General features: G+C 34.9%; 8 protein-coding genes and 1 long non-coding RNA gene across 10 annotated transcripts; 4 read left to right on the top strand and 5 right to left on the bottom strand.

Moving 5' to 3' along the window:
* Positions 1-1,425: 1,425 nt before the first annotated feature.
* Positions 1,426-9,618, bottom strand: LOC128557137 (proprotein convertase subtilisin/kexin type 5-like). The gene is made up of 2 exons (XM_053543960.1): positions 9,464-9,618; positions 1,426-2,859 (listed from the first exon to the last, which is right to left on the bottom strand). The coding sequence occupies exons 1-2, from the start codon at positions 9,521-9,523 to the stop codon at positions 1,600-1,602; spliced, it is 1,320 nt and encodes a 439-aa protein (XP_053399935.1). The 5' UTR covers positions 9,524-9,618; the 3' UTR covers positions 1,426-1,599.
* Positions 9,554-19,133, top strand: LOC128557139 (uncharacterized). Its single transcript, XM_053543963.1, has 8 exons — positions 9,554-10,095; positions 11,724-11,747; positions 12,032-12,156; positions 12,341-12,652; positions 13,029-13,130; positions 14,281-14,328; positions 14,806-14,877; positions 18,261-19,133. Exons 1-8 carry the CDS (start codon positions 9,672-9,674, stop codon positions 18,408-18,410), a joined length of 1,257 nt encoding a protein of 418 aa, XP_053399938.1. The 5' UTR covers positions 9,554-9,671; the 3' UTR covers positions 18,411-19,133.
* Positions 19,134-26,607: 7,474 nt separating this feature from the next.
* LOC128557368 (uncharacterized) lies at positions 26,608-29,240 on the top strand. The gene is made up of 2 exons (XM_053544685.1): positions 26,608-27,031; positions 29,149-29,240. The coding sequence occupies exons 1-2, from the start codon at positions 26,608-26,610 to the stop codon at positions 29,238-29,240; spliced, it is 516 nt and encodes a 171-aa protein (XP_053400660.1).
* A 10,217-nt stretch (positions 29,241-39,457) lies between these two features.
* Positions 39,458-104,878, bottom strand: LOC128557136 (CWF19-like protein 2). Its single transcript, XM_053543948.1, has 17 exons — positions 104,760-104,878; positions 101,156-101,266; positions 100,543-100,710; positions 99,934-100,020; positions 98,722-98,841; positions 81,926-82,141; positions 80,308-80,989; positions 79,441-79,598; positions 77,319-77,531; positions 72,557-72,634; positions 67,685-67,750; positions 50,591-50,705; positions 49,787-49,875; positions 42,745-42,861; positions 41,373-41,528; positions 40,333-40,413; positions 39,458-39,595 (listed from the first exon to the last, which is right to left on the bottom strand). The coding sequence occupies exons 1-17, from the start codon at positions 104,835-104,837 to the stop codon at positions 39,473-39,475; spliced, it is 2,658 nt and encodes an 885-aa protein (XP_053399923.1). The 5' UTR covers positions 104,838-104,878; the 3' UTR covers positions 39,458-39,472.
* Positions 56,974-57,757, bottom strand: LOC128557143 (uncharacterized). Its single transcript, XR_008371060.1, has 2 exons — positions 57,673-57,757; positions 56,974-57,533 (listed from the first exon to the last, which is right to left on the bottom strand). It is a non-coding gene; the product is annotated as an uncharacterized LOC128557143 (long non-coding RNA).
* Positions 104,879-114,613: 9,735 nt separating the features above from the next.
* LOC123557610 (exosome complex component RRP45-like) lies at positions 114,614-157,014 on the top strand. Its single transcript, XM_053543961.1, has 14 exons — positions 114,614-114,784; positions 120,616-120,710; positions 120,923-121,042; positions 121,166-121,268; positions 125,756-125,853; positions 126,853-126,892; positions 128,307-128,389; positions 132,134-132,266; positions 133,300-133,388; positions 134,664-134,834; positions 138,433-138,457; positions 140,350-140,509; positions 151,398-151,458; positions 154,123-157,014. The coding sequence occupies exons 1-14, from the start codon at positions 114,719-114,721 to the stop codon at positions 154,166-154,168; spliced, it is 1,290 nt and encodes a 429-aa protein (XP_053399936.1). The 5' UTR covers positions 114,614-114,718; the 3' UTR covers positions 154,169-157,014.
* A 3,989-nt stretch (positions 157,015-161,003) lies between these two features.
* On the bottom strand, positions 161,004-173,040 carry LOC128557138 (G2/mitotic-specific cyclin-A-like). Its single transcript, XM_053543962.1, has 8 exons — positions 172,658-173,040; positions 171,993-172,245; positions 169,471-169,589; positions 168,977-169,200; positions 168,436-168,640; positions 167,816-167,929; positions 165,006-165,139; positions 161,004-162,386 (listed from the first exon to the last, which is right to left on the bottom strand). The coding sequence occupies exons 1-8, from the start codon at positions 172,826-172,828 to the stop codon at positions 162,320-162,322; spliced, it is 1,287 nt and encodes a 428-aa protein (XP_053399937.1). The 5' UTR covers positions 172,829-173,040; the 3' UTR covers positions 161,004-162,319.
* A 12,185-nt stretch (positions 173,041-185,225) lies between these two features.
* LOC123557616 (H(+)/Cl(-) exchange transporter 4-like) lies at positions 185,226-262,750 on the top strand. Of its 2 annotated transcripts, XM_053543949.1 has the most exons (20): positions 185,226-185,969; positions 212,177-212,395; positions 220,185-220,330; positions 220,970-221,131; positions 223,920-224,126; positions 224,922-225,002; positions 227,867-228,049; positions 229,096-229,185; positions 230,775-230,899; positions 231,772-231,913; positions 232,554-232,639; positions 233,278-233,396; positions 233,859-233,973; positions 234,556-234,651; positions 235,131-235,163; positions 244,158-244,216; positions 244,987-245,094; positions 248,101-248,219; positions 255,154-255,248; positions 255,552-262,750. In XM_053543949.1, the coding sequence occupies exons 1-20, from the start codon at positions 185,738-185,740 to the stop codon at positions 255,640-255,642; spliced, it is 2,508 nt and encodes an 835-aa protein (XP_053399924.1). In that variant the 5' UTR covers positions 185,226-185,737; the 3' UTR covers positions 255,643-262,750. The 2 variants fall into 2 exon arrangements, with proteins under 2 accessions (XP_053399924.1, XP_053399925.1); XM_053543950.1 differs by lacking the exon at positions 235,131-235,163 and having other exon boundaries at positions 185,227-185,969.
* Positions 262,751-264,122: 1,372 nt separating this feature from the next.
* Positions 264,123-282,873, bottom strand: LOC123557618 (START domain-containing protein 10-like). The gene is made up of 6 exons (XM_053543965.1): positions 282,636-282,873; positions 280,445-280,592; positions 279,592-279,695; positions 278,522-278,639; positions 276,956-277,008; positions 264,123-276,596 (listed from the first exon to the last, which is right to left on the bottom strand). The coding sequence occupies exons 1-6, from the start codon at positions 282,801-282,803 to the stop codon at positions 276,378-276,380; spliced, it is 810 nt and encodes a 269-aa protein (XP_053399940.1). The 5' UTR covers positions 282,804-282,873; the 3' UTR covers positions 264,123-276,377.
* Positions 282,874-288,358: the final 5,485 nt, after the last annotated feature.

Consider the following 288,358-nt stretch of genomic DNA (forward strand, 5'->3'; position numbering starts at 1 on the left):
ATGTATTTTGCAAAGATTAATTAACTGATGTTCTCATGGGTTCATGTACTTACCTCTTTGATAAAAATAAGCCATATTATAGTCAAAATGTCTCTAAATGGTTTTCGACTAAATACGACCAAACCTAGCGTAGGTATTAACAGAACTGGAATAGATAATCCGACAGCTAACAAATTAACACATGAGATGAACCAAACATATCCATTAGGACAAATGTGAAGGCATTCTCCAGCAAACTCAAATAATGCATCTTTACATTCGTAACTCTTTATACATTGCCCATCTTTGTACAAAAGATTATGTTCACATATAATTCGGCATGTATGACCTTGTTCTATCAGGTCGCTTGGGCAATTTTCGACACATTTCTTTCCTCTAAGGTCGATTAAAGTGCCATTTGGACACGAACTAAGACAACTGTCACCAAGTAAAAACGAGTGAGAGCTAGGACATTCGTCAACACAGATATTCCCGGACTTGAACTTTGAGCAATTTTGTACACATTCTTTATTGTCAATATTGCTTTCACTTTTTACGTACCTATCACCACCAATGTGTTTCCAAATTATTACTTTTACATTATAACGAGTTATGTACATATGTGTTTCTGGACATTTCAGAAGACAAGTTTTATTAAAAAGTTTCGTGCTATCGGGGCAAGTTTCTCTGCAAGTATTGTTCCACAGAAATCTATCTCGTGGACAATCGTGTCTGCACTGTATATCATAAAGAAAATCTGTTGCACATGTAAACGTCCGATCTTCTTTGCATTCATGCGGATTAATCACGATAGTCGCATTGTTAACTATTTCTGTTTCTTTATTACATTCTGAAACACATCGCTTTTGTAAAGAGAAATGATTATTTGGACACTGTAAAACAAATGTATTATTCAATTCGAACCTGTCAGAGGGACATATATTCATACATACAATGCCTGCGAATAAATGGAACATAAAAGTAGTGTTGCATGGTCTCTTATGACAGTGCCCGTTATAAATGAACCTCGAATGCGCTGGACAAGTAGCTTTGCAATTTAATTCTAAAGCTGCCATATTATCTGGACATGCAGATACACACAGGGAAATGGATGTATTTATTTCGTGGCCCTCTACACGCTGTGATCGAGTATTTCTAATCCAGTTTGTAATCGTAAGAAAGGATTCATCAATAAATTTTGACGACTCTGGACATGACTGGATGCATTCCTCTTTGTATGTGAAAAGTGGTTTGGGGCAAAAGTTAGAGCATATCTTATTGTTAACGTAGGTATTGATTGGACATTTTGAAACACAAGTACTGAATTCTTTTACAGCTGAACATTCTCCCGAGTAGATGTTACAGTCTTTTCCAAGTACTGAGTTAAAAGAATATGGATGACTTCCTAGGCATTTTTCCGAACAAGTTTTATTAAAAACGACATAAGAATCTGGACAGTTCTTCACACAAGTACCATTGAGTTCAAAGTCGAAGTTTTGGCAACTCTCAGTGCAAAATACTCCAGATACGTTCTTATATTTGTATCGCGTATCGCACTTGTCACACGTACACGTCATATTTCGGACAAAACGATAATGATCGGGACAGGAACTTAGACATTTAGAATTGAATTCCATTTATGTCCTTGTAACGTCCAAGATGAAAAGTAAGGCTTGAACTTTGAGTAAGATTCTTCAAATGAGGACACTGTTCTACGCACGTATAGTCATTGTAGAAAGTATTATTTGGGCAAACATTCATACATACATTGTTGTAAACATACGAATCATCTGGACATTTTCCAATGCATTTAAGCAAGTATCTGACATTCTTACAACCATCATATTCTGAACATCCTTCCATAACGGTCCTGTTGTAAAGATACGGGTTATCTACTGGACAAATGTCTGAACATTCCTTATTGAATACTGGCATTCCGTATGGGCATGTATATACACATGAACTATTCAGAATATACATGTTTTCAGAACAAGTATGAACACAGACTGTGTGATCCAATTCCTTCTGGTTCGTACCACAGATGTGACCATTTTTCACCTTGCATGAAAAAGATCGTGTTCTTGGACAAGCGTGTACGCAACTGTTATTCACAGATACTGTCGAATCCGGACACGTATTAAGGCAAAAGTCGTTGTGCCTATAATCCACTTCTTGACATTTATCTACGCAAATTGTTGCTCCGTCTTTGTACATTTTCAATTTCGCTTCACCTGGACATTGGCTAACACATCTATTAATTAACACAAATGGCTTGTCTGCAGGGCATTGGTATATGCACGTGCTGTTTAAGCGTTCAGGAGACATTGCAGGCGAAGGGCATTCCGATATGCATTCATTAGATTTTAAAATCGGGTCTGAAGATGGGCAGTTAATTAAGCACGAAGAACCGAACATAACTTTATTTGTTGAGCATGTGTCCACACAGATCCCATTATCCTCTAAGCGTGGGCATTTGCTAACACAATCAAAATGAATGATATTTGATATTGTTTTTTTAAGCTTGAACGGTTTACCTCCTGGACAGTCTGACTTACAGTGATTCTGATCAATAGTTCTCCACTTTTCCGGACACATATTAACACATGTATTGTTCATTATATACTCATCTTCATTTGAGCACGTAATGCATTTTCTTTCCAAATACTGCGTTGCATAGACTTGCTTCAGGGTTTCCTTTGAATATGTGTTATTTGGACAGGAGTCTACACATGTTCTGTTCTCAGTAACAAACATATTTCTGCAATCCCCCACGCAGTCGCTACCGTTGATATAGAATGGCTCAGGACAATCTGAGATACAACCAGCATCGCTGCAATATGGTTTGTCAAGTGGACAGATCTCGTCACATGCAAATATTATCTGGAAATAAAATATAGTAATCGTGGTTTTCTTATTAAGTTTATGATTTATGCCTCTTATATTAGAAATTTGATAACGAAACTGAAAAACGGTTTCTTTTCACAAATTAATAGCAATAACTAGTCTTTTAAATAACAGTAGCTTGGCCTTCCATTAATATTGTTTAAACATTTTTATTAAGTTTATTAAAACCATTTATCTCTTACCTTAGTATTTTGTATTTTAATCAAGTATTGTCCTTCATTATCTGTATTTATATGTTTCGTATTTATATGTTTCCTATCTATGTGCTTCATATTTATATGTTTCATATAAATACACGAATGGGAAAAAATGGCATTTTCCCCTGATAGCTAGGTTTTGAATATAATTATTTGTGTGAAATCATTTGAAATTCTAACTATTGTTTTCCAAGGAGAAAGTTGTTATGTTTAAAGTCATTACGGGAAACAGATCGCTTGTATTAACTTCCCTTATTTAGATGGGAATGTACCCCTTTGTTAGATCTTATGGATAAGTATTTCTTAGTTTATCAGATTTTCTATTACAGCTTATTGTCTTTTTAAAATGTAATCAATACATTACTAATGAACACCTACAGCACGACTATCTTTAGCATAAAATGCGAAAATATTTTACTGAATATAGCAGTCGTAATTCAGATTTGGTTTGAAATTTAATGAAAATCTAAAAATACTTGTGTAATAAGGTATATTGATAAAATCTATAGGAAGATCCTTTGGATACACAGAATGCAATCATGGAAAAAGTAGCAGACTCGATTTTATTGAGTTTTTTTTTCATTTAATGTGATGAAATGGGAAACACCACTTACGTCTCTGTCCACATAAGCGGAATTCTATTTTAATAAAGCGGTATGGACTCAATGATCAAGTAAGACTAGAAAAAATGACTACACTTAGTCCAAGTACTGCCGCCAAAAAGCATTTAAAGTTAAAGAAATCTATTATGAAGATCATTTGCGAGCAAAAAACGCAACCAAGCAAAATGAAAAGATAGCAGATTCTATTTGTGATAGATGCAACACTATTCACCTCAAAAACTTGACTTTTATGGAGATATGGTTTACACACTTAGTGAAGCTCAGGGTCATGTCAATTTCCAGTTAAATTTGGTAATGTAAGACGTTTTCACAAAACATTTCAGTTTTATAGCTTGGTGCTACGCTAGCTTTTGTGATAGGACGGTAGAAGATAGCATAATAAGCAGTTCTTACAGTCTGCATGGACTCTTGTCTGTTGTTCCGTATCGCCGAACCTGAAACGTTTCCATTGTTTGGTGTTAAAAGTATTTCCATTACCTCTCATGAAGATTCGATCAAACAGAGTCTGCTATTATTTTTCTTAAGTGCATTTTTTACTACCAAATGATCTTCTTATAGTTTTCATATTTGCTATTCATAAGTATTTACACGTGTATACAAATGAACGTAATAATAAGACACAAAGAACCCTGCAGAGCACCGCCGTGGAATGGTCAGTAGCAAAGAAGTTAAACTAGTCTAATGGCGCCAAACTTAAACCCCCAACATTGCAGTGTAAATGAAATTACGCCCTGTCAAGAGAGAATCACTGACACAAAATGGTAACTCCAGCAACACATTATGACATGTAGAAATATATCAACACCCAATAAGCCTTTAACGTCTTTGTACATACGTATGTACTCAATAATTTTGCAGCCGCAGCACAACTTTGTAAGTATCAGCTCTACAAATATCACGATGTAATACACTTTAACGCATAAGTGTCTTTGGATTACTTTTAATTTTTCAAAATAAATTTTCCCGAATTACGTTGATAGATTTAGCAAATAACTGGCAAAGTTAAAAAGCAGTTACGAGCTTTATAACTTTAATAAAAGTCCACTTTTTCCGGTGTGTTTCAGTTTAATTTTCTAGTCGAGATATTTATTCTTTTATTTAAAAATGCTCTTCAAAATTTAGAAATAGAAGAACTGATATGTAATAAACGAAGGAATAAATAAATATTTATTTAAAACAGAATGTTTAGATAAAATAAAGATTATGTTCTCCAGCATTATACATTTTTTCTTTTCGATATGGGAACAATGATAAATTGTTTCTATCGCTAATAGAGATAATCCTTTTGACAATAATATCCTTTGTTCGTAAGTAAAGCCGCAATTATCATTGATATCGGCACCGGGCTTGTCTTTATTTGTACTGTAGCAGATTCAAAATATGATTCTTTAACATCATTATAATTATAACTGTCGGAAAACATGTGTTAAATGTCATCAAAATTGTAAGAATGAACAGTCATTTGTCTTATATGACATTTCCGTAAGAAGTATACACTAGTTCTTTCTTAGAGTAGTATTGTGGTCCTAACTGAGTCATGCAATATTTCCAATGCAGAACTTCTCCATATTTCCCGCTGAAAATCTTATTATTAATAATATATGATTATAAATATTCCAATACCTTGAACCTTAAAGGTTTCAAATGCCTTTATAGTGTAAACTAAACAAATACCTTTGACCAGAAAGGCCCCTAGTGCCTATTTACTGTATAATACTGAAATATCTTTGAACTAAAGGCCTTTAGTGCCTATATACATTAAAACATTAAAATAAACCCAGAACATGAAGGTTCTGGACGCCTATATACAGTAAAATATTCTAATAACTTGAACCTGAAAGGTTCGTGACGCCAATGTACTTTAAAATATTCAAATACATAGAACCTTAAAGCTTCTTGACGAATAAATACAGTAAAATATTCAAATACATCGGATCTTAAAGGTTCTCAACGCATATTTACTGTAAAATATTTAAATACCCTGAACCTCAAAGGTTCTTGACGACTATATACAGGCCTTAGGAAAGAATTTCAAATCCCTAAAATGACAGATATAAACTAAAAAATTGTGGAATTATGTTAAGTGACAACTGCAGAGATTCTATGATTTTAATGTTTAAAATATGTTCTGTAGTAATGCAGATTTCTACGTTAATGATTTTTATCACATTTTTTGCCACTAAAATACGTCAATGAAAATATAGAAAAAGGTTACTGGATGTGCTTGAAAATATTCCATTAAAAGTCTTTTAAATAAACAGCTCTGTGATGAATTATCTCCAATAAATCATTTGTCATGTTTTAGTTACAACCTTGTTGCATTGAGTTAATGACTAATTTCCACACATTTCAGTGCAACATGGTCGTAACTGGCAGTTCTTCAAATAACTCTGTAAAAAATTTACTACCGATTAAATTTTTCGCCCTACAGTATTGTAGTTGTTACTATTATTTGATAAAAACTAAGTAGATGATGTTGTTTCTCCTTAATTCATTTGAACATAAGGAGTCTTTTGCTTTTCGTGTAAAGTTTTCAAAAACCGAGATACGTCCATGTTGCACTGACCCATCGAGACACTCGTTATCTTTGCTCTATCTTCCATATTGCTAAACACCATATTTATGAAATTTACCGCACATCAGACATAATTGGTGTTACGTTATAATAATGTTTCAACAAAATCTAATAATACTCCGGTATCATTTCAGTTATTTTACAACCTCAACCAAAGTTTTTATATTTAAACACACACACACGCACGCACGCACGCACGCACGCACACGCGCGCGCGCACACACACACACACACACATACGCACGCACGCACGCGCGCACGCGCGCACGCGCTCATACGTACAAACACATTAAAAATAAACTTCCTTATCCTTATGATAAGATATAACAAATTCAAGTTTGGACTCGTATCAATGAAATTCACTACCAAAGCCTCCATATCCTTACAAATGACATTTGCTCGCTGAATAAAGATAAAACATTCGACTTTCAAAAATGGGTTGAGGTCGTTTAGTGAATAAAATGATATCTTTGCACTATCCAATCTTGCTGAATTTTGATATATTCTTTACAAGATATTTGTGTAAAAGTTAAAGAAATTTCATAAAAAATTTAACGTACTATTATTTCTATAAATATTAAGTGTGCGTTAGAAGTTTCGTTAATTTTGGTATAAAATGTCATAAAAGCTTGACTTTGATATACTGTCATCGTACACCTTAACGTTGAATCGATCCAAAGTTAACAATGTAGAAATTTTCTTACTACAGACCGAACAAAAGTAGTGCCATAGGTACAAACAATTAGTTCCGTGCCATACATTTATTTAACCATCAAAATATAATTATTTTGCCACGACGGTATTTTCAACGTCAATTTAATGTATTTTTCAGTCAGTATAATATACATTTCTATTGGTTTTTTGTTCTCACTGCAGTAACATATTAATATGCGAAAACTAGGTCACCGGACAAACGCCGAAGATATAAATAAATTGACTGGCTAAATTTTAGTGATGGGCCGACAATCGGCGACAATCGAATAATCGTCGGCGTTGCAGTCATGATCGCGATCGCCGACTTCACTTTTCCCTGACCGATAAATCACTTGGCACCCTTAACGGATAATTTAGTTGTTTCTGACATTTTTCTTTCTGGTACTTACGGTTCTTTGGGGCAATTGCGCCAAGGGAAACTACTCTACGTAAAAATGGCTGCCTCCAAAGTGTCGAAAGAATTGATGTCATCTGTGATCACCCAGATTTTGGAAGATATATGGCTTTTACAAACTTAAGCCTGGAAAACCATCAATCTAAATTCTTGACATTAGTATGGCAGTATGCATAGCATGCCGTAAGACTTACGCAAGCATATAAGCAAAAGTATTTTCAATTTTTGATTTTGTGGGATTGAAATCATTCCAGTCGTTCAATAAGAATTAATAGATCGTTAGTACTTTTTTGCTCCAAATTTTAATTTAATAACACAATATCATTGGATAAGTCCCTGGTGAAATTAAGACGAGTAGCTGATTTGAAGTTTACTATCTTCACAAATATTTTACTTTTATGCTGTTAACTTACTCGTATTTATGATGGGATACAATAGGAATAGGATATTTGATGTCTGTGAGGTTCCTTTCTTAAGTAATGGCATAAAACATACATTGTGAGGTGAACTTATAGATATGCAACTAGTGTAACCGATTATCCGATTATATCCGATTAATCGAATCGGTTGGCTTGTCCGATTATGCGATCAATCGATTGGCAAATCTAGCCGATTTGCCTTTCACTATGGCTAATATGTTTACGACTGTTTTTGATTCTGGCTAATACATTTACGATTATAGAAGCATAGCATAGCGAGACACGGGAAAGTTAACAATTTGTTCGATTTTATAGATGTTTTGTATTGGTTTTTCCTAATTATTCATTCCGTCAGTAGCGTTTAAATACAAATGTACATGTATTCCATCAAAATGTTGATACAGTAATGAAATGACGGCACTAGGAATATTACACGTTATTTTAAATCGAAGGTTCACTTTGAACAGCATGTTACACTTTACTATTGATTATTCTCCGCGCCTAATTTATAGATGTGTCACTCAGTTTGCATGCCTTTATCGGATTGACAGCAGTCGGAATATTGGCGGGTAGGCGCTATATCTGCCCGATATAAAAATATGACCCACACCATTTTTCGATTAGGCATAGTGTTATGTTTGTAAGATATGATTAAAAATCCCCTCAGTCAATACCTAACCATTCATGTATGTTAAACATATCAAAAACAACAAAGGTCAAGTATTGGCCAGATGTCGTAAGAAATGCAACTTAAATGTAATAAATGTAAGCTGTTTGGCGTTTTTTTTTTTTGTCACTAACAGTGAACTGCGTAAAAGACGGAGTATCCCCAGTGACGGATAGACGGTTTAATACCTGATCGATATCGGACCTAGACATGATATCGGTCCGATTTAAAACCAGTGAGCAAAACTATAATGGTCTGATATCATTTTACGATATTTATCCTACATAAAAGATATATTGGTCCAAGGATGGTTAGATATGGACTGGATTAGATAACACTTTTATAAAGTGCTGAAACGTTTTCAAAACGGAACAGAAATTATTTCAGGGACTACATCTTCCGCTGGCTTTACAGACCTTCATTTTAGAAATTTATATAGAAATGTTGTTTTATTTTTTGAAAAATATATTACGTACTAGTAAATCAAACAATAATTTGTTTCTAATTGCTTAAAAGCGTCAAATTCAGTTAAACGGTCAAAAGTATTCAATAATGCAATTACGGGCTAATACTGATGGCGGGTTATGGTTTTATCGGTCACGCAAAATATTGCAAAGGGCTCTTTCTTAACTTACTTGCAGTATTTTAATTCATATGTACACAGAGTATAGCTTACGGATAACAGATCAGAGGCTAATAAATTATATGTTTCGAGAAACAATTGACGAGCAGTCATATTTTTACATGCGGAGAAGGCAGTGGCTAGGTAGCCGGTTCCGTCGATGTCAAATAGCTAAATGTTAATTGATAAATAATAAATGCTAATCGTCAAAATCTTGTACAATCTGTGTTGTTCAAAGACAATCGATCCTCCAGTACTTTCAGTCCTTTGATTTATAATTACTATTAAGTTGTAATTCTTATCAGTATTGCGGTATTTATAAAGTATTACTAAGTAGATTTATACCTGTATATTTAATACCATACTTACTTTCGCCGCAAGAAAAATTAAACTCAGTTTAAACACCATACATGTAATTATAAAATACATATCCAAGTTTATCAATTGCACATAAAATAATCAAAACAGAACAGTATACATTACTACTTAAAACTTAATCATGTAAAGCTATTGATTGATTACCTGCACTGGATCAATAATTATGTAGTGTTCACATTACAGATAAGGTTGAAAAGAAATGGCGTGTTATAATGTGGATTTACCCCACGACAAGGATTCCCATTTATTCGTGTGTTATGAAAGCAATAAAATAAATGAAGTGCGTTTGCTCGTGGACAATCTGGAACAGAATGGGATAAAGTGTTGTTATTATGAACGAGATTTTACAGCGGGATGTTCTATAATGGAAAATATGTACAGAGCTATCACGAAGAGCATGAATATGCTCGTAGTTCTATCTGAGGAGTTTATAAACAGTAAATACTGTTTACACGAATTAGACGAAGCACTGAACCTTAAAATAAAAGGAGATTACAATCTTATCCCTATTAAGATTGAACCTTGTGTAATTCCGGAAAATATCCGACATCTAACATACATTGACGCAGAAGGGGAGATAGAAACAGCATATCTTAAGATAATTAACGCTGTAATTAACAAAGGTATGTATTGTAAAGCAGTAACTTTTTCTATTTGCTCTTACTTTATTGTCATATATAATTGTTGACTGTAATTGTGTACCTATTTGTTTTCATTTTTGTTTGATGCAGATTTTAATAAAACATGTGAAAAGATCATTTTGAAGCATAGAACGCAACCAACCAACAGACTCTGTTTGACTAATTGTGTTTATTAGAAGTAATGAAATGTGCAACAACCCTCTCGCCCCCTAGCATCGGCTTAAGCGAATTCTATGATAGCAAAATTAAATGTTTTGCATGAATCAAACTGACAAAAATATAACAAAACTAAGGTAAACTACAGAGAGACTTTTTACAGCCACCAAATGGCGACCAAGCAACATATATATACTATATAAGCCATATTCATGATAAACACGTTCAAGGACACTCCACAAATAGTACAGACACAGAGTTGTAGAGTAACCTTAACCACTCGGCCACGAAGGGTTCTTGGTTTTAAAAATGCAATTACAGAGAAAACAAAGAGAAAAAATGATACATTCGTTGAATATTTGTTAAGAACGCCAATTTCCCCGTCTAACGTAGTTAATGATTGTAAATATTTTAGTGGTTCATATTATGTTGGAATATATTACTAAACACACAAACAGGATAAAGCATCAAAGTCACTTAGTTCCCTTTCTAAAATGGTGAACATGATGAAATAAGAGGTCTGACAGTCATAAGAATATCAAGGATGTAAGTATCGAGTGTTTTTCTTACTTCGATAGTAATTTGTGTCTTCTGTTATAACGCTAAACTGGTTACAAATATGGTAGTTATACAAATCAGCATTTAGGTTGCTATAGATATTTCTTATTCATATTTGATGCTCTGATGATGAACATTCGCCGCTTGTAAAAAGATGATGGAACAGGAGGTTTGTATACATCCTAGAGTGTTGTTTCAAACATTGCCATTGAGTCTGATTCTCTTGTATTTCCAGGCAACTCTTTCCAAGTCGTATTACTGATGGGACAATTGACATCTACGGATGCTTCTAAATTATATTCTGATACTTATTACATGTGTAAATGTTGAGATCTGCTCAACCCGGGGCTAGAGGGCGTGTACGGTAGCTTGCGTATGAACAGGCTCAATCAAACCGAGCCTGCAACATTTTCGTTTATATTGTGTTGGGGGACTTGTGGTGTTTTACATTTTTCTATTCTTAGTCAAATATTATTAACTATCACAACAGCAATCTCTTAGTGCTGTGCACGGCGGCCGTAAAATGACCTTCATACTTGGACGCCGGTGCTAAAGAGCGTGAAGAGAACAGAAAATTATACTACCTTTTTATGATCAGACTCAAACAAACCGAGTCTGCTGTTATTTTGCTTGATTGCATTCTATGCTTCCAAAGGATGTCCATACAGATATTATTGAATTTAGAGGTAACCCAATATACATTTGAGGTTCCACAGTCAATTCTATTTAACCTCTTTTAGAGATTTTAAAAATCTTTCCAAAACTATGCAGGTTCTTCAAAATATAACAAAATAATTACAAACCTGCGAATATATCTTATTCAATTACTGTCTTTTTATAAATAGACAACAACTTGTAGGCAGTAAACATCTTCCTGTTTGTTCTTTTTATTTCAGAAATCCTGTCTGATAACAGAGAAAGTATGTTAAATTATGACAATTTCATATATATAGATATATGTAACTGAAGTTGTAACTAATTAAATCTTGTCTAATCATAATGCAAAATAATTGGGTCACTTAATGTTCATTGATTCATTTTCTCTATATGGCACAAGAAAAAAGCTGCAGGTGTTATATTTTGAAAAAGCTACCCTATTTGAATTATAAACATTGATTTTAAGTAAGGCACATTTTGGAAAGTTATACCAAATTACTAACGAATGTCATGAATTTAAATTCTATCTATAAATTCTTTCACATAGCGAAAAACGGAAAGCATCTGCGTTTTACTGCCGAAGGATATAAAACAAGCAACATGGCTTTAGCAAGGTATAGGATTCACCTGACGGACACTGACAAAGCCAAGATCTGGAATTCAGGTTTTGAGGTATATATGAATCTTATATGTTATTAAATGGTATTAAATCATTTTGTATTGAATATATCTGCCTACTTTAGGGATGGTTGATAAGAAGATGAAATGCTATAGTGGAGCTATTTTCCTTTACAGTTAAACACATTTAAAACACATTTATATACGTATATAAAGTATTATCATTTCCGTTTTTTAGATTTCAGCAAATCTGCTTGATGAAATAGAAGAAACTATAAATGGGTCGCTGTTTATGCAATGGCAACATATTTGGAAACACTCCCATTTAATCATTTCTGCCCTATCCCTGTGTGTGCTATTGTTCCTCCTGGTGCTGTTTCTTTTACTGCTTCTGACTACAAGCGGAAAGGAGAGAACAAACATTTATCAACCAGCTGGATATGTGCTGATAATTGTTATGCCAGTTGTCCTTTCTGTGGGAATGATATGTCTTTTTCTTAACTGTATATTCAAAAACAAATGGAGAGGAATTTTCAAAATATATTTGAAGGTATTTATTTCATTCTAATCTTTTTGGTATCATTCTTCTTTGAATAAACGCATTATGTGTTCTATTCGTATGCGGTCACTAGCTGCACTAGATTATATTTCTATCTTGTATTCTCAGTCTATACTCAGTCAGATTTCTCAGTCAAGAATTTAGACATAAAGTCAGTTGAAATAAATCACATTTCTAAATATGCAAGTAGTTTGCTCCTGCCACCATTAGTTTCTGGTGGTGTAAAAGTGGTGTCAGTTTGCAGTTCATAGTAAACATATTATGTTAGTTAACCGCTTCAATGAAGTTAATTGAACGTGTTTGTAGCCCTGAACTACATTTTGATTTTTGAACTTGAAATGGCATCAACTCATTATCTTTTTAATAGACGTACAGCATCTTGAATGACGACATCTGGAGAATAAGCGTGGAAAACCAAGAGCAGACGGGAGCAATATTCTACATGTTAGCATACAGTGCCAACAGTCCTGTATCCTTTTCACTGTACGGTTGAATTAAAATGTTCTAGCGAAACACACTTCTGCATGCAGTACGTACTAATCTCCAACGATAACGTGGTTCCCACCGAAACGCGAGGAAGAGTCCAATTTATGATAACTGATAAAATAACAATATATTATGTTTGCACAATTTTTGACAAGTAAATATTAGGCTTTGTATCATTTTAACTATCCAGTTAGTTTACTGAAACATAGCTCAGTCTGGTTAAATACAGGTAACAATTGGATATAAGCACATCGTTTTGTGAGTTCGAATCCTCATGAGGATTTTTTTCCTATTCGTTTTCATTTTTGTTCTCATATTTTCGTTTCTTTCTGTGATGGTTTGTATTTGAATATATGTCTTTATATAACATAATATTATGTTCATTATTCGCTTAAGTGCATGCATTTAATTAATGTCATCTATGATATTATGCTAAACCTTTCTCATCTGCCATATCGGCTTTAGATATTTCTCTGTCATGTTATCACAGAGCACATGAAGGGATCTATATTTTATGCAAATGTGAAATAAGTATTAAATCTCGATGCTGAGTTTCGAATCCACAAGGCAAAAGATTTGTTTAACATGGAAAGTATGTTTCACCACTAAGCTAATTTGTAGTTGGTAATAAAACTAGAAATGTTTAGATTTAAGCATGTTAGAAAAATGTTGAATTCCCTATGTTCTATTTTAATCTATTTATTTATAGTCCTGTTTGAAAATATCAGGTTATCGTAGGGGCATAATAGCTATTGATACTTAATGAAATTCTATACACATACGTTTGTACAAGTTTTGTCATTTTCAGAAAGTATGTAAACAATTAAAAACAAAACCCATTGGGAATATGACTACAAAAAAGAATATATAATACTAAATGTTATGAAATGTCTTACACATTGTCAGTTATACAACAGCAAGTCTTATTAAAAAACAGGTAGGGACACCTCGCTAAAGGATTAATTGCATTTATATATTTCCTTCTCAAGAATTGTGTCAGAGAAGTTTAACACCTGTCTTCAAGTTTAGTTAATGCCTGTAATTTTGGATGTCCAGCGACAGAGATTTATACAATGTGTCCAAGAAAATCAGATCAGTAAATTATGTTTTTACTTAACTCGTCTATTTTTCAGGATCGCATTTCGCTTAATATCATGCGATACAACTTCAGAACTTGCAAGGTAGGCAAACGTCTTCGTCTTGTCCTTATAACAGAATGGGATTGCAGTTGTATTAAATAAACATAATGAATATTATTATTGTTTTCTTGAGCCATCGCTTAACAACGGTTAACATACTATTACTGTTCTCTTGAGCTAACACGTAACACCAGATGCATTAAACATATATAATATCATTATTGCTGTCTTGAGCTATCGCGTAACACAAGCTGCATAAATAATATTGTTCTCTCGATCATCTGAGTAAACCTTATCATTGTGGGTTCGAAAGTTCGCTTGAAGTGTAGAATTCTTTCATGCGAGAAAGCAATTTGCCGTTGTTGGTTCGAACGTTTGCTTGAAGTGTAGAATTCTTTCATGCGAGAAAGCAATTTGCCGTTGTTGGTTCGAAAGTTTGCTTGAAGTGTAGAATTCTTTCATGCGAGGAAGCAATTAATTTGGCTTGCATTGACAACCATATCGTTCTTTCACTTTCAGGCATACTTTGCTAGACGGCTAGGGACGAGAGAAGCGCTAAAGAGTTTCTATTTGGAACAGGAAACAGCAGAGGTAATTTATAGCAAGCACCCAAAAGTTCACTGTTTTGTTTACTTTATGGTGTTTTTATACCAAAACTGAATTTATGTCCTTGGCCAGAATCAATATACATTGAAATTTCAGTCGTGTGTTACATATTCTATAGATGGTTTATGGATAACCCACCAGAAGTTTGTTTTATATCTATATTAAATAGGAAATGGAATGGAAAGATGATAGTAACACCCGTATGTATAAGGAGAAATTTAAGTCAGTGCAGTTATAATTTCATGACTGTAATAAGCAATAGGGTGTTTGAGAATACGAATAAACTTCCATTCAATGTATTTATTTCAGTAGTCAATAACAATACATCAGAATTAGATCTAATGTTTCTGGTGTAAAACAGGTCCAAGTGCCTTTAGTAATTCGATTTTCGTTACTATTTAAAGAACTTCTAATTCCTTTTGAAACGGTAATGATTACTAGTACATTTTCTTTTCGTAGTGTTAAATTATCAGGCATACAAAATCGATCGACTAAGCTTTACTAATCGCGTAGTAGTTTTCAAACTGTTGTTCAAATTTTATTACTTTTAAGGTTTTTCAAATGGCTCACCTATATTTATAGAAAACAAGTCTAACGGCAATGAGCCAATGAAATAATGTTATCTAAAAATGTCAACCAATGAAGTGACCCATTTTAAGGCAGAGTCTCTGGCAAGTCTATCAGATTTCCGCCATCTTGAACGACATTTCCCAGTTAAGATATATTTCATGGCAAAATACATATATATATATATATATATATATATATATATATATATATATATATATATATATATATATATATATATATATATATATATATATATATATATATATATAGAAACAATTGAAAGTTATCTATAATGAAACAGATGGATTATATGGAATCTGTCTATGCAGGTTAAGGTTAGTAAAGCTGCTTATTTTATCAGATAGAAGGCGAAAGACTTATGTCTTTCACGATTGAAGTAAGTGAAATACATTTTAAAATAGGGCACTCACTCAACCAGAATCTATCTAAAACAGCTTACAATATACATTATATTAAAAGTTGTATTGACAGAATAATATAAAAAAGCTTGAAATAATGACTCAGATTTACTGTTAAGTACTGTAAAAATTGCTGAAAAACTCGAGATTACAGACAACTGGAACTGAACGATTTTCTGTTAAATTTCAAAATATTTTTAGGGCATCTAGATCTAAAGAAATCATGTGTATGCCAGTCAAAATATCAAAGTAAAAAGTAATTAAATTGTCATTTACTGATAATTTGACTGTTTGGACTAAACAGTTTTCCAAAGGAACTTGATTTCAAGAAAAATTGTCATAGTCTCTCAAATCTGTCATGTCTGTCGGTTCTATCGACTTCTAACATGTGAATCAAACTTTCTTTAGGCATTATAATTTTACAGTAGGCTAAACGAATTTTAGCTTTTAGAGTAAAAAAAAATAACAACTGAAAGTTGTTACATAATGTAAATACATGTATAAGAAATGATATTTCTTTTATTTTGTTTTCGTGAAATAAACACATTTCGTGGATTTCTTGACCAAATTTTCTTATTAATTTCGCAGGAACTAAGAACAAAAATAATTGATTTCAGTTAACGATTACCAGAACCTTTATGTTTGTTTCTATCCTAATGATGTATCTTGTTTTCAGTGTCAGATTCCATTTCACCTCTGTCTTGGCTTTTAGTATTTAAAATCAGAATAAAGTTCCAAATTTTATTGATTAGCAGTTGTAAAGTTAGCGCAAATCCTTCCCGCACCTATAATATAATAAAACGTATTATCGTCTGATGGTCCAATAACACTTTTGAAAAATCAACATTTATTACATGAAAATAATTTTGAAAATACTGCTGAAATGTCTAGGTCAGCAACTCAAAAATACGTGAACAAGAGACATGTGACAGGGCTGTTTGAAATATTTGACGAAGTTTTAATAATATTTATATACCCTTGCTCCGTTACGAATCCCTGTGGGATTTGTGTTTTCTTATGTGCAAATATTTTTTCATAGACCAAAAACTGAAACGTCGTGCTCAAGCCCAGATATTTTTCAGATCGTAAGCTCTCCCAGTTAGCAGAAGAAAAACAATGATATGCATACTTTTTGACAGGGTGACATAATACAACATTTTCAGGTTTAGTCTGTGTATTTTCAATTTCTATACTTCCGGGAAAAGCTGTAGGTCGTTTGACGTCACTAAACACGTATGTATTGCAAGATTGTATAGACATGTGCCAGGTGTCCCCATGTACTAAGCTTATAAAAGAGTTTGCGACTTGCGGGTACATGTGTTAACGCTCAGGCGTTAACTTGCGATCTTTTGAGTTTTGTTAAAGCAGATGATATTCCGACATAATAAAATCTTACCCGTACATGTATAAAACTTCAACCTCTCTATGAACTGTGTAGGACTTTTTTAAATTCTTATCTCTTTTATTCTATAATAGTCTATCACCCAGCGAGGATGGTGTGTGGTCTATTCAACCTTCAAAACAATAATAGCACTCTCGGCGTCCCATATGTTTCATTAAATTGTGTGCATGGGTTCAGAAGATTAGGCGCGCACAAGATTGCATATGCTGACTCTATATATATACAAAATGTATAGTATAGTGACAAAAATTGAAGTCAAATAACTCTGCATTTTTTTCTGAAAAAAAAAACACAACCTAACATGCACTATTCGCAACTAATGTTGTTACTTATACCTGTATCAAGTTTCATTAAACCGTGTTAAGGGGATGATGAGAGTTGATGCGCACAGGATTGTGTCTTTGTATATGGTATAGTCACAAAAAACAAAGTCCCGTAACTGTTATTACTGATCACTTGTTTGAAGGTTAATTAAATTGTGTCAATGAGATGAGGAGAGATGGTGCGCACAAGATTGTGTCTACGGACAGACAACCTGAAACCAGGATATCCTCCCCATCCCCGCTCTTACAACTCCGTTGTTCAAGGGATACAATAACTTGCTATTATTTAAATGAAAGTCTCGAAATAGTAATTGATATATCTGACAAATTTTTTCCCTATAAATTAAAACGGCGTAGTTCTGGCGTAGATGCAAACCTATCAACTCGTTTACCCTCTCAAAAATACTTTGAATGTAAATTGAAGTTTAAATTTACTAGATTATTTCATTTGTTGTAAAGATATAAAATAGCAATAAATAATGATTTAAAACTTGTTACGTCAGCTAATTGGTAAAACTAATAACATAATAATACATTTATCGTTAAATAAACTTATTTTTCTGGCTTTGAAAGGCGAAATGTATTTTCTTCTCCGATTAACTATTTCTAAACGTTTTTACGCTTTAATATATATATCTTTTTTTTTAATTTTAGGAATGTACGAATAGACTGTTTGACAAGTTTGTAAGGATTAATCCAGAATACATGGAAACACCAAGTTCAACTCAGCGTCACAAAATGGCGAATGGTGCTAAATGTGTATGTCTACTTGTTGAAGAATGGCTAGATTCTCAAATGAAATGAGGCATATACGTTAAATTCAAACTAAGTTTTCTGTCTTACAATTGATATTTTCGTGTTTCTGTATAAAGAGAAATGCATTCTTTAACTTTGCATTAGTAATGGTGCCGTGGTTTGTTCTTTCCAACCAGCGTAAATGTTGTCATCTAAATTTTATGTTTTATTATCATGTTAATTTTCAAGGTCAAAATATTTTACAGCTACATTTCAGAATGTGTAAAACAGAGAACTTGTAAAGAAATAATTAAATGCCCAGTTTTTATTGAATCATATTTTAAACCTGATCTTGAAATTTTCTAAACGGACAGAAAACATAAACGTCTGTCTTGTTGGCTGGTGTTGTTTTACCAGTTAGAATATAGGAAGTCAGCTTTGTTGCCACAAACTATAAGATAGACTTTTCGCTATGTAGGTGACTGTAAAATATTTTACCCTTGATATTTATGTAAGGATTTTATAAAAATATCTATGTAAGTCATGTATATTACCGAAAGAAAATCAAAGTCTAAAGAGTTTTCTTGCTTGTTTATATGTTAATAAAAGTTATAGAGAGATTTTTATTTCATGCATAGTCATTGTTGTGATGCAGTTCGGTACTATCCAATGATTTCTGAAGACCTGTAATAAAATGTAAAGATTATAAATGGCTTCAAAACATAACATAACTTTCATGTAATCATATTTTTAAGAAGATCTTTTCGAAGCATAGAATGCTACCAAACAAAACAATAGCTAAGTAACTTGGTTTAATTGAATCTGATAATGAGAGGTACAGAAATTAGCAACGCCCTCACGCCTTCTGATAATAGCTTAAGCGGATTTTTTAGGCCTAGAGCTGGAAGGTGAAACCCTTCCCACACCCCCCTCTAGGGATTTTTGTAGACCCCATTAGTTTTGAAGCCCCTTGTACGTAGATCATATTTCTGAATTCTGCCATCTGGCAAGCGGGTTCTCTATGAATTACAGCCTGTTATTTACGTTACCTCAACAATTATTTAATAAATGATAAAACTGGAATGTGGTGATTTATATGGTAGAAACAACCACAATCATTAGCAAGTGTGTTTAGTAATATGCAGAATATGCTGTTGTCAATGTTCCCGCTTAGTTTTGTTCTCTCAATCGATCAATTCATATTGTAATTTACGTTACCATATGTTTTATAAAACTTCTCATATCAGTTAATTCAATAAATTCAATTGTCAGAAAATATCAGATATGTCTAAATTATAAAATTTTCAGATACACATTACATTAGTATTTTAGTATTTATCGCTCAGCCGTTTTAAGATCAAGTACGTTACAATTATATACGTTACTAAAATTCACGATATAATATTTTCATTTCTCAGTCAATAGATTGTTTATGTAATCCTTATAATGATGTTCAAACTTAAATAATGTGAGCATCTTATCAAGCTCGAACTAGTTTGGTATAAAAATGCATATAGCACAGCACTGACATTGTAACCTACGTTACGATACGTTACTGAATGTTTATTTAGTAACTGAAAAATACATGCACACAACCGCTTATCTGTTTAACCAAATAAATTCACACAAATCTAAACTGAGAAACAATTAAGTTGCGGGGTTCAGTCACCTAAGTCATCATAATCACTGTCTGTTTCGTATTTGGTGTCAATCATATTGGTCATCTCTACTTCTTCATAGTCATCATCAGTCATTGGAGTCACATGTTACTGATGCGTCACAAATAAATTCAGCTAGTTCTTGAAGCACTATATTATCAGAACACCAGTCATATTCAAACAGATTTTCTGATCCAAATTTCTATCCACTTTCTTCTACTTTTTGGTATAATTGGATAAATTGATATTTCACACGTGTTATGTGCATTTTGAGAGAAAATTGGCACAGTGGAAATAGACTCATGTCCATGTCATTATATTTGCCCGGGACAGTGCCAGCACCCATGATACTTTGCAAGAAACCTGTTATATTATAAGTTTGTCGATAAGTGTTATTGTATTCTTCAGTCCATAGATTGCACAGACAATATTTTCGAGGCCTTTAAGAGGTCATCAGATCAGTGATGTGAACTTCTTCTGCTAATGTTGCAACATACACCTAGTTTTTCTCTACTGACTTTAGCTGTGTTACTATCCCTGGGCGAACAAAAGCACTGGTTGTGTCAACCAGTCAGACAGTGTATTGCAGGAAAAATTGAGCAAATTCTTTTTATTTTGCTTATAAAGATGCTGTGAGCATTTAAATGGTGTCCCTTATTGCCTGTTCCAGTTTAAAAAAAAGTATTTCGTATTTTTGAAGATATCCCCAATAACACAAACGCGTCTTTATCTGGGGATCTAACTTGGATTTTCGCCTTTCGTATAGTGCTAGTAGTACTGATATGCATGCAATGAATATTATTCCTGTGTCTGCTTCTTCCTTTGTATATAAACAGTGGTAGAGTTGAGCTTGAACTTTGTTCCCATCTTCACTTGTGAGTAAATAACAGTTTTCACCATTGACAAAATGCAGTTATTTTCTTCTTCATCTTTGATGCATAGGAATCAATTTTTCATTGTTCAAAAATTAGATTGATCAACTGTGTTTTGTAACTGACACTTACAGTCCTCAGTCGATCAAATCATATCAGCGTGGAAGACGTAGATCTTCTCCAAAATTCTTACTTGTCAGGAGTGAAAATCAAAGTACCATGTGATTGAAAAGCATTCATGTCAAATAGTGAAAACAAAACACAAGCTGTCTTAGGTAGTTGACTTCGGCTACGTCTTGGAATGTTGCAGGGATGGTTACTTACTAAGCTTTGCAGCAGGGTGTTACTGTCAATCAACAAAACAATGTCATCTTTTTTTGGACGGCTTCAGCTTTTACATAGTGAAGTAGTTTTGACTTGTCTGTTTTCATTGGAATTGCAGTCGCAGTGGCTATAACGACCAGGGGATAGGTCCTAGAGGAAAAGAAAGTGTCGATTCTAGATTTATGTTGGGATGAACAGCCAAAAGTACCAACTGTTCATACAGTTACGTTCTGCTCTTATCTGTAGTATCTTGTTTTGAGTATTTTAACTTCAGCTGTGGCAAATGTTTTGAGTTTTCTTCCCTTAATCTGCTCTTAATGGGGTCTTGAAAAGGAACTGATTTTTCAGTCAATCTTCTTTTGGTAATCCGTCCATTGTCTTTTCACGACACTTAGTAATTCTCATCTTTGCTGATTATTCAGCCTGGAATGGGTTCGTGAAGGATTTTATGCCATCATAACCCCATTAATTTCTTCTTCACTCCTGCGTATTTGAGTAGGTTATACGTATTTGTGTTGGGGCATATCTTCTCTGTGTATTTCTGCATTCTGAAGTGTTGCTTCAACATACCTGGCTCTGTCATGACGTGTCATGCACCAGTGGACATATGCAGCATAGTTTCTACTGAAACCAAGTATGCCAACATCAGACTTTGCATGTCTGTTACTTGTCTGATCTGTAATGATATCTACAGCATTTCTCAATGCTAGTACAGAAGTGCTAGATACACTGAAATCATTACTTCGGAGTAGCTTTTCTGTACCTGGATCAATATTCATCAATGTCAACAGGTAAACGAGGAGGTAGCGGGCATCAATATTGAGATCAAATGCGAGGAACAAAGAGCACAGTTTTTACAGAGATGCTGTATGTAAAACAAAAGCATAAATCTGTGTTGCTTTGATGAGCAACAACATCAAGTGAATTATGTCTACATACATTAACCAAAAGTAAGCAGTGTTGCCACTTCCACCTTTTCTGATTTCTGATTTGAACTGCCCATGTCTGTTGAAATATTCTTCAAAGTCAGGAGAGTTATTATTTTAAACACCTTTGCATGGACTTTCAGTTCGTTTCTGTAATATTAGTTTCTTCTGAAATGCTTTCATTGCGGGGTTTTGTCTTCAAACTTGCATAGAAGCAAACGCTCAAGAGCTTCCTTCCAGTCCTGTGTACATTTAGGGTATAGTTGTAGCGTTTACCTGGTGATAATTTATCGAGTGAACCACTAGAAAAAAATCCTGATTCTATTACAAGTTCTGTAAGCATTTTCCTTCATTTATTTTCTTATATATATCAAATATAGAGCAGATTGTGTGGAACACACCCATTCTAACAATTATGTTATCAACTCCATCTACAGAACCAAAGAATATGTCTTCTTAGCAACAGCCGAGCCACACGTCACTATAATATATTTCTGGCAAACTTCATTACTTGCATCTACTGACGTTTTTATCAAATGCTGGACTGTAGTATTATCATTGATTGAATAATTCGAAGGTGCCATATATATGAAGCAAGTCTGAGCACTCACTCTCTGCAAATCATTTCACACATTTGTAATTTAATTTATCTATTTATTTATTTCATTTCATTTCATTTTCCCCTCAAATAAATCAGTTTCATTTCACATGAAAAATGATTTTTTGTAAATTTTGATTGTAAATTCAGTTTGAAGAAAACTATATATGATTTATGTAATTAGTAATTTTCGTTACATAGATCTATATTTTGTAATATATTTATATGTTTTAAAATATATAGTACACATTTATGGAATTTGTACATGTTACATATCTGTTTAAACAAAATATTTTACAATATCCCAAATATTTTTCGACTTTTTTTTAGAAAAAAATAATTATTATAAAAAAATTGTCAACATTATATTATTTCATCTTCTTTACTATACATTATCGCCTATTTTTCGTAATAATTAGAAATATCTGACAATTGATATAATTATATCAAGCTCACGTCTGTTATAACCACAACCTCTTATCATAACACTTTTGACATAGACACTTCAAATAGAATATAAAACCATATAGTTATATTTTCTATTTTCGTTACAATTTTTAGTAACGTACATTTGATAACGTAAAGCACATGCCTATAAGTGTCAATTTTACCTGCAAAATGCAAATCTGTATATTCTGTCTTTATATAATGACATATTGTGTAGCTAGTAAACCATTTATGGCTAATTGCAGTGCAAGTCAGTACTTTCTAGAAATTATTAATGGTAACGTATAAGGTAGGCTGTAACGTAAAAAGAACCCAACTGCCAGATGGCAGAATTTCTGGAATGATAGCTCATATTATATAGTTTAAGAAAATCATAGTGTAGAAATATCCCTAGAGGCGGGATGGGGGTTATTGTCAGCTCAAGGTCTATTTATATGCATAAACATTGACTTGAGTCAATGATTCCAAAGGACTAGAACGTTTAACAACACCGAGTTAATACTGTTCTCGCAAACTTAAAACTGATACCCGCAGAATTAACCCGCTATACGGTAACTTGGTTTAAATGAGTCTGATAATGAGAGGTGAAGAAATTTGAAACACCCTCACGCCTTCTGGCATCACCTTACGCGGACTTTTGTATACATAAACATTGATTTGAGCCATGATTCCAAAGGACTAGAACGTCTAACAACACTGCGTAAATTATGCTCTCGCAATCTTTTATTGATGCATTTAAGTGTTTCCATTGTAAAATTTTATGGAACCCTACATACTCATCTGATTTGTCACAAATATTAAAGTTCATGTGAGCACATGCGGCATCATTCCACATGCCGTTTTTGTTGTAGATAACCACACAGTTCTCAATCTCATGATTGACGTTTGTAGCCGTTGGCTCCCCAGGTGACCAACTGGTAACGCTTAGCTTTGCCATGCTTGTCATCCATACCCAGGTCCCCTCTTCGTTCACATCACTAAGTCCGATCTAGTAGTTCTTGTAAAAAGAACAAACAATTAACAGCGTTGATAAATATCATAAATATTACGTTTTTTCAGTTTTCAAAGAATTACGACGAGTTATCGAAAAGAAATATTCTAAAGGAAACATTGAAAACAATGGAAATGTTTTTTATATTTGTCAGTTGTTTGTTTGTTTGCTTGTTAGTTTTATAAACTGACACAATCTGTTCGCGTGGCGAGTCGCAAGCTTAATAGTAAAGGGTGATCGTCGGTGCCGAGCTAAACCCTATTTCATTCACTAATAGATACTTTGATAAAGTCATCGGCCTTGGATATAATAATATTTATTTTTGATCAATTAAACATCATGGTATCTTCTAGGAAACGGTTCATACAATTTTGATATAACTAATTACCAAATCAATAGTAGCACACCCGCTTAGCTCAGTAGAGAGAGCGTTGGTCTACGGATTGCGGGGCGCGAGTTCGATCCCTGGGCGGGGCGCATGTTTTTCGTGACGATTTGATAAAAGACATTGCTTCTAAAATCATTCGATCTCCATGCACCTCTGATAATTCATGTGGGGAGCTGGCAGTTAATTGCAAAGAACAGGTTTATACTGGCACAGAATCCAGGAACACTGGTTTGGTTAACTGCCCGCGGTTATAGTGCATATTTTCTGACCTGGCGGAGATATTTTTAGTACAGGCTGTGCCATTAAAATCAATAGGTAACTTGGTGCATATCGTATTTATTCGTACAGAATGAAACCAAACTAATGATGTAGCCGATTACCCTAAATTAAATAATAGAATGACCCATTGATGACCTTTCTATAAATATTTCGGCCAGGTCAGAAAATATGCACTATACTTTACTGAAATACTGTTGAAAAACGTCGTTAAACCCAAAACAAACAATCATAATAGTACTCCCATTGATCCCCACTGCTTCAAACATCAAAATTTCCTAACATAAATTCCTACTCGACAAAATGCTTTTTAATTGTTAATTGTAACATTTCGAAGTCATAAATACAGTAGTAGTGTTAAAGCCATTGATTTTCAACATTCGTAAATCGTTATTTTTTGTTTAACAGTTTATAAGGACATGGCATTTAATTAGGCTATAAATAACGTGAAACTGACACAAACTATGACACTATTTACCAAGGCTTACAAGATACTTAAAATGCTAAACAATAGAAACATAGTAAAAGAAGTAGACGGTCTTGAAGCCGAGTTCATTATCTCAGATTCCGACAAACACACGAAAAATTTAATGAGGCTTTCTACATTCAAGCGTTAACCTACATCCTGATATATTAACTTGGCTGCTGATAAAGTTGTCCTCTGTTGATATATATATATCCTGCGAACTTTAACCCTTATATATAAATATAAAATGAGTTTTGAAGTGCGAGTCCATGATTTATTAATTGGATACAAGTGTATGGTCTATTTAAACGTATAATTGTAAATCAAATTAAGTATGAAGTAAAATAATTCCTGAATCATTACGTCAGTACCGCAAAATTTTGTGAAAATATTAGTTTTAACACAGGACGTTTTGACCTCTATAATTTGCATATAAAGGTCATATATATATATTAGATAGCACCCAGATGAATCGGAATGCTCATACTTAAAGTTTAATAAAGTCATTGTCTCCAGGCATTAACATTTCGGCCCTCATTAACCGTTTTCAGGGGCAAAAACCACATTACTAGATAACAAGAGCTCGTAGAACACGAACTGCATCCCCGATGTATTCAGTAAATGCACAAGGAACAGAAATTATTTGGGCACTGGAAGATTGACGTACTGACCTCAAATCAATTATTATGGGTCATTTACCAGTTATAAGTGAACTCCGTATCAAATGTGATCTTAGACCAAAGCACTCTCTAATTATTTGGCAAAAATGTTTTACTTTTCGGGATCAGTGTGACTTTGACCTTTCACCTACTGACCTCAAAACCAATAGCGGTCATCTACTGGTCATGCCCAAACTTGATATCAAGTTTGAATATCCTAGACTAAAGCATTCTTGAGTTATTATCTGGGATCTGTTTTTTATTTCAAGTTATCGTCCGGAAACGGTTTAACTGTTCTGGGTCATTGTGACCTTGACCTTTTGATCAGCTTACATCTTCTGTGCAAATTACTAACCAGTGAGGAATGTAATGTATAATTTACAATAATTGCGTATATATATCAAAATGTACAACGCGCTTTTTATTTGAATATGCATTCGGGGTGTTTAAAATTGACTTGTCACTTCATTTCATTACTCAATATTTGATTAGGTTTTGCGCTGCATCGACATGCATTTTATTGATATGTCAAACTTTGTATTTACACTCGCGGTCAAAATAATCATTCTGAAGATTAACGCCATGACCTTTTAAAAACTTAATGATAATTCATTTCATTATAATATCAGAAAATAATTAAAAGTATAAAAGTTAGAAGAAAATGGCGCGTTGCAATGTGGATTTACCCCACGACAAGGATTCCCATTTATTCGTGTGTTATGAAAGCAATAAAATAAATGAAGTGCGTTTGCTCGTGGACAATCTGGAACAGAATGGGATAAAGTGTTGTTATTATGAACGAGATTTTACAGCGGGATGTTCTATAATGGAAAATATGTACAGAGCTATCACGAAGAGCATGAATATGCTCGTAGTTCTATCTCAGGAGTTTATAAACAGTGTATACTGTTTACACGAATTAGACGAAGCACTGAATCTTAAAATCAAAGGAGATTACAATCTTATCCCTGTGAAGATTGAACCTTGTGTAATTCCGGAATGTATCCGACATTTAACGTATATTGACGCAGAAGAGGAGATAGAAACAGCACATACAAAGGTTATTGACTCTATAATTAACAAAGGTATGTATTGTTAAGCAGTAACTGTTTTATTTGATCTTATTTCATTGTCGTATATAATTGTTGATGTAAGTATTACGTCTTCTGTACTTGTGTACCGTTTTGTTTTTCTTTTATGTTTGCTGCAGATATTAATAAAACATGTGAAACGATCATTTGAAAGCATAGAATGCAACCAAGCAACATAATAGCAGATCCGGTTTGACTGAATCTGTTCATGAGAGGTAATGAAATTTACAACACCACTCATGCCCATGATTTTCATAAGCACTTTAACTGTGATAAGTACATTTGTACAATGGTAGGTAATGCTTTTCTTTGTTTATAAATACTAGTTATATATTTTTCTTCTGTCTACAAGAGATAGTCATTCGACTTCTTTTCACAATTTTTGAGTGGAAACTGTCTTAATAAATCCGTAAAACTATGTATGTAGTAGCTTCATATTATTACTTTTCTTACGTTTCGTTCAAATATTTGACACAGTTATATCGTATGTTTCATGCATAAGCACATTTGTAGTCTGAAAATATCTTAATTAAGTATTTGCCCTTTTAGTACTAAACTGAGTTATTTGAACTGTTTGATTGGGACTAGTCTGTTTCCATTGATATTTCTGGGATACATGTACATGTTGCACGCAAACAAATGCCAGAAATGTAAAATGAAAGATACAATATATTGCATTTTTTTTTTCGTTTTGTGTATGGAATACTTCGTAAATTTGGTAAATATTCGGAGTTTTTAATACATATTGTTACGACTCAGGGGTGTTGTGGAGAAGGGTAGGCTAGGCGTACTGAAGAACTCTGGGTAAACTTTACTCAAGTAGTCGATAAGGCAAATAAGGTATAGCATTGATTCAGTATACCGTAAAACTAACTAAACCAGATAAACTATAAGACTTAGGATAACAATTCATGATGTTAATTAATGTTTATATATTATTCTCCAGAAAATACAGGTGAAGTCAACACATTAAACAAATGCATCTCACTGATATCAAATGTAATCACAAATTTCATTCTTCTTGATAATAGTTGTATTCGTTTATTGATGATTAAAATTTGTCAGTATAAGTACAAACTTACATTTCAAATAAGATTAAGACCGTCCCGGCTTTCCATAGTTTACAGGTAGCATAGTGAGTTACAATGAATTTAAAAACAAAACAATACTGCGTTCTCTCACAAGTACAAAATGCAAGATTCAATATCCATCTGCTTTTAGATTAATCTACTTCTGACTGATCCGGCGTTCCATAACATGTACATATTGACGCGGATATAAAGACAATGTTCAGCAACAGAAATTCCCTCTATAAGGTATGTCAATACTCAGGACAAAGCCATTAATTTACTTTAATTTTAATTAGTAATAAATATGTAAATACATCTGTGCAAATAAAACACTGACTGTAGGTAAAAATTGCCTGTACAAATGTTACTATATGTTGTATCAAAAGGGCTTTTATAGACCTATTGCTTTTTATTACTATAACTTCTGATTGTAGAGTAACTTTCTTACATCTATGTTCAGCATAGTGTTCATTTTAGTGAAAATTTATTAAAACAAGCCATCTGAAAGCTTGGGCTGAAGTGAATGATGATGGCCAAAATCGGGCCCTTTTATAGTTTTCTGGAGAAAATGACCAAAAAAAGGTTACCAAAATAGTCAAAAAGGGTTATTTTGGGTAAATTGACCAAATGGTTAGTGACCTACGGGTCACAGTGACCTAAAACGTTAAACTCTATGCTGAACACTGCCATATCATAAAAAAATGGCGATTTTATGAAATGTAAAAATGAAAAGAACATCTAAATATGCACCATTGGGTTAACTCTAATGTGTTCAAGAGATTTAAACATCTTTGTAGATGACAACGATAATATATGTTGCTTAGTAAGAGAGGTAAAACGTTCAGCAATGCAATGCAAAAGATGCATATCCTATCAGGAAATGTGACAGATTCGGTGAGTTATCTGGAAAATAATGATGATTTACACAAAACTCAGATTGTACAAAAGGATGACGCTAATCTTGAACAAACATTTAAATACTTAAGATTATTTTTGCAAAGACTATAGTGATTCGCATTCTGGAAAATGTTACAAAATCAGGATTATATGTGAACCAGCCGAAACGGTTGTCTCTCGGTAAAAGTAAACAGAGTTCGGATAAGGTAACGAACATGGAGGTGTATAATATGTGATTGGTCTGTCATATTATGTAGATCAACACATATGTGTACAACTCTATGTTTCGTAAGTGTCAGCTTGCAAGAAAATGCCACTAAAATAGTTCAAATCAACAAAGGTATGTATAGTTCAAATTAACAAATGTATGTATTGTAAAGCAGTAACATTTTTATTTGATCTTATTTCATTGTCGTATATAATTGTTGATGTAAGTATTATGTCTTCTGTACTTATGTACCTATTTGTTTTCCTTTTATGTTTGATGCAGATATTAATAAAATCTGTGAGACGATCATTTGGAAGCATAGAATGCAACCAAGCAACATAATAGCAGATCCGGTTTGATTGAATCTGTTCATGTGAGGTAATGAAATGTACAACACCCCTCATGCCCATGATTTTCATAAGCATTTTATCTGTGATAAGTACATTTGTACAATGGTAGGTAATGCTTTTCTTTGTCTATTATGACTAGTTATATATTTTTCTTCTGTCTACAAGAAATACTCATTCGACTTCTTTTCACAATTTTTGAGTGGAAAATGTCTTAATAAATCCATAAAACTATGTATGTAGTAGCTTCATATTATAACATTTCTTAAGTTTCTTTCATATATTTGGCACAATTATATCGTATGTTTCATGCATAAGCACACTTGTAGTCTGAAAATATCTTAATTAAGTATTTGCTCTTTTAGCACTAAGCTGAGTTATTTGAACTGTTTGATTGGAACATGTCTGTTTCCATTGATATTTCTGGGATACATGTACATGTTGCACGCAAACAAATGCCAGAAATGTAAAATGAAAAATACAATACATCGCATTTTTTTGTTTTGTGTATGGAATACTTCGTAAATTTGGTAAATATTCGGAAAAAAACTATTTTGGAGTTTTTAATACATATTGTTACGACTCAATGGTGTTGTGGAGAAGGGTAGGCTAGGCGTAGTGAAGAACTCTGGGTAAACATTACTCAAGTAGTCGATAAGGCAAATAGGGTATAGCCTTGATTCAGTGTACCGTAAAACTAACTAAGCCAGAGAATCTATAAGACTCCGGATAACAGTAAATGATGTTTATTAATGTTTATATATCACTCTCCAGAAAATACAGGTGAAGTCAACACATTAAACAAATGCATCTCACTGATATCAAATGTAATCACAAACTTCTTTCTTCTTGATAATAAATGTATTCATTTTTTGATGATTAAAATCTGTCAGTATAAGTACAAACTTACTTTTCAAATAAGATTAAGACCGTCCCGGCTTTCCATAGTTTACAGGCAGCAAAACGAGTTACAATGAATTTAAAAACAAAACAATTCTGCGTTCTCTCACAAGTACAAAATGCAAGATTCAATATCCATCTGCCTTTAGATTAATCTACTTCTGACTGATCCGGCGTTCCATAACATGTACATATTGACGCGGATATAAAAAATGTTCAGCAACAGAAATTCCCTCTATCAGGTATGACAATACTTAAGACAAATCCATTAATTTACTTTAATTTTAATTAGTAATGAATATGTAAATACATCTGTGCAAATAAAACACTGTCTGTAGATAGAAATTGCTTGTAAAAATGTTACTATATGTTGTATCAAAAGGGCTTTTATAGACCTATAGCTTTTTATTACTATTAATTCTGATTGCAGAGTAACTTTCTTACATCTATGTTCAGCATAGTGTTCATTTTAGTGAAATTTATTAAAACAAGCCATCTGAAAGCTTGGCTAAAGTGAATATGAGGGCCAAAATCGGGCCTTTTTATAGTTTTCTGGAGAAAATGACCAAAAAAGGTTACCAAAATAATCAAAAAGGGTTATTTTGGGTAAATTGACCAAATGGTTAGCGACCTACGGGTCACAGTGACCAAAAGGTCACAGTGACCTAAAACGTTAAACTCTAGCTGAACACTGCCATATAAATAAAAATGGGCGATTTTATGAAATGTAAAAATGAAAAAAATATCTAAATATGCACCTTTGGGTTAACTCTAATGTTTCAGAGATTTAAACACTTTGTAGATGACAACGATAATAAAAGTTGCTTAGTAAGAGAGGTAAATAGCCAGCAATGCAATGCAAAAGATGCATATCCTATCAGGAAATTGTGACAGATTCGGTGATTTAAAACTGGAAAAATAAGATGATTACACAAAACTCAGATTGAACAAAAGGATGACGCTAATCTTGAACAAACATCTAAATACTTCAGATTATTTTTGCAAAGACTATAGTGATTCGCATTCTGGAAAATGTTACAAAATCAGGATTATATGTGAACCAGCCGAAACGGTTGTCTCTCGGTAAAAGTAAACAGAGTTCGGATAAGGTAACGAACATGGAGGTGTATAATATCCTTTCGGCTACCATAGCAGACTAATACGTACTATAAAAACGGGGGTCGCTATTACCGCTATCATACACCGACTGACTACCGCAGACGCCTAAAACGTACCAAACAAACGAGGGTCCAGATTACCGACACGTACAGCGTAGGACTACCGATTTTTTTAATTTTTCTTTGTATCTGGGGGAATTTGAATGCTTTTTATTTATTGCAGAATTTGATCTGAAGTGTAAATTTTCATTTATCTTATTAACAAAACGGTATAAAATCAGTTAAACTAATAAGTAAATCATTCAGTGATATACCAAAAAAATATTACGCAACAAATTACAGTCCCATAAAATTAAAAAAACAAAACCAAACTCCCCGTGCGCAATAATGTTAAAATCATTGTTATCGCAATTTGTTGATAAGAAAATCCTTTCAAAAATTTAAAGGGATCATTACACTCCAAAAATCCCCCATTAGTTTTGATGGTTGCTCGTCGCGGAAATTACCGAACTCAGTTTTTAAAACAATTAATTTAAACCAATTCTACGCTAACGTATTTAAGCTATTTTTACTACGTCTGCATTATGCGGCTCCGGCATTCTAAAGTATGAAAAACCACGGGCGCCACTGATCGTTTTGTAGACTTTCACCATTACTTTTCACTGTTGCACTACGGTTCCTGAATTTTTTCCATGAAATACAAAATATCACTGGGTAATCAGAAATAGTACATTTAACCCACTACGGCAGTAATAATTTTAAATTGTTTTGCAAAAGGGAACATACATATAACCACTGTGGAATTCTCTACAGAACGCTTCACGTTTTTAAAAACGCCGCACGGTAATACATATGCACAAAACGCTTCTTCCTTTTGCATACTAGACGGGGTAAATTTAATCCACTATGGAAGTAATGAACTTTTCAAATTAAAACTCGAACTTAGGTAAGAATTTTATTTAAATTATCCCAAAGAACACAATGGTAATTTTGACTTTGAGCTCCATGCATGATGCATTATAAAGCATGGATACCGGGAAATGCTTTAATAAAAGGAACATTATACAGTATACACATGGCCTTTGTATACTCAATTATTAATTTAAAGTCCGGTCCGTAATGTAGGAGATACATTCGTGCACTTGTAATCTCTGAATCCTCTCACTGACGGAGGGTCGCAGGTTCGAGCTGTCTACCGACTAGGATTTTTATGTGAGAAAGTAGGCAGTTGCTTACGGACTTTGGCGTCTAGTACTGGTCTTTCCCAGGAACGATGGTTATTGAACTGGCTGCCTGATATAACTGGAATAATGTTGAAAATGGCCGTAAATTCAAACAAAAACAGACTCTAGAATGATCTTTTTCCCAAAAACCGTACATGAATGTGCTTTAGGTGAAATGAGATCTTATAATTCTTCATTATATGATTAAACAATTGATCCCTTTAAGTGTGACTTAAAGAAAAAATCAAGGGAATACAGCTCCCCAACTGGGATACGCCAAATTTAAAATAAAATTTCTATTAATAAATTCAATTATTTTAAAAATCGTTTGAAAGCCCAGTAAGGCATAACAAACTAAGAAAAAGACATTTTTAGCTACTATAATAAGTTTTACCACAAGTGTCATTCGACATTTTGATTTTGTTTTGGCACTTGCATCGTATACACCAAAAAAACAGATTATGAATTTGAATAAATTAAAATGAACCTTATTAACGATAGTTGACGCGTTTACATGGTCCGATCCGCGACATAACTGGTAGGTGACTAAAAGAAAAAATGCAACAAAAACATCTTTAAACTGAAAATAATAAGATAAAAAAAATAAAATTAACAACTGAATGAAAACACAACAGTACAGGCAATCTCCTATGAACGGTATGAGTAAGAAGAATCATATATCAAATGCTACACAACCTGAACAACGTAATTTGGACTAAATTTTATGAGAGACAGTCACTTATAGTCCGATACGGAGAAACGGGTAGAAACTAAAAGTAAAACGTAAAAAGGCAAACAGAAACATTTGACAAAAAAAAAATATTCAAACGAAAGCAATTTTGTAAAAGATAAAACAGATGAGGATCATTCATTACTTAAAAATCATCGAAAAAGGGTAACATAGAGCAATGTAATTTTACACAAAAATTCACTAAAAGTCATGAAATAATTCCTGTTTTTGTTAAATTGTACTGTATCCGTTTAAACTGATAAGAATGAAACAAATTTTTGTCAAAAACTTACGACAAAACCGTTAATCTATATAAAAAGTATTTTTGAATAGCCGTCTAAAGGCAAGGGGGGGGGGAGGGCGGAAGGGGTAGGGAATTTAACATTGTAAGGGACGCATGGGAAAAATAAAAAGTCCAAAATTCACTGTGAAAACATGCACGTAGAAACTGTTTTAATAAGTTAGTTATGTGTCAATTTTAAAATATGCCCGGTTTGTATAAATTTTAAATTTTCTAATACCAAATTAAAAAAGTATCAAAATTCACAAGAAGCCAAACTTTATGACACATGTTTTTATTGAATTTCAAACTTAACTCTAAACACCTTTCCCTTGAGACAGCTCATATTAGAAAAGTATATTGCATGTAAAAATTTAATTATCAAAAGATGAATCAATCAAACTTCTCATTCGACTAAAAACATAACGTACAAATACACATAGTAAAATGTGTACACCATGTAATTTGTCACTAATCTTAGACACTGTCTGTTTCTTTCTCCAGTTTGTGCTTAATTTCCGCAAGTCAGACAGTCATTTCTTTTTCCCGTCGATTTCCAAGAAAATTTTTTGTTAGCATTTTAACGGGAGTTTTCTATTTTAATATGAAACCTTCCTGGGTAATTTTTTGAAACCCGGGTTATGTAGCTAAATTGAAGGAAGGGGTTTCTTATTAAAATGTAGTAATAAAGACTAAAACAAAACGTATCAAATTAATCATTTAGTGATTTGCAATGGTTATATATACAAAAATCGATTTTCTGGAGTTCCAATTTTTCTTTTTGTTGCCCTAAGTTTTACGGGCGTTTTTGGATTGGAGGCTGTATGGACTTGTCCTTTAGTTTGCCAATCCCAGTTCTGGACGCATGATAAAGAAAGAAGCATTCCCTGAAAGTATTAATTAAAAGACACGGGGATTAACCCTGAAAATAGATGACAAATATTTTATGTAAGCAAGACATTTTGATTTCAACTACAATTATTGCACAACTTTTCTGGAACTGGCTTTTTTTACTTAAGGGCTGGTTTCTCGAAATAAATTTATCCTGTATAAATGTACTAAGAAAATTAAAACCCGTTAAGAGCAATCGAATATATAATGCAAACACAGACTTTTTTCCCCTTCTGACATGCTTAAAATATTTTCGAGAAATTTTACCCAGAGCGATAATTTGAGTACATTTTTGGATTTGAGCGACTTGTTGACTCAGACCCAATTTAAATACATGGAGTAAAAACAGTACGTTGCGTAACAAAGCAATGACTCAATAACACCATGAAATCTTTAAAACACTCATTTGATCAATATAACTTTTTTATAAGAAGAGTATTGTTATACCTTGTAAATTGTTCTACACTGCTACAACCAAATGATGACGTTGGTGTTCGGAGACCACCGGCGGTCTTAGTTTCTTCATACTGCAAAACGACAAGCAAATTTTTTTCGCCCTGACATTGAGATAATTTCATTGAGTCGCAAACCTCGGTCAATGGTATCAAATACCTACGTTTGTTTGGATTTCCTAATTCCTGAACGGTAACATTTCCCTACTCAAACACCATGTTTCCATCTTTGAATTGACGTGTCATATGCTGTCCTTTGTTTATTTTTACTAACCGAAACCAGGAAAATTTTAAAGTATTACATGTATTTCATTTAAACCTGCCGAAACACCTTTGTCGACTAAAATTCTGTGTTTCAAATCATATGGCAAGAATTTTCGCCCTTATTAAAAGACCCACAAAGAGTTGACTGGCAAGAACGCCTGTGCCAAAGGGAAAGTGTCCCAGAAGCACAACGGTTCAACCAGATAGTTCAACGACCTTTCCCCGTTAGTTTCTACTTCTTTTTTCCCCTCTAATAAAAACTTTAAACTTCCAAAGATATGCAGAAACGCATCTGCTAAAACGAATATTTTAAAGCCTCTCTTTAATACATACTATTAACTAAATGTTTATCTATTTATCTTTTTATACTGCATCACTCCTCTTTACAAGTAATACGTGCAGCTGCGCGTCAGTTTCAAGAATTTTAAAAGTAGAATGGACCCGAGAATATAAGTAATACCCGATGTAATTGCAAGCAATGAATACAGTTTTATAGTGTTAAAAACAAGAAGGATTTACAGATAAAAGCAATTTAAAGAAACAGGTCCAATCATGTTAAGGGGACGCAACTTTGAAAAATTTGAAAAAAGTGGGTGGGTATTATAAAATTTAAACCTGCAAAAAAGTACAAGGTTTTGGTAAATGAAATGAATAAAGTTTTAACCCGTTATAAGAAAACAAAGGATTGCTCACTAAAATAAAAATGAAAAAACTGAAACAAGAAAGTTATTGTTGAATTACATAAACTTCTTTGTACATTTAAAGTCAACAATTTAAAACTTTTTGGTGCAAAAATATAGTGCTTCACTTTTTCCAAACATTTAATCAATGTCCAAAAGATTCTAATTTAAAGAAAGAATGTGAAATAAGTTTACTGTCTTGCTATTCATTTGGCTATGTGAGCTAAAACACATTTTTAGTTTGTTTACAAAGTAGTGCATAAGAAAAGATACGGTGGGCAAGGAATGCCACATTACAAAACTAAAAGAGAATTTCCCCTTAATACATTAACATTTATCATTACAGAAGTCTAGTGGCTTTCAAAAAGGCCTAGAAATGTTGCCATTATTAATTTTTAACTTGGTATTCATGAATGCAAGCACTTAAATACAAAACCATTCAACAAACTTTTTAAAAGTACTGTCTTAAAAAACCCTAAAATAAGGTATGAAATTTTGTGAGAGGTCCGACAATGGTATATGTGCAAAAGCAACATTCTAATCTTGTTCACAAAAGTTACTAATACACAGCAGGAATGTCAATGATCAAAAAATGGACGAATAAACAGTTATCCTCATTTAATGTCATTAAATTTGTCCTTGAATTTCTCCACCATACTTTTTATAACTCTGTTTGCACGAGTTGCACGAGAATGCTGTCATTCACGTAAAAAAATGGGGTCAAATAAGTTTTAAATGCAATATCAAGTAAACGAAATTAATGGATTAATGCAGTTCAAGATAAACTTTATCTCATAACGTAACGAACATGTATAATGTTGTAACAACAACTTTTCTTACACTAAATTTAAGTCAGTCGGTTTATAAGTGACTTTATCGATTTTATTTTTGTTTTGTTATTGTTGCAAAAGTATAACGGAATGCCTCACAACTGAAGCGGAAACCAGTTTGATGCCAAAGTATCCCCTGTAGGGAATTTTTTGACAAATGTCCACAGAAATTAAATAATTTTCTAATATTAAAGACGAATAACTGAATAGGATTATAATTTATAAAAATTATAATCATCGACATGTTTTTTTTAAAAAACGTACACGTGCGACACCTAAGTTTGTCTCCCGTTGTTTATTAGAGTTACCTTTCGTCCGGCGCAATAATACATTTGCAGTGAATCGCCGAGAAGTCGTGGGAAAATTAAAAACCATGTAAACAAACTAAAATTAAAACCCCCTTTTCAAGATGAATTTCAAGTGATCGGCATTATGCATTTAACCCACCTGACCTGTGTAGCAACTTAGATAACTGTTCTAAGGTATTCATTGTGTAGAATGTCATGTTATGCCCTTGCAATGCTAATCCCCCTCTGATTTTTTGTTTACATTTTTATCAATGAGAAAAATGGGGTCCATCCAGAGATGAAAGACGTGGCGTTAAATTTTTACATGTTTAAAGCAAACCTGGTGTGTTAGAAAGAAAATCTCATCCCTTCAACATTATTTGGAACACTGTTATTGTAAAAAACCTTTTTTTTCCTTATACAAAAGCTTAAAAATTTTGTGTTGAATGTACTTTCACAAACACCTCTGTTTCCATTACATTCAAGTACCACATCCTATCCACAAAATACTGAAAATTACAGGTGTCCATCAGTAAATTAAATCAGTTTAGGAATATGTATTTTATTTTCCCACCATCAATTCTTTAATATGCACCCCTTCCGCATTGCTGTAAAGAACTGTGAATGTAGCAATATGCGTCCCCTTAAGCATTGTGTGCAAGTTTGGTTACACCCTGCCTAAACTGGTTCAGGTTTGGGGCTTGCACAAGTTGTACTGGAAGGGAATTCCAAAGCACTATGGTGCCTGGAAAAAAGAGTACTTATAGTAAACAGGGAGTGAGATCTAGGTATAGGAGTGGGATGCAAATGTCTTGTAGACGGGATTGGGGAGGGGGGGGGGCTGACTAGGGAGGAAGTGGTACAGCAACCAAACCACTCACAAATAATTTCCACAGTAGACGTTTGCAGGAAGAACGAATTTTTAATGTAGTACCGCAGTGTAGTTTACTCGTCCTTACTAAGAACTATAGTAGACATTTTGTGAGAAACTTGAATTTTAAGGCAGTGCCATAGTGTAGTTATACATAAAAATGAAAATTAAGTACACTTCCACAGTGCTGAGAAAGTTACCCTGCGAAAGGATTATACAGTAATCAAAACTTATCCTGTAACATTAATTATTCCCCCATTACCACAGTAGTTTAATGCAGGCATGCGAAACCAGAGAGAGTGCCGCAGCGTATTAATACATATTCACACAAAACAGCATGTACTGCCACAGTGATGCAACGGCCGTTTAAATAGTGACTTTTAATAAAAACATTAACGTTTGTTTTAAACTGCATATAAATACCATAGTAAAACAACTGCAGGAATCAAGAAACTATAAGTTGTGCCACAGTGTAGATATACCAAACCACACAATGTACAAACTAACCATAGTGTAGCAACCGTTTACATAAAAAATACCCCAGTATAAAAATGATATATATTTTTGTTAAAATTTCCTTCTATTTCAATTGCGAAAAAATACAATTCACCCAAATACTGCATTACGCTATGGAAATGACACCCCCATATTTTTGGTACGTATTAGTCGTCTGCGGTAGCCCGCCTGCAAAACATAGCGGTAATGGAGAACCCCAAAAATATAGTCTGCATTTGGCGTCTCAGGTAGTGCGTCGGTGTACGATAGTGGTAGTCGAAAGGATATGTGATTGGTCTGTCATATTATGTAGATCAACACATATGTGTACAAGTCTATGTTTCGTAAGTGTCAGCTTGCAAGAAAATGTCACTAAAATAGTTCAAATCACAGCAAAGATCAATGACTAAGCTCATAAAACAAGAAAATGGTAAGTCCCCATTATTCGAGGCGTTACAATATCTCTACTATGGTGCATCTTTATTGAAAATCCTAGGGTCCGTGAAAATGTTAAATTTCAATGTCAACGAAATGCCATTATGCAAAATTATATATCATTTTTAAGTACACGTCTAGAAAACATCTGTTATTATGGGATAACCTGTTCTCCACAAGTAACTGCCAACTTCTAATTATGAACCAGAAATTGAGAACGTATGATAGAGACATAATGATCTTTTCAAATCGCCTCGGAGACAAACCCCTCGACCAAGGATCGACCACAACAGGTGGTCTATCAAAGGAACAATCTATGTAAGGAACGGTAATGGCGTAATACAGCCTTTTTCAAACCGGGTAAATGAAATTAATACAAACAGATGACAACGGCTATCTAACTATTTGTTATTACTAGAATTTAAGAAACATTGAGGAGACATACTTCGAATGTATTTTATCTATAACAAAAACTTACCTTTCCAAAGTAATATGGAAACCTGAATTCATCTTCTATCACATGTGCAAATCCTCCCTGATTACCGAAGTCTACCGCAAAATATGGAAATCCTTTTGGAACCTGCATGAAGAGCAGATAAAAAACAACCTCAACTAATATAATGTTGATTTCTATTGAATCCAATGATTGCAAGTAAGGCTTCACATCTGAGAAAATGCCCAGTCTATGAAGAACAGAGTAAACAAGAAGCTGGGTTCAATAAACGCTTGATGCCCCCTGTGGCATCCTTGTCGATACCTAAGTCCAAAACGAGGTCCAGTTCAAGGTCATGGTCAAACTGAGGTCAGGTGATGTCTGAAGATGGGGAATGGTCACAGGTTACATCTGTATTAGTATCAAGTCATTCTAGTAAGGGGTATTGATGCTAGACGAAACGGTCCCATTTCAACCTCGTACGGACAGACGGACAAACGAACGGACAGGACAATCACTATATGCCTCTAGCATCAGTAGATGCAGGGGGCATAAAAATATTCTTTTGCTTAATCATTTTTCCAAGATAAGTTGCAGTCTCAAGTTTTATACATACTTCAATAAAGGAATGTACATATTCTTCATGAGTTACAGCTTTTTTAATGATTTTCTTGTATAAGTAAATCTATTCCTGGAGAAAACTGCCAGTTTGCAAATTTAAGGTAACAGTCATGAATGGATTTTTTACAAATCTTGCCACGAATGATTCAATTAAACTTTGTCATACCAGAATGATACAAATTCACTACATATAAGTATGAAGCAATTATCAGAAGATTTTCTTGGTCTAAAATATAATCTTAACCACTGTAAATGATACATACGGAGTGTCTGATATCTTTCTGACTGAGATCAACAACTTTCTTGTTCTGGGACCATTCGCTCTCACTTTCCTGTATGGCTTTCTGAAAAGGAAGTAAAGGACACGAAATTAGTTCCAACAACTTCTCTACATCAATCAAAGATGGAGTGTGAATATTTTAGATGTAAATATATAGTCTTCAATCTTGAGGAAGAGCACATTCCTCATCCCAGGTTCCTACCTGCAATCTCCAGACTAATAATTATATAATTATGTGCATGAATATGGTAAAACTCAGGTTTTTATGGGCATTCTGTGCACCAATCATATAACTTGCTGTGCAAACGAAGGACTTTTGATATACAAAGTCTTATTCTTTTTAAAGAAAATTGTGTTCAGGACTCCCCATCTATAAAACTGGATATATATCTGCTGTCATATAAAAATTTATTCACAATAGCAATCCTGTGAGGTTTGATGACTCTGGGTTAAATACTTTTTGAGATATGCACCACACAAATTTGGACTGACAGATGGAAGGACAAGGGCAACTCCCCATTTTTTTGAGGGTGGGTGGGCACAAAACAAGAGCTGTCAGTTGACAGCGCACTTGACTATTCTCAGTGCTTGATAGTATAATATAAGCCATGAGTAAAACTTTAACAATATAATAAGCATATTCTAAGTCGAAAAGGGGCCATAATTCAGTCAAAATGCCTGATAGAGTTGTCTGCTCCTGTTTACAAACTGGGGTCATGATGGCAAAATATGAAAGCAATATCTCAATGGACTTTGAAAATATTTGGGGTGGTACGCAAACTTTAACATTTGTGTGACGCTCACGCTAATGCCGGGGCGAGTAGGATAGCTCCCCTATTCTTCAAATCGTCAAGCTAAAAATGGTAAATGGTGGGAGTAGGAGTGGAATAAATGGATCTAAATAATCTCTTTTTTGCAAAACTTTAGACATAGACGACAACTTGGTAGAACCAACAGCCTTCCTTAAACCACCTGCATTGCTTCCTCACACAACACTTTGTCCCAATACAAAAATGCAGTTACCTTGAAATATATGGGAGCTAAATCTCCCACTTCCTTGTCCATAGGTACACATTCTATACACATATGTGGGAACTGTTTAAGCTTCATGCACGTTTCCATAAATACCACATCTTCATCTCGATCTGCAAACATCTTCGTTAATGTTCTTCTAAATACCTGCAAACAACATTTCACATTTCTATAGAAAAATATAAATCACTTGCATTTTACAGAAACAACAAAACTATTTCAATTGTTTAAGCTCTCACAGGATTTACCTCAGTCAAAATCTGTTTTTCAATTTGTTGGGTTTCACATTACATTGACAGTTTAGGTCAAATAGATACTTTCAAGCAAATACCTGAAGTGTTGTTATGGGCAATATTTCAGGCATGGGCAACACCACTAAATTTTTCTGTGTTGGGGTTTAACATCACACCGACACAATTATTATAGGTTATTAGATTTGTATCAAGAAATATGCACAAGTTCTGCAACGGAAATACTGCACAACTTTAGGAGCACAATATCATTCAACAAAAGAATGAGTGCATATTTCTCATTGCAGATCGAATAATCTTTTTATTACATACACAAACTACACTTATAATTATTACATTATAAATGATATATTTTGTTTTTTAGCCCAAGTAAAATTGAAAATATTGTCGTTAAAGATTTTTTAAACCCAACAGAATGAATGAAATTTGAAGGTCAATATGGAAAACTATTGATGTTTCAGGTTTCACTGTAATTCAGTTTTTATAAATGAGTATTCAATAATTATAGGTCATATGGCAGTAATAATAGGTCATATTTCCAGCTTCGATGGTTGAGGAAGACCCAATGTGCCCCTCCATGCATTATTTCATCATGAGTGGGCACCTGGGTAAAAGCACCAACCTTCTGTTGGATAGCTTCCTCACATGAAGAATTCAACGCCCCAAGTGAGGCTCAAACTCACATCGGTGAGGGGCAAGTGATCTGAAGTCAGCGACCTTAACTACAAAGGCCCCTTCTCACATGAGTAAGGTTTTGACGCACAGCACTGAGGGGCATGTGATTCAAGGTCAGCAATATTAACCACCTGGTCACAGAGGCCCCTTCAGCCAAATCTACTTTGTATGACTAAGTTATAATAAAAGGATTTCCTATGATTTTACACAGTAGTAACCTTGCTGTTTATCAAAAATGAGTGGTTTTAACCTTGACCTTTGTTTCATTCAGTAGCATGTAGATCATTTACATAATGGCCCCTAGTGATAACAATTTGTTGAAATAGTATCTACCAATATGAAAAATCTTTTCTTTTTTTTTCTCATTTGAGTCTAAGACAATTTTTCCTTATAGTGTTGATAAGAGCTGGCTCAAGTTAGCCTTATAAATGAAGTACCTGTATTTCACTCCAGACGTCTTCATCAACAGTTGTTCCTGAGGCTACATGCTGCATTGGTACTATCAAACAGTGACCCTCTGTCAGAGATTTGTTGTTTGGTAAACACAAGTATACCTGAAACAAAAAGCTACATGCTGCATTGGTACTATCAAACAATGAGCTTCTGTCAGAGATTTGCTGTTTGGTAAACAGAAGTATACCTGAAACAAGAGGCTACATGCTGCACTGGTACTATCAAACAATGAGCTTCTGTCAGAGATTTGCTGTTTGGTAAACAGAAGTATACCTGAAACAAGAGGCTACATGCTGCACTGGTACTATCAAATGATGAGCTTCTGTCAGAGATCTGTTGTTTAGAAATTGCAAGTATACCTGAAACAAGGGGCTACATGCTACATTGGTACTATCAAACAATGACCTTCTGTCAGAGATTTGCTGTTTAGAAATTGCAAGTTTACCTGAAACAAGAGGCTACTACATGCTGCACTGATACTGCTAAACAGTGGCCTTTTGGCAAAAGGTGCAGGAGTCATCTACTAACCTCATGCAATGATCCTATGAAGTTGGATGATTGTATGCGCAAGTGTTCTTTTGTTATCAAGTGGTAAATTTTTTCAGTCTGTGACCTTGAACTTTGACCTAATGACCCCAAAACTATAACGGTCATCAACTGACCACAGGCAATCATCCTTTTTATAAAGTTTCAAGACTGTAGGTCAAAGTGTTCTTTAGTTACTCAGTGGAAACAGTATTTAGTCTCAAGGTCCTGTTTGATGACTGCATGCTGAAGCATTCTTTAGTTATTGAACAGAAACTGTTTTCATTTTCCTGGTCACTGTGACCTTGACATTTGACCTACTGACCCCAAAAGCAATAGGAGTAAAGGCACTCATCCTATGAAGTTTGACATTTGTGAGACCAAGAATTCTCTAGTTACTGATCCAAAATGAAATGGCCTACCAACAGACACACTGACGTATAAACCAACAGTGCGCGAAACAAGTGGGGCAACATATGCCCAAAGGGTTATATCAGCGGAGGATGGGAGCAAAATTTAAAGAACTTAACTGTTGAAGCCCAAAGGACAGGAAGAACAAAGGGAAGAAATTTAAAAAAAAAAAATTCTAAGTCAACGGAAAAAACTATAAGTCCACAAAAAAAATCCTTACCAGGTATAGATATGTCAAAATACACCTAAAAATTGGAGGTACCATCCATGTTGTACCACAGAAAAGTGGTCTCGGTTTTTCCCTATGACCAATAATAAAAAAAGTTACAAAATAAGCTATTTTAGGTAACATAAAAGGGAAGTAATTCAATAAAAAATTATTGTAAGTGAACAAAAAAGGGACCTGCCAAATAAAAACAGGAGCACCAAAATGCAGTGCAATATACACATGAAAAAAAGTCACATGACCTTTGACCCCTAAGTTTGACCTTGACCTTGAAGGGAGCCATCTGAAACATGTGCTCTGCACGTCGTCTCAATGTGGTGAACATTTCTGCCATGTTTCTTTAAAATTCTTCAAGGGGTTCAAGAGTTACAGAGCGGACACAAAACAAAGTCATATGACCTTTGACCCCTGTGACCTTGAAGCCAGCCATCCGAAACACATCGCTCTGCACATCGTCTCGATGTGGTGAACATTTAATCCAAGTGTCTTTGAAATCCTTCAAGGGGTTCAAGAGTTATAGAGCGGACACGAAATTGCTAACGGACGGACAGACGGACACCAGCATCATAACATAATACGTCCTATCGGGCGTATAACAATATACCCCTCTTTGGTGAAAGGGGACACAATGAAAGCTTAAAATGAAATGAGAGGTAGAAAATCCATCCACATTTAAACATGAAGTAAACTAATTTCTAAAACATAACACATTCTAAAACAAGATAATGTAACTGATCTAAAACAGCACACATTTCAACATCAGATAATTTTCATTGTAAAATGTTGTAAAACTTGTTAAATGCCACACCAGATTTTGTGTCAAGCATTGTTATATTTACTGAAACTTGTGATACTGTGAAAATCCGTGAAACTGAATTGAAAGAACCAATTTTCCGTAATAAAAATTATTTTTCTTTTAAAATAATTTGATTTATTTTTAGAGAAATCAAATGTCACGTCCGTTGCTATGGAACCGATACGCCCTCACTCTTATCGTTATAAATTGGTACCCGAGTTTATACAAGCCTGTAGCTAGTTAAATTTGATATCGGTAAACAGTCTGTCAAACTTGCATAAAAAGCTGAGAATTCTCGTGCAGCTCTCTGTCTGTTTTTGTACGTTGGCTGAGCGAGTACATGTAAAGCTGACAATTTTGAGTTGACAATTTTATAAAGAATTTAATTCTCTACGCTTGCTGAGAGGTTGTAATAAGAGAAGCGGGCTGGTCTGACAACAGCCGACAATGAAGAGAACAGGCGTAATACGAGAGGTCCGTCGTAAATGAACAGCCGACGAGTGTAACCTTGAAAGCAGGCCTGCTGGCGAACTTGTGGCACCTGAAGGTCGAACAGTCAATACTGGTGACATTGACAACAGAGGAAACAGACTACTACAGGATTATTCTGGTGGGTCAATTGTTATTGACTTTGAACAAATTCTTTGAATTTCTGATGTAGTTCTTTCTAATAACTGTATAAGTAGCAATATTCCATGTGCTAATAATAATTCTCAAAGTGGGTGTGGCGGCATAATGGTATAAAAATCCTCTTTTTTGCAAGTAAATTCCTTCAAACATCGCGGTCACAAAGATGAGTTTTTCAGTTCGGATAATTAACTCAAATCACCAGCTAATATAAACGCTTTGAAACGATATGCACGTGATAACGGTAAAGTAGATGGGTGGTTTTAACCAAGAGTTTCCTATTCTCGATTGCTTCGAATTAAAAAAATCTTTGCTCGGTTGCACTGAATTCTTGTATAATACAGAAAGAAATAAGGAAGATGAAGCATGAAGGGTTGCGGGCCCATTTATATCGCCTATTAGTATCGTCCCATAGAAACTGAATCACTACATTGACCTAGTTTTATGGTAAGGTTAGTTCAAAATCTAGGATGAACGGGTTTACTATCGGACGGCAAAAAGTACATACTGGTTGGTGCACGGTCCGGGACAACTGGGTATGAAAGAGGTAGTCATCATAGGAAAATTTAGCAGTGAATATTAGGAAAATGTAGTAGTGAAGATGTATAAGTAAATAAACAGTAAAGAAACTAGTAATTAGTTATTTAAACGGCTCACGCGAAATTTGGGCGTCAGGTACATAAAAAACATGCGTGTAAAGTTCATTATCTAATATTATGGCCTCAAACTTACAGCACCGCTAGAGAATAAATATAGTTGGAATTCTATAGCATTTTTGATAAATTATTGACAGAAAGTTCAACAAAATTACATAAAAACAGCTGATTTTATACAGGATTACATGTGAAATTTTATATGGCGCGATCATAAATAACTACTTAGTTTTTATCGTAAATACATGTAAAACTCTTTATGCACAAAATTCAAACTTTTGGCCGGAAAACACAAAAAACCAGTATAGAAAAATATTTAATGATGAATAAGTGGCAGCAATTTAAAAACATAGAGTAAACGGTTACATGTCAAGCATTCTACTTTATCGACATGGAATATTCAACGAGGCGTGTAGTTTATATTAAACAGGTGTGTGCGTGACCTATATATCGGTCGTGTACGCCCTTACAGAAGCAAGCCTCTGTGGCGTACATGCTGCGTATTTGCTGTGTATATGCCGCGAACACAGTAGTACGCCAGAGGAGTACATTTTACATACACCGCATGCCGCGTACATGCCGCGTACTATTTCGACAAGTACACAGCATGTACGCAGGAGGTCACTAGTACACTTCAAGTACGCAGCACAGACTCTGAAAATTTAAGGAGTACACTGCATGTACGCAGGAGGGACTTGTACAAGAAAACAGTACACTGCATGTACACCGCAGATACTTTGAAATTTGTGCAGTACACTTCAAATACGCGGGAAAGACTTGTGCAATTTCTTTTGGCATTTATACTTAGTTTTTTTTTTTTATAAGTTAAAGTCTGAAGTAAACTTCATATACGCAGGAGGGAGTTGTTCATTTTCTTTTGGTGTTTATACTTTGAATTTTTTTAAGGTAAAAGTCTGAAGTACACTTTATGCAGGAAGGATTTGTACATTTTTTTTTTTTTTGGAAGCAAGAACTTGATTTCCGAGTAACTTTTATCTTAATAGCATAGAATAGTTCAGATTTCCGGTATTCTGAACAATGAAAATTTGCCAAACTATTTGCAATGTTCATTTGTGAAGCTTACATCTTAGTGATTTCTGAGCTGCACCTTGCATGCAGTGTAAAAATATATTCTTTTTCATTTTGAATTAATCCTGGAGCTTTCTAACTTGGATAATTGAAAAGCCTTATTTGAACTTCGTTGCATTACATTTTGTAATACATGAAATAATTACCAAGATAATGCCTCAACAGTGCCCGAATGAGAAGAATTAATAGCTCTCACTGTTATTTGAATACTCTTAAGCAAAACACCATTCTATCATGTTTTATAAAGGCTTTAATGCTCATTATGTTAACTCATTAAGGCCTCACCAAATTAAAAAGTTGTTCATCGGATTTGTCGCTCATATATTTTCAGAACGTTTTTGGCTAATTGCGCTCACCCCATTGGAAAAAATCAATCCAAAATTTTTTGGCGCGCTACTTTTTACGGACATAAAAGTGTATAAATGCTTATATAATTCCAGTCCTAGATTGTTCTCAGATGGATTTTAATCAAAATAAATACAAATTACACACACATCGTCTATAATAAATCATAACACTTATATTTAGTTGCATTAAAGTTGTTTCCCCTTGATGCAGTTACACCATTTTCTTCAAATGTTTACCAAATTACATGCTACAAAAATTGATTTATTTCATTGAAAAGTGGATGAAGAAAAGCATACTAATTTATTTGATAACATCAATCTACATTATTTTGGTAAGGGTAAATACTTATTGATGCATGTCACTTATCTTTTTTCTGTTTTTTTTCTGTCCAAAATGACCAGCATTTGCATACGAAAGTTGGTGGGGTAAGGAATTTACATTATCACAGCAGTTTCGCCACAAGAGTACACAGCATGTATGCAGCAGGAGTACACAGCATGTACGCCGCAGGACTCAGGCCAGGAGTACACAGCATGTACACCGCAGGGGTAGTACACCGCAGGCTCATTTGCACGTGAAAAGTGTATGTGCCGCGTACATGCTGCATACTATTTCCCGCATACTAAATTCCTTCAGCGTACATCCTGTGTACTATGTAGTCCACAGCATGTACGCAGCAAGTAGTACGCGGCAGAGCTCATTTGCATGTCAAAAGTGTACTACAAACGTACTATTGGTGTATGTGCGGTGTATATCCTGCGAACTATTTAAAGCCCTTGATTTCAGTACACATCATGTACGCATCATATACGCTGTATGTACACAGCAAGAGTACGCAGCAGGCCTTTTTCTTCTGTAAGGGCGTACAGAATAAATATGTCGTTTTAAAATAAACATTAGATTTACTGTTATCATCCTAAAAGTAGCGTATTGACAGTTCATTGCCACAACAGTTGCCTCTTAGATGTTTTTAAGTCAAGAAGAGAACCGTGGGTCTTTGTGGATAATTTTGCTAATAAACAACTTTAACATTAGAAGACAGTATTCTGGTGGAACTTTGAACAGAAAGTAACATCTTATATTATTAGAAAACAAAACAAAAATAATTAAAATAAATATATTAATAAATGAATTAATAAGTAAATAAATGAATAAAAATTAAAAAAAAAAAAAGAAAGAAAGATTCTGCGTGCTAAAAGATATCATAAGGTAAATACAATCTTTTATATTTGCTGCAGGGCTGGGCTATCGCATTTGGCAACTGTGTTTAAAAGATTATATTTCTAAGAACATGGCTTCCAATCGATAAGAATTTTGGGGGATAAATTTCTGAAAATTTATTGTGGCGGGAAAATTCTATCGACTGGAAGGTGACCAGGCGTTAAGATTCGTTAATCGGTATCAGTTTAAACGTTTTTTGACTTAACATTATTGTAAGCCTGATTGATCTAGCTCACGCGTTGTCATAATAGACGCAAACGTGAACCGCAATTGGTATTTAACCTTAGTTTGTTTAAGTTGTTGCATTGCGTTGCAGTTACATATTTTCCATTAAGGTATGATTTTTGATTATTCGGACTGACTGGCATGTCACGCTTGGTCTCCTTCCCGTCGAGTGAATTTTTCATCAACTTGGTCGGAGCCCTCGCGCTTACCCTATCAAGTTTAATTAGAGCGGCCGTTACAACCCATCTTATTATAATATTATCCCATCTTGTTATAATATTATGTAAATGGAATTGAACCTTCAAACCAACTTGACAGGAGCTTCTGTGCCTACCCTGTCTCGTTGAAAATGTTACTGCGTATTTAAGATTGAATTAGGTTTTAATTACTTAACGGATAACTTTATTTTTGTCATATTTAATTTTTATTGTTGAGTATGTTCAGAATTGTTGGCAAGGCAGTTAAGTTCATTAACCTTCATCAGCTGGACAGGCGCCTCAGGCGTACCCGGTCCCGTTGTGGAGGTTACTTATTTTTGACATAAAAAGTTATTAATTATTTAACTTATGATCACTTTATTTTGTTACATTTGTTGTTATGATAGAATTGTTTACAAGGTAATTATTAAACATATAGAGGAGGCAATGTGTGTTTATTTTCATTTCGAGTAATTTCAAATAAATATATTTAAGCTTTATTTCATATGTGAAGTCCACAAATTTATGTCACTACAGAACTGTTATTTTGGAAGAAATCATGAAATTCTATGCCAGTCAAAGTAAATTATTTCATAGTATATGTAATTTCTATCAAAACAATACAGAATGTATAACAGTTTTATTTTGGAGCTATATATCTGTACATAGTTTCAAGCCAAGTGAGTTTACGTAGGACATAATACTTACCTTTGTACCTATGGCAATAATAAGATGCTTTGGCACAGTTCCAAAGCAGAACCGACACTTCTCCAAGGAGGCTGCCATTTTCTTATGCTCTGAAAAAACCAGAACAAAAAGATTAACATGACAGAAAAGTGAACACATAATTATAATTTTTATATATTTTGAAACAAGTGCCTTTCTTCAACTTGAAATTTTGACAGAAAAGTGACCACATATAATTTTCATATACATTTTTATATTTTGAAACAACTCTCTTTCTTGGACTTAAATTTTTGTGGGTTTACCATATACAGGGGAAGTTCTATCTCTCTCTTGCTGTCTAGACGCAGTTTCCTGTTGCCTAAAGTGGGCAAAGCTTACCATACATAGCAGCATTTCTACCTCTCTGTTTCTGTAAAGATATAGTTTCCTGTTGCATGTACTGTGCAACACTCATCATATATAACAATAACTCTATCCATCTCTTCTTGAACAGAAAGTTTCCTGTTGCCTACACTGAGGAACACTTACACTGTACAGAGGCAGTTTTACCTCTCTGTTCCTGTATAGACACAGTTTCTTGTTGCCTGTACTGAGGAATGCCTACTAGAAACAGCAGCTCTGCTCCTGTATCGCGACAAATTCCTATTGCCTATACTGGGCAATGCATACCATATTTATCCACAGCTCTGTCTCTCTTCCTGTATGGAAACTGTTTTCTACTGCATGTACTGGACAACACTTGTCACTTGTAGGAACACCTATGGTCCTTTGTTCTTATATAGACATACCAGTAGTTTCCTGTTGCCTGTACTGTGCAACACTTACCATGAATAGCAGCAGCTCTATCTCTCTGTTCCTGTATAGACTCAGACTGTTTCCTGTTTGCGTTGCTAATGAAAACATCGTCAACTTGAAAGTCATCATTGGTCTTCTGAGCAGCCTGAAGAAGAAAATGTCTTGCTGATAGAAACCCTGATTATTTCACTTTATCATATCAGAACTGTTTCCAGCTTTCAATTTTCTTTTGCTTTTATTGAAATTATACCAAACTTAAAACAATGACTGTGAAGCTATACTTAGAAATGTGAATTCCACAGATAAGAGGGTCTATACTGATCAGAGTGACAGTTAAGTTGAAACAAGTGACCGAGTATTTTTTTTTTTTTTTTTTTTTTTTTTTTTGGGTTGGATTTAACGTCGCACCGACACATGATAGGTCATATGGCGACCTTCCAGCTTTAATGGTGGAGGAAGACCCCAGGTGCCCCTTCGTGCATTATTTCATCACGAGCGGGCACCTGGGTAGAACCACCGACCTTCCGTAAGCCAGCTGGATGGCTTTGACCGAGTATTACAGTGACAATAAAGTCCCCTACAAATATAAAAGTTTGTTAGTGTTCGTCCTTTGTGGCTGTTGGCAACAGTGTTAAGATTAACTAGAAATGTGTCCATATGACACAGATACCCCCACTACATAACAAAGGACACAAATTTTTTCCTAGGTCAGGGGCCATAACTCCTACAATACTGAATTAATCCAGACGCAAAACCCCAGGTGCACAATTGCACATGCTGACCAACATTCCTGTAAAGTTTTGTGAGTCTACATCAAATACTTTTGGAGCTATGCGCGACACAACACTAAAATGACCAATTTTTACAAAGTCAGGGGCCATAACTCAGCAGACACACATTTCAGCTATTTGACTTCTTATCTCCAAATGTGTCCTTGACTTTGGAACCAGTGACCTGAGTTGTGTGCTCTGCACATCGTCTTGGTAAGGTTAACAACTGATATTACTTTGAAATTCATGAAAATCTTCCAAGCAGTTTAAACAAGATCGTGCGGACACAAAGATAAGCTATTAGACCTTTGACCTCCAAATGTAATTCTGATCAGTGATCAGGGTTGTGCACACTGCAAGCTCACTTGAAAAGGTTCACAATTATTGCTAGTTTTATGAAAATCTTCTTAGTGGTTAAGAATATAATTATGGAATGGACAAAATGGATGGAGAGATATATGGACCAACCAATGAACATGAGTGACTCCAATATAAACACCATATACTTCGTATCTGGGAATATATGAAATAAGGCAATGCCTCAATCGGGAATCATTATAGTCTATCAGCTTGCCCAGAAATATGCGTTTGTATCAACTTAAAGGTAGATTTTGGAATAAAGAACAATACTGCCCATATTTGTACTGATGTGCAAGACGTTGTGGTTCGGACAATTATGTGGACACTTATTACACACAAGGAAAAGACGTATTCTTCCAAAAATTCCAAAGTCAGACGCTCTGTGCACATGCCAGAAGACCACTTTTTTAAATTTGATGGATGTATCTCATTCGGTATATATCGCATGTTACTGTAGAGGGATTCCTCACATGACAAATTCTACACCAGAAGCAAGGTTTCAAATCAACATCAGTGAGGGGACAAGAGATTTTAAGCCTGCAACACTAACCATTCAGTCAATGAGGACCCTTTTGAAATTTACAAAATGTACTTATTTTAGTTAACAAGATCTAAATTTAAATGCATAGCTATTTTAATACAGTAGCCACGCTCTCAGGGATGTGCAAAATGCTCCAGGTATCAATGGTTTTGAGTGATCTGAACACAGAAACTATAAAAGAAATGGCTGAAGAAAGCCAATATGCTTGAGTCGTTGATGCTGAAGCGAGCTGTGTTTCACTATAACTGAATACATGTTAGGTGTACTTAATATTTTATCTTATATCGATGTAACAAAATTCTGATATGCTTCAAAATAAGTGCCTTTATCACAACCTCCTATGATTACTTTAAATTTATATCTGAAGACGAATAGTGTCAAAACCGATAAAATATGAACTAACATTTCTCTATATATATACTAGATTGGTTACAGTGAAGAGAAAACATATCTACAAAACACAGCATAAATAAAATCAACATTTATTTTGAGAAAATGGCTTCACTTAATCCACAGAATTTCAGTGTTTCAATCACAGGCACTTCAGATGAAGTTACTGATATGTATTGTGAACAATGTAAATTACATGACAACAAGGAAGTTTCTGCAAGTGGATTTTGTGTGGACTGCACTGAATATCTTTGCTCTGTATGTCTTGTGTATGACAAAAGGACTTACTTTAAACACGCTCATCTTGACAAAGACAGTATGCCGCAAGACTTTTGTTTCGATAAATGTTCTATACATACAGATACACTTATAAAATTTTACTGTTCAAACTGTGATGAAACAGCATGTAAAATCTGCAAAATAAATCAACACAAAAGTTGTGTGGATATTCATCACCTTCCGAAAGTTGTTGAAAATATTGAGAATGGTCCAGAGCTGAAACATCTTAATGAAGATATTGATGAAGTATCCAAAGAACTAGCAGATACATCAGAGGAATTGGATAACAACATTAAAGAAATACAGGAGCTAGAAGAAGCAGCAACAGCTGCCATAAACAAATACAAGGAAGACATGAAAAAAAACTTCAAAGAACGCGAGCATGCAATAATTAAACATTTTGAAGAGAAAAAGGAGAAAATTATACATGACCTGATGAAACAGAGAGCATATGATATTAGAAAGCTCCACGAACAGAAACGAAAGGTAGAACAGAATCTAGAAAATTTAACCATTGAAACTATAATGAAAGTCACAGACACTAAAAATCGTGATGCAGAAAGACTACAAAAATGTGTACAGAAGCAAAAAAACTTGTCAACAGATGTGAAAATACTAAGAACTGTTGTAGAGCAGAAAACAGAAATTGGTCAAAGACCTACATTGTTCATTGCTATAAAGAAGAATGAGAAACGTTTACACAAGCTCAAAGAAGATCTTAAAGAATTAAAAGAAGACAGCAAAATAAGTAGATACTCTATTCAGACAAAGACGGCAGGTCTTATGGATGAAAGTCTCGGATTAGAGAACCAGTACTTCTTTTGCATTGAAATTCCCGAATCTGGATTGGGGATATCTGAAAATAAGAAAACTGCAACTTTCGAATATGAAATTACACCAAAAAGAAAGGAAAATAAAACATTATCTTGTTCAAGTTTATGTATACCATCAGAAAATCATCTCCTAGTTGCTGATTACAACAACAGTGCAATTTTATACTTTCAGAATCTGCAAGATAACAAGGATTCTTTTACTCTGCACAAAATGTCATCCGGTCCCTGGGATATGACTGCAACAGATGAAAACAAAGTAGCCGTAACATTTCCAGATCAAGGGCAGGTCAAAATTATAAACATTTCTAAACTAAAGCACAGGCGTCTCAGTCCGCTCAAACCATTACTGAAATCAGAAGAAATCCTTGCAGAAATCAAAGTTGGGAAAAGCTGTCATGGAATTACTAACTGTGAAGGAAATCTTATTGTTTCGTACATAAACCCTGCCAAAATCCAGATAATGGACATGAATGGATACATTCTGAAAACTTTTGACAAGGATTACACAAGCAAACCACTGTTTTCCTCTCCAATGCATATTGCTCTTGATACAGAAAACACAATCTTATATGTGTCTGATAGTGAAAAAAACACCATTACGGGTATGACCATTGATGGCAAGGTCAAATCTATCTACAAACCTAAAACATTGTTTCGACCAACTCAAATAGCAACGGATGGTTCCGGAACACCGTTTGTTTGTGGACACAAGTCTAACAATATCCACGTGTTATCTTCTGAGAAACTACACATGGATATACTAGTGCAAGGCCGAGGGATCTTGCAACCAACAAGTCTCGCATATTGTAAGACAAACAACAAGCTCTTTGTTGGCATGACAACAAGCCAGGTAATCAGGGTGTACAAAATATCAACTGACAAATAATCAGCTGCCAAGTTAATCTTGCATACTAGGATATTTGTTACCCTGAAACATTCAATTTGCAACAAATATCAATCATTGCATGGGAAACAGACGATGGGCGTAAATAAGAATGACACAGACATCTTGTGACATCATAAACATGTACATCACATAAAGTTCCATTTCATTTTATTATTTACAGCATATCTCAAACTTCTTGTTTTGTTACAAAGAATTGAGAAATATACTAAGAACAAAGTGTGACTATAATTTTTACCTAGTCTTATATGAAAAAATAGAAACCAATAAACAACTTTTAAGTACACTGGCAAAACTACACTAAACAAAATTCCTAATCGGTCAGTTTATAATTAATGTATTACTATTTTGTTAATAATGCATGTATTTACATGAAATTTCACATGCCGACATTTGAATAGGTACTGCAGCTAACTATTAATTTATTTTTGTCGACTAACGACCAAAGTAACTGCATTAGTCGTTTTGACTAATATTGGATATTTTGCATGTGTAGGGCATGTGCACCAACATGCACCTGTTAGTTTACACTTTAGGCGTTACTGATGAAAGTCCTACTAGAAAAACACATATCATCGTGAAATTGACACAAGAGCAACGCGATTGAGCTGTCGGAATGTTGCAAGCCGGGACACATTTACAACACATGTGTAATTATTTTTTTATTTCAATTTTAATTCCATTTTAACCTTATTTTCATTTACAAGAACCCTTAATAGTAGGTTATCTACCATTCGCGCTCTTTTGGTGACATTTAACCCAAGTACAATTCATTAAAGTGACCGATTTTGAATTCTGTTGTATAATTCCTATAGCCTGGGCACGTTGCTCTTGTGTCAATTTCCCGACGATATGTATCTTTCTAGTAGGACTTTCGTCAATAATAACAAAAGTGTTCATTTTTCCATGCATATTGGTGCACATGCCTTGCACGTGCAAAATATACTATATTGGTCAAAACGCATAATGTGGTTACTTTGGCATCCCCATCCCATCCCCACATCTGTCCAATTTCCCTAGTCCACAATGTGGTATTTTAGCGCTTGTAATATGCTTAGCTCCTATGGACCATTTTCTAGAGTTTTTGTCTGACTGCTGATTGTTAGACAGGGTAAGGTCATATAAAAAGGCTACTTTATAGGGTTTCCAGCCAACAATAGCTCAGTAAACCTAATGTCTGCACTGCAAATTCAACATGATTTTAAATATATGTTATCTCCAAGCCCACCCGCTTAGCACAGTAGGTAGAGCGTCGGTCTACAGAATGCGGGGTCACGAGTTCGATCCTCCAGCGAGGCGTATGTTCTCCGTGACTATTTGATAAACGACATTGTGTCTGAAACCATTAGTCCTCCACCTCTGATTCATGTAGGGAAGTTGGCAGTTACTTGCGGAGAACAGGTTTGTACTGGTACAGAATCCAGGAACACTGGTTAGGTTAACTGCCCGCCGTTACGTGACTGAAATACTGTTGAAAAACGGCGTTAAACCCAAAAGAAACAAACAAAATGTTATCTCCAATGAGTTTGCCTTTTTCTTTTTGTTCGGTTTAATACTGTCATAATTATGGCGACTTTCCAGCTTTTGATGGTAGAAGAAGACCCTAGGTGCCCCTCCCAGCATTAAGCAAGCTGAAAGACTATCTCACATAAAAGAATTCTACACCCCAAGCAAAGTTTCAAACCAAAAGCAGTGAGGGGCAAGTGATTTGAAGTCAGTGACATTAACCACTTGGCCATAGAGGCACCCTATGCATACAACCTTCAGTGAGTTTGCATTCAAGATTTGCTGAGTCTGCATACAACCTTTCCTTAGTTCACATACTATAGATATACGTTGTGCATTCGGGCGTAAATGTACTTTTAATATTGAACTAATCCAAACAAGAAACGCGGCAATGCCACGAAACCAGGTTTTCAACACTTTTCATAAGAATAAACAAGAGTGCCAGAATGTCACAATATACGCCCGTCACAGCAAATTTCTTTACTCTAGCACCTGTATTTGCAGATGTAATTTTAATTTTGTGGTTGTTTAGTAATCATTGTAATTCTTTTGTTTTTCTAAGTCCACAAAAAAACTCCTTACCAGGTAGAGATACCTTAAAATACACCTAAAATTAGAAAGTAACAACTATGTTGTACCACAGAAAAGTGGTCTTGGTTTTTCCCTACGGTCAGTTATAAAAAAGTTACAATATAAGTTATTTATAGTAACAACTAAGGGAAGTTAATCTTAAAAAAAAAAAAAAAAAAAAAAAAAAATACAAAAAAAAAAAATTGTAAGTCCACACAGAAATCCTTACCAGGTAGAGATTGGTCAAAATACACCTCAAAATTGGATGTAACATGCATGTTGTACTACAGAAAAGTGGTCTCGATTTTTCCCTACGTCTAGTAATGAAAAAGTTACAATACAAGCTATTTATAGTAACAACAAAGGGAAGTAATTCTAAAGAAGGGAACTGCGCAAGACACTTCATCTCATGATGGTGTATAATTGTGCCAAGTTACATCAAAATCCCTCTATGCATGAAGAAGATATGCTCCGGACAAAGTTTTCATTCTTGTATCCTTTGACCTCTAAGTGTGACCTTGACCTTAGACCTAGGGACCTGGTTCTTGTGCATGACACTCCGTCTCATGATGGTGAACAATTGTGCCAACTTTCATCAAAATCCCTCCATGCATGTAGAAGATATGCTAACCCTAACCCTAACCTAACCCTAACCCTATTTTTAGTAACAATGACCTTGACCTTGATCCCAGAAACCCCAAAATCAATCCCAAGCTACAACTTTATATAAGTTTTCTATACACCAAGTTTCATCATGATAGCTCATTCCTAAGTTAAGTTATTGACCGGAAACTCTTTTTCTATTTTAAGTAACAGTGACCTTGACCCCAGAAACCCCAAAATCAATCCCAGCCTTTGTCTTGATATAAGCTATACACATACCAAGTTTTATTCAAATATCTTTACCGAAACAAAAGTTATTGACCGGAAACCCTTTTTCTATTTTAAGTAACAGTGACCTTGACCTTGACCCCAGAAACCCCAAAATCAATCCCAGCCTTTGTCTTGATATAAGCTACATAAATACCAAGTGTTATTCAAATATCTTTACCGAAACAAAAGTTATTGACCGGAAACACCAGTTTGACGCCGCCACCGCCGCCGCCGCCGCCGCCCGCCCGCCCGACTGACATCTACCCCAATCTAATAACTCAGGTTTTCGTTGAAAACCTGGTTAATAAAGGGGTGCTATAGTTTACTGAATACCTATTTTATACATAAAAGGCACCAACCAATCAGATGTACTAAACTTGTCACGTTGGCGCAGTAGGTTAGAGAAAACGTCGCATACAATGTATTAGGTGTAGGTGTGGGTTTGAATCCCGGAAAAGTAAGACTATTTTTTTTTTTTTTGATAACTATGTCCAACTTTTTACACGAAAGTCATTTTTAACGTTGATAATTCAGTGAACGATTCAAAAACAGACACTGCCAGCGAATCTGAGGGAATAACCTTGTTTATTTGTGAATTGAAATAATACTTTTTTTCTAATATGAAAGGAATTTTTAGAGAGAAAAAGTAACAGAAAACGAATGGGAAAACTGATTTGTTTGTTTTGGATTTAATGCCGTTTTTCAACAGTATTTTAGTCATGTAACGGCGGGCAGTTAACCTAGCCAGTATTCCAGGATTCTATATCAGTAAAAACCTGTTCTTTGCAAGTAACTGCCACCAACTTCCCTACATGAATTATCAGAGGTGGAGGACGAATGATTTCAGACAAAATGTCTTTCATCAAATCGTCACGGAGAACATACACCGACCCCGCGATCCGTAGACAAACGCTCTCCCTACTGCGCAAAGCGGGTGGGCACGAATGGGAAAAATGAAGAAAAATAATTCAAAACAGTAAATATTGAAGTCCAGGCAATAAAATATGTTACGTACTTTTTGAATTCTGATTCATAATACAATAAAAAGAAATTCTGTTGGGGTTCGAACCCACAGGTTGTGTGCATGCCATGTATCAGGGGCAATCGCACTTACCAATACGCTGAGCAGTCTTTGATCGCAAACCGGTTCATTTCTTACATTACATACCTATTCCTTACGTAAATCATCAGCCGACATTATCCGAAAACCAGATCCACCTTAGTTAATAAACTCGCCCAAAGGTCATTTTTGAAGATCAAAGTATATCTATACCTCTGTGAAAAAGGTCATTTAATCTTTCGAAAGATAACATCACCAGTTTTATCAATTAAAGAAAGGGTGGTATGTATGCTGGATCTACAATTTATCCAGGTTATCAGGATAAATGATATGTGGCCATGACTTTCAACTATATAAACTTTCATAATTTATCTGAAGAGTAACACAATGTACTCTATGATTTATGCATGGCATAATAAAATCTTGAGTAAAAGTTTTTGTTTTGAATAAAATCTGTATACAAATATACTGAATGAACTTCATGATCCCAATTTAAAGGACCATAATGCCTTTGACTGTGGCTGCCACATTTTTTATGTTATGTTATGAACATAAAATATACTATTTTCTTGTTAAATCTAATGTTTGATAATTGTTTTCTCATGTATTTATCATAGTTTTGACTGTATGATTAGCATAATTATAGAGAGTACTATAAAATGCACTGTTTTGATTATCTCCCTTTATGACCTTTACTTCATAGTAGCGTTTTTCTAATTATTCGCTTATGTGTAGTCTCTGTTTGGACAGCAACATTATCTGTTTTTAACATTATGGAACTTAAACAACACTGGGCCCAAGTACAGGTTAGTTTACTGGGGGACTGGAACAGTATTTGTTTTGTCCATTAATCATTATCAGGTATTGTCCAGAAGTTTTCTATGCTTTAAACATGGTCAGTGGTATTAGAAGTCAATTTACTGATGCTCTTAAAGCATAACCCCCTTATTTGTATTCATTTTTTGACCAAAAAATAATTTCCGAAAAAGTCTCACTTAATACCAGAAACAAAGAATTTTCTTTTTTAGGCCTAAGTGTTGTGGCAGACTTGTTTTTCAGTTAGACTGAACATATTTATCTAACTGAATATTGTTTATTTTTCTTTCAGAACAATGACTTTACATTTAAATCACTAGCAAGGATGAAAGAAATTTATTCACCATAAACATTTTACTGTTTAATACGTGTTCAATCCATTAAGCTTATTTTCACACTGCCAATATCAAGCAATAAATTATAACATTGTCTAGTCTAATACATTACCACTTCTTTTCTCTTCATTTTATGTCAGTTTTAAGATAATTCTTTAAAATGAGGTAGGTGTTTGTACTTGCTATTTGTGAAAACACTGCAAACATAGTACATTTTATACAAAACAACCTTCTACATAAATTTAGAATAAAGGGGAGTAATAAATGTAAATTAAACTTTACATAACTTTAGCAGTTATCTGCTTTTAGTTAGGCTAAAAATAGCATAAAGGTTATCTGACTTTTGAACCGTAACATGCTATTTGCTGACTGTGTAGTACTATACATCAAGTGCATTTAAACACCGAAGTACATGTAGAAAGAAGGAAAGTTGGTGAATTCACAGTGGAAACTTTAATATCAGGAAGTTTAAAGACAATAATTACTGTGAACAACAATGAACAGGGAAATTACTACTAACTGTTGACAGGGAAATTACAAAACAAATCCTGTCATAATGGAGAATTACATGAGTGATATAACACATGCTTCTGATGAAGTGCCTGAAATGTTCTGTGAACAATGTGAACAACACAGTGTATATGCCACTGCTGAAGGATTCTGTGTAGACTGTTCAGAGTACATGTGTAAAACGTGCCTTGTGTACCATAAGCGGTATATGCCCGGACATACACAACAGGATACCAGTACTATGTCGCATGATTACTGTGTGGAAAAATGCTCCATTCACCCAAAGCTCTTACTAAAATTTTACTGTCAGACCTGCGAGAAATTTGCTTGCACCGACTGCAAAATAAATGACCACAAAAACTGTGAACATGTTGGTCACATTTCAACATTTGTAAGCCATGTTGAAAATAAAGAAGCTCTTGAAGACATAAAAGAATACATTGACTATTTAAAAGGAGATTTAGAGGAAATACAGAAAAAGATAAGCCAGAATACAGAGCACATCAGTTTACAAGAAATCAACGCTAAAAAGGCAATGTACGTCCATAGGGAGAAAATGAAGAAAAATCTACAAGATATGAAGCAAGAAATGGTTGACATTTACGACACAGAGATAAATGATGCTGAAGAAATTCTAAGAGAGTTACGGCAGAAAAGAGAAGAAACCATTGAATGCTTCAATGCAAAAGAAAACATATTAGAAAAGAATCTGAAAGAGGCAGAAATGGATATGGAACAGAAAATTGAAGACACTAAAGTTGCTCATTTAACTAAATTAAGTAATATAGAACAGAAAAATACAGAAATAGCAAATGACCTTGAAAAAATGATTCTCAATCTTGAACAAAAACAAAAATCAGGTGAAAGATGTAGTACATTTATAGCAGTCAAGACAAGTCAAAAAGTTCTTGAAAGTTTTGAAGACGATATGAAGGAACTGAAAGACAACAGTAACACGAGTGACTTTAAAGTTGAAGCGGAAGCCAATAGTTTTACATTTGAAACTGTTGATTCTACGAAGAAATTTTTCTCTTACAAGAAAACTGAGAAATCTAGGCAACAACGTAGTGCTGTGCATCATTCACAACTACAAATTAAGCCGGTCCATTACACAAGTTTGTGTCTACTAAATGAAAGCAAGCTGCTGATTACAGATTATAAGAACAGTATGATATCTGCTTTTGAAGACTTACTGGAAAACAAACTCCTGTCTGCACTTCAAATGCCATCGGCTCCTTGGGGTATAACGAAAGTAAACAACAATGAAGTTGCAGTTACTTTTCCTGAACTTGGAATAGTTCGTTTTCTCACACTTTCTGAAATGATGACAGTGATGAAAACCAAGGACATAAAGGTTGGGTATGAATGCTATGGCATAGCATGTGGACGTAACCGATTAATCATCTCCTATCTCGATCCGGCAAGAGTTAAGATTCTAGATATGTCGGGTAACGTTTTAAAATGCTTCGATAAAAATTCTGAGGACAGCCCATCATTTAGTTCGCCGAGACAATTGGCACTAAGTCCCAATAAGCGACTTATATATGTATCTGACAGCAACAACAATTCCGTGACCAGTATGACCTTTGATGGGAAGGTCAAGGCCATCTATGAAGATAATCAGCTAACAGCTCCATTCCAACTAACAGTGGATAGGGAGGGATTAGTGTACGTTTGTGGGAGGGGCTCCAACAATGTTCATCAGTTGTCATCCGACTTAACTAAGATTAACATTTTGCTGAATGACAAACATGAACTGGTAAAGCCAGTGAGTGTTGCCCGTTGTGAAGATGAAAACAGACTATATATTGGAAGCTTCAGCTGCAACAACATACAGGTGTTTGAACTAAGGCAGAAATAGACAAGAATAAATGTATACACTTCCTAGAAAGTACTTTAATGTCAATGTTTTAAAATGTTCAGTTTGTGATCAACAGTATACTCTATTCAAAAATTTGATTTAGCTGGTAAAAACTTTCATGATGTCAACCAGAATTGCTATTTTACCAGGGATATGAATTGTAATTGTGTTGGTGCAACATCAAACCCAACAAAACAAAACATAAAAAAAAAACAACAATTCTTTGCTCGCACACTAACTTTTGTGAGGTGTCTGTGTCAGTGTGGAGTGTAACCAACAGATGCTGATGTAGTTTACGTAGTCTCACTATAGCTAATTTTTACCTTGGAAACTAGCATTTTGAAAATTATTGTTTTCTCTTTTTTGTTTGAATATGTTTTTGTAGTTTTTATGTATATTTTTTCACCATATAAACATTATATACTGTGAAATCATTAATATTTGTGGGGACTAATTTTCGTGGATTCCGTGGGTGAGTTAATCCATGAAATTTAATCCCAACGAACAAGTAAAATTCCCATTCATTTTCTGTTCAAAAGTTGAAATCCATGAATTCATATCCCAACGAAACTGCTGTTTTGACCAAAACCATGGAATTTCATGATTTCACAGTACTTACACATGGCTAAGTACTTTTTACATCAAAATCAAACAATCACATCACACATTCTTGCCATAAATCAAATCTAAATTTGCACTGCTTTGTCAAACAGATTTTATTACATATAAGCAGGTATATACGATGAACAAAATACCACCAGTATTTCAATACCTATGCTCAGCCAGCACAAGCTTTAACCAAGAACTCTTCCAAACCAAACAATCAATCTCAAAATCTCAGAACAAAATAACATACTGTGAAATCATTAATTTTCACGGGGGACTCATTGTCATGGATTTATTGGTCGTGTCAATCCATGAAATTAAGTCCCAATGAACAAATAAATTCCCATTCATTTTATCTTCAAAAGATGAAATCTACTAATTCATACCCCCATGAAATAGCCGTTTTTGGTCAAAATCACGAAAATTAAATGATTTTACACTATCTGAAACAACAACCAAACAGCATAATGTAAATCTATACAACTCTAAAATTTCAAATGAACACATCAACACACTAATGCGAATAGCAAAACCAAAAAAAAAAAAAAAAAAAAAAAAAATTTCCTGAACAAAATGCTCAAATGTATCCCGAAACAAATATTTACTTCAATCATTGAGCCACAAATTGACTCCCAGCATATATAAAATGCAACTTTCTCTCTTGCAAATATAACTGAATTGTATGATGTACAACTGCCTTTTCAATTAAATTTTATGATCCAGTTCCCACACTCTGCTGCAGCTTTATTTCACCTGTGAGGTTTTACCAAGTGCACATAACTGATATGCACACATGATTTACCTTTTTTCTCTGTTGCTGTTAAAGTTACTATACGGTATATATTTACAAGGGTGTTTTGACAAAGCTACAAAAAATAATTCTCACACTGTCACTTATAACAAAAAATGAAACTGAAATACTTAACCCTTACCCTGCTGGCGGCAAATGATTCTGCCTTTGCGACCAGTGCAGACCAAGATCAGCCTGCACATCCGTGCAGTCTGATCATGGTCTGCACTGTTTGCCATTCAGTCAGTATCTTTTTTGGTAAGCACCCCTTTAGACAGTTAATGGTACTTTCCAAATTGAAAGATGGACAAGTTCATTATAGAAATTTAGCAGGGTAAGGGTTAATTAACTGTATGTTAATGTTATATTATACATGTCCAAATCTAGTCAATTTTTAAGACAAAATTGAGAGAAATGACACTACTAGTTTGTTTTATTTGCCAATCCAGAAAAAAATGCTTTAAAAGAAGACATCTTCTAATCAGTCTATTTCATAGTCTTCAGTACATGGAAGGTCTTCTGCTTCATCAGAGAAAATAGAAGAATGGGACAATCAGAGGAGGGAAAGTAATTGCAGACAATGACAAGTTTCATTTAGCCAGGATCAGCATCTAGAAGAGAAGGAGATGTGTGGTTTAGAACAGATTTTAACAACTTTCAGTTTTACTTATACTCTGCTGAGAAGAGGCAAATGAGACAAGCTATATGATTATCATAATTATATGACACAGAAGACTGGTGCTTTTACTACGTTTGAATTTTTTTTATATCTGATGAAGTTATACTCTGCTGAGAAGAGGCAAATCAGTCAAATAATATGAATTATCATATTTTAGGTAGCAGAGTACACTTTGATTCGAAAATTTTGGGCACGACCAGGCTTACATATAGCGAGTCGCAATATTGCACTTCCCTAATTAGCAGAATCAGGGTGGCCATTTTATAAATTGCATGCATGTTTTGTGCTTGTAATTAATGGCAAGATCAGGACTCTCGTACAAGAATACAGAAAGTTATCAAAACGAAAGTTTTACATATTCCATTAAAAATAGCATGCCAAAATCATCAATTTTGCACTTTTTGAACAGCCTGCAATGATCCAGCTGCAGGAACAATGCCCAATTTTATTGCATTTCTCAATTTAATAGTCCTTACTGAACTACAGTACAATGTATATAAATGGAATGGGGGCCCATCCAGCTCGTTTTTTCACAAAATAGCGAAAATGTTCCAGAGTATCAATCAACAAGAACGGAACCCTTCCATAATTAGAATTTCCCGCGCCAAGGTGACTCACGGATTAATACAAAGCTAGCAGCAGTTAAGTTTTACAACTTACATCAGAATTTTACATGTATCGGCTGTTTAAATTTTCTAAAGAATTAGCAATCATTATTTACAGACATCCAAAATCACAAATATTGACGGGGGCCAAAATTCGAAGTGTACCCTGCTACCTTTATATAGGAGACTGGTGCTTTTACTACGTTTGAAACATTTTATATCTGATGAAGTTATACTCTGCTGAGAAGAGGCAAATCAGTCAAATTATATGAATTATCATATTTTATATAGAAGACTGGTGCTTTTACTAGGTTTGAAACATTTTAAATCTAATGAAGTAAATGGAGAATGGAAATAAAACTTAAATCAGTCTAGAAGCTATTGTAAAAGCACATATTTTTGCTGGGCCAAAATTTAGCAAATTTGAAAAAAAAAAATTGAATATGTTCGCAATGTTTTTATTATTATTATTATACCAGATTTATATAGCACCCTTTTCATGATAAACACATTCAAAGGCGCTTTACATATAGCAAATATTTGCTACATTGTAAAAAGTTATCCTGCTTGTTTCAGCTTTTTGAAAAGCTGGGTGCCCGTAAAATGGACACATAGTAAAGCCTTATTTACAGACATTTAAATGTCTACCATAAAGATCGATCGCTATTAAATTTATGGATGTCATTACTATTCTTGATTATCTTGACAACTCAATAACTATAACAAATAGGGTTTCTACATGTAATCTGTATCTAGGGGCATTGATGTCAATGTTTATTTGAGCCATGCCATGGGAAAACCAACATAGTGGGTTTGCAACCAGCATGGATCCAGACCAGCCTGCGCATCCGGGTAACGGTTTCTCTAATTGCAGTAGGCTTTAAAAGCGAGCAGCATGGATCCTGACCAGACTGCGTGGATGCGCAGGCTGGTCTGGATCCATACTGGTCGCAAACCCACTATGTTGGTTTTCTCATGGCGCGGCTCATTAAATGAAACACAGTGCAAACATGAAGTTATTAAATCAGTTTCTAAATCAAATATCTATGTGGTTTGTCTTAAAATCACATTATCCTACAATTGTTACAGAAACACATATCCAACTTAGGAAGGTTTGTGTAATGAAAAAACCTTAAGGATTTACATTAAACTAATGGTAAATATGAGATGAGGGAACTCTTGAATATAGCGAAAATCAAACCATTGCAAAAATTTCTTTTTTAACAGTACTCTGTTGACAGCTCCTTTTGTCTGACATGGTCAACAGAACAACAGAAAGCCCACATCAAGCTATTTATCAGTGCATGCTATCAGTTTCCTTGTCATTCTGACTGATAAGGAAATCCACATGATTTTCCTCAATATTTCAATAAAAATCTTCCCTATCGTTATAAAAATTCCCAGCTGTGAGGAAAAGTTATTTAAAGTAAGTAACCTTCCAACTCAAGACTGGAGGAGTTTTTTTTTTGTTTTTTTTTTTTGAAAGATTGTCTGTTAACCGTCTGTAAACCTTGGAAATAATCCGACAAAATTTTGAAATTTATTCCAGCAATCAGACTCCAAGTAAATCACAAATGTGTATGAGACCTACATTTCCGAAGAGAAAATATTGCAAAATATGAATAAACAAATATGATAACTGACAAATTGGTATACAGTACAAAATGTATTTAACACAGTCCTTTTTAAGGCACATTTTGACTAAAACTATTGGTATTACTGAAAGAATCACTTCAATACCATATTACAACATACTATTGCAAAAGTTTATGATATCTCTAAATTCTACATATTTACAGAAATAGATAATTTATTTTGTTGGGTTTAACGTCACACAGACAGAATTATAGATCATATGGCAACTTTCCAGCTTTGATGGTGGAGGAAGACCCCAGGTGCCCCTCCATGCATTATTTCATCACAAGCGGGCACCTGGGTAGAACCACCAACCTTAAGCAGTGTTCCCATTTATGTATATTTGTAACTCACACACAAAATTGAGCTTAACCATAAAGAATTTAATCCTAGAACGTATATTATGTATGTAACAAAAATCCAAGCAATAAGTTTTTTCCCTGTAAGAGTCTCAGTAATACTGGAAAATCAAATAGTCGATACCAACTATTCATACCTGGATGATATTTAATGTCCCCTCAGATATCACGTTGGACTGGTTTGTTTTTTGTTTTAGCCACTGGTTTCACCATTGGAAATTTTTAAGACCATGTCAACCACACTGGTAATGTCATACATAAATGTGTGCAGGTGTGCATCATGTGCATATTTTGTGAGGAAAAATGACACAAATAAATATAACTGATTTGTGGGCAAAACCTGGGACGTACTCTAGCAGCATGATATTGATACTCCAGAATAGTGTAATCAAAATGAACAAGAAAGAGCTAAAAGTGATGCTGATGTAAGAATACTTCAAAAGAAAATAGGCCGAAAAAGTGCATAACTTGTTGGCTTGACAAATTTTCTTGACTTTGATTTCACTTGACAAAAAAAGCAAAGCAAAACTGACTTTATATTCATTAAAAGGGGCATAAATCTTTCTCCCCATTTGCAAACCAAGTGGGTGAAAAAGAACTCCAAACTTTAAAGCAGGAACACTGTTTAGGCAAAAGAATGATTTTGTGTTGACTATCAAAATCACTGGAAGACGACTTCAAGACGTATGAACAATTTGCAATAGTTGGATAATAACTTTCATCAATGGTGTATACAACTGAGACAGAAACAACTGCAAGCCATCAAAAGTTCAATCTATCATCACACTTCTACAATTTAATTACAAACAAAGAGTTATTCTCTATCTATATGTATAACTTACCCTCCCTGCAAGCCGAGCAAACATCTGATTTTGATCTTCTGCTGTACCAAGCTTCTCTCGTTCAACCTGAAAAATAGAGTTGTATCTAATGATTCAATGGACTTAAGGAGGTAGGTTACCTTCATATTTGTATGTGCGCATGTCCAACCGGAAGCTAACGTGACAATTTACGACGATGTTTACGACAAATTAAATGTGTTTGTATATTCATTCTCCTGAAAACAAATCATGAACCTGCCTCCGATCTGATACTTTATGGTTTAATAATGCAGAAATAATGAATCAATTGCCGCAGAAACGCTTCAAAACAATGTTGCCTTAAAATGACGTCATTGACGTCATGACGTTACGTGTCAGTTACCGCGCAAAATTAATAGATTTTATCTTGAAAGTACGTAATTCTGTGCATTTTCTTTATTTTAACTATCTTCAAATAACAAATATTTGCTGAAATATTTGTTATGAATCTTTTGCTCTGAATAATCATCAATATTTTGCTTCTTTTATGTAGTTATATTGAAACGTTTTGCGGATTGTAAGAAAATGGATGATGGTAACCAATGTTATTTGGAATATAGTTGGATGAAAGGTTACTTGTAACGGCCATTTTCAAATAAAAAATCTAGCAGTTTGATTTGTAATACCTATTTTTCAGGTTCCGTTGATAATTTGTTACTTATATACTAAAACTAAGATCTAAAATTGTTCAAATTTCAGTAGAAAAATGTGGTTCCTTGAATTTAATTGATGTTACCATGGAAACGAAGCCCGTGACCTATGTATCTAAATGTAAAATTCAAAAGCGTTGACACTGGTCTATTTAAGAAACACAGCTTCGGCTTTTTATTTTCATTTCAACAATATCCATGAGAATAATAGCAGCATGCTGAACGATTTTTCCATGAAAAATGCCAGACGAGGGGTACTGCCGTATGTATTCTAAGCTGTGAAATTTGTTTGAATCAATGCAAATAACAAGAAAATATAACTTACGTTAGAAATAATATGTTTTAAAGCTACATTAACTAGAATGATAATCTTATTCAATATTTTTTTATAAGAAATTACTACAAAAAGCAAGATATAAGCTATTTTAAACATCTCTGTTGCCATGGTTACTGTAAACTTTAAGAAAAATAGGGTACCATGTAAAGTGCTTGGTATTTTGCTTATAATATTTCCCAAATATTCCATGTTGGTCATTAACAGAATGCCACTTAAGCCGTAGAAAACCCCTATTTTTATACATAGTTGTTTAAAAATGAGAGAAAATGCGTTACCATGGAAACACGAGCCCCGCGACATATACATTTAAAGCTTATATTAGAAAGCTAACGTGCATATTAGTAAAATTATCAATTATGCAGACTTCTACGGATATCAATGAAACTAAAATACACTGAAAAGTGTTAAATATCCGTATTTTCCTTCTTCTTTCAATATCAAATACCTTTAGAGGGTCATGTTCTTCAAACCTAGATAAAAATTGAACTTGAAGGGACAGAGACAAACGAAATTGAGATTGTAGCAGGTAAAACTTCATATTACACGAAATACAAACAAATGCTGCGGTTAAACTAACTTGAATTTACCCTTGTAACAAGGTAACCTACCTCCTTAAACACTGTCACTCTAAACAATCCTGCATTATACCTTTTATCACCATAAGAATTTATCTATATGGTGTGACTAGCATGTTTCTCCTACATTTAAAATGCCTTCACTTCAATCTCTGAGTTATGATAACTTATTTACAAGAATGGAGTAAGGCAGTCGACAAGCAATTCAGAATTTTTTTTTTTTGTTTTTTTTTTTTGGTGGTGGGGGGGGGGGGGGGGGGGGGGGTTTAAGTGTCCACTATATGTTCTCTCTGCTATTCTAGTAGCAAAATTAACTAAAGCTTAGTACAAGTAACATAAACCTACCGAATAATACCAACAATCATCTATTAATCTCTAGCCATGTAAGCACAACTTTATTAGTTGAAACAAATAGATTAATTTGCAGACAGCAATCTGTATACAGTGTAACCTCTCTAAAACAAACACTGCTGGGAAGACAAAGTGTTTGCTGTGCTCTGGAGAGATTTGTTTTCTGAGAAATTCATCTAATGGGAAAGAAAATACAGTTGAATCTTAAACTTTCAGCTACCTCCATGCTATTTTTAAGTCTAGCCTACAAATCAAATGCACAGGGGTTCATTTTCAAGCCAAATTTTCATTATTGGAAACATTAGGTCCCTTCAAATTTAAGATACCGACTTTTAACAGTATTTGCCTCTGTAGAGTCAGTGATGTTGATAACAGAGGTTTTAATGTAGTTATCTTCAGCAGCATCTTACAGATGAAAATTGTATTGGTAACTGTGAAGGGACAAGTACTTAGTAACAAGAGGGCCATGATGGCCCTATATCGCTCACCTGTTATCATTGCACTAGAGGACAAGAAGGTCCTCAGAAAAAATATCTAAGTCCAAAGGACAGGAACAACAAAGGAAAGAAATTTAACCAAAAAGAAAAACAAAATTCTTACAAGGTACAGATATGTCAAAATACACCTAAAAATTGGAGGTACCATCCATGTTGTACCACAGAAAAGTGGTCTCGGTTTTTCCCTACGGCCAATAATAAAAAAGTTACTAAAAATAGGCTATTTATAGTAACGTAAAAGAGAAGTAATTCAAAAGAAAATTATTGTAAGTTAACAAAAGAAGGATCTGCCAAATAAATCTGTTGACGTAAATGAAATTTCAGATCAGTATCTTCATTAGTTACGGAGATATACCCATTTTAATTTGAAATAAAGGGAGGTAATTTGACATAAAATCAGTCCATAGTTATATACCCTGATTGGCTCAGTCCAACTAATGACAATAATGAAATTTCAAATAAGTCCTGTAAGTACTTACTGATATAAATCCATTTTGATTACAATCTGGGGAGGTAATCAGATATAAAATAACTCTGGAAACTACAATTGGATCTGATTTGTCATGGAATCCAAGATTTATTGTTGTTGAAGATATTTTGGAAGTTTGTGTCAAATAAAACCATAAATGAAGTCTCTTTATGGCTGCAAAAGCCAAAATAGCCAATTTTGGACATTTAAGGGGCCATAACTCTGGAACCCATGATGGAATCTGGCCAGTTTAAGAAAGGAACCAAGATCTTGTGGTGATACAAGTTGTGTGCAAGTTTGGTTAAAATCAAATCATAAATGAAGTTGCTATTGCACAGACAAGGACAAAATAGCTAATTTTGGCCCTTTCAGGGGCCATAACTCTGGAAGTCATTAGGGGATCTGGCCGGTTCAACAAAGGAACTGAGATCTTATGGCAACACAAGTTTTGTGCAAGTTTGATTAAATTCAAATCATAAATGAAGCTGCTTTTGTGCAGACAAAGGCAAAATAGCTAATTCTGGTCCTTTCAGGGGCCATAACTCTGGAACCCATAATGGAATCTGGCCAGTTCAAGAAAAAAACCAAGATCTTATGGTGATACAAGTTGTGTGCCAGTTTGGTAAAAATCAAATCATAAATAAAGCTGCTATTGTGCAGACAAGGTCAAAATAGCGGATTTTGGCTCTTTCAGGGGCCATAACTCTGGAACCCACAATGGGATCTGGCCAGTTCAAGAAAGGAACTGATATCTTATGGTGATACAAGTTGTGTGCAAGTTTGGTTAAAATAAAATCATAAATGAAACCACTATCGTGCAGACAAGAAATTGTTGACGGACGCACGCACGGACACACGACGGATGACGGACGAAGGGTGATCACAAAAGCTCACCTTGTCACTATGTGACAGGTGAGCTAAAAACAAGAGGGTCATGATGGCCCTGGATCGCTCACCTAAATAATATGAGCTACATGTTTCAAATGTCAAACTGATGCTAAAATATAAAGTAGGTCTGTAGGTCACATTCATGTCACTGAAAGTCAGTTAAGATCAGTGTGCAAAACTGTATATGTCATCCAAATTTCAAGGCTGTATCTTAAAAACAAGAAAGTAGGTCAGTAGGTCAAGGTCACAATCAACTGGCATGTGACCCCTAATTACTTGGGGTCATCAGGTAATTATAATTTAACAGTCTAGGAAATATGAGCAGATAATTTTTGAAGTAATTTTTCCTATATAACTCATATACAAGTGACCCCCTGGGGTGTGGGCCTCTTTTCACCCCAGGGGCATAATTTGAATAATCTTGTTAGAGGACCACTAGGCAATGCTACAAACCAAATATCAAAGGCCTAGGTCTTGAACTTTAAGACAAAATTTTTTAAAGTTCTTTCCTATATAAGTCTATGTAAAACTTGGGACTCCCAGGACAGGGCCTCTTTTCACCCCAGGGGCATAATTTGAACAATCTTGGTAGAGGACCACAAGACAATGCTACATACCAAATACCAAAGGCCTAGGTCTTGTTGTTTCAGATAAGAAAATTTTTTAAAGTTTTTTCCTATATAAGTCCAAGTAAAACTTGGGACCCCGGTGCTGGGCCTCTTTTCACCCAAGGGGTATAATTTGAACAATCATCCTAGAGGACCATTAGATGATGTCACACGCCAAATATCGAGGTTCTATGTCTTGCGGTTTTGGACAAGAAGATTTTTTTTATTTTTCCCTTTCGGTTGCCAGAGTTCTGTGTGGCATTCAATTCTTTGAATAATTTTGAAAGGGGGACACCTAAGGATAATACCTTTGAAGTCTGGTGTAAATCTGCCAAGTGGTTTTGAAGAAGAAGATTTTTTTTTAAATTGTTGACTGATGCATGACCCATGACAGACGACGGACATTGAGCGGTCATAAAAAAGCTCATCATAAGCCTTTTGGCTCAGGTGATCTTATAAAGACTTCAATCAATACTTACAAGAGTTTTAAGGTCAAACTTGTCATCATCATCAAAGTACCTAGTTCTCTCCCCTTCTTTGCCTGTGTGGGTCTCTACCTGAAATATACCAGAAGAAATATTAGTACAAAAAGGTTTCACCTATAGAGATGAAGAAATAATCATAAAAATATGTCTTATATGTTGAGAGTATCATATCATGTCATTCTCATAAAACAACGCTGATGTGTCACGCTGGGAATTACGAATTATAAATATCAAATATGACCTAATGAATTCATATAAACCCTAGATGTTTAGATTTCAGGTTTATATCATTGGGATTTTTTTCACAAATTCATAACATTACTTTCCTTATACTTAACTGTTCAAATTGGTGGATTTTTTTCCAGTTTCAGTATTAATTTTGATACTCATAATATTAGTTTCTCATAACAAGAGCTGTCACAGGAGACAGCGTGCTTGACTATTTCAATGCTGGATAGTGAAATTGGGTACATTTGACGAAGCTGGAGCTGTCACTTGGGTGTTTAATGATTCCAACATGGATGAGATACTGGATAATAGCTGGAGTCTGTGTCAAAAGTAGTAAGAAATAGGAGAGATAAGGATCAAGTGTATCAAAACATTAAATAACAAGCAAATTCGATGAATTGGTATCCCCCGCCGAAAGGGTTTGTGGTGAGGAATGGCAAAACAAGAGCTGTCTCCATAGGATGACACATGCCCCCGATGGCACTTTGAATGAATATATAGTTATGGCCGATGTTAGAGTTTAGGACCTTTGACCTACGGAACTGGGTCTTGCGCGTGACACGTCGTCTTACTGTGTCACACATTCATGCGTAGATATTTTAAAATCCATGCATGAATGACAAAGATATGGACCGGACACACCTATCAATGCACTATCATGAAAAATGACCTTTAACATCTAAGTGTGACCTTGACCTTTGAGCTACGGCCTGGGTCTTGCGCGCGACACGTCGTCTTACTGTGGTACACATTCATGCCAAGTTATTTGAAAATCCATCCATCGATGACAAAGATATGGACCGGACACGCCCATCAATGCACTATCCTTTAACGTCTAAGTGTGACCTTGACCTTTGAGCTACGGACCTGGGTCTTGCGCGCGACATGTCGTCTTACTGTGGTACACATTCATGCCGAGTTATTTGAAAATCCATCCATCGATGACAAAGATATGGACCGGACACGCCCATCAATGCACTATCCTTTAACGTCTAAGTGTGACCTTGACCTTTGAGCTACGGACCTGGGTCTTGCGCGCGACACGTCGTCTTACTGTGGTACACATTCATGCCAAGTTATTTGAAAATCCATCCATCGATGACAAAGATATGGACCGGACACGAAAATTGCGGACAGACAGACCGACAGACCGACGGACCGACAGACGGTTCAAAAACTATATGCCTCCCTCCGGGGGCATAAAAATATATCCGGCAAAAAGTTAAGGATGTTAATAAGAAGCAAATAATTTCATTAGTCAAAATCAATTTAACAGAAAACAAATGTTTAATAAAAGAATACATAATAAATGTGTGATACTTTGATCCTGACTAAAGAATTTATTTTAAATAGGGTATGCTTACTGTAATAAGCTTAGCTTTTAAAATTAAATGCAGTTAATTGAAATGTGAGCTTGAAGTTTAACTGGCATGAAATATTATCTTTGAGTGGTTTGGCACCAGGTGTTGCTGTTTAACATGTACATTTTAACTTAAAAGAACAGATGTTCTTAAGAGAACACAGAAAAGATATCTTGAACATGGCAGTGAAGTTTAACTGGAACGAAATATTGTCTTTGAGTGGTTTGGCACCAGGTGTTGCTGTTTAACATGTACATTTGAACTTAAAAGAACAGATATTCTTAAGAGAACACAGGTAAGATATCTTGAACATGGCTGAGGACAAGGTTTGTGCAGTCACAACTGAATATATTTATTTTTTTAGGAGGTGGGGGTGCGGGGGAATGGGAGAGGAAACAAAATTTCACATGTTGATTATAAATACTGATGGAAAATTAAAAATGAAAAAAAAAAGGTAAAAGGGTGAGTGGGTGGGTGGGGGGGGGGGGGGGAGGGCGAGAGGATGAGATCAGTGGTGGGCATGACTGGGTGGAGGAGTGAGGTGGGGGAATGGTACAACTTGCATGTTGATAAATAATCATGGAAGGTTTGAAAAAAAATCTAAAATAAGAAATGAAAAAAAGAAAATTTTTTTTTTGGAGGGGGGGGGGGGGGGGGGGGGGGGGGGTGTGACCAAGGCAAGTGGGTGACCAGGTGTGGGTGCGCAACTTCACATGTTTATAATAAATGTTCACAGAAAAGAATGAAAGAAATTTAATGAAATTCTGCCAAATGGTAAATTTGTTATGTACAAATATGTGGATTTTTAGAAAATTAAAGGGCAATAACTCTGAAGTAACAAAAGAAACCCGTTCGAAATTGTGTGTGCACAACCACATTATAGTGCTCTAAATTCTGTTAAAGTTTCATAGTTCAAGGTCAAATATATCAATAGTTATGATGCAGAAATTACCATATCTATAGATCTATAACACCCTATATAGTTAACACTGGAAACTTCTAAGGGCCATAACTCTGGCGTTACTTGGGCAATCTGCCTGAAACTTGATGGGCCCCATAACCTCATAGTGGTGAACATGTATATGAAGTTTGTTTAAAAAAATTTAAATAAGGAATTTTTTTTTTTTTTTTTGGGGGGGGGGGGGGGGGGTCGAGATCGGGAGGGGTGTGATCAAGGTAAGGGGGTGACCAGGTGTGGGTACACAACTTCACATGTTTACAATAAATTTTCATGGAAAAGAATGAAAGAAATTTAATGAAATTCTACCAAATGGTAAGTTTGTTATGTACAAATATGTGGATTTTTATACAATTAAAGGGCAATAACTCTTAATTTACAAATAAATCCGAACAAAATTGTGTGTACACAACCACATTATGGTGATCTAAATTCTGTTTAAGTTTCATAGTTCTAGGTCAAATATATCAAAAATTATGATGCAGAAATTGCCATATTTATAGTACCCTATATAGTTAACACTAGAAATTTCTAAGGGCCATAACTCTAGTGTTACTTGGACAATCTGACTGAAACTTGACGGGCCGCAAGAACTCATAGTGGTGAACATGTATATGAAGTTTTAAATAAATATTCCCAACCATTTCCTAGATATGGCTCCGGAAGGACGGACGGAAAGACCAAAACTAACACCAAAACTATATCCCTCCGTCGGGGGATAATAAGTATAATTCTTAGCAAAAAGGGGGCATAATTCATGAAATATTGGTGCCACAGTGATGCACCTTGTGTCATGTTAAATCAAATCCATTTTATAATAACTTGAGATATAGTGAAACTGCATCAAAATTAACCTTTAACTCAAGTAAAAGGGGCATAATTCAAAATTGGTGCCAGAGTTATGGACCTTGTGTCATATGATGTGGGTGATAATGTGGAACAACTATTTTAAGTTTGAATCAAATCCATTCAGTAATAACTGAGTTAGAGTGAAAGTGCATTAAAACTTTAACCTGAAATTGCAAGTAAAAAGGGGAATAATTCATGAAATAATGGTGCAAGAGTTAAGGCCCTTGTGTCATATGATGTGAGTGATGATGTTGAACAACTATTTTTATTCTGGTTAGTTGGGTTTAACGTTGCACCAACAAAATTACAGGTCATATGGCGACTTTCCAGCTTTGATGGTGGAGGAAGACCCCAGGTGCCCCTCCGTGCATTATTTCATCACAAGCGGGCACCTTGGTAGAACCACCAACTTCGTAAGCCAGCTGGATGGCTTCCTCACACAAAGAACTCAACGCCCCGAGTGAGGCTCGAACCCACATATATGAGGGGCAAGTTTGAATCAAAACCATTTAGTAATAACTGAGATAGAGTAAAAGTGCACCAAAACTTGAAATTCTAAGTAAAAAGAGAGGATAATTCATGAAATAATGGTGCAAGAGTTATGGCCCTTGTGTCATATGATGTGAATGATGATGTTGAATAACTATTTTAAGTTTGAATTAAATCCACTTAGTAATAATTGAGATAAAATGAAAGTTCACCAAAACTTTAACCTGAAAATATAAGTAAAAAGGAGGATAAATCGTGAAATATTGGCGCCAGAGTTATGACCCCTGGGTGATGATGTTGAACAACTATTTTAAGTTTGAATCAAATCCATTTAGTAATAACTGAGATAAAGTGAATGTGCACCAAAACTTTAACCTGGAATCCTAAGTAAAAAGGGGGATAATTCATGAAATATTGGTGCCAGAGATATGACCCTTGTGCCATATGATGTAGGTGATGATGAGGAACAACTATTTTAAGTTTGAAGTAACTCCATCAAGTAATAACAAAGATAAAGAGAAAGTGCATCAAAACTTTAACCAAAGAGCAGACGCGGAAGAGCGCCGAAGCCAGGTCGAGTAAGATAGCTCTCCATACTTCGTACAGTCGAGCTAAAAATGGGATAATTTCAGCAGTGAGGGGTTGTGGTTTCAAACCTGCAGAGAAAATAATTTATGGCGCAATTACTCATACAAAACATCACTCAACCAGAAAATACTAATGATATGCCCAAACAATCTTGGCAGTGAACCTTTCTACGAAGTTTTCATTAAATCTCACCATTAGGTACAAGTATGAAACAACTACTTGTCTATTTTTTCTTCAATTCCAACATGTGGTGCACCAATATGCTTTGAAATGGTTCATATACCTTTTGCTTTTTCCTTCTCCTCTTTCCACCTGACTCTGCAGGATACTGACTATCTGGTACAGGTCGAGCTAACCCAGATCTATCAGTACGGGTCAAGGTCACAAAGTCATCATCATCTTCCCTCTTCTGACTTTGACCTTGAGGTATAGCAGGTGCATTCTTCTTAGCTTCTCTTGCTGCTTCAAGCTGGGCTTTTAACTTTGCTGCCTGCTCCTGAAATATGAATAACTGTTTAATTATTCTAGAGAACTTTCATGTGACTTTATCTATTTTTCAAGTAAAACAGTAAGTATATCAAATCCAGATATAGACTCATTTAAATGCAACTAATGCTAACACCAAAGCAATACAGGTCACATGGCAAATTTTCAGTTTTTAATGGTGGAGGAACCTTCGAGGGGTTACTGTTAAATCATTAATATTCTTGAGGGACAAATTTTCACACATTTCATAGCTGAACAACCCACAAAATCAAATCCCAGTGAGCAAGTAAACTTACCACTGATTTTACATTCAAAGAACAAAATCCCATACATTTACATTCCCATGTCAGAAATAAGTGCACTAGCCTAATACCATGAAATTTGGTGCCCACGAAATTAAATGATTTAACACTATCTGTATGGGTGGGCACCTGGGTAGAAGCACCAATCTTCTGGAATCCAGCTTGATGGTTTCCTCATTAGACCTTGTAAGACATTTTGCAGTTCATATTAATGTACACAGTCACTTCTGCTACTGAAAAACATTTAAATTAAGTTTAATGTCTCAAGATCAAATACTTTCTAGATATGTGCAAGATAAACTTTTAGTCTCTTAATGCACATCTTGACCAAGTAAAGGCCTACACTAGTAACCATGGCCTTGCTGAAATAAGTCCTAAACAAACCCCAAGGTGCACAACCTATGGTTTCATGACATTAGGTTAAATATTTTTTTAGATAACTACCAACACACTTGAAGGTCCTTTATGCATGCTTTTGATTGTCAAGGGCCATGACACTGGTCTGGCTGAGTGAAATCCTAAACAAAACCCCATGTGCACAACTTCACATGCTGAATAATATTCTTATAATATTTCACAACCCTTGGTCAAATACCTTTTGAGATATGTTCAACAAAACTTTTAGTCCTTTATGTATATTTTTACTAAGTCAAGGGCCATAACGCCAATCTGGCTGAGTAAAATTCAAAACAAAATCTCAGATGCACAACTTCACATGCTGATTAACAATCCTGCGAGGACTGATGACTATGAATCAAACACTTTTTGAGATATGCACGACACAAACTCGGACAGGCATACATCTGGACGACAAGGTTAAATCTAAGTGATTAAAAAAAATTTCAGGGGCATAAAAAAGTCCTTTAAATCTAAGTGTTAATTTCATCTTTGAGATAGGGGTCTATTCTTGCATGGAACACATAGTATGCTAAAGGTAAACAAGTATGCCAGGTTATTTAAATATCAATCATTGTGTTAAAAGCTATAGACCTGCCAAAAAGAAATTACATAAAATAGCTGTAAGTATGGCCATGACCTTTGAGCTATGGATCTGAATCTTGCAAGCAACATATTTTCTTGTTATTGTGAATATCTGTACAAGGTATATGAATATCCAATCATAAAAATATATCACATCCAAAATTTCAAGACAACAGATGGAGCACAAACCTATAGCCTCCAAAATTGGTTTTCACCCAACAGTGGAAGCAAATATAAACAACTACAGATGCTTTTGAGAAAAGCGCATGTCTCCCACAATTGCAACATTGAAAAATGTCTAGTTTCTCTCGATGGCTTTGATGAATGGACCCCATTGAAAAATGTCTAGTGTCTCTCGACGGCTGTGATGAATGGATCCAATCAGTAATTCAAGGGCCATAATTCAAAAGTGCCTGGGTGGATTTGGCTAGTTATCGAACTTGGCCGAGGTCTCATGGTCAAACACATTTTGTTCAAGTTTGGTGAAGATCAGATGAGAAATGTTCGACTTAGTGCAGACAAGCTTTGTGACAGACAGACAAACAGACAGACACACACACAGACTGGAGTAAATCAATATGTCTCCCACACCACTGTGTGGTGGGAGACATAATAAAACAAAGGAGACTAACATACCTCATTTCCCATAATTTCTGCCTTGACAATCTTAGCACCTAGGTCATTCATCTCTTTTTCTGACAGAATCCTCACAGGTGATTTTGGTCTTTCATCCTGTTTTGACCTTGACCTCTGACCTCTATCAGAATCCTCATCACTGCTACTTGAGCTGGAATCTGTAGTGAGTATCATTTCCTAGTTAACCATGTCTTAAACTATAAGGCCCCTAATGAAATCATCGACGATAAACACCATTTGTCGGCGATTTTCGTAAAGATCTTTGTTTGGTAACGGGTATATTTAGAATGCCAAAAATAGCGAAGAATCTTGATTACGTCATTTCCGAGTTTTTCAAACATGGTATCTTACACATGAGATGCTTAAGGAAAGTTCATGAAATCATTCAAAGAAATGTGAAAATGTAGTGTATGTAAGGCAAGAGCAAATAGCAACAATTTGTACCAATCTGCTTGCTCATTGCGCTAATACCACAAAAGCCTACTCTTATCTGTTTAGCATTTTAAAATGATTTGTGCTATAACATGTTGCAAAGATGAAAACAATCTCAGATACATACATCTTTTCAATTACAGCAGTTGTTTTTTAGCAAGTAACATTTTATAAAGTAAAGCTGCCAAATCTTACATAAAAACCTTTTTAATCAAGTAGGGGTGGCGGAATCTCATTCTGACTTGCCCATTTTTGCCAAAAGCTTTTTCCTACTGGTCCATATAACGATTATATATTAAAATATGGTGAAATTCTACTTATCTATATGGGCTCTGTGGCAAACTTGGCAAGTCGGACAATTGATTTTGTGGCCCCTGAGAACACCTCCATATGAAAAATAAATCCTTACAAGAAAGTATGGTAAAATATTGATACCTGATGATGATGAAGATGATGATGGTGATCTTCTCTTTTTCCTTTCATTTTTCTCCTCCCTGTAACTTCTACCATCTCTCTGAGCTGCAGACTTATCAATGCCATCATCTGGATCAGCTGGCTTCTGAAATTCCTTCTTTTTCCATGCTGGGGCATTATTTCTTGAAGACTCTGACCTTGAACCTTTGTATCCACTTTCCTGTATTTCTCCAGGCTTCATAAATCTCCCTTTCATTGACGATGAACCACTTGACCTATTTCTGTCACGTGACCTTGACCTCTCCCTTGACCGTCTTCTATATCTATCTATAGAATTTGATCTTGACCTTCTCCTATTTCTGTCTCTTGAACGAGATCTTTTTCTGTCTCTAGATAATGACCTAGATTTTGAACGTCTGCTTTTGTTACTATATTTAGATCTTGAACTATCACCTCTGTCTCTTGATCTCGACCTATGTTTATATCTATCTGGTGTCCTTGACCTTTCATTTTTTGACTGTCTTGAAGGTGACCTTGATGGTGACCTTGCATGTCTATGTTTATCATATTTTCTAGCACTATTATCACTTTCAGTTGGTTTCATAAACCTATTTCTTGGTCTATCTGACTGAGAACGCGATTTTGGTTCACCGTAAACAGTTGCTTCAGCATTTCTAATCATCTCCTGGATTTTCTCTAATGACTGTAAAAAATGTACAACATAAAGCAACATCTGCATTCACCAGTTTACATAGTCTTTGTACAAAAAAAAATTATATTACAAACATTAATTTCAAAAAGTCTGTGATGCCTTAAGAATGAGCATGCTTTAAAAGAAGGTACATGCAGTACACAGTCATTAACATTTGTACGAGACTAACTTTTTTGTAGATTTTGTGGTTGTGTAAATCCATGAAAAGTTTAAATTTCAATGAACTAATAGATTTTCCAATTATTATACATTTAAAATTTGAAATCCACAAATGATTTTCAGGGTTGCCACTTAGTTGAGAAAACGAAATTTTCTGACTTAAATTTTTCCAGACTTTTCCCCGACTAAACCATACTTTTCACTGACCAATACCACTATATTTTTTTCGGCCTTTTCCTCCCCTACAGCCATCCAATCCTCCATTTTACATTTATTTTGTTTCAGATATAACAAACTTTCATTAAAATGCGTTTCAGTCTTCGAAATTCCAAAGTTAACACAAAAACAAAATTGATTCAAAAACATTTAAATTACGTTTATACACCATTACATAAAAATGTGTTTGGAAATACTTATAAATACTCCTTGAAGACTGCCATAGCCACTGAACATTATAAACATCGACCCAGAATTTCATTCCCCCCCCCCCCCCAACCCCCCCAACTTTTCTAAAATCTCATTATTCACTGACCATCATCAAGATTTCCCTGACAATCCTCTGACATTGAAAAAAAATCAATTTTCCCCCGACTTTTCAAGGTATGTGGCAACCCTGATTTTATAAATGACCTATCAAAATATTTCAAATGCGTCTAGCCCCTTGACAACCTGCAAGGCTGGTCCAATGACTATTCCGTCATTTTACAACATGAATTTGAAACGTATGTTTATACTAAAACAGAAATCAAGAATTGAAAGACAACCTACACCCCATCTTTCTGCTGCCAGTTCTTCCAGTGGTCTTCCTTCTTCTTTAGCCTGCTCCACACATCTTTGGTAAGACTTACGTAACCATGACAACCCAGCATCTCCAATACCTGTTGATACAGGCTTGTCTTTATTTTCAGACTTCTTTTGATCCTCTGGTAAACCCGTTCCTCCGTCCTTCCAGTAAGGATTTAATTCTTTCGCATGGGTTCCTGGCTGAAAAAGAAATGACCCAAAATAATCATCATACTCTAAATCATTACCATCAACTGGTATATATTTACATTCCACCTATTCTTTTCCATTGAAAATTATGATGTTCATTTCGTATGAACAGCAAAGGAAAGGTGCGAAAGTTACGTCATTGCTGCTTAGTGATAACCGACCGCTGTTTTGAAAATATCCGCATATAGTCAGGGAGAACGTTCCTTAAATGATGTCGCAGTTGTTCCGTCTGGTGAACAGAATGGCCGGAATACTGATTTTAATGTTAAATGCCATAAAATATATGCAATTTATAATATTATCTTGTTTACAGATGGAAAGGAAATATAATGTAAATATAAGAAATGAAACTAATTTTTTCGGTGTTCATGCGAAATGAACAACAGAATAGGATTGGCAAATTAAACATGAATGCAATTCATGGATTTGCTGATCCTATTCTGTCATTCATTTCGCATGAACACCAAAAAAAAAATCATTTCATTCCTTAAAGGGCCTTGATCCACATCAAATGAAAGGGTTATAAATTTTGTTTTTAGGATACTGAGAATAAAATCAAAAACCTCATCTGAAAGCCACTGATGTTCTAAGATGAAAGTTTTCTCTAAAGTAAAACATTTACTGGTAGTTCTGCATGTTTAAAAGAAAGAACTTTGCTAGTTTTATCAATTTACAAATGGGTTGTTTTATCTGCGGCATGTGTTACTTTCTCATACACCAGATCCATGGGCCATCAGCCTTTAGTATAGGATATCAAGATAACTGTTCCAGGTCTGACTTTGACCTGTGACCTACTGTAGAGGAGTGTAGTGTATAGTATTTATGCAACTTTTTTATTTGTAGTTCGATTTAATTTTTTTTTGAAAACAAGAGGGCCCTGAAGGCCCTGTATCGTTCACCTGAAGAAAGTAGATCAGTAGGTCACATTCATGATCATTGAAGTCAGCTTTAAGATTGATGTGCAAATCCAATTTTCAAGGCTGTATCTTAAAAAACAAAAAAGTAGGTCAGTAGGTCATATTCCACATGACCCAGATTCGAACTTGACCTAAAGATCATCAGAGTCAACATTCTGACAAAGTTTCATGAAGATAGTCATAAATGTGGCCTCTAGAGTGTTAACAAGCCTTTCCTTTGATTTGACCTAATGACCTAGTTTTTGACCCCACCTGACCCAGATTTGAATCTGACCTAAAGATCATCAAGATTAACATTCTGACCAAGTTTCTAGAGTGTTAACTAGCTTTTTCTTTGATCTGACCTGGTGACCTAGTTTCTGACTCCACTTGACCCAAAGATCATCAAGAATTACTTTCTGACCAAGTTTCATTAAAATAGTCATAAATGTGGCCTCTTAATGAGTGTTAACAAGCTTTACATTTGATCTGACCTGGTGACCTAGTTTTTGACCCCACCTGACTCAGATTTAAACTTGACCTCAAGATCATCAAGATTAACATTCTGACCAAGTTTCATTAAGATATGATCATGAATGTGGCCTCTAGTGTTAACTAGCTTTTTCTTTGATTTGACCTGGTGACCTAGTGTTTGAACCCACCTGACCCAGATTTGAACTTTATCTAAAGATCAGCAAGATTAACATTCTGACCAAGTTTCATGAAGATATAGTCATAAATGTGGCCTCTAGAGTGTTAACTAGCTTTTCCTATGATTTGACCTGGTGATCTTGTTTTTAACCCCCCCCCCACCCTGACCCAGATTTAAACTTGACCTAAAGATCATCAAGATTAACATTCTGACCAAGTTTCATTAAGATATAGTCATAAATTTGACCTCTAGAGTGTTAACTAGCTTTACTTTGATTTGACCTGGTGACCTAGTTTCTGAATCCACTTGACCTAGATTTGAACTTGACCTAAAGATCATCAAGATTAATATTCTGACCAAGTTTCATAGAGATAATATCATAAATGTGGCCTCTAGAGTGTTAACAAGCTTTACATTTGATCTGACCTGGTGACCTAGTTTTTGACCCAACCTGACCCAGATTTAAACTTGACCTCAAGATCATCAAGATTAACATTCTGACCAAGTTTTATTAAGATATGGTCATGAATGTGGCCTCTAGAGTGTTAACTAGCTTTTCATTTGATTTGACCTGGTGACCTAGTTTTTGACCCCACCTGATCCAGATCTAAGCTTGACCTATAGATCATCAAGGTTAACATTCTGACCAAGTTTCATAAAGATATAGTGACAAATGTGGCCTCTAGACTGTTAACAAGCCTTACCTTTGATTTGACCTTGTGACCTAGTTTCTGACTCCAATAGACCTAGAGATCATAAAGATTAACATTCTGACCAAGTTTCATAGAGATACTATCATAAATGTGGCCTCTACAATGTTAACAAGCTTTTCCTTTGATCTGACCTGGTGATCTTGTTTATGGCCCCACTTGACCCAGATTCAAACTTAACCTAAAGACCATCAAGGTTAACATTCTGACAAAGTTTTATAAAGATATAGTCATAAATGTGGCCTCTAGTGTTAACAAGCCTTACCTTTGATTTGACCTGGTGACCTGGTTTCTGACTCCACTTGACCTAGATTTGAACTTGACCTAAAAATCATCAAGATTAACATTCTGACCAAGTTTCATAGAGATATCATAAATGTGGCCTCTAGAGTGTTAACAAGCTTTTCCTTTGACTTGACCTTGTGACCTAGTTTTTGACTCCAGATGATCCAATATCGAACTCATCCGATTTTTTTGAGAGTAACATTTTGACCAAGTTTCATTAGGATTGGGCCAAAACTGTAACCTCTAGAGTGTTAACAATCAAACAGTTGATGACGACAGACGGACGACATACTACAGGCGATCACAAAAGCTCACTTTAGTTGCATTTCGGCCCCAAGGAGTTAAAGGGCCAACATTTGCTACTTTGGCTTCTGCAGCCATATAGAGAATTCATTTATGGTTTGATTAACCATAACATTAAATCTTGGATTCCATGATGAATCTGTCAGATCCAATCATAGGGTCTGGACTGACCCCAGAAAGAGCCAAAATTTGTTAATATTTACCTTGTGAACATAGTGTTTCCTGCAGACTCTAAAAGGGGCATGGTGCTTCCCTTGGAAAAGGGCACTTTTAATGCCCGGTTGAAAGGGCAATTGTCCAAGTATGCTTGCCGGCGTCATTTTACATACTATTTTCACACTGCATTTGAGAATCTTTCATATCTCATGGTAGATATTTTGTATTATTCTTTAGATAATGCCTACCGTGTTGTGAAAGAGCTTTCCTTTCTTTTGTTCGAAGATGACACTGATGATTCATACTTTCAAACATTCTTAATCTGTTACCATCACGAAGTGTTGGCTTGCATTTTCAGAGACAAATATCAGCTGATAATTAATAAGCAACAAGTTTTATTGAACAAAAGCTCATAGAACACAAAATGTCCCCCTTGATGCATTCATTAATTGCACAAGGAACAGAAATTATTTGCTCACTGTAAGCAAAAGTTCTACTGTTCTGGTTCAATGTGACCGTGACCTTGACCTTTGACCCACTGACCTCAAAATCAACAGGGATCATCTGCTGGATATGATCAACTTCCCTATTAAGTTTCGTGACCCTAGGCCCAAGCGTTCTCAAGTTATCGTCCAGAAACTGTTCCGGGTCAATGTGACCTTGACCTATGGCCTACTGATCTCAAAATCTATCGGTCAGGGTCATCTACTGGTCATGACCAATCTCCCTTTTAAGTTTCGTGATCCTAGGCCAAAGCTTTCTCAAGTAATCATGTGGAAACGGTTTAACTGTTCTGGGTCACTGTGACCTTGACCTTTGACCTCAAAATCAATAAGGGTCATCTGGTCGTCATGATTAACCTCTCTATTAACTTTCATGATCCTTGGCCCAAGCGTTCTTGAGTTATCATCCGGAAACAGTTTAACTGTTCCTGGCCAATGTGACCTTGAACTTTGACCTACTGATCTTAAAATCAATACAGGTCATCTGCTGGTCAAGACCAACCTCTCTATCAATTTTCTTGATCCTAGGCCCAAGCATTCTTGAGTTATCGTCTGGAAACCGTTTTACTGTTCCTAGTCACTGTGACCTTGACCTTTGACCTACTGATCTCAAAATCAATAGGGGTCATCTGCTTGTGATTACCAACCTCCCTATCAACTTTCACAATCCTAGGCCCAAGCATTCTCAATTTATCATCTGGAAACCGTTTAACTGTTCCGTGTCACTGTGACCTTGATCTTTGACCTACTGACCTCAAAATCAATAGGGGTCATCTGCTGGTCATGACCAACCTCCTTATCAACTTTCATGATCCTAGGCCCAAGCTTTCTTGAGTTATCATCCGGAAACCATTTACCTGTTCCGGGTCACTGTAACTTTGACCTTTGACATACTGATCTCAAAATCAATAGGGGTCATCTGCTGGTAATGACCAACCTCCCTATCAATTTGCATGATCCTAGGCCCAAGCGTTCTTGAGTTATCATCTGGAAACGGCTTGGTCTACATACTGACCGACATCTGCAAAACAATATACCCCTCCTTCTTCGAAGAGGGGCATAACAACTATCAATGCGCAACTTATAATTAAGTTTTCAATCATCTCATATCCATCATTTCACCATTGCTTAACCTTTAAGAGCAATGGCAATTCATAAAAATCTACATGTAATCTATGACTTTGTACCTATATCGCTGATCAAACCCATTGTTCTTCGTTGTCAGTAAGATTTAAGACAACAAATCGACATGGAAAGTTTTATTTTGCTAGTGTTTTGGGCATGCGAAACTGAAAGTAGAATGCGACGTAAAAAGTACATGCTGTAAAATTTACTAGATTAGATCGTCTGCCACTATTTCTATCACTCCCTCGTTGCTCGGAAGTTTCTGCGATACATGCACTAGAGTTACTGCCCCTGAAAGAGGCAAAATTTTCTATTTTGACCCTTTAAGCCATACAGAGGTTTCATTTATGCTTTGATTTGATATAAACTTGCACAGAATGATTATCTTGATGATCTCTAGGCCTCATCGTTCCGATCGAAACTGGGTCATGTTGGGTCAAAAACTAGGTGATCTGGCCAAATCAAAGGAAAAGCTTGTTTACAACCTAGAGGCCACATTTAAGACCCTATCTCCATGAAAGTTGGTCACAATGTTTATCTTGATGATTTCTAGGCAAGTTTGAAACTGGGTCATATGGGGTCAAAAACTAGGTCACCCAGTCAAATCAAAGGAAAAGCATGTTAACACTCTCTCGAGGCCACATTTATGATCTTATCTTCATGAAACTTGGTCAGAATATATATCTTGATGACTTCTAGGCCAAGATCTAAACTGGGTCATATGGGGTCAAAAACTAGGTCACCAGGTCAAATCAAAGTATAAGCTTGTTTACAGCCTAGGAGACAGATTTTTTTATTCTATCTTCATAAAGCTTGATCAGAATGTTTGTTATCATGAATTCTTGGAAGATTTCAAATCTTGGTCACATGGGGTCAAAAACTAGGTCAAATCAAAGGAAAAGTTGTATACACTTTAGAGGCCTCTTTTTTGCTCCAGTCTTCCTGAAACTTTGTCAGAATGTTTGTTTTCATAAAATTCTGGACAAGTTCGAATCAAAGTAAATGATTATTAACACTCAAGAGGCCACCTTTTTGGTCCAATCTCAATGAAAATATTATGCCAATACAAGTTGTGTGCAAGTTTGATTAAAGTTGATTGCAAAATGTGGTTTCTATCATGTTCACAAGGAATTGTGAACGGACGACAGGCAATCACAAAAGCTCACCCTGTCACTATGTGACAGGTGAGCTAATAAATGAATGAGCAGGGGGCGACCTTGGGAGTCCCCGCAGTGCGGGGACACAGTCAAACTGCCTTGGCCTTATCCAATATCAGATCAGGCCTCTGCCAGGCCCCCGAAAGGAATGTAGGTTAACAGTCGGCGTAAGCCATTAACCGTAACTGACATTAAACAACACTTATAAATTATCTATTTTATTTTAATCAAAATTGTTTGTCATATTTCAATGTTTTGTATTACTCTGTCAATTTCAATTGTCCAGCTTGTATTTGGTATTCAATACAGTCATGTAACTGTTGACAGTTTCTTTCTGTTTGGTGGAAAGGTAGCAAACACTGTATTGTATTACTCTATCAGTTTCAATTGTTCATCTTGTATTTGGTATTCAATACATGTAACTGTTGACAGTTTCTTTCTGTTTGGTGGAAAGGTAGCAAACACTGCTACCTTTGGTGGTGTAAATACCTTTACACATGGTGTATACTTTGTACTACAAAGTATTCCTCCTTTGAACAATTCAAGTATTTCATAGTTAATGTTTTGTCTTTCTACTGAACGTGCATAGTCCATTACTACGTATGGCTGTTTATCATAAATATATGATATATCTTGTGTTGCTTCATTTCTTAAGTGTATTCCATTATGGAATACATGTATCCATTTTGCTAAATAAGTCTTCCCGATGTTTCCTTTTTCTTCCCATATCCACATTATCTGTGTATTTGTTTGGTCATTTAATATTTTTAATGTTTCTTCTTGCCAATTTTTAAGTTGATCTTTTTGCATTTCTTCTCTCATCTGTTGTTTAAAGATTTCATTTTGATAATATTGAAAATATGCTTTAAACTCTTTTCTTTGTTCTTCATTTTTCAAACTACAATATGGTGCATCTGTAATTATTATTCGATTTGTTCCTCTTATCCGAGCATAACTATATGCTTTTTCCCTCACTGATAACGGTTTGTCTCCTGGTCTGTTCATGTTTGTGTATCCGTACATGTATATATATATGTATATATTGTCCGAATTGTTGTATTTAATATAAACGTTATCTGCGAAAGTTATAAACATTTAATTTATGTCTTTAATGGTATCCAAGTTCTTTAAATCACAACACTATGTGTATGATACAATGCTGTTTTATGAAATGAAAGATTTCAAGTCTTGAAAACTATCAAGCAGCCCACCTAACATTTCGCGAATTTCGGAGATCCGTATCGAAATTTCGATACAAATTTTTTTCGAAAGTTGAAGATCATTAATGATTGATACGTAAAATTACCATTTGAATCTAACTATCACGTAACACGTAATTTTGACAAAAAAGAAAGTAGCGCGGTGTTCAGCGTTCGGGACACCGAATTCCCCCAAATTTTGCACGATTTTCATGGATCACCTAAAACCAGTTGTGTAGAGAATTTCCAGATCCAGTTGCGAACCTGATATCACATTGTTTTCAGAAAGTCTGAGTTAACGTATCGAATAGTGGCTATCCGAAAATCTTTCCATTTGTGTACTCTTCAACTACCAGTTTTGTTGAACACCACTAAATCCAGCTGGTTTCTTTGGTTAAGGCTGAACACACTAAATCCAGCTGTTCTTTATTTCATATAAAATTCACTCACTAATAACGTTTTTCGACATTTTTACATATCAGATTCAGGCATTATTTCCAATGAAGTCGATACTATTCAAACTAAAGAATGGGTCTTAATCTTTTATTTAAGTAAACTACAGTTCGTTAACATAAATACACCGTTTTGGAATGTAACTCACTTTATCGCTGTTCTTTCAAAATTCTCATTCGTACTAAATTCTTTTCGCATTTTTATCTAGATCTTGAGACTGCATTTCAATAAATGCAATGATGCTACTGAAAAAAAAAAAGAAAATGGGGTGTTATTTTAAAAGTACTACAGTTAAATACAACCCGCTTAATTACAACCCTTTTCCTTTCTCTTTCAATTTCTCTTTTCGTGACATTAAATTCTTACGCCGCCATTTTTATCTAGCATGCGAAGGAACATGCCGATTTCAATAGAATGCAAAGTGATACATACTGAAACGCGGTTTGGGTAAAAGTAAGCACGTTGCTGCCGAGAAAATGCACTAGGAAAGGAAAAAAGATTAGTACTATTTATATTTGGACTACTTGTGACTAGACCTGCGGAGGCTTACATTCTATTTGGTAGTGATCAGCCTATAAGAGAAAATTTTTGTTTGATTTTTCCATGAATTTGCATTCATTTTCAAGGTACACCTATTTTACAATGATTCTGATTAGTTTTGGTGCAAAATATTGAGAAAATGTAGAGAAATGACAATTCATTACAGGTCACCACCATCCCCAAAAATATGCAAAATTTAGCCCTGTGCAGGCAATATTTCAATTTATTTTACCTTATTCGTGGAATTTACATTTAACATCCATTTAATCGTTACGATGTTTGTCATTTTCATTCAGAAACATGCTAATTTCAATATTATTTAGGCAACTGAAGTGCTAAAATGCGAGAATAGACATTTACTAGGTCTTAAAACGAACCAAAATAGTGCCACCTGGTCAAAAATTTGATCTAAATTCCAAAAACACAAGGAATTTAAGCGTTTTTAGCCATTCGTTACCGTTTTACATCATAAAGAATAGATTAATGGCATTTCCATTCATTTTCGAGGGGTTTCAGAAAATACCATGTATTGCCCCTTATAGGCTGAACACCACTAAATCCAGCTGTTCTTTATTTCATATAAAATTCACTCACTTCATAACGGTTTTTCGACATTTTCTAGCATATCAGATTTTCAGAGACTTATATTCCCTTAAAGAACTAGATCGCTACTTTAGAAAAACAAAAAGAAAATGGGGTGTTAACTTTTATATAAGTAAACTACAGTTCGTTAAATACAACCCGCTGAATTTACTACTTTTCGCTTCTTTCAATTTCTCTTTTCGTGACATTAAATTCTTACGCCGCCATTTTTATCTAGCATGCGATAGGAACATGCCGATTTCAATAGAATGCAAAGTGATACATACTGAAACGCAGTAGGGTAAAAGTAAGCACGTTGCTGCCGAGAAAATGCACTAGGAAAGGAAAAAAGATTAGTACTATTTATATTTGGACTACTTGTGACTAGACCTGCGGAGGCTTACATTCTATTTGGTAGTGATCAGCCTTATAACACACTAAATAGCCACCACTATATATTCTATATAAAATGACAAGTTTTCACAATGCTGCAATACACACCTAGACCCATTTTAAATTTCTTTAACTTATATTTTCTTGTAGAGCAACATTTATACTGTAAAAATATCCAAAGAAAAGTAGGAGTCATGTTTGATGCAAGAAAAATATTTCTGGTCAAACGGACACACCGTAATTTATACACTGAAATGACAATCACAATTTAGGGTAGGGGTGTATGAATAAATTTCACATGTTAAATCAGTTTGGAGTCTTTTTTCAACATGCAGATGCTACCAGTATGTCAAGTATAGGCATGCAATATGATTTCAACCAATATATAGCAATGATTTCAAGGAAAAATCCTTCTTTATACAGCAGTGTCTGTATGCCATTAAGGAAATATGAAATTTTTTTTTTCAGCTTTTTTGCTCTCTATGTGAAGTTTCATCTATATTCAGCTTATAAAACAAGTTTCAGCCCAAACAAGCCAGTAGTGCTCAGGCTATTTAGTGTCTGTATGCCTTTATTTCATATGAAATCCACTTACTTCATAACGGTTTTTCGACATTTTCTAGCATATCAGATTTTCAGAGACTTATATTCCCATAAAGAACTAGATCGCTACTTTACAAAAAACAAAAAGAAAAGGGGGTGTTAATTTTTATATAAGAAAACTACAGTTCATTAAATACAACCCGCTGAATTTACTACTTTTTGCTTCTTTCAATTTCTCTTTTCGAGACATTAAATTCTTACGCCGCCATTTTTACCTAGCATGCGATAGGAACATGCTGATTTCAATAGAATGCAAAGTGATACATACTGAAACGCGGTAGGGTAAAAGTAAGCATGTTGCTGTCGAGACAATGCACTAGGAAAGGAAAAAAGATTAGTACTATTTATATTTGGACTACCTGTAAATAGACCAGCGGAGGCTTACATTCTATTTGATAGTGATCAGCCTATAAGAAAAATTTTTTGTTTGATTTTTTCATGAATTTGCATTCATTCTCAATGTAAACCTGTTTTACAATGATTCTGCTTAGTTTTGTTGCAAAATATTGAGAAAGTATAGAGAAATGACAATTCATTACAGGTCACCCCCATCCCCCAAAATACGCAAAATTTAGCCCTGTGCAAGCAATATTTCATTTTATTTTACTGTATTCGTCGAATTTTCATTCAAGATCCATTTAATCTTTACGATGTTTGTCCTTTTCATTCAGAAACATTCTAATTTCAATAATATTTAGACAATTGTAGTGTTAAAATGCGAGAAAAGACATTTACTAAATCCTAAAACAGACCAAAATAGAGCCACCTGGTCGAAAATTCGATCTAAATCCCAAAATCACAAGAAATTTAAGTTTTCAGCCATTTGTCACCGTTTTACATCATAAAGAATAGATTAATGGCATTTTCATTGATTTTTGAGGAGTTTGACAAAATACCATGTAGTGTCTCTTATAGGTTGAACACCACTAAATCCAGCTGTTCTTTATTTCAAATGAAATCCACTTACTTCATAATGGTTTTTCGACATTTTCTAGCATATCAGATTTTCAGAGACTTATATTCCCATAAAGAACTAGATCGCTACTTAACAAAAACAAAAAGAAAAGGGGGTGTTAACTTTTATATAAGAAAACTACAGTTCATTAAATACAACCCGCTGAATTTACTACTTTTTGATTCTTTCAATTTCTCTTTTCGAGACATTAAATTTTTACGCCGCCATTTTTACCTAGCATGTGATAGGAACATGCTGATTTCAATAGAATGCAAAGTGATACATAATGAAACGCGGTAGGGTAAAAGTAAGCACGTTGCTGTCGAGAAAATGCACTAGGAAAGGAAAAAAGATTAGTACTATTTATATTTGGACTACCTGTGACTAGACCAGCGGAGGCTTACATTCTATTTGGTAGTGATCAGCATCCAGCATGTAAACAAGGCTATAAAACACTAAATAGCTGTTCTTCTTTAGGTTACAACACACTAAATAGCTGTTCTTCCTTATTCTATATAAAACTGACATATTTCCAATGGCCGCAGCACACATCTGGGCCCATTTTAAAATTCTGCGACCTACATTTTCTTGAAGAATATTGTCAGTGCTAAATAAAAATCAAAAGAAAAGTGGGGGTCATGTGTGATGCAAGAAAAATATTCTCTGTCAAACACACAAACTGCAAAATCAGCAAAACAAGAGGGTCATGATGACCCTGAATCGCTCACCTGAGTAATATGAGCCACATGTTTAAAATGCCAAACTGATGCTAAAATATTAGAAAGTAGGTCACATTCATGGTCCCTTAAAGTCAGTTTTAAGATCAGTGTGCAAAACTGTACATGTCATCCAAATTTCAATTACACCATAAAAAATTAAAGGAGTGGTGTTATTGCAGTGGCTGCCAATATCTGTAATTACGGATCCATTTTAGTAAGTTTATGTTCCATTAGATCTATTGCAATTATTTGTATTAATGATAATTCATGATTTTTGAATGCAATATAAGTTTCTTATGTCTTAGACTGCATTAAGATCAAATCTTGACATGTGAAAACTATGGGACAAATATTCTAAACAAAATAAAGTTCGGTATAGATTTGAATAATTTCTGTTATTCATATTTACATAAATTATTGTCATAGAAACCAGTCACAAATAACAACTGCTTCAAATTGAAAAGCTTGGACTGTGAAATTTTTAAACCCAACAGAATCTCAATAGGCCTATAGCCTAAGAAATTGTGTCTCTTTTCCTGTGAATGTTTGGAAATGAGGACTTAATGTAAATAGTTCATGTTCCAATTCCAAAGTTATTAGAGGCCAGAATTTACATAATCCTGGGATCATAGACAATGACTATTGTAATTCTTTTTAATGTCATAATTGGCAAATTACGGTTCTTTTTAGAAGGAAGACTGGGTCAAAATTTCAGGCAAAAATACTGCTATGATAGACGTCTGGTAATTGGGAGAATGACAAACAATCATTTACATGATTGTACAAAGCTTGTTTTAAATTCAAAAGACAAGCCATTTTTAAAAGTTAATGATCAGAATTTTGTATAGCCACTATTTTTTTTCCTAGTGTTAAACGCTGGTCAGTGATTTTGGGGGCGATTAGCCCCGGTTCAGATTCTCTTAATACCATATGCCTACAAGCAACAGTAAACAATCGCCCCCCGAAATAGTCCTAACATTTCCGCAGAACAGTAATAACATATCTGGCATATAAGTTTTTATAGCTGTCCAAAATGCATAAAAAACTATAATTTCTACGTGATTATGTAAATGATTATGTCATGCAGCTCTCTGTTATCTTTCAGATAACATTAGAAAATATTACATAATGAAGGTAAATTAATTCGCCCCCTATGAATGAAATATCCGTATGAATGGAACTTTTTCATCTTTGGTAAGGTAAAACTCAATGGCATAATACACACACTGTGCAATATGCAGAGATAAAGCTAATAAATCATGCGAAATGTAAGACGTATCTAACAACAATATACAACACATCGAATTAGATTTTATCAAAATACTTAGATAATGTTTATGTTGTTTAAATGGGAACGGGATTCCAGCGAGCACTTTGTTATAGCTTATGACCTCGGTCTATAAATAGTTCATCAAACAAACACTGGTTCAGTGCAGTTTCATTCATAACAAATGTCAATATGACTTATACTGTGTATTATTAATCATATGTTTAGTAAAAGTATTACTAGGTATGATTTGACATATAATACAAAATATAATGGACACAAAATATGAATAATGTAAAAAGGAAGCATAAGTTTTAAAAATAAATTCTTCCAGATCAGTTGCTATAGGTTCTAGGGGACGTAAGCGCTGCGTGGAATTGCCACAGTAATGCAAGAAGAAACAAATGACCTCATTCTACGATTTGTATACCGAAACAGCGTACATGTTATATTTGCTACAGAAATAATGTTTACATTTACAAAAGAAACTATAATATTATTTAATTTAATGGCAGTTAGATTGCTGTTGTTGTTTTTTTGGGAGGCAATTTTTATACTAAACATTTTGACGAATGCTAAGAGTAATAATGTGACATAATGTGCTTTGTCTCCAATTTGCTTAAGGGGGACATTAGATGTAATTGATTTTTGTTTAAACACACGTTTTCAACTGTATTTCAGGTTATATTAAGACCCGTAATGGTAATGTTTAATAATTGCATGAACTTGATACAGTCTTGAGGCTAACATTGTTTCGCTGTGTGTTGCATTTTTTAAACAACTTTTACCGTGTCGTTTTTTTGTGTGTGTGTTTTTCTTTTAATTTTGTATAATTTAATACACCTGACAGGCAAGTTTGAGGGCTCCCTCCTCCCATTCTTACGCCTCTGGTCAGGGTTATCCGATTTGGGACTCGAATCACAACCCCTCAACACTAGTATGGTGCTCTATTGACCGAGGTAACCAGGCAGTGGTCTTAAACCTGTATTACTACACTCCTCCCCTTCTAGTTAGATATTTCCTTCTTGTAAACTTGTAGATTTGTCATTTTTTAAATCTTAGATCTTGAAATCTGTTCCTGTGATGCTCATATTGACATTTGAATGTTCTATTTAATTGTAACTTCAACTTCAGCTGTGGGGAGTGTGTGTGTATTTTCCAACTTCTAAGTAGATATATAACATATAGTCAACAATTGGTGTATCATTATGTATTGTGTGTGCATATGTAACTTCCCAAAGTGTATACCTGGACCAATATGTCGCAAATGCACAACGCATCAATATAAATGCTGAATTAAATTGAAACATGTACACCTGGATCATTATTTGGATTGGTTTTTTTTTTTGACTAAATATAACATTATACCATGCATTATAATCTGGATCTATCATTGATACCAAATTATATGTTGTATGTATATCTTTATTTGAGTGTTACCATTAATTTATGTCTATGTATAATTTTATATTATGACTTTACACATATCAAGTTATTATAACTTATATAAACACATCAGATGTACAGTGCCATTGTTAGCATAAATTTCAGATTGTAAATTGAATATTATATAGAGATATCAAAATTGGTCTGATTAGATTGCTATTTTTTCCTTATTGGTCACCAGGAAACAGCTGATCTACAGCAAGTTACAAACACAGTGGCTAAGGGCACTTTTAAACCTGTTCAGGTTCCTGAAGAAGTAGCAATTGTGACATCTACTGGCCTTAGTAAGTTATGCTAGTGAGTTTTGATTCAGCACTGATTCAAACTCTCAACTTTGCTATATACTGTCTTAGTGATTGAAAGAGGAAAAATTTATCAGATAAAGGAATTGAATGTTTGAAGCATATTGCTACTGGAGACCGTGGTCGAGTGGTTAAGGTCACTGACTTTTAACCACTATAGCCTCTCACCGCTTGAGGGTCATAGGTTTGAGCCCTGCTACGGCCTATGCCTCTCAGTGTGAGGAAGTTGGCAGTTTCTTACGGAGGATGGGAGTCTAGTACTGGTACTTCCCAGGAACAATGGTTAGGCAAACTGTCCGCCTGATATAACAAAAATAGTTGAAAACAGGCATAAAACTTACTGCATTGTAAATCATTATGGTTTACATTTATTTGCAATAAGACGGCATTCTAATTGTTGATTATTGGTACACAGGTGACCTTCAATGTAGCTGTGTAGTTGCCAAAAATAAATAACAGTGTAATCAATATTGCTATACTCTTGCTTGCAATTTATGTTGAAGATCAATCTCTGTTGACATTTCCTGGTAATCTTAAATGAAGATATATCTTTTACTGACTTAATGTTATTTTTCAGTTGAAGGAAGAGTTACGCCGCAAATCACAAATTGCAGCAACAGAGCTGAAGACTGGGGATAAATTAAACAAATATGTAATCCCGACCATTCCAATAAACTCAGGGGCCGCTGATGTAACAGGGATCTCGATGTTAGATGGTGTCATGAAGATGAAACGCGAGGTTGTTCATCCTGTGCCTGTGATAACAGCTATTGAGCAATGGATCACTTGGCTGGAAAAATTCCAGAATGTATGCTTAGTAGCGCATAATGGATGTCACTTTGACTTCCCTATACTAGTGACAACACTGAAAAATGTTGGACTTTTTGTAGGTTTCCAGTGTCTGTGTTTGTAGATTCTATGTGTTCAGGAAACTGTATCCAAAAAGGATCTCACTCGCAACCTGATCTTGTGTTATCTGTATTGGAAAGTACTTATGAGGCACACAAATGCAATAGCTGGTGTTGTGGCACTTGCTCAGTTAATTAACTTCATAAACCTTCCTCAGAAAGATATGTTGTTGCGTATTTTAAAAATAAGTAACAGTATTACTTGACATTGATCGGCTTTTCACAAAATACGTAACAAGTTCTGGAATTACTTCTTCCAACACTTTTTATTGTTATTAGTATTGTTAATTACTATTTTTCTTAGCATTCTGCTCTGCTGTGTATATTCAGTCATGCTGCACTAGTGATAGTCTGACATTTGTTGTCCACAGTTAATAATTACCCCGAATGACAATTCACTGAATTGACGGATTTTCTCCAAACTTCACAGTACTGTGTCTTGTTAATTATGGGTTGCTGCATGGGACTGCTGCATTGGAGTTTAAGTAATCTTACCTTTTAATGTTTTAAGCAATATGATTGTTCCTATACTTTCCTTACAATTTAGAATTTTAAATAGAAAATGACTTTCCAATTCAAATTGTTTAAAATTTTGTTGTTATTTTGACTAAATTAAATATAATTGACCTAGATTTATTTTTATTTCATTTAAAGGACATTATTCAAGCTTTATTATCATTTTAGTATGACTATAGAATACACAGATACCAAAAGTGGTGAAGTTTTTATTGTTTTTAAAGTAGTGAAGATGAAACTTTTTGCTTCCAAGAGGTCAATATATTTGAAGATTATTGTAAATAAATCCCCCATTGCTGTATTTGAGGTTGATTTGTTCTAAATATAGAAGGTGAAATTGTTTAATTAATCTTTATTTTCACTTGCAATGGACCAAATATAAAAATTAAAATGAAAATTTTGATTCAAATGTCTTAAAATTTTCCCCTATCAATTTTCATGATCCTATGCCCAAACCATTTAACTGTTCCGGGTCATTGTGACCTTGAACTTTGACCTACTGACCTCAAAGTCGAACTTAGCCTGTATTTTATGATGTTACACCTGTGTACTAAAATTTATGATCCTAGGTCAAAGCGTTCTAAAGTATTATCCGGAAACTGTTTAACTGTTCAGGGTCATTGTGGCCTTGACTTTTGACCTACTGACCTCAAAGTCGAACTTGACCTGTATTTTCTGAAACCATGAAAACCAACGGACCGAACAACACACTGACTGACAAGCTCACTCCTATAATATTATACCCCCCAAACTTCGTTTTGTGGGGGTATAATAACTGACCTTCTGTTAGCCACCTAGGTGACTTCCTGACATGAAAAATGCTACATCCTTTACAGAGTTTCAAAACCAAAGAAATAAAGAGCAAATCATTCAACACACAGAGTATTATATGCCCTTGTACCTTATTCATGAGTTCCCTTTGTTTGTCTAGTTCATCTTTCTCCTTCGTTTTCCGGTTTATAAGATCCTGTCTGGTTATTGTAGGAAACAGATCCACTGGGGCTTGCATCCAGCTATCCCTCTGGTAATATAAAATTGCTGCATTTCATAAAACTTACCAGTTATTTCGTTATTACTTATCGTTAGCTACAAACTAAAAAGAAATGCTATTTAAGAGTACAGTTTCTAACATTATTTTAAATATGAAAAATTTATATCATATACAAATATTGTTTCTGTAACTGTTCTTATTACATAGTAACATACTCATCTGAGCTGTGCCATGAGAAAACCAATATAGTGGGTTTGCGACCAGCATGGATCCAGACCAGCCTGCGCATCCGCGCAGTCTGGTCAGGATCCATGCTGTTCGCTTTCAAAGCCTATAGCAATTATAGAAACTGTTAGTGAACAGAATGGATCCTGACCAGACTGTGCGGATGCGCAGGCTGGTCTGGATCCATGCTGGTCGCAAAGCCACTATGTTGGTTTTATCATGGCGCGGCTCATTTTTACTCTCTGTTAAGATACAATGGAACCTGAAACATTAATATGTTTTTATAGTGATGTCTCAATTCCATAGTGGAAGTGTGACAACAATTGAGATATCATTTAATATGTGTTGTCATGTTAAAATGTTAATTTACCACAATGGTTTCAATATTACTCAAGCTAAATAACAAGTTTATAATATTTACCATATATAGTATTAATATACATGGATACAAATGTAATTATAAGGCTATTAGCTTTGCACTCATTCTTTTGTAGAATATTACTGTGCTCCTGAAGTCATGCAATATCTCCACCATAGAAGTCATGTGTATATCTTGTTACGAAACTTAATACCTATAAAGATTTATCTGAATCATCTCAATCTATTATAGATTTACCAATCTAAAAGCTACACTGCAAAACTCTACTATATGTACATTGCAAATTAAGCAGGAATATATTGCCTGTGAGAGCTGTTTCTTGACAAAAAGCTATATAAATGCTGGCTTAATCATCACAAATACCATAGAAAGCCATAGTGCATTTAAAATGCATTGCTATATATGTGTTAAAGGCTTTTACTGGTAAATGTTTCTACTTTAACTTGTCTTGCTGTAGTGGCTGTTTTCCTGGAAGAACAAATTTTGTGCATTTGAGATGGATTGATGATAATGCATACCTCAAGTTTAGGACCTTTAACAGCTGTGGTACTTGTGTCAACAGTCTGTGCTGGTTGTGACTTTTCTATCCAAGCTGGTTCTTCATCCTAAAATAAAATTCCACTCCCACTGGGAAAACCTCTACCTGCACAGTGTAATAGTCATATAGATACAAGATGTAATGCAGTCAAAGTCTAAGAGTCTAAGTGACCAATGAGTTTATATCAGGCCTGGAACAGAGCACTGGAATGTTATTTGTGCATTCAAACTTTAGGTTGATACAACTTTTTTGCAGTTAATTATAACGAATAGATAGATTTAAATGCAAAATACCATACATTAATTTTAGCATTATCATCTTAATACAATACTTTTTGGGACAACCAATGTGCTTTCAAGTCTTATTATTGGAATCATTAACATCTAGTATTCCAGAACTAGGAAATCACAGATCTTCCATAAGCCAGCTAAATTACTTTCTCACATAAAAGAATTCCACCCCCAAGCAAGGTTTATAACCTACAGATATGAGAGGTCAGTGACCTTAACCACTCAGCAAGGAAGGCCAGTGTTTACCCAATTAACAAGATAAATAATGCTTCGGTAAAAATAGACATTTATAATCATACTGAATCAGAACTACAGCTTGATTTCTTCCTCTTCTTTTTCTTTTTTGATTTTTTCTTATCTCTTTCATCTTCTGACTCAGAATCTGATGAGCTGCTAGAGTCTTTCTTCTTCTTCTTTTGTTTCTTTTTCTTTTTCTCTTTTTTCTTTTTCTTTGATTTCTTCAAACTCTACCAATGTACATATTTGGTTCTTTGTAAAATAAGTTATGTTGTGAAACAAGTTCATGTACTGTTGTTGTTTTTGAAATGGATAATACGTTTAACCATGGCATGTTTATAAAACTAACAGTAAAGTCCAACTTATGTTGTTGAAACCTGGCAAATACTTCATTCATTTGTACTGAATGTAAAGATTGTTGAAAAATATATTTTATTTTTCTAAAAACATTACATTTGATGACTGAATAAGAGATTATGAAATACACAATAAAACACAATAAAAACCTCCAGTATTTCTTTTCAGTTCCAGTTTATTTCACTTCAACCACAACTAATGACTTCTGAAAGGACACTCTCACTTCAGTTTTAATCACACATCTGAGAAAATCACACAAAAATATGCAGAATTTATCATTTCTGACAACCCTAATGCCTGCAAACACAAAAGGTATACCTGTTCTTCATGTTTAATCCTCTGGTCTATAGATGCTAGCATCCAATTGTCGTCTCCTTTTTTCTTGGCAATCTCTTTCTTTCTCTCCTCTTTTTCATATTTCTCTTTAGCCTAAAATTCATATAATAGTGAAATATTCACTCATTCATAAACTTTTAGATCCCGGTTCAGTGTGCAAGCTTGGTCCAGATTTGGGTAGAAGTCACCTCCCTCTTCAGCTGATTTAAGGAAAAGTGGGGAGACTTTAGTGAGAAATGGGAGACTTAAAAGATATGTTTATTTCTTATTTGTATGTCTGACTGTACATTTTAGATCAGTTTGAAGGCTGTTTTTAACTGATACATTTCACTGAGTAAATGCAAATAAAAACTGTTACAATAATCAAAAGAAAACTGCTAGTTAAACAAAGAAATACATATATATATATAAATAAAAAAGAAAAACATCCAATGGGTTTCCTCTATCTGTATTTCTGTCTACCTACCGGTTTCATATCATAATCATCAGGGCAGACATATAAAAAATTTTTTATATGTCTGCCCTGATGATTATGATATGAAACCGGTAGGTAGACAGAAATACAGATAGAGGAAACCCATTGGATGTTTTTCTTTTTTATTTATTATATACTTGTCCAGGAGTAACTTTTAACATTTTCTATTTTATATATATATATATATAAGACATACATGTGTAATAATTATACATTTTTTATAATCTTAGCTGTTTTATGGCCTGAATAAGCTCTAAAATGACCTTTGACTCCCAACTGTGACCTTGACCTTTGAGATAGGAATCTGGAATCTGCACATGGCACTCCGTCTCATTGAGTTAAACATTTATGCAAAATATAAACAAGATTCCTCAATGCATGACAAAGTTATGGTCTGAACAAACAAATCCAGATGGACGCACGCACGAACACACAGACGGATGCATGTACGCAAACACATATACTGAACAGTCATTTGGACAACTATGTCTTTGCATCCGCAAGATGGTTCGACAAAAATCAGTTCACAGGTCTTTAAATGTAATGCATGAAATTAATATTAATTTCATTTATTATAATTTAAATGTTAAAATGTTATTGCAACATTTCTAGTCCCTAGTGAAATGTCAGAGCATTCCAACATTGACCATTGAGCAATGTATGAATAACAAAAAAGGTTTTGGCAACAACTTACACCCTTAGTCTCAAATTGCACTTGGGCTATTACTGCACAAGATGTGCCATTACAGCCAGAAAGCATACCACAGGCATATATTAACCTCTTAATAGTGTATTTTCCCTACATAATTTCCAAAGGAAGTGGCTATTCTTACGGTCTCGTAGGAATAGCCTCGCAGGCTATTCTTACGGCTCTCCCGTAAGAATAGTGAAAAGCCCACCGGTGGCTATTCCTACGGCTCTCCCATACAAATTATAAAAACCCGCAGGTGGTTATTCCTACGGCAGTTTTGTGTTACACATCGTACTGAATTCATTGGACTGATATAATTTAACCCAACTTTATTACTTCCATTTGTCACATAATCAAACAATTTTAATGCAACAAATTTATCGTAACTAAAATACTAATTTAACAGAAATTTGTCTTCTAAATAAATCGGAAAACGTATATATACATGTACATTTTTCACAACAGTACAAATCTCTTACCACTCTAAACATGTTTATTGCCCTGTAATTTAGTTTTATACTTGACGTTTGTCACACATCAGCTTGACATGTTTGCATCAATTCAGACTTGACATTTTATTTGTAACACAATGACCAAAAGTCACCAAGCGTGATTACATGTCATTTCCGAAATCGGTTGAAAAAATATCAGTTGAATGTATTGTAATACAAAACTGCTGTAGGAATAACCACATGCAGGCTTTTCACTATTCTTATGGGAGAGCCGTAAGAATAGCATGCGAGGCTATTCCTACGGGACCGTAAGAATAGCCACTTCCATTTCCAAATTACTTTCAATAAATTTACTTCAGAAAAAAGTAAGCATAATTAATGCATTTTAATGAAATAAACAATAACATGTCATGTATTTTTCTAGCATTTTACATCATTTTCAACTACTTGAAAACAACATATTTTTCCTGACTTACACATTACATTAAAGTGCATTACCTGGGCGCAGCATTACATTAGAATGTGTCACTTTATGTACATTTTATGTTACTTGAAATGTTTTTACTAAATTTAAAGTTAATTTTCATAACTAATAAGGTAAAAGTTAACAACATTCTATGGACTTGAGCTGATAAAATCAAAGTTGTTTTCACAGGTAATTATCACATATTCGCAGTGCTACACTATGAGATATAATTACTATATAATATATAGGTGGTACACTAAGTGTCAAAGTGGTACATAAAGTGTCTGGTACCCCTCTTATAATAATTTACATTTTCAAATTGGCAGTGGCTAGAGAACCGGAATCGGTTCCCTAGACTGCGAACTTATTCGTCCGGAACCGGTTCTCTAAGCAAAATACTGTGCATAGGCTAGGGAACCGGAATTTTATTTCTATGCATAATACTGCCGAAATCCACTTTGTTTCTTTTGGTAAGTATCATGTGCATGTTCTTATCTTAATTAGTTAATTAATTTTACCATTTCAGCAAGCTATGCCCTTTTATTTATTTGTGTTTACTGTGTCTCCAGAATTGTACTCGCCGCATACTGTCTGCCATATTGGAATGATAAAATAAACTAGTACGAATGAATGCGAAATCGTCGACACTGGAGCCGAAATAAACTTGAAATTTAAACTTAAAAGGTATAAGACAATAAAAGAAACGATTAAAACAAAATAAGTAATTTCAGTATTGATTACATATCTTTGAACGTGAAATGCCAAGGTGTTACAAACCAGTATTTAAAGTGATCAAAGAATATGTATGAAGTTTTAAGGGCAATTAAATTAGTTTATTCATCTATAAACATGTAATGACGCAAATACAAACCAATATTATTTTATATTTAAATAATTTAAACATAATACAAGTTTAAAGCAAATAACATTTAAAAACTGCAAAGTAGTTTTCACGCATTCATTCGTACTAGTTTATATCATTTGAATACGGCAGACATGGTATATATGCGGCGAGTACACTCTGGGAGACAGTAAGCGCAGATAAATGCAAGGCATGGTAAAATTAATTAAGATAATAATATGCATGGCATTTACCAAGAAACAAAGTGGATTTCGGCAATATTATGCATAGAAATAAAATTCCGGTTCCCTAGCCTATGCACGGTATTTTGCTTAGAGAACCGGTTCCGGACGAATAAGTTCGCAGTCTAGGGAACCGATTCCGGTTCTCTAGCCACTGCCTTTCAAATTATTACAAGGTTACATCCAGCCTAATATTTAAAGCTATAATCAAGTAATTGAACTAATACAATTTATTTAAATATATATTATATCAAACATAAAGTAAAAAGTAATATTTGAATATATTTTTATATGTCATAGAATAAGTAAGTCTTATCCGAAATAGCACATATCCGATTTCAGACACAACACAAAATCGTCTCATTTCGAGACGTGTAGATAGTTTTGATAGAAAAACTACCACCAGTCTTATAAACTACCTTTTCCAGATATATTTGGCGGGCTTTCCTAATTTCTTCTCTTTTTCTTTCGATTTCTGTAGCGCTTTCAAAGTTCATTTTCGGTAAATAACGACGATTTCTACGATAAAAACAAATGTTTTCCGAACGCATTGCGTTCAATACGTACCCAGGCCAATACGTACCAAACGAATCAGTTGACCACAATTTTTTGTCTCGAAAGTTATAACTAGGATACAGTGGTGTTCACGAAAATATTTTTTTTTTTTTTTTAAAAAAAAATATATATTTGTACTGTTATCAGTGTGTATGATATCTACATGTACTAGGACTTGTCTGATATCTACATGTACTAGGACTTATCCTTGTTTTGCATATACAAAATTAAAGTCCTCAATCGAGCAACATGGACCATCTAACATGGACATCATCATGAGGAATAATTCAAAAGAAAATTATTGTTTTGCACAAGAAAATACACATTTGAACTGCTAAATTTTAAAACTCAAAGATAAGACCACAACATGTAGATGTATTGTGGCCTTAGATTATATCAACTATCCTGGTCCCTGTAAACATGAAGTCATTGGGCCAACGACGGAAAACCGTCAAAGGATAATCGTTGTTGGCCCAACAATGATTAATAAGTTTTGTAAATACAGCTGTTGGGCCAACGTTGAACCAACTTTAAGTTTCAGTCACTGATGTCTCTGCATTGGCCCAATATTGATTTTCAGAGAAAGACTTATACAGAGAAAACATCGTTGGCCCAACGTTGGCCCATTAGAAGTAATAATATAATAATTATATATTTTACAGGTCACTGTTTTATCACAAGCCCCTACAGGTATACACGTTCTGTAGTTGTAACATGCGATATTTAATTAATAATTAAATACTTTTCTGCACCAATTCGTAATCAGTTAAATTTGGGCTAATTAAACTTAAAACTTATCTGCAGCTGTAATGATATTTTGAACTATTTCAAATCTACTACATTGAGAAAAAAAATTGTGGAAAAAAACTACTAACTCTATAACAAATATCTAATTTTAGACAATCATAAAATGTTTACAATAAATCTGTTTAATATTCCAGAACATGAACTCTCATTGATCAAAGTTATGTAAGAAATCCCAGAAAATGTAGTTAATTTTACTCTCTAGGCTAGATTTCTAGCTGCATAGACATGTGAAGTAAAGGAAACTATTATACATGTGATAGATCTAGATTTAACAAAAAACCGGTCTACCAGCTATAAACTGTAAGTAGAAGTTTTTGAATATTTTTTGACAATGTTGTCACGGGAATCTTATAGAGAATTTCTTTTTTATCCTGTATGCATGTAATATCCATGTGACTTGAACATATGTTAAATACTTTTATCTAAAGCTGGCGGATGGCACTTGTGTTGAGTATTAAATTCTGTAAATAAAATAACTTATATTCTCATTAATTCTAACATATTTTTCTCGGTTAAATACAGACAAGAATAAATTTCATGCATTTTACGCTAGTTTATGTCCAGAGGTTTTTGTACATTTCATTAGTTATTGTTATCAATTTGACGTAGATGGTTTAATCAACATTATGATTTTTGTTTTTTTACAGGGCGCTGTTCAAGAGAGTAATAATGGAGTGCCTAGCACTGTGGTGCACAAGAAAAAAGAAAACAACAGAAAGCTGCAACTTCAGTGAGAAAAGAAAACACTCAGACCGAACTTGGATATATAATGAGTTAATTCACTTTAGTAGGATTTAATCAGTGACTGAAAAAAGAAAAATATTTAGATTTATAAAAGGCTGGAATCAATATTTGACATGTTGTAGTGATGAAATATTATGTTATATTTCTTCAGGAAAATTGCAAACAAACTTTAAATAAATGTAAGATTTCTTTTTGTTAAACTTTAACAAAATCACAACTATTCGAAAATAAAATATGTACTAAATAATGCTAGTTTTAGTCTTTTTTTAGTTTTGTAATCGTTGGGATAGCGTTGGCATCCATCTTTGGCCAACAAAGAAATAGAGCTGGCCCAACGTTGGACCAACCATGATAGTCGAAAAAATGCTGTTGGCCCAATGGAGGGCCAACGATAAGTGTAGGATACCAGTTGTTGGCCCAATAGAGGGCCAACGATAAGTGCAGGATACCAGTCATTGGGCCAATGGTGTACCAACCGTTGGGCCAACGTTGCACCAGTTAGCAAAATGGCATTGGGTCAACGTTGGAAAACTTCGTTTGGCCAACGTAGAATCTGCTATCTGGGGTGTGGAATTATTCAAAGGTGAAAAAGCCCACCCGCTTAGCTCAATAGGTAAGAGCGTTGGTTTACGGATCTCAGGGTCGCGAGTTCGATCCTCGGGCGGAGCGCATGTTCTCCGTGACTATTTGATAAACGACATTGTGTCTGATAACATTAGTCCTCAACCTCTGATTCATGTGGGGAAGTTGGCAGTTACTTGCGGAGAACAGGTTTGGTCTGGTACATAATCCAGGAACACTGGTTAGGTTAACTGCCCGTCGTTACATGACTGAAATAATGTTGAAAAACGGCATTAAACCCAAATCAAACAAACAAACAAATCAAAGGTGAAAAAGGTGGCGAAAGCTTAATAGAGAACTGCCATGCAATTTTATAAAAGAATAGCACTGAACTTGAAGAGAAACATTATCTAGTGTGAAAAAATGAGATCTTATCCTCTGTTATTTAACAATAATAAAATTATCTTGGGTGTTACCTGTTGTTGAAGCTAGAATTACAAAAGTTGAAATGACATTAGAAACATTTTTCCGTTCAAAATTTACTGAATGAAATTCATCAGTCATGGTCTTCATTTGGTCTGTATTCTTGTATGATGATGCAGCTTTCACAATTTGTCATTCAATACGTTGTACGTTTTTTATGGTTTGAAATACAGTGTGTCATTAAAGTTCACGGTCCAAATATTTCAGAACATTGATCTACCTTATCCTTAGAGTCAGACCAGTTTTGAGTTAAAGCAGTCATCACTGGTACGCACAAGTCTGCAATAAAGACATATTTATGTCAGGATAAAAGTCTGAGTAATGAGATGTGCCTTTCTTGGGTTATCTATTGGTGCAAAAGCTTTGGTCAAGCAGAGATAAACTGCACGTAAAGTTATAGATTCGGAATTTTTTGAGTGAAAAGGTCACAAGAACGAGTTTCCATTTCAGAAAATTTTCAAAGGGCATATGAAAAACTACTACGAGAACTTTAGCTCGGTAAATACATGAAATTGGAATGTCAGTGTTTACTAGTATATGCATTTTTAGCTGCGATGTTGCTACATGATTAGGAACAGCTTTGGACAAAATAAAAAAAAATCTTATTTTTCCCAAAAGTACTGTTCATATATAGAACATTTTCTTTCTTGAACGTCGATATACTGTATTGAGATTTCATCCTGCATATTCTTCCCAGTCGCTGTTATTTGTAAAGAATGTTAAGACAATTCCTATTTACAGTAGGGGAAACTTCCCGATCGGGAAATTATTTATGGGTTTTTCCCTACTTCCCGAACAGGAAACTTGTTACTTATTATAGTAACATGCTTCCCGTTCGGGAAGTAAAACCACTATATTTTATGTAGGTTCATTAAAAATGCCCGGTGCATAAGACTATACATGAGATCTCGAAATTGAATATGCCATATTGAACTTAAAAGAAATATCTAGATTTCTACCGTTCAGAATTTTTTTAAATGCCTTAGTATTTTTTTAATTTCACATTGAATCTGCCCTTTTTCTGAATGAACTGCAAAAAAGCCGAGTTTCCCGATTTGGAAACCAAACTTCCCGATCAGGAAATTCTTCTTATTTTCGTGGTACATCTTTTTATCATACTAAATGAAATATCGAGACAGAGGAAGTCATAAGAACCAGAAGAAACATTTCAAAGGGAGATCTGAAAAAACTTGATAAACACAAAGAAGTATAAAATACTTTATATCTTTATAGCTCTTTGATAAACTACATAAAATAGAAAATCACAAAACTAGTGTCATATTGCAAAGGCTGTGTCTCCTACATTGAAAACTTTAAAACTATTATACAGAATGCAAAGAAAATAGATCAAGCAACACAGACCGATATTATTGAACACATCTTTCAGTAATAAATTCACAGTATCTAGTTTGATACAAAGTGATATTTAGAAATACCAAAAGCAGGACGATATTCATTGCTAGATGTTTTTCAATGTAATATTCTGATTTTGTTCACGAGGGATACATAATGCTTTTCCAGATTGTTTGTATTCTTCACATGAATATTTTACAAAAAAAAATCAATTGTCAAGGTGATACAAGGGGCCTCCGTGGCCGAGTGGTTAAGGTCGCTGACTTCAAATCACTTGCCCCTCATCGATGTGGGTTCGAGCCTCACTCGGGGCGTTGAATTCTTCATGTGAGGAAGCCATCCAGCTGGCTTACGGAAAGTCGGTGGTTCTACCCAGGTGCCCGCTCGTGATGAAATAATGCACGAAGGGGCACCTGGGGTCTTCCTCCACCATTAAAGCTGGAAAGTCGCCATATGACCTATCATGTGTCGGTGCGACGTTAAATCCAACAACAAGGTGATACAAAATGTATTTTTCAAATTGAAATTTTTTTAACAAACTTAAGAAATTTGAAAAAGTAGCTTTAAGGCAACTGACATGGAAACAGTATGACATATACTGTCATATGCTAGAACCAAAAATATTATTAAATTAAAGTCTGTTCTTCAGCTTACTTATTATACATGATAATATAACAATACTTGTACTGCAAAACATAACAATAAAATATGAAAGGGGTTTACTTATAATGATATAGAAATATAGCAGTGACAAGTCCCTATAAGCTCATGGTTTGGTTTCAGAGTATTATATTGTTTTGGAATACTAGTTTTGATAGGAACAGAGATATTTGACTTTTAAAAAACTTTAATCAAGGGTGACGCCATCGCCAGCTCTACTTTTTTCTTTTAAAAATCGAGCTAAAGATTAGAACCAATACTGACAGACAATTAACCTTGTGCTGTTTGATATTGTAACAAAACTGGGGCCATAAGATGCATCTACCTGAAACTGTAAATCTGTTCAAATGCAGCACATGCTCTTACAGTATTTTGTGTTTTTACTGTGTCATATGTGATACAATCAAGAAAAGATGTAACTACTTTGTTTCTTTCACTTTTATATTTATCAAAATCCAAGTTAATCAAGGACTCTATGTCTCTATTAATAGCTGATACAGAATTACAATCTCTTAATATGTCTTCCTTTTCTGCACACCCAAATGCAAAGATGACAAATGCTCTTTTAGATTGTTTTAAACCTACAAAAGAGAAGTAAAAAAAATATGACTTCAGTCTTCAAAAAGTTATTTACTATCAAAGTCTACACCAATCCACATAACTCTGATTTGACTTATGATATAGTTATTCTCCTTTTTAACTTTAAAGTTTTTGATAAAGTCAAATATCTCTGTAACTATCAAAGTTTTTGACTTGAAACTTACAATAGGTATTTACTGTCAAAGTCTACACCAGAAAACAATCCTCATAACTTGAAATTTGCCAGAGTTAGGCATCTTTTTAACTTTGATTTTGTTGTGTAAAAGTTTTTGATAAAGTCAGATATCTCTGTTACTATCAAAGATTAAAATAGTTTTTTTGCTATTAAAGTCTACACCAGGAGAAACAATCCCCATAACACTGATTTGAATTTTGATAGAGTTATGCCCCTTTTTAACTTACATTTTTTTTTTTGGTAAAAGTTGTTGATGAAGTCAAATATCTCTGTTACTATCAAAGATTTTGACTTGAAAATTAAAATAGTTTTTTACTATCAAAGTCATCACTAAGAGAAACAATCCTCATAACTCTGATTTGAATTTTGACTGTTAAAATTTGTACTTGCAAAACTCTATTCAGAGTCAAGCACTGACAAAAGTTGAGCATGCTGTCTTATGGACAGCTCATGTTATTCATCTGGGGCCGTATTCATAAAGCATCTTATAAGTATAAGTACAAGAAATTGATTGTTTACTTAGGTTAGAAATTTATTTTACTTAAGTATATTTGTTATTCATAAAACAACTTGATAAGTAATTCTTGTTTTTTTTTTATTGTGAACGAAAACATTAAAAAAACAACAACATTAATTTCAGACAGATACAACATGCACAATTATGTTTAAAGTGCTTTTATCTGAAAACAACACTTTAATCGTACTCACAACGATTTTGTATTTTCTGACTTAGGTTATTTCTTACGTATCTTAAGTTTTAGCTGTTTTATGACTAGAACTTAAGTTTTTACTTAGACTTAAGCTGAAATCACCCAAACTTAAGTAAAATCTTAAACTTAAGTCAAAACTTATACTTTATATGCTTTATGAATACGACCCCTGGTTGCTATCTTACGTTAATGAAGTGGCTGACATCACAGGGAACTTAGCAACTGAAATTTCTTCTGTCTTACTGTATAGGAGCCTTTGACAATGATCAAATAGTTGGAAGAACATTGTTAATTAAAACTGATACCAAAGTTAATGCAACATCATTTTGTGCAGTAGATTTGAATTCAGAACATCAGTATGTAGTGAAAACTTATAAAAACAAGAAGGTGTAAAGAACAAAACAGGCCAGTATTATGATTCAATTTATGACCCACATTATGAATATTTGTACATTGTTTTCAGCAAAGAAGATTATTTTTGAAGAGCAGAGATCCGCATTTTGTTGAATTCAATTTCTCTGATAGTATTGAAAATGATAAAAACTGAACAACAGAAAAGTAAAAAAATAACATGTGTATTATGTAGTAACACATACAAGAGATCTTAAAAAGATATAGTTGGGATATTCTAAAACTACAAAAATGGCCGTAATTCTGACAAAATGCAGATTAGAGTTATGGTCTTGGACTATACAGTCCCTAATGATCAATGATAAACAAGTGTGCAAAGTTTCAAAACTGTAGCTCTTATAGTTTTTGACCTAAACAAAAAATTTAACCAAGAAACTAAAATTTTCCAAGTACAATAAAGGGCAATTATTTTATCAAAATGCATATCAGAGTTGTGGTTCTAGGCATACATAGTCCCCTAATGTGCAAAGTTTTAAAGCTGTAACCCTTACAATGTTTGAGAAAAAGTGGACCTAAGCAAAATTTTTAACAAACGCAGACACCAACGCCAACCATTAAGTGACGACAATACCTCATAGAGTTTTTAAAAAAAACAAAAACAGACAAACTAAAAGGAGAAAGAAATACATTTACGTCAGAAAATATGCTGGAGTCACACAACACAAGATCTTGGAATGTATCTAAAGTAAATATTCAAATAATTGATCCACTGCCTTTGAACCCAAACTCATATGAGTCTGTTAAAATCCTGGGGCACCAGACACATCAAATTACAGGATCACAACTCCCTGAAAACTTGAAATTTGAAATAATTGCTTTTTATAACAAAATAAAAGAATACATTTTCTGAATGTCTGCTTTCAGTTTCCTGATTGTGAAGTAACTTAAAGGCTAGGTTTCCCGATCAGGAAGTTAGGTTTCCAATTCGGGAAACTCTGATTTTAAGCAATTTCTGAAGAAAATGGTCAATTTCACTGTCAAATAAAAAATTCAATAAGACATTTAAAAAAATTGTGAACGGTAGGAATTTAGATATATCATTCAAGTTTAATGTGGCATATTTAATTTGCAGATCTTGTGTATATTCTCGTGCACCGGCAATTTTAAATGAAATGGGTCTAAAACTTGCGATATTGCTTCCCGAACGGGAAGCATGTTACTATAAAAAGTAACAAGTTTCCCGTTCAGGAAGTAGGGAAAAACCCATAAATGATTTCCCGAACGGGAAGTTTCCCCTATTGATTTATGTGAACATGGTTGTTCTGTCCCTTCCAAATTGATTGTTTGCAGAATAGTGATGCCTCGGTCAATATTATGGTTATAAAAAAATCAGAGCACATCTTGACCAACTTGAATGGTATATCTTTTAACTACAATAAAAAAAACATTATCTCATAATTGACAAATACCCATCTTTGTTTAGTTTAACAATAATTCTTACTGCTTGCAGATTTATATTGACAATAGCATTATTGACAGGTCTAATTCCAAAAGTGGTCACTTTTATTAAAAAGTTTTCACTCTACTGAAGTTATCAAAATTATTTGACACAGTAGCTTTATAAGACAAACAAAATATTGAGAAACAACTCAAAATATGCATATTTTCTCTTCTGCTAAAAGGGTCGTTCTGTTAACTAGAGACTATACACCTCTTTTTGTGGATTTGTAATCTAGTGTATCGTAGGATCACATCTCATTAATTGTATTTTTTTTTTTTTTTTTTTTTTTTGGTATTTGAAACATGTGCAAATGTTGAGTTCCGCTCAACCTGGGGCTAGAAGCATAGACCATAGCAGATATTTCCACTACTGTCTATGAACAGACTCAATGAAAACGAACCTGGAAATGAAAACGAACCTGGAACAGTTCCGTTTTTTGTCATGTTGATCGACTTATGGAGTTTCTACATTCCCGATTACATCTTTATATGGCTAATATCACCCCTGGGTACAAGGTGCAAGCTGTTCTGCAGTAAGTATTAAATCAAATTTTGTGACAATTTCTGATGTTGTTTCAAAATAATATGAATTTGTGCGTGTTCCTTACTGTGAAAAATGCAAATTTTGGCTATTTTTTTACATTTCTGACAGCGTGCTCCTTTTAAAGACAACAAAAAGTGAAATAATGAAAAATTCTAATACATAATGTATACTTATCTTATTTATTTATTAAGTGTTAACAAAACTTTCATCTCCAGTATTCGTCTTAAGTCTGTGAAATCGTGAACACCTTACTTTGACTCTTTTGTTGTAATGTTGCTATGATCATCTTAATAGGTATATATTTTTCGGAAATTTGAAAATTAAAACAATTACGTATGCCCCTGTTGATGTATATTTGTTGGTATTATATAGCTTCAATAGTGGCGGAAATGACGATTCAGTCGTGTTGGTTCACATCTTTTTTTTTTTCAATACTGTGAAACAATGATCCTCGAACTCGCAAATGGGGGAGTAAAATGCTCAAATTATCCAGGGTTTTGGGGAGATACACACATAAAAATGTAAGGAACGAACACGGGCTGTCTGGATTGCTAGAATCAGCACTAAACTGCTCGAGGCACTAATACTAAAGCGAACAGTGTTTTACTGAATTTGTCACAAAGGAGTTCTATGTCTTCTATTTACATTATGTACTCTTTTTTTTTTTTTTTTAAATAATAGACATCCAAAAGCCATGTTCTAAGAACCAACAGTAAACGCCATATTCTAAGAACAAACAATAAAAGCTATAATTGTTCTAAGAACCAACAGTAAAAGTCATCTTCTAAGAAGGCAGTCCAACTAAAACTGTGACCATATAGCAGCGGATGTATATATGTTTAAATTGTCAATATACAATGTACATAAATGTATATATAGACAAAATAAAACATATAGACAACAAAGACAAAAGGAAAGATAAAGAAACACACCTTGGTAATGCATCTATTGACTAGAACACACCGCACCTTTGCCTTCGAACAGTCAGTGGTAAATAACCAGTGATAACAGTGTACTTTTGCAACTTAAAAATATGTTTGTCTCCAAGTTCCAAAGTTACAGGGATGTGTAAGAATAGGCTAAGTTGGACCAAACAGTTTATTTTCTTTTAAGTTTCTAATATTTGAATCATCTTTAATCGTTTTTCTTCCAATTTAAACAAATTCTTTGTCTAAGGTAACATTTTTACCACTGAAGGAGCCCTTTTGCTGCGAAAAATCCGAGTACGGTATGGTACGGTTTTAAGACATTCGGAAGTGTTCTGATTTTGTCCAAAAACTCGTGCATGTTTTGTTTGTTTTCCTTTTAAATAGATTTGATTTTGTGACAGCAGAAATGAGGGAGACTCCTTTGTCAAACTGTGAAAGAGAATTTATAAAGAAAGCGGTAGCTGATAAAAGGGTAAGTACTGGTATTGGAATTCAAATTATTTACGTTAGTTAATGTATTTCGGATAGGTTTGATTTTAGGACAAAGTAAACAAATATGCCAAACTTATTCCTGTAACACGAAAGTTGAAATATTTAAAATTTGTTTCATAAAATTGTATTTCAATTTAAATGTTTCGGTATTCAATAATCTGAATTTTAACTGTGTTAATGCTATTTTAACCACATAAAATAATATCTTGGTTATACTAGTACCAGAACCCGAGTAGATTCTACACGACCAATACCAGTTAGATATGTCCTAAAAATAACCTAAATAGCACATTCTCTAATCAGCCCCTGTGTCTATTTTTAGAATGACCTGATAAAACCCAGGTTTATGGTTTTAGGATTCGGACAAACATTGAGAGAGATGGTGTTATTTTTATAGACTCAATGAATGTTATGTGACGGTTGAATATTGTTATACACATTATTTTTTCTGTTTAAGAACTGTAAATGGATTCAGATATGTCCTAGAACTCTGTTGACTGAATTACAGAAACATTTACTTTTACATGTTGTTATTATAACATGCAGTAAACTGTTTTCACACCAGATTAGATTATATCTTATTCGTGTTGAGATTGACTATACTGAGAGCTTTACATTAGTTATAAGAAATAATAATTCAGGAAAACTTGATGAATAAAAATTAACATTAAAAATTGGTTTTAACTAAGATTATCATAAAATAAAATCACATATTGTTCTGTATAATCATACATGCCATATCTCCCGCCGGGAGGCTTTTTCTCCCGTATTTTCAGTATATCTCCCGGTCTCCCGCCGGGACATGAAAACCTCCCGTAAAAAAATAAATTCAGAAAAAAGTCCTCTGTCGAAAAATCGTATCTCGGACCCAATGTAGACCTTTAGAAAATACTTGAAATTCAATATCGAGTAGCCCGGAAATACACTTCAAACATAATTTTCATAGTTGTCTATAATCCCTAGCTTGTTTATCGAGAAATACACGCCAGAGGCATTAATTATCTTACCACCTACTGTCACGATCTGCAAACAATTAACCATTTAATCTTACCCGTAGGCAATTGTAAACATGTGCACGCGAGATTTTAGACTGATTCAATAACATCAAAGCCACTGATCCATAATTTTTCAAAACAATATGTAAACCAGTCTTAAAATTACGTCATTTTACCGCCACCTGCCAAAGTGTACTTTCGTTTTCGCTGACCTTAATATTTATCGGGAAACACTCTTTTCCCGTATTTATCGAGCCATCAGAGGATGAGACAGGTTAGTGCTAACACCGAGTTTATGTTTCTCAATTTAAATACTTGCACAACATGCAAAAAATCGACAACAACTTAACAAAATTGGCGAGTTAACGTCACACGACATAGAATTTTGGACAAACATGAATTCGGATAAGTGAATTTTATGAAATAAATTGCAATTCATATTGCCCGAATAATTGACTGCCATTCCTTTGTGATATTGTCATGTTGCAATAATTAACAGAGGAAGAATTCCCAGGTTAAATACATGTAAAGAAATGACTGTCAAACATGTCAAAAAGATCACTCTCCCCAGATGCAGAAGCATCAACACATAAAGCAAAAACAAAGATCCTGGTTCAATCTTTCATGGAATTCTGAATTTCCTTGGATTAAGTTAAGTGCAATAGGTAATAATCATGCATTCTGTACACAACTGTTGGCTCCCCTCATCAATTCAATGTAAAAAAACTTGATGATTTTTTCATGAAAACGGCTATTTAGCGCGTAAAAAGTGAACAATTAAAAGTCTCCCTTATTTTTACCCAAATCTCCCTTAAAAAAAGCCCTGATGAGGCAAAACTCCCTTATTGACCATCTGAAAATATGGCATGTATGTATTATCATTGGTGAATGTAAACAAAAGACGACACCGATAGAAAATAAAACATCTGTTATTGAAGCCAGGTTAGATTGAAATCTATATCAATCAAAAAATACAAAAAAACAAAACATATTAATATGAAAGTTACATAATGTGATCTGTCAGTATAAAACAATTTTCCCTTTTTTGAGAACCAGAGTGGGGAGATCATGAACAACTGTCTTACTTTGTAAGAAAATTTATTTATTTTTTGTTTAAACTAAAACATGATCAGTATTTTAGCCAACTCAGTGTGACCAATCCAGATCTCAGTGACAATTAGACTAGAGAGATAAAATCAGAAATAATTTGTTCTCATCTAAATTTTTAGCTCACCTGTCACAAAGTGACAAGGTGAGCTTTTGTGATCGTGCGGTGTCCGTCGTCTGTGCGTCCGTGCGTCCGTCCGTGCGTGCGTAAACTTTTCCTTGTGACATCTCTAGAGGTCACATTTTTCATGGGATCTTTATGAAAATGAGTCAGAATGTTCATCTTGGTAAATTCTAGGTCAGGTTCGAAACTGGGTCACGTTCCTTCAAAAACTAGGTCAGTAGTTCTAAAAATAGAAAAACCTTGTGACCTCTCTAGAGGCCATAATTTTCAATGGATCTTCATGAAAATTGGTCGGAATGTTCACCTTGATGATATCTAGGTCAAGTTCGAAACTGGGTCAGGTGCGGTCAAAAACTAGGTCAGTAGGTCTAAAAATAGAAAAACCTTGTGACCTCTCTAGAGGCCATATTTTTCATGAGATCTTCATGAAAATTGGTCAGAATGTTCACCTTGATGATATCTAGGTCAAGTTCGAAACTGGGTCATGTGCCGTCAAAAACTAGGTCAGGACCTCTAAAAATAGAAAAACTTTGTGACCTCTCTAGAGGCCATATATTTCAAAGATCTTCATGAAAATTGGTCAGAACGTTCACCTTGATGATATCTAGGTCAAGTTCGAAACTGGGTCACGTGCCATCAAAAACTAGGTCAGTAGGTCAAATAATAGAAAAACCTTGTGACCTCTCTAAAGGCCATATTTTTCATGGGATCTGTATGGAAGTTGGTCTGAATGTTTATCTTGATGATATCTAGGTCAAGTTCGAAACTGGGTCACGTGCGGTCAAAAACTAGGTCAGTAGGTTTAAAAATAGAAAAACCTTGTGACCTCTCTAGAGGCCATATATTTCATGAAATCTTCATGAAAATTGATCAGAATGTTCACCTTGATGATATCTAGGTCAAGTTCGAAAGTGGGTCACGTGCCATCAAAAACTAGGTCAGTAGGTCAAATAATAGAAAAACCTTGTGACCTCTCTAAAGGCCATATTTTTCAATGGATCTTCATGAAAATTGGTCAGAATGTTCATCTTGATGATATTAAGGTCAAGTTCGAAACAGGGTCATTTGTGGTCAAAAACTAGGTCAGTAGGTCTAAAAATAGAAAAACCTTGTGACCTCTCTAGAGGCCATACTTGTGAATGGATCTCCATAAAAATTGGTCAGAATGTTCATCTTGATGATATCTAGGTCAAGTTCGAAAGTGGGTCACGTGCCATCAAAAAGTAGGTCAGTAGGTCAAATAATGAAAAAACGTTGTGACCTCTCTAGAGGCCATATTTTTCATGGGATCTGTATGAAAGTTGGTCTGAATGTTTATCTTGATGATATCTAGGTCAAGTTTGAAACTGGGTCAACTGTGATCAAAAACTAGGTCAGTAGGTCTTGAAATAGAAGAACCTTGTGACCTCTCTAGAGGCCATACCCTTGAACGGATCTTCATGAAAATTGGTCAGAATGTTCACCTTGATGATATCTAGGTCAAGTTTGAAACTGGGTCACGTGCCTTTAAAAACTAGGTCAATAGGTCAAATGATAGAAAAACCTAGTGACCTCTTTAGAGACCATAATTTTCGATGGATCTTCATGAAAATTGGTCAGAATTTTTATATTGATAATATCTAGGTCAAGTTCAAAACTGGGTCACATGAGCTCAAAAACTAGGTCACTATGTCAAATAATAGAAAAAACGACGTCATACTCAAAACTGGATCATGTGGGAAGAGGTGAGCGATTCAGCACCATCATGGTCCTCTTGTTCTAATGACAGTTTACATTACTTCAGAGACTCATGATGCATAGCCTGAATAGGACTAAAATGATAATAATGCCGCAACAAACAATAAAGAAGAAAAAAAACAAGTAGAATCTGTCAGAAACAAATGTTACAAATTTATATATGTAACAAAAATTAAAAACAATATATTTTTCTGCATTTATTTTACTATCATTCAAGATTATGTAAATATTTATTATGTGTAAAAGTTACTAAATTCATATTTAATTTTCCGTCTTAAACAAAAGCAGTGATTGTTACAAAATATAATCTATTTATTATCATTAACAAATATCATCTAACAACATCGTGGAAAATGATAGTTTAAAAGTTTGTCCAGCATTTTCACTAGGTACATTAATGAAGTACGGTAGCTTAAAATGGGCTATAAAATTATAACCCATTATTTTTTTAAGTTATACTAAATCATGCAGATTTTCTTATTTTATCTGCCCTTTTTGCCAATTGTTAAGACATTTTATAAGCATTTTTTTACTAAAGTCTCATAAATATGTATACATAATCAGTTATTACATGTATATTCCATTCATGATTATATTCAAAAGATATGAACAAAATGCACCAAATATTCAACCATCTCAGTTAATATGCATTTTAGTGCCTTAAAAATAAACAAATTTTGAAACACTGGCCAGGTACATCATTTACTGTGAGATAAGAATGTGCAAATGCAATCCATACAGTAATTAACTCTATGTGCTATAGAATTCTACTGTCAGAAAATCTCTGAGCCATGAGTGTTTGTTACTAATAATAGGGATGACCGCATTGAGTGTGACGTAGTGATACCTGTAATCTGAAAATGTGCTATTACCAAGCATATATGTAGGTATGTCCTAAAAAACAACCTAAATTCCCAAGCATATGTGTTTGTAACCTGGGCTCATTGAAAATAGGATTAAACATGAAGTTTGATTATGATCTATATTGCTGTAACCTATGTAACCAGGTAACAAATAAACCAACCCATGGAAAATAGGTTGTTTTTGGACCATATATGATACCAGTTCCAATACAAGTTTTTGTTTTACAAAGCCAAGATAAATAAGAATTTACTAGTAATAGTCCCCTCTATATATGGAATGAACAAAAATAATAAAGGGAGTTAAAAATATGTTAATTTAATAGCCCTTCTGAATGTTATAATTATCCGTAAGTTTAAGACTCTCTTAGGAATGGGGGGCGGGGGTGCGATATAGGTGGATTTAACACACTTCATACTGTAGAGGGGACCAGATGCAAATTTACCAGTTAATGCCAGTTTACCTTCACCTGTTTGTGCTTCTATAAATCAAACATAAAACTGTTTTTATTTTTTAATTTTAATGCAAATTTTCTTGCCTACCATGTTGGGAAAGACAAGGTTATCCAAGTAGGAGATCACCTAAATATCACATATTGACATCATAACTTGACGTCATAGTGAATAAGTATAAGCAATTTTTTATTTATAATATCTTTGAAAATGGTGCAATAATATTAACAGTAGGCAAGAAAAATCATCAAACATGCCTGCCTGAGTAAGGCAGGTGTTTTCCAAACCTTCGGGACATCATGAATAAAACATCTTGCTAGCACTCAGTTTGCCATTCCGCTTTGCCAACGGGTACTGTATGGTATTTTGTTGCAAATGGTCAGACTCTGTACAGAAATGGTGGCTCAAGAAAGCTTGACTAAGTATGGAAGATGTAACTTTTAATACCATATCATTTGCTTTGTTTTCTGCTTTTTCTAGTCTTCTTTTCTATCACCCAAACACTTCCGCTTTTCATTTTGTGTTTACTCTTCAGAGAATAGATGGGCGACAAGCATATGATTACAGACATTTAAAAGTTAGCTTTGGTGTAGAAAGAGGATGTTGTCAAGTGGAAGTTGGAGAAACAAGGTAATTTTACATAAATCATGCTTGTCTTTTCAATTTCATCTATGGGCATCCATTTTCTCATATCTTAGATAGGCTTGCATATATGGGAGGCAACTTCAATTTTCTTGACTTGCACAATAGGTCTTTGTTACTTTGTTTGGCAAATTGTAGTCATGCAATTGTTTGATTCTTCATTACAGTATGATCATTTCAAGTTTTCATCTTTCTTATAGGGTGATGTCACAAGTGTCATGTCAAGTTGTTGAACCAAAGCAAGCTCGACCTGCTGACGGCATCCTGTATATCAATGTAGAACTGTCTCCAATGGCATGTCCAAGTTTTGAACCAGGGAGGTTAGTTTTGCTGATATGTAGTGTTTATTTTAGCAACTTTGGAATTTTATTCATGAACATCTCTGATTCTCAGTGGTAGATCAAACTATTATTTAAATCAGCTTTTGTTCTTCCACTTCACAGATTGTCTGATTTTGGTGTAGAGATTAACAGATTACTGGAAAGATGTCTGAAGGAATCAAGATGTATAGATACTGAATCTCTGTGTATTGTGGCTGGTGAAAAGGTATTCCTTTAATTTTTCCATTCCTGGTATATTTTTGTTTATTCACCGTAATGTTCAGTTCCACCCTACATTCTAGTCACTACGTTTCAGTGTGGAAAAATGTATATATTATAAGACCCTGTCAGGGAGGTCTTAACTTTATTGATGATCGGTTAATATTGTTATCAAGTGTTTAAATGGAGCCCCTGTGGCCAAGCAGGTTCAAACTTTGCTTCGAGTGTAGAATTCTTTTGTGTGGAAGGTCACTAAATGTAACCAGGTGCCTGTGCATGCCGGAAATAATGCCCAGACGGGCATCTGGGGTCTTCCTTCTCCATGAAGAACTGAAAAGTCATCATATGACTTATGATTGGGTCTGTGTGATTTTAAACCCATCAAAAACAAAAAAGTTTATAAAATAGGAAAAAAGAGTAGTGGTCTTTAAATTCACATGTTCTCTGTTGACAGGTGATCTTTAGTGCAGGTTGACTATATATCTTCATAAAAAAAATAATGATCTTTTATCTTAGTATTTGATACAAAATAGAAGGTTAGTATTCAGTACAAAAACATTTTTATGCCCCCACTTTGGGGGGCGCATATAGATTTGCCCTTGTCCGTCTGTCCGTCCTTCCTTCCGAGAATGTGTCGCGCCTAGCTCCAAAAGTATTTTACGTAGAGTCACAAAACTCTACAGGAATGTTGGTCAGCATGTGTAGTTGTGCACCTGGGGTTTCGCGTCCAGATTCATTCAGTCGTGTAGGAGTTATGGCCCCTGACTTTGTAAAAATTGGTCATTTTAATGTTGTGCCGCGCGTAGCTCCAAAAGTATTTGACCTAGAGTCACCAAAGTTTACAAGAATGTTGGTCAGCTTGTGCAGTTGTGCACCTGGGGTTTCGCCTCCGGATTCATTCAGTCTTGTAGGAGTTATGGCCCCTGACTTAGTTAAAAATTGGTCATTTTAATGTTGTTTCGCGCATAGCTCCGAAAGTATTTGACCTAGAGTCACCAAAGTTTACAGGAACAGCAGCCAAGAACTTCATGCCTGTCAACATACTTCTCAGACCACAGCATAGTCATCGTTGAGTTCAAGCAACATTAAAATGCGGTGATGGACAGGTATCTAAAAATCTCAAGAAAGCATATATGTTTATATGTACATTATATATGGTTATTTTTTGCATTTTTTTAGCTCACCTGTCACAAAGTGACAAGGTGAGCTTTTGTGATCACGCAGCGTCCGCCGTGCGTCCGTCCATCCGTAAACTTTTGCTTGTGACCACTAGAGGTCACATTTTTTGTGGGATCTTTATGAAAATTGGTCACAATGTTCATCTTGATGATATCTAGGTCAAGTTCGAAACTGGGCCACGTGCCTTCAAAAACTAGGTCAGTAGGTCTAAAAATAGAAAAACCTTGTGACCTCTCTAGAGGCCATATATTTCACAAGATCTTAATGAAAATTAGTCAGAATGTTCACCTTGATGATATCTAGATCAAGTTCGAAACTGGGTCACGTGCGGTCAAAAATTAGGTCAGTAGGTCTAAAAATAGAAAAACCTTGTGACCTCTCTAGAGGCCAAATATTTCATAAGATCTTTATGAAAATTGGTCAGAACGTTCACCTTGATGGTATCTAGATCAAGTTCAAAACTGGGTTACGTGCCTTCAAAAACTAGGTCAGTAGGTCAAATAATAGAAAAACCTTTCGACCTCGCTAAAGGCTATATTTTTCATGGAATCTGTATGAAAGTTGGTCTGAATGTTCATCTTGATGATATCTAGGTCAAGTTCGAAACTGGGTCACGTGCGTTCCAAAACTAGGTCAGTAGGTCTAAAAATAGAAAAACCTTGTGACCTCTCTAGAGGCCATATATTTCATGAGATCTTCATGAAAATTTGTCAGAATGTTGGCCTTGATGATATCTAGGTCAAGTTCGAAAGTGGGTCACGTGCCATCAAAAACTAGGTCAGTAGGTCAGATAATAGAAAAACCTTGTGACCTCTCTAGAGGCCATATTTTTCATGGGATCTGTATGAAAGTTGGTCTGAATGTTCATCTTGATGATATCTAGGTCAAGTTCGAAAATGGGTCACGTGCCGTCAAAAACTAGGTCAGTTGGTCAAATAATAGAAAAACCTTGTGACCTCTCTAAAGGCCATATCTTTCATGGGATCTGTATGAAAATTGGTCTGAATGTTCATCTTGATGATATCTAGGTCAGGTTTGAAACAGGGTCATGTGCAGTCAAAAACTAGGTCAGTAGGTCTTAAAATAGAAAAACCTTGTGACTTACTAGAGGCCATACTTGTGAATGGATCTCCATAAAAATTGGTCGGAATGTTCATCTTGATGATATCTAGGTCAAGTTCGAAAGTGGGTCACATGCCTTCAAAAAGTAGGTCAGTAGGTCAAATAATGAAAAAACGTTGTGACCTCGTTAGAGGCCATACCCTTGAATGGATCTTCATGAAAATTGGTCAGAATGTTCAGCTTGATGATATCTAGATCAAGTTTGAAACTGGGTCACGTGCCATAAAAAACTAGGTCAGTAGGTCAAATAATAAAAAAACCTTGCGACCTCTCTAGAGGCCATACTTTTCATGGGATCTGTATGAAAGTTGGTCTGAATATTCATCTTGATTATATCTAGATCAAGTTTGAAACTGGGTCAACTGCGGTCAAAAACTAGGTCAGTAGATCTAAAATTATTAAAATATTTTGACCTCTCTAGAGGCCATATTTTTCAATAGATCTTCATGAAAATTGATCTGAATGTTCACCTTGATGATATCTAGGTCAGTTTCGAAACTGGGTCACGTGCGGTCAAAAACTAGGCCAGTAGGTATAAAAATAGAAAAACCTTGTAACCTCTCTAGAGGCCATATTTTTCATGAGATCTTCATGAAAATTAGTGAGAATGTTCACCTTGATGATATCTAGATAAAGTTCAAAACAGGGTCACGTACCTTTGAAAACTAGGTCAATAGGTCAAATAATAGAAAAACCTTGTGACCTCTCTAAAGACCATATTTTTCAATGGATCTTCATGAAAATTGGTCAGAATTTTTATCTTGATAATATCTAGGTCAAGTTCAAAACTGGGTCACATGAGCTCAAAAACTAGGTCACTGTGTCAAATAATAGAAAAAACGACGTCATACTCAAAACTGGGTCATGTGGGAAGAGGTGAGCGATTCAGGACCATCATGGTCCTCTTGTTATTATTGGCCATTGGGAAAAAGCGAGACCACTTTTCTGTGGTACAACATGGATGGTACCTCCAATTTTTAGGTGTTTTTTGACATATCTATACCTTGTAAGAATTTTTAGCTCATCTGATTTTTTGAAAAAAAAAAGATGAGTTATTGTCATCACTTGAGCGGTTGTCGGCGTCTGCATCGGCGTTGCCTGGTTATGTTTTATGTTTAGGTCAGCTTTTCTCCTAAACTATCAAAGCTATTGCTTTGAAACTTGGAATTCTTGTTCACCATCATAAGCTGACCCTGTATAGCAAGAAACATAACTCCATCTTGCGTTTTGCAAGATTTATGGCCCCTTTTGTACTTAGAAAATATCAGATTTCTTGGTTAAGTTTTATGTTTAGGTCAACTTTTCTCCTAAACTATCAAAGCTATTGCTTTGAAACTTGCAACACTTGTTCACCATCATAAGCTGACCCTGTACAGCAAGCAACATAACTCCATCCTGCTTTTTGCAATAATTATTGCCCCTTTTGGACTTAGAAAATCATTTTCTTGGTTGAGTATTATGTTTAAGTCAACTTTTCTCATAAACTATCAAAGCTATTGCTTTAAAACTTGCAACAGTTTTTCACCATCATAAGTGGACAATGTACATCAAGAAACATAACTCTATCCTGCTTTTTGCAAGAATGATGGCCCTTTTTAGACTTAGAAAATCATGGGTAGGACAATATTTCTATTATACAAAAATATCAGATGAGCGTCAGCACCCGAAAGGCGGTGCTCTTGTTTTTCTTCTTTTTGGTTAAATTTCTTCCGTTTGTTGTTCCTGTCCTTTGGATTTAGATATTTTTTCTGAGGACCTTCTTGTCCTCAAGTGCAATGATAACAGGTGAGCAATATAGGACCATCATGGCCCTCTTGTTTAAAATAGCAACATATTGTTTTCCCAAAGTTGATCTGTGTCCTTTGTCATGTAGTGGGGGCATCTGTGTCCCATGGACACATTTCTGGTTTTCTTGAATAATGTTACACCAAATTATATTATATTAAACAAATCTGAAACTCTCTTAAGAACATAAGTGGAATCTCCCTAAATCTCATGAATACCAAAGAAATCTTACCTATCAATGAAGATTTTTTTTGTAATTTACTAAATATGTGCCAATGTATGATTTCATGGAAAACAACCAGTTACAAACTTATAATTCTGTTGTGCTACATATGTACATTTAAATTGATATAAAGCATTTCATATTGATTTTGTTATAGAATAAAAAAGTATTGAATTGTGTTACAGGTATGGGAAGTAAGGGTAGATGTGCATGCTTTAAACCATGATGGAAATTTGATAGATGCTTGCAGTATAGCAGCTATAGCATCGCTTGCTCACTTCAGGTTTGTCAAATATTCTTTTAAGTATATTAGAGCCGCACCAAGAGAAAACCATCATAGTGCATTTGCAACCAGCATTGATCCAGACCAGCCTGTGCATCTGCGCAATCTGGTCAGGATCCATGCTGTTCGCTTTCAAAGCCTATTGCAATTAGAGAAATTAGCGAACAGCATGGATCCTGACCAGACTGTGCGGATGCGCAGGCTGGTCTGGATCCATGCTGGTCGAAAATGCACTATGTTCGTTTTCTCATGGCGTGGCTCATTTACCTTATATGCAGAAGACAATAAAAGGTTCATTGTATGTACAGCATTCTCTATCATTAATCTGCAATCAACATTTTCCTGTATTAACTGTCAACATTATTTTCTAAAACTAGCTCAAAGAGTAAAATAGAATCTTTTTGAATTCATTTGGTGAAAAGTAGGCAGCACCCAGAATACCCACAGCCGTTAAAATAAGCATTTTTAAAAGTGACATTGTATAAGCAAATCTTTTACAAACCCTATTATTGTAGATGTTTCTAGGCCCACTTGCTCACCTTGTATAATCCAGGCCTGGCAAAGTCCACGAGTCAAATACAACATACCGGACAGAGCTACTGTTACAATAACCCTATTTTATTATACACCTAACCTTTAAGTGAGTTTTTGTGATGTTGTCTGAGAACATAACCCATGGCTGATACCCTTTTTTCAAGTCTAAAGTCTTGTATTGATCGAACCCGAAGGGCAACAGTTATTTCCTTTTTAAATTCTACAATTTGAAGCTGTTATTCTCATCCAAATATTTACAGTTGTAGGTCATTTTTTTTCCAGTGTTTAGGTCTTTAATTGTGCTTGACATCACATTCTTATGACATCAGTATACCATGTCATTGGTGGTGCTTTTGACTTTGTCCAACAGTTAACGTTTTATCATTAATCATATGACCCTGTTTAGACCAATGGAAAGGACTATATATATATAATTTGAGATTTAATAATAATTTGTTGTTACAGGAGGCCTGATATAACAGTGTCTGGAGATGAAATTACTATTGTGAGTATACTTCTTGTTTAGAAATGAAATTTTTCATATTACTTTCCAAAAGTACTACTGAAACATCTTATCTAATTTGTACCATGAATCTGAAGAGAAAATGTTAAAAAAACGTAGTTTAAATATTTACAGTGTAAAGACAGAGACTGTGGCTGCTGTATGTAAATTTGTTTCTGCAAAAATATGTTTCTAATGTAGCAGTGATTGAATTTATATTCACTTTGAAGTTATTCCCAATGAAATTCAAAGCATATGTATGTCCAAACTCGGGTGTACTATAAATGATCATTGGGGGTATTTTTACATGTATAGGGAAAAGAATGTATGACGATATGTTTGGTTAGCAAGAATCCAGTAAGTCATACACGGCTAGGCAATTAAGGCTGCTGACTTACATTCACTTGCACCTCACCCCAAAGGGTGTAAAACATTTTCATGTGAGGAAGTCACCCGGTTGGCTTATGGAAGATAATGATTCTACCAGGTACCAAGGTACATACTTGTATCTTAAAATAAGCCTTCTTTTACCATTTGAAGCTGGAAAGTTGCCATATTTATGATATTACCATTGTCTATCCTAAGTCAATATGATTTTATCCTATAAATAAATAAATAGTAAAATGAGCCGCGCCATGAGAAAACCAACATAGTGGCTTTGCAACCAGCATGCGCATCAGCGCAGTCTGGTCAGGATCCATGCTGTTCGCTAACGGGTTCTCTACTTGCAATAGGGTTTGAAAGCGAACAGCATGGATCCTGACCAGACTGTGCGGATGCGCAGGCTGGTCTGGATCCATTCTGGTCGCAAAGCCAATTTGTTGGTTTTCTCATGGCACGGCTCAGATCTGTGAAAAGATTCTTTGGAAGCATAGAACACAAACAAGAAACTCCGTTTGAATGAGTCTGTTCCTGAGAGGTAATGAAATATGTATCAGCCATCATGCCCATTAGCTCTAGCGTTTGTGGAACTCTATTATAGTAAAAATGAATCCCAAAGGATCTGAAAATATAGAAACACACTATATAGAGTGTACCTTGCAACTGAGATACATGAAGAAATTGGCATTGTCATTGCACTGGTAGATATTGCTGTAGATATTTAATTGCCTTTTATTTTATGACTTGATATCTATAAGCCTCATTTGTGTCATAAAGAACACACATCTCACTTCTTCCAGGGTACAAGTTTCAACAGTCACGTTTGTTGTAAATGTATGAATCACACAAGGAATATGGTGTTACCTGTCTTGTAAAACACTTTCAGGAGGATTAACATTTAGTTGTAGATAAATTGACTTCTTGCAAATAGAAATAAAAGTATTGGCCTTTTTTGGAGGTGTTTGATTTTTGAGATTTAACAGAAGTTTTCCAATATAAAGTTATTGTAGGTCTTTATGTCTTCTTTCATTTACAGCATCCTGCCTCCGAGAAAGATCCTGTTCCACTCAGTGTTCATCACATGCCTATCTGTGTTTCTTTTGCCTTCTTTGAACAAGGGTAAGTTACCTGGCATGGGATGCATAATTTTCCTATCCATGGTCATGAATCATACCACAAGGACTGGATTATACTAATTAGGATTTTTAATTATACCTATTGATTTACAAATTTTGCAGACCAGCTTCAGAACAATTTGAAAACGCTATCTTTCCACTGGTCAGAATTTCAAAACTATGCTGAGAAACAATTAACAATCCTAATTAGGTCCAAACCAGCATACTGTAAAATCATTAAATTTTGTGGGCATGAAATTTCGTGGTTTTGATCAAAACGGCAATTTCGTGGGGATATGAATTCGCGGATATCAACATTTGAACATAAAATGAATGGGAATTTTACTTGTTAGTTGGGATTAAATTTTGTGGATTAACTCAACCACGAAATCCACGAAAATTAGTCCCCCACGAATATTAATGATTTCACAGTATTCTAGGTCCTTATGGTCCTTGTGATATGATTCATGACCATGTTGTACTAATTTTTCCAGAAAACTGATTCATGTGATTTATATAAGCATCAAACTTTCTTTGCAATCGTGCTAAAATAAGTCAGTATTTAAATTAAAATGTTAAAAATTGGGGCTTTTGTGGCTGAATGAATAAGTTTGCCGACTTTAAATCACTTGCTCCTCACTGCTGCAGGTTCAGAATCTCTCTTGGTGTGTAGAATTCTTTGTATTTTGTGAAGAAGTCTTCTAGCTAGCTTGCAGAAGGTCAATGGTTCTGGGCATATGCCCGTTTGTACCTGAAAAAACTGTTACGTGGGGTAACTGCAGTCTTTCTCAGCTATGATAAGCTGGAAAGTCCCATATGATCTACAATTGTTGTAAGTTAAAAAGGAAAGAACCCAAATTAATGCAGAAATGATGCACTGCTGTTACTGTATATCGAGGGTTTAAAGCCAGAACGGTATAAGTCCACGTTTTACTGAAAATCACTTTTTTAGACTTTTTAATACCATTTTTAAAGCTCCTTCTTTTGCCCTTATCTCTGGCACCATATAAGGTATAAAACCTAAGATATTAAAGGGAACCATATCGCAATAAGTGCTTATCATCAGTATTATTGTATGCCAGAACGTTATAAGTGCATTAACTTGAAAACCAGAAGGATTTAAGTGCACTTAGTTCCTTCTGGCGGTATACATTTTGATATATTATGTAAGGTAAATAATGTGCCAAAACGATACAAGTGCACGTAAACCATTCTAGAAGTAACACATTATGTTAATAATTCAAGGCACAAATGAAATATGATCACTTAATACATTCTGGAATTAACACCTTTGGTTAATTAGGAAAGAAAATACTTTCAGAACTTGTATCCACAAGGTATATAAATGTTAATTGTAAATGGAAAGTAATATTTTTATTAAGGTTTTATGTTATATTCATGTGAAAACTTATATTGTTCCTTGCTAAAATGGTGAAAACTCCAGATTTAACAGTATTCTGCCATATTCGTATATATTAAATAGTAATGGCAAAGAAAAGTATTAAAACTATGAGAGGGAATTATAAAAGGAGGTAAACAATCAGTTTTTTGTCAAGCTTGTGCTGTGAACAAAAAAAAAAAAGACAGAACAGATGACAAAACTGTTGAGACTGTTTAATCAGGAACATAGTAAAATGAAAACCAGAGATAGAGAAAAAAAATCAAACAAATTGAGCACAAAACAAAACCAACCATCTGCAGTCAAAGTAGTTTTACTGATTCCATGTTCCATTGTCAACCAAGTTTATTACATGTATAAAGAGAGAATTAGGTTGATACAATTTGTTTTTCTTCTCTTTGCCTAATTTAAGTTCAACATGAAATTTGTGGAAAATATCTGAAGAATAAAGAATAAAGAAGCTCTTGTGAACTTTGAAGTTGGCATACATGTACATAAAATAATTTACTTGGACAGTAATGCATATGTTTTTTCATTGTGATTGTTGTGAAGGTGAGAATTGTTGCTATAACATTAAAGTAGGAGACAATAAAAATTGATAATTATTTTTACAGAATTTCCATTTAGTGACAATAGTGTTTAGTTGGTATAATTCAACGTCAATTAGTGAGGCATGACTTATCCGCTATCCTCCGCCTTTACCCCAGTATTGTTATGAGCTAAAAGTTCAGACACACTTCAATGCATAATGTTGATCTATATTTGTTTGTCAGAAAATACTGTTGTTTATTTAATAACACTGATAATAATTTTAATGAAAACAATAAGAGAAATATTATTCAGTTTGTTTAATTTTAAATTTCACTTCCACCGTTTCAGTTTATCAGTTGTTAAAACTCGAAGTTCTATTTTGTTGAATTTTGGATATAAAATAGTTTAATATAGTACTTAAAGTTAGTTCATTGATTATTTTCACTTTATCAAAATAGGAACCACACAATTTCTTCAAATATTAACTTAAAAGTTACCCTTGTTGATATTTTCTTCAGTAGAGGGTATTCTAATCAAGGGGATTTTGATAGCCCCGACATTTTCAAGAAGGGGATTATGATACCCCTGCTATTTTTAAAGAGGGGAATATGATACCCCTGCAAAAGTATGAATGGGATTTTGTAACATACTGTCTTTTTCCAGAGAAGGGAATTTTGATCACGGAGATTTTTATAAACACTTGGCATGCAAAAGGCATGCAAAAGAAAAATACAATAACATAGAAACCATTGAGCAAGTTTTAAGTAAGCGAACTTATGCAAATGGATAATGACTGTAAATGGAGTAGTAGTATAAACAAGGCAATAAAAGAGCAAGGAAAGCAACTCCAGTAAGTGTTACTGTATTCATACCCTGTCAGTCGGATAGAATTGTGAGAATGGCAAAAACAAAAAATCCTTGTGTTGTAGCACATTTACCAGTGAGAATTTCTTTCCATAAAGAGCATTACAAAGTATGAAGTTCAAAAAAAAAGCTTGGATAAAAAGGGACAGAAAAGTGGGAAAAAAAACTAAAAGGTTAAAATTTAAAGACGGTAAACCTGCAAATGAATATGTTTAATACAGTTTCGATGACCTACATTTCCAATGTATAAAACAGAAATCAAGAAAAGAAGCTTCTATAAAATCTTCCATTATACAAAAAAGACTGCCTATCAGAACCAGACATGTTGAAAAGTAAGTGATGAGTCTGATATTGAATAGTTATTATAAGTACAATAGTTGTTTTGATTTAAGAGGTACTATATAGAAAAAGATGGGAAAACGTTCTTTTAATAATATCTAGAATGGATTGTTGAAATTTTGTGTAGTGTAATTGTTATACAATTTTAAACATATTTTGTAATTTTATAACATTTTACTCAACATTTCTATTTGTACTAAGTGCACATATTTCCTTAGTCTTTGTAAATCATGTCATAAGATTTAACAGTTTTGTTATAAGTGCACTTGTGACAGTATGGCATCGAATAAAACCAACATTATTGCAATATTTTAGAGAACTAAGTGCACTTAACACATTTGAACCCTCGAATTATTTTCCATTTTGTTGTATGCCAGATTGAGTTAAGTACAATTTTAACTATAAAACCAATTTAATTTATGAGTAGTCCTTTTATATTCTTCATACATTGTAACAACATTATTGTCTATAATATAACGAAATCTTATCTAAATATTCTGATTCAGTAAAAAGTTTTATGTGTCTAAAACCTTCTTTTGCGTTTTTCTCCACTATTTGAAAAATGGACTTATACCGTTCTGGCTTTAACCCCTCGATATATTAACTGTTTTTCAGAAAATTTCTGCTTGTTGACCCGACAGACAAAGAAGAGAAAGTGATGGATGGACGTATGGTGATAGGGATGAATAAACATAGAGAAATATGTACATTACAGATTACTGGACAGATGTTGCTTTTAAAAGATCAGGTGATTTAGTTTATACTAATTTTTTAAGGTTGATTGTTAAGCAAGTTCTACAGCTGATATTATTCACTCTCAATACCTCATTTCTGATGGAATCTTTCGCCATGAGGGTATGAGAGAAGAGAATCCAGTTTCACCCCTTTTAATGCTGAGAGCCAAGCAAGGAAACTGGTAAAAAAATTTCTTGTCTGGTATGACACGGCTGGGGGTTCGAAACCATGACCTCCCGCACTTGAAGTGGACGCTCGCCACTAGGCTATTGAGGCGGTTGATCAGGTATTCATTACAGTCCCTCTTTTTGTTGAGCCCGGCGGAAGTGAAGACATAGTCGTCCAAATGGCTGTTTGGTGTATGTGCTTGCGTGTGTCCGCTGGATTTAAGTGTCTGGACCATAACTTTGACATTAATGGAGCAATCTGTCAATGTTAACCTCAGTGAGACGGAGTGTCATGCACAGACCTCAGGTTCCTATCTCAAAGGTCAAGGTCACAGTTGGAGGTCAAAGGTCATGTCAGATCTTGACAGCTTGTCCAAACCATAACTTTGACATGCATGGAGCAATCTTGTTTATATTTGGTGTGAATCTTAACCTCAGTGAGACAGAGTGTCATGCACAGACCCAATTTCCTATCTCAAAGGTCAATGTCACAGTTGGAGGTCAAAGGTCATGTTAGATTTTGACAGCTTGCGGGCTCGACATGTTGCCCATGGCCATCTAGTTAACCATAAAACATAATGTGTAGTTTGAAAATGAAATAGAAGAAATGCTAAAAAGGAAAAAAAATATTGATGTAATATAGCAGGTATTTAAGTGAACCTTATATAATAATAATTAAATATGGAGTTAAATATTTTGCTTTTATAACATAATGTGAATTTTGACATCTCTAATGTGTACTGAAATGGGGAATTAAATCTCTCACATATATGTACCTATACAAATATGATATAACAGACTGTGAAATATAGCATATGGTCGTAATTTTGTCATTGTGTTTCTAGTATCGTATTTATTCCAAATTTTTTGCTTTCTCAGGTTTTAAGGTGTTCCAATATAGCAGTTGTTAAAGTGACAGAAATTACAGAGCTGATACATAAAGCACTTGAAAATGACAGACAAGAAAGGTAGGTAGAAAATATACATACAGTACTTTAATTAATTGAGCTTAGTCATCACAACAAGTTTGTCTCAATGCTCAAAGCTATGTTGTCAGTCAAAAATACCTTTAATTTTAAATTAAATTTTCCCCTAAGCCACCAGGCCACCAGGCCTGCTCCATCCAAATGTCAGAGGAATGTTTCTTATAAATTGCTATATAGGAAACATTAAATTTAATATGCTCTTCATCTGCAAGCCTGCTTTCAAAGTAATTTGTCACCTGTTTGAATTTTGGAATTCAAGTTAGCAGTGTAGGTGCATCATGGCCACCTTGTTATAGTTGACAGCTCACTGGATTTATGAAACCAAGTTCCTTGAACCAGTTAAAACTTAAATGCATTATTTAAATATAAAGTTTTGATAATTTTTATCAGGAACTGCAACTAAATCAGTATGAATGGTGCACAACTAAGTATGATCTTTAAGCTTGACTTATCAAGGAAAAAGAAGGGCTGTTTTACTTGCTGTGACATAGCTATCACCATTGTAGCAGGTTAAATTTTGTGGCAAGATTTTAGGTTTCACTGTATCCCCTCAACTACTGCCCCTAGTACTTTCAAACCTTGCATAAAGTTTGAACTTTGTACATGGCAGACATCTTGTAGTTAAGGGTCAGATACCAAAAGGTTCAAGGTTAAATGTACATGTATAGTGTCAGTGGCTTAAGTTTTATGGCAAATGTCTTATTTTCTCTTATTTCTTCCTAAATAATGCCTCTATACTATTTAACATCATATAAGGATTGATCTTAGTAAGGGGCAGATATTGTTTGATTAAGTGTCTTTTGCCTCAAAGGTCAAGGTCACTGGGGTCAGATTCTGGAGTAGTATTGTTGAACGTTTTTTGCAAGATTCTGAATTTCTCTGTCTGTTTTGTGTAATCTTTTATACACACTCTGCAATGTCCGCACTCACACCCCTTCCCCCATACACACACCCTTAGAAAATGTCAGTTTTACATTTCATTCACCAACTTGCATGCTACTTCATCCTGCCCCACACCCCTACCCCAAATTTCTACCTCCTCCCTTATTAACCCATAACTGCTTACCCCACACCTCTTCTTCAGTAAAAGGGTGCCTCTGTGGCAATGTGGTTAAGTTTGCTGACTTCAAACCAGCACTTACAGGCTAGGGCACTCCACTTCAGGGATGTTAGTCATTTATTAATAATAACATCTCTTATTTGCATATTTTTGTGTTATTTCCTGAAAGTCCTGAACATATAGTTAACTTTTTTCAGGTCCAAGGGAGGTAAATTTGGGTTTGCCGAATCAGTATGCAAGAACAAACTGACGACCAATCAGAAAACAACAGAGCCAGTTGACATGGATACTGTAGAAGGTCAAATGGCTTCAGCATACCTACAGGGATCAGATGATAGTGATACAAGCAGTGATATTACCTCATCAGAGTATCCTATATATTGAATTGATTGCATATTCTCTTTTTTTTCCATGATTTTTAGCTCATCTGATTTTTTGAAATAAAAAATAAATGAGTTATTGTCATCACTTGATCGGCGTCGGCGTTGCCTGATTAGTTTTATATTTAGGTCAGCTTTTCTCCTAAACTATCAAAGCTATTGCTTTGAAACTTGGAACACTTGTTCACCATTATAGGCTGACCCTGTACAGCAAGAAACATAACTCCATCCTGCTTTTTGCAAGATTTATGGCCCCTTTTGTACTTAGAAAATATCAGATTTCTTGGTTAAGTTTTATGTTTAGGTCAACTTTTCTCCTAAACTATGAAAGCTATTGCTTTGAAACTTGCAACACTTGTTCACCATCATAAGCTGACCCTGTACATCAAGAAACATAACTCCATCCTGCTTTTTGCAAGAATTATTGCCCCTTTAGGACTTAGAAAATCAGTTTTCTTGGTTAATTTTAAGCTCACCTGTCACAAAGTGACAAGGTGAGCTTTTGTGATCGCGCGGTGTCCGTCGTCCGTCGTCCGTCCGTCCGTCCGTGCGTGCGTGCGTCCGTAAACTTTTGCTTGTGACCACTCTAGAGGTCACATTTTTCATGGGATCTTTATGAAAGTTGGTCAGAATGTTTATCTTGATGATATCTAGGTCAAGTTCGAAACTGGGTCACGTACCTTCGAAAACTAGGTCAGAGGGTCAAATAATAGAAAAACCTTGTGACCTCTCTAGAGGCCATATATTTCACAAGATCTTCATGAAAATTGGTCAGAATGTTCACCTTGATGATATCTAGGTCAAGTTCGAAACTGGGTCACGTGCCATCAAAAACTAGGTCAGTAGGTCTAAAAATAGAAAAACCTTGTGACCTCTCTAGAGGCCATATATTTCACAAGATCTTCATGAAAATTGGTCAGAACGTTCACCTTGATGATATCTAGGTCAGTTTCGAAACTGGGTCACGTGCCTTCAAAAACTAGGTCAGTAAGTCAAATAATAGAAAAACCTTGTGACCTCTCTAGAGGCCATATTTTTCATGGGATCTGTATGAAAGTTGGTCAGAATGTTAATCTTGATGATATCTAGGTCAAGTTTGAAACTGGGTCACGTGCGGTCAAAAACTTGGTCAATAGGTCAAAAAATAGAAAAACCTTGTGACCTCTCTAGAGGCCATATATTTCATGAGATCTTCATGAAAATTGGTCAGAATGTTCAGCTTGATGATATCTAGGTCAAGTTCGAAAGTGGGTCACGTGCCTTCAAAAACTAGGTCAGTAAGTCAAATAATAGAAAAACCTTGTGACCTCTCTAGAGGCCATATTTTTCATGGGATCTGTATGAAAGTTGGTCTGAATGTTCATCTTGATGATATCTAGGTCAAGTTCGAAAGTGGGTCACGTGCCTTCAAAAACTAGGTCAGTAGGTCAAATAATAGAAAAACCTTGTGACCTCTCTAAAGGCCATATTTTTCATGTGATCTGTATGAAAATTAGTCTGAATGTTCATCTTGATGATATCTAGGTCAAGTTCGAAACTGGGTCAACTGCGGTCAAAAACTAGGTCAGTAGGTCTAAAAATAGAAAAACCTTGTGACCTCTCTAGAGGCCATACTTGTGAATGGATCTTCATGAAAATTGGTCAGAATGTTCACCTTGATGATATCTAGGTTAAGTTTGAAACTGGGTCACGTGCCTTAAAAAAACTAGGTCAGTAGGTCAAATAATAAAAAAAACCTTGTGACCTCTCTAGAGACCATACTTTTCATGGGATCTGTATGAAAGTTGGTCTGAATGTTATCTTGATGATATCTAGGTCAAGTTTGAAACTGGGTCACGTGCGGTAAAAAACTAGGTCAGTAGGTCTAAAATTATTAAAATCTTTCGACCTCTCTAGAGGCCATATTTTTCAATGGATCTTCATGAAAATTGATCTGAATGTTCACCTTGATGATATCTAGATCAGTTTCGAAACCGGGTCACGTGCGGTCAAAAACTAGGCCAGTAGGTATAAAAATAGAAAAACCTTGTGACCTCTCTAGAGGCCATATTTTTCATGAGATCTTCATGAAAATTAGTGAGAATGTTCACCTTGATGATATCTAGGTAAATTTTCAAAACAGGGTCACGTACCTTTGAAAACTAGGTCAATAGGTCAAATAATAGAAAAACCTTGTTTCCTCTCTAGAGACCATATTTTTCAATGGATCTTCATGAAAATTGGTCAGAATTTTTATCTTGATAATACCTAGGTCAAGTTCAAAACTAGGTCACTATGTCAAATAATAGAAAAAACGACGTCATACTCAAAACTGGGTCATGTGGGAAGAGGTGAGCGATTCAGGACCATCATGGTCCTCTTGTTATGTTTAGGTAAGCTTTTCTCCTAAACTATCAAAGCTATTGCTTTAAAACTTGCAACACTAATTTTGTTCACCATCATAAGCTGACCCTGTACAGCTAGAAACATAACTCCATCCTGCTTTTTGCAAGATTTATGGCCCCTTCTGGACATAGAAAATATCAGATTTCTTGGTTAAGTTTTCTGTTTAGGTCACTTTTTTCTCTTAAACTATCAAAGCTTTTGCTTTGAAACTTGCAACACTTGTTCACCATCATAAGCTGACCCTGTACAGCAAGAAACATAACTCCATCCAGCTTTTTGCAATAATTATTGCCCCTTTTGGACTTAGAAAATCAGTTTTCTTGGTTGAGTATTATGTTTAAGTCAGCTTTTCTCATAAACTATCAAAGCTATTGCTTTAAAACTTGCAACAGTTTTTCACCATCATAAGCGGATGCTGTAATCAAGAAACATAACTCTGTCCTGCTTTTTGCAAGAATGATGGCCCCTTTTAGACTTAGAAAATCAAGGGTAGGCCAATATTTCTATTATACAAAAATATCAGATGAGCGTCAGCACCCGCAAGGCGGTGCTCTTGTTTCTAAGAATGTTTTAACAGTACAGTAACACACTGAGAGCAAAAAGGTCCACATGAGATTAGCAAGATGCTTGAGTAATCCAGGGGTTTTTGGGAAAAATAAGGAGAACTTCAGGGACTACATGGATAAATTGGTTGGGACCCAAGTACTCAATCCATGGTCACTGGAACAAGCTGTTTTTCATTGCATGGTTCATTTATGTCTTGATAAAAAATTTAATAGTTCCATTTTCACATACTCAATGATTTCACAAGCTTTACAGTTAGTTGGGCATCCTACAAAAAAACAACAACAACAACAAACACACTCTTAGTAAGCTTTCACCATTACATGAAAATTACTGACTGTTTTCCTAGTCTACTGGAAACAACAGGCTCTTTTAGGTTCTGTGAAATCATTAATATTTATAGGGGAATATTTTTTGTGGATTTCAGGTTTGAGTAAATCCATGAAATTTAACCTAAACAAATGGGTAATATTCATATTATTTCATATTCAAAATTTATATCCCCGCAAAATATCCATTTCTGCTTAAACCATGAAATTTCATGCCCACAGAATTAAATAATTTCACAGTAATACAATATAGCTAGGAAAATTTATCTAATGATAAAAGTTCATTTCCTTTCCTTAACAATAAACAGAGATGGCGATTCTGTTATAATAATGGTGAGTAAATTATTTTTATGCCCCCAAAGGGAGGCATATTAGTTTTCAACTGTCCGTCCGTTCGTTCGTTCGTTAGTTCGTTCGTTCGTTAGTCACAACGTTAACTTTTTGCATGAAGGCACTTTACTTGCGAACCACTGCACCAAGGACCTTCAAACTTCACATGCTGATAGTACTTATTGAGTATACCACCCCTACTGACTTTGGGGTCACCAGGTCAAAGGTCAAGGTCACAGGGGCCAACGTTAACTTTTTGCATGAAGGCACTTTACTCGCGAACCATTGCACCCAGGACCTTCAAACTTCACATGCTGATAGTACTTATTGAGTACACCACTCCTACTGACTTTGGGGTCACCAGGTCAAAGGTCAAGGTCACAGGGGCCAACATTAACTTTTTGCATGAAGGCACTTTACTCGCGAACCACTGCACCCAGGACCTTCAAACTTCACTTGCTGATAGTACTTATTGAGTACACCACCCCTACTGATTTTGGGGTCACCAGGTCAAAGGTCAAGGTCACAGGGGCCAACGTTAACTTTTTGCATGAAGGCACTTTACTCGCGAACCACTGCACCCAGGACCTTCAAACTTCACTTGCTGATAGTACTTGTTGAGTACACCTCTCCTACTGACTTTGGGGTCACCAGGTCAAAGGTCAAGGTCACAGGGGCCAACGTTAACTTTTTGCATGAAGGCACTTTACTCCCGAGCCACTGCACCCAGGACCTTCAAACTTCACGTGGTGATAGTACTTATTGAGTACACCACACCTTATGACCTTGGGGTCACCAGGTCAAAGGTCAAGGTCACAGGGGCCAACGTTAACTTTTTGCATGAAGGCACTTTACTCGCGAACCACTGCACCCAGGACCTTCAAACTTCACATGCTGATAGTACTTATTGAGTACACCACTCCTACTGACTTTGGGGTCACCAGGTCAAAGGTCAAGGTCACAGGGGCCAACATTAACTTTTTGCATGAAGGCACTTTACTCGCGAACCACTTCACCAAGGACCTTCAAACTTTACCTGCTGATAGTACTTATTGAGTACACCAACCCTACTGACTTTGGGGTCACCAGGTCAAAGGTCAAGGTCACAGGGGCCAACGTTATCTTTTTGCATGAAGGCACTTTACATGCGAACCACTTCACCCAGGTCCTTCAAACTTCACTTGCTGATAGTACTTATTGAGTACACCACCCCTACTGACTTTGAGGTCACCAGGTCAAAGGTCAAGGTGCTGCGGGGGCATTTGTCACCATTAGTGACAGCTCTTGTTTATTGAGAGCAGCCTTGTTGTTATAAACTTCATGAAAATCTTGCAGAGAGGGATTTCCCTTAAAGTTTAACAGTAAATTTGTTGCATTTAGCCTGTTTTATGTAAACTGAAGAAAATCAGATACTAGTAGGTTTTTCTGAATTTTAAAGCCTGCAGAACGCTGCAAATATAGTATTTTTTTGCAGTAGCAATGCTTATAGCAATTACACTGTCTGTCTGTCTGTCTCAACTGGCAGTGAATTTTAAGGAATACATGTATTGGGCATATTTATAAATTATGAAATATGCCAAGTGCAAGAGTTGGGTGTGTCCCTTCAAGGTCACTTTGTAAGTTCTCATTTGCTAATGTTTTGTGTGCTTTAAGTGTCAAAATGCAAAGTGAAACCTTGATTTTTGATATCTCAGGAGAGCAGAATTAATACCGTAATTTAGGCAGGAATTATTTTTGCCACCTACCATTTACTTTGTAAATCAGCTTTTCTAAATCAACAATCATTTCAACATGTTTTGGTCTAAGTTGAACACAATATAGAAGATTGTTGCACTGCATTAAAAAGTTGATGCTCCATTTTGTTTTGTTTCAATTAAGGCATTTTTCTGTAACAGGAGAGTGGTGTAGGAGGTATAGGGATGGCCGGTAAAAGCATTGGGATGGGTGCTAAAAGCACCTGGGATGTGGATGATGAAATGAAGGAATTGAAAGATGAAGAAACCAAACAATCTACACAGAAATTACAGAAGAGTCATACTACCAAACATGTAGATGGTATTTATTTTGAAATTTATAGAATAACTTATTATTGGGGTTTTAAAAAGTTTAGACACAGAGGTTTTAATGTTTTGAAGAAAATGGAAGGCTATTGTACTTGTCCATTTGTCTCTGTTGCCACTGGTCACCATTGCCTTAAGGTTAATGTTTTATGATAGATTTCTCAATTTCAGTCTTCTTAACTACTGCCCCTATTAACATCAAATCCCACACTGATAAGGTTTAATCTCAGTAAGTGGTTAAAGTTCATATACCTCGAACGGCAAGGTCACAGGGGTCAGATATTGTAATAAAGTTGGATAAAATTTTATGAAAACCTTCTCAATTTCACTTTATCTTTTTAATTATTACCTCTATAACCGTCAAATCTTGTATATAAGTATTGGTCTTGGTAGCGGCAGACACCTTTGGTTAAAGGACAGGTGTCCCAAAGGTCAAGGTATTTGTAGTCAAATACAGTAATAGTATTTGTAAAAGTTTCATGACAAGCTTTGCAAATTCACCATATCTTCTTAGCTACTGCCCCAACAATCATCAGACCTCACATAAGGGTTGTTCCTGATAAGAGGCAGACATTTTCTGGTAAAGGTCAGGTATCCCAAACAACAAGATATTGTAATAGTGTTGGTTAAAGATTTATGACAAGGTGCCCAATTTCACCATATCTTCTTAACCTCTGCCCCTTTAATGATTACCAGACTTTGGGATATTTTCTTGTTGGCAAATGTTCGCCCTTTTAACCCAAAATGTAGTGGTTTTATTTTGACGTGTGTATTTTTCGCCATCTTACATAGGTGGCAAAAATTTGCCCAAAAATTTCATCAAAATCCAACCACATTACCAGCATTTTTGAAGAGTATCCAAGGGAGGTTACTTTTCTGCGATTATCCAACAACACAAACTGCATACATGTGACTTTATTATATCTGGTATATACATACTGAAATTTATTGCAAATTGTATTAAAATATAAAAACACTAAAATTCGTTAAAATGTTCATGAATATCTGGGGATAAAATGTTGTACTTCCAACGTTTGCGGCCGGGTGTTTCACTGTATATTTCTCGTAATTCCACATTACACAACTCGTGTAAATTACAGTCCTCACTGCTTTTTTCTACTGGTAGAAGAACTTCTTTTTCTTTCGGTTGAAAATATTTAAGAATAGACATGTTTGTTTTCACACTGTGACAACCATGTACAGTAAGTGTATCAAAATTTTAACTGGTGATTATCAACTACACATATTCAGTAGATTCAATAAAAATTGGTCAAGGTGAGAAAATCTCGGGTTTCATGTTTTTGTAACAATACAGGTAATACAAAAGCAATTGTCATTTCATACCTGATGTTAGGTATTCTAGTGTTAAGGTTTAGCAGTATATCACAAAACAACAGATTTTTTAGTGAATGAACAGCATTTTGACACACAACTTATCTGTCCAATACATGTTTTACTGTTCTGTCCCACAGAGTTGGATACTTAAAATATTCTAAATGAGTTGTCCCCCTTTAAATAAGAATGCCATTTGTAAAGAAATAAATGTAAACAATTGTCAAAAACAATGTTTTACCTAGTTATGTAAAGTTTATACACTAGTACGATGTTGAAAATGCATCAAAACGAAGACATGTAACAGCTTTTTAAAAATGGTGTGGTTTTAAAGGCGCTGGACTGTCCAGAAGTGTGGCCACTTCATGCAGTCCCTTTCTGGAATTCAATACATATATGAATAAATTGACAATGGTTTTATAGGATAATATAAATGTTTTATATGCTGTTAAATTTTCATGTAAAACAATGCTTTCTTTCTATGATTTGAGGACGTTCGAACTTTTTTCTCCGAAACATGGACCTATACCTTAACATTTATATGGTTTCAAATTTTGGACATAGGTATATTTTCGAGCGTTGTATTTTTGCCACTTCATATGGATGGCGAAATAGACGAAAAATTAACCATGACAAAAATATCCCAAAGTACGGTAACTATCATACCTCGCATGAGCATTGATCTCAGTAAGGGGCAGACAACATTCAGTCTAGACCTAGGTACCACAAAGATTGGGTCTGCACTGGTCACAAAGGCAGAATCACATGCTGCCAGCTGGATAAAAGGTTAAAATATCAGATAACGCAATAAGACACAAAAAACAGAATGTTCTGCATTTTAATTTTCATTATGCACATTTTGAACTTATCATTTACTAGTATATTTCACCTTAACGTCTAAAGCATCTTGGAATAAAAAGGTTTAAGATTGACTTGAAAAATTTGCTAAAGTCAGTTGATGTGACAGTTGAAATGAGCATTTATTCTTCAGTTGATATTTTGAACACCTTGATGGCCTGGCTTTTTGTCATGCCAACAAAGAGTTTGTTGCTTGTCTTACAGTATGCGAGACTTGCTGGATGCAAGATGCCATGACCGATTTGCAGTAGTATGTCCATTTCTTGTTTTTCGGTAGATAACACTTGGATATTGTCAGACTTGTGTCCGCAGACATAGGGTGTTCCAGATCCATCCACAGCCATTTGAGTTGGCTGAAGCAAGCTTATAGGTTTGTAGATAGATTTGACCTTGCCATCAATGGTCATACACGTAATGGTGTTTTCTTCACTATCAGACACATATAAGATTGTGTTTTCAGCATCAAGAACAATATGTATGGGAGAAGTGAACAGTGGTTTGTTTGTGTAATCTTTGTCAAAAGTTGTCAGAACATATCCACGCATGTCCATTATCTTGATTTTAGCTGGGTTTATATAAGAAACTATAAAATTTCCTTCACTGATTGCTATTCCACAACAACTTTTCCCAACTTTGATTTCTTCAGTGATTTCTTCTGACTTTGATAAAGGGTTTAGGGAACTGAGACGCCTATGTTTTAGTTTGGAAATGTTTATAATTTTGACCTGCCCTTGGTCTGGAAATGTTATGGCTACTTTGTTTTCATCTGTTGATGTCATATCCCAGGGCCCAGATGACATCTTATGCAGAGTAAAAGAATTCATTTTGTCGTGAAGATTCCGAAAATGTAAAATTGCATTGTTGTCATAATCACCAACCACTAGCTGATTTTCTGATGGTATGCATAAACTTGTACAGGAAATTGTCTTATTGTCCTTCCTAGTTGGTGTTATCTCATATTCAAAAGTTGCATTTTTTTTCTGGCCAGATTTTGCGTCTCCAGATTTTAGAATTTCAATGCAGCAGAAGTATTCATTCTCTGATTCAGAACTTCCATCTTTAAGAACTGCTTTTTTCGTCTGAATAGAGTATCTATTAATTTCACTGTCTTTATTTATTTCTTTAAGGTCTTCTTTGATCTGACATAGAATTTTCTCACTTTTCTTCATGGCAATAAACAGTTTAGGTCTTTGACCAATTTCTGTTTTGGGTGGTTTTCAAAATAATGAAGCTTTTTCTTCTCTCTCACCTTACTTCAATTCAGTTCAGTTTTAGAATGTGTTTTGGAGCAAAATATATCCAAATCAATGTACTCAATAAATGTGTGCAATTTTATCTTGATGGCTCAAGCAGTTTTAAAGTTATATTAAATTATATAGCTAATTGTGTCCCCTGTGCACCCAAAAAAGTGTGACATTTTACATGAAGTATAGTTTTCAACTGAGGTTTACTTTTTAAAACCATGATTTATTGTTACAGCTTTGGCTTTTTAATGTAACTTAAACTCTGCACATTTAAATAAAATACTTCTTTTCATTACCTACATCTTATTGTTACTAATATTTCACATCTTGTGATGGAACCCTTTTCACGAAAAATAGTGAAAAAAATACTAAATTTAAATGTTGAACACTACAATTTCATAACCCTATTACTTTTCAAAAGTCTTAATGTTTTTCTAAGATCTTTATCCTTTCAGCTGTGAAGACACAGTATGATTTTTTTCTTTAATAAAACGACTTTCTCAGAAACTTGATGAATGTCTATACACCTAAAAATGTCCCCTGTGCACCTTTTCAGTTGTTAAGTGTCAGATTTCTTTTATTCTTTAAATAAAATGGGATTTTACTTTATTTTCCTTGAAAGGGAGTTACAACAGATACAAAAGCAGCCTTCAACTTCACATATTACTGACTGTTAAACATTCACAAAGCCAAAAGTGATGTCCCCTGTGCACCCTTTTTAGCTCATCTGATTTTTTGAAAAAAAATGATGAGTTATTGTCATCACTTGAGCGGTTGTCGGCGTCGGCGTCGGCGTCGGCGTCTGCGTCGGCGTTGCCTGGTTAAGTTTTATGTTTAGGTCAGCTTTTCTCCTAAACTATCAAAGCTATTGCTTTGAAACTTGGAAGACTTGTTCACCATCATAAGCTGACCCTGTATAGCAGGAAACATAACTCCATCTTGCTTTTTGCAAGATTTATGGCCCCTTTTGTACTTAGAAAATATCAGACTTCTTGGTTGATTTCTTGGTTAAGTTTTATGTTTAGGTCAACTTTTCTCATAAACTATCAAAGCTATTGCTTTGAAACTTGGAATACTTGTTCACCATCATAAGCAGACCCTGTACATCAAGAAACATAACTCCATCCTGCTTTTTGCAAGATTTATGGCCCCTTTTGGACTTAGAAAATATCAGATTTCTTGGTTAAGTTTTATGTTTAGGTCAACTTTTTCTCTTAAACTATCAAAGCTATTGCTTTGAAACTTGCAACACTTGTTCACCATCATAAGCTGACCCTGTACAGCAAGCAACATAACTCCATCCTGCTTTTTGCAATAATTATTGCCCCTTTTGGACTTAGAAAATCATTTTCTTGCTTGAGTATTATGTTTAAGGCAACTTTTCTCATAAACTATCAAAGCTATTGCTTTAAAACTTGCAACAGTTTTTCACAATCATAAGTGGACACTGTACATCAAGAAACATAACTCTATCCTGTTTTTGCAAGAATGATGGCCCTTTTTAGACTTAGAAAATCATGGGTAGGACAATATTTCTATTATACAAAAAAAATCAGATGAGCGTCAGCACCCGCAAGGCGGTGCTCTTGTTTTGACATATATCAATTATCATAGCATTACTGTAATTTGTGGTGGCATTTCTATATTCTTAGCAGTGTGTATGCAAAATTTAGGCATTACTTGATAATTTAGCATTATATAAGAAACCCTGGACAATTAAAAATTCATTGTTTGCATTTTTTTCCGAAGTTGCCAATTTTCAAGTTTAAAAGTGGAAACATCAATTTTATTGCTTCTTAAGCTCTTAAGTTTACCTAAATATGTAATTGTTCACTAGTAAATATTATGTAGTTAAAAGAATTTTACTTACCATGAACATATTCTATGAATAAATATTTTGATACAATTTGTCCCCTGTGCACCCTTTTTAGTAACATTATAAAGTATGTATGAATTTTACTATTCCTTTTTATCATGCATGGTATTTTGTCATTTTTCTAATATGAATAAGCAGTTCATGTAAATTAAATGATTTCAGTGTGTTAGTTATGTATAAAGTCACTTATTTTTCATTTAAAAGCATTACATTTTGTTGAATTTTCATGTTTTTGTAGTGAAAATTTTCAATTTTGTAGTTATTTTGTGGAATAAACTATTTTTTGATAGTATTTGTCTAAAGTTTATTACCAGTAGTCTTTTTATGAATAGAAAACTAATAATGGATGAATATTACACTGATCTTCAGTATGTGTCCCATGTGCATCTTTAAAATAACTCAATTTTGAGTAGACAATTCTAGAAATTAGAATTATTGGACATTCTTGAAATTTGGCATGTGGTTTATAAACATGCAACATGTCAGAAAAAAGTTGGTTTTATAATTATATGATAGTTATTTTGCATTCAGCAACAACTTTTCTAGGTAAAGTTTTATTTTCATGTCAAATTTGTGCAGAAAGGGTGATTTTAAAAACCAATGTCCACAAACATATGATTAAATAAGTTTCAAACCATACACATACACCCATTACTTATCATTTATGTTGAAAAAATTACTGTTATACATATTTCCTTGTCATAAAACCATGCAACATTTATCACCCACCTTACTGGAAATTCACTGAACTTTTGAATTAAAGGCTGAAATATTTTCTGATTGGCATTTCTCAACACTTCCCCAAAGTTATTTCCTTCAAATATGAAGTATTTGCTATAATAAAAAATAGGTGACCACCATAAGAAATAAGTTTGAATTTTCAACCCCTATGTCACACTTTTGCTTCATTATTTTGAAAACCACCCTTTTCTGTTCTATATCAGTTCTTAATATTTCCACGTCTGTTGACAACTTTTTTTGCTTCTGTAAACATTTTTGTAGTCTTTCTGCATCACGATTTTTAGTATCTGTCACTTTCATTAAAGTTTCAATGGTTAAATTTTCTAGATTCTGTTCTACCTTTCGTTTCTGTTCGTGGAGCTTTCTGATGTCATATGCTCTCTGTTTCATCAGGTCGTGTAGAATTTTCTCCTTTTTCTCTTGAAAATGTTTAATTATTGCATGCTCGCGTTCTTTGAAGGTTTTTTTCATGTCTTCCTTGTATTTGTTTATGGAAGAGGTTGCTGCTTCTTCCAGCAGACTGACGTCATTCATGTTTTTATCCAACTTCTGCATTGCCTCGTTCAGTTCCTCAGACACTTTATCAATGTCTTTGTTAAGTCGTTCCAGCTCTGGACCTTTTTCAATATTTTCCACAAGTTTTGGAAGGTGTTCGATTTCCACACAACTTTTATGTTTATTTATCTTGCAAATTTTACAAGCCAGTTCACCACAGTCTGAACAGTAAAATTTTATGAGTGTATCTTTATGTATAGAACATTTATCAAAACAAAAGTCTTGCGGCATGCTTTCTTTGTCAAGATGAGTGTGTTTAAAGTAAGTCCTTTTATCATACACAACACAGATAGAGCAAAGATATTCAGTGCAGTCTACACAAAATCCACTTGCAGAAACTTCTTTGTTGTCATGTAATTTACATTGTTCACAAAACATATCAGTAACTTCATCTGAAGTGTCTGTGATTGAAACACTGAAATCCTGTGGATTAAGAGAAGCCATTTTCTCAAAACAAAAAGTTTATTACATTTATTCACTGTTGTACAGATGATAATGTTCTCTTCATATATCACACAAACGTTCAAAAATTTATCAGTTTTGACACAGATTGTCTTCAGATAAAAGTTTACACTTTTCAGGACAGTGATAGGAGGGAAGATGTTGATAAAGTTACTGATTTTAAAGTACAGTCTAACTTGCATAAAATGTAACTCTGCTTAGAACAGTCTGAGCATTGGAATTCCCTTTGGGATCATAGAACGCAACCAAGCAAAACAAGCAAACATGGTCAGAATGTTTATTGATTTATACTGGTACAGGTCAAGTCTGAAACTGAGTTATCTTGGTCAGAAGTTAAGACAAACTGTAGTTTTGATATCTTGACACAAACAGTCACCATGATAAGACAATAGTCGTGTGCAGTACTCACACTACTACCTTAAAGGTCAAGAATTATAGAATTCTTCATTTTCAGATCAAAACTAAAACAGGTTAAAACAAGTTACAGTAGATGACTTAATTGACATCACCTTGAACTTTATTTAGACTTGTGTATTTGAGTTTGCTCCTGGTGGCCTTCACCTTGTCATTGAGAGCAATGGTACTCAGGTGAGCAAGTTAGTGCCTGTATGGCCTTCGTGTTTCTATAGAAGTTTGTGCATGCTTAAAGTTTTCAGTAGCTTTTTAGCTCACCTGAGCCAAAGGCTCATGGTGAGCTTTTGTGACCACTCAATGTCCGTTGTCAGTCGTCCGTCGTCCGTCCATCAACATTTTCTAAAAAAATCTTCTTGAAAACCACTGGGCAGAATTACACCAAACTTCACAGGAATGATCCTTGGGTGGTCCTCTTTCAAAATTGTTCAACGAATTTAATTCCATGCAGAACTCTGGTTGCCATGGCAACCGAAAGGAAAAACTTTAAAAATCTTCTTGTCCAAAACCACAAGGCCTAGGGCTTTGATATTTGGTATGTAGCACCATCTATTGGGTCTCTACCAAGAATATTCAAATTATCCCCCTCGGGTCAAATTTGGCCCTGCCCCAGGGCTCACATGGTTTATATAGACTTATATAGGGAAAAACTTTGAAAATCTTCTTGTCCAAAACCATAGCGCCTAGGGCTTTGATATTCAGTATGTAGCATCATCTAGTGGGCCTCTACAAAGATTATTCAAATTATGCCCCTAGGGTCAAATATGGCCCCGCCCCGGGGGTCACATGGCTTATATAGACATATATAGGGAAAAAATTTGAAAATCTTCTTGTACAAAACCATAAGTCTTAGGGCTTTGATACTTTTTATGTAGCATCATATAGCGGGCCTCTACCAAGATTCTTCACATGACCCCCCTAGGATGAAATATGGCCCCCAGGGGGTTCACATGGTTCATATAGACTTGTATAGGAAAAAAACTTTAGAAACCTTCTTGTCTGAAACCACAAGACCTAGGCGTTTGATGTTTGGTATGTAGCATTGTCTTGTGGTACTCTACCAAGATTGTTTATATTATTCCCTTGGGGTGAAAGGAGGCCCTGCCGCGGGGTTCCCTAGTTTTACATAGACATATATAGGAAAAAACTTTCAAAATTTTCTTGCCTGAAACTGCAAGGCCTATGCTTTTGATATTTGGTATGTTGCATTGCCTAGTGGACTACTACCAAAATTGTTCAAATTATGCCCTTGGGGTGAAAGAGGCCCTGCCGTTTTACATAGACTTATATAGGAAAAAACTTTAAAAATCTTCTTATCTGAAAGTTCAAGGCTTATGCCTTTGAAAGTTTGTATGTATCATTGCCTTGTTGATCTCTAACAAGTTTGTTCGAATTATGCCCCTGGGGTGAAAAGAGGCCCCGCCCCAGGGGTCACTTGATACATTATTTATATAGGAAAAAATACTTCAAAAATTATCAGATCATATTTCCTAGACTGTTTTATTATAATTACCTGATGACCCAAAGTAATAAGGGTCACCCATCTGTGACCTTGACCCACTGACCTACTTTCTTGTTTTTAAGATACAGCCTTGAAATTTGGATGACATGTACAGTTTTGCACACTAATCTTAGAACTGACTTTCAGTGACCATGAATATGACCTACTGACCTACTTTCTTGTTTTTGAAGCTTTAGCAAAGAAATTTGTTCAAGCAAGCAACTTAACTCAGGTGAGCGATATAGGGCCATTATGGCCCTCTTGTTTTAGATTTTAGTGGAAATATGATAAAAGAAACATGTACTAGAAAAAAAGTCTTATGTACATACATAATGAAATATAAATCGATGCTGCTGCCTCAGTCACATATAAAATCTTGATATGGTAGTTACTTATACTTTCAGTTTAATAGTCCCGTAGGTGACACCTATAAACAGGTTGGACTGTTATGTCAAATTTTGAGAGGTAAAGATTAGATAAAATGTGTGTAACGTGTACTTAGTTATCTGAAATGTGGATGGGTACAAATTTCAAAATTTAGAACTGATGAATAAGCTAATTAAATGTAGGTGCAGTACATTTGGTAAATTGTATGTCAGTTATTGTTGCTTTAAGAATGTCATTGTTAGCATTATACACATAACCTGAAATTGAATACCTATTTACAAACAGTAGGTTGGACCCAACTTGCCCCTATCCCAAACTTCGTATTTACACCTACAGCAGTGGAAATTTACTTTTTATGCCAAAAAATTGGTGAATGATCACTAACTTGGTGGGATAAGTTAATAAAACATGTGTGCATGTATACAATGCATGTATGTTCTAATTTATAATGGTATAATCATTAATAATGAAATGAGCCGTGCCATGAGAAAATCAACATAGTGGGTTTGCGACCAGCATGGATCCAGACCAGCCTGCGCATCCGCGCAGTCTGGTCAGGATCCATGCTGTTCGCTAACAGATTCTCCAATTCCAATAGGCTTTAAAAGCGAACAGCATGGAGCCTGACCAGACTGCGCGGATGCGCAGGCTGGTCTGGATCCATGCTGGTCGCAAACCCACTATGTTGATTTTCTCATGGCGCGGCTCATTTAATGTCATTTGTGGGTGAAATACTAAAGTAGTCATATTCAAAGGCTTTTGTCAAAACAGCATTAGTCAAAAATCATATGTGGAATTTTTATTAAGTTTTTGCTTTATTTTTATGTTACAAATTTATATTTTCAATGTTTGCCTTTAGATTAAAAGATTAAAAAAAAATGACCTGCTTATCAAAACTTTTTGAACCCTGCTCATATCTGATAATATGTATATGTTTATAGCTTTTTGATTTAGTTGATTGAAGTCCAAGGTAAAGTTGATGATGTTATTTGGCCTTGTACCTATTTTATATTTAAGACAATATGCGGCATGATCTTAATGTACATTTTATAAAATAAGGAAATGGTGTACTGTGAAATGATTGATATTAGTGGGGGACTAATTAGAACTGATTTCATGGTTGAGTCAATCTGTGAAAAAAATCCTGACAAAAAAGCAAAATTCCCATTCATTTTATATTCAAAGTTTAAAATTCACAAATTCATATCCCCACAAAATAGCTGTTTGGACTAAAACAACCAAATTTTGTCCCCACAAAATTACATGATTTTATATGATTGTTTCAGTCTAGCCAAGTTAGCGCTAAATAAGGAGACTTATTGACTGCATATATAGCAGTGACGAGTTCAATCTCTAGGTTGTGCAAAAATACTGGTAGTATACTGACTTCAAATGAAATTATTTTCAGTCATGTGCTTAGAAGAGATAGATTCAGGAAACATATTTGAGTTTACTAACAAGATAGGTATTGATGTTGCTATAAAAACTGTTGAACTATATCATTTTCCTATTACAGGTGGTGACCTTGGAGATTCCAGCGAGGAGGAGACTACAGAGGTTCTTGGACAAACAGCACAGTAAGGACACACTTTCTCTTTTATCTGTTTACAAAGTTCTCACTCTTAATTTTATCTTGATAAGAGGATATCCACAAATTCACGTCCCACGGAAGTCGCTGTTTTTGGCAAAAACCACAAAATTAAATGATTTCACTGTAATTATGTCTCCCCCCCCCCCAGACATATTGTTTTTGCCCTGTCCATCCCTCTGTCCGTCCGTACGTACGTACGTCACACTTCATTTCCGATCAATAACTGGAGAACCATTTGATCTAGAACCTTCAAATTTCATAGGGTTGTAGGGCTGCTGGATTAGACGACCCCTATTGTTTTTGGGATCACTCCGTCAAAGGTCAAGGTCACAGGGGCCTGAACATTGAAAACCATTTCCGATCAATAACTAGAGAACCACTTGACCCAGAATGTTGGAACTTCATAGGATGATTGGTCATGTAGAGTAGATGACCCCTATTGGTTTTGGGGTCACTCCGTCAAAGGTCAAGGTCACAGGGGCCTGAACATTGAAAACCATTTCCGATCAATAACTAGAGAACCACTTGACCCAGAATGTTGAAACTTCATAGGATGATTGTACATGTAGAGTAAATGACCCCTATTGATTTTGGGGTCACTCTGTTAAAGGTCAAGGTCACAGGGGCCTGAACATGGAAAACCGTTTTCGATCAATAACTTGAGAACTTCTCGACCCAGAATGTTGAAACTTCATAGGATCATTGTTCATGCAGAGTAGATGACCCCTATTGTTTTTGGGGACACTCTGTTAAAGGTCAAGGTCACAGGGGCCTGAACATTGATATCCATTTCCAGTCAATAACTTGAGAACCTCTTTATCCAGAATGTTGAAACTTCATAGGATGATTGAACATGCAGAGTAGATGACCCCTATCGATTTTGGGGTCACTCTGTTAAAGGTCAAGGTCACAGGAGCCTGAACATGGAAAACAATTTCCGATCAATAACTTCAGAACCACTTGACCCAGAATGTTGAAACTTCGTAGGATGATTGAACATGCAGAGTAGATGACCACTATTTATTTTGAGGCCACTTGATCAAAGGTCAAGGTCACAGGAGCCTGAACAGTGACTTGAGAACCACTAGGCTAAGAGTGTTGAAACTTAGGGGGATGACTGGACATGCCAAGTAGATGATCCCTATTGCAACCAACCATCAGTGTCTCTTTGACTTTCGCTCCTGACCCCTATTGACTTCTTGCCTTAGGACTTTGCATTGGGGGAGACATGTGGTTTTTTACAAAAGCAATTTCTAGTTTGGATTCTGGAGAAAGTCCATTTTGTACTCTTTTAAATGTGGTAGTTTTTCCCTTTTTGTGCCGCCACCCCCATCCCCCCCCCCCCCCCCCCCCCCCCCCATGAGTGGTGGGGGCATATAGATTTGCTCTTGTCTGTCCATCCATCCGAGAATGTTGTGTTGCGCCTAGCTCCAAAAGTATTAGACGTAGAGTCACAAAGTTTTACAGGAATGTTGGTCAGCATGTGTAGTTGTGCACCTGGGGTTTCGCTTCTGGATTCATTCAGTCGTCTAGGAGTTATGACCTCTGACTTTATAAAAATGGGTTGTTTTAGTGTTGTGTCGTGCTTAGCTCCAAAAGTATTTGACGTAGAGTCACAAAACTTTACGGGAATGTTGGTCAGCATGTGTAGTTGTGCACCTGGGGTTTCGTGTCCGGATTAATTCAGCCGTGTAGGAGTTATGGCCCCTGACTTAGTAAAAACTTGGTCATTTTGATATTGTGTCGCACGTAGCTCCAAAAGTTTTTGACCTAGAGTTACCAAAGTTTACAAGAATGTTGGTCAGCATGTGCAGTTGTGCACCTGGGGTTTTGCGTCCGTATTCATTCAGTATTGTAGGTGTTATGACCCCTGACTTAGTTAAAAATTGGTCATTTTAATGTTGTGTCGCGCGTAGCTCCAAAAGTATTTGACCTAGAGTCACCAAAGTTTACAGGAATGTTGGTCAGTAGGTGCAGTTTTGCACCCGTGGTTTCGCATCTGGATTCATTCAGTTGTGTAGGAGTTATGGCCCCTGACTTAGTTAAAAATTGGTCATTTTAATGTTGTGTCGCGCGTAGCTCCAAAAGTATTTGACCTAGAGTCACCAGAGTTTACAGGAATGTTGGTCAGCATGTGCAGTTGTGCACCTGGGGTTTCACGTCCGGATTCATTCAGTATTATAGGAGTTATGGCCCCTGACCTAGGAAAAAATTGTCATTTTAATGTTTTGTCGCACGTAGCTCCAAAAATATTTTACTTAGTCATTATTTCACTACACAAGACCAGACCTCTTGTCCAGACTTACTCAAAAAAAAAAGTTTGTGCAACATGTATGTTAAAATGTACTTGACCTAGAATCATAAAACATTAGAGGATTGTTTTATAGCCTATGAAGTGTTCTCTTTAGGATTTTACTCAGCTAGGCCAAAGTTATGGCCAACTAAGTGAGAAATACACATAAGGTTCTTAAAAGTTTGTGTTGCAAACATCTTAAAAATTGTTTAACCTGAGTCATTAAACCATGTTACAGTGGCAGGAGTGGGGGCACCTGTGTCCTATGGACACACATCTAGTTATCACTTACCATACTGCTTGTTGTAGACATTGGGGTAGCTACTAATTAAGAAAAAGCTTCTTTATATATTGCAGGAAACAGATGACAGGAGCACATAAAACGAAGAAGGGAAAATCCTGACTTGTTTTGTAATTTGAAAAAAAAAAAATAAATAAATGCACACCAGTTTTCTTACTGCTTTATTTCACGCCTGAAGGGATGTATTATGTTAACAATTTCCTGTTCACTCTGTAACTCTTGAACCCCTTGAAGGATTTTGAAGAAAATTGACATGAATGTTCACCACATCAAAACGATGTGCAGAGTGCATGTTCTGGATGGCTCGCTTCAAGGTCAAGGTCACATTTAAGGGTCTGAGGTCATACCAAAGTACTTGTAATTCATTTTTGAAAAAATTTATATTTTTATGTTACTTAAAAACGTCAAAATATTTGTGACAATGAAAGTTTAAAATTGCTGGATGTTGAACCAAAATTTTGATATGATGCACAGAAAAATTCAATAGTAAGCATTGAAAAAGGGAAAGCGGAATCAAGACCTTATTCACCATCATTAGCTCACCTGAGCAATGCTCAGGTGAGTTTTTGTGATCGCTTGATGTCCGGCATCTGTCTGTCGTCTGTCAACATTTAGCTTGTGTATGCGATAGAGGCTGTACTTTTCAACTGATCTTCATGAAATTTTGTCAGAATGATAACCTTGATCAAATCTAGGCAAGTTTGAAAATAGGTCATCTTGGGTCAAAAACTAGGTCAAATCAAAGAAAAACGTGTTTGCGATAGAGGCTGTATTTTTCAACTGATCTTCATGAAATTTTGTCAGAATGATGACCTTGATGAAATCTAGGCCAAGTTTGAAAATGGTTCATCTGGGTCAAAAACTAGGTCACTAGGTCAAATCAAAGAAAAACCTTGTGTATGCAATAAAGGCTCTATTTTTCAGCTGATCTTCATGAAATTTGGTCAGAATGATAACCTTGAGGAAATCTAGGCCGAATTAAAAAAGCGGTCATCTGGGGTCAAAAACTAGGTCACTAGGTGAAATCAAAGAAAAACCTTGTGTATGCGATAGAGGCTGTATTTTTCAACTGATCTTCATGAAATTTTGTCAGAATGATAGCCTTGATGAAATCTAGGCCAAATTCAAAAATAGCTCATCTGGGGTCAAAACCTAGGTCACTTGGTCAAATCAAAGAAAAAACCTTGTGTATGCGATAGAGGCTGTATTTTTCGACTGATCTTCATGAAAGTTTGTCAAAATGATTGCCTTGATGAAATCTAGGCCATGTTCGAAAATGGTTTATCTGTGGTCAAAAGCTAGGTCAAATCAAAGAAAAACCTTGTGTATGCGATAGCGGCTGTATTTTTCAACTAATCTTCATGAAATTTTTTGTCAGAATGGTTACCTTGATGAAATATAGGCCAAGTTGAAAATAGGTCATCTGGGGTCAAAAACTAGGTTACTAGGTCAAATCAAAGAAATACCTTGTGTATGGGATAGAGGCTGTATTTTTCAACTGATCTTCATGAAATTTTGTCTGAATGATTGCCTTGATGAAATCTTAGCCAAGTTCCAAAATGGGTCATCTGGTTTCAAAAACTAGGTCAAATCAAAGAAAACCCTTGTGTATGCAATAGAGGCTGTATTTTTCAACTGATCTTAATGAAATTTTGTCAGAATGATTACCTTGATGAAATCTAGGCCAAGTTCGAATATGGGTCATCAAGGGTCAAAAACTAGGTCACTGTGTCAAATGAAAGAAAGACCTTGTGTATGCGATAGAGGCTGTATTTTTCAACTGATCTTCATGAAATTTTGTCAGAATGATAACATTGATGAAATCTAGGATAAGTTTGAAAATGGGTCACCTGGGGTCAAAAATTAGGTCACTAGGTCAAATCAAAGAAAAAACTTCGTGTATGCAATAGAGACTGTATTTTTCAGTTGAGGTTCATAAAATTTGGTCAGAATGATAGCCTTGATGAAATTAAGGTAAAGTTCGAATATTGGTCATCTTGGGTCAGAAACTAGGTCGCTAGGAAAAATCAAAGAAAAATGTTTTGTATGTGATAGAGGCTGTATTTTTCAATTGAGGTTCATGAAATTTGGTCAGAATGATTGCCATGATCAAATCTAGGTCATCTATGCTCAAAAACTAGGTCACTAGGTCAAATGGAAGAAAAAACAAGCCTTGTTTACACTTAAGAAACCACCTTTTTGGTTCAATCTTAATGAAAATTGGTCAAAATATTTTTTTGTATGAAATCACGAGGTCAGACATGTTTACACTGTTATGGTGTGTTTCTCAGGTGAGCGACCTAGGGCCATCTTGGTCCTCTTTTTACGTTTTGGGTTCAGGTAGGAATTATACAAAAAGCTTACTCCGGTTTATATTTCCAAAACTGAATGCTGAGCTGTGCAGAATCAAGGTTAAATAGTAATACAAACTCAATATGACTGTCTTAATAATAAATGTGTGGACAGGACAATACATGGTGCAGATGCATTTATAACTATACAGTGTAATATGTATTTGTAATAGATTACTAGATCAGCTTCGAGAAATATGTACTTATTTTGTGGAGCATTGCGCTCCGTATCTCCACTGCAGAACTTGTACATATTAGTCTATACAAAATACTATAACCTATTAATATAAAATTTTTATGTGGTTTATAAACATGCAAAAGGCTAGAAAAAATAGGTTTTATAATAATATGTTAATTATTTTTCATTCAGCAACAACTTTTCTAGGTAAAATTTTTTGTGAAAGAAACAAATGGAATAGGATTGGCAAACTAAGTATGAATTGCTAGTGCTTTTCATATTCTGTTGTTCATTTCACATTAACTATGAAAAATGTTTATTTCTTTTCTTAATTGTATCATTATTGTAGCTTCTATGGAAACATGATCTTGTCATGTTTTATGCAAGATTTTTTTGTTATTAAACAAAGAAGGCTGAAACTGTTATTATTGAGCAATTCATTTTTCTAACATCACAATTATTACGTCATAGCAGCATGCTGGCAAAGAAGTCAACAAATCAGACACTTATTTGATGCATATTATTAGCTGGCTGGACTATTCAAGGAAGTTACGGAAGTATAGGGTCAAAATATTACCAGAGATTTTCAGACAAAAGATTTGTTAGTTTTGGGTTTAACGCTGTTTTTCAACAGTATTTCAGTCATGTAACAGCGGCCAGTTAACCTAACCAGTGTTCCTGGATTCTGTACCAGTACAAACCTGTTCTCCGCAAGTAACTGCCAACTTCCCCACATGAATCAGAGGTCGAGGACTAATGATTTCAGACACAATGTCGAGACAAAAGAAGAAAACTATTTAAGAAATCAATGAATGTACCTGTATTTGGATAAGTACTATATGGCAATGTGTGACCATGCTGGTAAGCAAGTGTTTAAAGTTTCAAAGCCATATATCAAACAGATTAGACTATAAGATTCTTTCACTGGTTGTAGGTGCAGATGGGAAGGCATCGAGGGTAACTGTTTAGGCGGTAACGAGGCTCCCTGCCTTGAATTTTATTCCGGTTTTTTAAATATTACTCATAAATCTTCTACATATATGTAGTTCGTAATACGTCATTTAATGCACGAGTCACCTTACACCCCAGGGTGTAAAATGGATTTTTCAAGCACTGGTAAAAATACCGGAAATCCCCGTCTGTTATGTAAGAAAAAATATGGAATGGTATGCTAAACTTAATTTCTATGTCTAACAAAGAATTGGCAAAACCGAATGATGCTCCGCTATGCATCAGTCTAACTGAAGTTCATCTCCAGTTAACGCTACGCTTTGGATCTGAAGACGTGCTATTGATAGCCTCGTTCTGACTACCCTTCCACTAGGCAATCAGAGCCTTGCTTTCTATATTTTGAAAGTTAAAGTAGAAGTTTAAACAAGAGTTGTCAGACAGCAACGCTCGACTATTCAACTGCCATGTCATTTGAAAGAATACAAAAGTCGAAAAAGGTGCATCAGTTTGTGAAAATGCAATACTAGCATGGATCCTGCACAATGCTATGACACTGAACAAGTGTGTGAAGTTTCAGTCCATTCCCATCAGTGGATACCTTGATACCAGTTAACATACAAAACCTTAACCAAAAATTTCTAAGTCAAAAAAGGGGCATAATTTTGTAAAAAAGCAAAATAAGAGTTCTGGAACCTGTGCAATGTTAGTTTATCACAGAAAATATGTGTGTAATCTATTCCCACAAGTGGTTAATGAGTTACCAGCTTACATACAACAAAAACTGTCCGTAAGACAGCCAATGCTTGACTATTCGAAATATTCATAACTTTATCATGACATCACCATACATTAGGATTTCTAACTGACCAATCGGAAAGCTGCATTTTTTGAGTACCTGCCAGTTTCCACTTTGGTATACCGAAGTATATTTACTATGAACATATAGTGACTTTAGAAGTAAATACTACACTATTTTAGAAATCTAAGATTTTTCACTGAACATGCCCCAGATGATGCTACAAACAACAAAACTTTAAAGTTTCATTGAAATGTTATATTGCTTTAATACATTTATTTTAGTTTAAAGTTTGAGATTTTACACAGGGAGTCTATGATAAAGTCCGAGTAAAATGTAATCAATACCCAAGTGAAGTTAGTATTATTCCGTAATGTTTTAGACGTGTTAAAAACATGAATTGTCCCAGGAGCAGGAAAATATTACCCTAAATGTTAAAATATCTATGGTTTCAATCTAGTATCTGCATTTGTTTTGGAGATTGTAACGTCAAAGTTATGGGACTTGATGCTATCAAATAGTTTTATAACCCCAAAGTCACATGTAAAGTTTAAGTTCAATATCTGCAGTAAATTTTGTTTCAAATCTATATGCCTTTAAATGATAGCTGTATGTACTTGCATGCAAAAGTTTAACCAGGTAGTGACATGGATGGCAGGGCGAGTAGAACAGAGATAAATCAGGACGTGGATGCCGATGCACGGGTGAATCCAATACCTCAACCTAGCCTGGGCTTTTCATGTTAAAAACTAGAGATGCTTTTGAGAAAAGCGCATGTCTCCCACAACTGCCCCTATAAAAAATGTCTAGTTTCTCTAGATGGCTTAGATGAATGGACGCAGTTAGATGGCTTGGATGAGTGGACTCAATCAGTAATTCAAGGGCCATAATTCAAAAGTGCCTGGGCGGATTTGGCTAGTTATTTAACTTGGCCGAGGTTTTATGGTCAAACACATTTTGTTCAAGTTTGGTGCAGATTTGATGAGAAATGTTCAACTTAGAGTGCGGACAAGCTTTGTGACAGACAGACACACAGACTGGAGTAAATCAATATATCTCCCACACCACTGTGTGGTGGGAGACATAATTCTTATGACGATCACATCATATCTGCGCACTTGCAATTCGAGAGGAATCATATGTCACAGTACAGACTTGTTCACAAAGGTGTCGGACAGCTGGTAGAGCACTCTCCCTGTAAGCGAGGGGTCCCGGACTGACTGCACATTTTTCTCACCCTTTGACATTTTGCTTTTTGGATGGTTCAACCAAATGCCTGATGAAAGGAGTTGTCTGACTGGTTCAAATACAAGAAGCTGCGTTCAATAAATGCTCGATGCCCCAGGTGGCATCCTTGTTGATACAAAGCAACCCAAGTCAAGAACAAGGTCAAACTGAGGTCAGGTGATGTGTGAAGATGAGGAATGGTCACATGTTACATCTGCATTAGTATCCAGTCATTCTAGTAAGAGGTATTGATGCAAGGTGAAACGGTCCATGTGGTTAAACCAAGAGATGGCCCATATAAAGCAACTGAAGCCAAACTGAGGTCAGGTGATGTGTGAAGATGAGGAATGGTCACAGGTTACATCTGCATTAGTATCAAGTCATTCTAGTAAGGGGTATTGATGATAGACGAAACAGTCCCATGTGGTTAAACCAAGAGATGGCCCATATAAAGCAACCGAAGTCCAAAATGAGGTCAAGGTCAAACTGAGGTCAGGTGATGTGTGAAGAGAGGAATGGTCACAGGTTACATCTCCATTAGAATCAAGTCATTCTGGTAAGGGGTATTGATGCTAGACAAAACTGTCCCATTTGGTTAACCTAATATGGACTGACAGACAAGACAATCTATATTTGCCTCCGAGGGAGGGGGGGCATAAAAAATAGCAATATCGAAAAATCCTAAAACAAGTATGCCCATGGGCAGAATGTTGAATTTTTGTCTTTCATTGTGAAGTTTCAATGAAATTTTGTTAAAAACAGGGAGATAATTCAAAAACTAGGTATGGTAGTTATGATTCTTTGACACTGTACTTTTGTCTCAATTGCCTCTATGATTATGTGAACCTTCAATCAAATGCAATTCATACTTTTCAAGTTTTACTCTGGACAATGCCGCAACTATATGCTCGCTCTTCAGGAAGCATAAAAATGGCTATTACCGGGCTTAAGTCCTTGTTACCTAGTCTTGTCTACATAATTCATATTATGAAGACTATGAGGGCAAGTTGAAAGTGTCCATAATTCAGACAAAAGTCCTTGGGATTTCTGTTCTCTTGCCTACAACTGAACAAGGTACAAAAACGAAAGTTTCAAAGCTTTATCTCAAAAGGATTTGTCAAAACATGGACTGGTATGAAAAACTTATTAAAGGAGTGACGCAGACGTGAGTAGGATAGCTCTATTTATTCTTTGATTAGATGAGCTAATTAATTTACTGAGAATGGTAGTAAAATCCTGTGACCTTAATTCTGGCATATTCATTCAATTGCAATGTCAAACATAGTGCAGTCCTTTTTAATGGACAGATTTGTATTGATAAAACCACTGTATCTGGTACACAACCTAACTTAGAGAGCTCAGTGACTCATTCATTTTTCCTATGAAAATACATAGTGACATACTTTAGTTTGAAGTTAAAAACAGAAATAAGCATATTTCGAATAACTTTAATTATAAATAAGTTAAAAACATAAAAGAGCTATCTCTTAAATCTTTTTTAATGCCATAAAATAAGTGATCCATGTACAAAAAGACTTAAATAAAAATACTGCAACGTTAGTTAAAAAGGATTAAAATAAAGTGTAAAAAAATATACAATTTGCTTTCTGTTTACTACTTTTCATTCAAAATTTGTGTGGATGTTAAAATGAATTTTGGAATGTAAGTTTTGGGAAGGAGTAATGAATGGATGAATCTTTTTGAACATGGATATCATTTTGCAAATATGAGAATGATGAAAGATTTATAGAGAGTAAAAGATGAAGAATAGTTTCAAGACGGACATAAAAACATTATATACACTGTACAAAACAAATATATAGACGTAAAGAATCTACATGCACTGATTTCATAAAATTGTCTATTTGGTTTGCCATTTTTAAAATCAAAGCTTTCGTACATCATACTCCTTGAGGAATTTCACAACACTTTAAAATGCAATAGACATTCATAAATCATCTGAACAGGAACTTGCAACAGTCCTTTCTATTTACACACTTCATCGATCTCTAAGGAGTCAATCTTTCAATTTTTCACACATACTTCAATCACACAAGAAGCGCAACTTCTGAGTCACTTTGTTGCAAACAAAATAAAATTTCATTCCATCCATGATGAAAATGTATGCTGCCTTTCTATTGCACTAAAAATATCTATAAAACTGTCTCAGTACAGCAAATTGGTAAAAGCAACTAATTAGAATCCTGATTGGCAGTAAAACATCTTGAACACATTATGGTGGTACCTTTTCTCTCGCAGCTATTTCACAGCTGCAGGAAATCACGTTGGCACCTGAATTACTTGTAATAAATAGGCTCTGCCTACACATAACCATCTACAATTCACAGGACATCTCTCCCTTTTATCATCTTAACTCGCACTGTGCATCTCTGTAAAAGGGTTTCATGACATTCTTGTTGTATGACCATAAAAGAAAATCACTTCAAAATTTGTTACACATCTTTTTGAAGAATTTAAAACAAGCAGAATACAATCAATTTTTCGCTACTTCTAAAAAGATTTAATGATAAAAACTGTAGATAGATGTAAAGCCGATACTCTCGATTTTTTTAAGTTGCTGGAATTCCAACAAGCATGTGAGGAAACCCTTTGACGGTGCTAGATTCGAGTTGCATGGCGCTGTAGCACTGTGAACTGTATGTGGCTATCTGCAGGCGGACCTCTATTCAACACTGTTCAGTCCATGAAAGAACTTTGGTAGAGAACACAACACTACATTATCCTAACACCTAGACAGCAAGCAAGGCCAAATTGTGTGGCACCGGATTCTTAGTAAAGTCTGACACTTGGTGGTACCTGTAAAAGAAAGCATTCATTTATTTTCTGCTTAAATCTTTACTTTAATCAAATTGATATGAACTGCTGAAACTTTATTAAGTTCAGCCATAACTCGTATGACTGAAAATTCGATATTGTATGCAACTACATGCAATCTTTTTAGAAGAATTCATGATAAGTTTTGCATGAAAGATTATCAACAGTATTGTGCGGAGAAAAGCAGTACAAACTAAATTGTCCAGTCAGCTTAGCCAGAAGCTGTTAAGAACAAAGTTTGTTTTCATTGTAAAATGCCCATGATAATCGAAAGTTTATGCTATAATATACATTATATGATTAAAGTAAACTCAGTAGCCTGAAAATCTATTTTCCTACTCACTGAAATTACTTGCTGCAAGTGATACAGATTTGCCGGTGTTCTTTTTATTTATGTATTAATTTCAATTTTTTTACTGAAAAGCTGATGATATTTAGTCTGTTGACTGTCAGTAAAAACTTTAACCCAAAAAATTCTAAGTTAAAAAGGGGGATAACTCTGTCAAAATTCAAATCAGTTATTGGGATTGTTTTTCCTGGTGTAGACTTTAACAGTAAATAACTATTTTTAGTTTCAAGTCAAAAGCTTTGACAGTAACAGATATTTGACTATCAAAAACTTATACCAAACAAGAGGGCCAAGAAGGCCCTGTATCGCTCACCTGACCTATTGACCTAAAGACCATCAAGATTAACATTCTGACCAAGTTTCATTAAGATATTGTATAAATGTGGCCTCTAAAGTTTAAACTAGCTTTTCTTTTTGACCTAGTGGCCTATTTTTTGATCCGACATGATCCAGATTCAAACTGGACCTTGAAATCATCAAGATTACCCTTCTGACCAAGTTTCATGAAGATACAGTCATAAATGTGGCCTCTACAGTGTTAACAAGCTTTCCCTTAGATTTGCCCTAGTGATCTGGTTTTTGAACCCACCTGACCCAGATTTGAATTTGACCAATAGATCAAGATTAACATTCTGACCTAGTTTCATGAAGATATTGTCATAAATGTAGCCTCTACAGTGTAGACTAGCTTTTCCTTTGATTTAACCTGGTGACCTAGTTTTTGATTCTTCATGACCCAGGTTCGAACTTGACCTAAAGATTACCAAGATTAACATTTTCACTAAGTTTCATGAAGATACAGTCATAAATGTGGCCTCTACAGTGTTAACAAGCTTTTCCTTTGATCTGACCTAGTTTTTGACCCCCCCCCCCCCCCCCCGACCCTCTACAGTGTAAACTAGCTTTTCCTTTGATTTGACCTGGTGACCTAGTTTTTGATCCTACATGACCCAGATTCAAACTGGACCTTGAGATCATCAAGGTTAACATTCTGACCAAGTTTCATGAAGATACAGTCATGAATGTGGCTTCTACAGTGTTTACAAGCTTTTCCTTTGATTTGACCTGATGACCTAGTTCTTGATCCCAGATGACCCAATATCAAACTCTCCAAGATTTTTCTGAGGGTTACATTCTGACTAAGTTTCATTAAGATTGGGTCAAAAATGTATCCTCTAGAGTGTTAACCCCAGATGATCCAATATCGAACTCGTCCCAAGATTTTACTGACGGTAACATTCTGACCAAGTTTCATTAAGACTGGGCCAAAATTGTGACCTCTAGAGTGTTAACAAGCTTTTCCTTTGATTTGACCTGGTGACCTAGTTTTTGAACCTAGATGACCCAATATCAAACTCATCCAAGATTTTACTGAGGGTAACATTCTGACCAAGTTTCATTAAGATTGGCTCAAATTTGTGACCTCTAGAGTGTTAACAGTCAAATTGTTGACGACGACTGATGACGGACACAGGTGAGCTAAAAATTCTAAGTTAAAAAGAGGCATAACTCTGTCAAAATTCGAATCTGGGTTATGCAGATCGTTTCTCCTGGTTTAGACCTTAATAGTAAATAACGACTAAGTTTCAAATTAATAGCTTTGATAGTAGCAGAGATATTTGACTTATCAAAAACTTTTAACCAACGGCGATGCTGGGGCAAGTGCAATAGCTGTACTTTTTCTTCGAAAGTTGAGCTAACAATCAAGGCATGTTGATATATACTCGGCGTCACTGAAAGTTAGCACCCTAATTGGACTGTATTAAATGCATAACGCGACTACATTTTTGACGCAGCTGAGACATCACTGGTGTAAAGATTTGTCAAATTCGATTAACTCCATTTGAGGCACGTGCAAAATGACTTTTTTCCAGCAATGTCGACATGCACAAATTTTCTATTGCAAATCATTCATCACACTTGGAAGTTAGTCGTCAGACTAAAAGTTATACATTAAAAAACCTAGAATATTCTTGCTAAGAATGCCACGTTTAAGGCACGATCAACGCCATGAGGCCATTGGCATGGTTGACGCCGAACTTTCATGTCATGAAATTGCATGTCGTATGTGCTCTTCTCACCAGACAGTCATGAAATGGGTTAGGAGACATGATCAGACAGGGTCTATGAGTAATAGAAACCGCACAGGCCATGAAAAAGTGACGTCGATATTGTAAAAAATAGTAAAGAGATATATATTAGGTGGTAACTTTTCAGTCACGCTGAGTATATAAATTCAGTAAAGTATTTACTTGTCTTGCTTGTATTTCTCCTGCACCGCTTGTTGCTGATGTGACTCGGCACCAAGGTAGGTTTTGTGCAGGTCCTTCAAACAGTCGACAAAATGCCCAATTTCATACCCTGTCTTCTTCACCAATGCCTCCGTCTGAAAAGTTAATGTACATCTTACAAATTGGTGGTACCATCAATATTACCATGAATTCAAGTAGGAAATATGCATTTTCCATCAGTTAAACCATGGTGCAAATAAACATTTCAAAATATTCCATCACATTGATTTGATTATACTTTGTCAGCACAGTCTCAATGGAGGTCCATTCTTTGGAATAAAGGTTTTGCTGGTCAAACAATAGATTCTTGATTTTTTAATGTATAAAATGTAGTCATTTTTCATTACAGTTAAACTGTTATTCTATTGCAGGTCTTCAATTTCATCATTTCTTTCTAAATTAAGAATCTCAACATACATAAATGCATTCTATGTTCTTTAGGTGCACTTCTGGGCTTGCAGTTGCATAGGGAGGTGTCAGCAACTAAATGTGTAAAAAGTTTAAAAATAATAGCGGTGAAATATCCCTGTTGCTATTCTGTGCAATATAGTGTCCACAGACTAGCCATTAGTTTTTGGAACTCCAACCAATGTTGGGCGGTTAAAACCACCCCGGTCAATACTCCCTGAAGTGGTCAATACTGGTCGATTGGTCAATTAGTCAATACAGACTGTTAAGATATTTTGCAAATTTTATGAACAATTAAATAATGACTGTTTAAGAGCATCTGAGGCTTGATGAAGATGAATGCATGCATTATCATTTAGTTAAAGCAACCTAATCAGTACTCCCAAATTGGTCAGAAGTGGTCGATTGGTTAATACCGGTTGATACTGGTCATTGAACATTTTCTGTTAGATTAGATTAGATTACAAAAATATATTATTTTTCTACAAAAAATGTGACAATAAGTGAAACAAGAGCACCGCCTTGCGGGTGCTGACGCTCATCTGATTTTTTTTTGTGTAATAGAAATATTGTCCTACCCATGATTTTCTAAGTCTAAAAAGGGCCATCATTCTTGCAAAAAGCAGGATAGAGTTATGTTTCTTGATGTTCAGTGTCTACTTATGATGGTGAAAAACTGTTGCAAGTTTTAAAGCAATAGCTTTGATAGTTTATGAGAAAAGTTGACTTAAACATAATACTCAACCAAGAAAATGATTTTCTAAGTCCAAAAGGGGCAATAATTATTGCAAAAAGCAGGATGGAGTTATGTTGCTTGCTGTACAGGGTCAGCTTATGATGGTGAACAAGTGTTGAAAGTTTCAAAGCAATAGCTTTGATAGTTTAAGAGAAAAAGTTGACATAAACATAAAACTTAACCAAGAAATCTGACATTTTCTAAGTCCAAAAAGGGCCATAAATCTTGCAAAAAGCAGGATGGAGTTATGTCTCTTGCTGTACAGGGTCAACTTATGATGGTGAACAAGTGTTGCAAGTTTTAAAGCAATAGCTTTGACAGTTTAGGAGAAAAGCTGACCTAAACATAAAACTTAACCAAGAAAACTGATTTTCTAAGTCCAAAAGGGGCAATAATTCTTGCAAAAAGCAAGATGGAGTTATGTTTCTTAATGTACAGGGTCTGCTTATGATGGTGAACAAGTATTCCAAGTTTCAAATCAATAGCTTTGATAGTTTAGGAGAAAAGCTGACCTAAACATAAAACTTAACCAAGAAATCTGATATTTTCTAAGTACAAAAGGGGCCATAAATCTTGCAAAAATCAAGATGGAGTTATGTTTCTTGCTATACAGGGTCAGCTTATGATGGTGAACAAGTATTCCAAGTTTCAAAGCAATAGCTTTGATAGTTTAGGAGAAAAGCTGACCTAAACATAAAACTTAACCAGGCAACGCCGACGCCGACAACCGCTCAAGTGATGACAATAACTCATCATTTTTTTTCAAAAAATCAGATGAGCTAAAAACTGCTAATTTAACTGAGCTTAATTTGTAGAAAGTATTTTATAAACTGTAGCAGTAAGTGTTTGATTCACAAGTGATAAATCTAATTATTTTTACAGGTATAAATAATTTAATGAAAAATTGCTGTGAACACCTGGACCCTTCCTTGAAGTGGTTTGTATTTTGATAGCAATTGTCACATTGCCTAATTGACACCATGTCTTACAATATACAATATATATGTTTCTGGCACTTATTAGCTGTCATGATCAATAACCCCATATTCTCAATACTTGCATGGTAACTTTATTTTAAAAATAAGTAATGCAATCAAAGTATTCAATTGACCAGTATTGACCACTACATGTACTGATCAGGAATATTGTGTAGAACCAAAATTTGAATTGACCGTTACTGTCCATAAGTGTAATTTATAGTAATAAAATCTTTAATTAATTTAAAATAAAGGCTAAGTACTGTAAGAAGATAAAAGCATAGAATAAACTAGTATTATTAGTCTTAAGTATATTGTCCAAAGTGGAGCCTGACCAGGACACATTGCCAATGACCAAAATTGAATCGACCAGTATTGACCACTCTACATTTTAATGAACAAAATTTTATATTATTCAAATTACTTTATCATATTTATATTACTATTACAGCCTGTGCTAATCTGGGAATGTACATTATGTAAAAGTGTTGAATAAACCAGTATTGACCTCTCAAGAGTGACCATAGTATTGAATCGACCAGTATTGACCGCCGGCCCGGTCAATACTCATATTGACCGGCTTTTTGCCAACATTGGCTCCAACTTTATTAAAACCAACGGGATGGCTTCCAAAAAGTTGAAATACTTACCCATGGTTCAAGTCCAAGTGAATATCTGGCTAGACACAATGCTGCTGCAGCTGTAATGCTAGGTACATACTTAAGGTAGGTATCCATTTCTATCAATGTCAACTCTGCCAAGAACTGAAATGCAACAAATACAAATTTTTCATTGTATGGATATTAGAGAAACTGTATGTGTATTACTGGCTCAATCAAACTTTATTTTTGGAGACAATTCATCTACAGCAAGGATATGTTGGCAGTGCGCTAAGAGCTGTACCATTACTGCTTAAACAGCTTATATACAAAATCACTCCAATTGGGATGCAGACCAATGACCGAGTGTAAAAGCTAAACCTATTCTTTAAAGTAGAGCTAAAAATTAGCTACCCAATGATTTTAGACCATGCTGCTCGAAACTAGTTTTGCTAAACATTTATGCAGTCCTTTAGGTCAGGTTTAATGTTACTTAACATGAGATTTTTAGCCTCGATAATATGTGCATCTCAACTTAATGGTGATGAAAAACACAAGTTTTATTTTTAAAACTGAATTGAAACTGTAAGCCCAGTACACAAGATGTGATTGACATTATGTTAAGTACAGTGCCTTGATTAATATTCAAAAGAACAAAAATAGTTGCCTACCATGGTCAAAGCCTTCAGTTTATCATCTGCATCACAAGATTTGGCAAAGTCCTCACAAAACCAGTTTGTGGTTGGCACAGCAACATCGAAAGTCAGCACCTTGAGGATAAGATGTTCCATTCTTAGAACTTGCTGAGCACTGTATGTGTCATCAGTGATGTATGCAAATTCCTTCACATCTGGAGGGTAAATTTCCTCGTATTTGCTGAAATGTCAATGTTATTCAACACATAAAAACAAACCTTACTTAATTTTTTTATATAAAATGTTCTAAACAGCCTTGTCTTGCAGTAAGCAAGAAAAAGATCTGGAATAGAGCCATATGTCCAAGATCCTTTTCCGATAATTTCATACTGAGAGCAACTATACAATATGGGCAGTTTATCCTGCCAAGAAAACAAGTTAAAATTTGCTCAGCAGTTCCTTTCACAGAACAAACTCATCGTGGCTAAGAGAAGTGAATGTAATTTATTCTGTCAAAGCACAGAAGTGTACAGTGATTCAGGTAACTGATTTATAAACTTAAGTGTGTCATACTTACGCAGCTAAGAACATGCTAGCAGCACCGACCAACTGTAGCTTTCCTCGCAATACTGAGATTTTGGACAAAAATCTGTCAATATAGTTGACCGCAAGGAACAGTGTTTCTCTGTGAAGCTTGTATTCTTCTGATACTTCTACCAACCAATCAACCAAAATGGATCTCATTGATGAAGTGATATCCTGCTGTCTTTTCATATATCCTGGCTTTGCTCTGTTCCTCATCTAAAACACAGATCAATTCAATAAATACATACAAATGTACTTAATATCTAAGGGTGTCAAGTTATGTAAATTACCCTGAATGAAATGTTGACTTGGGTTAAAAACAGTGCTCAGCAATCTTGCAATTTACCAGAAGCTCACTTTAACCTTTGGAAATGGCAATGTAGTAGCATCTTAGCTGAAAAGGCATTTCTAAAAGAATCTTCAGATTGCCAACAATACTAGATATCAAGACACCGAAAAAATATGGTATAAAGGGATTTTGTATACCTCTGCTTGTCTGAGGTAGTTGTAGATGTCCTCTTCATATTCTGGGACGGTCAATATCACAGCTTCTCTATCAATAGGTTTCTTTTCATCATCTGATATATCCAGTACCATAGGAGATTCTGAAATAGATATATATGTTACAATACATAAAATTCCTTAAAAAGCATACGGTCAATAGAATACTTTAAATATAGACAGACTGAATTGTAAATCCAGAGAATTACCCATAATGAAAACAGTGATCAAGGACTAATACTGGCCACAGCTTTAATGACTGAAACTTAAACTTTGTATATAACAGCAAATTCTCAATTGCTTTAAGGTAACTTGACAGGAACAACCAAGATGGCGTCATGAAATTAGGGTTGGTCACATTATTTATCCCTATAGACAATATGCTGCTATATAGGTCTAAAAATGCATTTTAATCATTTAACACACACATAAACAATTGTAAAAATGCAATTAATTTATAAAATTATAAAATCAAATGTTCTGAAACTCACCATGAAAACTAGTCAATTTTTGTGCGCATTTTGCAGAAAAGTTAGGTATCCAAACTGAAAATAATTTATATCCTCATATATTTGAATGTGTCCTTCAGGTGCTCCACCTATGAACAAAAGAACTTATCCACTGAGTTTTATGCTATTTGCTCTGGAATTTCATCAGTAAATTATAAATTTCAATATTTTGTTGCAAATAAATTCAGTAACAAGGGGCTATGCAGTTCCAAAAATATGTTTATTGTAAAACTCACCCAGTCCTATGAATGGAAAATGAACCTAAACATAGCTGATTTTGGGTATATTACATTATATTTTATTACCCTTTCATGTTCAAATGAAAAAAACCCTTATCTAAGCTGTCTCTGTATTTTTTGGAGGCAACAGAAAATCAAGAAAATGTACTTTATCAGGCTGGTAACATTGCCCGATCGGGCTTATGACACAAAAAGTAATATTTCTTGACAAATAATGAAGATATTTTTTTTCAAACTTGGTCCATTTATTAAGCATTACATATAATGCTTATCAAGATAGAAATAACTTTGTTGCCTTTAGTTTAGTAAGAATTACTTCCCTCTTTCAGATTTTTATGATGCATATTTTTTGAAGGCCAAAAATATTATGTTTTAATGCAATGTTTAAAACAGAAAAGGGTTCAATGGCTTTCTAGTGCTCCAAACTTGTGCGCCAATACCTTTATTCTATATATTTAGGGTAAATACTTTGTTTCTACTGCAGATGTATGAGCAATTTTTTTAGGACTAACATTTCTCTATAATGTTGTAAGTGAAAGCAGAGTAAAATGAATACATTCATGTACTAGCGCAATAATTTAGAGCATTAGAAAGCCAATTAACCCTTTTTTGTTTTAAACTTAGCATTAGAACATTGTTTTTTTGGACTTAAAAGATTATGTGTCATAAAAATCTGAAAAGGGGAAATAATTCTACCAAAGCTGAAGGCAAATAAGTTATTTTTATTCTAATTTGTATCATTTGCTATGCTTAACAAATGGACCAAGTTTGAAAGAAATATCTTCATTATTTTTCAAGAAATATTATTCTTTGTGTCATAAGCCCGATCGGGCAATGTTACCAGCCTGTTTATCTATTACATTAAACATACATTAATTTAGTATGGCCTAAGATCCACACTTTCCATGAGATTTCCATGCAAGTCAGTAAAGTTTTGACATTGAGGGTTATTCAAACAGTAGCAAACACATTTTAACAAGGACACGGGTTGAAAAAATTGTAAACGTTTTATAAAATTTAAATACAAACAATGTAGAATTACTAAGAAATGAACACATCACTTAAAACTCTTAATATGTGAGGATGTAAAGTCTCAGAAATAAAGACAAAGTAAACTTACATGTACTTTGAATTTTTTTAACGACCCTCATACTGCAAGCAGGTTAAAACTTTTTAGGGTGTAAAATATAGAAACTTATATTTTACTGATGAAATTCCAGAGCAAATAGCATAAAACTCAGTGGATAAGTTCTTTTGTTCATAGGTGGAGCACCTGAAGGACACATTCTAAGATATGAGGATATAAATTTTTTTCAGTTTGGATACGTAACTTTTCTGCAAAATGCCCACAAAAATTGACTAGATTTCATGGTGAGTTTCAGAACATTTGATTGTATATTTTTATAAGTTAAATGCATTTTCACAAGTGTTTATGTGTGTGTTAAATGATTAAAATGCATTTTTAGACCCCTGTAGCAGCATATCGTCTATAAGAGTAAATAATGTGACCAACCTCAATTTCGTGACGCCATCTTGGTTTTCCCTGTCAAGTTACCTTAAACTACAGAAATTTTGACACGGCACTTACAGCTGCAGAATGAAGGTTTCTAGTCTATGCATATTTGACAATGCTACATTTAAATGAAAATATAGCATTTTTAAAAGCCCAAGTGTTTAAACTTCATGGTAAGAAATAAAATACAGTTGCCATACATTTTAATGAACAAATAGCAATATTTCCAAAAGACACAAAATTTACCCATAGAGTCCTCTAAACATATTATGTCTGGAGATCCTGGTACTTGTGCCAGTGGGACTCTTGGTTGTGGAACTGCTGTTACAGCTGCAGAAAGCTCGGTACTACTGTTCAAGACTGCTGGAGCTTTTGCGACAGCCTTCGTTTTCTTTGCTGGCTCATCAACAAACACCGAGAACTGGCTTGGTTGCTGGCCAAATGGCTTGGCAGATTTCTTCGAGAAAGCATTCTCATCTTGAATGGCGAAATCAGAAGCCTGCAATAGATAAAATTGCATAATAAATGTGCATGTGATGCAAAAACAGTCCAAGTGATAGGGAGTGTAATGATTTTAGTTAGTCTGTAACTATAAAAAAGCCAGTGATATGGATAAGCTGAATGATCAAGGCTTGTGTAAAACAAACTAGGAAAAGCAGTTTGGAAAGTTAACCACAATGATAAATTTGTTCAACCTTGGTTCAAAAGGAAAATTTGATTTTCAGTAACACCACTCAGAATTTTGATGGGCACATGAAAGCAAATTATTCATCCTTGCCTTTTGCAACATGTCCATTTGGAGGGCAAATGAGACTCCCAGTTAAGTAAATTATAATGTAGCAGTTTGCAAAATTCAAATTTCATTTAAAAAATATAGATAAACAATTTCAAACAAGATAAACAAAGGTTACCTTTGGTTTTGCCGCCCTTGCTGGCTGGACACGGATTTGCTGATTTACTTGGTTCGTAATCACACCAAGAGCTGCCCGTTTCTGTCCACCCAAACCAGCATTTCTCGTGCTTGCTTTTCCTCGGCGTGGCACCTGATTTTCATCCTGATGAAGTGCAAAAGCTTGTGACATTTTTAGTTTTTCACACGACCACGACCTTCAAATTCAAACGAATAAATAAGATTGCAAAAGCAATCTTTAATTTTCTAAGTATGAAACTTTGTTTATAACTGCACTTTCAACAAAAATTCAAAGTCTTTCTTTTCATTCAAATCCTTGGAGTTGCCTTCTTGAAAAGAAAATTTTGAATGGCAATGTATTTCTTTTGACAATCGTTGAATTCCCCGCTAGCCTCAAATGATCCAATGAAAACTTGTTTTGTGGGTCACATGGCATAAAACAAGCCATTCAGCATAAAGACGTCATTCGGACATTTCCGTAATATTCCGTTTGACAGGAACCGGAAGTCAATTAGCGCGAGTAGGTGTTTGGCAAATTGAATAATCTTTACTCGGCGTAGTTGCTACGTGAAAACAATCAAGGTGTCTATTAAGTGTACTTATTCAAAGTAAACAAGAGTGCTAGTTAAAGAATGGTGATAAAGTGTAATGATATGTTTTATTTTTGTTTATTGAGAAAAAAAAAACGCATTAAAACATTAAAAGAAAAAAAAAGATATGTTACACCTTTAAACTGGATTTAATAAATAAAATTAATGGTTAAGATCCAGATTAAATTATCATACTTGTACAAGAGAATAGGTAAAAGTTATAGAAATGATATTTATGATCACCTTGACTGAATTCCGCGGATGATTAATTGTTATTATATTATTGTTAATTGTTGATATTAATCTACGCTCGAGCAATAATTAGTTTCAGGTGACATCCATAACCATAACATCCTACCATCGCCCCGTGGGTCGATGCTGAAACGACGATATGAGACTTTTCTGGTCAATGGTATAGTAGACGCAACTTGACCCCGATGGTTGACCTTTGTATTATGATACATAATGAGGCACAACGTATTAGTAAAAAGGAGTGTACGTAAAACGCTTCATCTCTTTGCATTAAAAAACACGAGCTGCACGACAAAATAGAAATATAAATTTGTGTAAATAAGAATTAGTGTATTGGAAAGTTTTAACTGACCAAATGTAAGTATACATACTTTGATATTGCACTGTATACAAACTAATTCCATATAAATATATACGGCTACCCTAAGCACCCCCTTATTTCTACAATGAAATAATCGATATGAATAATCAGCCTAAAGTCAACCAACGCGGTCAAGTTGCGACTACTATATGACGTGCGAAACAATAATAATAATAATAATAGATAAATAAACAAACATTAACTTTGCAGTGTACACGTGATATTACGATCATCTCGAGGCGTGTCCCGTTGTCTTCGCAAAGGCATATCAAGTTACATGTTATATACATCGTTCATTAAGACGATAATTTAAAACGAAATTTTGTGCGATAATGACTTCTCTAAATATAAGAGAGAAAAAGGCAACTTAACCTTGAATTTGTCAAAAGCTACTAGGGGAAACTTTTGATGTCTGTTCTTTATTTTCACATTTTTTTTTTTTGTGATTTGAGTACCATGAAACAGGAGAGAAAAATACCGGAAATTTCAGTATGGTCACACGGTAATCTTATAGAGCAACAACTGCATGTACTTAAATGTTAATCTGCATTATTTACCAATTTCAAAGTCAGTTCCGCGCAGCGGGAATGAAAATATTTACAATATAGCGCACATCAACAGTTAGATTTAGGATTATTTAAAATGCGGACAATAGAACCTTATAATCTCTAAAGCATTGATACAGGCGCGACACAAATCGTTCTTGGCGCGCCTGAATTAATGCCAGCGTCTGATTGCGCCAATTTTCTCTCTTATTTTTCCGTTGAGTGCATGACATTAGATTAACGTCATTTTTTCGAGATTTAAGAATGCTTTCATTTGTTAGTAGTTGTAAATCATGTACAGCATTGTCATCAAGCTTTGCATAATTTAGTTTAATCATATTTCAAGGCTTACTATTCATATTCATAATATTTTATAACAGTAATTGTACATGTATGCACAAAACAATAAGCAAATGGACTTGCAACGTTAATAAACGACCCTTTCCGATAGATATAACACCTAGTAAATATATATAGGCAGGGATTTCTTTATAAAATGATGAAGTTTCGCTTCGTGGCTCGGAACGATGTAAAAATGTGAGGAAGTTGGGGATGGAGGCGACTTTGGTCAGCAGGACCACTGGTGGCATGACAGCGGTAAGATATAACACTTTCAAAGACGTTAATTGTTATAGAATTTAGCTGTGCTCTGTATCATACACATTAAAATAACTGTTTATCGTCGTTTTCAATATCTTGCTACCTGTTTCAGCAGTTCTGAAATTTTCTTGCTGACATGGAGGCAAGTCCCTTTAAACACTGACCACCGATTGCAGGAACTTAGAATATTTCGTGTGACGATTTTGTATAATGCCTTGATAAATCTAGGTGGAGTTTAAAACATGGGTCGGGTAGGGTAAAAAAACTAGGTCATATCTAGAAATGTTGTTTTATCGCAAGAGACCAATTTTTTGGTCCAATCTTAATGAAAATTGGTCAGAATATTTGTTTCCATGAAATCACTAGGTCAACATGTTTTACACTGTTATGGAGTGTTTCTTAGGTGAGCGACCTAGGGCCATCTTGGCCCTCTTGTTTATGGTTAATCTTTTAGCACTAGAGAATAGGGATGGCATCTGTTGTTTTGTTTATTTTTTTTAGCTCACCTGTCACAAAGTGACAAGGTGAGCTTTTGTGATCGCGCGGTGTCCGTCGTCCATGCGTGCGTGCGTGCGTCAGTCCGTAAACTTTCGCTTGTGACCACTCTAGGGGTCACATTTTTCAAGGGATCTTTATGAAAGTTGGTCAGAATGTTCACCTTGATGATATCTAGGTCAAGTTCAAAACTGGGTCACGTGCCTATAAAAACTAGGTCAGTAGGTCTAAAAATAGAAAAACCTTGTGACCTCTCTAGAGGCCATATATTTCACTAGATCTTCATGAAAATTGGTCAGAATGTTCACCTTGATGATATCTAGGTCAAGTTCGAAACTGGGTCACGTGCCTTCAAAAACTAGGTCAGTAGGTCTAAAAATAGGAAAACCTTGTGACCTCTCTAGAGGCCATATATTTCACAAGATCATGATGAAAATTGGTCAGAACGTTCATCTTGATGATATCTAGGTCAAGTTCGAAACTTGGTCACGTGCCTTCAAAAACTAGGTCAGTAGGTCAAATAATAAAAAAAACCTTGTGACCTCTCTAAAGGCCATATTTTTCATGGGATATGTATGAAATTTGGTCTGAATGTTCATCTTGATGATATCTAGGTCAAGTTCGAAACTGGGTCACGTGCAGTCAAAAACTAGGTCAGTAGGTCTAAAAATAGAAAAACCTTGTGACCTCTCTAGAGGCCATATATTTCATGAGATCTTAATGAAAATTGGTCAGAATGTTCACCTTGATGATATCTAGGAAAACCTTGTGACCTCTCTAGAGGCCATATATTTCACAAGATCATGATGAAAATTGGTCAGAACGTTCATCTTGATGATATCTAGGTCAAGTTCGAAACTTGATCACGTGCCATCAAAAACTAGGTCAGTAAGTCAAATAATAGAAAAACCTTGTGACCTCTCTAAAAGCCATATTTTTCATGGGATCTTTATGAAAGTTGGTCTGAATGTTCATCTTGTTAATATTGTATAGGTGTCCCTCAGTTATCTGCCGAGTCTGCGATAACGCAAGAATGTTGCGTAAAAATTACGATTGTCGTGCTATAATTGGTCTAGAAGCGCCAGTTGTCGCATTACAAAAATTTTGGGGATGAATGTGCGTGTGGACGACCAGAACTCAGAACGAATCGTTCACATTTCTTCTGCATCCCAGTTGCAGAGTTTCCTGCAAAAATGTCACTTTGACTTGCCAGCAAAGAGACAATTAAGGCCAATTACTTTATGCTGCTTCATAAACAGCTCCATAGACCACAGAAACCCCAATGTTGTTTACCTTTCTCCACCCACTGTTGCTTACCGTGCTCAACGTTTGTCTCGGCAGGTGAAATGGAAACAAATCCATTGACTGCCCTATCATCTGAGATACTTAGTATCATCACAAAATTAAACCCAGAAGTGTGCAGATGAAGCCTAAAAGTAAAGTGACTCCAAATTCCAGGATTGTTGATTTAATAAATAAGAGAAAAGTTTATTCCTCTTATTAACTCTGTATACAGTAACAATATAGTACCTCATTTTTTAAGTTCACCTGAGCAGTAGGCTGAAGGTGAAAACTATTGTGCTGTGTTTGTCTTCCTTTGATAGCTGTATTAAGAACTTTATCAGTTGATGAATCTTCACCAAACTTGGTCAAATCTGCTTTACCTGGACCTTTCTCAAGGTTTTTCTTACGGTTACACTTTATTCAGGGGCTTCCAAAGATAAAAAAATTGAAACAGCGTCTTCATGTTAACTGTTTTGTGGATCTTCACCAAGCTTAGATTGTAGCATCCATGGATGACCTTTTTTCAAATTTGTTCAAGGGTTCTGTTTGATTGCTCTTAGTGGCCATTAGAGAGCTAGAGATAGAATAATTCCCTTTAAAGACTTGATGAATTTTAACTAAACTTGGATAGAAACTAGACCAAAAGGTCAAGGTCCACTTCAGATGGGCAGCTGACATCATATGGGCCTCTTGTATCAAATTTTGATCATATTCTTTGTCCATTTTGTAAACTGATTATTAATAATGATTGAATCAAATTTTAAAGTGTAAAAATCTGGCTGATTTTGAAAAGTTTAAATTAAATAACAGAAACAGTTTTGAATTAATGGAAATATTGTTTAATCTTTCTTTGCTGTCAGGTTTTCGCTTTTTTTTAGCTTTTGTGATCGCCCTGTGTCCGTCGTCCGTCCGTCGTCATCAATTTGACTGTTAACACACTAGAGGTCACAATTTTGGCCTAATCTTAATGAAACTTGGTCAGAATGTTACCCTCGATAATATCTTGGACGAGTTCAATATTAAGTCATCTGGGGTCAAAAACTAGGTCACCAGGTCAAATCAAAGGAAAAGCTTGTTAACACACTAGAGGTAACAATTTTGGCCCAATCTTAATGAAACTTGGTCAGAATGTTACTCTCAATAAAATCTTGGACGAGTTCTGGGGTAAAAAACTAGGTCACCAGGCCAAATCAAAAGAAAAGCTTGTTAACACTCTAGAGGTCACAATTTTTGCCCAATCTTATTGAAATTTGGTCAGAATATTACCCTCGATAAAATCTTGGACAAGTTCTATATTGGGTCATCTAGGGTCAAAAACTAAGTCACCAGGTCAAATCAAAGGAAAAGCTTGTTTACACTCTAGAGGTCACAATTTTGGCCCAATCTTAATGAAACTTGGTCAGAATGTTACCCTCAATAAAATCTTGGTCTAGTTCAATATTGGGTCATCTGGGGTCAAAAACTAGGTCACCAGGTCAAATCAAAGGAAAAGCTTGTTAACACTGTAGAGGCCACATTTATGACTGTATCATTATGAATCTATGATAGAATGTTAATGTTGATGGTCTCAAGGTCCAGTTTGAATCTAGGTCATGTAGGATCAAAAACTAGGTCACCAGGTCAAATCAAAGGAAAAGCTACAAATGTAGTTAACAATGTAGAGGCCACATTTATGACCGTATCTTAATGAAACTTGGTCAGAATATTAATCTTGATGATCTACAGGTCAAGTTCAAATCTGGGTCAGGTGGGGTCAAAAACTAGGTCACCAGGTCAAATCAAAGGAAAAGCTTGTTAACACTCTAGAGGCCACAATTTATGACTGTATCTTCATGAAACTTAATCAGAATGTTAATCTTGATGATCTTTAGGTCAAGTTCGAATCTGGGTCATGTCACTGGGTCAAATCAAAGGAAAAGCTAGTTAACACTTTAGAGACCACATTTATGACCATATCTTACTGAAACTTGGTCAGAATGTAAATCTTGATGATCTTTAGGTCAGTGGGTCAGGTGAGCAATACAGGGCCTTCATGGCCCTCTTGTTTAAGCATTTGCGCTTCATTCCATTGCAAAACCTGATAGAAAATTATGAGGGAAGAAAATTGTAAATGCAGGCAAATCCACTCCTGACGATTTAGCCAGTGCAGACAGAATCCCTACATTTGATTTTTTGGAATAGTTTCAAAGTTTTAAGGTCGTTCAATTAATTTACAGAAAGGATAATTGGCTACTTACAATATTTGAATAGAAGTGTTCAAGCTAAAATAAAAAGGTTACAATTTTTAGCTGTTGTTATCTTCAAACAATAAGTTATAACATGTATGATTTACTAAGAAATTAATTTTTTTAAAGAGTGGAGTTTTTGTCTGTCTCGGCTTATTTGGGCTAGATGGGTGTAGGGACATTTTATTTGGGCCCCATAATTTTGTCCTAGATTCAGACATGTACTGTAGCCATAGAATAAAAACAGAAGCAACTGATAATTTATTATTATATTCTCAAGATATTGAAAGTTTTGTTGGCTTAAATCTAAAACATATACTGATTTTATTTGTCTTGTTTTTCATTACACAACATGGAGCAATATGACCAATTAATTAAGGTAAGGTGTTATATGGATATGTTGTCATATGTTTTAGAAATTTTCCTTTTATCCCAGCTTGTTGTGCACTCGAGAAAACATGTTGTTGATCATACTGTACGTTAGTCAGATGTCTGTATTTTAAATACCAATATTGAAAATCAATATGTTGCTGGCTGACAAATACAACAAATTTGTTTAAGGATATAGAGTACATAAGAGGGGTGTTCAAAAATAAACCTGGAAAAAATCTTTATTGGGTGGACCTATTCTGTTGAAAAATCGAAAATTTGATAAATTAGAACATAGCAAAATTTAATGTGAACTCTTAAATCATAAATTTCGGAACATGAACATTATTTATTATCATTTCTATGGCAGCATCACTCCCACTAAAACATTTGTTATTCATAACGTCATTGTTCTATTTGATTGCTAATAGTTCAGTTAACGTATTTTCAGCACCTTTCTAGTAATTTTTATGCCCCCCTTCGAAGAAGGAGGGGTATATTGTTTTGCAGGTGTCTGTCGGTCTGTATGTCGTTCAGTCGGTCTGTATGTAGACCAATCCGTTTCCGGATGATAACACAAGAATGCTTGGGCCTAGGATCATGAAAGTGGATAGGGAGGTTGGTCATCACCAGCAGATGACCCCTATTGATTTTGAGGTCAGTATGTCAAAGGTCAAGGTCACAGTGACCCTGAACAGTAAAACTGTTTCCGGATGATAACTCAAGAACGCTTGGGCCTAGGATCATGAATATTGATAGGGAGGTTGATCATGACCAGCAGATGACCCCTATTGATTTTGAGGTCAGTGTATCAAAGGTCAAGGTCACAGTGACCAGGAACAATAAAATGGTTTCCAGGCAATAACTCAAGAACGCTTAGGCCTATTGTCAAGAAAATTGATAGTGAGGTTGGTCATGACCAGTAGATGACCCCTATTGATTTTGAGATCATTAGGTCAAAGGTCAAGGTCACATTTGCCAGGAACAGTTAAAAGGTTTCTGATCTTCTTGTCCAAAACAATAGGGCCCAGGGCTATGATATTTGTTATGTAGCAAAATCTAGTGGTCCTCTACCAAGATTGTTCAGATTATTTCCCCGGGGTCAAATATGGCCCCACCCCAGGAGTCACATTGTGTATATAGACTTATATAGGAAAAAACTTTAAAAAAAACCTCTTGTCCAAAACCACAGGGATAGGGCTTTGATATTTTGTATATGACATCATCTAGTGGTCCTCTTCTAAGTTTATCCAAATTATTCCCCTAGGGTTAAATATGGCCATGCCCTGGGGGTCACATGGTTTACATAGACTTATGTAGGGAAAAACTTTGAAAATCTTCTTGTCCAAACCACAAGACTAGGGCTTTGATATTTGTAATGTAGCATCATCTAGTGGTTCTCTACCAAGTTTGTTCAAATTATCCCTCTAGGGTCAAATATGGCCCCACCTCGGGGTCACATGGTTCATATAGACTTATATAGGAAAAAACTTAGAATCTTCATGTCTACAACCTACATCATTCAAATTTGGATCACATGTATTGTTTTAAGTGGCAAGATGAACCTTGACTTGAGTTGACCTTGATCTTGATATAGTGACCTACTTTCACATTTCTGTAGCTACAGCCTTCAAATTTGGACCACATGCATAGCTTTGTGTACCCAAACGAACTTTGACCTTGTTATTGACCTTGTGACCTACTTTCACATTTTTGAAGGTACTGGCTTCAAATTTGGACTGCATGCATATTTTTGTGTTCTGAACTGAAATTTGACATTGATTTTTACCTAGTATCTACTTTTACATTTCTCAAGCTACAGCCTCCAGATTTGAAGCACATTCATAGTTCTGTCTACCGAAATGAACTTTGACCTTGAAAATGATCTAGTGACCTACTTTCACATTTCTCAAGCCACAGTTTTCAAATTTAAACCACATGCACAGTGTTTAGCACTGAAATGAAATTTAACCTTGATTTTGATCTTGAGCTAGTCTTAAAATTTGGAACATTAAAAAATGGCTCAGTGGTCAGAAACCAAGATCACTCTGTGATCTCTTGTTAAGTTGATATGTTAAAGGACAAGGTCAGATTGGACCAGAACAGTAGAACTTTTGTTTACAGTGAGTTTATAATTTCTGTTCCTTGTGCAATTACTGAATGCATCAAGGGAGGCATTTTATGTTTGACGAGCTCTTGTTCAAATAAGTTTAAGTTTCATGTAATATTCCTGTTGTATGAATGAAATGTGACACTGAACTGTGATGCAACGATGGTATCAGGGAGTTCTGACTTTTTTTTCAGTATATAACGGAATGTTATCTTCTGATGTTTCCTCTGTTAATCATCAGTGATTCTCTTGCTGGAGCTTCTAAACATTCCATACCAATGATATAAATATGTTTTCTTCCAGGCATTTGGGGGGATCTCAGTGCCTGTAAATATAAAACCATTTTAAGACACTTTATGTGCAAAAGTTACATAATTAGAAGTTTGCTCAAGAAAATAGCCGCATTTTTGGACGCAAATGAAAATATAGTTTGAGCTGCTTTTACAAAATTGTAGCAAATAGCTCCAGTGGCCATCGACAGAGTGATCCCTGGCATTGTCTGTTTAGTCTTATGCAGATATCAAATGCCTCTTTCTGTGAGTTTCGATTCAGAACACAAAATGCTATCGCTGATCTTCAGTCAACACAGATTGTCAGGTGATGTCCAACACAATATTATGTCAGCCAAACATTTTAATGATGTTATGTTTAAGAAAATGATACCAGCTTAAGGCTTACATATCATGTAAATATTTACCTTCCTTAGGAGAATATTGCTAGGAAATGAGTATGTGCATGCCAGGAACAACTGTTTCAGCAAAAGTGACAAATTTGGCTGGATGATGTCACATGATGTTACTATGGAAAATAGCATTTACTTATTGAAGAAAAAGTTGTTTTCACATATCACCTTTTACCATTTTCTTATCTTCATTATACAACAGTTTCACTGATTTTTGACGGTATGACAGAAATGAGAGCTTTTTTCCAGGTACTTACTGAAAACCCCTTTTATATGTATTTTTAACGTACTACAATCAGTTTGACAGAGACTTTTTGTTACATCATGAGATACATACTGTAAAGCATTCAGTGTTTTTGTTAATTTTTTTTTTCAGATTTGCTTTGATTTGTCGTATCTTGTATATTTGCGAAATCTTGAATTCACAAATTTGTGAACAGTGAAATCTAAAATGCATTAAAATACACTTACTAAATGACTTACCAGTCAGTAGTCAAATCTGTTGCCTGAGGTCCGAAGGACTGAAAATCAATAGTATCTGTTTGGCAAGCCATTCTGTTAGTGCTTTTTTACATGACATCAGAAATTAATTTTCAGTTTTATTTTCAGACTTTTGTTTTATTAGCTCAGTATAAATGTAGACTGTCATTTAGCACAAACTATGGATTGGCAGTTTATATTAGGAGTCATATAATAATTTTCATTATGCTATGTTTTTACTGATAAAAACTTGTCAAATTTTTTGCAAAAAGTTGGCATTCACAGAAAATGGGGTTTGCGACTGTAAGTAAACATAAACATCTTGCAAATAAATAGCTGTTTTACAGTAATACTAAAACAGTCATCAAACAGAAAATGCAACAACTTTAGATGTAGACCTATACAATATACAATGCAACTGCACTGATGTCTTAAAAGTCATTAAAAGCAGAATGTCTGCATTGGTGTACATCCACATATACTTTGACAAACTGACACGAAAGTTGCAGACATTTTCATAGGATTATTGCAGACATTTTCATACGATTTAAAATCAACTTCATTTTGTTTATTGATGCTTAGCCAGCACATAAATTATGTTTGACTGACTGATAGTGCCAACCTTTTATAGCCAGAATGATATCATAGTATCGAGAAACAGCAGAAATGCCCCATATATTTCAATATTTTCATTTATTTGCATTTACCGTGTATTTACAGATGTTTATATTTAGCATGTTATGTTGAATTGCTTTTAGTGCAGCTAATTAGTTAAGTAAATTTGCATGAAGTGACGGTTTTTCCATTAAATTAATTTTTTTCATGATAGATTTAATGTCCCTACTGGTATATAGTATACATTATAACATACATGACTGTACTTGTTGGGATATTTGCATTTTCAGGTTCAAAGTTTACAAACTTGATTTTGAAGACCAGTCTGAGAATACAGCCTTGCGATTGGTCAGTTTACAGCTTGTGCAAAAAATATCCAATCAGCTGCTGGAGATTTGAGACTGGTTGCCAAACTCGGCTTTATAACCCTAGACCCAGTCTAGTCAACTCTTTCTAAAATTACTGAGTTTGTCTGCAATACAACATGTATTGAAAAAGTTTTTCAAATGAGAAAAAAACAACTTGTCAGATTTGATTTCCTACTGGTCATTTTTAAAAAAGAAATAACTGTTTTATGAATTGTCATATATCCTGCATGCTTCTGCAGATATGTATATGGATAATCTCCCTTCCAACAGTTTTGCTAGTGAACATACATTGGTTCCCTCCCCTTATACCTCTAGATTACTTGTGCAATTTGAATGACACTTGGAGAGAATATGTAAAAAAGGACAAATGTGCCAAGAGAGACAAAATGAAATACGTATTCTGATCAAGATGAAGGCTGTGTAACAGAAACCATCAGCCCATTACAATATGTTGTTTAAAAATTTAGATAATATTGGAATTAACATCAGCAAAATGCAGCTCAAAATCCTTACATTTTGGCTTCTGTATTTATTTTAATGTTCTTTCTCGTTTATGAATTTGATTTTTTGCATGTTGTTATTTATTGACATGCAATGTTCTCATTTGTAAGAATGTTAAATGGGATAACAGTTAATTACATCTAATGAAAACAGATCAGTGCTGTATACCATGTTTATCATTCATAGAATTAAATCTAAACGAACACAATTATTTGAAATAAAAACAGTATATTTATCGTCAAAATTTAATGTGCAAATTTATGTCATAACAAAATAGCCATTTTTGCTGAAACCATGAAATTTTATTTTAACACAGCTGAATGATTTTATAGTAGTTTCCAAAACTCTCAGTAATATTCATGACTAATTAAAGCTTGAGGGTTAAAATGGTGAAAATGCATCCCGGTCTCATACTTCAGGATGCCTTTAACAGAAGAAATTATATAGTGAAGAGTTAACTCTTACAGTCATTGTATTTCTTGGGATTTGAGGTTATCTCCCTGTATGTGATACATTGTGGGGCTCTATGGCCGAATGGTTAATGTTGCTGTAACATTTGTGTGAGGCAGCTGACTTCTAGAACGTCGTTGGTTCTTTAGTGTATTTTGGACTCTCTTAGGGGTCAAAGTTCATACCCATTCCCCTCTCCAAAAAGTATGTTTTGTCCCCATTTTTTGTAAACAAAAATTTCCCTCCAAAATAATTTACCATATTTTTTTACATATTCCAGTCAGTTAAGTCACAAGACAATGTGTTTTTAAGTCATTATTATCTGAACTGTAACATATTTTTGAAATATATATATGAGCAGTGCCATGAAAACCAACATAGTGGCTTCGCGACCAGCATGGATCCAGACCAGCCTGCACATCCGCGCAGTCTGGTCAGGATCCATGCTGTTCGCTAACAGTTTCTCTAATTGCAATAGGCTTTGAAAGTGAACAGCATGGATCCTGACCAGACTGCGCGGATGCGCAGGCTGGTCTGGATCCATGCTGGCCGCAAAGCCACTATGTTGGTTTTCTCATGGCGGGGCCATTTCTGATCGAGGGTGAGCGCAACTATGATCTGTTTTATCTATAGTATTTAAGACATGATTTCCCCCCTATTTTAGTCATTATGATGTGATTTCCCCCACTTTATGTCCAAATGGGGCTAAAGTGCATGTACCAGGCTTTAGCACATATTCATCTATTCTTCATTGAATGTAGACAAGTTAAAATCAAAACCGAATGCCCTACTTCTACCGGTTTGTGATGATAGTTAAATCACAGGGACTGTAGCCTTGTTTTACTGCCTACTTTGGTACAAATAACTGCATCTGAAACGTGAAACCTGAGGATAAATTTTCATAAAAAATTTGTGAGGAAATTTCATTGAAATTAATTTCCTTCTCGGCAAAGAGTTATCAAAAAACATTATGAAATGAATCAAATCAAATATAGCGAAAGTTTCTCTGTAGTTTTTTTTCTTCACCTTTAAAATGAAGTGTTTATTTCTTTTCTTTTTTCAATTTTCAGATATATTTTGGACAGAGAATTGGACAATGTCAGCCAGACTATAGTCTTTTTGAAGGTTTTGGAAAAAGATTTTAATCTTCTCTCATGTCAGATTTCGACTACACTCCATCTGAAAGTGAGGCTCTCCTGTTAAACTACGGACAGATGGAGAGTCCTGCATCAACATCATACAACAGTCGAGGCGGAGCAAATGGGAGAGCATCAAGTAATCGCCGTGTTAGCAGTGACGAGGAGTTACTTGATACTATGATTGTTGGAGGAAATTTGGAGAGGTCGACAGGTTTTGCGAACAAAGAATTAGACCCTAGATTGCATGGTAAGTACATTTGAGCCGCGCCATGAGAAAACCAACATAGTGGGTTTGCGACCAGCATGGATCCAGACCAGCCTGCGCATCCGCGCAGTCTGGTCAGGTTCAATGCTGTTCGCTAACAGTTTCTCCAATTCCAATAGGCTTTAAAAGCGAATAGCATGGAGCCTGACCAGACTGCGCGGATGCGCAGGCTGGTCTGGATCCATGCTGGTCGCACACCCACTATGTTGGTTTTCTCATGGCACGGCTCATTTCTATGCAGAAAGATGTAGTAAGACCTATATGGAAAGAGAACTTGAACAAGCAAAGTAATAACACTCATTTTGATCAAGTCTGTTCATAAGATGTGAACTTTGCATCCTCTGGCATGGACTTGAACAGAACTGTGTACTACAGATGCATTCGCAGGACTCTCTGGTCCTAAAGCAGCAGAAAATTTATAAAAAACCTAAAATAATTAATGAAGTTCGGATCTAAAAGAAACTCTTGGCTGACATTATGGTGTTTCATGCTTGAATATCTAAGAAAGAAGGACATGCAAATATTCATTTGTCCACAATTGGAATTTTCACTTGCTTTTTTGCACTTTAATGTCTGAAACATTTTTCAATTGAATAAAAGTCTTTGCTGTTACATTTTGTTTTAAATATGAGTCTTTGAAAACTTATTATAAATATTAGTGCCACTTTTGTGTACATTGTAGAAAATCTAGAAAACAAGATATTTTAGATTTTTATAGCTGTAACTTGGGATATCTGAAATCTCCATTGTAATAAAGATGCAATCTGAATATCATTCAAATTTAGTAGTAAAATTTATGGTTATTTGGTGTCATATTGCAAGTTGTACTACATGATATATGATTTTAATTGTAAATTAAGTATACATGTTGTATAGTGATCAAATTACCTACATTTTACATTTCATTCTCTTCTCAGACTTTACTCATATTACACATTAAACTTACTCAAGGGATGGAAAAACTTACATTGTCAAGTATTATATGTAATGCACCTAGTGAATTATAAAGTAACATTTTAAGGAATAAATAATTTGTTACTGAAAAGTTTTCTTTAGAACTGTTAAATCTTTATTTGGCATTGTTGTTGTTGTTGTTGGAGGGAGACACATGATGTTACCATAGTTTTATATGCAAGGTCGAATGACAATGGCTCATTGTAGACTGGTAAACTCGGGAACTCAAGGATTTTATATTTATAATGGGAAGTACAATCGTAAGTTGTAAATTTATATGTGTGAAGGATTAATTTGATATTTGATCAAAGAAATATTTTAGTTATATTTATATTGTTTGCTTCTATATATATAAACCTGTATATTTTATAGTTTATGCCTTAAAGGTGGTTAATTAGATTTTGATCAAGTAATGGACAAGTACTGTCGGTCTTCTGTCAAAGTTGGCAGATGTGTCAACTTCCGTGGTACTTTGGTGGAATTCCAAAACCCAGATTCCATTCATTTAAATTTACATTTTTCATAAATGGTTTTGGAAGTTAGTGATGAAAATTTTATATTTACATTGCAAGCAATTTTGTTCCAAGATATTTTAATTTGATTTTGTCACAGACATGTCTGTTTCTTTAAGTGTCTTTTTACTCAACATAGATATACCAAGACAATGTCGGTCACTTTATCAGATTTTCTCATTCAGTTTTGTGTCCCAAAGGTATCGTTTTGCGAAGTTTTGAGGAGTTTCATTCAGTATTTCGAGAAATATAAATTGAAGCCTTGTTTTTATATTGAACTGTATAATATGTAAATATTTGCTATCAAGATTGGCTAGGACACATATTCTGTATTCATGAGGGCAGAAATTGCTTGCATAAACAAATAGTACAGTGACTCCCTCACTTCTCAGATATGCCGTAGAATGGGAAATTGTTGAAGTAAACTGAGAATTTTTTGGCAAATAGCTCTTATTTTGCTTGCTGAAGACAAGTGTTCTTGTACTTACATGAAAATCAGTGCTATGAATGACTGAAAAACATTATGCTTTGATGAGCATAATAGATGCTTGATCGTTGACTATTCATTATGAAAATCAGATGCATTAATGCTGTCTAAACTAATATATCAATAACATAATTCCAGTAATTTTGGTAATTTTTACCTCTTCTATCTAAACAGTATTCTTTTTATGCACATAAATAGTTGAGAGTGGTAGTTTTACTAGATTTAGCTTACTTTGGGGGGCGTTATTAGGATGTTAAAATTCATCAACGACGAAAAATTTCATTGACGATCACAGCATGGCCTGTGATACCTGAATCATCATGGCCATGATTAATTAGCACATCATTAATAAATATAATGTTGAAGAATTTATGGTTTCAGTGAACAGAAGAAGTTTGATTATCTTTTAGTTTCTGGAAAATATTACCAGGTGTGGGTGGTGTGGGGGGAGGGGGGCGCGTGGGGACGGGGGTACTTGTTATATTCGGATAAAATTGCCTGTGTATATTGAAATCATTTTTATTTGACAGAATCTGTCACAAGCCACTTCCACTTGTGACAATAGTACATTCTTTGGTAGCTAAAGTTGTTAATGTGCACAAGACTTAGTACAAACCACACAGTCTGACAAGCTATTGTTACTGGTACCTATAATTCAAAAGAAGGCACCAGTAAAAATGTATTCAGCGGTTTTGATGGGATTATAACATGGTATGTACTAAACATTCCGCCTCACCTAAATGCTCCACTGCACTTATGTCTGACACGTGTGAAAGTGCAGACTAGTTGACATATTCATTATGTGGAACCAGTTCCATTTTACAAATGCAGACTGTGCAGAAATATATTCATTCTCGTATATATTCCATTCTATGGTTACAAGGAAATACTAAGCCTGTCATTTACATTTATATAGAAACAGGTCCTTTGTCAGTGACAGGAATGAGGCAGTTGTCAGGGCGATAGAAATATAATTGATCTTGCCCATTTCATATGGAGGCTTTAAGAGATGTCACAGCATTATCTCTAAGAACAGTGGCCATTCACCATCTGCAGTATATTTCGGAATGGTGTAACTATAGCAGAATTAAGAAGTGTTTTGCATATTCATTAAGTGTGTGTGAGAGTAGTGTGCTAGTGGGGAGCAGTGGGTCAAGACTGGCGAGAACTTAGTGTACTGAGATGTTTTGGTTTTATGTCATTTTCAGAATTTCTTTGAGAAACCATTACTTAGTAATTACTAAAACTTTCAGTTACTATTTAATTTAAAAAAAAACTAATGCAGAATTGGTTGATAATTGGTTTACTGACTCACTGTCTTTTTTTGCAGACTCAGTAAAAACGAGCAAGTATGCTTAGACTGGAACTTTGAATCTGCCACTGACATATCTTAAGATATTGTTATAATGATTCCGATTACCCCCATTTCTTTCTGCAAATTAAACTTTTACCTGAGACATCAGAAGCTTGTTACTCAGTTGTAAGCTGATGTATTTAAACACATAAAATATTTAAAGCATATGCTAAAAAGATATCTCCCAGTTCCATGAATGAAAAGTCATATTGTACCATATAATACACTGAATTGTTGCCCGGCTTAAAACTTCTTTATTAAAAATGTGACTTGCCCACTTAGATACTACCCTTAAGTTTTTTATGTCCCCAAGGGGGAGGCATATAGTGAATAAAATCTGAAAAATAAATCCCTTGGAAGCACCAAGAACAAAGCAAACAGTGAAAATTGCAGACTCAATTTGATTGAGTCTGTTCATGAACAGTAATGGAAAATGCAATACTGCCCACGCCTCCTAGCTCCACTGGTTAAGCAGTATTCAATCTTCAAATCTAAATGAGTTGAAATCAATGATCCTGAAGGACCAGAAAATATAACCACACTGAGATGAAGTTGGGGCGACTAAAATTTTACGGCTGCCACACAGCACTTAACACCCATGTAGTCACACTGTCTCTAAGTTAAAGTTAGTACCTACAAAATATATTGTTTCTCAGTTATAACTTAAAAAACTTAATTAATACAAGTGTTTCAGATAGAACTTTACATAAATGTTAAACATGATGAGATAGTCAGGTCTGTACTTCCATGGTTGTAGGCAAGGCCAAAGTTCAAAGCCACAGGCTGGGGTACTCAAGCCTAATAGTAGTGACATCTGTAATAAAAAACAATGAATATTTTAAGGCCATAAGTCATGTTACAAAATCAGACTTACTTTTCAAAGTGCGTAATGAGACAACATCATCCTTAATTATACATTCTATTGGTTTTACAAGTATCACTGAACAGAATAAAGTGTTGCTTTTCCGTCACATGTTTTGCGTATGTCCATTATGAGATCAAATTGCTCAAATAAGAGAATAAAATTGGCTAACACTCTTGTTGAAGAGTTGATTTAATGCATTGAAACTGCTGAGTCAGACAAAAATCATGTCTGTAATTTATCTCGGGGTTTGCTTCCATTACTGAATTATGAATATGTCAATGTGCTCATGAATTTGTCAATGTCAATGTACTCATGAATTTGTCCATGTCAATGTACTCATGAATTTGTCAATGTCAATGTACTCAGGATTTTGTCAATGTCAGTGTACTCAGGAATTTGTCAATTTCAATGTACTCATGAGTTTGTCAATGTCTGAGTGTACTCATGAATTTGTCCATGTCAATATACTCATGAATTTGTCAATGTCAGTTTACTCATGAATTTGTCAATGTCAATGTACTCATGAATTTGTCAATGTTAATGTATTCATGAATTTGTCCATGTCAGTATACTCATGAATTTGTCAATGTCAATGTACTCATGAATTTGTCAATGTCAATGTACTCATGAATTTGTCAATGTCAGTGTACTCATGAATTTGTCAATATCCATGTACTCATGAATTTGTCAATGTCAGTGTACTCATGAATTTGTCAGTGTCAATGTATTCATAAATTTGTCAATGTCAATGTACACATGAATTTGTCAATGTCAATGTAGTAATGAATTTGGCATATAGCATGAAGAGATCCGATGCATCCGAAAGAACTTTTATAAGAAGTGATTGTTAAATTAGAATTATTAGTTTTAAGAGGAGTGGTGGTCTTGTGGATAAGGTGTGTTGGTCAACCTGGAGATTTCTGGTTCATCCCCACTGGGTTCATGACCATGGCTTATATGACACCAGTACAAAACTTTACTGGAGAACAGTCTTGATAGTTAACTCTTACCCTGCAAAGTTTCTAAAATGGTCTACTCTATCTTTCAATTTGGACATTACCATTTATAGTTCATAGAGGTATTCAATGAAGATTTACTGATTGAACAGCGAACAGTGCAGATTATAAGAATCTTTCACTGGTTGAAGGTGCGGATGGGAATATCTGGCTCGAGGGTAACTGTTTAGGCAGTTAGGCTGAGCCGAGTTACCGCATAACAGTTACCCAAGAGCCAGATATTTCCATCTGTACCTTCAACTAGTGATAGATTCTTTTTCTTGCATGCCGTATTCTTCAATTTGTAGAAGATATAAAGAAAAACAAAGGGTTTTCTTTTAGGTGCTATTTTGTTATAGTAGCATATGTCAATTTACGCATTCATTCATAAATTACAGCACGTGGGTCATCTTACACCCCTGGGTGTAAGATGAGTTTTTCTAGCACCGGAGAAGCAGGGGAAAATCCAGTCCGGCATTCAAGAACATGATCAGACTGCACGGTTGTGCATGCAGATCTTGATCTGCCCTGGTCGCAAAGGCAGATAAAACTGCTGCTGGTATGCAAAGAGTTAAAGCTTTCATTACAATCAGGGCTCCGGAAATTTTGATAACTCAATCGGTCCGAAACGAAAATCCTGACATCGGCGCTACCCCACCCACCGCATTCCCAATATTACATATTTTGTAAAACGTGATAGGGTAAAGAAATAAGCATTATGCATTAAAACTGAGTTACCAGTCACCGCGCGTTACCATACAATGAAGACAGTTATTCAGTGTTATGTGTGATCGTTACTTTGTTTAAATTTCGATGTTTTTCCGAGATAATACGAGGCATTGACACCGTGTGCGTAACTAGTCTAAAAGCCAACGCATGTGACTTCGATACCGTATACACGGCAGATACTTTGTGATGTTTCCTCATTCTTTGACGGAATTCTATAAAATACACTGCGTCTAAGTGAGTTACACGACATATTCTCTGCTAAACAGCCTCAGTATTTAAAGAATACTCTGCCGCGGACTGAATGTGTACGTTATTTGAACCCTGAGATCGAATTTCCCGCATGTATAGTACCAAAACGTCACGCGGGTTGGCCACGGATATTTCATTTCACTTACGTTGTACTTCAGTAAGCAACTACATTTTATAAAGTTATATGTTCTCTTCTGATGTAAACAAAATTTCTTTTTGAAACGTTTTTTAAAAGACCGATTTGATAAACAATGCCACTCCAGTTTTCTTTATCATTCATGGTTGTCCGTCCATGTTTTTCTTTTTTGTACATTCGGGTTGCAAAGACGATTTTCTGCATTTGTTTCAACTGGAGCCCCAACAAATGAATCATGTAATTTTTTCAAATCAAGTAATTATAAAAATTATTTTTATCGGTTTTCCGTGTGATGTCTCATTAAATCAAAGACCTATAATGTACAATTATAGCTCTTGGATTAAATGCAGCGACCATTTGTTTGTTACCATGATCAAACATAGCCTTTTGAAATAAACCATCCGTCTGATTCTAAATAAAAGAAGTGGATCCCCGTCGAAATGATTTGGATTCAGTCAGAAACATTAGGAAACCAGTCAAAAATGTTTAATACACCGCAGTCGGCTGTCTGCAAAGCCGCGCGAGCAATGATTGCGTCACGCGCTAATTACGGACCGATTATCAAAGTGACAATCAAGACCGATTGACACGTTTATTGATTATCTGAAGGTGCGACCAACAATTTCCTACTTGGCAGGTGATCGTGTATTGATATATCAGACCGAAATTTATACTTTTCTCCATTTTTACGGGACCAATTTTTTTCGTTTTTTCACTTAACGGATCGGTCTGAAAAGTCAAAAATCGGTCCAAAACTGACAAACCGGCAAATTTCCGAAGCCCTGATTACAATTGAGTTGAAACTAAACTAATTTGTCTTCCAATAAGAAGGAGTCGTCCAGTGTTAGCTTGTAACTAAGGCTAATGGATCCTGCATAATACAAAAGTAGAAACTCCACTTTCAGAAGTTTCCTTGGTTCTTTTAAAGAAATGGTCAACAAATTTTATCAGAACTGCTGTCATGAAATCAGTTTATCAAAAGCTTGGATGATAATTATGTAAAGTATAGAAAACAATGTCTTCATAGATAAACAAGATCTCATTTGGTTTTCATGAAGTTTTAGCAGAGATTTTACTCTGTGTTCCTATGGGGATTTCAGATCTGTTATGTTTTGTAGATATTTGGTTCATTTTCTTGTCTGCAGATAGGAAGCAATTCGAAAAACTGGTAGTACTTTAAAGGTGGATAATCAGATTTTGGCCATGTAACGGATTTGTTCGAAACTTTAGCATCTGATCATTTACACTCATTTATGTTCACTTAACACTTAATACAAATTAGATTTTCACTGGAGGTATTTTTAAAATTTCATTTTCCTATCCTTGTTGCCCAACCAAGATAGAGTTATTTTATCATAAGTATAAATTTGATAAACATACTTTGCCTAAGGAAATGTATAAATATTAGACATATTGTAATATATTTGTAAAATATTTGCATTAAAAATTATGTATTGAGATGGAATTCATTAGAAACGCAAGTTTGAAAAATTATTATTACCTCCCTTTGCCTGTCTTGGTTGCGCAACCAAGATAGATTGGAAATAAATGAATTCAGAAGCTACACACAGCTTTTAAACTTGCATTTTAGTTCAGATTGTTCAATAGTTGATATGTCTATCAAATGCAAATATAAAACTAGACATTGTATCGAAATAAAAAGAAATACCCAGCTTTTTATATACTTTCATATTAAAGGGGAGTAATTACAAAATTTTATAAAAGTAATAAAATATACATTTCAAATAGGAATGTTCCTTAAATAATTCTCTACCAGAATATACAAAAAGTAAAAAATGTCATTAAATGTTGTTTAAATGTGATTGACCACCTTTAATTTGAAGCTGACTCCTTCAAAATTTTACAGTGTAACCTGAACCGTTCATCACTATAGGCAACTTGCTTGCATTTACAAAATTCAATTTATGTAATGTGTGTGTTTACAATTTTTGGTATCACTGATGTGACTATGACATCACAAAAAGTAGGAACGTGTCAGAGGTTTTAAAGCGTATGTCACATATTCAGAAGAGAAAAATTAACTTTATGGGAAGTTATCCATGGAAAGCATGCATTGTGGTGCAACTTTACAATGTTTATTTTTCAAAAAGTCACAGTTGGTGATTTGTTCTTTTAAAGATCTGTAAATGGAAAAGTATGGAACTGTTGTCAAATGAAAAATGGAATAGAATTTAAAAGAGGAAATTAAAAAAACAACATAAATTGTAGTTCAGTAATTTCCATTTTCCACACACTTAAACAATCCTAAGTATTTGATACCTAATTAAAGCATGATGTATTCCTTATGAAAAAAAAAGAGAAAAAAAGTACCACTCTGAAGAAAAAAAAGTAGCTTTCGGGTCATTTCATAGTTGTTTATGAATATGAACACCTCAAACTTAAAAGATAGACAGCTGCTTTTAACAAAATTGCCTATTTCTGTGTAATCTAAATAAGAAGTCTTTTTGTTTTGGTTATAAATTGAAGAAGTCATTGACATTCAAGCACCATGTCTTGAGTAGTAGCCCCCTAATGGAAATCTTGAAAGGTAGATTATTATTGCACGAATAAGCCATTGATTCAGTTCTTTGCTGAAGAAAATTTCAGTGGAAGGAAAAAAATTGATTGTTCTGTAATAGCAAGCCTCTTTTTCACATAGAGTAATTATTGTTGGCTGCAAGCTTTTCTGTGACAAGGAATAATTGAAGGAATTTCTGAAGCAAAGTTTTTACATGATGATAGTGATAATTGGAAAAAATACAATTTTTATTGGATTTACCAATATTTCTTAGGTGTTAAAGAAATTAATTGAGAGAATTTAGTAAAATGAAGCTGTAAATATAATAATAGGTAAACAAACAATGTTAAAGGTAGTTTTTTGAAAATACCAAAAGAGAAAGTTATATACCTAAAGCTATTTGAAATTGACCTAACAAAATAGTATATAAAATAAAAATTGATTCAAATAAATTTCAAACTCTTAATGGTGTAGTTAAAAAGAATTGTAAAATTAAACTTCTGATGACCATGATGATAATTAATATAAAAATGATAACAGTAATAATAATAAAATTATGAAATGATGATGGTTATAATAATAATACTATTGAACTTCGTTCGCTCAAACTTTGATAATGCGAACACCACCCTTTGCTTGAACTCATCGTCAGGTCCTGCCAAAATCAGTATGTTGTTTCGTTGGCTCAGACTACGGATAACTCGAACAAATTTTCTGGTCCCATCGGGTTTGAGCGAATGAAGTTCCACTGTAATAATAAAACATTGTAATAGTAAATAATGATAATAATTGAATGGATAATCGTTTATTTAGTAATCAGTGACTCTTATTATTATACAAAAAATTTTAAAATGTAATCTGAAGAATAAATTACCTAAAAGTGTGATGTTATTTAACTTTTTAACAATCTGGCATTGTATTTTAACAGTCCACTTGGGGTAAGAAATTTGCTTGTTCTACAGCAGGAATGAATAACAAGCTTGAACAGGATACAGATTTTTGATCAGTTTTACCTTTTACAATGGACATAATTAAGGGATAAATCTATTTTATCAAATCCTTAATTTTTTTCAATGTTACGGTCCGTGTTTGAGTAAAATTGTATATTTATTATAGTATCTTGTTTTTCTTCAATCATTGTAAATATAACATAAAGAAAATATTTTTGTTCTTTGCCTTAATTCAGTTAAATATATTTCTAGTATCATCAAAGGAATTTACCTATTTTATTTGCCTTGTATCTTGTATCTTGTAACCTAATGGAATCTTGTAGAACATACATGGTTCTGCACAGTATCTTGTAGCTGTGGAGTTTTTCAGAACATGCATGTTTTGCTAAGTATCTTGTAGCCTAGGAGTGTTGCAGAAAATACATGTTCTGCTCAGTATCTTATGGCCTTGGAGTTTTGTGGAACATGTATGCTCTGCTCAGTATCTTATAGCCTTGGAGTTTTGTGGAACATGTATGTTCTGCTCAGTATCTTATAGAGTGACTGACTTTGAATTGTTTTAGAACAAACATGTTCTACTCAGAATGTTATAGCCTTGGAGTTTTGCAGTGCATGCATAGTTCTGTTCAGTATCTTGTTGGCTTAGGAGTCTTGTGGAACATAAAATGGTTCTGTTCAGTAACTTGTAGACTTTGAATTGTTTCAGAACATACATGATTCTGTTTAGTTTCTTGTAGACTTTGGAGTGTTGCAAAACAGCTGTGGTTCCACTCAGTATTTTGAAGACTAAATTAGAGTGTTGTGGCTTTATACCAGTTTCTGTTAAGTATTATACATGTAGACTTGGGAGCCTGTTGTGGAATATATATGGTTCTGCTTAATATATTGTAGGCTTAAAGATGCAGTTTTCAGCTCCATATCTTGTAGACCTTGAGTGTTGTGGAATATTCATGGTTCTGCTCAGTATCTTGTAGACATTGAGTGTTGTGGAACATACATTGTTCTGCTCAGTATCTTGTAGACATTGAGTGTTGTGGAACATACATGGTTCTGCTCAGTATCTTGCAGACCTTGGGTGTTGTGGAATATTCATGGTTCTGCTCAGTATCTTGTAGACCTTGATTGTGGAACATACATGGTTCTGCTCAGTATCTTGTAGACCTTGAGTGTTGTGGAACATACATGGTTCTGCATAGTATCTTGCAGACCTTGGGTGTTGTGGAACATACATGGTTCTGGTCAGTATCTTGCAGACCTTGAGTGTGGAACATACATGGTTCTGGTCAGTATCTTGTAGACCTTGAGTGTTGTGGAACATACATGGTTCTGGTCAGTATCTTGCAGACCTTGGGTGTTGTGGAACATACATGGTTCTGCTCAGTATCTTGTAGACATTGAGTGTTGTGGAACATACATGGTTCTGCTCAGTATCTTGCAGACCTTGGGTGTTGTGGAATATTCATGGTTCTGCTCAGTATCTTGCAGATCTTGAGTGTGGAACATACATGGTTCTGCTCAGTATCTTGTAGACCTTGAGTGTTGTGGAACATACATGGTTCTGCATAGTATCTTGCAGACCTTGGGTGTTGTAAAACATACATGGTTCTGGTCAGTATCTTGCAGACCTTGAGTGTGGAACATACATGGTTTTGCTCAGTATCTTGTAGACTTTGATTGTGGAACATACATGGTTCTGCTCAGTATCTTGTAGACCTTGAGTGTGGACCATACATGTTTCCACTCAGTATCTTGCAAACCATGAGTGTGGAACATACATGTTTCCACTCAGTATCTTGCAAACCATGATTGTGGAACATACATGGTTCTGCTCAGTATCTTGTAGACCTTGAGTGTTATGGAATATACATTTGTAGACTTGGCATATTGTGGAACAATAGTTACATGGGTCTAGATATTGTGTAGTGTGGAACAGGCATGGTCAGTGATGACATCTTGAAGTGCCTGTATGTTTCAGTGTTCAATCTTTGTTTTGTTTAGGCAATAAAGTTTCACCTAGTATTTCAGTATCAGATTTACTGCAGAACATTAATTCAGGACTCTGCAGGGCAAGTTGTGTCTCCAGCAGTTTTGTGATGGATTGTGTCTGCTTCAGGATGTCAAAGCCTGTCTTCTAACAACATTGAATGATTCACCTATAGAAATTTGCATTTATTTTAAACTGTTTGTTGATGATGTCATAAAGAATTGAAAAAAAAAAACATAATTAAAGGTAGGATGAATGAGGAAACTATTCTGTTGGTAAGGTCATGTTGAGGTAAATAGATATTTGCACTTTAATCAGTCATTTAATATACAATGAAACCTTTACCATCTTGTAAATATAGTATTTCATAGTAGAATACATTACATTATATTGGTTAATTAAAATTCTGCCAGACAGAGTTTAATAATTATTGTTGTATCAGCGAAAAAGAAAATATCGAAATGAAAATAGAGATACCAATAGTTTAAATTGAATAGGAGGCACAAAATAAAGCGTTCTATACTAAAAAATGACTATGACAAAATATTAAATGGAAATTCTATTTTAATGGTGGTGGTCATTAAATGTCATATACCTGTTAAATGTATTTAATACTTCATGTAGTAACTATTAAGGGAAGAATTGACTTTAAATATGGGATGATATGCAGTCTGTTTATATGATAGTCATTAGCAGAAAAATCTATTGTGAAACTGCCGTCGATGATATTTGTTAGTTAATTGGAAAACAGTGCTAATTTGTTCAGTTAATGTCAAAATGGATACAGATTGGATAACAAATGTTAAGTTTTGTTAAAAGTTAACAAGTTTGTGTTTGAACAAATATGGATTCCGCTGCAGTTGGAAAGATAAAAAACATTTACAATACATTGAGACATAACTACGAGGATTTAGATGGCGTTAAACATAGCGAGGATGGTGAGTCGCTAATTGACTTTTTATGTAGTGTTTCTCTTTGATGATTGTCTTTTCTCAGATTCTGTTGTGTTCTTCTTTTTAAATTTCTGTAGAAATAAAGTGTACCTAGGCTTCAAAAGATTAAATGCAAATATTTCGACCTGATGTTGATTTTGTTGTTGTTTTGTTTATTTTGGCTGTCTAGTTATTACAGAAAGTTATTGTCTCATTTCACTAAACACAGTTACATTTTTTTTAGAGAGAGATTGCTGTTTTCAGATTTGTCATTTAAGTTACTCTTACGAAAAGTTAGTTTTAATTTTTAGTTTGACTATAAGTAGAGCTATACTACTGACACCGCATCGGTGTCGGCGTTGGCGACTCGTACCTTGGTTAAGTTTTATGTACCAGTCCATATTTTGACAAAACCTTTTGACATATGGCTTTGAAACTTTCAGTTCACTTGTGTACCATTATCATGTCCAGTTTTTAAACTTTGAACACTTGTTTATTATAACAGACGCTATCTGTAGGCAAAAGTCCATAACTCTGTCAAGTATTTTGGTTGAATTATGACCCTTTTTGGACTTAGAAACTTAGAATGCTTGTTCATTATCATGATCTCCATCTGTAGTCTAGGGTATATAACTATTTCAAAGAAATTTGGCTGAATTATGACAATGATAGAATTATGTGTTTACTATTTGCATTTTATTATGCCCCCCGCCATAAAATGGGGGGCATATAGTGTTACACCTGTCCGTGTTTGTGTGTTCAGGAAAGGGTGGTGTTCGTGTCCAGGCCATAACTTTGACATGCATGGTCCGATTTCAGAATAATTTCACACAAATGATAAGCATGGATAGACGATGTGTCATGTGCAAAACCAGGTCCCTAGGTCTAAGGTCAAGGTCACAGTCCTTGGTTGAACTTAGCCAATTTTCACTACATATATACTGATAATGTGGCATTTGTGTCCGGTCCATAACTTTAACATGCATGGTCCGATTTCAGAATAATTTGACACAAATAATAAGAATGGATAGATGTGTCATGCGCAACAACCAGGTCCCTAGGTCTAAGGTCAAGGTCACACTTAGCGGCCAAAGGTCACATACAAGAATGACTTTGTCCTGAGCATTTCTTCTCCATGCATGGAGGGATTTTGATGTAAGTTGGCTCAGTTGTACATCATCATGAGACAGAATGTCATGCTCAAGAACCAGGTCCCTAGTTTAGAATTACTTCCCTTTGTTGTTACTATAAATAGCTTATAATGTAACTTTTTTATTACTGGTCGTAGGGAAAAATCAAGACCACTTTTCTGTAGTACAACATGCATGTTACATCCAGTTTTGAGATGTATTTTGACCTATCGCTACCTGGTAAGGATTTTTGTGTGGACTTAGAATTATTTTTTTTTAAGATCAACTTCCCTTGGCCAATGGTCCTTCATTATAAGTATCTAGTTCATTATAACTTATAAAAGGGTTATTACACAGAAAATATTCTATGAATTATGCCCCTTTTATACTTAGAATAAAAACAAGGTCCATGAGTGTAGATGCATATGGCACTTTGTTTTTGGGATGGATGACGGTTGGACCCATACCAATTTTCTTCACTTACTATGCCCCCCTCCCCCACTTTGAAGAAGGAGAGGTATCTTGTTTTGCACATATGTCTGTCTGTCGGTTGGTATGTTGGTTGGCATGTAGACCAAATAGTTTCCGGATGATAACTCCAGAATGGCCTTGGGCCTAGGATGATGAAAGCTGATAGGGAGGTTGGTCATGACCAGCAGATGACACCTGTTTATTTTGAGATCAGAGGAGGTCAAAGGTAGAGGTCACAGTGACCCGGAATAGTTACACCGTTTCCAGATGATAACTTGAGAACGCTTGGGCCCAGGGTCACAAAACTTTATAGGGAGGTTGATCATGACCAGCAAATGACCCCTATTGATTTTGAGGTCAGTAGGTCAAAGGTCAAGGTTGCTGTGACCAAGAACAGTAGAACTTTTTAGCCAAATAACTGGAGAATGCTTTGGTCTAAGTTCTGTTCCTTGTGCATTTCGTGTTCTGTGAGCTCTTTGTCAAATCAGAAACTTCACACATGGAATTTTTTGTTTTAAAGCAGTATTATAGGAGTGTCAATCACTCCAGTGATAGCTTTAGTTACCTCAGATATTCCCTATCCTGCTGTGAAATAGTTGAGCCTGCTATCCTTTCATGTTATGAAATTTAGCTTATAAGGTTTGAAACTGAAAACTTGACCTCTTGATTAACCCTTACCATGCTAAATTTCTATAATGGACTGGTCCATCTTCCAATTTGGGCAGTACCATTTATCATTTGAAGGGGTGTTTACTAAAAAATTACTGACTGAATAGCGAACAGTGCAGACCATGATCAGACTGCACGGATGTGCAGGCTAATCTTGGTCTGCACTGGTCGCAAAGGCAGAATCACTTGCCACCAGCAGGCTAAGGGTTAAAAAAAATGTTTAGACTCTTGTAAGACCAAACAACAATAATTTGTAATCTGTCAAAAGCAGCACAAAGTGTGAACTGAAGACATTTCATGTCTGGAATTTCAACTTCTATACCTGTTAGAGGTATGTCAGAGGCATTGTCTGCAAGTGGCTTAAATGGTTCAATTTGTTCTGTTCATTTGTATTAATTGTGACATGTTCAGGGCTGTTTTGTGCAATAAAAACTCTTCTCTACCATTTACCTTAATTTGTCTAACTAGCAGAATCAATATCTTAGGCCCCAGTAATCCATTCACCTGCCTTTTAATTAGATAAAGACGTCAAAATGTATTGACAATATTCCGATATTCTGATATTTGTTTTGAGAAAATTCCGAATTAATGAGGGTGTGCTGAAATAATCATTGCTTCTTTGTGGTCCATTTGAAAGGCGATGGTAAAAATCAATTTCAATTTTGTCCATTTCTTGGAGATCAGAATATCATGATCTGATAATACTGGAATAATGAAGGTGTTTGCATATTTTCCCAGTAATCAATAGAGAATTGCATAATTGCATAAGCCTGAATTAGGGGTATCAAACATGTTTTAGGACCAATCTGTCGATTATTTCAGGTTATGGAAATCTCTTACTAAAAATTCCATCAAATGCAAATGATGGATGTTGCTTCGTATTTAGTGTCTTTGGTCTGTTTGTAGAAATGTAGTAAAAGTCCTCTTGACATCGAAGCTGAAATTAATTTCAAATCAGTAACTAATGTAAACACTTTGGCCCACCAAAGTCAAACTTCAGCCTGTGATCAATAAATAACCCTTTTGTTATCCCCCGACAAAAGTCGGAGGGATGATAGTTTTGGCGTTGTCCGTCTTTCTGTCCGCCCTTCCGTCCGGAGCCATATCTAGGAAGTGGTTGGGAATATTTTTATAAAACTTCATATACATGTTCACCACTATGAGTTTATGCGGCCCGTCAAGTTTCAGTCAGATTGCCCAAGTAACACCAGAGTTATGGCCCTTAGAAGTTTCTAGTGTTAACTATATAGGGTACTGTAAATATGGCATTTTCTGCATCATAACTTTTGATTTATTTGACCTTGAACTATGAAACTTAAACAGAATTTAGAGCACCATAATGTGGTTGTGCACACACAATTCTGTTCGGATTTCTTTTGTAACTTCAGAGTTATTGCCCTTTAATTGTATAAAAATCCACATATTTGTACATAACAAACTTACATTATGTAGAGTTTTATTAGCTCATCTGATTTTTTGAAAAAAAATGATGAGTTATTGTCATCACTTGAGCGGTTGTCGGCGTCAGCGTCGGCGTCAGCATCTGCGTCGGCATTGCCTGGTTAAGTTTTATGTTTAGGTCAGCTTTTCTCCTAAACTATAAAGGCTATTGCTTTGAAACTTAGAATACTTGTTCACCATCATAAGCTGACCCTGTATAGTAAGAAACATAACTTCATCTTGCTTTTTGCAAGATTTATGGCCCCTTTTGTACTTAGAAAATATCAGATTTCTTGGTTAAGTTTTATGTTTAGGTCAACTTTTCTCCTAAACTATCAAAGCTATTGCTTTGAAACTTGGAATACTTGTTCACCATCATAAACAGACCCTGTACATCAAGAAACATAACTCCATCTTGCTTTTTGCAAGATTTATTGCCCCTTTTGGACTTAGAAAATCAGTTTTCTTGGTTAAGTTTTATGTTTAGGTCAGCTTTTATCTTAAACTATCAAAGCTATTGCTTTGAAACTCGCAACACTTGTTGACCATCATAAGCTGACCCTGTACAGCATGCAACATAACTCCATCCTGCTTTTTGCAATAATTATTGCCCCTTTTGGACTTAGAAAATCATTTTCTTGGTTGAGTATTATGTTTAAGTCAACTTTTCTCATAAACTATCAAAGCTATTGCTTTAAAACTTGCAACAGTTTTTCACCATCATAAGTGGACACTGAACATCAAGAAACATAACTCTATCCTGCTTTTTGCAAGAATGATGGCCCTTTTTAGACTTAGAAAATCATGGGTAGGACAATATTTCTATTACACAAAAAAAATCAGATGAGCGTCAGCACCCGCAAGGCGGTGCTCTTGTTAAATTTCTTTCATTCTTTTCCATGAACATTTATTATAAACATGTGAAGTTGTGCACCCACACCTGGTCACCCCCTTGCCTTGGTCACACCCCTCCCCCTAGCAACCACTATAATCAACATGTGAAGTTTTGTTTCCTCACCGGTTCACACACACCCCCCCCCTCCCCCCCCCCATAAAAAATATATAAACATATATTTATATATTTCCAATTCCTTTTGATACGCCCGTTTGAAAAACGGGACGTATTATGGGAACGGCATCTACAGACTTTGTCCGGACCATATCTTCTACATGCATGGAGGGATTTTGATGAAACTTGGCACAGTTGTTCACCATCATGAGACGGAGTGTCGTGCGCAAGAACCAGGTCCCTAGATCTAAGGTCAAGGTCACACTTGGAGGTCAAAGATCAAATTCAAAAGTGACTTTGTCCGGAGCATATCTTCTTCATGCATGGAAGGATTTTGTTGAAAGTTGGCACAATTGTTCATCATCATGAGACGGAGTGTCATGCGCAAGAACCAGGTCCCTAGGTCTAAGGTCAAGGTCACACTTAGAGGTCAAAGTATACAAGAAAGAAAACTTTGTCCGGAGCATAATCTTCTTCATGCATGGAGGGATTTTGATATATCTTGGCACAAATGTTCACCACCACTAGGCGGAGTGTCATGCGCAAGAACCAGGTCCCTAGGTCTAAGGTCAAGGTCACACTTAGAGGTCAAAGTATACAAGAATGAAAACTTTGTCCGGAGCATATCTTCTTCATGCATAGAGGGATTTTGTTATAACTTGGCACAAATGTTCACCACCACAAGGCGGATTGTCGTGCGCAAGAACCAGGTCCCTAGGTCTAAGGTCAAGGTCACACTTAGAGGTCAAAGGATTCAAGAATGAAAACCTTGTCCGGAGCATTTCTTCTTCATGCATAGAGGGATTTTGATATAACTTGGCACAAATGTTCACCACCACGAGACGGAGTGTCATGCGCAAGAACCAGGTCCCTAGGTCTAAGGTCAAGGTCACACTTAGAGGCCAAAGGTCAGATACAAGAATGACTTTGTCCGGAGCATTTCTTCTTCATGCATGGAGGGATTTTGATGTTACTTGGCACAATTATACACCATCATGAGACGAAGTGACATATGCAGTTCCCTTCTTTTGACTTACTTCCCTTTGTTGTTACTATAAATAGCTTATATTGTAACTTTTTCATTACTAGTCGTAGGGAAAAATCGAGACCACTTTTCTGCAGTACAACATGCATGCTACATCCAATTTTTGAGGTGTATTTTGACCAATCTCTACATTGTAAGATGTGGACTTACAGTTTTTTTTTTGTTTTTTTTAAGATTAACTTCCCTTAGTTGTTACTGTAAATAACTGATATTGTAACTTTTTTATAATTGACTGTGGGGAGAAAACAAGACCACTTTTCTGTGGTACAACCTAGATGTTACTTTCCAATTTTAGGTGTATTTTAAGGTATCTCTACCTGGTAAGGAGTTTTTTTATGGACTTAGAAAAACAAAAGACTTACAATGATTACTAAATAAACACAAAATTAAAATTCCATTTGCAAATACAGGTGCTAGAGTAAAGAAATTTGCTGTGACGGGCGTATATTGTGACATTCTGGCACTCCTGGTTTGTTTTTTAAATGTTCAAACCTTCAACATGTTAAGTTGTAACTGCACCAACCTTGCCCCCAGCCATGTTCAAGATATCTTATTTGATTGTGTTCTCTTAAGGACATCAGATTCTGTTCTTTTAAGGTATTAGATCGCTAATAGTAATGTTTACAAAATGGCCTTTGCTTGGTATATTCTGAAAGGTAACCGTGTTTTGCACTATTTTGCAATTTTTAAACAACTTTTACCGTGCCGTTTTTTTTTTATAAATTTTGTATAACTTATGGTATCTCCTCAAGTAGAAACAAATTTCAAAGTGATAGCCACTATCCAAAACGTTTGCAGAGAACTCATTTTACCATTAATTTTAATAAAAGAAACATCAAACTATTGGTAACACAAAATAAAAATGTCAATATCAATTTTTCTATGGTGCCTCAAGTAAACGGATTTAATGAGACAGAATTCATACTTCAACATTGAAAAAATAAGGCAGAATGCTGTGTTTCAGTTTTGAATTTTGCTTACTCCATTTAAAAATAACCTTAGGGCAGACGTAAAACCTACCTAAATTTCTTCCACAATATATAATCTAAGAGTGAAAGCAAAATAGAGAAGTTTCAACTCGTGTAACTCAATTTTTTTAAAGATGTGTTAAACACTACCCCTTCTGTTTAAGTAGTAAATTCACTTTGGACACCAAGAAGTCGCTTATAAGATTAATCTTTTTCTATTTTTGTACAAGAAATCAATAATAAGTCTTGAAAGAAGTAAAAACTTACTAGAAAAAAAGGAAAATAAGAGGGAAAAAATTTGGTCCCAGTAAGGCTTGAACCTTAGTAACGCCCCCCCTAAGAATTGCAGTAAAAGTAGGTTTATAGTAGGAATTGAATACTCTTCAAATTGGAGGTTCTCTATTAGTGATCTAATACCTTAAGTTTAAATGTACATAAGGTATGTTAAACAGCAACACATGGTGCCAAACCACTCAAAGACAATATTTTGTTCAAGTTAAACTTCAAGCTCACATTTCAATTAACTTCTTTTAATTTTAAAAGCTAAGCTTATTACAGTTAGCATATTCCATTCAAAATAAATTCTTTAGTCAGGACCAAAGTATCATACATTTATTATGTACTCTTTAATTAAACATTTGTTTTCTGTTAAACTGATTTTGACTGATGAAATTATTTGCTTCTTAGTAACATCCTTAACTTGTTGCCAGATATATTTTTTTTGCCATTCCTCACCAGAAACCCTTTCGGCGGGGGATACCAATTCATCGAATTTGCTTGTTTTTTTTTGTTGTTTTTTTTTGGTCATTAACAAATATGTCAAAAGTCAAGGTCATAATACAGCTTGCAACTAAGCCTTCAACAACATACCTTGCTCTTGATACACAAAAAATAATTTTAGTAAGACATTTCTTTAACTTTATTCTGTTTTGTTTACCTTGTGACAATCTGTGCATTATAGGGTTTAAAGATTGTTCTAGATGGTTATCTTGAACAAGAGAAATATTAATACAGAAGAGAGATCATATTCAAAATGATATCACTGATCTTTTTGTCATAAAAAAGATGTTGTGAAAGGAAAGGATTAATCCTGATGCTTTAAGTACCAACATCTGTTAACAACAGTAAATACATGCTGCAATAAACCTGTAAAATGTTACTAATGTATAAAATCAAACAAGTCAAATGGTTTATCGCAGCCAGAAATTTGTACAAACCGGACAGAAGTTGCGAAATTGTCATTTGTGCAGGAAAGAAGCGTTTACCATAATGTCCAGTACTGGACAGGTATAGTGACCATGCACGGACACAGCCAATTTTCTCAGAGGGGGTCCGATCCCCTGCCCCCTCCCTCCCCCCCCCTGGAAATTTTGAAATTTAGCACTTCATTTTTTGCATTCTGGGACAGTTTTATGGACTAACCTGTTAAATTTGGGAAAAATGATAAAATCAAGCTTTCTTGAAGGTAAAATTCTTAGTTTCTTTTAGATAAATAATATGAATTATGTCGGGGTCGTATGTAGCAGCAGCCACATATACTTTACATGCAGTCCTAATGTTGCCTTTTTCGAAAAACATTTTCTTTCCTTCTTGTCTTCTTTCCTTTTTTAAAGATTTTCCAGAGGGGGTCTGGACCCCCGGTCCCCCCCCCCCCCCCCCCGCCGCACTCTGGATCCGCGCATGGTGACATATCATGCTTTCTCAGTTTCTGTTTATGAAGGTAAACTTGTGTTTGGTTAAATTTCAACAGAACACAATTGTCTGAACAGTGTATAAACTTATTACTGTTTTTTCAGGCAAGGGAGGAAAAAAAAGTGGTAGAAAATGAAAGCAGTAACATTTTTATTAAAAAAAAAATAAACAATGAGACAAACATTTCCAACATCTTTGGACGGTTCAAAAATCCCATGTTAAACAAACGATAAAGCCCGAAACGCGTGAAAATGTTCCGAATGTAAATCGGGTGAAGTAAGTGCTCTATGTATGCGTCTAGATTGATTAAACTGGGCGGGTCTACTTACTTATTACTTGAGGATGAAAAAAAAACGTGTTTTTAGCTCACCTGTCACAAAGTGACAAGGTGAGCTTTTGTGATCGCGCAGCGTCCGTGCGTGCGTGCGTCCGTCCGTGCGTGCGTGCGTAAACTTTTGCTTGTGACCACTCTAGAGGTCACGTTTTTCATGGGATCTTTATGAAAATTGGTCAGAATGTTCCCCTTGATGATATCTAGGTCAAGTTCGAAACTGGGTCACGTGCAGTCAAAAACTAGGTCATTAGGTCTAAAAATAGAAAAACCTTGTGACCTCTCTGGAGGCCATATATTTCACAAGATCTTCATGAAAATTAGTCAGAATGTTCACCTTGATGATATCTAGGTCAAGTTCGAAACTGGGTCACGTGGGGTCAAAAACTAGGTCATTAGGTTTAAAAATAGAAAAACCTTGTGACCTCTCTAGAGGCCATATTTCTCAATGGATCTTCATGAAAATTGGTCAGAATGTTCACCTTGATGATATCTAGGTCAAGTTCGAAACTGGGTCACGTGAGGTTGAAAACTAGGTCAGTAGATCTAAAAATAGAAAAACCTTGTGACCTCTCTAGAGGCCATATTTTTCATGAGATCTTCATGAATATTGGTCAGAATGTTCACCTTGATGATATCTAGGTCAAGTTCGAAACTGGGTCATGTGGGGTCAAAAACTAGGTCAGTAGGTCTAAAAATAGAAAAACCTTGTGACCTCTCTAGAGGCCATATTTCTCAATGGATCTTCATGAAAATTGGTCAGAATGTTCACCTTGATGATATCTAGGTCAAGTTCGAAACTGGGTCACATGCGATCAAAAACTAGGTCAGTAGGTCTAAAAATAGAAAAACCTTGTGACCTCTCTAGAGGCCATATTTTTCAATGGATCTTCATGAAAATTGGTCAGAATGTTCACCTTGATGATATCTAGGTCAAGTTCGAAACTGGGTCACGTGGGGTTAAAAACTAGGTCAGTAGATCTAAAAATGGAAAAACCTTGTGACCTCTCTAGAGGCCATATTTTTCATGAGATCTTCATGAATATTGGTCAGAATGTTTACCTTGATGATATCTAGGTCAAGTTCGAAACTGGGTCATGTGGGGTCAAAAACTAGGTCAGTAGGTCTAAAAATAGAAAAACCTTGTGACCTCTCTAGAGGCCATATTTCTCAATGGATCTTCATGAAAATTGGTGAGAATGTTCACCTTGATGATATCTAGGTCAGGTTCGAAATTGGGTCATGTGCGGTCAAAAACTAGGTCAGTAGGTCGAAAAATAGAAAAACCTTGTGACCTCTCTAGAGGCCATATTTTTCACGGGATCTTCATGAAAATTGGTGAGAATGTTCACCTTGATGATATCTAGGTCAAGTTTATAAGTGGGTCACGTGCCTTCAAAAACTAGGTCATTAGGTCAAATAATAGAAAAACCTTGTGACCTCTCTAGAGGCCATATTTTTCAATGAATCTTCATGAAAATTGGTCACATGTGCTCAAAAACTAGGTCACTATGTCAAATAATAGAAATAACGACGTCATACTCAGTTCAACACTGGGTCATATGGGGATAGGTGAGCGATTCAGGACCATCATGGTCCTCTTGTTTAAATGTTGCTCTTAAACAAGGGTGGCGGTTGAACTACTAAAAGTACAACAACAGTTAATTCACAACAAATCGTACGGTATGTTTTATAATCAGTAGAAGCTAGTCGTTTTTACGCTTATGAGACCTGTTTCACCCATAAGTAAAGAATTCACAGGTCCATCATGAAATATTTTCCCCAGCACGCATTATACTTGTCCTACTCAAAATGATCGCGGCCTCATCAGCCGCGATCAATGACAAATTGTTCTTAGGGCTTCACGATGTTTTATCTAGTGTTTTTGTTTTCGAAACAAATGCTTGTGTTTTCTTTTCCAACATGTGTTTGTTTGGTTCAACTTGGAAATTTGCGCAATTTATTTACCCAGGGATAACTGATCTCGAGGTTGCGGGTTCGAACCCGTGAGAGCAAAATTTGACAGCGGTCAATCTCCATAATCCCTTACCGAGTTCTGGTCTGAAGTCCAGGTATCAACCATTGAGCATAGTTAACATAACTTGAAAAAACTTTCTCTACAATCAATGTTGATTAAAGGTTTTTGAATTGATCAGTTTGAAAGGGACTTGTTCATAATTAAGATTAAATGGTTTAAAGCTAAATTTTAGCTCTTTAATAACAGTTTTTATCTAAATTAGAATGCAAATGACCGTAATGTGTATAAACTGTGATCTTGCATTAACTTAATACTGTGAAATCATTAATATTCATGGGGGACTTATTTTTGTGGAATTTGTGGTTGAGTCAGTCCATGAAATTTATTCCCAACGAACAAGTAAAATTCCCATTAATTTTATGTTCAAAAGTTGGAGTCCACGCATTCATATCCCCATGAAATTGACATTTTGACCAAAACTGCGAAATTTCATGGCCACGAAATTAAATGATTTTACAGTACCACACTGAATTCAGGTAAAATGAAAAAATCAAATTATTGTCAGTCCTTGTTAAAAAAGTACTAACATGATGCCCGTCGTTTATATGACTGAAAAATTGTTGAAAAAGACGTTAAACCCGAACACACACACACTAAAATGATGCTGTTTTCGTTTTCCTACAACTGCCAATTTTTGTGAAAGATTGCCTGATTACAGTGTTGTATTCCAGTCTGTCAGGAACAGATTTCCTGGAGAGCTCTTTAGTTAGCGGAGAGCTGCTATTCTAGGACTGGAAGCTATCAAAATCAGATCTGTTTAGTCCTGTTTGACAAATAATCAGAACTGAAGTGTGGTGATTGTTTGGTGAGCATATTTCTTTAAGATCAGTTTGTCCACTTCACTTCATCCTGGTACAGATTCTGAGAATAATTATGACATAGCAATGATCTTTGAAAAAGAATGCAGTGCACCAATGATTTAATCATGGTTTGTGCTTTTTTTCCGCCAGTAGACATGTCTGGAAAGTGACCAACTGCTAATTCAATCAGAAAAGCCTAATCTGATCATGTGACAGAATGAGATTGGTGTTGAACAATTGCAATCTTGGTATTTTCAAGCTGAAAGAAGGGAAGTCAGAGGCTAAATCAAGAGATTTTGTTTAAATGTGAGAAAACTTAAGTATGGGACTAAAGAAAAATGTTAACAGCAGACTGTAATGAGTTTGATTGTTTGATTAGAAGAGGTAATTAAGATTGTACCCCGTCAGTCTCTCCCGCCACACATGCACGCACGCACACGCACAACAGTACACAACTTAATTATGCAAATAACATTGGACAGACTATGTAATTTGAAAGAACCCAAAATGATACCAACATGTATGGCATTCTTTGCGTGGATACTAAAAGAAACAAAAGCGAATACTATAAAAGAAACAAAAATGCGTATGATAGAGTGCATTTAATAAAACAAAGGTATGGCACTGCCTTAAAATGTAGTGATAGCTACCAGAATAGGAAACTAATAAATTTCCATGGTAATAAACTTCAGTTTCCCTAGAAATAAAATCCCTGTCTAGAACTCATTTAATGGTGTTCATTTTCCTGTCCATTGTCCTGGTAAATCAGGTTAATTCATTGTTCACTTGTTTCAGTGTCTTTCCCTGAGAAGAAGAAATAGGAAATTTTATGTCTAGTGCTGAGTGTTACAAGCTTGTTTCAGATTTTTATGCTGAAATGGTTTGATTTAGCCATCAGTATAAAAGTCATCTGAGCTTAAATTTGAATATTGATTCGCACTTTGTTAGGGTAGTCTGTGTGGTTAGGTATACTGATAAAAAAAACAACAACATGTTATTCATTTCTTAGAAAAGTCTTCTAAATGATTGCCATTCTAATTGACAAATTAAGAAAACAGCACACAAATGACTTTTCAGAAAACTTACTTAAAATGTGCCAAAATTCCAGTTGAACTTTCTTTAGAAAACATATACAGTCCAAAAATCTGGGTAAATTTTTCTCAGCATTCTTGGAACATTTCCCATAAATCTGGTTGCATTTGTTCTCAGACTACATGAACATTTCCCAAAAATTTGGTTGCATTTGTCCCCATTTCCCAAAGCTCTGGTTGCATTTGGCCCCAAACAACATGAATGTTTCGCAAAGGTCTGGTTGCATTTGTCCTTAATGAACAATTCAGGTTGCATTTGACCCAGACAACATGAACATGTCCCAAAAATCTGGTGCTTTGTACCCAGACAACATGAACATGTCCCAAAAATCTGGTGCTTTGTCCCCAGACAACATGAACATTTCCCAAAGATTTGGTTGCATTTGTCCCCAGACAACATGAACATTTTCAGATCTTTTCTTGCACTTCTTCAGCAAACTGGACATCCCTGTGAAATCTTGTTGTTCATTCTTTTAAGAGGATTGCTATTATTTCATATGGAACCATGTATTTAACTCAGAAAAATTATTTGTACATTGTTCAGTCATTCTTTCAAACATTTTTCTAGTGCCATGTAAAGAACTGTGCAATTAGCCGAGCAACAGTGTACATTCCAAGAATCCCCTTCCCCCCCCCCCCCCCCCCACAAAAAAAAAAAAAAAAAAAAAAAAAAAAAATTGCTGTAAATTTGCAAGAAAGATTCCATTTGTTGTACTTTCTCTTGAAACCATTTTTAGGAATTTCTGTGCTTCTTAAAATTACTTCAGCAAGAGAGTAAATCTACAAATGGGCATCAAAGTGCTGTTCATCATTTACATTGATTGTTTGTTATATTTTCAGGTTCGTCCAGTCTTATGGACACTTTGGATGACTTGCCTCCAGGAATAGGACAGTATGAGGACTTTCACACAATAGACTGGCTGCGAGATGTGGCTCGGGATCGTATGCGACACAGACAAGTGGTCAAGAAGAAACAAGATGGCTGCCTAGAGTACCTCAAGGGGGCCCATGATGCATGGTCAGGGTGGATGTGTGTCCTCTTAGTGGGTGTTGCTGCAGGTATGACCTTTTCATGCCACTAAAGGGAGGCAACTAGTGATCACCCATCTGTCTGTAAATAAGATCATGTATCTAAAGACAATTGATAAGTTTGAGGAGAAGATTCATCATGCAAGAATCAGGTCTGTACTGCCAAGGCCAAGCTACTCACAGGCAAGGAACTAAGCCTTAACCCTAAACTTTCTGTTTCTTGTTTGAGCTATAACATAAAATGATTCAAGAGATCTCAGTAAGACTACACAAATGTTTAGCTTGTTGAAAAGATGTATCATGAATGTTTAAGAGCCAGATCTACTTTTAAGGTCAAGGTCAAAAACAACAAGTTTAATTTTAGTAACAATCAGTTTATATTTGGTTGAGTTTTAGCCCCTTTATGACTTAAAATTCAGGAAAATTTTGATTTCTGTTCAATTACAGTCATACAGTTCTAAAAATCATGTTCTTTACATACATTCTACAGCTGTAAGACAGGACTTTATTTCATACAGGAAAATGGTGTTATGGGGGTATGATTTAGTCTGTCAAAAGGCGGACAGTTCTAGCTTACCCTGTTGTACAAAATTGCCTCAAGTAAAATAAGAACCCTTTGCCAGATGATCAGAAATTTTTTGCATCCTTTTGTAGTAGGATTCTCGAAATTTGTCACCTTTAAGCTTTGTTGCCATGTTGCTGGTTTGGCTTAATAACTATACATTAAGATAAGTTGCTATTAAAACTAGAAATAATTTTTCTGTAAGAATAATATTGCCTGATGGATTTTTACCAAACTTGGTCTGTGGTCACCATATATTTAACATTTATTGTTCTGTCAAAACGATTCCTCTACAGACTACACTGCAGGGAGGCCTCCGTAGCCAAGTGGCTTCTAAGATTGCTGACTTTCCAATCACTTACCCATCATTCGTTTAGGTTCAAAACAGCACTCTGAATCTTTGCGATGAAGCTATCTGGTTGGCTTCAGGAAGGCTGATGGTTTTACCCAAATGCCCACTTGTGACTGAACTAATGACAAGAGCGACATCAGATGTCTTCTTACTGTAAAAGCAGAAATTCTCTCGAGCGTTTATATATCGTTATATTCGCGAGGCCCTACGTATCACGAAAATTAATCCTTGCGTAATATTCAACATTAGTGTAAGTCAATTTCAAGTAGGATACCACGTTTACAATTTCATGAATATTAAACCTTGGGAACATACTTAAAATTTTGAATTCGCGAAATTTTGACCCAGCGAAATATATGTGCATTTACAGTATGCCATTGGAGCTGGAAAGTCACCATGGCATGAAGTTTTGTCAACGTGACTTTAATAAAACCAATAACAAAACTGCTGCAGAAGATGGCCAGCAGAGCTGAAAAAAGTTAAGACCATTAACTGTAAATTAGAGACTTCTCATAAACTGCATTACACTAATTTGCCAGAATCTCGGACTTTAATTCAAATTGATAGCTTTTCCTGTACAAGCAATGATCTCTAGAGATTTAAAAAAGAGATAAACCACTGATTTTGTTGACACTTTCTCAAGAATTGATATCAGGGCTTCCTTATAATGCCATCTGCAATTATCATTTGCAGTAAATGTGAGATAGAACAAATTTATATAAAAATATGAAAGAGAAAAAAAGTTGGTAGGATAGAAGGGTAATAGAATAGTAGGATGAGCAATTGTAGGATAGCGAAATAGCAATGAGAGGGTGATATACTGCCAGCCTACTATTGCTGTTCTACTATCCTACCTTGGCCTTTCATCCTGATCTGCAGGAAGAAATGGATAGAAGGTTAGTAAGATGATGATTAGGATGGTAGGATAGTGGGATGTAAGGATAATAGGATGGCCGGATAGTGGGACGGTAGGATAGTAGGATGGTAGGATAGTGGGATGGTAGGATAATAGGATGGCAGGATAGTGGGATGTAAGGATAATAGGATGGCCGGATAGTGGGACGGTAGGATAATAGGATGTTAGGATAGTGGGATGTAAGGATAATAGGATGGCCGGATAGTGGGACGGTAGGATAGTGGGATGTAAGGATAATAGGATGGCAGGATAGTGGGATGTAAGGATAAAAGGATGGCCGGATAGTGGGACGGTAGGATAATAGGATGGCAGGATAGTGGGACGGTAGGATAATAGGATGGTAGGATAGTGGGATGTAAGGATAATAGGATGGCAGGATAGTGGGATGTAAGGATAATAGGATGGCCGGATAGTGGGACGGTAGGTTAATAGGATGGCAGTATAGTGGGATGTAAGGATAATAGGATGGCCAGATAGTGGGACGTTAGGGTAATAGGATGGCAGGATAGTGGGATGTAAGGATAATAGGATGGCAGGATAGTGTGACAGTAGGATGATAGGATGGCAGGATAGTGGGATGTAAGGATAATAGGATGGCAGGAAAGTGGGATGGTAGGATAATAGGATGGCAGGATAATAGGATGGCAGGATAGTGGGATGGTAGGATAATAGGATGGCAGGATAGTGGGACGGTAGGATAATAGGAAAGGCAGGATAGTAGGATGGTAGGATAATAGGATGGCAGGATAGTGGGATGGTAGGATGAGTGGGATGGTAGGATAATTGGATGGTGGGATGATAATGGGATGGTAGGATGAGTGGGATGATAGGATGGTAGGATAGTGGGATGGTTTAAGATGAGTGGGATGGCAGGATGAGTTGTATTGTAGGATAATAGGATGAGTGGGATGGTAGGATAATGGGATGGTAGGATTGTGGGATGGTAGGATAGTGGGATGGTAGGATAGTGATGGTAGGATAGCAATATGAAAGCAATAGTAGGATATTAAGATGTCAGTATATCATCAGTCTGTCATCCTACCATTGCTATCCTACCATTTTAAGTGATTTTTCTGCCCAACTATCTTACCATTGCCTTCGTACCATTCTACTATCCTGCCATCATGCTTTGATAATTAGGTGATGGGTTATAGTAGGATATAACAAAACAGCATTCCCTACAAAGATTATTCTATTCTTGTTAATTGCATTAAAGTAGATAAAAATAATTGTTCATTTGTCTGTCTACCTACAAAATTGGTACTGTTACCCCCACAGTTATTACAGCTGAAAATGACAAAATCAATAACAGACAGGTTAATTGGTGAAAAAAATGCCTCCAAGGTTATGTAATACAAGCTATTAGTCAGGTAGGGAAATATATGTGGGCGTGATATATGAGCCACTCTGGTTAGATCATAGGAGTGCACTCAATACTGACAATTAGAATCCAGGAGCTTGTTTAATAAAAATATACAACTTTCAGTCTAATTCCCAAAGTATGGACATCTGTTTTGAAAATTCTTCTCTCTAGAGCGTAGGCTTTACACCTTGGTTCAAGTTTTGCCTACAAGGTTACATCTCAGTAACCATTGCATGTTTTAGGTTGAAACTTCATGCAAAGCTTCCTTAGAGTCATCAGACCTAATGAAATAACTAAGTAAGATAATTATATCTTGTTTGAATTAATGTAAATCTTGGCCTTTTTTTCAACTCAAGAAGTTTGGTGAAGGGTTTATGTGTACCTGACTATCAAGCTGTATTCCAATAACACCTACATCAACTGGATTAAAACTTCAAGTAAGGCTTTCTAGTCATCAAACCTTCATCCAAAGCCAGTTTAGTTAAATGTAAATTTATTTTGATAGGAATTATTGGCCTTTTTAGACTTAAAAATATGGCAAGTTTTACACTCAACTTTCTATAAAGCTTCTCAATGATTCTACTTAATATTTGTTTGAAACTTTACATATGGCATTCTCTCCCACCATACATACTTACACAACCAAGTTGAGATAACTCTTGCTTGAAATGAATTCAAATTAGGATCCTTACTTGACTTAGCAAATTGAACTTTTATCATTGTCATATTAAAATAATACAGTTATAGACTTGCCTGGCTGTAGTGAAAGTAATTGCCCTTATGTTCAACCAAGAAATGGTCAAAATGTTGAGTGTGCAGCCACAGTGTTTTATTGACTAGAAGTTCTGTTGTCTCAAAAATGTGTCCTCAGTTCAATATGTTGACATCAGTTCTATATTTTGGTTTGACTCTGCTCCTGTGAAAAAAGCCAACAAGGTTAAAACAGAATTCACTTTGAACACAGAATTTACTTAGAATTCAAACTTTGTCTGAAGTAGCTTTGTTATATGGGTCCCGGGAGTGGTCAGTATATCAGATAATGCTTGGGTCATTGCTGCTAATCTTGTGCCAGTCTATTTAGATTTAGAATTGCCTCAAAGAAAATCCACTTGTTTGTATAGAATATTCCCATAATAAATTATTCATAGATGCCAGACAGTGATTGTTGTCTTATAGCTGGGAATTAATGAATACTTCCAAGCAACACTTTTTTTAGCTCTAATATTTTAAACTTTTCAAGTAGTACAGCTTTAATTTGTAATTAACCATTTGTCTGCATTCCCATCACAAAAGGTTAAAGTTTTGCATGTAAGCATATTTCTCAGAAACTACTGGGCCAAATGCTTTCAAACTTTGCACAATCATGTCTTTGGCATCATGAGTTGACTTTCAAGGACAAGTGTACATAACTCTAACTTTCGTTTTGTCAAAACTATGTGCCATGTTATCTTAGAATTTCAGGTTTAAGTTGTGCAAGCAGGTTTCTCAGAAACTACTAGGCCAAATGCTTTCAAACTTCACACATTCTCTGGCTTCAAGTGATGACCTCATGTGGCAAGTTACATAACTCTAGTTTTTATTTTTAGCTCAACTGTCACATAGTGACAAGGTGAGCTTTTGTGATCACCCTTCGTCCGTCGTCAGTCCGTGCGTCCATCCGTCCGTCCGTGCATCCGTCAACAATTTCTTGTCTGCACGATAGTGGTTTCATTTATGATTTTATTTTAACCAAACTTGCACACAACTTGTATAACCATAAGATCCTGGTTCCTTTCTTGAACTGGCCAGATCCCATTATGGGTTCCAGAGTTATGGGTTCAGCTATTTTGACCTTGTCTGCACAATAGCAGCTTTATTTATGATTTGATTTTTACCAAACTGGCACACAACTTGTGTCACCATAAGATCTTGGCTCCTTTCTTGAACTGGCCAGTTTCCTTTATGGGTTCCTGAGTTATGGCCCCTGAAAGGGCCAGAATTAGCTATTTTGACCTTGACTGCACAATAGCAGCTTCATTTATGATTTGATTTTAACCAAACTTGCACACAACTTGTATCACTATAAGATCTTGGTTCCTTTCTCGAACTGACTAGATTCCATTATGGGTTCCAGAGTTATGGCCCCTGAAAGGGCCAGAATTAGCTATTTTGACCTTGTCTGCACAATAGCAGCTTCATTTATGATTTGAATTTAATAAAACTTGCACAAAACTTGTGTTGCCATAAGATCTCAGTTCCTTTGTTGAACCGGCCAGATCCCTTAATGGGTTCCAGAGTTATGGCCCCTGAAAGAGCCAAAATTAACTATTTTGACCTTGTCGTACAATAGCAGCTTCACTTATGATTTGATTTTAACCAAACTTGCACACAACTTGTATCACCACTAGATCTTGGTTCCTTTCTTGTACTGGCCAGATTCCATCATGGCTTCCAGAGTTATGGCCCCTGAAAGGTCCAAAATTGGCTATTTTGGCTTTTGCAGCCATATGGAGACTTCATTTATGTTGTGTTTTTTTTATACAAACTTCCAAAATATCTTCAACAACAATAAATCTTGGATTCCATAACAAATCAGATCCAATCGTAGGTTCCAGAGTTATTTTATATCTGATTACCTCCCCTGATTGTAGTCAAAATGGATTTATATCAATAAGTACTTATAGAACTTATTTGAAATTTCATTATTGTCATTAGTTGGACTGAGCCAATCAGGGTAGATAACTATGGACTGATTTTATATCAAATTACCTCCCTTTGTTTCAAATTAAAATGGGTATATCTCAGTAACTAATGAAGATACTGATCTGAAATTTCATTTATGTTAACAGATTTATTTGGCAGATCCTTCTTTTGTTCACTTACTTTCTTTTTAATTACTTCCTTTTACGTTACTACAAATAGCTTATTTTTAGTAACTTTTTTCTTATTTGCCATAGGGAAAAACCAAGACCACTTTTCTGTGGTACAACATGGATGGTACCTCCAATTTTTAGGTGTATTTTGACATATCTGTACCTTGTAAGAATTTTTTTTTCTTTTTGGTTAAATTTCTTTCCTTTGTTGTTCCTGTCCTTTGGACTTAGATATTTTTTTGAGGACCTTCTTGTCCTCAAGTGCAATGATAACAGGTGAGTGATGTAGGGCCATCATGGCCCTCTTGTGTCAAAATAATGTCTCTTTTTAACATAGAAAGTTTGTGACAGTTTTGCATGTAAGCATGTTTGATCAAATGTTTCAGATTCTCCACACATCTTTGGTATCATGGGATGACCTCACATGGCAAAAGCTTCATAACTATAGCATACATTTTAGCAAAATTTTGCCCCTTTTTCAACTTAGAAAACTTTGTTAAAGCTTTTGTATGTAATAGGTGGAAGGACTTCAAATAACTGAGTGTGCTGTCATTAGACAGCTCTTGTTTAATTTATTTCTTCAGGCAAGTTATTTCTGGAATTAAGTCAAAGTTTGTAACATCTGGTAACATATACCCATTTCATGCTGTTTGTAATAATCATTAACTTTGATGTGTTTTTCAATATTTTACAGTTTTAAAGTTTTATCAATTTCTATACTTGAATAGCATCTGGTAGAAAAACACCATACTTCAGCATGAAAATATCTGACTTTCTGATGAATCAGCTGAAACCTCTATTTTAAATTATCTGATATCAGAATCTTTCAAACAACCGATTTTTGATATGGCAACATGATGGCTTAAAATGACTGGCAAAGCATAATTTGACGAATTGTGAGTCTTCTCCTTTAAATGTAAAAAATAAACTTCAGTGGCCATTTTTATACTGAAGACAGCATAACTTTAATTACTATAAAACTTGATGTTTCTCGAACATCGCATGTTTGGAGCTTAAAGATATATCAGAATCAAATTCATCTTTGAAAATATGAACAACTGCTACAAATTTAAAATTTACTTGTTAATGTGTATTAAAAGTGCTCTGCTTAAAGTTTAAAATAGTACATGTGTAGCTAAACACAGTAGAAATGTGTACTTGAATTTTTTTTACCAATCTACTTTTACTGTGTGACATTTTATTATGAACATAGCTCTACATACAGAATTTATTTATATATTTAGTAAAGTTAGATACAGTTAATGAGGATTTTATACAGTTGAATAGGTACCTAACCTATACTGTGTTGGTGCGCCGTAAAACCAAAATAAATAAATAAAGATACAATATTTTAACGAAAGATAGGCATTGGCTATCTTTAATAGAAAACCACCTTATGCACATCAGAGTAGATCAAGGCTTTCACTGTCATCATCATCATCAGCAACATCATCCTTATCAGAATTTAAAGATCTCAATTCTGTGTGAAGGTTTGACAAAAGACATTGAGCCTTAAAGATGTTTGTCCTCCACTTCTTATTTATGTGGAGAAATGGTCAGAAACTTGCAGAACCCCACATCTGATTGATGTGGGGAAGTTGCCAGTTACTTGTTGATATGAAGTCAGTACCGGTACAGAATTCAGGAAACTCAGACTTCATTCACTTAATTGAAATACGTTTTAATTCTGCAAGTTAGTGACAATTTTTCATTCATTAATTATTTATGTTTATGACAATTTTTCATCCATCCATCGTTTATATATTTTTTTCAGGTGCATTAGCTGGTGTGATAGATATTGGTGCTTCATGGCTGTCTGATATAAAGGAAGGGATTTGTCGTGATGCATTCTGGTTAAATAAGGAGCAGTGCTGCTGGTCAGCAAACGATACAACGTTAGATGAAGAACGATGCTCACAGGTATTGTAACTTTATCACATGTCTTCTGTCAGTCAGATTATGGAATTTGATTGGCTGTTTGATGATGAAAAATTTGATTGGTTGTTTTATGATGACATTCAGTTGGCTGTCTTATGACGGAAATTGATTGGCTGTCTTGTGGTGACATTCAGTTGGCTGTCTTATGATGGAATTTGATTGGATGTCTTCAGATGCTCAGACAGTATACATTTTCAGGCTATAAGTCTTGAAAGTGGTGGTTTGATGAAAAAGTCTTAAATTGTCTAAAATGAATTTAGGATTGTAATTTATTTTGTAATAGGTAGTTAAAAGAGCAATATAGTCTAGCAAAAGGGAGCAGAGGTCTAGTGGTTAAGGTGTTGGCCACTCAACCAAAGGGTCATGAGTTTAAGCCCCACTGGGGTTACGAACACGCCTTGTCCTATGACACCAGTACTGGCTTTTCTAGGAAGCAGACTCAAGAGTGGTTCAAATAAGCTTGAAACTTTCATCACAATCAAAAATAAAATAAATTAGAATTAAAACTAAAAGAGCAATGTCTAAATGTTTTCTTGTCAGAAAGTTACTTAGAAACTTGACATGCTTTGCCAATGTACTGTCAAATTATTTTTCATTTCTGTATGACAAACTTTATTTCAGTGGTACTCCTGGGCAGAAATGGTTGGCATGAAATCATCAGGGGGTGGTTCATATATCGTGAGATATTTCTTCTACATTACCTGGGGTTGTTTGTTTGCTCTGACTGCAGCCATGTTTGTTCGAGTATTTGCTCCATATGCCTGTGGTTCTGGTATTCCTGAGGTAAGTTGTTGGGTTTAACATCACACCGACACACTTATAGCTCATATGGCGATTTTCCAGTTTTGATAGTAGAGGAAGACCCCTGATGCCCCTTCGGGAATTATTTCAGCATGAGCAGGCATATGGGTAGGACTGCCGACCTTCTGTAAGCCAGCTGGATGGCTTCCTCAAATGAAGTTGGATAGAAGTTTGAAGTTGATTATTATATTATATATATATATCTCATTGCTATAACATTTCACGATTTTGGTTAAATTTTCTGTTGGTGTCTAAAGAGTGCAATGATAAAATTAATGGGAATTTTGTCTGTTTGTTCAGTTTTAATTTCTTGAATTGATGCAACTATGAAATCTACAGATATCCGAATAATTTAATCTACCACAAATGATTTTACAATACAAAATGTATATGAAAACTATTCTTATCTTTTAAGCAGACAATCTTTCTCAGTATTTTTTTTAGTCCCCTACATGTTTTTACCTGGACAAGTGGGGTGGGCACAGTGTGCGACATTAACAGTAGCCTGATCACCTGTGGCTACAAAAAATTATCTTGGGCAACAGAAAATTGGCAGACCATAGCCATTCGGGCTGTGAAAAATTCTGAGGAAGGAATTTACCAAAAACGACATTACAAACGTGCGCAATTTGCGTACTCGAACGGTATTCAAATTGGGATAAATTTGTTTCTGCAAATTCATACAGTTCGAATCCATTTTATTTCCTGGTCTACTGTGTATAAAAAAGTCAAATCCAATATGTATTTTTGCAAACCTATTTCTAGTTTACAAAGCTGCTTTTGATCTCATTTCATGACTCTGTGTCTTCCCCTTTTGCACAATTTTGTGAACACTATTTCAAATTAAACTATGAAAACAACGACAACTTGTTGATATAATAATATTCATAACTCATACTGTTCACTTTGGCAAAACCAGTAGTCAGTCTCTGAAGTACATGTATGAGGAGATGTTCTCTGCATTTCTACGTCTGCCATATCATAAAATTACGAAATCAATTCTGAAAAACTCATACAACATTCCAAAATATCTGAAATATATCACCATTCACCAACCTACAGCAGTATATATTAAAATAAATTAAATAAAACTTATTGGAATGAAAGTCTTGTTCATTATTGTGCAAAAATGGTAGGGCTATAAAAATTTGTTGGGCTACAAAAAAATTGTGAGTCTGTAGCCCCATTGGCTTCGGTGTTAAAAAGTTAATGTAGCACACTGTGGGCATGATGGGGGCTATAGATATTCTGACTACTGTGATGTGTGGTATTTCAATGAAACTTTGTATGATGATACAGGACCATGAAGAGGTCGTACACATCCTTTTTATCTTGTTGCCGCATCAAATAATTAGGTTATAGGAAACAAACCAGAAGGAAAATGAAGTTGAATTGCTGCAAGTTTAGGTCCAGCATTTTTTAATAACGAAAAAAAATTGTTAAATTGTAATTTATAGCCATAAGCTGTCTCGTTACAAGAAATCAGTATGCTGTTTGATGGTAGTTTATTGGTTCTGATAGCTTGATAGAGCAGGTCAAATATTTGGAAATATCTGTTACAAATATTGTATTCCTATGCAGAAATGGAAATTGTTCAGCTGAGAAGAACAAACTGAAGGCAGAAGCTAAGCAGATTGTTGGTTGTCAAAGAAAGATTTATGAAATTGCTGGGCATGCAGGTTTTATATGCTGATATAAGCAGAATCTGATGCTGAGGTCAAAATACTTGAATATTGCATCAGTGCTATTTCAAATTTCTTTTTGCATTTAATTACAGTAAATTTTAATTATGTGTAAATACTTAAAAATTATTAATATTGATTGCGATTACTGTAATATTTGCGGATAGTGTCATTCCGCCAATCCGCAAAATCAAATCCAAATGAACAAATTCCTATTTATTTTATCATTAAATTTTGAAATCTATGAATTCATATCCCTACAAATAGGTCATTTTAGACTGACAAAATTATAATTTTTTAAGCCGACAAACTAATTTATTTCATTGCACTGCTTGAAATGTTGGAGAGGTAAGGTCAACTAGTTGCTAGAATGATTATCATCCAAAAGTTTCTTAAAATGGGGGAAAGGTAGGGGGAGGATTGTATTTTTTATTTCTGATAATTGGTAGTAATTCCTGTATGAATAAACTTAAAATGATGAGCTAAAATTAAAAAAAGCAAAATAAAATATATTTATAATAATAATAAATAATTTTTTTGTCATCTAAAGAAATTGATAATAAAACAGCAGAAATAGTAATCTTTTTTATGAAAATGTCTGGGCAGTATGAAAAATTGAAGACAGGCAGGCAAGGATGATAATCAAACAGTTAATTTATTTTTAATTGATAAATTTACTTCAGATTACAAATGAGTGAAATTTTGGCATTTAAAGTTTATCAACTGTGTTTAAGGAGCCTGCTTGGTTCACTTACTAGGTAGAACACAATACATGTGTACTATGAATTGAGAGGTTTGCAAGTTTAATCCCTAGATGTCTGTTTTCCATGACAATTTGATACAGGACAGTATGTCTGAAGTCATTTATCTTCTGCCTCTAATACATGTGGGGATTTTGTAAGTTATGTGAGGAAAACAAGTCTGTGCTGATAATAGAATCAAGGAACATTGTTTTAGCTTAACTGGCAAGTCATGATGTAATGAATGCTGTTTGAAATGGCATTATCTAAAGTGAAACAAACACAGCACGGAAGTTGGCACTCCTTCTCACCTTCTTTACTTTCTATTGCAATTTGTTTCTGTTCCAGATTAAAACAATACTCAGTGGATTTATCATACGAGGTTACCTTGGTAAGTGGACGTTGCTGACTAAGTCAGTTGGTATGATGTTGTCGGTGGCGGCAGGTTTGAGTCTCGGAAAGGAGGGACCATACGTGCATGTGGCCTGTTGCTGTGGCAATATATTTTCTTACCTGTTTCCAAAGTATGGCAGTAATGAGGCAAAGAAGAGAGAGGTAATATTTTATAAAAGAGTTTTTTGCACAGTTAAAGGTGGTGACCTGTAATGACACACTGAAAAAGTGGTGAAGGTTGAAATTGCATATAGTACAGAGAATGCATTATTTGCCAATTGGCATTATAGGTCCATTACCTTAGAAAAAGGTAGTATACAGCTCAGACATTAAAAATACTGAAGAAAATGTGTTTTAGTGCAGAACTGCAACTGAATAGAAGAACCCATAAATACATCGCAGACAAAGACCTTCCTTAATATATCAGGATCATAAATTTTTATTACAGAAATATGTCTGACAATTATTTCTAGAAAAGAAAATTTGTCAAAGATAAACTTTAAGAAAATTGGTAGTTTGCAAGTATAAGTTGCTGAGTAGGCATCAGAATGTGAGTAAAAATGTAAAATCTGGTATTTACAACTGAAAAATATTTTGATATTTAACTGAAGTTGTATGGTATTGTGATACATATAGTCTGACTGGCTGTTTAAGACAGGTTTGACTGTATATTATTTTGTGTTCTTTTCTGTCTTTATTAATATAATAATATAAGTTCTTATTCTTTACCATTTTATTCTGCCCCAATGAAAGTAGTTCCATACCAGTGAAAATTATAATGTAATAATTTCACTTTTGGAAAATTTCTAATAAAGTCTACTATAAAAGGTCATTAAACCTTAGAAAGCATAATAATATCAGTATCAGTGAAGCCTCAGTCAGTTTGAGATTTTTTCTAGTGTAGTCATTAACCAAAATATTGAATATGTATGTCATCATTAAACTGTGTTTATTTAGGTGTTGTCAGCTGCATCTGCTGCAGGAGTTAGTGTGGCCTTTGGTGCACCCATTGGTGGAGTACTCTTCAGTTTGGAGGAGGTGAGTTGCTTATTTTGCAGTTGTGTCTTTTTCAACTTCTTCATAGATGAATGACCTTCAGGTTGGGCACTTCAGAAATGTTAGGTCTTGCATGTTTATCTTTATAGAAACTGAATTATTATACCACTAGATACGAAGTACCTTGGAGTCATGGTGGCGTCACATGTGTCAGTCTGTCTGACAATCATTTCGTCAGTCACACCTTTTTGGATGCATACCTGTAATAGCTTTTAATGGATTTTCATATAGCTATTCTTATGTTCACCATCATGATACAACAAGATTCATGGGTCAATGGTCAAACTTGAAGGTCAAAGGTCAAATACCTTTATTTTGGGTCTGCTCCATACCTCCTAAACTACTAGGATTTTCATAAAACTTGCATCAGCTGTTTACCTCATACCGCTGTTTACCTCATACCGATGATATACACATGGCTTACATTCCCTGTATCAAGTTAGGGTCTAAGGTCATTGATCACTATCGGTGATCGCTCTCATTTACAGTTGTTGGAAATGTGATACTATTTGAAAATTAAACTTTTGTGATGGAATAGTGAATGACTGGTTTGCAAACTGTAAAATCATAACTTTATTTGTGGAGGACTAATTTTTTTTGGATTTAATAGATGCATAAATCTCAATGAATAAATCAAATTCTTAGAAGTTTAAAATCCTGAGAAGAACATTAATGAGATTTGCCAGAAATTCATTTAAGTAAAGATAAACTAATACTTAACAGCTGTCAAAGAAAACTGCTTTTTTTTTTTTTTTTTGTGAAATTTATCACATTCAAAACAATATTTTTTGTCCATTGTTTTGATTTTTAAATTATCCCCATAGACTTAGCATCATCCTGTGTGTTTTGCAATCACAACCTTTGTAGTATTGATTAAAAGATCATTCAAGTTTATTGCTACTGTTGTTTTAACTGGGAATAGGAAAACAGATCTCCAAGTATATCCTGTCAAAGAGGAAATGAACGTGATATCTTGACAAGCTCAGGGAAAATAATCCCGATAGATCGGTCGCTGTAATGAAATATGAACAGCTGGCTGAAAGTGGAAAGTGAAATATATTCTGTATTGTCATTCTGCATGTTCCTGCAAACTGCAGTGTGATTTTGTTTTTTATTTGTTAATTTTCATGGGAGAATAGATTTTTTTATACCATTGTCATCATTAATTTGCTAGCAGCAATACATCAACGTGGTACTACTGCTGTTAATTAGTTGTGTTTTGTTTTTCAACACAAGATTTATAACGCAGTATTGTAGATTTGATAATATTTTCAGTGGTTTTATTTTCATGTATATTTGCCGATAATTCCACTTGTGAATTAAAACTAAAATTTAAAAATTGAATTAAAATTAAATCTTCATGATGTCCTAAAACACAAACTGCTCGTGCATTTTTTACACAACAAATGAGCCTGTTAATTATTAATCACTATTCTGATACTCGTTTCTGTTAAAACTGCGACCAAGAAAGAGCGCTACTATATTTTATCTACCGTTTTAGATCAAGAGCATATTAGAATCGAAATAATGTATAGCAAAAGAGTGTTTTAACACTATTTATACACTCGGATGGTAATACATTGTGCAAACAATTTCACTCTGGCTGCACCCTCGTGAAATTGATACGCCCGACGTATAACCCCCCATCGTGCATAAATAGTGTTAAAACACGATTTTGCTATAAATTATTTCTTAAATTAAAACCTTCACAAAAATTACCCAATATTCACCGATATGTAGCATTAAACAATATGAATATATGCATCAATTTTCAGTACACCAGGTGGAATTGCGGAATTTCTCTCAGAAATTGTCGTAATTGGGAAAAATTGAAAATTATCATAATCTATGTAAAGGTGCATTTTGTATGTAATATTTCCAAATGTGGGGTGGCATTTTGATAATTTTTCAACAGTATATTTTAAGTGTTGTTTACAAAGTCAAAATAAAGAGATAAAGCAGTAAAACTTATAAAACATCAAGAACACTGAATGATAACAATCATTTGGGAATTTTAAATTCAGAATTGGGAAAAAAAAACATACTTTTTTGGCTGGAGGTAGATTTATAGGGGAAAAAAGCCCTGTGTAATGCTATTATGCTGAAAAACTACTGACATGACAGGTTACAAAGATATTTGAAGAAGATCCAGGGATCTCTGTGGCCAAGAGGTTAAAATCTTTCACTTAAAATCATTTTCCTGCCACCTCTGTTAGTGGGTAGTCATTTGATTTTGAATAAGTAATTCTGCTGACTTATGGAAGGTCGGGTTCCCAGCTTTATCTTCAATTGCACCATAATAGCTGGACTAGACACCAGTTTACCAAATTGTGTTGATGTGACTTAAATATTATAATATTATTTTAGTTTATACTAATTTGTTTTCTCGGGGATATTTGACCATTTTGTGTTGATTTGCTGTAAAACCCAACTCAATCACTAATTTGTTTTAGCTCGATTGTGATGAAAGCTTCAAGCTTATTGTAACCACTCTCTGGTCAGCTTCTTGGAAAAACCAGTACTGGTGTCATATGAGAAGTCATGGTCGTGACCCCAGTGGGGATCGAACCTATGACCCCTGGATTGAGCGGCTGACACCTTATCCACTAGACCACCACTCCCCTCATATTATTTTATGTGTCCAAAGTTTTTATTTTATTAAAGGACACCATAGATTTTTAAAGACTCGTCTTGATGGGGATTATAATGACACTTAGTACCTTTGCTGCAGTTAAAACTATCATGAGTTTTAAGTATTTAAGATGGGAATCCTCCTGCACATTGATTCAAATTGATTGATTTTCAGAATGATGTTGCTGATATACTTGTATCATTTTCTTCTTCAGGTGAGCTACTATTTTCCTCTGAAGACACTTTGGCGATCGTTCTTCTGTGCATTGGCAGCGGCATTTGTCTTACGGTCGATAAATCCATTTGGCAATGATCATCTGGTCATGTTTTACATAGAATACAATGAACCATGGTATCTTCAAGAACTTGTTCCTTTCATTTTGATTGGGGCTCTAGGGGTACGTATTACTTTTGATAGTTATATAATTATTTTAAAGAGGAAGATGCACTATTTTTATGGCACTAAAAGGTGATATAATAGTATTCACAGTCTGCCTTTACAAATTTAGGACGAAATTTTCTCTAGCCCAAGCCATAAACATCCACCCTACAAAATTCCCCCCGCTCAACTTGACCAAGGGGGACAAAGTTTGTTCAATAAAAACTTGAAAAGTACTGTAAATGCACATATTTTTGCTGGGTCAAAATTTTGCGAATTTGAAATTTGAGTATGTTCGCGAGGTTTAATATTCGCGAAATTTTAAAAATGGTATCCTACTTTAATTATACTAATAGTGAATATTTACGTGAGGATTAATTTTCGCAATATGTAGGGCATCACGAATACAGCGAAAATTAAACCCTTGTGAAAATTTCTGCTTTTACTGTATTAAAGATGAACAGAAATTACAATTTTAAGATGAAAATTAACAAATGTAGATAAAATTTGTTAAAATGACAGGGAGATTTTTTCCTTCTTGGTCAGATTGAGCAGGGGGATTTTGTCTGGAGGAAATTTGTCTGGTACCTGTTTTACATGTACATTTGTTTGTCCACTGTTTGGAACATTTCATGGCTTTTATTTTATTTTATGGAATTATTCAAGTGCTTTCAGGGAAACATTACTCAAATGTTAAGCATATTGAGAAATATGTGTCGCTTGGAAACCACTAATACAGATTTTAAATTTCATTGCTTTTTCCCTCTAAAGAGCTAAGAGTTGGTGACATGCGTGATAGATTTGGCCCTGTCTGCCTGTATGTATTTGTATCCCAGAAATCCTGTGTTTAAACTTGCACAAATTATCAACAAAAAATGTAATTGAATATAATTATAGATGTCGAGTTCTGAAGGGATCGTAATTACCACTGTTCATTTGTCATTATAGTCCCATTAGGAATAGACTAATTTTTAGGGCAGACTTATTTCTTCTTTTAATGAAAAGGAATATCTGAGTGGTATTGTTGCTATTATTCATGACATTGTAAATTCAAATTATTTTCAGGGCTTATATGGAAGTTTATTCATCAAACTCAACATTAAATGGTGCCAGTATAGGAAGAATTCTGTGCTGGGAAAATATCCCATTATTGAAGTAAGTGATGTAACATTTTTCCTCTAATTTGCACATGTAGGTTTTTGTATCTTATATAACCCATTTGTCAAGACAAAGGGTGCAATTTAGCATAGTATTTGAATCAGAAGTATTAAAAAATATACAAAATTTTGGGTTTTGATAGCTTATTTGGGTAGTTTCAGACTAACAAACAAGAGTACAGGAGCTTGGGCTTTGAGGGACAAAGGCCTCGTTTTTAGACCAGATGCTACATTTTAAAGAGCATTCGATATCAGATTATTAATAAACAATCAGTTTTTGTATGAAGAATTTTTAGAATTATGACACCATGTTTTGAGTGATACACAAATTCAACTTTCTATGAAGATGATTGTTGCCAATCTAGGCTCATATTTATGGCAAAATATTTTCCCAAAGAACACCAGAGAATGTCAGTTCCCATAGAAATTAAAGCATTTTCTCAAATATTAAAATGGGTACAGCTCTCCAGACTCAAACCCACATAATTAATGTAAAAGTTATATTACTTTGTCTTCTTTTGTTTGAAGTCTTTTATTTAAAAAATTAAGTAGTTAGGGAAATTACAGTAGATTATGTCATATTGGCTGCAGTTTTATTTTCGCTGTTATTCTCAAACAGAGTAACAAGCCAGTTCAGAACGCTCTTTCTATGAATTGTGAAAATGATACAAAAATAACACTTTCTACTGTATATTTTACGGCTATTTCCTGTGATTATACAGTATTATTAACCTTTAGCCTGCTGGCAGCAAGTGATTTTGCCTTTGCGGCCAGTGCAGACGTGCAGGCTGATCATGGTCTGCACTGTTGGCTGTTCAGTCAGTAAATTTTCAGTGAACACCCCCAGGGTTGCCACTTACCTTGAAAAGTCAGGGAAAATCTTTTTTTTCAAGGTCAGTGAATTGTCAGGCAAATCTTGATAATGGTCAGTGAAAAATGAAATTTAAGAAAAGTCATGGAAAAATGAAATTCTAGGTCAACGTTTAAAATGTTCAGTGGCTATGGCAGTCTTCAAGCAGTATTTATAAGTATTTCCAAACACATTTTGGTGTAATTGTGAGTGGTGTGTTTATAGCCAAGTCAGTTCAATTATTGTCACTGACTAATATCCTCATTATAATGTTTTTATGAAAGTTTGTTGTATCTGAAACAAATAAGAAAAATCAACAACAACACGTGTAGCATTTGTTCATAGATAATTATTAACTTCCAACGTTTCGGTGTTAAGCCTTCCTCAGGGAAGAATAACAATAAAAACAACGGACGTGACGTCGTTAAACGTTTTTTTTTTTTTTTTTTTTTTTTTTTTTGTATCTGAAACAAAATAAATATAAAAGGGTGGATTGGATGGCTGTAGGGGAGGAGGAGGCAAAATAACTATGGTGGTATTGGTCAGTGAAAAGTATGGTTTGGTCAGTGAAAAGTCAGGGAATTTCATTTACTCAACTAAGTGGCAACCCTGAATAATAAATGGTATTGCTCAAATTGAATAATGGACCAGTCCATTTTATAAATATAGTAGGGTAAAGGTTAAGAATACTTATACATGTACATTATATTTCCTAAGTTGATAATTTCTGATTTCAGGTGCTTGTTGTAGCATTTATAACAACATTATTAAGTTTTCCTAATCCTTATACAAGAATGAATACCAGTGAAATGATACGACAGCTGGTCAGTCGGTGTGGACCTGAAGATACAAATGATTTATGGTAGGTGCTGGGAGTATATCACTAAATTCTTTATAAGGAGGATATTAAATTGGTGTAGTTGTGTTACAGAAATTTTAAAAAAGTTCATTAACAAGATGATTGTACAGCTTTGCAGTACCCCTTTGCAATATCAGTTTTATGGAGTCAGAAACGGCACATGTGTATATGATAAATATAAAATTGACACAAAGATCTTTACTTTTCGAGATGATGTTTGCGATTAAAAACTGAGGGACTTTAGTGAATGTGACTACCAAATTCCATAAGTTTTTCTGCTTATGGTTAGTAGATGTCATTAACATCATTGCTGGATCAGTATGGCAAAGTTATACGGACTCGGAGCCAGTAAATTTCTAAACATGGTTTTATAAATTTCATGTGGTTTTCATATTTTTTTTTACCTCCCAAAACACCCCAGATATATCTTACTGCTGTCATGGGGATATTCATGCTGTACAAATAAAAAGAACAGGCTATTCTATGTCTCATGAACATATATTGTGCAGAATATCTGTATGCAGAATATAACTATGTTTAGTACCTGTCTGGTCTGCAAGTATTTCTTGGAACTATCAAAACTACCTTAAAAATCAGAATTGTTCACAAGGGATTAACTTGTGCTATTTTATTATTCTGCAAAAAATAGCTGGATTTTAAATACTTTTATTTGAAAAATTAATGTTTTCTAAATCCATGAAAATTAGTCAGGTACAAAACTTAATGACTCACAGTCTGGATAAATGAGCAGTGTATTCCTTTGCCTAGTAGCCATGGTCCTTGTCATAATTGGTGGTTATTTTTCTCGATAGGCACTTTCTGATCTTAATGACTATTACTTTTAAACTTTATTGTTTTTTTGTTGTTTACTTCAGTGATTACCAAAGAAATTTTAGTGATCCAAAGTCTTATATGTCCAGTACGTATGCGGGGGGTGGTGTGAAGAGAGCAATATGGCAGCTTGTCCTGGCTCTCATTTTCAAAGGAATTATTACTGTGTTCACTTTTGGTATGAAGGTAAGATTTCACTTTTGGTGTAAATGTAAGATTTCAATTTTGGTCTGAAGGTAAGATTGCTTTTACACTTGCAATGTTCATGGACTGAAAATAGTGATGGTCCAATGGTTTAGGCATGGGCTGCACATCCTGGAGCTTGTGGGTTTGAGCCCCACTGGGTCATTACCACACCTCATATGACTGGAGACAACCAGTACCTTGATCTGACTAGCGTAACCCTATGATATACATTGATAATGATAATGAAATTAATTTTGTGTACATGTAGTGCTGATAAGATTATTAACGAATACAATATAGCCTGTGTTTTTTACTGTTAATTGGATAAGCTGATAGCCTATATAAGGTTAGCATTTGATCCATTTAGAAACCCATATTTTACCTGGTCACTGACAAGCATGTAAACACAATATCAGATTTGATGCTGCATGAATGTTTTGTGGTATTCCCCATTCAGTCAGATAACCTTCAGGAGTATGCTCACAAGCTACAATCTCAGATAAAGGTTATACACAGGATATGCTATGTAATCCTTGGCTTTATGTGATACAAGATTGTATAAATTTCAAGTGCAGTATCATCATTAAAGATAACGAATGGGAAAGTTAGTCTTTCTATTGAAATATTGTATATATTCTAGGTACCATCAGGATTGTTCATACCTAGTATGGCAGTAGGTGCAATCATGGGTAGATTGATAGGTATTGGAATGGAACAACTAGTCATGTAAGTTTTATCTTGAATTGGAGGGGCCTCCGTGGCAGAGTGGTTAACGTCGCTGTCTTTAAATCACTTGCCCCTCATAGATGTGGGTTCGAGTCTCACTCGGGCGTTGAATTTTTCATGTGAGGAAGCCATCCAGCTGGCTTACGGAAGGTCAGTGGTTCTACCCAAGTGTCCATGTAATATTTATGCCCATAACTTTAGCACATGTAATTTTTATGAAATAAATTGTGGTTAAGTAAGTTTTGCCAATGTAATATTTAAGAAATAGATCATTGTGAAGTAAGTTTTGCCAACATAATATTTAAGCAATAAATCACAGTTTAATAAGTTTTGCCCAAGTACAGTATTATGTATGAAATAAATCATGGTTTTATCAAGTTTTGCACAGTTTAGTAGTTTCCATTTGAGAATGAAATACAAAGGTGTGATGTATGAAAACAATCTTAGCCGATCAAACAGTGCGACAACTGTATTGTTCTGCCTTTGAGGTTGATAGATTTCAAAGGAATTTGAATGCAACATAATGTATATGCATGTAGATGCATCTAAGAAAACACATTGGGTCAGATGAACTGGTAGCCTGTAAGACCATTGCAATAATGCCCAAACTCTATTAATTTTAGTGTTTATAATTTTAGAGCAAATCGTTATAGTCCATTGTTCAAGAACATGTGTCAGTCAGACTGTGCAATAACTCCAGGACTGTATGCCATGGTTGGTGCTGCCGCTGCATTAGGTGGTGTTACAAGAATGACAGGTAAGTTGGTACCCGACATGTAGGTAAAGTAATCATCAAATACTGGGAAAACAGGCTTATATTTAGGTTAAAAATATGTACTTGACTTTGAAATAACACTAGGGCTGTATGCCATGGCTGGTGCTGGGATAGCATTAAGTGGTGTCACAAGAATAACTAGTAAGTTGGTACCCGACATCCAGGTACAGTGAACATCAAGTACTGGGAACCAAGGTTATATTTAGTTTAAGAGTGACTGCAATAACACCAGGACTGTATGCAATGGCTGGTGCTGGGATAGCATAAGGTGATGTCACAATAATGACTAGTAAGTTGGTACCCTTGATCATAGTGCTTGAAAGACATTGAAATAAGAACCAGGGTAAGTTTGGTTGATTATCTAGAATAATAATTTTGTTTACAATTAAGGATAATTTTCATGCCATATTCAGTCTTTGATTTGTAATTTTTTTGTCATTTCAGTTTCTCTGGTGGTGATAATGTTTGAACTAACTGGAGGATTGCAGTATATTGTACCACTTATGTTGGCTACAATGGCCAGCAAGTGGGTGGGGGATGCTTTAGGAAAACAAGGAATGTATCCTTTCTTTACAGTAAACCAGTGCTTGTCTGAGATACTGTGAAATCATTTTGTTTTGTGGTCACAGAATTTCATGGTTTTGGCATAGCAGCTATTTTGTGTGAGTATCAATTGACTCAACCAAGAAATGCATGAAAATTAGTCCCTCTTGAATATATCACAGTAACATAGCTTAAAAAATCCTTTACAACATGAAAATTGTAGACAAAACAGTTTTTAGTTCCATACTGGTGTTTCACCAGTGGACACTTCTGCTTCGCAAAATTCAGTGTCAAAAGAATAAAAAGTTAGCATACTTAAGTTAAAAACAAGAAAAGTTAATTTATTGGTATTATAGCCAACCAGTTAGCAAATGGACAAAACTATGCATAATGCATAATTTGGGAGGGTATTCCATTAAATGTTGATTTAACCTATTTCAAAAACAATTTTACGAAAGATAAATAAAAATTAAAGTATCTGTAGCTTTTAATCCTTGCAACATTTTCATATCTGCAAGTTTTTCAGCTGTATGTGTTAAAACTTAAACTATTCACCCCAGCAGTTATTTCCAGTGTAATCCTTAATCACAGAATACAGTTATGATGCACATATACGACTAAATGGTTACCCATATCTGGACAACAAGGAGGAATTTACCCACACCACTATTGCAGCAGACGTCATGAGACCAAGGTAATTAGTCTCTTATAAATTCTACTCCTTTTGTAACAGTTCTTTTCACTGGCAAAAAACATATGATATGATGTCATGTGACCAAGGCCTATTGTCCAACCAGCTGCTAAACATGATTTTAATTTTCTGCTGATGAATCACCTGCAAATCACAAAATGTTTGTAAGATCTTGTGATTTGTTAAGCAGATCCATTGATGGGCAAAGATGTTAGTTTCCATTGGTTGTCTGTATGTTTTTTCCAAAAGAGCTGTTAAATATATGTATTAACTGTTAAGCAATTGAAAGCTTTTCTACCATGTTTTATACCTATCTACATTTGTTCATAGTGTCCGGAAAGTTTTGTTGCATATATGTGATGTTATCTATAAATTAAATCCTGTAGCTCTTGTTATAAGTTAGAACAATTTAAAACATGCTGTATGCTTTGAGAATAAATGTTTTGTTTTTTCACATCTGTGTTATTATTACACACATATAGACCTCTACATTTTGCCAAACAAAAGAATAGAAGGTAAAGGTTGTGCTAGTCTGATGTGATATTTGCTAACTGTACTATCCGGCTAAGAGACTTTTCTTTATAATATTCTCTAATTCTGTTAACAGTAAGAGTGTTGAATGCAATAATGTTTTAACTCCTTCTGTATTCAATATGAGTTACTACAGTATTGCGTTCAACCTTCAGTTGATTATCATTATAACAATGTATTTCAGGAATAATGACACCTATATTAATCTTGAGATTTCTAACCAAATATTCATTCTCCCATTTGTGCACTCCTACCTACACTTTCCTTTTACAAAAAATACATATCAGCAGTATAAATTGTAAGGATCGATCCTGCATCTACTGTACTTAAGTTTGTTGAGAATACTGTTATTATGTATGCCTTGTCTGATATATCAAAGAAATGTTTAGTTTCTGATTGGTTGACCAAATTAGATTTGTTTATATTTGTCCTCGCTTGCCATGTAGTCAGTCAGGTAATTTTAAAACCTAAACAAAATTCAGCATGTTTACTGTATAAACAATATTCCAAATTTTCATAAAGTCAATCTTAAAGTAACATCTAAACAATAAAAAAAAAACAAATAAGTCTTGGAAATCGCACTTCTGACTGCTCTAACTTGAATGTCAACCATTCTAATTATAGCAGTCAGAAGTGTTATGTCCAAAACAGGACATAGACATACTACTTTGTAGACATTGTAAGAGATGAAAGTGAATTCAGGGATGACAACTCATAATATCCAAATTAAGATAATATTCAAATATGGCTGCTAAATACGAATATATATTGGAACTTTTCAGGGATGACAACTCTTAAGATAATTTCCAAATATGGCCGCTAAATACGAATATATATGGGAACTGTTCAGGGATGACAACTCTTAAAATAATTTCCAAATATGGCCACTAAATACGAATATATATGGGAACTGTTCAGGGATGACAACTCTTAAGATAATTTCCAAATATGGCCGCTAAATACGAATATATATGGGAACTGTTCAGGGATGACAACTCTTAAGATAATTTCCAAATATGGCCACTAAATACGAATATATATGGGAACTGTTCAGGGATGACAACTCTTAAGATAATTTCCAAATATGGCCGCTAAATACGAATGTATATGGGAACTGCTCAGGAATGACAACTCTTAAGATAATTTCCAAATATGGCCACTAAATACGAATATATCTGATTCAGTTCCTGAGACGGAGTGTCATGCGCAAGATCCAAGAATTACTTCCCTTTGTTGCTACAATAAATAGCTTACATTGCAACTTTTATTATTACTGGTTGTAGAGAAAAATCAAAACCACTTTTCTGTAGTACAACATGCGTGTTACATCCAAGTTTTGTGTCATGTGCAACTCCCAGTCCTTTTGACGGTTGGCGGGCTCGACATGTTGCCGTGGGCATCTAGTTTTTCACACTTGTATGTGCATAATCTCTGTACATGACAGTTGTCTTCTAAAATTTTGATGGATAGATTTGATTGGAGTTGCTGTCCCTACATGTAAACCTAAATGTTATAGACTGCAGATTTAGGTTTTACAAGTACATATTGAAACTTTGCAGCTAAAAAGATTCATGCAAATTTCCATGTCCTGTAAACAATTAAGGTGCTTAATGAAATGAAAACAGTGTATATCTGCATAACCAAAGTACCCTTACATATAAGGAGGGTTGAACAGAAAACTGTCAGAAATCAACTTATATAAAGAAGGAGTTTCAACTGGTTTCCATTCAGCCCTCGGTATGACATTGCAACCTCTCCAGGAAGTTCTACTATTACAACCATTCATTCGACCATATAATTTATATAAGTTCATAAGTATATTTGCATCTCAATAGCTGCTGCTCCACTAGAGAAAATTAAGAAGTCAGTGAAACTCAAATTTGGACATGTCGAGTTAACACTTTAAGTCTAAATAGAGGTGTTGTTACTGAGTTTTGACTGTTAATGAAATGCCAGAAGTGTCTGTCATTCATTCATTCATTTATTTATTCATTCATTCATTCATTCATTTGTATATTCAGTAGTCATTCATTCATTCATTCATTCATTTGTATATTCATTCATTCATTTATTTGTATATTCAGTCATTCATTCATTAACGTAGTTTTATATATTTAGGAATAAATCAAAAGTGATTCTTGCATATTTTTTGTATTATATTTTTTTAAAATTAAATGTTTTGTATGGTTTGTTAGTATTAGTTGTAAATATTTATAATGGTTGAAATGAAATTTTAGTTTTGATTGGTTGACCAATTATTTTGTTATAATTTGTCTCTCATGTGTTCAGGCTAATTTAAAATAACATTACTGTTCTAAAAATATTCAATTTTTTCACTTAAAGTCTCAAAAATGAAAATAAAACAAATAAGTTTTGGGAAATTTTGACTGCTCTACGTTGAATGTAAATTTAATTCACATTCAAGGTGTATGAAAAAAACATAAAACTACTTTAGCTTGTAAAGATGATATGAAAGGGCTGGCTAAATATTGGAAATTAGTAATTTAATATGGCATGTAATAGAAAATTGGAACTTTCGTATCATACCTTAATTTCCAAATTGTTATTACGATTATATACTGTTCAGGAGTACACTCTTAACATAATTTAAATAAAAAACGAATATATATGGAAGTGTTCTGGTGAAAAACTTAAGGATAATTTGCATGGCAAATGTATGTATGCATTTGTACAATGTAAGATATAAAAGGCATAAAACGAGTTTTAACTTTCAATCCTCTAGTTTTCCATTGGTAAAAAAATGTTTGGGCTGTGGATCCGAATCTTAGAATCAATATGTGCATAGTACTTTTTGTGTTTTGGACGAGTGTCCATGCGTGATCAATTTACTTCCCTTTGTGTTTTAGTTACATTATTATTATACTTGTAGAGAAAAATCAAATTTTGTTTACAAATGGTTTTTAATCTTAACTTTTGCTGTGCATGTGATTCCGCCTTTGTGACGGTGGCGGCCAATGATTGCCGTGCGGTCTAGTACAGGGCTATCTTGTCTGCACTGTTTGCTATTTAAAAATTTTGCATGGATACATTCTGTTGAGTTGACTGTGGTACTCTAATTGATGAAACTAAATTTTAGAAATGCAGGATTAGGGTTTTAATGTATATTGAACTTTGACTAAAGATTCATGCACATTCATGGTCTGTAGACGTAAGGTCTTAATAAAAGAACACTAGGTATATCTGCATACCAAGACCTTCATATGGAGGGTTGATAGGAATGTCAGAATCGTCTTTTGGGTTCACGGTTCCTTCAGCCCGTTCGTCCGTTCACTCTCCAGAATCTACATATCGATTCTCGGCCATATCTTAAACTTAAGGTATTTTCATCTCAAACTGGGTCCATAATAAATCATACTCAAGGACATGTCGAGAACACTTGAATCAGGTTGTGGTTCATGAGTATGACTGTTAAAATGAAGTCAAAGGTCTGCATTCATCTTCATTTTGTTCATTCTATTCTCTAACCCTTGTAATCAGTTTTATCATAATCACTTGGGTCAATATCACTCATTCAAGAATGTATATCCTGAGTCATGCATGCTCAGCTTATAGTTTAGGTAAATCAAGGTTCATTCAATGTTTGATGCTTTATATTTTGTTGTGTTAGATGTTTAAACTTAAAAGGATTGAATAAAACTTTAGTGGTCAATGATACCTTTATCGTACAAAGTACTATGTGTCAGAAACCATACGTTCAGTTCTATGGTTTCAAGGTCAAGGTCTATCACACTGAAGGTTGAGGTTTAGTACCTTCGATTTTGATAATTAATCACTGTTTCTGCTAAACCTTGAACATTTTATACTAAGATTTGAGTGAAACGTCATCATCAAGCATGTTGCTGGCAATTTGGGAAGATTGTAATGTGTAAAGGTCAGGTAATGAATGGTCAAATGTTGTAGCTTCACTTTTCGTGTGCTTTTATTATATACCTTAACAATACCTTAGAAAATTTATAAAAAAACAACTTGGGTTCGTTGAAATTACTCATATTGAACGATGTTGTCATGTAATGTAGAGTAAAATGCGGTCTAAGTCACGTGTTTCCTTGTAAAGAGTGGCGCTATGGTCTGAGCTTCCATTTGGATGTCACTCTGTGTGTTATTGAATCCCTTGAATGGTTTTGTAACATTCATATACTTGGGTCAATAATTGATTCCAGTCTTATTAATTACTTCATGATTCGCCATGTGAACCAGGTCAAGACAAATGAAGGTGCAAAGTTTACAGCGCTGTATCTGGTCTCACCTTTGATAGAGTTTTTCATGAAACACTTTGATAAAATGTTACTCTCAATGAAGAGGCATATTGTAGCAAATTCAGAGGTCACCATGTATGTTCAAGTAGTGTGACACTAAATTCAAATGGTTTAACGGTTTTACTAAATCCATAGACATTAGTACGTTTGGTGTTTTCATGCTAGTTATTCGAGGTTGACCAATCTGTCTTTAAGTCTTCTTTTAATGTGTTTATACATATTGACGTCAGCCCTGATTATAAACTTCTTTGGACTTGTACCAAGTTTAAAACTCTTTGGAAAACAATGCTGTATAAAATTAACTCTTAATATTATTATGATAACTGCATGGATATCAAAGCTGACACTGAATATATGCCAGTACAATGTAAAATGCTAGAAAGCTTTAAATTTATAGCATGCAAGATCATTGCACACATATTAATGGGTTAAATGTATTTAATATTGCTAAGCAGCTGTCATGGCTATCAGTGGCAGATCAAAGAAATATAAAACAATAGAATCGAAACCTGCTGTTAACTAGTGAAATAACATGTCAGTTTGATCAGTACTTCAAAGGCCTGGATACTTACAAAATAAAGAACAAGGGAAGCATAATGTATATTATTCATTGTAAACAAGATCTCATTTGTTTGTCATGAGTTTTAAGGAGATTTCACTTAAATTTCTGTTTTATTATATAGATCTTAAGCAGATCTAGACACTTGATCCGGTTTGGAGACTAGACTGACTAATTGTTTCTGACCTCTTTTGAAATGGACTGATGGCAAAGTAGCCAGGATGGAAAATTCCCATACAGTTTTATTCAAAGCATGCAAAGTTTTATTATGCACTTGATACAAAGCATGAATTGCAATAAATAAACACCTCATAACCTGCTAATATTTGCATATTTAATAGTACGCTTGTATAATTATGCACCGTAATATAGGCATTTCCTTCTGGGTAAGTAAAGAATTCTATATTGTTAGAATTCTTTCATGTAGGGGAATAATACTACTGACTTGTGGAAGGCTGGTATCTCTACCTGCCAAGGTTGCTGCTTGTACATGAAATAGTGACTGGAGGGGCACCTGGTGCCTTCCTCTAACCGTTACCTATAATTGTGTCAGTGTGATGTTAAACCCAATAAAAACAAAAACCAAACTGTATCTTTTCCACATTATACAGTGTAACCTTTGTCTAGCAGCATCATATTGAAGTCTGAAGCATAGTAATGTTGTCAAGACGTTTTTTGTTCAGGGAGGAAATTACTGGCTGGAAATATGTGTCTTTGTAGGGAGATATTTGCTCTTCAGAAGTGCTAATAGGGGTTGTACATTAATGCAAAAAGTACATGTATTGTTAAACAAGAATTTTATGGACTTAGTAGTCATTTACACAAAACTAAACTCCAGTTTCTATTGAATGCCAGAATACCTAGTTTTACAAAATCGGTCAATAGATTTGATTTCCATCTGCCAATATTAAAAAAAAAAACCCGTTTTTAGAAATTCTGCAAGTGTATATATGATGTCAAACCTACATGATCCAGTTATATCTCAATATAGTTTACTTGAAAATGTATTGAAGATCTGAAAGTCATCATGATTGTGTTCAACATTACATTTTTACAAGGCAGTTGTTTTATGGTTTAACTTCCATGTTATGCAATATTATTTGTCATGCGAAAAGCTTAGAAATATCTCGTTTTATTGTTTGCTAATTTTATTTTCTGCTTCAAAATGTAAATTTGTTATAGATAGATACAGTTTCAGATGTTGAAACTCGAAATGGTTCCTGTTAGACAAATTTTAGGTTATACCACATTTCCATTGGGAATCCCCACCATTTACCCTTACCAGAACTAAGGGTTCAGGGTTAGCTGTTAGTAGGTGGTTGGTCAGTGTATCACAGTTCTTCTTCAGAGACCCTCTGTGGCTGTGAGGTGGATGGTCAGTGTATCACAGTTCTTCTTCAGAGACCCTCTGTGGCTGAAAGGTTAAAGTCACTGACTTCAAAGCACTTCCTTCTCACCTCTGAGGGTTCAGCCCGGCTTGGTTGTCATGTCAGTTAGCTGGTTTGCAGAATGTCATTGGTTCTACCCAGGTGCTCGCCAATGCCACAAATAATGCTCAGAGTGGGACCTTTGGGTCTTTGTCCACCATTTAAGCTGAAAAGCGGGCATATGACATGACTTGTAAACTGAACAAAAAAAAAAAAACAAAAAAAATATTTTACTTTTAAAAAATTTTCTCCTTAAACTACTTGTCAGAATTACATCAAAATTGGTTAATATAGCATCCTGGAATAGACCTCTCTTAGATTTTTGTGAATGGTTTGGTTTTAATTGCATTTAAGAGCTGTCACTGAGCTTCAAAAAACAATTATACAATTTCTCATGAACCTCATGATGAACCTTTAAATTGATGTTCATCAAATTTGGGCAGAAACATCCTTGCATGGACCTTTCTCAAGTTTATTTGGTTACATTGAAATAAAGGTGTATGGTTTTACGTCTTTGTCTTACAATCTCATCTTTTCCTTCCCTCCAAGTAGCCCTTTTATTATGGCAGGGGACATAGGGTTTTTCAGTCAGTCAAAGACACACTATAATTTTGAACTGGTCACTATATAATTAGAATTTATGATAAATTGGTGGAAAATATTGTCTTTGGGGACATTTTCTTTTTACTTGTAATTTAGGTCTCAAGTAAAAGTTTTAAGTAGATCTATTGGCTCTTTAACAGTAGTCATTTTAGTACATGACTGTATAGGCAAGACATTTACCATTTAGCAGCTTGTACTTTTGACATACCTAAAGTAGGTTCAGTTTATGCAACATTATTATATGTTTTTTATGTGTTAAGATATAACAGTCCACTGCATTTTATGCATTGTTCCATGTCTTAGCTTATTTTTTTATTCGTCTGTTTGTATTATATACTTAAAGCTACTCGCCCACAGTTTGGGTGAAATTTTTCAACATGTTCATTCACAACAAGTTTGGCATAGAATGTATATATGACCCTGAAAAATGATAAAGTGGGTGAAATAAAAGTTAGATATTGGTAAAATGAAAGAAGAATGTAAATTTTCTGCTTTTTAAAAGCATTGCAATGGTTTACTGTAACCTTCTGCACACAACGTTTTTGGTATTTTTAAGAATATCTTGCAAAAATCTTGTGTCAAGAAGTTTGTACCTCTAGTCACTTTTAGAGTGCTATCTTTTTATAGATTTTGAGAGAAATTATTTGTCTCTTTGATGGATTGGCATTCTTGCATGTTCCATCTCTGGTCAAGAATTTCTCAAAGATTGTTGAAGTAAGTGGCTAAATAGAGATTGAAACATTGTTATTTGGAGTAGCCAAAAAATTAATGTGTTCCCTGCTAAACCTAGAAGTCACAGGTCCAGGCCCTGATGAGATAGTGACAGGACCTGCATTTAGAAGAACTGGGTTTTTTTCCAGCTGGTGATGAAAATATTAACTGGAAACTGAATGACAATATAGTCAATGAAAATCTAGTATGAATCTACCCTCAATATTAGAAATCTGCATGTTAAAATAGTACAGCTTTGATTTGAATTTAATTGTAATTTTACTGATAATAATGTATTAATGCTTGTTGTTAACTAACAACTGTTCAGATTGCTTTGCGGTGCATAAGTTACTGTGAAATCCATACTAAATGTTTGTGGGGACTGATTTTTGTGGATTTTATGGTTAAGTTGATCCACAAAATGACATCCCAGTGATTAAGTAAAATTACTTGTCATTTTTATATTAAGTTCAAAACTTAAAGTCCACTAATTCCTATCCCTGTGAAATAGCTTGTTTGGCAAAACAATGAAGTTTCTTGCCCACAAAATTAAATGATTTCTCAAGCAGTGTGTAGATTAGAATTCAAGTTGCCTATGATTAATTTGTTTTAGAACAAGTATTAAGATTGAAATGTGGTAAATGTCTCACAAGATTTTCCATGATAGGAAGCAGTGTTCTATTCTATTCCTTTTGTGGTTTTGGCAAAAAAAAAATGTATTTTGTAGGAACTTGAATTAGTGAATTTCATCTTTTTAAGATAAGCAGGTTTTATTTTATCATTGTGATTAAAAATTTTTTAGGATGTATCTGTGAAAGTTAGTCTCTCCAGGGATGGTAATGATTTTTCATATATTAGTTACTTCTTTATAATTGTTTGAATTGTTTTGCAATTTTTTACTTAAATAGCAGGGAAGCAGTTTCATCATTGAAGTTGGGAAAGTCTTTTAGAGTGCAGTTTAAACTCATTTAAGAATTAATTCAAACTTGCTCTATATTTATTGAACTGATTGCAGCATTGTACAGTGAAATCATTGAAATTCTAGGGGTACTAATTTTTGTGTTATGTATGGTTGTGTCAGTCCACTAAACTCAGTCCCATTAATTCAGTATAAGATTTCCAATTAATGCTCTGTTTAAAACTTAATATTTCTGAAGTTTTGTCCTAAAGGCTTATAAATCAGTTATTTTGGCCAAAACTAGGATATTTTGTGCCCACAAAATCAATTGAATTCACAGGAATACATCTTTATGGCTGATGTCTGAAAAAAATTGTAATTTTTATATACAGATATTCATATTCTGTTTTGTATAAAGAATTGTGATGGGGTTAAGTGGTATTATTCTACTTTCTGATAATTATTGATGGATGATATTTGTATCTTGTTAATATCTATTTCAGACGAAATGACCCACCATTATGTGTCATCACACAGGAGAGTATGTCTCTAGAAGAAATAGGTATGTAAAAGTAGAAATATGCAACTATGTTGATGAATGGTAGAAATATATCAGTGTAAGTAAGTCAGCATTCCTACTAAGTCATTTTTTAGCTCGACTGTTCAAAGAAGAGTCTAGCTATTCTACTCACCCTGGTGTTGGCGTCGGTGTCGGCGTTGGCATCGGCGTCACACCTTGGTTAAAGTTTTGCATGCAAGTACATATGGCTATCATTTAAAGGTATATAGCTTTGGAACATATTTTTTTCTTTTTCTAGGTCAATTACCAACCTCACTGGGTCAAGTCCAATAACTCTGACATGTATTTTGGCCAAATTATGCCTCCTTTTGGACTTAGGAAATCCTGGTTAAAGTTTTACATGCAAGTTACTATTTCCAAAACTAATGCAGATATTGAATTGAAATTTCACAGGTGTCTTCAGGGTTATAAAACTAGGTGATAGCATCAGCTAATGCAGATATTGAATTGAAACTTCACATGTGTCTTCGGGGTTATAAAACTAGATGATAGCATCAAGTCCCATAACTCTGACATGCATTTTGGCTAAATTATGTCCCCTTTAGAACTGAAAACTTCTGTTTAAAGTTTTGGATGCAAGTTACTATCTCCAAAACTAATGCAGATACTGGATTGAAACTCTATAGATATTTTAACATTTAGGGTAATATTCCTGCTTCTGGGACAACAATTCCAACAGTCGAGATTGGCTGTTTTACGGACATCTCTTGTTAATATATAAGTTGTATACAATTATTTTGTATTTTTTCCAGAAACATTGTTAAAGGAGACAGAGCACAATGGATTCCCAGTGGTAGTGTCTGTAGACTCTCAGTACCTTGTGGGATTTGTCACAAGAAGAGATCTGCAGTTAGCTATAGGTAAGTTATCTGTAGACTCTCAGTACCTGGTGGGGTTTGTCACAAGAAGAGATCTGCAGTTAGCTATAGGTAAGTTATCTGTAGACTCTCAGTACCTGGTGGGGTTTGTCACAAGAAGAGATCTGTAGTTAGCTATAGGTAAGTTGTCTATAGACTGTCTGTACCCACTGGGGTTTGTTACAAAAAGTGATCTGCAGTTAGCTATAAGTAAGTTGTCTATAGACTCTCTGTACCTGGTGGGATTTGTTACCAGGAGAGATTAACATTTAGCTTTAGGTAATTTGTTTATAGACTCTGTACCTGTTGGGATTCGTTACCAGAAGAGATTAGCATTTAGCTATATGTAAGTTGTCTATGGACTGTTAGTACCTGGTTGGGATTGTTACCAGGAGAGATGTACAGTAAGCTATAGGTAAGTTGTCTATGGACTGTCAGTACCTGATGGGATTTGTTACCAGGAGAGATCTGTAGTAAGCTATAGGTAAGTTGTCTATAGACTGTCAGTTCCTGGTGGGGTTTGTTACCAGGAGAGATGTGCAGTAAGCTATAGATAGGTTGTCTATAGACTCTCTGTACCTGATGGGATTTGTTACCAGGAGAGATCTGTAGTAAGCTATAGGTAAGTTGTCTATAGACTGTCAGTACCTGATGGGATTTGTTACCAGGAGAGATGTGCAGTAAGCTATAGGTAAGTTGTCTATAGACTGTCAGTACTTGATGGGATTTGTTACCAGGAGAGATGTGCAGTTAGCTATAGGTAAGTTGTCTAGTGTCAGTACTTGATGGGATTTGTTACCAGGAGAGATGTTCAGTAAGCTATAGGATTTGTTACCAGGAGAAATGTGCAGTAAGCTATAGGTAAGTTGTCTATAGACTCTCAGTTCCTGATGGGATTTGTTACCAGGAGAAATGTGCAGTAAGCTATAGGAAAGTTGTCTATAGACTGTCAGTACTTGGTGGGATTTGTTACCAGGAGAGATGTGCAGTAAGCTATAGGTAAGTTGGCTATAGACTCTCTGTACCTGATGGGATTTGTTACCAGGAGAAATGTGCAGTAAGCTATAGGAAAGTTGTCTATAGACTGTCAGTACTTGGTGGGATTTGTTACCAGGAGAGATGTGCAGTAAGCTATAGGTAAGTTGTCTGTAGACTGTCAGTACTTGGTGGGATTTGTTACCAGGAGAGATGTGCAGTAAACTATAGGAAAGTTGGCTATAGACTCTCTGTACCTGGTGGGAATTTTTACCAGGAGAGATGTGCAGTTAGCTATAGGTAAGTTGTCTATAGACTCTCTATACCTCATGGGATTTGTTACCAGGAGAGATGTGCAGTAAGCTATAGGTAAGTTGCCTAAAGACTGTCAGTACCTGGTGGGATTTGTTACCAGGAGAGATCTGCAGTAAGCTATAGGTAAGTTGTCTATAGACTTGCTGTACCTGGTGGGATTTGTTACCAGGAGAGATGTGCTGTTAGCTATAGGTAAGTTGTCTATAGACACCCTGTACCTGGTGGGATTTGTTACCAGGAGAGATGTGCAGTTAGCTATAGGTAAGTTGTCTTTAGACTCTCTGTACCTAGTGGTTTTTGTTACCAGGAGAGATGTGCAGTAAGCTATAGGTTAGTTGTTTATAGACTCTCTGTACCTGATGGGATTTGTTACCAGGAGAGATGTGCAGTAAGCTATAGGTAAGTTGTTTATAGACTCTCTGTTCCTGGTGGTTTTTGTTACCAGGAGAGATCTGCAGTAAGCTATAGGTAAGTTGTTTATAGACTCTCTGTACCTGATGGGATTTGTTACCAGGAGAGATGTGCAGTAAGCTATAGGTAAGTTGTCTATAGATTCTCTGTACCTGGTGGGATTTGTTACCAGGAGAGATGTGCAGTAAGCTATTGGTGGGTTTTGTTACCAGTTGTCTGTAGGTTCTCAGTACCTGGATGAGAATTGTAACCCGAAGATTTAGACATTATGTCTGCTTCATTTGTACATGAACACACTGTTGGCATCAATGATAACTGTAGCCTGGGTGATATTTGCATAGACTTTTTAGCAGTTTCATGGTCAGCAGTTACAAGAATTTTGTGAAATGTGAGTGTTTATGTTTTAGGACATGATGCAGATTAATCACAAATTTTTTGAATTCGCAACTGGCATTATTCACGAATATAAGCAAAAATAAATCAATTGTGAATATCACCCAGTCTATGGTAACAAAACACTGAAGTCAAGATAACATAAATTGAGGTATATATAGCAGTTCAGTTTTATTATTGTGGACAATTATGCGTTTGGCTGAATTGCAAAGAAAAAATGTCTTTGTATTCTGAGTTATGCATGATTTCAAATTTGGAAAACAGTGTGCAAATTAAACGTAAATTGTTTTGTAGTTATTTCAGTTTGCACATGACATTGAAAATTTTGTACATGCATAAAACACAGAATGCACAGAAATTAACTCTATAATAGAATACTTTAATTGAAATTAAACGAACTAATTAAAATTATCCTATTGAATTGCTTTTCTTGATTGAAATGGTTTTTAGTCATTGAAACTGAACTGTTCCTAGATATTTTTTGCATATTTTATTATCAATTTTAATGATCGCCTTTACCAGTTATTGCAGTGCTAAAAAAGAAAGTTGATTAGTGGAAGATTTTTCTTTAACATTTGAATAGACTGTTAAATAAAATGTTGTTAATACTTTTTAAGCTGTTTTCCTTTGAATTAGTTAGCATTGAAGACATTTTATCTTAATTAACCCTGATAATGAAAATAGGGAAAAAGATCGGAGACTGCATAACAAAAACAGAGCAAATTCTTTAGATCCTTCACAAGAAGTATTTTTATATGTGATTTAAAAGAGATATTTTTTTCTGAAAATAACAACAACAACAATATAATCAATAGCTTGATGTGAAAACCAAGATTCTTTAGTTTTAAAACTGTTAACATTGATGGTACTGAATATTGACTGTTTTGTAAAAATGCATTAATTTATTTGTTTCAGCTAATGCCAGAAAGAACGTAGAGGGAGTCGTCAGCGACTCAATAGTGTACTTTTCTAATCAGATCCCTAGTAATACGGTCGGACCTGCTCCTTTAAAACTCAGAAAAATATTAGATCTGGTAAGTAAATCTTCATTTTATGTAGGCTTGTTCTGTAGACTATAGTGCCTGTTTATGCTATTACAGATGTCTTGAACCGCTGAGACCAAGTGAGTAAGGGTGATGGCCCTAAGTGGTTGTGTGGGTTCAAACTGTTAATTTGGATGTAGAATTTTTTCAAATGATAATGCTGTTTAGCTGGCTTATGGAAGGCCCTTGGCACTACACAGGTGTCCACCCTTGTGTATGATAATTTGCAGAGAGGCAATTGGTGTTTTCCTCTGTCATTAATTTAAAAGTCATCAGTCTGTAAGATAATGGCCAATATTGTGTTTATAACTTCAAATGTTACAAAACCGACAGACTAAGATGCTAACGGTACTTAAATTTTATATGATGGGGTTAAACATAGAATGAAGCCTGCATGGGATTTCAAAGACAATTTGGAAATGACTGAAAGTAATATTGTGTTCTTTTGGGAGAATGTCAAACTTCGATACCAGTACTCCAGATTAGATCAAATCTGGTCTCGTTGCATTGCAGCATAATAACAGTATGTCACATTTCTTTAATCCATGAACTATCAGTATATCTATAATTTAGATAATAGATTATTATGTCTCCCCCCTTCTTGGGGAGACATATTGTTTTTCCCCTGCCCGTCCGTACGTACGTCTCACTTCATTTCCGATCAATAACTGGAGATACATTTGACCTAGAACCTTCAAACTTCATAGGATGGCAGGGCTTATGGAGTAGACGACCCGTCAAAGGTCAAGGTCACAGGGGCCTGAACATGGAAAACCATTTCCGATCAATAACTTGAGAATCACTTGACCCAGAATGTTGAAACTTCATAGGATGATTGGTCATGCAGAGTAGATGACAGCTATTGATTTTGGGGTCACTACATTAAAGGTCAAGATCACAGGTGCCTGAACATGGAAAACCATTTCCTATCAATAACTTGAGAACCACTTAACGCAGAATGTTGAAACTTAATAGGGTGATTGGTCATGCAGAGTAGATGACCCCAATTGATTTTGGGGTCACTCTGTTGAAGGTCAAGGTTACAGGGGCCTGAACATGGAAAAACATTTCCGATCAATAACTTGAGAATCACTTGACCCAGAATGTTGAAACTTTATAGGATGATTGGTCATGCAGAGTAGATGATCCTTTTTGATTTTGGGGTCACTCCGTTAAAGGTCAAGGTCACAGGGGCCTGAACATGGAAAACCATTTCCGATCAATAACTTGAGAACCACTTGAAGCAGAATGTTGAAACTTAATAGGATGATTGTTCATGCGGAGTAGATGACCCTTATTGATTTTGGGATAACTCTGTTAAAGGTCAAGGTCACAAGGGCCTGAACATGGAAAACCATTTCCGATCAATGACTTGAGAACCACTTGACCCAGAATCTTGAAACTTATTAGGATGATTGGTCATGCAGAGTAGATGACCCCTATTGATTTTGGGGTCACTCCGTTAAAGGTCAAGGTCACAGGTGCCTGAACATGGAAAAACGTTTCTGATCAATAACTTGAAAACCATTTGACCCAGAATATTGAATCTTCATAGGATGATTGGTCATACAGAATAGAAGACCCCTATTGATTTTGGGGTCACTCTGTTAAAGGTCAAGGTCACAGAGGCCTGACCACTGAAAACCATTTCCGATCAACAACTTGAGAACCACTTGACCCAGAATGTTGAAACTTCATAGGATGATTGGATATGCATAGTAGATGACCCCTATTGATTTTGGGGTCACTCCGTTAAAGGTCAAGGTCACAGAGGCCTGACCACTGAAAACCATTTCCGATCAATAACTTGAGAACCACTTGACCCAGAATGTTGAAACTTCATAGGATGATTGGATATGCATAGTAGATGACCCCTATTGATTTTGGGATCACTCTATTAAAGGTCAAGGTCACAGGGGCCTGAACATGGAGAAACATTTCCGGTCAGTAACTTGAGAACTACTTGACCCAAAATTTTGAAACTTCATAGGATGATTGGACATGCAGAGTAAATGACCCCAATTTAATTTGGGGTCACTCTATTAAAGGTCAAGGTCGCAGCAAACAGAACATGGAAATCCATTTCTGTTCAGTTACTTGAGAACTATTTGACCCAGAATTTTGAAACTTCATAGGGTGATAAGACTTACAGAGGAGATGACCCCTATCGTTTTTGGGGTCACTCTATGAAAGGTCAAGGTTGCAACAAACAGAACATGGAAATCCATTTCCAGTCAATAACTTGAGAACCATTTGACCTAGAACCTTCAAATTTCATAGGGTGATAGAAGTTACAGAGTAGATGACCCCTATTGTTTTTAGCTCACCAGAGCCAAAGGCTCAGCGTGAGCTATTTTGATCACTCACCGTCTGGCGTCCGACGTCCATAAACTTTTACTTTAAATGACAACTCCTCATAAACCACTAGGCCGATTTCATCCAAACTTCACAGGAATGTTCCTTGGGAAAAGCTCTACAAAAATTGTTCAAAGAATTGAATTCCATGCAGAACTCTGGTTGCCATGGCAACCGAAAGGAAAAACTTAAAAAATCTTCTTCTCAAAAACCAGAAGCCCTAGAGCTTAGATATTTGGTGTGAAGCATTGCCTAGTGGACCTCTACCAAGTTTGTTCAAATCATGACCCCAGGGGTCACTTGATTTTACATAGGAAAATCTTAAAAACTCTTCTTCTCAAAAACCCGAAGCCCTAGAGCTTAGATATTGACATGTAGCATTGCCTAGTGGACCTCTACTAAAGTTGTTCAAATCATGACCCGGGGTCAAAATTGACCCCGCCCCAGGGATCACTTGATTTTACATAGATTTCTATAGGAAAATCTTCAGAAAAATTTAAAAAATAAACCAGAAGGCCTAGAGCTTAGATATTTGACATGTAGCTTGCCTAATGGACCTCTACAAAATTTGTTCAAACCATGACCCCACCCCAGTGGTCACTTGATTTTACATAGGAAAATCTTCAAAAAAAATCTAAAAATAAACCAGAAGGCCTAGATCTTAGATATTTGACTTGTAGCATTGCCTAGTAGACTTCTACAAACTTTGTTCAAATCATGACCCCCGGGATCAAATTGACCCCGCCCCATGGGGTTACTTGATTGTACATAGAAAAATCTTCAAAATTTTCTAAAAATAAACCAGAAGGCCTAGAGCTTAGATATTTGACATGTAGCATTGCCTAGTGGACCTCTACAAAATTTGTTCAAATCTTGACCCCCCAGGGTCAAATTGACCCAGTCCCAGGGGTTACTTGATTGTACATAGGGAAATCTTCATAAATTTGCTAAAAATAAACCAGAAGGCCTAGATCTTAGATATTTGATATGTAACATTGCCTACCGGTAGTAGACTTCTACAAACTGTGTTCAAATCGTGACCCCCGGGGTAAAATTGGCCCCACCCCAGCGGTCACTTGATTTTACATAGGAAAATCTTCAAAAAATTTCTCAAAATAAACCAGAAGGCCTAGAGCTTAGATATTTGACATGTAGCATTGCCTAGTGGACCTCTACAAAATTTGTTCAAATCATGACCCCCGGGGTCAAATTGACCCCGCCCCATGGGGTTAATTGATTGTACATAGGAAAATCTTCAAAAAATTTCTAAAAATAAACCAGAAGGCCTAGATCTTAAATATTTGATATGTAACATTGCCTAGTAGATTTCTACAAACTTTGTTCAAATCATGACCCCCGGGGTAAAATTGGCCCCGCCCCAGGGGTTACTTGATTGTACATCGGAAAAACTTCCAAAAAATTTCTAAAAATCATTAGTTAGACATTTGAAGCATGTAGCTCATATTACTCAGGTGAGCGATCCAGGGTCATCGTGACCCTCTTGTTGGGGTCACACCATCAAAATTCAAGGTCACAGGGGGCTGAACATAGAAAATTCTTTTCAACCAATAACTTGAGAACCACTTGACCCAGAATGTTGAAACTATATAGGATGATTGGACATGCAGAGTAGATGACCCCTACTGATCAAAGGTCAAGGTCAAGGTCACAGGGGCTTGAACATGGAAAACAGTTTCCAATTCATAACTTGAGAACCACTTAGCCCAGAATGTTGAAACTTTGTGGAATGATTGGACATGCCAAATAGATGATTCCTATTGCAGCCAGCCATTAGTGTCGCTTAGGCTTTTGCTTCTGTCCCCTATTGACTTCCTGCCTATATGACTATGCATTGGGGGAGACATACGCTTTTTAGCTCACCTGTCACAAAGTGACAAGGTGAGCTATTGTGACCGCTTGATGTCCGTCATCTGTTGTGCGTCGTCCGTCAACAATTTCTAAAAAAATCTTCTTCTTGAAAACCACTGGGCAGAATTACACCAAACTTCACAGGAATGATCCTTGGGTGGCCCCCTTTCAAAATTGTTCAAAGAATTGAATTCCGTGCAGAACTCTGGTTGCTATGGCAACCGAAAGGAAAAACTTTAAAAATCTTCTTGTCCAAAACCACAGGGCCTAGGGCTTTGATATCTGGTGTGTAGCATCATCTAGTGTTCCTCTACCAAAATTGTTCAAATTATCCCACTAGGGTTAAATATGGCCCCGCCCCGGGGTCACATGGTTCATATACACTTATATAGGGAAAACTTTGAAAATCTTCTTGTACAAAACCACATGGCCTAGGGCTTTGATATTTGGTATGTAGCATCATCTAGTGGTCCTCTACCAAGATTGTTCAAATTATCCCCCTAGGGTCAAATATGGCCCCGCCCCAGGGGTCCCAAGTTTTACATAGACTTATATAGGAAAAAAGTTTAAAAATCTTCTTGTCTGAAACCACAACACTTAGACCTTTGATATTTGGTTTGTAGCATTTTCTTATGGTCCTCAACCAAAATTGTTCAAATTGTACCCCTTGGGTGAAAAGAGGCCCTGCCCTGGGGGTCCCAAGTTTTATATAGACTTGTATAGGAAAAAGCTTTAAAAATCTTCTTGTCTGAAACCATATGACCTAGGCTTTTGATATTTGGTATGATGCATTGTCTAGTAGACCTCTACCAAAATTGTTTAAATTATGCCCCAGGGGTTAAAAGAGGCCCCGCCCTGGGGTCACTTAGTTATTATGTGAGTTATATAGGAACAAGAGCTGTCCGTAAGACAGCCAAGCTCGACTATTCGAAATATTGTCACAGAAGCAGGAAATTATTACCCAAAATGTTAAATATCAAAAGAGTTTTAAGTTCGAAAGGGGACATAATCTGACCAAAATACATATCAGAGTTATGGGACTTGTTGCTATCAACTAGTTTTATAACCCCGAAGAAACATGTTAAGTTTCAATTCAATATCTGCATTAGTTTTGGGGATAGTAACTTGCATGTAAAACTTTAACCAGAATTTTCTAAGTCCAAAAGGGGGCATAATTTGCTCAAAATACATGTTAAGAGTTATGGAACTTGACCCAGTGAGGTTGGTAATTGACCTAGAAAAAGAATAAATAAGTTTCAAAGCTATATGCCTTTTGGTAATAGCTGTATGTACTTGCACGCAAAACTTTAACCAGGATTTTCTAAGTCCAAAAGGGGCATAACATGTCAGAGTTATGGGACTTGGTGCTATCAACTAGTTTTATAACCCCGAAGACAAATGTGAAGTTTCAATTTAATATCTGTAGTAGTTTTGGAGACAGTTACTTGCATGTAAAACTTTAACCAGGATTTTCTAAGTCCAAAAGGGGGCATAATTTGCCCAAAATACATGTCAGAGTTATGGGACTTGACCCAGTGAGGTAGGTAATTGATCTAGAAAAAGAAAAAATAAGTTTCAAATCTATATGCCTTTTAGTAATAGCTGTATGTACTTGCACGCAAAACTTTAACCAGAATTTTCTAAGTCCAAAAGGGGGCATAATTTGGCCAAAATGAAGGTCAGAGTTATGGGACTTGGTGCTATCAACTAGTTTTATAACCCCGAAGACACATGTGAAGTTTCAATTCAATATCTGCATTAGTTTTGGAGATGGTAACTTGCATGTAAAACTTTAACCAGAATTTTCTAAGTCCAAAAGGGGGCATAATTTGCTCAAAATACATGTTAGAGTTATGGAACTTGACCCAGTAAGGTTGGTAATTGACCTAGAAAAAGAATAAATAAGTTTCAAAGCTATATGCCTTTAAATGATAGCTGTATGTACTTGCATGCAAAAACTTAACCAAGGTGTGACGCCGACGCCGACGCCAGGGTGAGTAGAATAGCTAGACTATTCTTAGAATAGTCGAGCTAAAAATACTTTAAAAAATCATCTGATCCTATTTCCAAGACTGTTTAATTATAATTACCTGATGACCCCAAGTAATATGATGTCACTTGACTGTGACCTTGACCTACTGACCTACTTTCTTGTTTTTTAAGATACAGCCTTGAAATTTTGATGACATACAGTTTTGCACACAAATCGTAAAACTGAATTTCATTGACCATGAATGTGACCTACTGACTTTCTTAATATTTTATCATCAGTTTGACATTTGAAACATGTAGCTCATATTACTCAGGTGAGCGATCCAGGGTCATCATGACCCTCTTGTCTACAAAAGCATCTTCTGGTTGTGATTTCATACTTATATAGGTATGCCAGTGTATAGGATTTTAATCTTTTATTTCAAGTGCCTGAAGTTTAAAAAAATGAAATATCATAAGTTTTACACGTTCAAACATAAATCAGAAAATGTTAAACATGTAGATTTATATGTGGCCAGCAACTCAGTTAAATTTTGCAGGCAATATTTAGCAGACTGTGATTTTCTATAGAGATTTACTACACATGCATTCAAATACAAGTATGAAATAAAACCTATGGTATTGAAGGAAAAGAATTTTAGCACTTTTAAACTCATCTTTTAAAATGAACTCATTCATAGTGTTTTATTTCCTTATTTCCTTTTTTCAGGCCCCTGTTACCATAACAGACCAAACTCCAATGGAGACTGTGGTTGAAATGTTCCGAAAACTCGGTCTCAGGCAGACTTTAGTCACTGTCAATGGGTAAGTGGTTAATATCAGTGTCTTAACATTACTTTCAGTATGTAATTGATTACCGTAGGTAAATATGCGTAATTATACTGTCAATTTGAGAATGATTTTTTATGAATATTTAGTCATGCCAAAAAGCCTGAACTGTTTTGAAGGGTCTTGATATGCTGTAAATTAAGTCTTGGGTTTTGGGAAAAAGTTATAGTTCACGATATATACTTATCACATTTTTCTTATTGAAATATGAACAAGTCTTGGTTTTGTAAAATAGTTCCTCTGTGACTTGTACATCTTTAATGAATGTCATATTTTCAGGCGATTGCTTGGCATAATAACAAAAAAGGACGTATTGCGTCACATAATTCAACTCCAGAATCAGGATCCCGACTCCATCTTGTTCAACTGATCATTGTTACCATTGAAAGGTGCAGACGACATACCATCATCTTATATTGATCATTGAAATCAGGTGTGGTCACAGTGTTGTCATGGATATATTGCAGTCAAGAGACACTTCAGCTCAACTGACCCAGATTCCATCTTTTCCCACTGGTCATTGACTCCAAATATGCTAACTTCATTTTCATGGAAACTGAGCAGACGGCACATGTCTCTGCTCAACAGATGCTTGAGAAAGTTTTTCCTTAGTTACCATGGGCAGCAATCAAACTGGAACATACAAAATGTTTGTTTCTGATGATATTCCTGCTTTGTTGCCATGGAAACGACCCTTAAATTTGATGGTATTGAAAAATGTACATTGAAATGGATAACTTTTGGTTCGGAACAAAGTTATTAATTTAATAATTATTACTATTGACATATTGCCTATGTTGTCATGGAGACAGTACAGTATCCATTCACCATCTTGTACAGCTGATACTTGTTGCTATTGTTACCATGATCATGAATGAAATGTATTAAATACACAATGGGCTGTTAGTTGCATTTTGGGGGAGTTTTTGTACTTTAGTTGCCATGGAGATATTACTGGACTGAAAAGTCATGTGTACTTGAGATCTTGTAATCTAGGTTGTGCTTGATCTGTGCTTGTGATGGATACTGTGCAAGCAATGTTTTGACCTTTATCATACATTTTTGTTTGAAATTTAGGATATTTAAAAAAAAAAACTGTTACATATATGTTAAAGTGCTACATAAAACACCAATATTATTTCAAGATGAAAGTCACTTAACTGTATTTTAAACTGAATGAGTAATTTTAGTGCTTTGAAAACACTGTTATTTAGTAATAGTACCAATATTTGCTGTTTTTTGTTGTACTGGCCAAGAGATGGCTATGTTTAAGAAATAATATATCTCATTTAGTGATTTGTCGCTGAATAAATCATTGTTTGAAGTTCAGATGCGAAGGAATTATATCACGAGGGCGCAGCCCGAGTGATATAATAATACGCATCTGAACGACAATGATTTTATTCAAGAGCAAATCACTAAATGAGATATATTATTTCGATTCTAACACATTACCAAGGACTTTAAAGTACATCCTTGACGGCATTCATTAAATATTTGCCCGTTTTCAATCAGTTTCTTTTCCATCACGCCGCTATGCCGTTTGACGCTATGACGAAATAATTGTGACGTCAGAACAGTGAATTGTTGTATAATAATTCAGTGTTTTCAGCCTTCGCTTTTTAATAGGAAAATGAATCGGATCGTGTTAGAATTCAGATTATTACATACCTCCTTAAATATTAAATCGCCTGTATGTAGTTTGTCCTATTGATCAGTCTATAGTTCAACACAGATGTAGTGGGCTAAAGTCCAAAATTAAGGAAAAACAAATTTGATTTGTGTTTTTCTGTATCATGAAAGAAAACACTTAGTGAATGGCTTGCCATTCAATAATCAAAAACTATTAGCTCTCATTCCTTTGGAATTTCATGGGGAAATAGTTTTGACTATTTATTGACTGGCAAGCCATTTCACTAAGGTTATAATGAATGAATTAATTTGCAAAGCATTAGCTAAAGAGCTTTGTAGTAGTTTGTTACTGAATGGTGACTTTTTCTCTGGTCTTTAAGCACAGTGGTATTTCACTGTGTTAAACTGGTAACAACAGTATGTGGTAGTGATGTTGAATATGCAGTGAAAGAAACACTCATATGTGGTAAATTCAATAGCACGATTGTGTTTCAGCCATTTAAAAAAAAAAAAAGTTATTTTTTCCAATGGTATAAATTTGAGCATATATTGATTGCTGAGAACTCTGACTGGATTCCACAATTGATATACCACAAAACAGCATTTCTGCTGTCACTGTGACTAGTTCAACACAGTGTAATTGTTGTATAATAGAAATAGCTATTATTTCAGAATGAAATAAAAACAGCTGTAGTGTAAATGTAAAATTCTATCATGTTGAAAATTATAAAATATTCTGTCATAATATGTGTGGTATTGTGTAGAATATGCATCTAGCATTCCATTATATTTATCTACCTTCAAATTAAGTTATAGCCTGGGTTTTATTTATCAGAGCTTTCTTCACTTATTTTTTTTTTTTTTTTTTTTTTTTTGTATGAAGAAGTAAAGCAGAAGTTTTTTCAGTACCTGATGTAACATCGTACACAAACTCCCAAGCAAGTCAAATATTGGTGTGGAAAGCATTCCTTGGTCTAAGGTTATAAAACTGAGATTGGATAATGTCTAAGAATGATGCTTTGCCATTGGTCACTTTCAAAATATTGGTTCAGAAACAGCCAATCAGATGCTAGAGTTTTGAGACTCTGATTTATAACCTGGGCCAAAGTTTTTAATAACAGTCTAAAAGTCTAAAAACTCTTGCATCTGATTGGTTGTTTGTGAGCTTAATTTTGAAGTTGACCAATGGTGAAGTTGCGTTCTGGGACTGGTCACCGAACATGGTTTTATAACTTTGAGACTTCTTTCCAAAAATGGTATATTTTTATGTCTCAAACATACAGATATTTTTGAAATTTATCTATCATAAAATCAAAATATCTTTGGAGGCCATGAATTGATTTTTTTGAGTCGGCTAAAGGCTGAAAGCCTTTTGACGAGTCCTTGCTATCCAACGATTCTCTAAACGGACCAAATAACACAGTGAAGGGATGTAGTTCCATTAGATTTCTCAAACTTCAAACAGTTCACTGCATGAATGAAGTTAAGTTGTGTCAATTCCCTTTGCTATGACCAATATACGATGTAATCTGTCATATTTATGACTTGTAATTGTGCAATCCTCGAATGTAACTCATTAAGCATAAATGTGCATTTTAAGAATTGCGCAGGCTTACAAAGCTTGGGTAACATCCAGCAAAAGACAAAAAATAGTTCCAGCAGGGCTGTTCCAGCAGGGCTCCAGATAAGATGCGTATTAGCGTAAATTACGTATAGAAATAATGCAAATACGCATGTCTAATAATTTCTAAGCGTATAAAAACGTATATAAAATTACAGAAACGCACACAATGCTTTTTTAAAAACAAAATCTGAATCGTCTGGATGCGTTAGGTAACATAGCCGATCAGCCTTAATTCTCCCACATTGAACGTAAACACGCATCGTATGACTTCTATAAACTTTGCGTGGGTTGAATTCTGCAGTCAGTAAACTAATAAATTATCGGAAGAAGAAGCTCTTACTGGTTTGTTTAGTTACTACTGATATTAAAAATGATTTTAATTCTTATTTTTCAAGAAATAAACAAATCGGCGAAACATTAAATTGTATTTTCTTGTAGTTTTTGAAATCGAAAGTAGATCGTCTATGTTTGGCGAAACGAAACAACTTTTTTATGAAAAGATTTAAATAAGAGGTAATTTAACCGTAAACTTCAATGTCAGATACTGCCAATTGCTGCTAAATGTCTTCGTATCATCACAATTTGTAAAATATATTGTTCAAACTGGAGAAAAGTGTAATCGTATCCGGATATAATATTTTGGGTAAATATCGAGCTGTGTTATGAAATTTTAAGAAAAAAAACTAAAAACAAACTGAAACTGGTAGACTATACTGTCAGTACATCAATCATTAGCCGACTCAGGCCATTCAGGCCTTTGATTTTTTTTTTGTTATGTAAACATTTTTGGTTTACCTATAAAATACAATTGAAGGCAGCTATTTAAACTTACGTTGAAATTTTAAAAAAAACTTTTAAAACTTATTTCTTATCTTGAAATTAAGTCTAAAACATAAAAAGACTAGACCCTGTGCCGTGGCTTTATCCCCAATACTCTGATAAAAAGGGATTTCTTGTTTGTAATTTTATGTCTAAAAAAATAGAAAGGCTATGACCTTATGCAGTGCTTTGTCAAAAATGCTCTGATAAAAATGGATGTCTTATTTAGAAATTATGTCTAAAAACATGAAAAGGCCATATCAGTTTGATTATTTAGAATAGTGCTCGATCCCTGACACTGTATTATAAATAGACATTGTCCGTAAAATGCCTGTTGATACGCATGAAAGCTTCATTCCAAGCTTCCAAAAGTTAAGAAAAAAGAAAACTCTGATAAATAGAACCCAGTTTTATTTATGTTACTGCTCACCTCAAAACTTTTTTACTCAAGTTGATGAGGTTATTTTTGGTCTCATATTCAAATTTTCATTTTACGTTAATTATTGTATTTTATCAAGGGAATTTATTATTGTTCACTGGTACATAATTGTTTTGTTTGTTACAGAATTTTAATCTTTCATTCTGTTGATATGAATGAAAAAAAAAGTTATTAATTTTGTTAAAGATACATAAGAATACAGCAAAAATTGTTTTCTATTAAATCATGTGGAAAACTCTGATCATTAACTTTTTGTTATGAAATCAGATCTTTAAATTTTGATTGGCTGTACTGTAAACTATTGTTAAATTATTGAATTTCATGGGCATTAGTTTTTGTGGTTTTGATAAAAACAACTATTGCTTGGTAATATGAATTTGTGGATTTAAAATCTTAAGGAGATAGATAGAAGATTTGCCTATTCTTCGGAATTTAATTTCCATTGACACAATCACAGAATCCACAAAAAGTAGTACCCCGAAAATGTAAATGATTTAACAGGATTGTATATGAAAGGAATGTGTGTAGTATGAATTTGTCTATGCACTTGCAGCAAGCTTACGGCAAGCAAGGGCGAGGGCATGTGTTTTGATGTTTTAGCAGGCTGCTGTTGATTTATTGCTTTTTGATTGCTGAAATATTGTATAAAAAATGGCATTTAAACAACATGGTGATTACAGGATTCTACAGACAAAGTTATTTGAAATATCAGTTTTCTGTTGAAACTTAGGAAATGTTTTGGTCTGAAATCTTTTAAATATTTTGCAAAGTAAGGATAATCTATAAATTAGAATGAAAAGGTGTTATCTTTGGCACTGCAGATTCTACTAAACTATTAAAGCTTGTATATAAGTTTTAGAATGGCAAAGTTTAAGCTTAATTAGAGAAAATAAGTCAACAGATAAGTTTTAACTGGGAAAACAAGATTTACGTGTAAATTTGGACTTCAAAAGCTGTGGATTGTTCTTTGAAAAATATTTTCATCGTAGTATCAGTAGGTACAGATTTAATCAGTCTGAATTGTAGTGATGCAAGTAGACAATTGGACATGGATGGATTAAAATTTTAGCCCCTGATACTTATTCTTAAAATCCCGGTAGGTGCCTGCTCATAAATTGTGCACCACAGTGCATATATGATAAAATAGTGAATTACAAAGTGCTCTGCTACTTTAAACATTACCATGTCATGTGCTAGGTACAATTTGAAAGTTTTACAACCCTTTACCAAATGAAATAATGTAGCGTTGCACCAGTTACTGGAAGAATTTTGACATTATTAGATAACCAGGAATGTTTTAACATCCATTGAATATTGGCGATGACATTGATATATTTAATTGTTGTACTGGTAGAGTACCATACAGTACCATAGAATGTACTCCTTAGCAGGCACCTTTTTCCTCATCCATGTCCTTCTAGCCAAAAGTAAATAAATTTTCAGATGAAAATTTAACTGTTTTTTATTGTATGCTAAAATATTCTATGTTGTTTATTTATTCCTGTAAATATTTCATTTGTTTTTGTTTTTCCATTCAATTTCCTTATCATTTATTCAGATAGATTTACGTTTTACATTTCCTTTATTATATATACTGTGATAAATCCCCCATGATGTTTTATATATATTGCAATGTCATACACGATCAAGTTATGTTATAATAAACGACTGAGCTTACTGTTATAATATTTAATCGGTTTTTCAATAGACATTGCTTTCATTTTATGTACTATTTATGAGCGGTGCTGTGCAAACACCAGCGTTTGGGCTTTGCAACCAACATGGATCGGGATCAGTGCTCATCTGTTTTGTTTGTTTATCCCAACATCCATACTGCTTGTTCATTTTATGCTAACTACTGAAATACTGCATTCTATCAGTGAAGTAAATTCCATATCTGTTCAGTCACTGGTTATCACTCACTGTAGCATTTTTTGCCACAGGATAAGCATAAAATAAAGAGAAAATTTGTTTGCTTAGCGCTCGTGGAATATTAAAATTTCATTACTAGTCGATGAGATATATACCATATCCACTCAAAACAAACAAATATCCGCTATTTAGCATTTTCAGCACTTGTATGCAACTGATCAGTGAATAGTGTGGCTCAAGATATGCAGGCTGATCTGGATCCTTATTGGTCACAAAGCTGTAATGTTGGTTTCTCACAGCGGCGCTCAAATATTTATTGTCATTTTTGTAAATGTGTCAATACTCGATTTTTTTGGTAAGAAAAAAGTAAAAATAACAGAAGTAAGACAACTAAAGGAACGTACAGTAGATACCCATGTATAATGCGCACAAGTGTATAATGCACACACCCCGATTTTAGCCCAAAATCCCGGGAAAAAACATTTTTGGTCAATTTTGAGGTGGATGGAAAACAGAATTAGACTTTACATTGACACCGGTACATGTATATCGTTATGCCAAAATTTTCAAAAACTAATAGCAAACACCTGTGAAAAATCATAAGTCAATATGAGAGTTCAGTGCGAAACTAGCCTATGTGTATATATTACAAATAGTGAAACAGATATACTACTTTTGCATTTAGTCCTTAGAATTATGATTGATCTCATTAAAGTTCAGTTGTTATAGTTTGGTATAAAGTAAAGCTAAATTATTTCAAGTTGACATGGGCTGTTCCACAAAATTAATAATATAGACTTTTTGTGTTAAATATTGTCAAGAACTCACTGAATCACTTTGTTTTCGTCTTTTATGTGAAACTGTATTACTGAAAAAAGAAAGTATTCCAATTTAAACAGATGAAATTACAAACTTGAAAGAATGTTGAATCTCATGAACATTTTACACTTTAATATTTGCAAAAGTAAATAAATACATTTATAAGATTTATGTCGTTAAAGACATATTATAGATATTGTATGTGGAGTACTCATATCAGATGTTTTGTCTTAGTGAAATTATTCTGTTATTAAACTGATAACTGATGTACAATGCTCTCTTCTTTGTTCTATTCCATGGTTTTAGATTTAAAATGTGGAGAGACTAGCTCCAGCCCCGTGGAATTTCGGAACTGTTCCTAATTTCAGGCTTTCGAGTGCAAAATTTTTTCTATTGAAAAAGGACATTTCAGGTTTTAGGTAAGAAAGTAGGTTTCAGGTTAGTCATTTTAAACAAAGTCCCAAACCTGTAGCTCAAAGCCGCCAAGATGGTCACCATTCAAATGCCGAACCTTCATTTTTTGGCAGTTTTGTGTTTTTTACATTCTTAAAATATAGAAATTCATTATTATTATTAGAAGTATACCTTTTGGGATATGATAAATCTCTACACAATCTGAAAAGACACAATTCTGTTATTTGATAAAATACTGAGCTCGGAGCTCAGATTGTTGGGTAGGAAACGATAAAAGCAAACCTTACCAAAAACTGCAATTTCAGTATTATGCTTATTTGCTGAATCAGCAAAGTCGGAGACTTAAAATCTGTAGTTTCTACATCTTACTAACTTCAGCTTTTCGGATCATTTCCAGAAAATCTAAATTTGCTTGTTCTGAAAATTTTGGGTTTGTCATCTTGAATGGAGATAATCAGTATAGTGCAATGTTGTAAGGGATGCTTTGTTAAAAAGGGGGAAATTAGCAGGATACAGGGGTATGAATCTTGTGGGGAGGCAAGTTTTTCCAAGTGTCCGTTGTGCCTTCTTTTAAGCTCACCTGAGCCAAAGGCTCAAGGTGAGCTTTTGTGACTGCTTGATGTCCATCGTCCGTCCTTCAACAATTTCTTTAAAAAAAAATCCTTCGAAACTACTGGGCAGATTTACACCAAACTTCACAGGAATTATCCTTTGGTGGCCCACATTCAAAATTGCCCAAAGAATTAAAATCCATGCAGAACTGTGGTTGCCATGGCAACTGAAAGGAAAATCTTCTCAGAAACTGTCAGCCACATCTCAAATATATTTTGTAGAAATTATGTCTAGGTGACCCTCTACCAAGTGGTTGCTATGGCAATTGAAAAGGAAAATCGTTAAAAACTTCTTCTCAGAAACTGTCTGCCAGATTTCAAATATATTTTGTAGAAATGATCTCTAAGTGACCCTTTACCAAAATTGCTTAGCAGTTTCGGCAAAAAGAATACAGCCACCAGGGGCAGTGCTTATTTTCCCTATATGGATATATTGTAAATTTCAAAAATCTTGTTCTCTGAAACTTAAGCAATGGGACTCAGGTGAGCGATTTAGGGCCATGATCTTGTTAAACTTGACATGTAATATATCCAGTCAACACTTAGCGGTATACAATGTACTCCAGGTATGGCATGGGACTATATATGGAATAGGAAAGATTAATTAACAAAGAACACAGTAATGATTCAAAATCTATTGCACATGACTTTGAGAAGTTCTTAAATATCTTATGATATAATAAACGGTGAAATTTTATATATTTGCTAAGTATGATAATCAAGTCAAAAGTGTAAGTGCCACAGCAGAGATAAATTTAAAATGCAGTAGCATGTAAATATCATTGTTATATAACATAAAACCCTGTGTCACAGTAGATAACAAGTCTTCCAGTATAACACCAGGACAAAGCAGTTTATAATTCTTATGTTGGATAAACCCCTGCATCATGCAGTTAGCAATTCTTGTGTCAGATATAATCCTAAAATGTGTCGGACACTGTCCAGTGTTTAATATGAATTGCAATTTTTATGTCTGACATAACCCTGTCTCATTGCAGGAAAAAGTATGTTGGACCTAGCTGTGTTTGTACATTTAACATAATTCTTATGTCTGATAAACCCATGTACCGATGCTGTAGAAACAGTCGTGTACGATATAACCCTAGGTGTAAGGAAATAATAATTTTCGTATCAGATATCAGTGTCAACACAGATTTAAAAAAATATAATTATGTCTGACATAATCTTGTGTTTAAGCAGTAAACAACAGCAGGGAAAATTCCAGTTCGGGAAACAATCTATGGGTTTTTCCCTACTTCCTGAACAGGAAACTTGATGCTAAATATAGTAACATGCTTCCATTTCGGGAAGCAAAATCACTATCTTTTCTTTTTTCTTTCAGAGGACCGGTGCATAAAAAATATCATTAAATAAAACACACTTTAATGAGGCCCGAGATATTTTTCTATTTCTACCTTTTATATTTTTTTTAAATGTCTTAATAAATTTTTTATTCAAATTCAGAATTTCTAAATTTTAGAGTTCCCCGAATGGAAAATTTAACTTCCCAATCAGGAAACTGAGATACATAATATACATTAAATTGCATTTAATTTGAATAAGTAATATAATAATTTGAATTTGTGGGAAAGTGAATTTACTGGAGTGTTCTCATATTATGTAAGAGCTGATGTATACAAAACTACACAAAGTCCCTAGAAAGAGGTAGGAAAGCAACCTAGAAGAGAAAAAATATACAATGTATATTTCAACTGCCACAGAAATCCAAAAAGTTTAATAAAATTTTATTAATATATTTAAAAAGTTCTTGAAAGGTAGAATTGCACCAAGCCTTTTGAAATAAACAAGTAAAAACCTGTGAGTTTGCTTCCTGAATGGGAAGCAATTTACTATATATAATATTGGTTCACGTTCGGGAAGTAGGGAAAACTCACAAATTGTTTCCGAAACGGTAAGTTTCCCCTAATAAACAAGTTACCATAACAATTCTTATGCCAGGTACAACCATGTGTTTAAGCAGTTAATACTCTTGTCATACACAACTATGTGTCAAAGCAGTTAATTATTCTCATGATGGAGAAATTACTCTGTTGTAGCAGTTAAAAACATTCTTATATACAGAATAGATCTGTGTCAAAGCTTAATTCTTTTGTCAACACTTGTCTCAACCGTTACCAATCCTTATGTTGGATTTAGTGCATTGGGTTACTAGTTTGATGTTAATTACATTTCTCTGCCATGGCCATTTACCATTCTTATGTTGAAAGTAGTATTCTTATGTCAGACATAAGCTTCTGTAATGGCAGATAAAAATTCTTATGTCAGATATATCATTGTGTTATATCAGTTATTAATTTTTATGTCAGGTATATCCTTGTGTCACAGCAGTAAACAATTTTTATGTCAGATATAAGCCTCTGTAATGGCAGTTAACAACTGTTATGTCAGACATAACCATGTGTCACAGCAGTTAATAATTCTTATGTCAGATATGCAGTTAACAATTGTTATGTCAGACAGAGCCTGGTAAAAGCACTCCTTGTCTATAATATGTATAAAAACTACTTTATGTATAGCAGCAATTCCTTGATGAGTAATTTTTAAAAAAAACAACAACAACAGTGCAACAGTGACCATAGAAAAGCAACCAACAGAAGCTTTAATCAACCCTTTTCCAAAAATATACAAATATTTACTATTTAAAAACTGGAGAGGTAGAATTTTGTTTATAATAAGTAGTTTTTACAATAACGCATTTTTTGGCAGTGCTTCCAAATGAAAGAAATCCTTAAAATTTGCGAAAATATATCTTCTGCCCTGACACGGTATATACCTGACTTTGTTTCTGAACAAAGACAATCTGAAGAATGAATTAAAGCATTCATGATAGTATTAAACAAATTGTACTTCTCATCGACACAATCAAATAATACAAGAAATAGACAGATTGTCAGACAAAGCACAACCATAGCAAAAATGAGAACTAGTCATTTTATATTAAAATTCCAACTTTCTCTAAACATTTCACTATTATCACAGATCATGTTTTGAAAGGCTTAACCACAGAATAGATGTTTATAGCCTCACTTTATTTCAAGGAATTCATCTATTTAAAGTGTAAATTTATCGAAGAAAAAACCCTCAAAAATCCTGGCTTAATTGCAGCATACAAAAATTGAAATCGTGTTTATATGTAAATAAACTTCACAGCATAAGTTATCTGAAATAAACAGTTGTGTCACAATGTCTATCACAGTCCGTTGAAGAGAAAAAGAACGGCAAAACATTCCAATCATTTAAGTTTAGTGATGAAAAAATGTTCACCACTTATTTTTACTATTTACAGAAGTACACCCTTTCCATGAATTAAACAGACAAGGATAAAAATCAACAAGAATGGATTCTGTCGTAACAAAACATTATTTCTTCTTATTATTTTTGACAACTATTATTATATTGAAATACACTGGCCTCAAATAAAATTAAATTATCAGCTTATTTTTCTACTCTACTCCCCATGGATTTATGAAAAATGAAAGTGATGTAAAATCGAGTAAAATATAATGTTTTTTACCCAAAAACACTAACCTTTAACAACAACACAAAAAAGACATTTTAAACTGTTTTACAAGTAATACGATCAGAAAATATATATGAGCCGTGCCATGAGAAAACCAACATAGTGGCTTTGCGACCAGCATGGATCCAGACCAGCCTGAGCATCTGCGCAGTCTGGTCAGGATCCATGCTGTTCGCTTTCAAAGCCTATTGTAATTAGAGAAATTGTTAGCGAACAGCATGGATCCTGACCAGACTGCGTGGATGCGCAGGCTGGTCTGGATCCATGCAATCTGACTAAAGTACTTGATCTTCTAAACGAAGATCTGAGAACGACCCATTCACATTCGTCTTCTGTATATTTTGGATTTCCAATATTGCTATTTTTATTTTCGCAATTTTATTTTTGTTTGAACCAATCAGACAACTTGTTTGAATGTCAAAGTGTAAGAAAAAAATGTGGTTAATCCAGGGCTCGAACCTGGGACCTCTTGTTTGAAGAGCAACTGCCCTACCGACTGAGCTAACCGGCTATCTGAAATCTTTTGACATAGAAATTTTATGATATCAAAACCCAAGTCTTTATAAAGCTTACAGAATGCTGTAAGGTAGCTTTTGATTGGCTAGCGGAAGGGTTATCAGAACGAGGCCATCAATAGCTCGTTGTCAGATCCTATGCGTAGCGTAATAGGATATGTACTTTAGTCAGATTGGGATCCATGCTGGTCGCAAACCCACTATGTTGGTTTTCTCATGGCACGGCTCATATACCATGAAATCATTAAAATTTGTGGGGGACAAATTGTAGATTTCCTGTTTGCATCAATTCATGAAATCAAATCTCAATGAACAACTAATTTTAACATTTTTATCTTAAAAATGTACACATTTTTGGCCTAATGAAAAAGCCAATTTCGCTGAAACCACGAAATTTAATGTTAACAACAAAAAATCACAGTATATCAAATACAGCTCAGTGTACATGTATCATGATGGTCCCTTCTATATGTTCCAAGTAAGAATTTATGGAATGTTTAGAAAATAATAATTAAAATTTTAAATAATAAACATTACAGTTTTGTATCAGTAACTACTCGACTTGTATGAAATCTTGAGTAGAAGGGTAAATGAAGTCAAAAAAATGAAGTCAAATATTCATGACATGATAGTATTCATGGCAAACTATCTTCAAACACTATATTGAAATACTTTGATTCAACTAGTATTTTAAATACCCTTAGCATGAAAATGCTAAGTCATCTACTGCATTTTCAAAATAATCAGATTTTATTATTACTAGAACATCAGCAACATATCCCTATAACAGCACATACACAAAATCAGCACTACTCCTTGTAACTGCACAGGTCACTTAATCAAAAACTGAATATTTCTCAACCTGGCACAAACACTCGATCAAACTACTTCAGCATTTCAGTGAAACATAACTTGCTTGAGCACTGATGACTTGGTCACCGGGGCAGACTCAAGCAATTCATATAATTCACAGCCCTTTCCTTTATATTTGCTACATTTCAATTATTCGAGCCTCTGGATAACTATTTTGCTCATTCCCTTTTAACTCAGAGTTATCAGTGTTTCACTGTATTAGTATAACAAAACTCACTTTAATCACCTTGACATTCGCGCTTGTCATAAAGTCTTTTTCACATTAAAACTACCGAACTAAAACCATTACGATATACCAATTAACCTCAACCTATACAACATAGACCCAGACCACTCGGTTTAAATTTTAGTTTAAATCAATTCATTCTACATCAAATTCCGTGTTCCTTGAAACAATGATCCCCATGTACCTTGACACACACTGACCCCCATGAACCTTGACACACACTGAACCCCATGAACTCGGACATGCACAGACTACCATGTACCTTGACACACACTGACCTCCATGAACCTTGACCCCCAGGTACCTTTTACACATACTGAGCCCTACAAACCTTGACATAATGACCGCCACGAACCTAGACATACTGACCACCATACCTTGACACACACTGACCGCCATGAACCTTGACACACCGCCATATATCTTGACACACTGATGGTCTGACCCTCACATTGACTGCCATAAAACTTGACACACAGAAACATTCACAACCTAGATACTAGAAGTCTAAATGACATCTTTTTGAGCTATGTTCTATCATGGCATCTATTTCAATCTTATGCAAATTGTACAGTTGCTGAACAGATCACTATAATGTGAACAACACAAAATACAATACCTTGGGATTTATTGGACATGGTAAATAACTGGTCTACTGTTTGACCTACCTAATCCATAACAGGGTTTCTGGTTAATTGCAGCTTTACTTTGCAAGATCCAGATGCAAACTATACATCATTCTGAAGGTCTCAAGGCAGTTGGGAATCTTTTTGAATTTTGAAAAAAAATTGCTAACTAAGATATCCTGAAAGTTTATAACAATTCATTTAAAAATAAAGTAATAACTTAATTCTTATTTCAATTTTTTGGTGTCAAAGATGGTTGAAATTTGCGATCCAAATTGTTATCTGACAATAAAGTCAAAACTAATAAAGATTTTTTGAAAATTTAAAAAGATCCTAATACCAACCTTACTATTCTTTAGAACGATCATAATATCAATGGTATTAATTTATATTTAAAGAAATATCAGTAAAAACCTTGTTCTGAAAAAGGTGAAGCAAACAGTAATTTGACACCGAAACAAACTTACAAAAATTAGACCAGATATAATAGTTTACTATAATACACATTTGATTGTAACTATTACACAAGCCAAAATAAAGAGACATGGGTTTTTGGTAAAATATTCCAAAACTTGACCCAGAAAAAATATCTTAAAGTACAGAAGAGCTAACAAGTAAAATATAAACATTAACTCTGTATGCAAATAAGCGTAATATTCCAATAACTAGTATTCAAATAAGTGGAATCGACTGTACATTCAAACTTATTAAAAACACTTAAAATGTTACAAACATCCAAGGCAGGACTACAAAAGAAAGTACATTTAATAGCTTATTATAATAATACCTTTTCTTAAATTGTCACAATTAACAACAGCTAAACTTAAATAAATAACTGTATGTATCTATAAAACATGTACATCTAACACAGTATGTGGATTTCAGTTCTTGGACTAGATACCTGTGAAGAATCACCAGAACACATCTAAAGTGTATAAAGACCTAGCTAAATACATGTAATCTACACAGCTAAAGTGTCAAGACATACATGAATCATATGAATATATCTAAAAGTTGAGATTTTAAGAAAATAATGTCTGATGAACAGAACACATTTTCAAACAACCAGTAAATATCACTACTGCAACTACATATACCGGTAATGTATGACAAGTGGGAAACACTTTGGCAAAAATAATTTTGGTAATAATAAAATAATTGAAGATAATACTTAAAGCAAATATTCAAAATGTTGCAACAGAACACAAATGAACAGTTTTAATTCCAAAATAAGACAGGACTCTTTCTAGAGACAGTTCTGACAAGTATATAGCACAAAATAATGTTGGTCAACAATAAAGAAAAATGTTTAACAGATTTAACAATACGCAAGTTGCAGCAGAAACAAAAGATGAGATGTGCCGTGCCATGAGAAATCCAACCTAGTGGCTTTGCGACCAGCATGGATCCAGACCTGCCTGCGCGGAGTGACCAGCATGGATTTAGACCAGCCTGCGCCTCTGCACAGTCTGGTCAGGATCCATGCTGTTCGATAACGGTTTCTCTAATTGCAATAGGCTTTGAAAGCGAACAGCATGGTTCCTGACCAGACTGTGCACATGTGCAGGCTTGTTTGGATCCATGCTGGTCGCAAAGCCACTATGTTGGTTTTCTCATGGCGCGGCTCAGATGGTGATTGTCTTTTACTGAGTTATACATAAATCACCACCTTATACATATAATGCACATACACATTTTCTATTGGGCATTCAAAACCAGTCATATCACATAAACTGCTTTCGATTCAAACATTAATTTCAAACTACTGTATTTTTCTTAACCCTTACCAAGCTGGACATGATTGATTCTGCCTTTGTGCCCAGTGTAGTTCCATGCAGTCTGATCAAGATCTGCGCTGTTCGCCTTTCAGTCAGTATTTTTTTTGGTAAGCACCCCTTTGAACAGTTAATGGTGCTGTCCAAATTGAAAGATGGACGAGTTCATTATAGAAATTTAGCAGGGTTAGGAAGTTTTTGTTACGGAAATGTTAACATCTGTCTTTGTAGCATGGTACTTGATGTTTGAAGGTGTCATTAACAGAGGTTAAAAGGTATCTGTACTTGAAAAGGAATAAAATCTCCATTTTTCAAGTGAAAAGAATAAAACCTCAACTTCTCACAAGAAAGGAATAAAGAAACTATGGCACTAAACTTAATGGAAGCTTCAAATGTAAACCATATGACATAGCCTAGCTCCTTCAAATGTAGCAAAATCAAAAATTGTAATTTAAGGTCAAACAACCGTAGTTTTTAAATGTTTGACTCAAATCTGATGCCAAATGATTACGAATATCAAAATCATATACAAGGTTTGCAGTCAATATATGTCAAGAATCTCAAAATATTATGCACAATTTGGGGTAAGACAAGTAAGAATCTTGCAATAATAAGAGGTCAAATTGGAGAACAAACAAATGTGAGATCATTACACTCATTTAAGAAGAAAGTACACTAGAAGCTGACTATATCAAACATATTCGAAATAGGAACAGAAGTATTCTTTTCATTTTAAATTTGAACAAGCAAATTCGATGAATTGTAATCCCCCGCCGAAAGGGTCAGAGTTGATGAATGGCAAAAAAATATATCCAGCAAAAAGTTAAGAATGTTACCAAGAAGCAAACAATTTCATTAGTCAAAATCAAATTAAAAGAAAATGAATGGTTTGTTTGGGTGGGGCTGGGGGGGGGGGTGGGGTGAGGATACAACAGTTTACATGTTGATTATAAATATTGATAGAAAATGAAAAATGAAAAAAAAAAAAAAAAAAAAAAAAATGGGGGATGGGGGGTGGGGGGGACCAAGGTAAGGTGGTGACCAGGTGTAGGTACACAACATCACATGTTTATAATAAATGTTCATGGAAAAGAATGAAAGAAGTTTAATGAAATTCTTCCAATTGGTTGGTTTGTTATGGACAGATCTGTGGATTTTTAAACAATTAAAGGGCAATAACTATATGGAAAATTGACCAATCGAAAAAAAACTTGAAGGCCATCGTCGCAGTATCTTGGTTCATGTCTGTTTCAAGTTTGATGAAATTCTACCTGCTAGTTACTGAGAAATGGCTGCAGACGGACATTTTTCATTAAATCAAGGGCAATAACTCTGACGGAAATTGAACTATCAAAAAAAAAACTTGACGGGCATCAGCACAGTATCTTGGTTCATGTCTATTTCAAATTTGATGAAATTCTACCTGTTAGTTACTGAGAAATGGCTGCAGACGGACATTTTTTATTAAATCAAGGGCAATAACTCTGAAGGAAATTGACCAATCAAAAAAAAAACTTGACGGGCATCAGCACAGTATCTTGGTTCATGTCTATTTCAAATTTGATGAAATTCTACCTGTTAGTTACTGAGAAATGGCTGCAGACGGACATTTTTTATTAAATCAAGGGCAATAACTCTGAGGGAAATTGACCAATCAAAAAAAAAACTTGACGGGCATCATCGCAGTATGTTAGTTCATGTTTATTTCAAGTTTCATGAAATTCTACCAAGTAGTTACTGAGAAATGGCTGCGGACGGACGGACTGACGGACTGACGGACGGACAACGCCATTTCAATACCCCCCTCCCGATTTCATCGGCGGGGGATAATTACCAGTTAACAAACATACTAAACTTACACATTTCACATACAACACAAGGCCTTGTCTCTGACAGGCCTGGCCTGACACTTTATCACAAATAAATCAAAATAACAGTAAGTAATTACTAACCAAGTTTCATGGAAATCAAAAGAACAATCAACCTTTGGCACCAGCTAATGCTGACTGAAACAGGAGGAAAAACACAAAAAGATTAACAGAGTCATAAAAAATATACCATCTAAAAATTTAACCTTCTAAACATTTAACCATCTAAACCTTATACCATCTAACTTTTTACCATCTAAATGTTTTACTATCAAGATATTTTATCATCTAAAAATTAAACCAGCTAAACACCTTACAATGTAAACATTTTCTTTTCTTCAGCTGATTCTTTAAATCATAATTTTCTAGGAGCAATGTCCCTAGAACTAAGAAATAAATGAGTCGCACCATTAGAAAACCAACACAGTGTGACCAGCATGGATCCAGACCAGCCTGCGCAAATGCACCATGTTGGTTTTCTCATGGCGCGGCTCAAATAGAGTCAAATGTACATGCTATATCTGGTATGATTACAGGTTTAGTTAGTGAAAAAGACTTCAAACTGCTGTCAGTACTTTACAACAGACATAATATATACTTCAAATGGAGTTAAATGTGTAGAGTAATATTTCAAATGCAGGTGTATAAATAAGTTCATTAAAAAAGTTAAGTGTGTCTGTGCACTATATTGTTAAGCAAATTATAAAGCTCTTTTTAATGCATTAGTACTATTCTTATGTTTTAATAAAGCTTTTCTATGTGATACTACAAGCCATATTTCTCTTGATTTTTTTTCTATTAAAACTAATATAAATTCTGGCTTTTTACAAGCTTCAGGGTCTGTATTCATTCAATTTCAAGTCTGAAACTTACTTATTATATTTAGAACTCCAAATCTTCAGGTTGCCAAATTTTGTTTATATAGAGCAATGAAATTTTTCAGGTCAGTCCATAGCTGCAAAACGAATATTCAACCGTTGGTTTTAATTTAAAAACAACAGAGCAAAAAGAAAATTTAGCACTTTGAAGTCTGACTTTCTGATTTAAAACCCTTCTAAATATGGACCCAGCTTACAAGATACTCCTTACATCTTTAACAAGGACTAACTTACAATGTCATGGAGCACTTGCACTTTATCGGTCCCTACAACAATAGTAGTTCAAAAATGTCTTAACAATTAAAAGTTATAAGCGGTAACTTTATTTGTAGATGAATATGTTTGGGAGCTGCTGCCCCCACACCCCTGCTTTTCCCACACACCCTAATTTGCTGCGCATGCGCATTGTAAACTTCCGGGGACCGCTAAAGTGCATTCTACCCAATGTCATTTCATTTTCAATTACAATAATATAAATTACCTTTTCGAATAAAATCTCTCTAAATTTCTTTTTTGTTTTCCATAAAGAAGATGATGACAAGTGTGTTAACAGCTACTGTGAAATATTTGTGTGGGACTAATTTCTGTGGAATTGTGGATATGTAAATTGACAAATATTAAATCCAAACAATCAAATAAAGCTTCTATTTATATCATTTAACTTTGAAATCCACAAATTTAAGCCCCCATGAAAAATCCTTTCTGGTTAAAACCATGAAATTGAATGCTAACAAAATTAATAATTTCCAGGTACACATTAACAAATTTTACTTGCATAAATACACTGATGGAAATATCTTTTCATAATGATGCCATATATACCAAGAGACAGAAAACACAAATTATGCATATTTTCAGTTCATTATTCTGTTTTTTAACATAAGGTAGTTCTGCATGTTAGTTACTGAAAGATTCATGGCTTACCATGACCCTGCCTTAGCCATCACCTGTAGTAAGCAGCCACTTGTCTTAAACAGCCAACTTTCCAAAGTGACTTTTTTGTTCCAATTTTAATAAGCCAGACTGTGTCACTCCCTTGACTGGCTGCTTAATAAAGCTATGACTGTGTAAGGATAATCTAGAATGCAAACTAAAATATAAATCATGCCACAAATAATTAAATGGCCACACTTCTGTTGTCTGATAATGCTTGCAAAATTACTATCTATAGACTAAATCTAATAACAATTTTTTTCTAGATATTGTCATAAAAGTAAATGCAGAAAGAATTTTGATCTGAACAAACAGAACTGCCTTGACAACAACTTTCAAAATAAACAAAAAATGCCCAATAATGTCACTGAAAGTGAGATCTTCGTAATTTCACTAAATGTGGGAATTTTGCTATTCTAATGCCTAGACCATACATGTATTTCTTACTCTGAATAGCATCAAGGAAAAACAAAAAATGAACATAAGAAGCTATAACTAATAAGAGATGAGCCGCGCCATGAGAAAACCAACACAGTGCATTTGCGACCAGCCTGGATCCAGACCAGCCTGCGCATCCATGCAGTCTGGTCAGGACCCATGCTGTTCACTTTTAAAGCCTATTGCAATTAAAGAAACTGTTGGCGAACAGCATGGATCCTGACCAGACTGCGCGGATGCGCAGGCTGGTCTTCTGGATCCATGCTGGTCGCAAAACCACTATGTTTGTTTTCTCATGGCGCGGCTTACATAAGAAGCTAAAACTAATAGAGATGTATACAACTAAGCAATGGAATGAGCTTTGTATATAATTCTCATGATATATTATAAATTTTCTCATTAACAAAAAAGCTTGAAGAGAGTAACAAGTATGCATGAAACTAACAAATTATATTGAAAAAAAGTCATTTCTGTTAAGATCATTGGCAATAGGGCCAGTCTTAAAGAGTTGATTGCTGTGCTTTGACCCAGAATTCTGAAGGGTGTCAGAGAATTTTATGGAAGGGTAGGGTAAGAGTAGGGGTATAGCAGGTACGTATTTTTCTCTTTTTTTTCACAGTATGCCAGTAGGGAAGCGGGTCTCTTCAGTCAGTAAAGGGTTAACTTAAAATAAAGAGAGAGCAAATTGAAGTTAGACTTGTGTTAATAATAAAGCAATGTGTCTTTTTCATGACTTATTTCAGAAGTTAAACCATTACTGCAATTGGCTAAAGTTATTATTACAGAAAAGGGAAACAGGATTTTTGTCCTTTTGTTCTTAACAAATGTTGGTTTCTGGGGTAACAAAGTTCAGGAAGGTACAATTTTGGCAGGTTGATCTAAGCACAGCAAACAAACAGTTTTTACAAGATGGCTTAGGAATGTCTTCAAAAAATAAATGAGCCATGCCATGGGAAAACCAACATAGTGGCTTTGCGACCAGCATGGATCCAGACCAGCCTGCGCATCCACGCAGTCTGGTCAGGATCCATGCTGTTCGCTTTTAAAGCCTATTGGAATTAGAGAAACTGTTAGCGAAAAGCATGGATCCTGACCTGACTGCGCGGATGCGCAGGCTGGTCTGGATCCATGCTGGTCGCAAAGCCACTATGTTGGTTTTCTCATGGCGCGGCTCAAATTGTATTCCCTAACTTCTACTAATATTAATCATTAACGTATTTATCTGCATCAACATCGTCTTCATTGATTCCACTTTCGTCAAGTGATTCACATGATACTCCAGCCGCCAGCGGTTTTATCTGTGCCATATCGAGACGTGGCAATGTCATCTGTTCCGGGAAAATCCATGGTTTCAGGTGGGGATTGTTTTGAGCCTTCCATCTTGGATAACCTTTACATGCTTTCTGGATTCGGGTAATTATCTGTTTGAAATATATTTTCATGTTGGTAGATATGAATTTAGTACATTTGAATGAAAGCTAATGAATTAAGATTTTGGTTTATACGCGAGAAAAAAATTGGTTTTCAAAATATTCCTTCATTATAATTCTTCTAAACAGCAGTCTTACTGCAACAGCTCATTGTTTTTTTAATATACAAAAATATGTATGAAATGTATCAATTACATACTTTTCGATGAATTACTTAAATATTAGAGTAAAAAATATATCTGGAGATATTGTATCAAAAACATTAAATCTGTATACAATGTACAACAAATCCCAGTTTTTGTCTGAAACATGTTAAACTGCAATACAATGTTGGTAGACAGAATATTTACCTTCGGGGCAAGTATCTTTGTTGCTTTATTTACAACCCAAACAGGCAGTTTTCCTGAAAAAAAAATCGAACAGTTTTATCCTGAAAGATATTTTCCAACTGCTCATTTTGGCTATAACATTTATCTGATTTCATTGTCTGAAAAAGTCTGATTTCTTACCTCATCATACTGCAACACAAACATGAACTGTCCATCTACTTTCTCTCTACACCAAGCCTATTTTCTCTCTAAAACTAGTCTACTTGCTATTATCAGTCAGCTGCTCTCAACCATCTCAAAATAAAGTTATTACTTACTTATTAGGCCTGGTAGTCTGCTGGTAACACGCTTGACAGTCAGTCCAGTACTACAGTGGTTCGAATTCATGTCCCAGACAGTGAAAATTTTTGAGATGCTCTAAAGTGACTCCCATCCAACTAAGAGCCCGTTACTTGTTCTTTCCAAGAAAGAGGGCTTAGCAAAGATAGGTGCTATAGACTGAGCATGCTAAAGAACCAGGCTGTCTATTTACATTTAGAGTTTAGAGTTATGCTAGTCGGACATGCCTGTATCTAAATGATTTCCCTCTCTGTTATATGGGGCTTTCCTTTACACTGTCCCATTATGTCTGCAGAGGATGATCTGGCATCCTGTGTGGCTTCCTTTATACATATAATGTAAAGCCCCTCTGAATATTTTTGTCATGAAAAAGGTGCTACATATTTTCCTAGCTCTATCTTTTTCTGCTAGGGTTATCAACCAGTCTCAGGGTGCATCTTGGAAACAGCCAATTAAATGCTTGATATTTGAGACTGGTCTCCAAACTTAACTTTGTAACACTGAACCTTTCTTTTTGATTCTTCACCTATCAGACTGCAAAACAAACATTTATTTTTTGCCCATAAACAGTCAATATCTGTTAAATTGACTCTCAAAAGCAATATGTTAATACGGTACTCCTGGGTTTAGAATGAGACATATACTTCCTCAGAAATCATTTAAAGGGAATAACCCGTGAAAAATAATTCCTCACAATTCCATATGGAAGTACTCTAAAAGTGATTAGTAATAAAAACGTATTGACGTAAGGAATTTGCAAGATATTCTTATAAATGACCAAAAATATTGTGCAGTCTGCCAGAAGGTAGTAAACTGTTGCACCGCTTTTGAAATAAAGGAAGAAGAGCTAACATTCTTCTTGCATTTTTACCAACATCTAACTTTAATTTTCACCCACTTGATAATTTTTCAGTGTCATATATACATTCTATGCCAAACTTGGTGAAATGTATACATGTTGAAAAATTTACAGTTTGGGTAGCTTTAACATGGTGACTGTGAGCAAAGTAATTGCATGTTTTTGTCTAAAACAGCATTTAGTGAGGATAAAAAATCATGGATTTCATCTTTTGAAGATAGTGAATGGGAATCTCAGTTTTCCTTTGGGATTTAATTTTGTGGACTGGATTGATACATCAATATAATACCTGGCAATTATTCCACCATGAATATTTATGATTTCTGAGTATGTAAACTAGCATAACTTTTCACCCTATAATCAGTCAACCTCTTTTTGACTGGTCTTACCTCTAGGATCAGACTGTGATACATATGTAAACTGGCATTTGTTTTCTCCCTGGTCCCTAACTAGATAACCAGTCAAATATGAGATACCACGTATATAACCTTTCCTAGGTGGGCAACTCTGAAAAAAAAAAAAAGTTTGAGGTTAAATAAAGGCCATTTCCATTTCTTATCTACCGTAGTAAAGATTATACTGAGATATGACTTACTGTAGTATCATTTATATATTAACAATATGTTTTCCAAGCTGTTACTGCTTATAAACGCAGATAAATCAATCATGAATATAATTTACCTATAAGAATAATATCATTATGGCTGAGTCACAAGTTATGGCATACTACTATATAAAATTTCATGTACCAAGTGAAGGCCATTTTGACTTAAGCTGTTATTGTTTGTGTTAAACTTTCATTGGAGTACTTGCTATCATATAAAATAGGTGACCACCATAAGACATAGATTTGAATTTTCAACCCCCATGCCATAATTTGGCCTCAGTATTCTGAAAACCACCGATATTTGAGGCTTTCTCCAAACTTGACTTCATAACATCAGACTTTGGTTTTTGTTTTCTTACTTATCAAATTTATTTTTTCACACAAAACTAGTAAATATTTTTCAAAATGACTCTCAAAAATGTTATTTTAATACCCCTAGGTTTAGACAGAAAAACACATATGACCAGTGTTATACACATGTAGTTTACACCATTATTAATTTATGAGATCAGGATGACTTAAAAGCTTATATGGTGAAGACGAAATTGGACCCCTGCCAGGCAATAACGCTTAAGGCACATGCCTGCACCTCCAGGGGTACCCCTGCCAAACTTAGCAACTTCTTCACAAGACAACCTAGAGGGACAAACCCACATAGGTAACGGACAAGTGATTCAAGGTCTGCAATCTTAACCACCAAGCATGAAAGGACAGTCAGTTCAGTGTGCTTGTTGATCTAATATGACAAAAACATCTGTTACCTTTATCTATAAAAACTTTTCAAAGAATAAATTTGAATCTTTTTAAGAGATCATAAGTGCACATATGTAACAATAGTTTCTATGGACTCACCTCATGATTAACAGAATGGTTAAGTATCCATTTCTCTTTTCCCATATCTAACCACGACCTCTGTGTTACAAAGTCTCTGTTTCGAAGAGGTGGTGGACTTTTCACTGTGAATGGAGAATAATATCATAGGAGGACTAGAGGTAAAATGATTGAAAGAAACATTTTATAGTCTGCAACTACAATTTCTGCTTTCACTCTCCATATGAGCCATGTCATGAGAAAACCAACATAATGGCTTTGCGACAAGCATGGATCCAGACCAGCCTGCGCATCCGTGCAGACTGGTCAGGATCCATGCTGTTCGCTAACAGTATCTCTAATTCCAATAGGCTTTGAAAGCGAACAGCATGGATCCTGACCAGACTGCGCGGATGCGCAGGCTGGTCTGGATCCATGCTGGTCGCAAAGCCACTATGTTGGTTTTCTCGTGGCGCAGCTCATATACTCATGCGTCTGCGGGCCCTTTTGTACATGCCATATGGACAAACATTAGAGTCTAGAGATGTCTATTCAAGGATGCTTATACTGACTAAGTTTAATAAAGACTGAAGAACCATAAAATAGTGCAAGAAATATATTGCAATGCACAAGATTTCTTTCTAATTTTAATAAAATGCCCTTCTGTGCATTTGCGCCAAAGTAGAAGTATGAATCTGTAAAAAATTAAAAATAATATTGCTGACAAACTTTGGTGAGATTCAAGGAAACAGTATTTTAAAAGAAAATGTTAATGTAGTTTTTCAGACAACAGATAATACATGTACCACAGCTCTCTTTATTAAAAGAATTTACTTCAAATGAAACTACAATATTCGATATTCCTACTTTTCAAGTTTTCATTACAGCAACTTACAGGCATAGTAACCAATATCGTTGTTTGGATTGATAGCGCAGATTTCATATCCTTCCAGCATGGAATGATCCCAGGTTTTTCTGTACTCGGGATCATGTAAAACATCATACAGTACTTCAGCAGCAATGTCTTCAAACGTTGTCCTAACCTGCAAGACAACATGCCTCGTATATACCGATTTTCTAGTGATAACATCAAGGCCCATATTCATCAAGGTCTTAAGCCTGAAACTTAGACTGTGAAATGCTAAGATTACTTTTTGCCATATAATATATATTTGTAAGTTTTTTATGGATTTAAATGAATTCGAAATTTGACAGGAATATGGCATATACCTCTGAAAAAAGCTGTGCAAAGTTTCAGCAGTATATATATAATGTATTACAAACAAAGACTCCTGACTGCTAGGGGTGCCTTGTTAGCTTCCGGTGCGAAATTAGCGCCCAATATATTTTCTACCTAGAAAAAAAACGTAATAAATAAATTGCAAAGTGAAACTATCTTCATCATGCTGTCGTAACTGAAATTTATTATATATACATATGTTTGTATGGTATGATGTCATAGTTCCACTGTGGTGTAAAGGTTTGCACATTCGCCCTACAATCAAGAGGTCGGGAGTTTGAGTCCCATCAGCACCAAACCTTTTTTTTTTTTTATTTCACTAGTTTTATTTTTTTTTTTTGTATTTATCACGAATTTTGCAAATGTTTTAACAAAAATCATTCATGAGAAAATTTAACAAGCGTTTTGTTTTTATTACAGGTTCCAATGTACTGCCTGTACAGTAGATATAACTTAAAAAAAAAGTTTTGGGGTCCAAACTGACAGGCGTGGAACTTTCTCCCCTTTCACATATATTTCATTCACTATCTTAAAGGGACTGGCCTCCAGTTCATTGGACAAAAAAATAATTTTTTTTAGACATCTGGAAATAAATGCTATAGAAGGCTTTAAAACTTAATTACTAACAAACTATATGTAACAGAAACACATGAGAATTAGCTCATATAAATATCTGTTTGTACTATTTTTTACGATGAAAACAAACGCTTTACTCCAGGTAAACTGCATGTCTCGATTGTAAATATCTATATTTTGAAGTCAGAATTCACTAATTCCGCTATAGCGCTATTGGTTACAACGACAAGAAAAAAAGTCTTTATTGCCGCAGCAGTCTGTGGTTCGATTCCCAAATTTCCAGTATTTTGTTGGTTCTCGTGATTGACCATTACTTCGTCGAATTGGCTGGATATAAAAAAATAACTTATCTGCTGTTTTTAGCATCAAGAAAACTGGTGGAGCTTTAGGTGTAATTCAATATCAACATGGTGTACTGTCTTCGTGTATTGCTATATTTATATTGGATTATCCATTATTATGTCCATGAGAAAGATCAGATCGCTGAATTATTTGAAGGCGCCAATGAAATTCGCCAAGTGAAGATTTTTAGCACCAGAATTTACGTTTTGTGGGATTTGGCGCCACTGGCGACAGACAGCGGGAATCCTGTATAATTCCAAATATTTGCAGCTATTGCAATAACACCACTTCAGGCACTGGAGCTCTGCCTTTTAGGTAGCACCTAATTTCATATTATTAAGAAATAACTATGTGCTAAGAACTTAGCATGACATCATCAAAATCTCACAACAGTCAATGCGCAGATGTTGCGGTTCGAAACCGGTTAGGTAACCAAAATGTGGTTACGCCATAACTTAATAGCTGCTACTATAGTGTAGCCTTGCTGTTGGGTTAACCCTTTAGTGACATGGTTAGTGTCTGCCTACAGATCACGAGGTCCAGAGTTCGAGCCCCAGTAGGGACCATGGTATTTTCTCTCTCCGGGTTTACTTTAACGGTGTCAGGTCTAAGTGGGATGACAGTCTCATGCAGTGGACATGGAGTGTCATTCTGGAGAGCTGGTAAGCTCTAAAAAGTAAAGGGAGAAAAGTGTAGTGATAGTTGGTTTACAGGCCACTTCCAGCCTTGCTGTCGGGTTAACCCTTTAGCGACGTGGTTAGAGTGTCTGCCTACAGATCATTGGATCATTAGGTCCGGGGTTCGAGCCACAGTATGGACCTTGGTTATTTTCTCTCCCAGGGTTTACTTTACTACCGTCAGAAATAAAAATAGCTTCAGTTAAATTATGATAGCCAGAACTATTGAAAAATATGTCAATCAAACATACTTTGACTATTTTGAATGAGGAGACCTCGTTATTTTTTGTCCACACGGATGTGCAATTTTTCTGGTACTCAAGTTTCCAGTTATCCGTGTCGTCACCTAAATTCTTCAGTTTCCTAAAGTCAGAGTCATCTGCAACTCTGATATCACCAACTGGCAGTACAGAAAGCATTATAACAAATTAACTAAACGAATAAATAAAATTTTACAAAATATGAAATTTCTTTCGTGTCAACATTGCCGTAAAGTGGCCAAAATTTCCTTTAACGAACCCAAAGAGAATAAAACTCCACGAATGAGACTTTTTCTCATTTTCTCTTATTTGTTTATCAAATTGAAATTGAGCCTACCAAAATTGATTATGCTGCTTTTATAAGACTTGATGTCAGCAAATTGTCTGAACAGCCTAACCATAGCCCTTACTTAAAAATTCATGATACTTTTTGAGTGAATAGTTCAATTGTTAGCAATACTGTTCCTGAAGATTTGAAAAGTGCTAAGGTAAAACCCTTATTTAAGAAAAATGGTAGGTCTGATATATCTAATTATAGATCTGTAAGTATTTTGTTAATAGTATCTAAAATTCTTGAAAGAGCGGTTTATAACCAGTTAGAATATTTCCTAGTCAGAAATGGTTTATTATATGAATTCCAAAGCGGTTTTAGATGAAACTATTCTACGGACTCATGCTTGATACACTTTACTGATCACATAAGAAACCAAACATCAAAAGGACTGTATACAGGGATGATTATGTTAGATCTTTAAAAAGCTTTTAATACGGTCGACCACCAGATACTATGTCTTAAAATGAAGGTCATGGGTATCGAGTCGGTGGAGTGGTTTCGCTCATATTTAACCAGAAGGACTCAGGCTGGTCATGTAAATAATACTATGTCAGATTTTGAAAGTATAGTTTGCGGTGTTCCCCGGGGTAGTATACTGGGACCGTTATTATTTTTGTGCTGTGTGAATGATATGGGTATTAGCATTAGTAAAACATGCAAGTTAATTTTATATGCTGATGATAGCGCTATTCCTTTCTCTCATAAGAACCCTGATGTGATCAGTTCTGTTTCAGGTAATGAACTTGCTAATTGTAGTGAATGGCTGATAGACAACAAACTATTACTACATTTAGGAAAAACAGAGTGTATTCTATTCGGCTCTAGACGTAAGCTCAATAAATTTCAAGACTTTTCAGTTCATTGTAATGGGCATACAATTAAGGCACAGTACTCTGTAAAATACTTGGGTTCTATGTTAGATAAAGACCTATCTGCCACTACTATTGTTAATAATATTGTCAAAAAAAGTCATTTCAAGATTAAAGTTTTTATATAGGCAAAAGAGTTATTTAAAACATACAAATCATTAAGAAAACCTCTATGTAATACACTCTTACAGTGCCATTTTGGTTATGCTAGCTCGTCGTGGTATTGTGGGCTCTCAAAACAATTGAAGTGTAAACTACAAACTGCCCAAAAGTAGATTGTGAGATATATATTAAATTATGAATGTAGAACTTCTCTGCGTGTGTCAGATTTTAGTTATCTTGGTTTTTTTTTCTAATTTTGAAAATAGATGCAAGTAACTTAGACTTAATCATGTGTATAAAATATTTAATGATAAATGTCCGTCATATCTTAAAGAAAATTTTAAAAGGTGTAAGGAACAACAGCAGTATAATAGTAGAGGTAGCAGTACCAATTTTTATGTACCAGCTGTAAATGGTTTTACAACTTCAACTTTTTATTATAATAGTATTTTAGACTGGAACAAATACCACAAAGTATTCATAATACAAAGAGTAAATATGCTTTTAAAAAGGAAGTTAAAACACATCTGATTTTAAATATGAAGTTGGCTGAGGGTTCCAGTTACATCTATTTTTAAAGTATGTAATAGTTAACTGTAGATTTTATGTGATATATGATTTTTATTGTGATAGCATTGTTCGTGTTATATATGCATGTCGATGTACTGACAACATACTTGTGCACTAATACTGCAGAAATTGTTTTTATTATTATTTATATTATTTAAATACTCTTGTCCATTATGACACTATGTTCAAGGACCCTGTTGGAAATAAGCCGTAAGGCTTTTACAGGTTATCCTGTGTTTTTATATATGTCATAATAGTGCACTAGTCACCAATAATGTCTGTGATATCAAAACTGTGTTATAATATGTGCTATTTGAATTTTGTGTGATAATTGTGTCAATATGATATATATATTTACACGAATCTATCTATCTATCGATTTGTTGATCTGTCTTCTCACAGGTCTAACTACGCACTGTTTCAAGAATGCACTGTTCAACGCTCTACTATTGTTTAACAATTTAATGTATGCTTTAGAGATCTTTTCGTAGATATCTTAAACAAATGTATCAGAAAAACAGTTAAAACCGTGTGTAGAACAATGTGTTAAGTTTTTGCTTTGGATGTATAACCTACTAAACTACTAACTACAGACATCAGAGCCTATGTACGCTGTCAGAAATATATACAAAGCCAAGTAGTAAGAATTACTTCAGTTACCCATGTGATTTTTAATAAATTTCTGATTACATTTTAACCCTGTTAAGAACTCTAATTTTCCAGTCAATTCAGTAATAGCATACGCAATTTGATTGAATCTGTTCATGAGAGGCAATGAAATGCGTCCCAACTACATGCCTATTAACACCGGCGTAAGCGGAATTCTATTTTGAAAATTATAATGAAACGACTCTACGACCGGACTGATGTACTTGACGTACCCACATCACCTATTTAGTCTTTAAGGTAGCCTTTCGAAAAGTTGCACACCAAAGGTTATTGAGTAAAATTTTAAAATAAGGAAATAGTGATACAATACATGGATGGATTAAAGACTTTCTAGCAAATTGAATGTAAAGGGTAACCTTAGGTGGGACAGCATCCAAAAAATCAAGTGTTAGAAGTGGTGTCACACACGCTTGTGTTCTTGTATCAGTTATGTTTTTATTCTGTATAAATGACTTGCTGGACACAATTTCATGCATTCTAAAGATATTTGCCGATGAAACAAAATTATGCAATAAAGTAAAAATAATACAGAACAGCATCGCTCGACTATTAAGCCTTGTCATTAAAAAAATTAAAGTAATGAATGCCAAAAGTCGAAAAAGTGCAAAACAGATTTATGGAATTTGTACATTGCATGTCAGATCATCACAGTGAACAAATAAGTAAACTTTCAGTCCATTCCAACCTGGTGTTACTGAGATGTCCGCTAGCGTACAAAAACTTATCAAAAATTACAAAGTCGAAAAAGGGTCATAACTTAGTAAAATTATAGAACCTGAGCACTGCATGTCGGATCATTTCAGTGAACAACTGTATGAAGTTTCAATTTATCCCCGCAAGTGGCTGCTGTGAAATCAGCTTTCTCGCAAGAACTTAACCGAACCTTCACGCAGAGGAACAGGATAAGCCAACTACAGGATAGCATTTATCAAGTATGTTTATGTTACAACGTGTCTTTAGAAAGAAAGAAATGTAAAAACCTACATCTTAAATAACATATATAAATGCTTGTTATACTGTAATAGAAGGCGCACAAGCTGAATGATAAAAAAGATCTGTAACAAATTTTACCCAGTTTATTATAGGTGATTAAATAAACAGTGTTCAAAACATAGTATATTAGTAAATATGTGGTACTTTCACTTACAATTTTAAAAATGGTTAATAAACTTTTTGTCAAGTATTGAAAAAGTTTCATTACACGCCAGTCTTCTACCATGCCAACAATGTAAACAGGAGGTCGTATTGTAAACAGGGGTTGTATTATTCGCGCTAGAAATACTCAAATCAAGTATCACTATTCATTTTCTTATTCTATTATTGTAATGGAATTATGATGGTTCTTGAAAGCAAATGTGATTAGATATACTTTTTCTGATTATAAAAGACCGTGCACATTATAATATTAAAATGGAAGTCTATAGGGAAACAATACGTGGTCTTTTACCAAACTACTAGCTGAAACATGGCTTTTGATGGGTTTTCACAACTGATGTAAACAGTTACGAATATGTAAAATACTAGTACGTTGTCACGCAAAAATAAGCATAATATTTGAATGTTTTTGCATTTTGGTGTACTTACCGAAAAAGCTCATTTTGGCTCTACAGTATCAATACAATACAATACAATACAAATTTTATTTACTGTCGGTATGGCATAACAAATCAACATTAGCTATGAATAGCTATTGACCGACTTATTTAACAAATATATAACAATTGATACACAATTTTAGTATGAGTAAAAGCATTTGCACACATATTATTAAAACAACATAATGTAATAGCACATTTACGTATAAAAAGAAAAACCGAGGTACTGGTGCTAATCTTGACCGTAGCCTAAAAATGCCTTAAGATAAACATGGGATAAAAAACTGAAGATGAAAAACAGCACAAGTGTGTCTAATTTAAGAAAGTACTGAAACACCTATCAACTTGAATTAGATTCAAGGTGACCTGATTAGCACCAGCATCTCGATAGTTGCAGCAAACATTACGTTATATAGCGTGCACACAATCATAACGCATACCACAAGTAATGCAGGTACAACAAGCAAAGAAGCAAGGAAAATCCTGTAATAAAATACAATTAGAAATACTATACATAGATAAAAGCAAGCGCAACAAAATAAAAATCAGCAAAAGCAAGATGAAAATAAGCATATAGCAGAGGTTAACTCAAAACAGCACATGAAGAGCATCTGCAACTCTGTCCGCTCCAGGCATTGACCAGACTCCGCAACTGGCTCAGGTTTGTTTCCTCACGGAAGTGCTGAGGGAGTGAGTCCCAAAGTCTGGGCGCTGCTGAGCGGAAAGAGTTCAGGCCATACCCTGTGGTTCTAACTTGCGGAACCTCTGCAGTGTTGTTGTACCTAAAAGAATATGAATTATTTTTACTGTAATCAGTTCATGAAGATAAACTGGAGCATGTTTGTTAATAATTTTAAATGTTTCTAAGGCAATAGTTCTTAATCTTCTAATTTTTAAAGTTGGTAGGTGGGATTTGGTTAAGAGTGATGGATAGCTTGATGTATAATCATTGTAAATAAACCGTAAAGCTCTTTCTTGAATTTTTTCTATTTTATTTGTATTTACTTCGCCACAAAAATGCCAGGTTAAGGGGCAGAAGTTGAAATTTGACATTATGAAAGAGTAATGAATATTAAGTTTTCCTAACTTACAAAGATTTTTCCCAATACGATTTAGCACATTTAACTGTCTAGAAGCCTTTTTGCAAATATCTGATACATGAGTTTTGAAATTTAATCTAAAATCTATTGTAACTCCTAACAGTTTGACTTCCTCTTCACAAGTAATTGAAGTATCTTTTAAATATATGGAAAGGTTACTTTTGTTTGATTTTGGTCCTAAAGCTATTGCCTGAAACTTATCAGGATTTGCCTGCATTTTGTTGTCAGTAAACCATTGTATTAAAGAAAGACTGTCCTGTTCTAAAGAATTTTTTACTTCATTAATATTGTGATCCGAATGAGATAGTGTGATGTCATCTGCGTAATTATACAAGTTACTTTTCTTTACAAAATGGAATATATCATTAATGAAAATGTTGAATAAAACAGGCCCAAAGATAGAGCCCTGTGGCACTCCCTTGTGTATATGTTGAAAGCTGCTAGTAAAATGACACAATTTAATACATTGCTTTCT

The sequence above is a fragment of the Mercenaria mercenaria genome, chromosome 5, assembly GCF_021730395.1.
Source record: "Mercenaria mercenaria strain notata chromosome 5, MADL_Memer_1, whole genome shotgun sequence".
NCBI lineage: Eukaryota > Metazoa > Mollusca > Bivalvia > Venerida > Veneridae > Mercenaria > Mercenaria mercenaria.

Coding starts and splice junctions, on each gene's coding strand:
- LOC128557137 (XM_053543960.1), bottom strand. CDS start 9,523: ATGTATTTTATAATTACATGTATGGTGTTTAAACTGAGTTTAATTTTT. Junction 2,860..9,463: donor TAATTTTTCTTGCGGCGAAA/GTAAGTATGGTA, acceptor TTTTATTTCCAG/ATAATATTTGCATGTGACGA.
- LOC123557616 (XM_053543949.1), top strand. CDS start 185,738: ATGTCAGATTTCGACTACACTCCATCTGAAAGTGAGGCTCTCCTGTTA. Junction 221,132..223,919: donor GTGGTTCTGGTATTCCTGAG/GTAAGTTGTTGG, acceptor TTTCTGTTCCAG/ATTAAAACAATACTCAGTGG. Junction 229,186..230,774: donor GAAAATATCCCATTATTGAA/GTAAGTGATGTA, acceptor TTCTGATTTCAG/GTGCTTGTTGTAGCATTTAT.
- LOC128557139 (XM_053543963.1), top strand. CDS start 9,672: ATGGCGTGTTATAATGTGGATTTACCCCACGACAAGGATTCCCATTTA. Junction 11,748..12,031: donor CCTGTCTGATAACAGAGAAA/GTATGTTAAATT, acceptor TCTTTCACATAG/CGAAAAACGGAAAGCATCTG. Junction 14,329..14,805: donor ACAACTTCAGAACTTGCAAG/GTAGGCAAACGT, acceptor TTTCACTTTCAG/GCATACTTTGCTAGACGGCT.
- LOC128557368 (XM_053544685.1), top strand. CDS start 26,608: ATGGCGCGTTGCAATGTGGATTTACCCCACGACAAGGATTCCCATTTA. Junction 27,032..29,148: donor TGACTCTATAATTAACAAAG/GTATGTATTGTT, acceptor TTACAAAATCAG/GATTATATGTGAACCAGCCG.
- LOC123557610 (XM_053543961.1), top strand. CDS start 114,719: ATGAGGGAGACTCCTTTGTCAAACTGTGAAAGAGAATTTATAAAGAAA. Junction 114,785..120,615: donor AAGCGGTAGCTGATAAAAGG/GTAAGTACTGGT, acceptor TTTACTCTTCAG/AGAATAGATGGGCGACAAGC. Junction 134,835..138,432: donor AGTGATATTACCTCATCAGA/GTATCCTATATA, acceptor AACAATAAACAG/AGATGGCGATTCTGTTATAA.
- LOC128557136 (XM_053543948.1), bottom strand. CDS start 104,837: ATGAACTTTGAAAGCGCTACAGAAATCGAAAGAAAAAGAGAAGAAATT. Junction 100,711..101,155: donor GGATTAAACATGAAGAACAG/GTATACCTTTTG, acceptor GTACATTGGTAG/AGTTTGAAGAAATCAAAGAA. Junction 50,706..67,684: donor TTGCTCGGCTTGCAGGGAGG/GTAAGTTATACA, acceptor TTTCTTCTTCAG/GCTGCTCAGAAGACCAATGA.
- LOC128557138 (XM_053543962.1), bottom strand. CDS start 172,828: ATGTCACAAGCTTTTGCACTTCATCAGGATGAAAATCAGGTGCCACGC. Junction 172,246..172,657: donor CAAGGGCGGCAAAACCAAAG/GTAACCTTTGTT, acceptor TATCTATTGCAG/GCTTCTGATTTCGCCATTCA. Junction 165,140..167,815: donor CACTTGGACTTGAACCATGG/GTAAGTATTTCA, acceptor TTAACTTTTCAG/ACGGAGGCATTGGTGAAGAA.
- LOC123557618 (XM_053543965.1), bottom strand. CDS start 282,803: ATGCTTTCTGTACTGCCAGTTGGTGATATCAGAGTTGCAGATGACTCT. Junction 280,593..282,635: donor CCTCATTCAAAATAGTCAAA/GTATGTTTGATT, acceptor GTTGTCTTGCAG/GTTAGGACAACGTTTGAAGA. Junction 276,597..276,955: donor CAAAGATACTTGCCCCGAAG/GTAAATATTCTG, acceptor TATTTCAAACAG/ATAATTACCCGAATCCAGAA.